Genomic DNA, 274202 nt, shown 5'->3' with positions numbered 1-274202 from the left:
TTCTTGAATGATTGCGCGCGGACCGTGAATCTGATACTTAATTTTTAGTATAAGGTACAGATAGTAGAAGAGAGTCCATTTCCCCGTATCACTAGAGTTCCAGGCCATGTCAGCATGGAACGTGTTGTTTAGTGATTATGAGCGTCACGTTTTTATTGGTTCAACTGAAGGCATTAGTCCAGACCGCTAGGGCCGAGGAAAGTCTTCCGGACGTAACCGTCTCATGATCGCGCGAGTGGTGGGTTAATGCTTAAGACCGCATTTGGAAGTTTAAAAGTGCTACGCTTACTTAACTACCATGATGTTTTCATGTTGGCGAAATCTCGGGTGTAAATATAAGTGGATTATTGCAATTGCATGGTCGCGTTTGTGACCAGGTTTGTGTTATCGCGCCACGAGCGTTTGTATCTATATGAGTATAGATAGCGTATAGTAGGTATATACTAATAAAAGGAATCATATGCCGAATAATGAAATAAATTCATTATACCCTAATTTATCCAATCCGACCTTCCCGAATGAATAGAACCAAATGCGCAAATTAAACACCGGAAGTATTATACGCCAGTTCTGCATCCATTCCCTGACCTAATTGTCACAAATACTCAGACGAACACATACACAGATGGACATACGACTAGTACATAGCAATTGTACACTAGTACGAAAAAATATGATTATTACAAAACGACAACTAATAGGTTTCTACTTATGTATTTATTAAATTAATTTAAATATTAAATTAATTTAATTAGTTTATGCACGATGACGAAGTCGACCGATAAATGGACACACAATGACTCCCACTGTGTGCCCCGTCCACGAATACCACCATCAAATTGTGGAACAATGTTTGCAAACACGGCAAACAGCAAAAGTCAATCCACGTCGATCCGCCAGTCGTCCACGCCACCGCGCATAGACCAGTGGCTTAGCGTTTGTATGCACAGGTGCAGAGTATGAAAGAACATAGAACATAAAAAAGGCGCATAAGCCCTCTCGGTCTCCTCGATGCACCACTATCAAGGCGTAATGCAATAACCATCTTAAAGCAATTGATGCTTGATGATGTTTACAGTACCGTCAAACCCCTAAACCTTGGGGAGGGAGATAATAAACTTCCAAAATTATTGTTCAAATATTAAATATTAATTTTTTTGTATATTAAACTGGTTACATCCAATATTTTTTTTTTCAATTCAATTAATTTTGGTTTTGAGGGGAGGGGTAAACCACCAACCCCCCCCCCCCTTCCCCGCTGGCTACGCCACTGGTTTAATACTTGCTATATAATAGTACTAAATACATATGTAAAGCATACATGCTTTGAAAATGTTTGTATGCATTATATCAGTTTTATATGGTCAAGGCTCCGAAAATGGCAACCATAGGCGATTTTTTTTTCAAATGTTGTGTCAAACTGACATGAAAATGACTAAAAGACCGTAAGGAGAGAAAAAGGTAAACAAAATCCATGTTTTCAACTTTTTGCCTAGAGCCACATTTTTCAATCGTAGTCCAATTTAAATTTGATGATATTATTTGAAGATCTGAGATAAAAATGTAAAGTAATGAAAAACAAATAACTTGTAACGTGACAGGTCAAAAATTAGAAAAAGTTTTGTGGAACACACCAGCAGCTTTCATACAATGTCTAACCTACAGTTTTTCAAAGTCTGCTTTTGGAAACTGTATTCTGTAACTCATTCAATAACGTCAAAGATGGTGACCATCTTCGATTCTGATGAAACATTTCACGTTTCATTTATATGTAATATTTCAAAGGGGCATATGAGATCTTGAATGCACAACTTTCAAAATACATTTTCTAAAATCGCCATTTGTGCAGTAAAACTATATGATAGCGAGTTCTAGGGAATTCATTCTTTTGCGCAAAAAAATGCAAAAAAATGATTGAAAAAGTACAATTACAAAGAAAATGTTAATGTAGAATACATTTAAGCTTTCAATATAGGGGTCCCGTTTCAAAATATCGGCTGCGGCGCCGCGTCAGATTTTGAACGCTAATAACTTTTATCATACTTAACAGAATGATTTGATTTTTAGGCCAATTTGTTGAAAATATGTTCCTCTATGCTGTATTAAAATTTGCGGTATGTATAACATGCACTAATAACAAAAAATTGTGTTTTGGAAAATCTTTCGAAAACGACTCGGAAAAGTGAAAATTTTCAGCCCATCCCGCACAGAGCCGTCATTATGGCAGACCAACCGAACAATAAAATAATGAAAAGTTTATATATAGGTCCACTACATGTTTGTTCCTATGATTATTCGCATTGGGTTGCTCGATGAGAGCAGTTGGTGGGGAAAGACGGCATATTCCTTTGGTTAGGCCATTAGAAGCCGGACGGAAAGGAAAGGCTCATGCACGGCACGAGAACGAGCGAGAAAGCGATAGTAGTGCATATTAGCGCGATTATAAAAATATCTGTCGGTCGGTTTTTCTCATCATTCGTATTCGTTCAAGTTCAAGCACTAGCAAGCAGCCAGTCCACCGAAGGAAAGCAGTTGGCGATGACGGTCGGAAAAAGTGCCCCAGCTACTGGTGACTCATCGCAACCCGATCAGGAACTGTCGCCCTGCAAGAATTTCGCCCCAACTAAAGGGCAACAGAGCAACTAATCTGTGTTCTAATAAGAGTTAAACTGGCTCACCGTGTCCGCGGGGAGTGCGTCTGAATTATGCTCCCGCGATAAAATAATAAGCGGTTCTTTACAGGACCAATTAATTGTGTTGTAATAAGAGTTAAACTGAAATTTACATTTTATGGTGTATAACAAATAATTTTCAGAAAGCTGTATAAGAAATACGATGTGTGGAAAGAAAGAAAGAGAATTTAAATTATCCTCTCTCGCTCGTTTTCGTGCACTGCTTTTCCATTCCTTTCTGCTGCTAATACCATCATAACTAAAACGAATGTGCGTATTCTCCCACCATCCCATGGCCAGTGTTGCCACAATTGCATGTCGCTATTACAATTTGAATTATTTTATTGAACTATTTGGCAGCTTCCGTTGATTAACTGCATAAATCGATTTGTTTGTGCAGCTCCTTGCTAGTAGCAAACTAAATATCCTTTATCAGCGCTAACAAATAACACAAAAGAATTTAAATTTGTGAAAATCTTTTCCTTCCTTCTTTTCAAATCTGCAACATTCTTTGAAAATATTGATGGAATGTTGTTATTGAAAAACTGAACATGCAAGTTTGCTAGCACTGGCTACTAGATTGAAGGCGATAGAAAGACAGAATATTCGTTTTGGTTATGCTAGTACTGGCAGCCGAACGGAAAGGAAAGGCACAGGAATGGCACGAAAACGAGCGAGAGAGAATATTGGTCGGTTTTTCTCATCATTCGTATTCGTTCAAGCACTAGCAAGCAGCCAGTCCACCGAAGGAAAGCAGTTGGCGATGACGACGGTCCGAAAAAGGGCCCCAGCTACTGGTGGCCCATCGCAACCAACTACCGATCAGGAACTGTCGCCATGCCAGTATTTCGCCCCAACTAAAGGGCAACGGAGCAACTAATCCACTGGCTAACATTCCAGCGTCTGGTTCGTAAGGTTGTGTATTACTTCAAAATCGAGCTACGCTTACAAAACTCAGCCGTAATGAAGGCAGTACTTGGTCGGTTTGTTTGAGGACACGAAATAGTGCGCCAAGTACGTAACTTTCTCGCAAAAGAAATCAAACTGGCTCACAGTGTCCGCAGGGAGTGGGCGTAAATTACAATAAAAGCAACGGTTCTTTTCAGGACCAATCAATTGTGCTCTAGCGAGAGTTAAACTGAAACTTTCATTTTAAGGTGTGTAGCAAATTTTCAACAAGCAACATAATACGTTGTGTGGAAAGAAGTAGCTTGCACACGGAACAAAAATTTAAATTATCCTCTCGCTCGTTTCGTACACTGCTTTTCCATTCCTTTCTACTGTTATTATCAGTATTACCAAAACGAATGTGTTATTGCATGTGTTTAAGAGAAACGTTGAAGTCGCATGCTTCTATTCGAGCTTTTTGGCAGTCTCCGTGAACTAACTGCATTAAATGATTTTTTTTGTGCAGCTCCGTGCTAGTAGCAAACAAAATGGCCCTACCAGTGTCTGATTCGTGAGATTGTGCAGGATTTCAAAGTCGAGCTAAGCTTATAAAGTTCAGCCGTAATGGTACCCGAAGAAGCCAGTCTTGTCGTTTTGTTCGAGGCTACAAAACAGTTCGCCAGGCACGTAACTATCATGCCAAAAATATCCAATGATCCAGCGCATCACCATCAACACCAACGCCGATACCAAAGGTTCTTTTCAGAACCACCATTATTACCATAGAGAATTATTTGAAAATTTCCCATTCAAACGTGATTCTGTTGAATATTATTAGATTTAAATTAACGTCTCGAATTGAAATCACGACGCTCCGGTTATGTGACAGACATTACCCACTCATCTTTTTTTTATTGTGACCACGACTAACGGTTTAATATAGACACCCCATTTCAATATTTCTGAAGGAACAGAAGGTCGAGTTTGGAAAGTTTGTAACTTTCATTGTACTTAACCAAATTACACAATGTTCGCACTAATGATTCAGAAATATGATCAGGAATCTTCTGTTAGATTTGTAAGTATGTATAATTTACATGAATAAAGAAAAATTGATTTTCAGGAATCTATTATTATCTGTTCTTCCATTGGCCAGTACTACGCGACTTCCTCATGCTAACAATTCATTTCATCGTCAGCCATCTCCCTCACCAAGGCCAACAACGCCAACAAAACCGGTCCTTTTCAGGACCACCATCATTTTTGTAAAGAATAATTTGAAATATTCCTCGCCCAAATCACCTTTTGTCCGAAAATTCCAATGAGTATCAACATATTTGAAGAACGTGTTCCTTATGTATTCTACATCTCTCCGGTTATGTCGCAGACATTACCCACCCATCTTTTTTTATTTTGTTAAGGTTCAAAGAACTTTCGGTGAGCGAATTGAACGCTTGATAGTATTCGTTGGAAAAAATGCGTTCAACTTTGTCACCGGTTTATCCATATAAAGCATTCATTAAACTTGAAAAGAAGAAAATCAGTCGATTTATTAGATTATCACGATTCAAAGTATGCAAAATAGTTTTTTCGTTACACCACCACACTGTCCCGGGGCACGCAACACAACTGCGTAGAGAAAAAACCACAGCCACTTTTTCATAAGCACCATCCCGCCCGGTCAATTGTTTTTCCACCAACTATTTTGCATCATTTGAATCCTGATAATCTAATAAATCGCCTGATTTTCTTCTTTTAGAATTTATAAGGACAAATCGGCGGCAAAGCTGTACACAATTTTTCCTACGCATACTACCAAGCGTTCTATTCTTACACATGTTCAAAGAAAGTATCTTGAGTCTTAACACAAGCCTAAAAATAGAAGAAACTGTAATTGCATTATTAAGCAGATATTAGCAAGAAAGTATTTTTAACCTTTTCATGCCCAACTTTTTTATAGTGCATGTAGAGCTTCAAAACTATTTTTCCCTGAAAACGGTGAGGTCAAAAAATATGAAAAACCTTTTTTCATAAAGATAGGTGCTTCCCTTACAGTGCTAGTAGCTGCTTAATTTTTACCTTCCAAAGCTCAATACAATTCTCTTAGAATATTTACAATAGTCCAATTGCGTGTAAAACATGGCCAAGCACAGTAAAAATTGATAAGTTTTATCAGTTTTCAAAAATACTACAACATAACGAAGATATATAAAAAAAAAATTTTGTCGTCAACGTAAACTATACATGGCAGCACTGCTCCATCGGAATCCCATAAAGACTAGTTACACTATGACTTCAGTACTAGAGCTGATCCTTGTAACTGTTAGTACTCAAATGAAAGGCAATAGCCACATTTATTAGCCTTACTTGTTTTTCGTGCCGTAATCAAACGCAAAAAACATAACACGTTTAAAATTGAATTGCAAATAAAAAAGTATAAAATACAATTGCATTGTGGAGAAAATAACAATAAAAGATTTTATAACAAAAACTTGAAGCATATTTAAAAATGTCATTGAATTTTAAATTTTTTTAAACTTTTTTCTTTAAATAATTTAGTTATACAATATTTCAAAATGTTATTTTCAATTCAAAATACTCGTGAAAAATGTCCTTCAAAATGCGAATGCAAATGTTCTTTTTTTAGATTTTCTTTCGATATGAAGTGTTACTTCGTGAAATTACGACCATTTCATAAGTTTTTCACGTTTGTTCATGAAATTTCCCGTAAATACTCAGTTCCCAGATCAAGGATGATTTGTGTACGACTGTCTCGATACCCTTGCTTCAACAAAAATACAAAACTGTAACGTGACAGACTCTGATTGTTACGTGACAGATGATTGAGAATACTCCATAAAATCAAAAAAAAAAAATTCTTCGGGAAAACTATATTTAAAACTTTTTTTGTTTTCCAAGCTTCAACTTTAAACTGTGTTCACACAAATTCGGGGGCCACCGGAACAGACTTTTGCAATTTAGTCGGGCAACCTCCAAACTCACTGTGAAAATGGTGTATCGTGACAGACGTATTAAAATGACAGTAACCTGAAAACCGTTCGCGGTAGAAAATAATTTTCTGTAGAAAAAATATGGAATTTAGTAACCTTAAGAATATGCAATTGTGATAGAATCTGATTTTATTGTTTTTGCAAACTTATCGTACGAAATATGCGTAAACTTGTAACGTGACAGACAGAAGCTTTGGCCTTATACGCATATAGAGCTGCCAATAGCACTATATTTTATTCATGCTTTTTTTTGCTTTTATAATGCTTATATAGAGCATGATTGCACTGTAAAGCGTTCATATGCAATATTAGTGATAATTTATAACCTATCTACTGCCTATGATCGCAAATCAAGCCTATAATAGGAAATCCCATAGAAAATGGGACAAATATGCGATCATGGACAACAGACAAAAATAGCCGAAAGATCGCAAATATGTGCCAAATTTCATCAAAATCGAATAAGGTCGAATCAATGTTGGACCAATTTCGGATCTATGTTGAACCAATGCCGATGCAATGTTGGGGGGAAATATTGGTTTAATACAAGTCAGCCACTGAAGCATTCAATTCAATTGAACGTTCAGTCTAATGGATGATGTCTCAGTTGGTTCGCCAAGCAATTGCACGTTTTTTGGTTTTACCCTCACTGAAATTGAGCAGCTCTGTTTTTGTAAGAGCTGCAATGGATTGTTTCAATCGCGCTGCAGCAGCACCAACGCAACCAATCAACAACAGTGACGACGCTCGGTCTACTAACAGTTCCCGTGCGTGGTGAGGAAAAGGTGCTCTAAACGAGCCATCAATCTGTTTGCCACTCCCATCGTTTTGCTAGGCATTACACTTTTGAACATTTTATCTTATCGGATCTATCTTACGTTCGTGTTAGTATGGTTTGCACACGTGTGTGTGCAAGCGAGCTATAAACTACCTTTATTCCGATGCAGATCGGACTGCACCGGCTTGGCTAAAAATACAAAAATTCTAGTTAAATTTATTTTCAAGCCAATAAATACCGCCAACACGGTTGTGATGCGGTGCGGTACATTGGCGGTAATGGGTGGTGAGACATTCGATCGAGAATAAAGCAGACCGCCAGCCTGCTAGTCGCTTTGCACTTGTGCGCGGACTTGGGGTATGCGGTTCTATTTCCGGCCTTTGGTTTGAAATTTATTATGATATCAATGCAGTTGTCGAACCAAAAATAGGACACCGTCAACGCCGCGGTGGTAAATCACGGACAGGCTTAGCGTGGTTCTAGGAGATTATGCGGGGGGAAAGTGTGACTATAGGACTGGTGATTTTAAAATACGAAGGGAATATGATGGTTGCCCGGGGAAATATAAAATCTAATGATGCTTGAAATTCAAATACTGGTCGGTATTTTCGGTTAATGGACATTGTCGAAACTTCCCGAATATTCGAAAAGCTTACCACCCTTTATTTGGCCGTGGTTCAAAAATTGTCTGCATCATTTCACCTCCATCTAAATTAGTATATTAATAGTCATTTATAGAAGTAACTATTATATTCCTGCTGTAAGTTATTCGAAGACGTTGGAGGGCTCCCTCGTTAGTTTGGACTCATTTGTTTTTATTATTGACAATATTGATATACATTTTCCTCGCGCCTACCTACCTCCAATGAACAAGTTCCTCTAATGATAGCCAATCCCAATTCGACAACTTTGTGGTATTCACTCAATTTTTGTTACAGCAATTGTTTTTCTTTCTCTGTGCATAACCGAGAATAGCCGGCTGATGCCATTATTTTTTTTCATTCATTTCGTTTAAAGAAAATCCCTCATCTGTCGAACGCCCACAGCCGTTTGTATTAAGACGTTTCGAGTGACGTCGAGCAAACCGGAAATATCGGTGTCAACAAGATTCATTCATTTTCGCACGTACTTTTCAGGGGAAAAAACTCGAATCATTTCGACCTATCCTATACCAAGTTTCCTTCATAAACCTAGTAGCGGTAACTGCGTAGATTTTAAGCAAGAAACAAATCTGAAATTTTCCAGTGATTACTATCCTATATAATAATTGTGTGTGTTTCCATATTTTCAAATAAGAAATTTAGCCATGGTAATTTCGATTCAGTCGTACAAGTATCGGAAAAATCTTTGTTGTTACAACGGCCTTGCAAAAGAAACTGCCACTCTACACCATGGAACGCGCGTGCAACACCACGCACCTCCACCGGACGGTTCGAACAATACACCGACCGTTCCCCTTCCCTTAATCGAAGCGACGCACGGACCCACGCATGCACTTGTTACTATCTTGTTTCTTTTCCGAAGCCATTTTTAACAACAGCATGAACTCCAACTGTAAACAAAAAACTCAACTCTGATCCACCGACCAGAAAGACGAAGAGCGGGCACATGCTGCTTCTACACAAATAGATCACCAATCGGACGGACCAGCAGCAGCGTTCGGCTGCTGCTCCGATCCGGCAGTGACTATTATTATTATTAGGTACCGACATAGGGTCAGCAGGGACGACCGACCGGCCGGCCGGTTGGGTGCGGGGTGGCAAAGGGCATATGCCAGGATCAGCCAGCCACCATCAGTACCACCACCACCACCACTGCCACCAGTTCCACTACCACCGCTTGGACCGAAATAGAACCGTCCGAAGAGCATCACAACCGCCAAATAGCAACAGCAGCAGCAATAGCACCAGCACCAGTACAGCCAGTGGACGAAAATAAAGAAGTAATAAAACTAAACAAAATATAACGTACATATAGCGAAACCCATCAACGAGGGTCTAAATTTGGAACGTGCGCTTCGTTCGTCGTTTATTACGGATTGAGTTGGGGTTCTATTTTTAGCTACCCGCGCTCCACGCGCATTTCAAATAGCCAAATGTATACAACGGATATCTGCTGGCAGTACCTAGAATTACTGTGGGACGGGGGGAGTTTGTTTGTGTTGACTAGTTTGTCGATGATAATTATCCTCCCTGCTCTGAGGGTTGAAATTGAAATTCTAAATGGTGGAAGTTTTGAAAAGGCTCTTCTCACAAATATTTTTCATGCGATATTATATTTCCACACATGTGGGGGAGGGGACATGCTGCGTGGGGATAAACTTAAATGCGTCCTTAAAATACGCATGACGTGCAGGTTTCTGGAATGCCAAAGAAGGTCGAAACATTCGACGTCTACGGGAAGGTCATCAAAAATGAAGTGATTGATGAAGGGGAAAAAACAGTTATTGGCACCGGTTCGTTGACGGGTTAACGAGACAAACATCAATCAGCACTCTTAGAAGCACGGCCTGACGTAAGTGAAACGGAAACTGTACTAATGAAGCGTCGGAAAATTCAGGTTAGTAAACCTGTAGTATCGCGTCACATGAGGATCTCTGATACAGAACTACTACCCTCTACCTCCCCGCGCACAGTGGTTTTTCTTCGCCAAAAACGTGCGAAAAATTGTTCACGCGAAAACCGTTAAATGTTATAGAAATGGTGCCTTCTAGGATGTTTCATGCTGATCCACGACCTTTATTTTTAAGATATGGTTATAGTGATTAATCCTCCTTGAAGTAAGATAGTTGCCACAAATTTTTTACAGTATCAAAAACAAGATGAAGTCTTCAGAGAACTTGTTTTTACAAACATTTTCACTGAAGATCAAAAATCTCTATTTATAGTACAGTCGAAGTTATTCACCGTTATTTGCGCATGCGTTTTTTCAACAAAACTTCTTAAGTATCGTAGATAAAGCATCAGCATGTTCCAGAAAGTTGTTCGTCTTATCAAGATACATATCTTTCCAAAAGAGATCATCGGTCTATCTCTTGCTACTTAGAAGTTATTGATGAAATTAGCAAAAGTTTCAAAAGTAATTTTTGAACGGGATAAAAAGCCAGCTCTGGTTGCAAATAGAAATACTACATCCACACTATAAAACTCGATAGCAATCTCCACAACTTTTCCAAAGATGTTAGCTCTTTTTTTGCTAAAAAATAGTTAAAAAAAATCTCACTTATAGGAGGATCAATCATGCAAATTGCAGCAGCAAATGACAAACAATGCTATTTTTGATGAGTAGTCCGAAAGCACTATAGACGTATACTTAGCCGTTTCCACGCTAACAACCAATCACCATTTGAAACACTTTATTTTTCAAAAATTGACAAATTGCTCTAGTCTAGTCTAGTCTACACATACACAGCCAATACATGTAGGGATCCTGGAAAATTGCGGACGTTCGTCCACAATTTTTCTTGTCATTATTAATGTTTGTGGCACATATTGAATATGACACAAGCATTAAAGCGGCCAGGCCAACTGTGCAGCGTACAAAATAAAGATGATTCAAAATTATACGGCAATCAAATTATTCGTTCAAAAATTGACAAATTGCTCTGAAAATACACGAGGTACGCCATTGTTGTAACATATAAAGGTGTCCATTTTGGTAATTCAAACCTTTATACGGAACATACCGAACTTGTCAGAATGATATTATTAAAAGTTATAGTAATAAATTGGCTTTAAAAGAAACAAACAACCAGTAATAATGTTGAAGATATCAAAAATAAAGACTTTGTATCCTCAGCAAAGTTGTTGGCAAAAGCTTGCTGTACAACTTTGCCGAAGACATCATTTCAATGTATGCACTTGCAAGTTGGTAAATATATCTCACTTTTATGGAGATTAATCATTAAAATAACAACACCAGATGAAAGGTCATGCAATGTCCACAAATTTCTCCGAATACGTCATTGACCCAAATTTCATGATTCAGGCGTAATTAATAGATCGCTAGATTTTGGAAAACAAACGTGAGCGACGAACTATATTCAGGATAGCAGCCCTATTACGAGGCTAGACATCGCAGTCTTGGTTAGGCACAGGGATGCCAACCTTCCAGATTTATCTGGATTTATCCAGATTTTTAAACGTCGTCCCGATATACAGATCCATTTTTGTCTGATCCAGATTTCAGAAAATTTGTCCAGATTTATCCAGACATTTAAAAAAATAGCAAAGTAGATTATTCGGCGTTGATTTTTAAACTACTTTTTGAGAAAATCTGGAAACAACATACCTAAGCTTCAAACGATGAAAATTAAACATTTGGTATTGGTGGCGTTATTTTCGAATTTTCAGTTAGCCGACATATATTTCATAAGTAAACTGTTACAAATTTAGCTCATAGATGAGCAATAAAGCTCTTTTCAAAAAAAATTTAAGCGATCCAGACAATTCCAGACTTTTCCAAAAAATATCACAGATTTTTTGAAAAAGCACTTGGCATCCCTGGTTAGGCATAAGGTATAGACTGAAGTAATCAGCAAAGGACACGACAATGGTAAACGGAAACTGATTGGCATCTCGGTACTTGGAACGTCAGAACCCTGTTGGAATTTGCGAAAGTCACTGCAAAAAGTGATGATGGAGAAGATTCGATGGCGTGGAACAGGCGAAGGACAATTCCGCACAGTACGCCTACCTGCAGGTACCTCGTTACAGTTCCACATCTTTTATAGTGGTAACGGAAAAGCAGAGCATTGAGTGAGCTTCGCAAGCCGTAAGCCGAAACGATCTGCATCTGTATCTGTGATGTACCTGCGTGTTGAAATCAAATTCTTCATGTATAGCTTGATCAACGCTTACGCGCCTTCAAACAAGCCCGATGATGTGAAGAATTTGTGCTATGGGCGTCTTGAAAAGACCTACGCAGAGTGCCCAACTCATTATCGTGGGCGCAAATAGCCAGGTCGAAAGGAAGAATTCTATCACGGGGTTATTGGAAGGAAGACTCAACCAACCACCAACAACAACGACGTAAGGTTAATCAATTTCGTCGTAACCAGAGGTATCTCTTGTACCTATTTTGTACGAAATAATATCCGGAGACCGCCCTGAAGACACCCGAATGACGAAAAGTGCTCCCAAATCGACCATGCTCTAATAGACAGTCGACATTTCTACGACGTGTTTGATACCAGTACCATCGAGTCAGACCGTTATCTGGTGGGTTGCGAGATTCGCGCAAAACTGTTCATCATAACCGGTTCCAAGCGTGAGAGAACCATGTAGACTGTCGGTGAAGGGGCTATTGCTAAGGAATACGCTCAGAAGCACAACGAACGAATCGAAGAACGGCAGCCAACGCAGAGTTGCAGCTGGGCCATGAGACGGTCAGCACAACAGCCGTAGAAGTGCTGGATATAATACGTGGAAATCAGCGGTTTAGTGCATTCGACGATGACTGAAGCCGTATGCTTGCAGCGGTCACACGTCAGAACGGAAAACGATATGGTAAGCTGAAGACAGTCGGCAAAAAATACTTTGGATAAGTTGAAACTCGTGGATACTACTCAAAAGTACTCGCGCAAGCAGAAACTTTTCCAGAAGATAAGCGAGTCGTCATGATCATGATCAACGGCGGGACGGGAATCTCTTAACAAATCGCATCTATTGTTAAACGTAAAAACAACTAGAGAAATAGAACAAGGATTGCGGCTGATGGACAAGCTCACCCACGCTAGACGCTAGACAAAGTACCCAAATCATTTGTTTGTTAAAAAATGTCTTCGAATTTGGTTGATGGTCTTATAGACCCAATCTACGAGAAGGGAATAACTATAGAGTTAAAACGATCCTGTTTGCCGCCTAAATGGTTCTCTCCCGTTTTCTGTTGAGCAGCCCGCTGGATGAATCCTTTGTCGGCAAACATCAAAGCAAGTTCAAATTCATGGCAAATGACGATCAGTAACGAACCAAAGGTTCACCCTGTGACAAATCTTGTATAAATTCGAAGACTACAACTTGCGGATTGTTTGTGGATTTTAATGCAGCGTACGATTCAATGAAACGAAGGGAACGGTGACAGATAATGCTTGAGCATGACTTTCGATAAGATCGATTAAATTAGTTCGTATGATGCTGGTGGGTCAAAATTAAGTGCCAGAATAACCGGTGATTGTGACGTTAGATGCATATAAGTAGAGTGATGCACGCGATCTCACATGCTTCTTCACTCCGCCAGCGAATAGGGCTGCTTACAAACTCTGGCAAGACAAAGTACATGGTAGCTGGTCGAGCGCAACCCAACAAACATTTCGTGGTTTTATAAACGTTTTAACAGTTGCTTTATTCAGCTCTAGCTGAACATTGGAAGTATACGTGTAATCATATATCGTTTATTTCACCCTTAAACATCCGGGATTTGGAGAATTTATTCAGCTTGTCTGATTAATACACATGAAAGAACAATTCTTCCGCACGTATACAGCCTGAAGAAAACCACAGTTCAGCTTTATCAATAAACCTTTTCGTTACCGCTATTCAGCTGAGAGAATTATCATAGGAAAATTGTTAAAAAAGACATTTATTTCAAGTTACACACGCCATCAATAATCTCTTTGGAAGCCATAATTCTTTTATTAGTGTTACGTTACAGTTAGAGAAAAATTGTATTACCTTGTTGGAATCATATCACGTACCTGGATCCGAACCAGCAACCTGTTGAATAGTAAGCACTTACCTTACTGTCTGCACCAATCTTGCATACATCGAATGCTTAAGATTTCACCGATGTACCGACAGGTCTAGGCTGCTGAATAGAGTCTGTACAAAAGCTACAGTAGCCTTCTATAGATTTGAGTGAACCTAGCTGGCTTGGGTTCGAATCCCAACCTACGATAATTTTTTTATTTAAATTTTTTTTAATTTAATAATTTTTAGAACATTCGGGAATTTTAAATTAGATAATTTATTTATTTCAAAAATGATGATTATAGTCGTTTTTGTTTCCAAGGTGAGGATTTATGGTTGTCACAAAACATTTAGATAAGTAAAAATGGGTGTTATATGAAAGTGGTGGTAACTGAATGATGGATTGAAGTCATTTATAATTCTAAGGTGGCAGTCTCCTCAATTTATTTACCACTCCCTGCCAAATGATTTTCTTTCCATTGTGATTTTTTTTGGTAAGCGGAAGTCGCTGTTCGAATTCAATGGTTTATTTATTTATCTCAATTAAGTTCGCCAGCGTGAATAATCATTTCATTGTACCTTTGTTTGCAAGTCGATGGATAGAAAAAAATCATGGTAACAATGCTGTTGTCTAAAATTTATAGCAATGTTGGAACAAAAAGTTTCTCTTGTGTTCAATATGAGAATATTCATGTTTCACAAGTAAACAGACCGTTTCGAATTAAAAGGTAAATTTACATAAACGAGGGCGCGTGTGATTTGGTAAGCTTGTACATTGAAAAACAGTGAATCGTGTATATCCCGTGGTGAAAACTCAGTAGATATAAAAAAACTAAATAAACTTTCTTTATTTCTTTATTCATTTATTGTTCTATTGCTCCTTAACTGTAATATATGCAAAACATCTCAATTGGCATATACTAATAAAAAATCCTTCACATAATCGTAAAAAAAAATATTGTGTGTGTATTGGGACTCGAACCCAGGTCGGTTGCCATTCCGCATGATTTGCTAATCGCGCCAATTTTTGTAGTAGTTACAATTACCTTTGGTAAACACATAATTCGACATAGATCTTTCATTAGGGCTTAAATCGCAAATGTAAACAAACTGCGTTTTCGCTATTATGACATTATGCGACAAAAATACTACAAGATTGAGGTGAAAATTAGTTAAAATGGTTTTTAGTTCGATTTATAATTAAAGAAAACAAAACGGCGAAACATGCATTTTCTTCGAGATTTCGACTTAGGCCCTTCTTATCATATGGAATATAGAGGCTAAACTTACATTTTTTTGACAGAACCGGGCGTACGGTTGTTATTCACAAAATTATTCTTTAAACGGCGGTTCTATTATATAAATGATAAGCAATATCTACTATGATCATGTCTACTCGATAGTTGTTGCACATAAACATTCGAATATTTCGATATATTTTCATGTAATTCGAAGAAAAGATGCACGCGCCCTTTCATTTACATTGGGTTTCTATGCGCCCATTTGCTCAGCCCTATTAAAAAGTATACTGTCAAGCTCGCCCATTTTCCCAGCCCTACCCAGCAAGACAGAGTCAGTTTAGCCCATTTACCGCGCCCTTCTGAAAATTATGTACACAGTTTAGCCCTTCCGCAAATGGTGGTTGCTGAAAGGCGAAATCACGACTGGGATGCAAATTGGGCGTAAGCATTTTTTTAGTTTCTACCCACTAAAAGCACATAGGAATTAAATTCTTTGTTATATTGTCATAAGGTTTAACCAAAGATGCTTCCGGAAAAACATGGTCATAAAGTAATTTATACCTACAATAAAAACTACATTTAGAAAAGCATCGCCGAATATTGAAACTGATTTTTCTCCATTTGAGTACATTGCGACTTAGGCCCTAATGAAAGATCTGTGTCGAATTCAGCTAAAAGTCAAAGGTGGTATAACGGCAAATGTAAAGGTAGAAACAATCTCTTGAAGACATGTAGTGCAGCTTAATGATTAAAGGTAATACTATTGGTAACAGCATCGTTTATTCAACTCGCAATTCAGTCTAATTAAGATGGTTGAATAAAAGCTTTAATATTGTCGCTATTACATTTATTAGCAGTATAGTTCAGCCTAGTTGGAACTGGCGAATACTGGATTTTAAATAGGCTGAATAAACTGTTAATGTTTAAATAGTTCAGCGAAAGCTTTATTCAGCTTACATAACCTTTAATCTGCTTTAAATCAACACGTAGTCTTATAGTTCAGCTCCTAATGTTTGTTGGGAAGGTAGTCCCAACAGTGTTGGTTCCGAAGTAGAAAACGATGGGATACGGTACGAGGTTGTCAACGAGTTCGTGTATCTCGGATCACTAAGAGATATGTGATAACGATGTTTATCACGATTTCCTTCACAGTCGGAGGCAACGAGAAGTGTGAAGTGGTTAAGCAACAATTCGGTAGGTACCACTGCTTACTTGCTTTACTTGTAGCTATAGCGGAGCGATTTTTAGCTAAGGCTCTTCTGCGTTTTGTTATCGTAACATAATGTTTATTATCCTTAAATAATTTTCTCGAAATTAGCATACACACTTATTTTTTTCTACCGAATCTTCGCTTTTTTCACCTTTTGCCGAAATTTCAATCTCAGTAAAAGTGACATTTAATAACTCAGACTCGGGAAATATTTCTCTGAAAATCTCTAAACAACGTTCACTTTGCTGAGGTATCCGTTTGCAGATTTGCTCACAACACGACAGTTGTTAAATTAACGAGCTAAATCGAGTGTGTAGCTATGACTGATTTCGCAACACTTCCGACAGTCATCTGTTTAGAGTCAAGGGAGTGGCTTACTTTAGGAGGCAAAAAATAAACTCTTTTTGGAATTCTTGTCGTGACAATAACTTATCTTTCAATATTGGGCCTCCCTTGTAAAATTTACGGAGAAACAGAAGGGAGAATTTTTAACGTATTGAACGCAATGGTACTACACACTTAATTATTGTCACTTTGCTGAGACATCAGTTGAAAACTTTAACTGACTATTCGGCTGTGCAGAAATGACTGAACTGAGGTGAGTGTGTAATCAGATGGTAAAATATATATATATATATATATATATATATATATATATATATATATATATATATATATATATATATATATATATATATATATATATATATATATATATATATATATATATATATATATATATATATATATATATATATATATATATATATATATATATATATATATATATATATATATATATATATATATATATATATATATATATATATATATATATATATATATATATATATATATATATATATATATATATATATATTGACTTCTACAAACAACGCAAATGCTGATTTTCAGAAAAATGTTCGGAAGTGATGCGAAAACCGAAATTTTCCAGGCTATTTCAGGTAGTGCCGTTAATATGGAGCACTCAAGAGACCCAATCGAATATTGGGAAGTTATACAAGTCCCGCATGTATTTTAGTACTTTATTCGTCGTTCGCTAGTCGAATACGAAGCATGTTGATACGATTTTCGAAGTCAATATATCTTTGCGCAATTCATTTCTGTTAATCGACCTTACTCTGCATAATGACAATATCTTTTTCGTACAATTGTGATTTGAATTCTCAATAACGAGAGCAAAATCAAAGGGGCGTCGTCAGATTCGATCAAGCCGTTTGTGCAAATAAGTGGATTTCCTGAAAAACGCTCCCAGTGGCATTTATGTCACATTTACATAAAATGGCACTCCAGTGTGGCATCCCTAGCTTCCCATTTTTTGTTTTATTCTACATGCTTTCGAAGCTAAATGACCAAAAAAAATCAATTTCGACCAGTTCAGCGCAGTTTTCTGAGAAATTTTGGAGGAAATGCCGATAAGCTCGATGGTTCCACTAACTTCCGCATCATCAATAAAAATTACACCGTTTCCTACAAACGCAATGATCCTACTCTAGTTTAAGTCGCAGATGTATCTACAATTCAGTATATCTCTGATTTCACGGTAACTTTGCCCACAAGAGTGAAAAGCTGTCTCCATGTTTCCAAAACGCTGTTTCCCCCTAGGGAGCCAATTGGATGTGCATGAGAACATAATATCTCCATTTAATAAGTAGAATTCCTCTGTTTCGATTTCGTCTCATCAGTAGCTGACAGACCGTCATGGTCGAAAATGTTGCCAGATTACCTTCGAACACCTCCCGTTTCTTCAATTCCGGGTAATTAGGAAGCGAACTCCTTGGATGAAGTGAGCGAATTAGGTCACATTTACGAACAACCAATCTGCTTCAATGAATTCTACCGTGTTTTTAGTCAGAACACGCTAAAAAGTTTCCAAATCTCATGGAGCAATGGGAAGCTTAGACGTTGGTTAGATTCTATTATCCCAAAGGTATTAACTGTTCAGGGGACTGGGTATGTCGGTATTTCATTCGTTTGATATTCAGGTTCATTTTCACTCGTTAAACGTTGGAAACGCACCTCTAACATGTTGGATTGGCGCAAGAGTGGTCTCTGCGTCTGTGACGATGGTTATCACAATATCGAGCATGTTGTCTGGACGTACGTCGAATAATGCGGCGTTAATCGAGTTCCATCGGGCCCGAGGAAAATTACCCAAAGCTCATCTTCAAAATGAATTAGACGACCGCCATCTTCACTATACGTCTCTTATCCACCTCTTCATAAAAGCGAGCATTATCCAGATGGGGTAGCCAATAGTGCGACATTTTTAACTCAGTTCTCTATTTCTGGTTGAATTTAAGTAATGAACTGGTGCATACAGTGTCTTTTAACGGTGAAAATGCAAGTTAGTACGCTTTCTTCATGTAAATTGTCCAAAAATCGCATACAAATTTCACACCCTGGTCAGGTAGATAGACTTGTCAGATTTAATGCAAATTTGGAGCAGAGACTCCTGGTGGGGTAGAAATCGACTCAGATACTGACCGATTGATTTTTTTAAAAAATTGTTTTTTTCTGGGGCACTCTAGTGGACAGTTCGAAGGCCAAAATTGATAGATCTTATATTTTCGAGCATAAGTGAACTGCGTCATCCATATCCGGTGCACTTTTGCTCGATAATCCCTCTCAGAGCATAGAAGCAAAATTCAGTACAATTGAGAACGTGAATGCGCTCCATCGAAAAGTGAATTACGTTTCTCTTTCAAGCTCACGCGGGGATATCAGTTTTTCTACGCTCTGGTGATAGATCTTATTTTATCATATTTTTCTGCACCGATCAATTGGTTGGAGAGAATTTAGAGCTCGATCGTATAAATCAACCAGTTCGGGTCCTACAACATAAACCTCATCCTATCAACTCGGTGTGGCGCCGGCCCACATACGAGCTCAACTACGCGATCGTTTTCACGATCACCTCTTTGTATTGACTGACACTTTAAACCGGAGGCTACGAATCGGGGACGATTTGGATATCTGGTCCTTTTTTGAAGGATTCTCCAACTAGGACCACTCGGCGCGCCATTTCGTGATGTCTTAGAAGTTCATCGTTGTCCGTTCATTTTCCCCTGGTGAATGTCTTTCCCAAGCAAAATAGAAGTCTCTTAAAAAATAAATGTATTTATCAGTTTCCTCTAATTTTATTTCAATTTCAATAATTTTCTCACTGAACATGCCAGAAAGTATTAGTAGTACTTTAAAGTGCTTCTAATTGCAAACCTTAGTCTAAACAAAATTCAACCTCCGATCGTTAAACTCCAATCATCAGTTTTCAATCTTCATTGAAACCACTATCGTCACACCTAAATGTGAAAGTAACAAACCTTCTCTTAACAGTTACTGATAAAAGGCAAATTCCACACGTCTCCACATGATCGAGCTCTTTAGAACGTCAAATTCTACCATATTTTGTCACTAATTTAATTATGTTTATGTTTATTACCTTCACCAACAGGCCCCTTGGCCCCAATGGTGGTTGCTTAAACTAATTACATTTTAAAATTGACAACATTTTCACTTTTATCGCATTCCGCGTCCTGTTGAAGTAAAAGGCCGTCACCACACTGTTAAAAATTCGTTGGAGTCCGGTAACAGCGCTCTGGCAACCATAGTTGGTTCTCCTGAACGGAACTCGCAGAAGGGAGTTATTGCGTAGAGCTCGAACGCGGGCTTGAAGATCCAGACGTCCGAGGATTGTAGGGCAATCCACTCTGGCAGAGAGTAAGTCCGAGACGAACAGGGCTCGAGAGCAGTCCCTCCGAATGCTGAGTATATCGAGGTATATTAGCTGGCAACGGTTTTCATAGCTCGGCAGCTGAAATCTGTTTCGCCATGGGAGATGACGAAGGGCGAAGCGTATGAACCTGCGTTGAACAGCCTCGATTCTGTCAATCCCGTTCTGGTAGTACGGATTCCAAACAGTCGAACAATATTCTAAAGTTGATCGGACCAACGCACAGTAAAGCGATTTAAGACAATATACGTCCCTGAAGTTTTTCGCTATTCGGAAGATGAACCCAAGCTGTCGTGATGCCTTATCCACGATGTATGAAGTATGTGGTTTGAATGTTAGTGCCGAATCCATGATAACTCCGAGATCTTTGATGTGAGAGTGTCTTGGAATACTCGAGCCGAAGAAATGGTAGTTAAACTGAGTCGGATGGCGTTTCCGCGTGAACGTGACGATTGAGCATTTGCTCGGGTTTAAAACCATTCTGCTTAGATCACACCACGTACTAAAGCTGTCCAGTTCCCTCTGAAGAAGCTCGGCATCGGTTTTATCTCGTATTTGTTGAAAAATTTTCATGTCGTCGGCAAAAGAAAGGCGGGGTCCTTGTAATGTGAAATTGACGTCATTAAAGTAGAGGAGGAATATTACTGGACCGAGATGGCTTCCTTGTGGTATGCCGGATGTAGCGAAGAATGGTGCAGATAGACAGTCCTTAATGCTGATTTGGAGTTGCCTTCCATCGAGGTAGGAACGAAACCAGCGCAGAAGTTGTCCATGAATGCCGAGTTTGTCCAGCTTCGCTATTGCGATATCATGGTTGATTTTGCCGCAGCTGGTACTGATAGATCCATATAAATAGCATCGGTTTGCAATCCGTCAGCGAATCCATCCATTACATATGTTGTGAACGAGAGCAGGTTTGTCGTTGTCGATCGTTTAGGCATGAAACCGTGTTGGTCATCTGCAATGTAGTGTTTGCAGTGAAAGAAAATAGGACCTAACACAACCAGCTCGAACAGTTTTGATACAGCACTTAAACACGAGATTCCCCGATAATTGTCAATGTTCGATTTGTTTCCTTTTTTATGAACTGGAAACATGTGCGCTGCTTTCCAGCAGGAAGGGAATGTACCAGTAGTGAGTGATAGCTCGAAGACTCGCCGAAGTGGTTCAAGAAGCCCGCTGATGCACTTTTTGACAAAAATCGAGGGAACACCATCTGGACCCGGGGAACAAGATGCTTATTTCATGCAATCGTAGTACTTATTACATAATATACAAATGTACAAATCGTTACAAAAATAAGTTTAAAAGCTATTTAAATTCTTGAATAATAACGGGAGCAAGAAATGTCTGACGCGTAGTAATACTGAGATTACATTTGATTCTAGTCACTAATGTCACTCAGGCTAATTTACTAAAATTACAGGCTCATGTCTAACAGAATCGTTCGCTTATTTAACCACATCTAGCAATTTCCTGCCAGATCAGGTTTTTTGTGGCAAATTTTCACATCACGTAACTTTCTGATGCATCATCCAAATATTGAATGTAGCACCCAAAAAGACACCACCGAACGGTAAACACCCGCAGTAAAGGCAAGGCTGAACAATTTTGTCTGTTTATTATTTTGCTTCATTCCGCCTCCTCCCACTTGCCACCCACTCGACCGGGTTTAGGGTTATGTTTTTTTTGCTCTCTCAATTTTCCAAGCGCTTGCTCCGTCGTCATCCGTCGTAAGGTCCTATTTCGTTTTAGGAAATAAACACATCTAATCAGGGAAAACCTCGATAGTGAAACCAGTTTGACCCATTTTTTGCCGCAACATCGTCATGACTTGCGATAATTCTGCCGCAGCTGCTACTGCGGCGAACCGAACAATCGTTTGGTCATTATTAGAATTGGCCATGTTCTATAAATGGCCTAATCAAAATTTGAGAAATAAGTGGAATTCCGATAAACTTAACAGATTAAACAATCGCAGTATGCGATTGTTGATGTCGTACTACTCCTACACACAAGTATAGTGGAATAATGTTAAGATTGGATGAAAATATGGTTGGATCATGAAGAATCTTAAATAAATGACGATTTTGGAGACACTTTTGCAAGCAGGTAATCCGATAAGAGACGTTGGTGTGCACATTCCACCACATCCACAAATCGCTTGCCAGATCCTCATGTTTGACTAATTTTTACATTTACCAGTCAATGGAATAAGAATCTTAAAGAGGGCAACAAAACTGTTCTGTCTCGATATATGATGCAAATCGGCTTTAATGTTCACTTAAATATACAAAGATCAGATCCAGATTTCCAACCCTAATTGAATAAAAAAAATCGTCTAAACACTTCAAGTGAGAAAATCCGCCTAAGGTTCTCCGGTGTAAAAATAACTAAAAAAATACTATACAAAATTTGCTTCCAATGTCTTCACCTATGCTAAACCTTTGAACTAGTTTAACGTGTCTAATTGATGTCAATTTGGTGCTAGTTACTGATGAGACGAATTCAAAACGTTAAATCCGAGTTTATCTAAACAAATTTTTCCCCGAAAAAGTAGACCAGAAAGAACCATGAAACCCCTTTAAAAATGGGTGATTCTTAATCAGAATAAGTCTCTGAAAAATCTTCCCTTCTGACTTTTGATGATAAGTGCTAAAACGTTCTTTTGCTAAAACCTGAAAGCGCCTATTATTAGACTGAAAATCTTAACCTAGCCGTTGTTCTTTCGTAACGCTTTGTCAACCCTGGAACCATACTAATAAATAAGCTGCCCCAGAATGTCTACCTAAATAAGCAACTAGAATATATTCCAACGACCCTCGCATTTTCAGTGCTCATACCGATAGGTTAAAGCTCAAACAATACCCACTTTAAAAAAAGCTCTCCATAAGTCCTAAAACAAAAGTCAAAAGGCACACAGCGGGTGCCGTGCAGCAAACAGCCAAACCCATAATGATGCCATATTCCGGTTCGGAAATATCGGAAGGCTAAAAATAGCCAACAGTATAAATTGTTCGCTGCCCTTTCCCTCCCGGGGGCCACCATCCCCCCCACTGCCACTGTACGGAGGTCCATCAATTTAGAACGAAGCAGCAGCAGCAGCAGTAGCATTCCTTTTCCAGTTTATAAATAAGTCTGTTCATAAATAGATGCTTTCTCCGCATTAGTTAGTGATATTGGTTGGCCGATCGTCTCATTATTCTGTACACTGTGACCTTTCGAACTACGCCTGAAGGTTGTTGTTTTTTGCTTGTTTGGTCCAAACCGAACCTGTACCGGGGACATAGAGTTCTAAGAAAGTTGTCCATTTTTGGAACCAATAAAAATGGCTACTGCTAGGAGCAAATCTCCGTGAAAGTTTGACATTGGGACACAACTTACTGAAAGTGAGAATTGCTTTATGGCGTTCCTGGAATTTACATATAATCAAAACATTATTTCATTAATAATACAATTCAATACACATTCCAATTAGCTTTCCACTCGCACTTTTCGAAATCCATAAAAAGTTGTTTTAGTATATCGTTCGAATCAACTGTCAAACCACTCCCGGATATTCATCATCAACGAATGTCGTTCTAAAAATAATACCACCATAAAGACAAATAATGAGCGAACGAATTTCGCGTGTTCTGTTTGATCAAGTGTTGCCATCATTATTGCGCGTTATTACGGTGCTGCCGCTGCTGCCCGGCGTTGGCTTGTCGTTTTCGTTTGTTGTTTATTTTTTCTTTCTTTCTCTTTTCATTCTAAATATATAGATCGCAGCAATAAACCAACAAGCCTATATCAGCATCGATACATATCTACATACTAGTGTACGTAGAGGTTAGAATAGAAGCGGCCGACCGAAGCCGGATGAAAATGATGAAAAATTGGAAAATAAAAAGCCGCAACTGAACTAAAACAACACCAATCAAGATAAGAACACCGCTCTACCGCCAGCTACAAGGCTCAGCGGTTTTCCAATCGGGTGGGAAAAAAGCTCTATTTTTGGAATGGAAATATATGTGAGTTTTTTTAATGCGGCAATGGAAAAACTTATTCATTGTCGGTTGGTATCAGAATCAGCTTATAGCAACAACAGTCAAACCATATCGGAATCGTGCATTTAAGCTGGAATTTATACTAAATCCATTCAGGATTCCGTAATGTCAACTATATCACTCTATGAGTCGCGATCTGCTTAGACAGAAACTGGACTGACCGCTTTATCCCAGTAAGTTCAGCTGGAAAATGAGCCGGAATACTGGCTGATTCCAGTTAGTATTCTGACTCGTGACATAGTTGATTCTAATTTCCTTTTCTCGGAAATGGCTAAACCGATTTTAACAAAATTATACTCAAATGAAAGGAGTAACATAGGCTGCTATTGAATTTTATTTGGATTGGAGTTCTGGTTCCGGAGTTACGGATTGAAGAGTACGGTGACACAAAATTCCCGTATGGACCGTTATTATTTTGCTATCTAAAAGTCGCAAAAAATATTGAAATACGTCCTAAACTGCACGAATTTATGATTCTGGCTCACTGATGTCCAATTAAACCCTCTTGGACCACTTTGGTCACCTACGATGGAACCGGAAGCTTCGAGGAAGTAACAAAGTCCATAAAATAAAGACACATCTCTTTCCAGAATGGGTGACTTGATTTTCACAAACTTAGCGTCAAACAAAACAGGTAGGATTCTTACTAACTGCTGTCAAATTAGATTTGCATCGGAGTTCTGGTTCCGAAGTTATGAGTTAAAGAGTTTGATCACAAATTAAATTCCTTGAACCTTTCTTTCCTTTTTTTTCCAAAATTTGCTTGTGTTTAATTTAGTTGTTATTTTAGTAAATCCAACACAATCTAGATTTTGTCTACAGTCTGATAGTACCCATTAATTGGACACTATTCCATTGTCAGATAATAGACCTAGATTGTCAGTTTGAAAATTTGTTGTTATGGTTGATGCTATAGTTTACAAATTTGGGTACACAAGTTTGTAAAATCGGGTTTGTGTAACAGAAGAATATTTTGTTGTTGGACTAAAGTAGAGTACCCGAGCAAAACATTTTTTTTGAAAAAATTGTTTTAAAGGGTCGATGTCTTCGACAAAGTTGTAGAATATTATGTTTTAAATAACTTGTTCCAAGATACCACAGACATCAGACCTAAATTTGAGGCAAAATTGTTGTTTTTTGAAAATATGATAAAAAAATCAGTTTTTCGATATTTCCATGCTAAAAACCTTAATTGAATAATTTAATATGTTCTACAAACTTGCAGGTAACACTAAAATACAACTTTTTGTTGAAGGAACTAATAACCTAAAATCAATATTTTGGCTTCTAAAACTATTTTTCATATAAATTTGCTCTATTTTCATCCAAGATTTCTGTTTTTAGGTGCACTTTTGTGCAGCCAAACTGGCTATTCCGATACTCTATTATTCATAGAATAAAATTAATACTACATACAAACAGGATATAGTTGGACGCGTTGTTTGGGTGACCATTCATGTACGACGGTTTATAACATAAAATGTGCTTATATTATTTTTAATTTATATACATTATTAGCTATTAACAAAATCTTATATTTTGCACGCACTTACAAGTATGTAGAACATATTGAGTTGATCAATTAAGATTACAATATGGAAAAGTGAAAAAAATAATATAAATTTCGAATTTAAACTGCCAAAGAACAACGATTTCGGATTAAAAAATAAATCTACAGTATGTATAAGGTATTTTTAATAAAAATGTTCGAAATCGAATATTATACAACTTTGGTGAAGTCCTCAACCATCTAAAAAAATAGAAATGATTCAATGATATTGTGAATATTTTTCCACACACTTAGGTTTTATAATATCTAAGGCCTCAAATAGATATTATTCTACTTTTATGAATTTGTAGAACTAATCTTATTGGTTAAGCTAAAGTAGAAATCCCGAACTAAATAAATAAAATTTTGCTTAAATGGTTGAGGTCTTCAGCAAAGTTGTCAAATATTGTGTTTGGAACAATCCTGTTGAAAATACCATTTATTTAATCTTTGAGCCGAAATCGTTGTTCTTTGGCAGTTTAAATTCAAAATTTATATTATTTTTTCACTTCTCATATTGTAACCGTAATTGATCAACTCAATATGTTGCTTGTAAGTGCGTACAAAATGTAAGATTTTGTTAATAGCTAAAAATGTATATAAATTAAAAATAATATAGACACATTTTATGTTATAAACCGGCGTACATGAATGGTCACCCAAACAACGCGTCCAACTATATCCTGTTTCTATGTAGTATTAGTTTTATTCTACGAATAATAGAGTATCGGAATAGCTAAAGTTTGGCTGCACAAAAGTGCACCTAAAACATAAATCTTTGATGAAAATAGAGTAAATTTATATGAAAAATAGTTTTAGAAGCCAAAATATTGATTGCAGGTTATTAGTTCCTTCAACAAAAAGTTGTATTTTAGTGTTACCTGCAAGTTTGTAGAACATATTAAATTAATTAATTAAGGTTTTTAGCATGGAAATATTGAAAAACTGATTTTTTTTATCATATTTTCAAAAAACAACAATTTTGCCTCAAATGTAGGTCTGATGTCTGTGGTATCTTAGAAGAAGTTATTCAAAACATAATATTCTACAACTTTGTCGGAGACATCGACCCTCTAAAACAATTTTTTGAAAAAATTTTTTTTGCTCGGGTACTCTACTATAGTCCAACAACAAAATATTCTACTTAAAAAGTTGCAGAATAATATTGTAAACATATCCTACAAAGAAATGCTGGCTCTAAAATGATATCTAAGGCCTCAAATAGGTTTTGTCCCACCTTTTTTGGATTGGTCCCACTGTGAACCGGGCACCCGGGATCGAGCGTTTGTATGTTACCACATTTCATCGCGTGGCTACTTACATGACACGCGTGTTAGCGTGTATGTAACCTCGCGTGTATAACAGTGTGGCCATTCACGTATTCGTGTGAGTTCTTGAATAATCACACGGACCGTAAATCGGATACCTAATTTTGAGTATACGGTTGACATGCTAGAAGAGAGTAAGTTCCCTCATATCACTAGAGTACACAGTCATGTCGCCTGAAACTTGTTGTCCAGTGCATAAGCGATTTTTTGTGTATGATCCAACTGAAAGTATGGACCAAGGCTGCCAGAAGCGACGCTAGGGGATTCCGAACGCGAAGGAATCACGATCGCGTGGGAACGCGCGTTTGTATACTCTCACTTAAGATCGCGTTTATAAATTCGTAGGTGTTAAAAAGTTCATCTAATCTTAGGGGAGTTTGCGAGATCATTGGAGTTGGTTTGCGTGGATTATCGCAATTGCTTGTTTGCATTTGTGATCAATATTTTACTATCGCGCAAATCTCGAGCGTTTGTATGTTAAGGGGCTTGATCAGGAAGGCGTGTGTGTCACTTGTATGTAACTTCGCGTGTACAAGTTCGTTTGTATAACCGTGTAATTGCTAGCATTTTCGTGTGGACTTTCGAATGTTCGCGCGATCCGCCATTTTGAGTGTATGGCTCTGATCTAGAAGGTAGTGAATTTCCCCATATCACTACGGCATCTGGTCATGGTGCCCCGAGGCTTCTAATGTATATGAGGCATCCGAACGTAACCGATGCGAGATCCCGTGGGAACGGGCGTTGATATTATCGCGCTTGAGACTGCGTTTATAAATTGTAGGTGTTCTCAATGGAGTCCCCAGTTATGGCACCTTGAAACTTGTCTAGTCAGCGTATATAAGTTCCGTATTTAAGAGCGAGAGCTCCCGGACGAAAACGTTTCATGATTTCGTGACAGCGGGCGTTTGTATGTTGGCGGTAGAGACCGCGTTTATAAATTCGCGAGTGTTAACACGTTGACATGTCGTTTTTCATTTTACTCTTTCTATCAGAATTTACCAGCAGTGCAATTCACTGCCCCGGGGTGTTTCAATGAACACCCTTATTAATCACCGCGAGGTCGTCATGATTGCGAGATCATGGGCGTAGGTATACGTGAATGATCGCGTTTGCGACCGGATTTGTACCATCGCAAAAAGCTCGAGTGTTTGTATGTTATTGTGCACTTTTTTATCGCGTGGACGTATGACAGCACGTTTGTAATTTCGTGTGCAGTAATGCGTTTCTATAATACTGATCAGTTGAATATCCTCGTGTGCTTTTGAGTGTCACCGAGAACGCAACAGCAAAAGAAGAAACAACACATTAAAACACATTCATTCAGTAAAGGTTAGAAGGATGCACTACTCGTACACTACAATATATTAGATAAAGACATTAGATATTGTAACAATCGCAGAAGGGCAAAAAATAATTGAAATGAAAAGTGAAAAGGCAAAAACATACGGAACATGAAAGAACAACATTAGTATTCCGAATATCAATAGTAGAAAATAACGAATCACTGAATTTTGATGTGGGCAGGTCAGAGTAGGAAAAAGCATGCAACACAAAAAGGCTCCACAAGTCTTCCCGGCATCCTCGATGCACTACTATCGAGGCGTACTGCAATTTATATTTTAAAACAAGTCTCTGTTATAGGTCAATACTAAAAGCTTCAATTATGTTCAACAGAATATGAATGGCTTTTTTTCTTAGTGGACACTTCAAATGTAAATTTAGGAATAAACTAGTATTAATTGGATATAATTAATACACACAGTTTATTCACATTAGTGCATTTAATACTGCTTGAAGATGTTTGCAATGTCATCAGCCTAGGAGAGGAAATAATTATTTTATTGTTGAACAGAAAATGACAAAAAATTACCATTAAGGTTGCACAGAGAATGCGCAAAATTCGCAAACGAAAAAAGCAGTTTTTTTCCACACCGTATGTCAGATCTTCATAAAAATCAATCAGCGTATGTAGAATGTTGTTACAGTACTGCTGATTGATTTTTATGAAGATCTGACAAACGGTGTGGAAAAAAACTGCTTTTTTCGTTTGCGAATTTTGCGCATTCTCTGTGCAACCTTAAATGTATGGGGAAAATTAATAATTTTAAATGTAAAATTACATAATTCTCGTCGCGCCATTGAAACGTAATTTTTGGTAATATTATATTAACATTAGACTTCACTGTAAATTATTGGAAAATTAAATTATATGCGCCAAAGATATTCATCTCATCTCTCCGAAATGACGAATTATTCGAACGAAGCTAACTTGCTCGAACCGTTGACTCGTTATTTCCGAGAGCCAAAGTCATTGATCGAGAGAAACAATCAAACACATCAATCAATATTCTCTCCGTACTGCACACCTTCCCTGAACCAGTCATCACACCCTTGATCTTAAGGGTCGACAATTAAACTATAAATGTTGACCCATTCAAGCGAATTGATCAATTCATTTATAAGTAAAAACACACATTTAGCAACCAGAAGTGAAGACATCCGAATCTATGAGAATTGACCATGTCAGTCGAAGGCCACAGACCCGGCACCGATTCGCATCATCAATTACTAAAATAAAGTACGTTTTCCTGTTTCCAGCTTTTTGAAAATCCTATTTAATCAAAGATTACTCATTGGAAAGGAGCTTTTATTCTCAGGTGATACGATCCTCGAAATCGCCGATCAGCCATGTTGGTTCTAGAAACGACAGCTAACAACAATGTTTGCAACATCCCCATGCATGTTTGCTTGGATTTCAATATGTTCGCCGTCATTTTTCTACTCCGCAGCTTGCTGCACGCTTACCTCACTCCTCACCTAGTTACTGCCAAAGACGAATCACCTTATAACTCTAAGCACCTTGACTCATTGGTTGAGAACAAGACACATAAGCCATTTTACTCAGACCAAACAATGCGTATTTCCTCTGCAAATTTAAACTGCCCAGTAATAAAAACGGTTAACCTGAATTCCAAAGCGGATAGTGTGCTAAAGCTTTTAGTACCTCGAAAGAAGACTTTGAAAGTGCTGATATCACATTCGTAATCTTGATGCCAAATGGTACAGAACGAGATCTTGCATCATCTCGTAAAAATTGCAAATTAAAAAAAAACTGCCTCCTCGAAATTTTCAGCGGGTCAATTTGTAAGGAGCCAAAAAAGTCGATTAGTGGTGCCTCCTAGCGGTATTCTAGGAATAATTTTGAGTGAATTTCTCGAAGAAACCCTGGCATATCTTAAATTACGAGTCCCCGGATTTTCAAAAGTACTTTTTTTTCCAAACAACAAAATTTGATCTTTCAAAATTTGTGATGTTTTTTTTATTATTTTTGAGTACAGCTACAGAGAGCGATATTTAACGTTTCTGTATTGAAATCCACATTGTTATAAGACCAAAGTGATTTAAGTTAAGACATAACATCGATTTACAGTAACAAAATTCAAGATGGCCCTATAGTTGTTTTAAATAGTCCGTAAAAACCGATAGGGGGCCCTCCAAATCGACTAAAAATTTGAACGGGTATGTAATGTATGTAATTGATACTATATTTGTTTTAGTAAACAACTCATTCGGAAGTGGATGATGTCAACCATCGACCTCTGACTCCATAGTCGTCAAACCCGTTTCAATACACTCCTTATTGTTTGAGCTATATAGAATTTTGCTAAGCCGAAAATCGCGATCTTAGATTTAAAAAGGGCGTTAGATATCAATACCCAGCTTGTTCTCAAAATACTCATAATAAACAGGTTTTAGAAAATTCCGCTTCTCCAGAAGTCTGGGTTTTCAAAATGGTGTCATGCACCGATACCTGGCATCTACTCATCAAGTCCGTTCCGGAAGCCCGTTCCGGAATATTGATGAGTTATAAGAATTTAGCTTAATCGTATGTCGCCATCTCGGATTTCAACATGGCGAAACAACGGCTTGTGGCGTGTACTCGTGTTGAAGTGGTGGCCAAAAGGAATGTTCAAGATCCGTCATTTTTATTGTTTCAAAAATCTTCCAAGTCTTTTGCATTCAAAAGGACTTTTTTAAATTTAAAATTTAACATTCGAAATTCGCACTGTATGCCCAGTCCACTGCAGTCTAACGTTTAAAGTTTACGCCATCCTCTATTTTCTATTGTGCTGCCGAGTGGCGAGCCCAAACTTTTTCTCCCAAATGTCTCGAGAACCGAAAAAAATCTCGTGACCGTACAGAGCAATAAAGTATGCGCGTCTGTAGTCTACGGGATTTTAGCCAGAATCGTGGCTTACATCATTATCACGTGTCACTAGTGTTCTAAGATATATGTATAAACTTGTCGCCAGTCTACTTCCTCATTTTGTACAGTTCGGAAGTCAAAAACGCACTGTGAATAGCACGCAAAAAAATGCTTCCAGTGACGCCTCGCTTGAGCGTGCGCGTTTAAACTATAGAACAGCAAAGTTCCGTTTCCCCAGCAGCGAGTGAAATGAGTGAGCCTCAAAATAAAGTTGGCCCATAATGGGGGAATACAACGTTGATTGACTTTTCGCAGACCATTCTTAGACCTACAGTGCGCGAGGTGGAACATTTGATCAAGGTGAAAATGGATATTGTGCTTACAGAAGGGTCGCACATACAACTACATCACACAAAACAAATAGTACTAATAATGATCAAATCCTTTGCCGAGACAGAAAGCTTTCAGCCTTATTCAGTATTACGACGGATCTCATTTTCGAACGAATATGGTTCGATCGAAGTAGACTCCCGTTTGATTTTGCTGTCGTTATTAAGAATGCAAATCACATTCGTTCGCAAAAGCGATCCATCGTAATGCAGAATAAGGCTGTTTGTAGCGAAGAACAACATGCAACACGATATAGAATATAAAAACATGAAAACATCACAACTAAGATTCCCGTGTATATGGACCTTGAACTGACGGAAAATCGCCTACACGATTTGGCATTTCGTACTAGCACGAATTATATTGAAAGATTCACGTCGAAGTATAATCCGTCACGTCAGTAGATGAAAACGATGGGAGGCGCCCATCTACGGTTACAGCGGTTCAAAACCATTATTTGTGGCGAGTGCTGCCTCCTGGTGGCCAACCGATGACTCCAATTTTCATATGAACGATGAATCAAGTAAACCCTATCGTTTTGCGAATTGTTCAATTTGAAAAAAGTTAGTCCGATTACACAATGTTCGGAGTTCGAATGCTTTCGGCCAAGCGAAGCAAAATCCTTCTTTGGGATTCCATCACAGATCGCTTTTTTGCGTTCACTTTTGGCAAAATGCTTTTGTACGCTTATGAACAATACTCCGAACTGTCATTCAGACATTGAAGAAACAGCGGATGCCAGTGCGAAAGCTGCATGAACGATCTGAAGTTGGTTACACTTCGAGTGTAACACTTCGAATGCAGTACCCTATAAATACATTGAACCCTATGCACATACCCTGGGCAGACGCCCACGTGCCAGTTCTGTATCCAGACGGCACACTACGGTACGGTAATCCATGCATCAAAACAATTAAAGAAAGCTTACCTACTACAACCAACACCACCCAACAACCTTCAACATCTGCTGATACACCAGACAGCCGGTCAAAAACGTAAATGCCGGACAAACAATATTCCACGGTATCCCCAAGCCAATAGTTAACATACCTAGGTAAGAAACAAACAAGATAGAAGACGGCTATACTAAAGTCACTTAAAACACAAAAAGTTCCAAACATCTAACAACGAAAATCACAGCTCTAGTGTCGACGACATGGACGCAAACACAAGTGAGAGAGAAAGCAGACGGAATGATAGACAAGCGGCAGACGGTAAACCTGACCATTGCTCACTACCAAGAAAGAAAATTAATACAAGAAGCGGAGAGCCGAGCGCCCAGAATAAACGGAATATTTCTCCACAGACATATGATTATGGCGTATAAGCCAACCGTCAAAATTCAATTTGCGGGGGAATTCCGGATAAACGGTTACTCTCCAATCACAGATGTTGGTAGTAAACAAAAGAGAAAAGTTTTCTCTTTCAATAACTGCTGTAAATAATTTTCGACCAGTAACGGTTTGTTAGGAAAAAAGATAATTTTGACAGTTTGCTTTTACACCATTATCATATGTTTGTCGAGATTTGATTTTTTCTTCTATTTTCCATGTATTTTAATTTTTGATTTCTATGAATTATATACTATTTCCAAAAAAAGCTTAATAACCTTTAAAACTCATCAACAAATTCGTAACGTACGTCTTACATTTCTACCTTGGCTACGAACCGATTGAACTGTTTCAGTGGTTCAAGCAGGTTCGCATCTTCCATGGATTTACAACCGATTTCGCAACATAAAAAAGCATGAAATTTCGTGATAATAGTTCCGTTTCTTTACACATCAGGGGCTCTATTCTAAAAGTCACGCCACCTAGTGGCTAGATGGAATTTTTCTTCCAGTTACTAGGTGACGTGAGAATAGGACCAAAGATTGTCGTATCGCACCTTCGAGCGATATGTTGAACAATAAGTTAGAAAGTCGCCCTGTTTCATTCCATCTAAACGTCACGAGCTGAATTTCTCTCCTGCTTTTCTGACGTTTGATTTTGACCCACCCAACGTAATACGAATTATTGAATCGTACGTCGCCTTAAAATCCACGCACAGACGATGAGTACGCCCTCCGCATGTTGCATTCCCACAATTTAACCAAGATTTGGTCCATCGCTGATCATGGTTAATCGCCGCCTACAAATTAACTTACGAACAAAGTCTGCTAAATTGAACGTCTACCGTATCTTACAATCAGTATTGAGGGGCGCCATTTCGCAACAGATAGTACATTCGAGTTTATGTCCTTTCCTGTAGACAGCGTATATAAGACCATTTAGCCTGTTTGGAGGCCTTGCTACTTACATTGAGATCATCGCGATGGATTGCTTTGTACAGATAGTATTCCCCAACTTTTCGAATTTCAGCCAGGAATACGTACTTCACAAAGCCTTGGTATTCTGTTTCGGAATTTGATCTTCTGTTTCGATAGATTTCGCAGCTGATTCTTAGTGCGTAGGACAATTGGAGGGCTAGTGCTCAGGTAGCACTCTGTAACATACCAAAAGACAATGCAAGTCGAAAATTACCAGCATTCACGGATAGTCTCTTTAGCAAAACTGCATCCAGGGGATATGCTTATTGGTTTGCAGCTTATCTCCATATCTATTTTTGGCTGCTATGGCAGCTCGATAACGTCAGTGTTTCGGTCCGCATGCTTGTTTTCTTTTTCGCCGATTGCGTGGGACGATGACACAATGGAAGAAGGACAGCTTCCAAGCACGTCAAATGATTGCTGCTGACTTGTATAACCTTCCGTAATTCACGTCAATGTCTACATTTAGGCGACCACCTGGTGCTCTAGGATTGATTTTGCTACAATTTTATAGTACTTAGTTCTCTGCGTGACTTCCGGAGGAATAATCGACGAATGCCACATGTAATAGTGCAGCAATATTTGTTTAGTTTGTGAGAAAGTCCAGATTTAAAGGGTAAAATTTACCACCTAGTAGTGCAATAGGGATCATCCTGATCTTCTACAATCCTATATTTCCACTTGGCACTTCTTCCCAGCTTGAACTCTCATTTCTCTCATTCTTCATGTTATTTGCTAAATCTCTGCACCAAGCTTCGCGGAATTCCTCAGAAATACGCCCATCTGATGTAAAGAGGTGGATTAATTAAATAAATCGATGAAACGCTTATAATTAATACGTATAGTTGAAAACCTACCGGTACAACATGTTCCTAATTGAAATCGAAACATCAATTATTCCATAATTGCTACACATGCCGTCGATTTTAGTCCTCACTCAAGTTCCTCGTTGAATGGTGTATTTCATTTCGTGGCAACGAAGCGCGGTGTACCTACAATTTCCAGCAATAAGCCTGCTGCGATAACTAATAGGAGGATTTTGTAAGGATTTATGTTGAATTTCCTTGTTGGCTGCAAGCTTTTTCCCGAAAGTAAACTCGTTTGTGACATGCAAAGGAAAACCAATAGCACAACCACTCACGTTTCGTCGAGGCAAAATGAGAGTCGCTTGTAGTAAGGGTGGATGCGCCATTAATTGCGCTCAGTGCCGACACTTTAACAACTATTTGCGATGGAAACTTTTTTTAATATACAATAACCATAACTGAAAACTTGCGAGTATGGAAGTTCATCGTTGAAATTTTTCAAACAAAAATATTTCAATAATTAGTTAGATTTTTCGTTTCTCTATGATAGGAGTCGATTGACATTTTAACATCTCCCATAGATCTTTTCATTTCTGTAGTAGCATGACTATTGGTTCATCTACCCACGCTCTGAGCCGCGTAATTTCTTCGATACATCACCATCGCAACAATACAATTGTCGTCCGCCATTAATATCATCATCATCCTCTTGCACAGCAGGAAGCAGCCATCGTCGCCGTTTCAGGGGGTGGGTGGGGTTGCTAGCTGCCTAACATAACCTTGAACATACATAACAAACCGTCATTCGTTGTTGCCTGCTTCGGCAGCTCGTCGAAGAAAGTTCGAGTCGATTTTCTTCTAGCATTTTCGCATATGAGGCTCGTCGCCTAGGTGTATGCAACATGGTAATGCACGATCTTCGTTAGCTGTGATGGGACTCTGTTTCTTTTTGTAATTGATCTGACCTCTAAGTATCCAGTAGTGTGTGTGTGCAGAATAGTTGAGTTTTTATGAAATTCAATAAAGTCTACAAATAATTCAAATTCTTTGTTAACAACCTGCAGAAAACAATTCTAGAGAATAAACATCCGAAATTCAGTAGTGAAATCATCTGATTAAAGGCATTGCCATATCACGTTTAAAGCTTGAGTACGGTCCGAGATCGTAGATTTATCCTTACCCCAAGCGGTGATGACACTGTTGTCAGCGTGCCCCGTCATTTCAAATCTCAAACCCTCTAGTTCATTCAACAGTCTGTTTACTACCATCGACTCCAGATGAGGTGACAGCACTCCTCCTTGAGGGCTGCCTCTACCAGTTCTCATGGTTATAGTCTCACCTCGAAACGCTGTCACTGGATGCTGAATCGATTCAAAGGCAGTATTTTCGAATACGAATTCCAAATTTAGCAGCGCATTTGAATCCTTTACGTCAATATTATGCAAATGTCGTAACGGTTAATTTCCCAGCTTGATAAGCAAACTGAGAAATACAATTTTTATGTGCAAGTTAAATACCTTGCCATTCCATCACGTCTACGTACATTTGTTATGAACGTATCGTCATAGCTTCACCAAAGGATCCGTACCAGATGTGGCAATAGAAAATAGAATTTCAAGCGAATTTTGAATGAGTGCTGGAAATGTTCCATCCAAACACGATCATTTGTACGGTTTGAAAGATTTTATTGCCCACCTGACCATCTGAGGTTTAAATGTTGCTTTTGACATTTGCCGTGCATCTAGCTGACGACGGCCGTAGCATATGTGTTTGAAAGGACTTTCCGATTCAGATTCTTCGATTCGTTGAGACATGGGCAGATAAATACTCATTATTGGTATGTGAGTAATTTGGTTTCCACAACGCCTTTTTTATAGTAAAGTTTACAAAGCTTCAAAAGTCGAGCCTCTAGTGCATTGGCACTGTGTGGGACTCACGATTCACTCGCATGCCTAACCACAAAAACACGCCTCACTCTTTTTTCGCTCTTTTCCCCCACGGAACTACATCAAGGTATTACTTCGTGTGGGGTCTCGTTGGGCTTTCGTCGCGCCTCTTTCTGTTGCTCAAGACTTTTCCGCAGCGATCTCGGAGCCTCACTTGATCCATGAAATGGCTCGACCTTTGAGCCATTGACCTGTCGATTCTTCTCTTGCTTTCCGTCTCCATCTATTACGTCGTCATTTAACTCTCGTCCCAGTGAGCCATTTAGCTGCTGATTCCATGATCTATTTAGCTCCGGTTTCCTTGAGTCATTCAGCTCCCAGCCTTATCAGTCGAATAGTCCCCAGCGGTGAACTCCATCTGAGAGTTCAGAAAATTTTTCTGACGCCGATACTCTTGAGCCATTTGGCTCACAGCTGAATCGAAATCTACTCAGATATTATCCGGCGGTGAATTACGCTACTCCGACTGAGACTTCCCCGGCAGCGGAATTTCTCTCGATACCGGAGTTTGTTTCGTGAGCCAATTAGCTACCATTTTTGTCACGATATAGTAGGATAGTCATCGTCGGTGAATGTACCCTACTGTGAATTCGCGGGCGTTTTCGTGAACCATTTAGCTCTCCGCTTTATTCCGATCTACTCGATCTAGTCCCCGGTGGTGGACCTAGCCTACTTAATGGGCCAGCCAGTAGGTGCTGCGGTCTGTAAAGCGATACTGGGTGTCCCGAAGCTTCCTACTCACTGGCGCCACAACGACCCACTGCTAGTTGTTCGACGGGGTCTACTGGTTGTAGTCCACTCACGAGCTACCCGGTAGGGTGCCGAGGTCTGACCGCCGATTTCGGTTAAGCCTGACGTCCGGTTCACTGGCGCTCTGACGACCCGAACACGGTGCTCCGTCGCGTACTATTCGATTGGTCCCCGGCGGCGCAATTTCTCCTGAACCCCGATTTGTGGCTTCATGGCGGCTTTCGAACCGTTGGCGCTACTTTGTTGCTTCCTCCGACACTTTCTCCGCAGCTCGGAGAGTATACTCTTAACTACTATGCTGACAACATCACAGATCATCGTGGCACAATTCTTCGACGATATTGTCAACTGTCACACCAGGTATACCCCTTCGAACTTTTTCGAACCTAGGACATTCGAATACCACGTGTTCCCACAACGACATCCCCGTTTACCACAACGACACACTTGGGATGAGTCGGTGGGTCCATCTTCCTTTCTCCGAGTTGTTCCACTCTAGCTGCAACTTAGCCAGCGAGTCCGTTTTGACCAGTCTACTTGCATGTACTCCACTGCTGGTAGCATTCTACGTCTTAGGCCTGAGTGATGCAAATGGGGATCATCCCGGCAGTTACGCATACCGCTTCCGACGATAACGTTCTGTACGCTCCCGCGACACGAACAAGCATTAGGCGAAACGTGCTTGTCAATTTCGTCCTGTTCTGCTTTGAGTTCAGTTCAGTGTTGAAGTCTCATCTTCAGGAGACGTCTTGTGGTGCTCCTCCAATGATCTTTACCAATACGTTAGTTGTCCTCGCAGCCTTCACCCAGGTGTTTCAGCGCACGTATTCATGGAATTGGGTGTCCCCCCGACGCTGATTACGACGCACTGGATTTTTTACGGTGCAGCTTGGCGCTAGCCATCCAGATTTCTACGATGCCTATTGTCTTACCGTCAACATCTCCACCTCCTCAAGGGTCTCTCCAGTTACCGTCAGGATAAGGTCACCTGCAAAGCCCAAGATCTCAACTCCCCTGGGTACACTCCGTTGTACATTATATTCCAGAGCGTTGAGCCTAGAGTGGAGCTCCGAGGTACTCCTACCGTAGCACTAATCGACCTCTGTCCCATGTTCGTTTCGTAGACTAGTACACGGATCTGAAAATAACTGTTCAGAACCTTTCACAGAAAGTCCGGGAACCGCATTCTGTGCAGAGCTACGGCGATAGCCACCCAGCTGACGCTGTTGAACGCATTCTTCACGTAGATCATAACCAGGGCGCAGTAGCCATTACCCCTGCTCCTTTACTTCAATACTTTCTTCGCGCTCGCGTTGACAGTGCGGATGGCGTCCACCGTCGAGATCCTTCTCCGGAATCCGAATTACCTCTGTCCGTTCTCACTTTCAGCGTAGTTCATCAACCTGTTGAGGATGACCCTTTCTAGAAATTCACCAAGAGTATCTAAAAGGCTTGTTGGTCCTTGACAACAACGCCAGCTTCTGTATCTTCCATCTATCCGGGAAGTTGCTTTCGTCGAAGCATTTCTGTAGAACTATCCTGAACATGTCCGGAAACGCCAGAATCGTGGCCTTGAGTGCCACGTTAGGGATACTGGTCTGGACCGGAAGCTTTCTTCGTTTTCAGCTTTTTCGCCACTATAAGGAACTCGTCATTGCAAACTCGATTGTCAGCAACATTTCCACCATCTACATCAACGTACGGTATGGGCGGCCATGCGGTTGGGTCGTGCTTCGGGAAAAGACCCTCCATGATAATTTTCAGTTTGTCGGCGCACATTTCAATTGGCGTCATTGGTCCCTTGATTCTGGCCACAATGACACGGTAAGCATTCCCCCGGGGGTTAGCGTCTACTTCTCTGCACAACTCTTCGTAGCAGGTGGACTTGCGTAGCATTATGTCGCGTTTAAACTCTTCTCTGACTACCTCAGATCTCGCTCTCTGAATTCGTCTTCTGGCTTTTAGGCAGGCAGTCCGGAGGATGCTTAACCTTTCGTTCCACTAGTACGCCGGTAGTTCCTCGACTCCATTTTCCTCGGCAGTGTTACAGACGGCGCCGGTGGTAAGCGTGACCGCCACTCATTCCAGTTGGCCTGGGTTCAATTCCAGCCGAGGTCGTTGAGATTTTTCTGAGGTGAAAAAATCTGTGGTCAGGTCTTCCTTCGGAAGGGAAGCAAAGCCGTTGGTCCCCAGTCCATGAAATTGATGGATCGATATCTAGTCCAGGTAGTAGAATCACCTCTCTGACGTCGGTAAAGAAGAAGTAGATCCAACTTCTATACTCTTACTAACAAAAATATCCTCCTCCCGTGATACTTGTGGAGTGCGCAGTAATATATACGGCCTCTAGCAAAAGCAAGTATCGGACTAACCATTCCTTCCCTTTCCTTCCGCGATCTACGTTCGGGCCTGGCCGGCGCCGTTATTGATCAAAAATACTACGATTACCAGGAGTTGCACATTGAAAGATGTTTCGCTCCTCCCAAGCATAATTATCTACTGATTCCCTGTGCAACTTCAGCTAGTCCCGATCGATAACGGAGTAGCAGCCAGGGGTCGTCGCACAAGCTCAAGCTCCATTTTCCTCGGCATTGTTACATCACATGCCCTCGCTACTATTTCCGACAGCTCATCGGCGTTTGTAATTTGAGTGACGCTGTCAGCATGAAGTGCTTCCACTAAAAGGTCCTAGTCGAAGTCCTTTGTGTTCCACTTTCGCCCGCCTGTCCTCGCACTCCGTGTTACAGTACAATTCCGCCGACAAATGGTGTAGTAGATCGCCTGGTGGTCGCTATGTGTGTACTGCTCGCTAACTCGCCAATTCGTGTTATCCGACGTTGGTCAGCCTGCTACCCCACACCACGACCTAAACGTTAGTCTCCTCCTACAACAACCGGCGTTCGTCCGACTAACGAGTCGGTTAGAGCGTCCAGCATCCGATTGTACTGTTCTAGTGCCCATCTTGGATTGCAGTCGTCCCTGAACTATTCACCACTTAGTTGCCGTTATCAGAAGGAACACGATATGGCTCTGCAGCAATTGAAACGTCGCACTTCGTTTCTGTTGTTGACTGCTACAACAGTGGCTGTGCAATGTCGTAATGATTGAGCTGGGCAGCTGGGTTATCTCCATCACCATTGGCCTGTTTTGCTTTTTGTACTCTGGGCATAAGAAGCCTCCCGTTATGTGGTCCTTTTCGCCCCCGTTTGTGCAGAACAAGCAATTCGGTTGCTTTGTGTAGTCTCTATTAATGTGTCCCTCCTCCCCGCATTTTCTGCACAGATCACACTCTAGAACTGTAAAGGCCCGCCAGTTTCTTACCTGATGTCCGAAACCCAGGCACCATCTGAAACACCTCTCCGTTTGTTCAGTGGCACAGCGGCCATCCGACTTTAACCTTACCGGTTGACATAAGCTGGTTGGCTGCGGCTACCGGTAAGCGTATCGCTGCAGACTGTGTGTCACTATATGTCTTCCTCTACCTGATTGACATCTGCTCTTTCTTCAGGTTACATTGCTATTAGCGCGCTCCTCTCTTCGTCTTCCGTTATGATCTCGTCCAGATTCCTGCATTCGACCACCGCCTCTTGCACTAAAGCTCTCACATTCGCATCTCCTCCCACCGCTTCTGCCACTGCTTCCCGATTGGTCTAGTTCTTGATCAATGGATCCTTCTTCAACTCGACCAGCATCTCACCTTTCTGAATGCGCCTGGTTCTTACTGCGTACTCCCTAAGCTCCTTCAGTTTGGGATTCTCTCTCAACCTTTTTGCGGATCGCAGCGTACACCACGCCGTCGTTTGCTTTGGCGACTAGTGCGTCTCCATTATACCGCTCATGGCGTAACCGAAGGTCTTCTTTCTTCTTTTCACCCTTTTTTTCTGTTCTTTCATCTACTGTTCTATGGATTCTACGGCTCTAGAGTTTCTTCGGTTCCTCAGCCTCTCCTGGAGCAACATGCACGGACAGACCAGGGATCTAGTGATTAGCATCAAATCCGCCGTATCAGCAGCCGATGCAAACAGATGGCATTACTGGAGTGTTTAAAACGCCGAAAAAATACCGAACACCACTGAGGTAGCGAAAGCAGAAGCCTATAAGACGCCGGAGGGCGATCGGTGTTCTCCTTCTGTGAAAAGAATAAGGGAAACATATATTCTTCTAACCGTGCATCCACATGCTCCTCATTCGACTAGCGAGCGATGAATAAAGCGCATAGCACAAAACTGCATGCGGGCTTACCATTTCGACGGCTTTGGTTGAAATAGTCTCAAATTTTGGGTTTTCCACGTCACTTTCTAAAGTTTTTGCGTTATTCATAGAAGCTATACATACTTCGAAAATTAATTTGTCCGGAATTTCCTTTCAAAGACGATTTTGACAGTTGGCATTTAAGCCGTAATCATATGTTTGTCGAGAATTGTTCCTTGGGTACGTTCTCCCCCAGTTCCTTCAGTTTGGAATACTCTTTCACTCTTTTGAGGATTGTAGTGTACGCCACGCCGCGGTTTGTTTTGACGACTAGAGCGGCTGTCCTATACTTACCCAGCCCGGCCGAAGGTTTTCTTTCCTCTTTTCATCCTTCTCTTTCTTTTTTTCCTCTACTCTTCAACGGTTGCTACATTTTTTGAGCTTCTTTGGTTCCTCCTGCTCTCTTGACCTTTTCCTAACTCTTTTCACAGATCGAGAATACCAAACCCCCTCCGGCATCTCAAAGGCTTCTACGTTCGTTGCCTCTGTGGTCTTCAGTGTCTTTTTGGCGTTTTCAGCTCTCTCCAGTAACGTTTTCTATTCGCATTCGGTTGCTGCTACGGCGGATTTGATGCTAATTACTTGATCCCTGATCTGTCCGTGAACGTTGCTTTTCATTAATTGGTAGAGTTCTTCGATTTTTTGCCTCAGCTTCGATACTTTAGGCAACCCAGACTGCTGGTCTTCTTGGGTAATGCTTGATTTCGGCATGCGCACCTGAAACCTTAGCCTTCCTTGGCGCCATATTGGCTTATCGCCGCCCGTAGTGAGTAATCGCATCTATGTGATCCCATGGGGTCCTTTGCAAGCAGTGAGGTCGCATGCAATGCAAGGCTTGATGCGGTTCTTCATGAGGTACCGCGTTGAGAGACGGATCGACGCTAGTCATGAATGTTCATTTGAGTCTTGGATAAAATTTTAGCGAAAGTGGCACCGTCTCGCTTCGATGGAGCTGTTTTCGGATTTACATGGCTGTTTATAGAGGTTTAGCTGAACCGAACATTGCCTTCCCCCACCATAACCCAGGAAGGCTCACCAACTCGCGGTAGGTCCGGGGTTTGTTAAGCTCTTGTCTCTGCTGTCCCCTTCTTCAATGTATCAATCTCTATAGGGAGGTAGGTGGGTAGCCAGGTAGACGCCCTAACGATTTTGTTATATTTGGAGCCCTCATGTGTTGGGATCTTTGTTGATCTTTACGGGGTAGGTAAAGGAGTACGCTGCTCACCTTTGAACGATTCCCAACCCCGCACATAGGGTTGAAGATTTGAACCCAAAAAAGAAGCGAATGGTCATAAAGTTAAAGTCTTCTATAATAGTTTGCCGGTGCGTCTTTGGCCAATTTGATTTTATAATACATAAATCTCACATACCTGCACATTCTCTGAAGGTTATTGTTCGACCATAGGACTACTCTTTTTATAATCCGTTTGGTTAATGGACATCATATGCAGTAGTCGTGCGCCTTTAAGTTTCCTGGTAGCTTCGTCTAGATCTTTGGAGCCTTTGACATTGTCTTGGAAACCCTCCAAAATCGCTCCAAAATCGTTCTTAGGGACTGCATATACCAACCAGAATAGACCATGCCAGTCGAAGGCCACAGACCCAACACCAACTTACCCCGTCTGAATAAACATATACTTATGCCTGTCGCTAACTCATTGAAAGTTCCTTTTATTCTGAGGTCACTCATTGGTTGGTAGCAAGCAACATTAGCCATTATCCTTGTGATATCGAACATGTTGAACCACACTGTAGTTCGGATTTTGGTATCCTCGAAGATACTAACAAAGTTGATGAGATGATCGTACTAAAAGATTTTAATTTCCTTAGCATTTCGTGGAAATTTTCCCGCAAAGATTTTTTGAAGCCAGATTCCGATAATTTATTCTCCATAAATGTTACTGACCTGACATCATCTTCAAGCGAAATAGCGAGCGATCAGACAACCTTCTTCTTGTTTAACGTGGCGGTTGATAACTCGAGATAAATTGTCGGCATTGCCAAACTTGTCTGTAGCCATGTACTCGATGGCAAAGTCGTACATTAGCAGCGTTAGTTCCCAATACTAGAGACAAATGGCTGTGTACTCTGGGAAACCTTTTTTTGAGCCGAATATACTACAGTTAGTCCTTCACGATCACGTTGGCAGTAAGTTGCGCTCCGTCGGTACCGATGGAGATCTGGATGCGCGTTGGACGACCTTCAATGATCCGTTCGGGTATCGATGACAAATCGTCGCTCCTAGGCCAACTGAAGATGCATCGGCTGACACAATGGCCTCTAACTTTGGATTATAGTGAGTGAGGAGAAGATCCGATGATAGAATCTGCTTGAATTTATTAAAAGCAGTCTGACACTCAGTTGTACAATTGAAGGTGACTTCTGACTTCAGCAATTCATCCAGAGGGTATCGAAGTGGTCGTATATTTAGAATGAAAATTCCATAAAAAATTATGGCTCCAAGTAAAGATCGAGCTTGAGATACATTCATCGGTGCAGGCATGCGCTTGATAGTTTCTATTTTTGACGGGCAAACCGGATTCCGTGCTGATCGAGCAAAGGACCCAGATATTTGAACTGCTGAAGACGTTGGAACAATGCCTGCAGATTCTGCCAATGCTCTTCTTCGTTTTCTCCGCCTACAATGATGTCATCGATGTAACCGCACGTGTGCTAGAGACCTGTTAACATGGTGCCCACAAGTTGTTGGAATGCTCTCGGTGCTGCTTTTACGCCGGGCGCAAGACGATTTAATTTGTAGATGCGCCGATGAGTATTGATGGAAAGAAGCATACTAGTTGTCCCATCGGCGCCAACATATGAAGATATGATTCCGACATGTCGATGATGCTGAACACTTTACAGTTGGTAAGCTTTACAAAAATGTCCTGCGGCAACGCTAGTGGGTATTGATGCGACTGGAGTGCATCATTCAGTCCTGTAGAATACTACGATTACTCTTCTGGACAACCATGATTGGAGCGGCCCAGTCCGAGTAGTCGTCTGGTGTGATGATACTTATACGTACGAGTCGATCCAGCTCTTCGTCCACGGTTTGGTATGTTGCCTATGCCACTGGACGCTTTGGTTGTTTCTGGCCTGGCCTTAGGTTTGCTTTTGTACAAAATTTCAAACGACATTATTTTTGTGATTTTGTTCCTGCGATGAAAGGACTTTTTTGTTTGTTTACGAAATCCGAAATTTTGATAGAAACATCATAGCGGTCCCATCCCATAGGATCTGCGGAACAAATAATCTAGAAACCAAGTAGTATCCACTACTAAGACTATAAAACAGTCTTATAAAAAAGAGAATATTTTCAGGTAATTATTACACTTCCAGCGCCAGGTGTCACGTCGAATTCATAGACATACATATTATATATTAGCAACTCCCTCAATTTTAAACAAAACGTAAATATTGTGAGAAAACATCTATTTACTAAAGCATGCATTTCTCGATAATTCCTCCGCCGATAAACAGCCACAATTTGTTTACCGGCTTCGCCCAACCGGGCGTCTGTGCAGATATTCTGCAGATGTTCCATAAAGGAAGACACAAACATATCTGCACCATCATCAACCTCACCGCAAGCAGCAGGAGTAGCGGCAATGGTAGTGTAGTGTTCGCCCGCCTTGACCACGCTCTTCCAAGGTTATGTACACCGGGCGCCTGTAACCAACCTCCCTTGGCCCGTTCAATCACTGCGTCGCAAACTGTTCCCCGTTTTCCGTTTTAGTCGAGTACCGCGGCGCCGAAACAGTGGTGGGGGGAATGTGTCGCACTGGAAGAAAGCATTTCTGTGCCGAGCTAAAAATAGATCCACCCGCTTTTACGGTTTCAACGCAAACCAACCCGACGCCCCATTAAAATCGATTACTGCTGTTCGCAGTGGGGTGGGTTTTCCCTGGTACATTACCGAACCAGCAGCCAGGATGCCAGTTTGGCGGGTAGTGTGACAAAAGAAAATACGATGTAACTATACAGTAGGGTGTCCCAAAATGACATCATGTTAAAAAAGTCATCGGGCTCACTTCTTAAATGAAAGGTTAGGGTATTAGGACCACTTTCTTCTTCGGAGTGAGTTTGCTAAAACGCTTCCTACTGGTGGCGACTTTTGATTTTTTGAAAAATGGGCCGATTTTGGATAAAATTTTAAATTTATGCCTATTGAAGTGGTCCTGAACTGTCTTAGATTTTTTTCAGCATTTTTTTATTTTTCTGGAGATCCAAACGGAGAAGTTTGGTTAGTTAGTTTGTACAAATTTGGAATTATAAGAGCGGCAGGGCCATTAAAACTTAGTAAAAAGAGAAAGTTTTGGTGTTTTTCAGTATTTTTTCTTTAAAAATGGGTATCTACAAAATTTTAAAAGTACAGAAAACACTTTATATAGTTGAGCCAAATTCAGGGGCGTAATTTTGCTGAAGAAAGTGTATAGCTATGGCTAATGGGGTATGAGTTATTTAAGTTTTTGGTAGATAACCTTTGACATTTTTAGCAATTTATCAAAAATAATTCTGTTCCAAAAAGTAAATCAGTTCAAATGTGCTTTGACCACACATTGTTTTTCGAAAAATAGAAGGAAAATTATGAATAATGACGTTTTCTGTACGTCTTTAGTATGTCAGGACGAGGTTTAATGAGCAACTGATGACTTTTTTGTAACTTAAATTATAAAAATAATAACTTTGCTAATGACGCCAAGTCTAATTATTTTTTGAAGAGTTAATTCTCCATAATTACTTCTAGGAGGCATCTTCAACAAAACGATTGTATCAGAAGATGCGCTGTATTCTGTTGTAAAACTTTTTCGAGGATATTTGCCCCAAATTTGACTATTTCGGAATTATGTGATCTAAACAGTAAATATCAGTTTTTCAGCACTCACCTCACTCTTCTGCATTTTTCTTCACTTCAAAGTTCCTAACATGAAAATAAGACTTTATATACAAAATGTAAGTACGTTAATCAATTCAGCCTTCAAATATACATCATAACTTGCCATTAACTCGACATATTTGTTTAATTTTAGTGATTTTCAAATCCGCTAGGTGGCTATTAATATAGAAAATATTTAAAAAAAAATCGTCAAATGCTCATAAAAACCGATTCTGATGTACTAGAGACAAGCGAAAAACGCTATTTTTCATCATTTTCCTTCTATTTTCCGAAAAATAATATGCGGACTAAGCCCACTTAAGTTGTTTTATTTTGTAGAACAGTGTTATTTTTTATGAATATCATAAAATGTCAAAAGGTTATTTAACAAAAACGTAAATAACTTATACCCCATTGGCCGTAGCTATACACTTTCTTCAGCAAAATTACGCCCCTGAATTCGGCTCAACTATATAAAGTGTTTTCTGTACTTTTAAAATTTTGTAGATACCCAGTTTTGAAGAAAAAATACTGAAAATCACCAAAAATTTCACTTTTTACTAAGTTTTAATGGCCCTGCCGCTTTTATAATTCAAAATTTGTGCAAGCTAACTAACCAAACTTCTCCGTTGGGATCTCCAGAAAAATAAAAAATGCTGAAAAAATATCTAAGACAGTTCAGGACCACTTCAACAGGCATAAATTTGAAATTTTATCCAAAATCGGCCCATTTTTCAAAAAATCAAAAGTCGCCACCAGTAGGAAGCGTTTTAGGAAACTCACTCCGAAGAAGAAAGTGGTCCTAATAACCTAACCTTTCATTTAAGAAGTGAGCCCGATGACTTTTTTAACATGATGTCATTTTGGGACACCCTACTATACAGGTATTTTATGAAATAATTATTAAATTCAACATAAATGCAACAAGAAACTTGTTTGAAACATTAACACGAAATGATCTACCCTTGCCTTGACAAATTAGTACCAAAAAATCAGGATGGTTCAAAAGGGAGTCAAACTTGTGACATGATCGTGTCATAGCATTTATGGATTTCCGAAGAGAAGACTTATAAGATTACAATACATCCAAGCGATTAGATTCCAATATGAAACCGGATCATGGTGCATAACAAGGGAGAAAGAAACCAAAATTGGTAACCTAATCGGCTTATACTACCAACCAGAAAGAAAATTCCTTAAATCTAGCACACGTACCGTTACGATTCAGGAAGTGTCCTCTGGAGGCGTCCATTCTGTCTTTTGTTACTCAATTCTAAAATGAGAAAAAAAGTATTAAAATTAAAAAGCATCCTTCAAACACGAGCCACGCTTAGCTACAAAGTCATCTACTATTTATCAGTATATTATGTCAACTTCTAATAAAAAATGTAAAAGTTCAAGGAAAATACCTCTAAGAAGTCTCTTCAGCAGAAATCATCACCATTCCGCTCGTGAGCTGCCGTCGCCTTTCTCCATCCGGCGGATGGCGTATTCTCACTCCTTTTTCACTTGCTGTTTAACTGACCACCTACTTCTTTTGTAAACAAACCACCTCACCCACCGACAGGAACGGAAAAGCTTTTCCCTTATTTACGATTATATACCTACTTGCACACTAACACATATATGCCAACGCTTTCAACTATACATTCTTTTACTGCTGCTGCTGTTGTTGACGATGATTACCTTCTTCGTGCAACCCATTAGCCAAAAAAAAAATTCTTTAACTTCACCACCGCTCGTAAACACTGCACACTTCACAATCTTGCCACTCGACGACTAATATGTAAATATTTTATAACGATATTTTTATGGACATGAATATAAATAACACCAAATTTGTGTATTTCTATCGCGCGAACACCAAACACACAAGCGAATGAAATTTCTTTCCGATGAAAATATTAGCACTGTGTCGATTTCCTTCCGATAGTTTCTTCGGAACACACCCTGGCTGCCAGAGCAATCAAAACCCGAACAGGAGCGGTTATCTTCTGCGCTCCGCCAGGCGGTCCGTTTCGATCGGTTGTGGGAACCGTACACAACTAAGCACCGACCTACTGGAAGGTTCCGTTTAGGGGATCTAAAACAAATTTTTCGATAAAAGTCAACCTGTACACGAAAAGTACGTGCGAATTTCGCGGAGAACAAAACACTTGTTCGCGACGACACCAGGAGAACTCGGGCACCCGATTGGGGTTTGACAGTTGCTTGCTGTTGAGTGATATCGTTCTTGTTTTTGCGCTGACGATGAGTGCTTCCGTGAGTGGTCGCGGTTTATTTGCTTTGGCAGAGATGTTAGGCGGCATTGATTAGGATGGCTCAGTAGAAGTTGGCTTGCCCGGATAGAAATTTAAAATTGCATTTTTTCTCCCACAAAAACATCCCATAAAACAGTAGATGTTATTATTTTTACTATTTTAAAATTGTTTGACGCAAAGTTTTCGCGGCAGATTTACAATAAAACTTCAGGTATCTAAAAATGAATTTTACTGTCCAATGAAAAAAGATACAATAAATTATACTGTTTCAGAGAATTTTTTTTGACAAAGCATCGATATGATTAGCTGTTTGGAGCCTTTTTATCAAATGACTTAGCTTTTCGGTGCAGTGGTATTTGCATTTCAACTTCTTTAAAATTGTGGTAGTTACAGTCGATTATTTTCGTAAAACTAAGATGAACAATATGAGAATTTTTTAAAACTAGACTAAACTGGATTATCAAATTGTAGATAATTTTAAACTAGAGTTACTATTTGATGATTTTCATTCATTCTTCATCATTGGAGAAAATTTACATAAAACCATTAAGACAATGTATTTTTTCATTAATCTTCAAAATATAACTAAAAAAAATATTCTGGTTGCAGTTTAAAATCGAAGAATTGACTTGCGCCTTTCGTTATTTTCCCTATTTGTAGAGTGGGCAACTAAAGCGCATCTTTACATGTTAGAGAATCAACTTGCGCATCATCTACACCAGTTGCGCTTTAGTTCCGCACGCTGAAAATAGGAGAAAAATCGAAAGGCGCAAGTTCACTATTTCGATTTTCAACGGCAACCAGAATATTTCAACAACGGAATAGCAGAGCGTCTGGGGTAGGGAATACAGGGATGACAATGATAACAAGGAAAGGAAAAAGAGTCAAACTCTAGGGGCAGATCACTCTAGAAATGTATAACAAATTTGCATCAAATTAGAAAAATGCATTTAATATCCATTTTTGCATCAGCTTTGCACTCCCTCGCAGAAAAGTTTGTTTAACAAACGTCCTACGCTGATTCACTTTGTTCGACGTTTTGTTGAATGTAGGGCTAATTTTTTGTAGGGTTTTGACGTCTTACACGCAACGCAAACAACATTGCACGCAACGCAAAATACATTACGAATTTCTATTTTGATGGAAAGAAATGCATTTTATTTAGCTGATTTTTAAAAATGCATCACAAGTGATCTGCCTCTAGAGTCGATGTGTTTTTTGAAATTTAGATTTTCATCTATAATCACTCTCAGGTATTTAATTTCACTGACACGTTCTAACACCCTATTATCCAGCTGAACATTAACACACTCACTGTTCATTGACTGTTTTCCAATCAATATGTATTTTCTTTTCGTCACGTTCAGTTTCAGTTTTTTTAAATTTAAGCCAAGAACTCAAACTTTCTAGATCACTATTCAGTTTTTCAGTAGCAGCAATAGCATTGTCGGAGGCAATAAATATCACAGTATCATCAGCAACAAGTTTATATAACTGTATTTTAGAATTCTCTTCAAGTCATTAATGTATACAATAAATAACAGGGGACCCAGCACGCTTCCTTGTAGAACACCCACCGAGGTTTTCTTACCGTCTGACGACACAGAATTGTACTTGGTTCTTTGACCTTTGAGTATCCAAATAGGACTCAGTTGAACTTTAATCTGCTGCTGTTCGGTATGAGGCATGCGATTTCTTCTCCTTCCGGGGTACCAGCATTCTCCTACTGGTCCTTGGATCGTCGTTTGGTGGGGGTTTGGGATATCCTTAGATCGATTGCATAGAACATTGTAGAGGAAACATAACCGAAAAGCGCAACTCATATAAAATATGTGCACTGTAATGTCATGTCAAATTACACCAAATCAATGAATAATAAGCATTTTAAATTATCCGAATACTTGCGGAAACTTTCCAACTGGGCCCGGGAATGACGGACTCAGGTTCTTCAGATCACCTGGTTGTGTGAATATTACTGTCATGTGCCACCTAAAATTAAATCCACGCGACGATCAATGAACAATGCAGTTACATTTGTAGTTAGGTACGTCTTATGTGGACACACTTAGACTGCGGAAATTCTAGAATCCGGTTAATCGAACTTACAATCGTTGATTAATATTCCTGATAATTATCTTAACATTTCAAATAAGGTTACCTGGTTGTTGATGAGCGTTGATCCTCACTTGGCTCCTCCTGGTGGCGTTGTTGCTTCCTGCTTCGCTTTAGGGAGTTTTCTTTTATTGGTGAGGACTCACTGGTTTAACTTTGGAACTTAATTTATTCAAAAAATGTTTACAAGCGTTATCTTAAAGTTGCATGTTGCCCGCGCGATTCATATATCGCTACGGGAAAATTTGTCCCTTTTAGTCCTTAAGTTTTTCCCTATTCTCCTGTTATACGGCGTGGATTTCCTACGGCCTTAGAAGGGCGAATCTCCTATTTGTTTACTTATATATGTGGCCCTGTCTCTTCAAGACTGACGTATTTAACTACAATACGGATTCTTGCTATTGAGTGGTAAGCGTGGCCGCTACTCATTCCAGTTGGTCTGGGTTCAATCCCAGCCGAGGTCGCTGAGATTTTTCTGAGGTGAAAAAATCTGTGGTCACGTCTTCCTTCGGAAGGGAAGTAAAGCCGTTGGTCCCCGGTCCATGAGTTGATGGATCGATATCTCGTCCAGATAGTGGAGTCACCTTTCTGGTGTCGGTAAAGAAGAAGTAGATTCAGCTTCTATACTTACTAACAAATATCTTTTCCTCCCGTGATACTTGTGGAGTGCGCAGTAGTATATACGGGCTCTAGCAAAAGCAAGTATCGGACTAACAATTCCTTCCGCGATCTACGTTCGGGCTTGGCCGGCGCCGGTATTGATAAATAAACACTTAAGGATTACCAGGAGTTGCACGTTGAAAGATGTTTCGCTACTCCTAAGCATAATTATCTACTGATTCCCTGTGCAACTTCAGCTAGTCCAGATCGATAACGGAGTAGCAGCCAGGGGTGGTCGCACAAACTCAATACGGATTCTTGCTATTCAATCGTAGACCAGTCCCGTAAGGGCTCACAAAGTATGCGGTTACATTTGTACCGCTTTTTAAGATTTTATTACTATCCTGGCCGCAGAGAAAGTGAGAAGGAAAAACCAAAGCTAGCTAGTCGGACTCCATATTGCATGCTTATGTAAATTAGGTGCGGGAGGTTGATCCCTTTTTCTGTGTTCTTTTCATTCCATTTTCGGGATTTTAAGATCAACATCGACCTTCCCTACGCGATGCATTTCTTACACAAGGCTGGCAATGAATAACAATCTCATTTACGCGGCAACAACTAGAAATCGGTAACTGAGATCAAAGACATCCATCGGTGTGTGTGCACACAAACTAGGCATGTTTCCGCGATGTTCATCCTAGAAAAAAGCATCTCGAACGTTTTAGCGACAAAAAATATTTTTATTTTTTTTTGCCCAGCTACCCAACTTTTTGGTGGGTTACATGTTTTGAGGTATAACTTGTAAGTAGGGGTTTCTCCACTACTCGGCAGACCCTTTTGTCAGGGCGGCCTAGATGTCTCTAGAAGAATTTCGGACCTTCGTATACAGTCGTGATTCGCTGGTTGGACACTTAACTGGACCGCTTTTTAGTTGGACCTCCACTGGTTAGACCATTGTCCAACTAAAAAGCATCTGAACGCCAAAATCACATGTCAAAATCACTTTGAAAATCAATCTGACAATATTTAGAGATGTGAACAGATGAATTTACACAGCCAACATCTCCTTTGGAGTATTTGACATTTGTCAGTCGGTCCAACTAGCGAATCAAATTAGTTAGTTGGACAAGGCTGTGGCCCAACCAACGAATCACGACTGTAGTTGCAAAGCTAGGCCTCCATCGTGTTTACTGCACACCAGTTACTGCATCGACACCATGCACCACCTTTTGATGTAAATCTAAGAAACGCTGCGAGCGCAGCCATACCTGCCGAGTGAAGTTCGTAACGAGACTGTTCCAGCACACACTAACAGACATAACACTATGAGGGGATTCCCTTAAAAAATATCGATCTGACAATTTTCCCAGAACACTAGCTCCACCTTTTATTCACTGTCCCAAACACTTATTTGCTTGTGGGTTACCCCTCAGGCTTGGGAACCATTTTTCACTAGTGGTCTATCACCCATTTGCATGTTTATATGTCAGTGGAGCCATAATTTCAAAAGCGGCCAAAGTCCCAACTACAAATACATTTAAAATGGCCGTTGAAGTGGGCGAAGCATAATTTCTGAGTGTATGTCTGTTAGTCTGTGGTTCCAGTTTAATGAGACCATTAATTGGATCGAGTTGGCAAGAATCACTTCTAGGATTTTAATGCTGTTGTCCGTCTGTAGCCCTAGCACTGTTATGGAATTCGTCTTTAGGCCCACATCAATAGCTGTTGTTTTTGTTTCATTAAACGTGCGCCTGCTATGCGTTCGAAACGCCTGAATAAATCCCGCATTTCATTCAGCTGGTCTTCGTTGCTGACGATTTCACTGATGTCGTCCGCATATGCAACGATTACGTCTGCTCCACACACCTGTTTCAATCGCTTCAATAGCGGGTGCAGCTGAATTATGAACAGGTGCATAGCAAGAGGTTCACTCTGTCTTACCGATCGCTGTATGGGGAAGGGTGCAAAGAGGTGTCCATTAATTAGTAGCGGTGCTGCTATGTGGGAAAGCAACTAAACCAGTGCTCTATTGAATCCAACGGCACGCATTGTACGGAAGAGAAATTGATGGTCCACCCTATCAAACGCGTGGTCGATATCGAACAAAACCAGTTTTCTTCTTTTGTTTGCTTTTCGCTGGGCAATTTTATTCCTCAGCACCAAGGTGGCCTTAAAGATGTTTTTATCGGAGTTGGAGCCCTTTTGTGAGTAAGTACATTTTCGAGGCGCTGCTTAAGAACTCAAGAGATAATTTTGTAGTCATAATTGATTAAACTTTGGCACGTCATCGGGACCGGGTGATTTTCTGGATGCGCTGGTACGGATTGCGGTCAGAATTTCAGTCGTCGTACTTTCGTTCATAGCGGCTTCATTTGCGGGGTCCTGCTCAGGGATTACTATGTTGCATTGGAAGAGACCATCTTTTTCTTCTTCCACTTAGCCACGTGCGTACAGGTCGGTGAAATATTGAACCATATGATCCTGAACTGTAGCCGAATCATCGATAATTTCGTCTCTCTCGGTCCGTAGGTACTCTATGGTTGTTTTCCGTCTCACTCGTAGCTGGTATGTCGAGAGATTCACACGAATTTCGTTGATACGTATACATCTCAGAGAAGTTCCGTTGATGTGTGAGCATTTCGGCCTTTAGTCGATTGATGGTGGTTAGCATCGAATGATTGTTTTGGTAGCTGTCGTAGTGTCGTAAAGCTGCTGTTGTTCACGATAGGAATCTTCGAAAGAAATTTTTGATTTCCATCGGAAAAAGGTTTTATTTTTGGCTTGGCACACGACAACCACTCCATCCACGATTGATAACTTCGCCGCTGACGAGTCCAGTATTGCCACTGTAACTGAAACTCGTTGATGTTCTCAGCGATATGATATGATATTATCGAGTTGCGTGACTACCGCCCGCATCGCGAGTATTGGTCCGCCAAGCATATTGATAGGGTTATCACCTGAAGAGCCTCCGGTGCTGTTGGTTGCAGCCCCCGTCGCTCTGCTGCCCCCCCCCCCCTCTGGGCGAAGGGGTTCACCACCTCCATCCTTTCGTCATCATCTCCTACTTTACTCACTTTATTATTATTTTTATTTTCACAACTTATACTAGATCCCACGAGTAGCGCGAGAAAAAAGGTCCGCCACACCAGAGCTCCGCATTAATGTGGTAAGAGACGCTTACTGTGGGGGGTGCCTAGGTACCCCATAGGCTCCGTTAACGGCCAGGCATCTTTTTCACCCCCTCCCCCCCCACACCACTCATCCCTCACCACGGGTCGCTTCACACCTTGGATTGTGGGGTTATCCCGTTTGGTGGGCTCATACCACCGTAACGGGAGATCCGTAGCGCTATTCTATGCCGGCCACTACACGGCTACACTGGGGCATATCCCAGTCAAAAAGGGCAATTTGCTGGCAATTAGGGGGCTATTTTATATGCAACATTTGGGCGATTTGCCGCCGTCATTTTTTTTGCCGCTCTACCCGCCCTTAAATCGCCCAGGGAACGCGCCATTTAATCGCGCTTAATTGCCTGATATGAAAATTAAAAATAATTATTTTCGGATTCACTATCTACTGACATAAACTTACCACCAGACTATAGGAAGAATCAATGGTGAAATTCGTATTGCGCACCAAAACTTACCACAATCTGACTTTCATTTAGACTCAGAGATCTTGTTCCACGAGTTTAATTCTCAAGCTAAATTTTTCCGCAAGAGAATTTCCTCGACGATTTCTCAAGAAGAATCATCTTACAAGATCCGGACTACGTCTTCCCGCAACGCAATTATCTCCAGAAACACCTGAAAGGATTTTGAAGTTTTTAACCGTTCGCAGATCAGAACATCCCTTTTCCACTTTGAGGCCCCATTCCCGAGTGGAAATCAAGACAACATTTTAACATGGACCTAGACACTCCTCCAAGCCCTGGGGTCCCCCGCTTAGCCAAACCCTTCCCTACTGCCTTAATACGGGAGACATCATTGACCATCAAACCCTGCTATTACGTGCCATCAAGGATTCACAAGGAAACGAACAACCCCTTCTCCACAATCCCTTCACGATCCACCTTTCAATCAAAAATGCCATCGGAGCGGAACCTAACCTTTACGTCAAAGCAAGCTAAGAAACAAGAGGCACTCAATACATCCTGCGTACCTCCTCCGGAAAGATTTATGATATCACTGAGTGCCTTCGGGAAATCCACCTGTTAACCATATTCCAGTTGAAGGATGGATGACAAATTCAGTACCAGCTGCTGGGTCCATTGCGGTTGGCCAGGAGTTGAATACTGGAATCGTGAAAAGAGATGAAATGGTTGTTCGAGGATTACCTTTCACCTATACCGACGAATATCGTGGTTTTTATGAGGACTGGCCGACGAAGGAAGACTTACACGCGGTGCTCCAGATGATTTGTTATGAGCTAGAGTTGGTGTAAGGATGATTCCGCAACATACTGTAAGTTGTTTATGAGCAGGATGCCGTGCCACCGAAATAACCAGTAAGTACTACTATGACTGTATTCAATATATTCAATGTGGTACACAGTCCCAAGTCGTTCGCCGCGATTTTGGGAAGTTCCGAAGGATTTTCCTAATGTTACTGGTTATGGTTTCTTATCGTTTTTATCTTTCGTGTTTGTGTGTTTGTTTGAGGAATCACTATTTTTGTGTTGAGCCAAGTGGAAATAGCAATGACTTCTCAGTCGATTTTTAGTTTCGGTTTAGCCTATTGTGAAATATACGGAACAGTTATTTGTGTTTTCCGTCGATGCTCAACGAACGCGGAAGGTTTCTGTTTTCATGATCCTGTACTGTCTATTAGGATATAGAAGTCCTGTATGGATTTTTGTCGAAGGTGAGTTGTCTGTTGGTTTGCATTTTTATGCGTTTTTGTTTATATTACTACTAATTAACTGATTTCGCCAATTTTCTCTATTGTTTCAGAGAGCGAGTAAGGGCGCTATAACCCTGGCTCATTAGCCAGGGCAGGGCTAAATACTTCTGTCCCATCCCAGGAACCAAGGACCATAGGAGTGACATTAACCTTCTTAGCAAAGTCACTCCCAACGATTTATCAAACCCCCATCAAATTGGAACGGTTGTGTACGGTTGTCCACGTTTCTTCCTTATTCAAGGTTCAAAATAATCCGTTGATTAAATTATTCATTGAATGAATAATTTGATTGCCGTATAATTTTGTATCATCTTTATTTTGTACGCTGCACAGTTGGCCTGGCCGCTTTAATGCTTGTGTCATATTCAATATTTGCCACAAACATTAATAATGACAAGAGAAATTGTGGACGAACGTTTGCAATTTTCCAGGATCCCTACATGTATTGGCTGTGTATGTGTAGACTAGACTAGACTAGACTCAGAGATCTTGTTCCACTATACTTACACACGATTCCATAATTTTCCACATTCGTTGGCTAAATTAAGTGCACTAAACAAACAAAATACAAGCGGGAACGCGCCAATTGTTTAAAAAAAAAACAATTTTAAACTTAAGCCAAACCGCCATGTTTGAAAAACGCAAAAAACAACCAAGTCCATCTCAGCCGCCAGAAAATTTGTCTAAGTATTGAAATTGCCTTTAAATCGCATTCGCAAATTGCATTTGTTCGTAGGGGCAATTAGCACAGGCGAGTTGAGTCACACGTCAAACTTTTTAAATCGCCTGACCATGTTCGTCCGCATTTTTTTTGACAGGGATACATTGCACAGCTAGGGGCAGATCACTCTAAGAATGTATAACAAATTTGCATCAAATTGAAAAAAATGCATTTAATTTCCATTTTTGTACAGTCGTGATTCGCTGGTTGGACACATTTTAACAAATTCGTTAGTTGGACAGAGGTGTGGCCTAACCAGCGAATCACGACTGTATCAGCTTTGCACTGCCTCGCAAAAAGTTTGTTTAACAAACGTCCTACGCTGATCCACTTTGTTCGACGTTTTGTTAAATGTAGGGCTAGTTTTTCTGTAGGGTTTTGACGTCTTACACGCAACGCAAAATACATGATGAATTTCTATTTTGATGGAAATAAATGCATTTAATTTCGCTGATTTTTAAAAATGCATCACAAGTGATCTGCCACTAGTTGTACAGTGTAATGTTGCTTACACGGAGGGCGAGCAGTCTCCCATCCAGGCTCTTCTCTTATGTACGAGAATCAGAAATAAAAATAATCGAAGCTCTTTGTTGACGGCTGAAAATGAACCTGATACGACTCGCGGTGAATAGAAAATATATTCATTCAAATATCCATGTGATTCATTCAGTTGAATATCGTACAATATATTCATTTCACTAATTATATAGGAAAATGTTTTCAAATACCGGTAAAGCATATGAAACAACAATCATCATCGCTTACATTGTGCCAGGGCCTACTTTGATGCGTTTGATTCGTTGCTGCACGGCCGCTTCGTGTAATAATCGGAGGCGAATGAAAATCTGCATGGATGAATGGGCGGTTTGTTCATTTGACGTTTTCAGCTGCGTCACTGAATATTGAAAATGAATGCGGCTGAATATGATCAATTTTCATTCAATGAATTTGAATATTTTTAACTCTGATGAGAATTTGATATGTTCTTTGAGAGCAATTGCCGTTTCTCTCCTCGCATGGTCAACGTTGCAGACGACGTTGTAGCCGGGAATAGTGAGTTGTTCGTTTTCAACCTCTGGAAGAAACACGATGTCGAGATCCGTCGAGCGAACGAATGTGTCGAGAGTGTTAATTTTTGTTGCGCTGGTGATCGTTTTGATGTTGATGGTTCCTATACAGTCGTGATTCGCTGGTTGGGCCACAGCCTTGTCCAACTAACGAATTTGACTCGCTAGTTGGACCGACTGACAAATGTCAAAAACTCTCCAAAGGAGATGTTGGCAGTGTAAATGCATCTGATCACATCTTTAAATATTGTCAGATTGTTTGTCAAAATAAATTTGACACGAGATTTTGACGTTCAGATGCTTTTCAATTGAACAATGGTCAAATTAAAAAGCGGTCCAGTTAAAGTGTCCAACCAGCGAATCGCGACTGTATGACAGCTGACGTAGTTCATCATTTTTACATTTCCTCATCAGAAATCTGGTCGCGTGCTTGTTCGGTGGTGGAGGTCTTCTTCGCCATGTCGCATTTTCTTTCCCGGCGGTAGTCTTCGTGAGCGTCGGCAGGTTGCCTAGTTTTGAGATGCTTGCGAGCTGTCCGTCTCGTTACCATCGCCTTTGCGCTGTGTGATGACGTTCCCGGTCGGGGTTAAACCCACTGATGGTTTTAGAAGCGGACTGAAGCCTGGTGCCGCGGGGGAGTCATTATAAGGGAGAGCGGTGAGCATATGCTGCTAAATAATACACTGTGGAGTGAACAATACAACATTTGTCTATTTTTTACTTAGTGCTAAATTGTTACCCTGATGGATTATTGGATGGATTATGTCTTATTTCCGGCGTGCCGTCGTCCTCGTTTATATTTTATTGACTTTTCAATTGTTTTTTGAAGTGAATGGCCACTAGGAAGGTTAAAACAGATACTGGTTACCTGCCGTAACTTGCCGTTTACTTCAAAATTAGCGTGGGATTTTTTTTTCTCCTTCGTTCCCCATTTTATTGGGACCCTGCTATCTCCTCTAGTTGTTCGTAATTACCTCTCGTGATCCCATGGTTGTGAATGCAAGCAGTGAGCCTATGCTAGGATACTAATTTTCAAGGAGACAATGTTCCGAGTCGGCTCGGCGTAACATCGAAAATGGTCCATCCGAATCAAGTAGCTACCACCAACTATGGCGACGAGCGAAGAAGTTACACAAAAGCCGGCCAGTCGTTTTATTGTGAACACAAGTAGCACTCCTTTTTGGGATTGACGTCTATCTGCGTGGCTAAATCGGCTGCCCGGTACTGATGAATCGAACTCGAAATGCAAATCAATGTCCCAGTAAAATCTGTTCCCTTTCCATTTTCTCACTGCTTAAGGATTTTCTTTCAAATCAAAAAAGTTCCAAGCGCACAGAAGTGTTTGTGTGAAAGTAACCTAAATACTTTAAAGGTGTTTGAAGGTTTTATAAATTTTAATCGCATTTAACATTATCCAGTTACCTCTAACCCGGAGGAAACCCCTTTTCTTCTCTTATTGTTACAAAGTTCCGTAAGTCGGCGCTAGTACCGACACCCTAGGACTTTCTAGATTGGTCTTTCCAGAATGGATACATCCGTTAAAAAAGTTCTTAAGCGCGCTTTCCGAGCGAAATAGACGGTTTAACTAACTACCGTTTTGCGTTTGCGATTAGTTCATAACTTTCTTCCGGATTTCTAGAATAAGTAAAAGGAAAACAAAATGGAAGGTGCATTCTATTCATACTATAGAAAACAAGAAATGCCTCAAATGCAGTCTTCCATTTTCGGTCGTGCGTCTTTCCGTGGATCACTGGTTTTTGTTTCGTTATTTAATGGCATACAGAAAACTATAAAATGTTTTCGCGACTCGCGCGTGTTAAACGCTTAATTCTTTCGTTTGCAAAAGAAGAGGTTGGTAGGAAATTGGTTCTAATTTGTTTTGATTTGAATATTCTAGTTTGCTTATATGTTACATTTAATTTACCTTTAATCCATATGTGTGTATTACTAATAGTGGAAACATTACCGCTGTGTTTCCGGGTTTCGGGAGCTTTTCTGTTATAGGTTGAAATTTGACTAGATTGATTGTTGCGATACTAAACAGAACAGTGTGTTGTATGTGAACAAAAGACTCCTCCGTTTTTTTGAATCTAGCGTCGTGTCGTGGTGTGATGTATTTGGCTCCTTGAATTATCATGGACACTATGGCTGATTTGTTTACTATATAGATCCACAGCTGCAACGATCTTCTTTTTCTTCATCTCTACAGTGAAAAGGATAAATCAATTTTATTTTTTTACTGAGTTCTAATTTTAAAGATTTTTTCAAAACTTTTTTATTTGTAGGAATATTTTGAAATTAAAAGACTAAGAAGGCAGACAAATTGAAGGTATGATTGATGTTAAAGTTCAGAGGTACAAGTTAAGTTCCTGCACATAAGAGATGAAGATAAAAAGAACGTTGTCTAAACTGTCGATGAAATAAATTACTTATTTCTCTAACAAAAAGCAAATCATTGATGCTACAAACCCCTTTGCGAAATTTTGACCTCCTGTTTAATCCAATGGCTGCCAATTTTCAGCGTTCAGGGCTAGGCGCTACCGATTCTGAACATTCTCCCTGGTCAAGACTCAAACAGACGCCAACTAGTTAACGAACCCCATACCTGCTTAATTCACTAAAAAAAGTTGCTAGAAAATAGAGTCAGTAGCAAAAAATACCATTAAGATCGAAGATGAAAACGTAACAAATCGGTTGCTCCCGTGTCTTTCGACTAAATCTTAGAACAAGTGCTGTGTCAGTGGAGGAAGCTGCGCGGTAAAATATTTCCCTCCCTCTTCCCAGTATTAGATATAATCCTCGTCTTTGGCTTTTTAAAAAACTACTAAACAAATATTTATCTAGACAGTGTCTGAGTGTGAGTGTTCGGACTTAATTTTCAAGCTTACTTCGAAGTGAAATCGGGCCAGTAGTTGATGTAGTACCGATGGGTGGTACCCTCGAACAACCGATCCAACCAGTTGGGCAGTCCATCCAGCAGGTTTTCCTCCAGCAGGATCTTCGGCTCGGAAACATCCGAGGTGCTGGCTTCCGAGTCGGAACTCTCCATACCGAGGAAGGCACCGGCTTCCGGATCGGACGGCAGCGAGCTCAGCTGACGGGTCATTTTCATCATGCGCTGCGTGTGGCGAGGGAGGGAAAAAAAGGATCAGAAAAAAAAACTAGTTTTCCATTGTCACTCTTACCTTCGCGCCACGATTCGACTCCGGATGCTTAGCGTGATACATACAGAAGTACTTCCGATGCCCGTTCAGCGCAATTACCGTTCCGATGCAGTTCCGTGGATTGATCTTCATCTCGCGGGATTCCGACAGCGAAAGACGCAACAGCTCCGCATACCATCCGATGCCCTTCTCGATCAACATGTGGGCAAACATGAGCGTTTTGTTTCTGGAATCGGAATCGAGACTGTACCGTTAAAGTGAGTATGTCATTTACCTGCCAGCTTCACTTACTTCCGGTAGGGCCAAACCGCTTTATGAAAGGCTGGGATCAGCTTGTTGCGGGACTGTAAATCCGTCAGCAGAACGATAGTTCGACAGCCGGGTTTCAACAGACGGACCAGTCCGTTATACTTTTCCGCCCGGAGCTCGTGCAGACGTAGTTCCGGGATGTAGTTGGCAAGTTTACCTATCAGAAAACGAATGTTAGAAAAATCTAAACAAGTTCTATCCCTCAACAGATCAAATTACCATTTTTACCGTTCGAACTTGCACTCTGCTTCTTCTGGATGTTTTCCTCCTCTATGCGTACCAAATAGGACATCAGATACCCAACGGCTAAGATGAAAGCGACCGTTCCCACCACGGAAAGCGCAGGAAGAATATGCTCCTGACCCAGATTATCCGTCATGTACTCGAACGCTAGCAGAACTTTGTTCAGAATACGGATCACCATCCCTTGCGCGTGTTCGTCGAGCAGATCCTGAAACAACCGTTATCTCGCTAATCCAAAATCCGTCACCCAAAGCAAAAACTCACCTTCACTTCCGCCTCAAAACTCAAAGCCTCCGACGACCGCAGCAGCCGCTGAATCGCCCCATCCAGCTTCTGCTTAGTGTTATTAAAATTAATTTCGTGCGTTTCGTTCTCGACGCCGCTCTTATCCACCGTCGCCTGCAGTGTCGTCTCGTGAATCCACTCGTACTTGATGTGCTTGGTATCCCGCCGCCAGATGATCACCACCTTCAGTACAGTTTCCTCCAACTTACCATGTTCCGTTAACGCACTGATAAACTCCGTTTGCTTCTCCTGATAGATATAGGCATATCGCACCCGCTCCGGACTGTAGCTGGATGCCATCGCTATCCGCCGCATCGCTTGCCGGGCATCATCGTGCGTCGCTGTATTCTCCGTAACAAGCACCACACACAACCGTTTCCGGGGACGATTCCATTCTGCCGGACAAACACCCTCCAGTATCGCCTGGGAAGACAGTCGTGGCAGTGCCAGATACTGGTTCACCGAAATGATATTGTTCAGCGTTGGCGTTGGAATGTCCGACATCGAAATCGAAGCCACCGGGCGACTCGAATCCTCATTGAATATCAACAGTGTGTCCAGTGAGGGATGAACCTTGTACCGTTCCTGAATATGTTTAGTCTTTACGGAGTTTAATTGGACGAAACCGAACGCCACTCGTTCGCGAAAGTGGAACGCCGTGATAAGGTAGCGTAATCTCGGTTGTACTCGGGGTTCCATAACCAGCGCTCGAACGCGATTGTCAGCCCAGCCCTGGAGGAACCCATCTATCGAACCATCATCAATCACTGGCAGCAGTTTGTAAGGCAGCTTTTGTCTAATAAACTCCACTACGCGTTGCGTATTATAAACGCTCTCTTTATACACGTAATTGTGTCCCTCCAGAACCATGATCACGCATGGCAGCGAATGAACTCCAACCTTCCGCACCAGCTGATTCTCGTGACCAGCGTTTATTGTGGCGAACGTCACACCGTACGGTTCCAATGTATCAATCATCTTTTTGAACGAATTGGCTGCCTTCATGCAGGAGAAACACCAATCCGAATAAAACATCAAAATCTGCGGAGTGTGATAACTTTTCGGGACGATATTCGATTCGTAGTATTTCGACGTTATCGACAGCTTGTGAAACAGGCTTATATCCTGATCGTGAAAATTGAAATTATGACCAAAAAACTGCTCGAACGGATCCGGAAAGCGTCCATAGCTGCTGTAATCCGGTCGTTCCTTGTACAGATAGGCATCCTCATTGGTAATCCCGTGCAGATCATACGCCTTCCGTCGTTCCGAATCCGACAGCAGCTCGTAGGCTTGCTTGATCTCTACAAACTTCGTCTCCGCTTCCGGGTGATCCGATTTGTCCGGATGCCTTCAAAGAAACAAAAAAAAAATCCCAATCAACCATAACACACCATCCTCATCCTCAAACAGTTGCGAGAAAAAAAAAACCACCACCACCATTTATAATCGATTTCTTCCCCTTCCTCCCGTAATCACTTACCATTCCTTTGCTAGCTGTTTGTATGCTCTCCGAATATCCTGCAGGGTGGCATGCCTCTGCAGTCCTAGAATTTTGTACGGATCAGCAGCACCGGATGCGGCCTGAGCAACAATCGCCAGCAGTAGCAGCACGAAAACTCCACCGACCAGTAAATGGCACCATCGCAGATTACCGCTGTTGGTGTTTTTGCTTCTTTTGACAAACTCCTTCCTTTCAGGGCAAAATTTTAACACTAGTGGAATCTGCATTGCCTGGGTCGCACACAGGTTTTTTCCTTCTGTCTGTTAAAAATAACGACCACCGCTAAAACGTGTGAAGAACTACTGAAGCAGCATTTGATATCTGGGTTGAGAAATTGAACTTTTACAAAAATTGGCTATTCCGGAGTACTTTTTCGAGATTTTTTGGTTCGGTACAGGGAAAAATTTTCACCACTCCTGCATCAGAGAAAAGAATAAGGATTTTTGACACATTTCCTGATTATTCTTTGTCGTCTGTTTCATTGGTGCCCTTCAGAAATTTTCAGGAATGCACGGTTGCTTACACTGTAAATCTGAAGTATTTTTTTCTCATTCTATTTTTTTTTCTTTTGTTCATTTGACACAGTTCGTAGCGTTATCATAACTGAACCGTGGGTTTTTATGATTTTCACAATATGCAGAAAAATAACTCAAAATTCTTTTTCAACGACACGACTAGACATTTAATGAAACATGCCAATGAAAAAATGTCCAAGGGATTTACCGTCAGTTACTAGGGGTAGATCATTCTATAAATGTATAAGAAATTTACATCAAATTAAAAAAAATATGCTTTTAATTTCCATTTTTCATCAACTTGCAGTCCCTCGCAGATAAGTCTGTTCAACGAACGTCTTATGCTGATCCACTTCGTTCGATGTTTTGTTGGATGTAGAGCTAGTTTCTTGCAGGGCATTGACGTCTTACACCTCGTCTTACACGCGATGAAAAATATATTCTAATTTTCAATTTTAATGATAAGAAAATGCATTTAATTTCTTTGATTTCTAAAAATGCACCACAAATGATCAGCCCTAGGGGCAGATCACTCTAGGAATGTATCAAAGTCCTTACACAGAAAAAAAATGTTGGTAAAAATAAGTTTTTCACTCTTAGCAAAAAACAACCAACGCATACTCTTAGTTTGAAAATAAAACTTTTATTTTGATTACTATTCTTCATCAGCTTAAAAGGAAAACTTTTATTTTGATTATTATTCTTGATTAATTTAATAGTTTTACTTTCAACCTAAAAGTAGGCGTTGGTTGTTTTTTTGCTAAGAGCGGAACACTAGCTTTTACCAATATTTATATAATATTTATATTACCAACATTATTTTTTTGTGTGTACCACTAACAGTTTTGACGCATGCTAGGACCTTATTTAAGGATAAGGGTGCTTACAGAGTGGCGGCGAGAAGCTGAGCTGGCGCTTGCACTGACATTAGAATGCGAGAAACCTGCTTGCTGCAAACCAAAGGAAGGATGTCAGAGTTAAAGCCGAGCGAATCTGCGCCAACTGCCTGCTTTTACTCTGACATGCTCCATTTGAAATGCAGCAAGCAGGTTGCTCGCATCTCGCATTCTAATGTCAGTGCAAGCGCTAGCTTAGCTTATCGCCGCCACTCTGTAAGCACCCTAAGAGGTTTAAGGCTAGTTTACAGTACGGGAAATGGGACACGGGATTTCGCACAGGATTTGCGTCGGGATATGATCAGGGAAAATTTCCCGCTGAGATCAATCCAAAATGTCAAAGTAAAAACTCTTCTGCTTCTTAAAAATACAAACAGTATCAAACTTGCAGCGAATTGCAAACCTTATAAAAATATTATTTTCCCCGTCGGAAACAATTTGTGTCGAATTGTTTCCGGTCGGATTTCTGTGTGGAGAGTTTTAAAATCCCGTGATTTTTCCCGCGGTTGGGTTTACACTTCAGGAAAACTCACTTTTGTGTAGACTCATTTCTCGTCACGGGATTTGAAATCCCGAGCTCCATTTAAAATACACCCGTGTGTGTATTTTAAATGGAGCTCGGGATTTCAGATGCGAAAAACTACCAAAAGATGAGCTATTTTGACTCAATGTCGGGCTATCGTGGAATAAAAGCTAAAAAAATAAATAAAAGTTTGGAAAACGTGTCACGGGATTTGGGTCCCTGTGTATTTTAAATGGAGCTCGAGATTTCAAATTCCGTCACGGGAAATGAGTCTACACAAAAATGACAGTTTTCCTGAAGTGTAAACCCAACCGCGGGAAACATCACGGGATTTTAAAACTCTCCGCACAGAAATCCGGCCGGGAACAATTCAACACAAATTGTTTCCGACGGGGAAAATAGTATTTTTATAAAGTTTACAATTCGCTGCAAGTTTGATACTGTTTGTATTTTTAAGAAGCAGCAGAGTTTTTGGTTTGACAGTTTGGAGAGATCTCGGCGAGAAATTTTCCCTGATCAAATCCCGACGCAAATCCCGTGCGAAATCCCGCGATCCATTTCCCGAACTGTAAACTAGCCTTAAACAAGCGGTGAAAGAAAAACACGTCTGCACACGTTAAGACATGAAGAACGAATGTATTTTTGATTTAGGCTCAAAGTCCTTGTTTCCGGAGGAAAATTGTTATTTTTGTTATGTTTAAGAATCTTTAAATTTTATTTTGATCGTTTGGATTTGGAGGGATCACGGCGGATATTGCTCGGTAATCGAAGTCTGGTAGTGTCCGTGCCAAAATCCTCGATCAAATTCCCAAGGTGCCTTTACTCGTAAATGTTACTTATGTATTTACGTCGCGCGTCTTTATACTTGCATATCGTCTCTGGTCTTACTCTTCGCGCTGAAAGATGTCAGCCGATATTGATCACCAGGTGACATAAATTTTTCGGCCTATTTTGATAAACAAATTTCAAAACTTCAACACATTTACGAGGAATCTTCATGCGGGTGGCAGTGAATTGAATTTGCTGCTGAAAGTTTTGATACGCGTAAAATCAACCGAACATGGCCCAAACATTTGCCGAAGACCAGTACGGCAAGAAGATCGATCGTTGCCTCACCGATGCGCTAGTCAAGTTCGGTAATATGTCACATTTATTTTCTTTTTATTACATAACGCGATATCGTATTGTATATCATCGAATTTCAGGTGGCGGTCTTGCCTTGGGAGGTGTATTCTCGCTGCTGTTCTTCAAACGGAGAGCCTGGCCGATCATCATGGGCTCGGGTTTCGGCATCGGAATGGCATACACAAATTGCGAGCGCTCGTTGAATAGCAAGTGAGAGAATGCTGGTTAACTAAATAAATTACATCTGTAATGCACTGTGCTTAAAGAATGTGACCATCAGTTTAGCAATAAGTAAGTAAGCAAATTCCGAAGTCCATTAAACATATTTTTGTTTCAAATCATTTAGGAAATTTCTCAAATTTTGTTATAAAGACCCAAATTCTCTCCATATGACATTACAGTTTGGCTTATCTTCACTTTTATTTTATAAATGCTTCTGCGGGTAAGTCATTCTCGTCTCTTGTACAACTCGCTTGTGATTTTGTCCGGATGCTCTCAACACGCCGAGATATGATTGTATTACAATTGGCGGGGACACTACATGCACACCTTATCTGATAGTGGAAAGCTTACAGCTCATCGTGTTCACCCAAATGCCGGGTAACGAAATCGTGCAGATCCTCCAGCGAGCGATTGCCATTGTATTCGCTCAATTTGTCCCCGTTCCGGTAGATGAACATAACCGGATAACCGTTCACTTCCTGCTCACCGCATAGTTCCTTGTTGACCTCCAGAGTACAGTCAACTTTGGCAATTTTCACCGTGTCCGAACCGACAAACTTCTCCGCCAATTGTTCCCAGGTCGGAGCCAGTCGCATACAGTGACCGCACCAGGGGGCATAGAACTTAACAAACGTGACACCCTTGCCGATAGCGTGTTGAAAGTCCACTTCCGACAGTTGTAACACGATCGAAGTGTTGTCCTTTTCCGTTCCGTCGACCTTTTCAGCAGACGCTTCGCCCAGGCTTAATCCGCCGGCCATTTTGGAAACGTACGCTTTCAAATCTTCGTGAGTTCGCGATCCGGAATACTTTTCAATTTTTTTACCGTCTTCGATCCAAAGAAGCGTCGGATATCCCTTAACTTCAAAATCCGTACAGATTGGTCGGTACTGAGTGCAGTCAATCTTCGAAATGCTGATGGAGGTGTCATGTTCCAAAGTTCGTGCCAGTTCCTCCCACGTGGGGGCCAACTTGTTGCAGTGTCCGCACCAAGGGGCAAAGAACTTGACAAAGTGTTTACCGCTGGAGATGTGCTTGGCAAATGTGTCATCCGACAGTTCGACCAACGGCGATACGGGTTTCGGTGGTTCCGCTACCGAATTCGATTCCGATTCCTCATCATCGTCGTCTTCACCTTCCAGACCGAGCTGCTCACGTAGAAAAGCGGTGAAAGCATCCAGATCACGAGCACCCCGATATTTGACCGCGTCTTCAGAGGCTTTGAAAAACTTCAACGTTGGATATCCGGTGACGTCCTGTTCGCTACATATATCTCCATCGTTGGTACAGTCCACTCGGCCGATTTTGACTGGAAGCGACTTCGATTCCGCTAGTTTGGACCATGTAGGGGCAAGTTTTTTACAGTGGCCGCACCTAGAAAAGTATTAAATTTTATGATTATCTTTGTTTGAATGACAGGATGTATGTCTAGATAACAAGCTTTCCAAACGACAAAAAAACAAGCGGAAGCAAAGATGTCGTTCCACTTTATTACAAGATAAGGTTGATACTGTTGCCTCAAAATGGAACACGAAAGCTTGGCATTTTGGTGAAAAAATCACATAAATCTGCGCAAGAGATTCTATAAATATCCACAAATGCTTGCTCCCGCTAACCTGTTTAATATGAAACAATCGGGCAAAGGTATTGAATATGAAACCAGGCACACCACAGACCGGGACTTACCATGGGGCAAAGAACATAACGAAATAGTTGCTTCCATCCAGCTCCGATTGAAAGTTATCCTTGGTGAGAAGAACACTTTGTGTATCTTCGTGAGCTTGGGCCACCGCTGCCAGAAGCAACAATGGTGCCACTACCAAAATCCGGCTTAAGGTGAACATCTTTCGTTTTCCTCTGCACATGAAACGAGAAAAAACGCCCCTTAGCTAAAACCGCAGTTTTCGCAACGAGTATAGTGCCGGTTGCGCGATCTGTTTTCGGAAAATAACTCACCTGAAACAGTCTGCACTTTTGCTGTAATCTGCGGATCTAACTATCCTTTTAAAAACAATGAAAAGCGATAACGGGAATGGCCGCAGAACGAAAGATGTCGTATCACCACTTGAAGTTGATAAAGAGAAAAACGAAGAGATTATGGAAAATAATCTCGGAACCACGACAGGCGAAAAGCACGAGAAACGTTCGCAATGGATGATGACAGTGACTTGACAAGTTTGTTGAAGAGATGTGAGCCATGCAGAAATTAAAAGGATGTGAGTCGTCTTTACGATAAGTTAATCAATCTCGGCAAAGTTTTTAAAAGGTCGAAAGCCTAAAGAAATGGTGTAAAAGGTGTAATGAAGGTCGTTCGTTGGACGATGTGCAACAGATTGTTGAACAGAAGACTATGGGAGATTGCAAGATGACGTCATATTATTAAAAATGCTCAAAAAATGACAGTTCAGCGAGCTTGTTTACATGGTGTTCAAATTCGAACCAAGTTTCTTGTACAGTCGTAATTCGCTGGTTGGACATTTTTAACTGGACCGCTTTTCAGTTGGATCTCCGCTAGTTGGACCGTTGTCCAACTAAAACGCATCTGAATGTCAACATCTTATGTCAAATTTACTTTGAAAATCTGACAATTATTAGAGATGTGAATAGATGTAATTACACTACTAACATCTCCTTTGGAGAGTTTTTGACAGCTGTCAGTCGGTCCAACTAACGAATCAAATTCGTTAGTTGGACAGAGGTGTGGCCGAACCAGCGAATCACGACTGTACGACGCACTCAAACCTGCTAGGGCTGGCCCCTCGACTATCCACGAGTCCAGTCCCAATGAAATATCTGCGAGTAGAAGGAGCTGTACACCTTGGAAAATTGAACACAGAATTATGTGCCGGATTTAAATTGCGAAAAAATTTTCCACCGTAATCTCTCCGAACTGCCAAATTAAATTCAGGTTGTCCTAAAAAATACCAGCTGTCTCAAAACAGCAGAGATTTTTAACTATATTAAAAATTACAATTTTCTTCCGGAAACAACTCATGTTGGATCGTTTCCGGCTGGAGTTTTCGGGTGGAGATTTTTTAAAATCCTCGATGTTTTCCGTGGTTGAGTTTACACTTCGGAAAACTAATTTTTTTTTTAATTTCAAATGGAAAATGGATTTTTGTTTTCCGCGACGGAAAAAAAACCTGCACAGAAAAATCAAGTTTCGCGAAATGTAAACCTCGATGTAAACACAATCGCGGAACCTGTCTCGGATTTTTGAAATTCTAGCAAAAAATTCGACGGGAATCAATCGAACATGAATTGTTTTCGAAGGAAGGCTCAAAATTTTGGGCTGTTTGGAAACAGTTGGTATATTTTAGAATCAGTAAAACTTTTGGTTTGACAGTTTGATGAGATTTCGCTGGAAATTTTTTCGGCCCAAATTCCTTTGTAACCTTTAAAGAGTAGTTCACAATTCGGTAAATGTGTCACGGGAATTGTACCGGAATTTGATCAGTGAAAATTTTCCGCCAAGATCTCTCCAAACTGTCAAACCAAATGCTCTGTTTCTTCCAAATAATACCCACTGTATCAAATTAGAACCGCACCGAATTTTAAACTTAATAAAAATACCATTTTATCTGCCGGAAACAATTTATGTTGAATTTTTCCCTGCCGGATTTTTTGTGTAAAGCGTTTTAAAATCCTGTGATGTTTCCTTTGGTTTGGTTTATACTTCATGCCTCCATTTAAAATACACAGTGACAATAGCAGTGACACGTTCCCCGAACAGTAAACTTGCCTGATTTTTCTTTCTTTCCCAATCTCTTCCATATGGGGGAACTGTGGGTAAGACGGACACATGGTTATTTTAGGGATATAACAGTAAAACTTCAATTGCATTGTATGTGTACCCTATCATTATGGGTAACCTTGAATTATGAAACACTTAGTAGGCCTTGAATACTGCTAAACGTGTACAATTTAAGCAAATATTGATAATCAGTAGTGCAGTTTCGTGCGGATGTAATTTTCAAGTTTCCGATTTTACGGTTTAGCGATAAAAAAATCGATTCTTTCGCGGATTTTTTTCCTTTATTTCGATAAAGTAACTCTTAAGTGACACCTTCGTGGAAAATAACAGATAAGTTTATTTATGCGTGAATAAGTATAAACGTTTAAAAAATATGTGTACTGGTGGGGCAAGACGGACAGTCTTGATTAATTCTATTGATTCATCCTTTTTATGAATGTCTCGCCCGTAGAAACGAAATTAAAGCAGTCAAGCGTGAAGAACTATCAAGTTAGCTGAAGTCTCACATGCAGTAGACTGCAGGATGTACGTTAATGTGCCCGAGGCTCAATACGGAATTCCTAGAACCTGGTAGACGATTTTGTGCAGGTCCCATACTCTGGCTGTGTGTAATCGAGGAACTAATGTTACCAATTACGCGTTTAATATATAACTTTCCAGTTTTGTATAAGTGATTGTGACTGATCATTGGAACTGATTGTCTAGCTCTCTTTATGACAACGGCAAAAACGATATTAGAAAATACATCATTTGCTTCAACTCTAAATCGAACCCCAAAACGCCATTTTTCACCTCGAATTGAACATATATATTAAGAAGAACCACAATCCATTCTAAACATCCTCAAGAAACGGTAAATTTTAATATTTTGCATTGTGATCATCCTTTCTGCAGCATGTCCGTCTTACCCCCACCATATGTCCGTTTCACCCGCAGTCTGGAAAAAGTGCAGATATTTCTTCGTTTCCCAGTTCTTTAAAAAATGCTACTTATTGATTTTTGTAATATAATTCCTCTGGGCACTCCAAAGCCAACATATGGAGCTACAACATAGAATATTACATGTTGACAAAAACATGCTCCTACTATGTTATATTTCAGTATATGCTTAATATGTCCGTCTTACCCCCAGTTCCCCTGTAATAAAATTCTTTGAAAAATTGTGGTATTTTTGGTTAGCGTGTATAATCCGACAAATCACTTCGACAAATTGTAAATATTGTCGGACTCGAAATACAATTTTGTAAACATGTCAAAAATCACACTTACCCCACTTACCTGACACTTTGACAGACCTTGCAGTTCGCGGCGGACATTCTTCGTGGTTTCGTGATTCTTTCGATTGTGTGAAAATCCACCCATAAAAGCTAAAGTAAGTTGGCTTCAATTCAGTGTTTAGGTTTATTCTATTGTTACGCTGTATTTTTAAAAGTGAAGTCATTCAACTGATCGTACCGCATCAATACTCATCCAACGTATTCTACCTTTTCTTCGATTACATAATTTCCGATATTCCGACTTGCGAACGAAAGAATCATGTCTTTTGCACTGAGAAGCACCGCTCGTCTGGTCAGCTCGGTCCGCCCGGCATTGCGAACCGCACCGGTTCGCGGTTATGCTGACGAGATGGCTTTCACCCTGGCCGCCGCCAACAAAGTCTTCTATGATTCGGCCAACATCCGGCAGGTCGATGTGCCGTCGTTTAGCGGTGCTTTCGGTATTCTGCCGAAACATGTACCCACTCTTGGTAAGCTTACGGAGTTAGGTTAAACCGATGGAAGGAAATAGTTTATTGTATATCCGTTTACCTTAGCCGTACTTAAACCGGGCGTGGTGACCGTGTACGAGCAGGATGGTGCCGTCAAGAAGGTGTTCGTTTCGAGCGGAACCATTTCGGTGAACGAAGATTCCTCCGTTCAAGTGTTGGCCGAAGAGGCTCACCCGGTTGAAGATCTGGATGCTAGCGCATGCCGGGAAATTCTATCCAACGCCCAGAGCAAACTTTCGTCCGCTTCGACTGATGTGGTAAGTATAGCTTATAATGGTGCTACTTTTAGAGGTCTATAAAGCATGTCCATTACAGGAACGTGCCGAAGCTGCTATCGCTGTGGAAGTGGCCGAAGCGCTTGTAAAAGCTGCCGAATAAGTGCTAGTACTAACTGCCCAGCTATTACCTGTAGATTTGTTCCCTTATGTGCAAACAACCAATTTCGTTCGATTATTATGGACAATTCGAAGAAAGGAGTAAAGTCAATAAATTAAAGCAAAGTCAAACAGCGAGTTTAGAACACTACCAACTCGTTAAAATTGATTATTGCTGATACGTTTGAGAAACACCCTTCAGAAATAGCTGTTCGTGCTCGTGATTTTTATCTCGGTAAATGTAGAATTTTATTTAAATCAAATCTAGGAACAACTGTTCACGAAACTGAATTGCAATTCAACTCCAACATAGTGTAGGTGGTCCTGTAAGATGCTAGGTGCAATACCAGGCCTAGTATATCGAACTTGATAAAGATTAGGTACAGTAATCCGGCGTAGATCAAAAGATGACACATTTTGTCCAGGAGTTGCATGCGGCGCAGATGCTTCAATGCTTTCGGTATATCCTCGTCTTTCTGCTTCAGCAGGTAGCGCCGGGCACCAAGGATACAATTCCGGAAGTAAAGCGTTATGTCGAATTCGATGAAATCCCGATAGTAGAACTCCTTACTGAAAATACATCATATGAAATTTAGTTTAGAGAATTAACGAAGCTTCCTACTTGTCCACCGGTTTGATCTCTGACGCCAGTCGGATAAAATTGCTATTCTTGAAATCCCAGTTGTTCAATATGAAATATTCCAGAGCAACGTTAGCCGTGTAAATTTTCCGTTGTAGCTTGGCCAAGCTAAAAGAGAAGAGCAAAAAATTCGATTAAAGTTCGATTTTACAGGTTTTCAACGATGTACTTACAATGGTCGCTGGCCGGTCATCTTGAGCAGAACATCAATCAGAATGGCAGGCAGAATGTGGTACAGCATAACCCGGACGAAGTTCAGAATGTGAATCTGGGTTACTCCTCCCCCTGGAGCCCAAAGGCAATTGTCTAGCGGCATTTCGTTCGACAGGGTTTTACCCATTTCAATGATCTGGCCCATGGTCGAGTTACGCAGGTTGGAAATGCAACAATTGTACACCGGCAGCGTTGGCGCGTCTTTCGGTGCAGTGAGTTTGCTGAAATTTGAATGAAAACGATGACTTTCGGTTAGAATGGTTGTTTGTTGTCGAGCCGTCTGATTTTGGGCGGGGTGGTTAGGTCAGGAAAGGGGTACATGACTGGTAGGCCTAGTCACTCATCATTGATCTTAGGAATGGCGACCTACTTTTTTTTTTCAAACTGGTATGATCCGTTCGGGTGGATTGCCTAGCTAGTGACACTGGACATGAAAATCGAGGGGAATGGTCATTTTTGAGAATAAGGGTGAACATGGCTTAGGCACGGCAATGTTTCTATATGTTAAGAATGGGGTGAGTATGCTACGTAAAAGAAAACAGTTGTTCGCGATACTGTCAGCAAAATCTTCAGGACAATCATTCCATAGACTGAATACGCTGATTGATTTTCATGAAGATTTAGCGAATTGTGTGGAAGTCAGTTTCACATGTTTGGTTCTGGGTTCTCGTGAAGACCTGAAGTCAATTTGCCAAACGAACCATGGTGGAACAAAGAGTGCTCAGACGTATACGTGGAGAAGGCCTTCGTATACCAAGAATACCTCAAGGTAGAAACGTCTGACAACTTCAGGAAGTACGCGATGTTAAAATAGACAATAAAAAAGTTGATGAAACTTAAGAACGCGGTTACTGGCACCGGCTATCGAGAGAAACATCGATGAGCACTAACGAAAGTGTTGAATATTCACACCGTTTCGCCAAGAAAGTCTACCCAGACTCTGTGCCTGCACAGAATACCTATCGCGTAACGTCTTTCCACGATAGCGTGAACGAACCACCGTTTTCGATGGTGGAGTTCTTACTTGCCCTCTTATCATGCAACAATAATACCCCGGAGTTAAACAGAATCAAATTCAATTTGTTGAAGAAACTGCCTGACTCTGCGAAAAGTCGTTTGTTGAATTTATTCAACAAGTTCCTTGAGTACCCGAGTACACTAAATTTGTTCCAGTACCAGGAGAAACTGGAAGTACTCCGGAGAAAATCGTTTCTGTACTCTTTTCTTCTCTTTTTTTCTTCTGGTAGCAAACCGGAGTAAAAAGGAGAAAGTAATTTTTGCTCCTGTTTATTCCAAGTGTCTTCCGTGTACTGCGAATGTTATGTAGGGTAACCATATCAGGCAAGTAAAAACCCAGGACAGTCGAAAGTTTACTGCCTCCCCCCGTTCCCTCTCAAACGACTGTGCCTTCTCCACACATTTTCGACAGAAAAAAAGTTCTGCAGGTCTGGGAGGAAGAGCTCAGCCAGAAAATCTTTCGCCGGAATTCGATCACCAAGCACTTTTTGTATTTGCACACACGCAGTTCTTGCTACACCACCATCAGCGAAAGTTTCATGCTGAGATCGTCTGTATTTGGACCGGCAAGGAGTTTTCAATATTAAATACACGTCATTGAAGTAAAGCATAAACATCAACAGTTCCAAGTAGCTTCCCTGCGCTATACCTGGCGATTTCCAATGACAACCATTCGATTTGAGAGCTAGGATCGAAACAGCTGCAAAACCTACCGTTGATTCCAACTTTCTTCATTTTATTGATTGTTTTATAAAAACTGGCGGATAGGTTGGTGTAAATAATATCTGTTTGAGCGCAATATTCTATACTCCCAGTTACGATGGATGCTAGACTCGGCAGGTTAGCCGCTATTCAGCGTCCGGGCGTGAGGCCGTATTAATCGTGGATTAGGTACATTTTTTATTACATTGATGTGATAAGGCACAATGCGTTAGCTTACCTGAGCCGTGGATCTTGTAAAATTAACAATATGTAAATGAAAATAAATAAATTGAAAGTTATTGGATATCCATCGAATCTTTTGTATTCGATTTGTTATTTTGCGTATCTCATTTCTTGTTGGAGATTCATTAACTGCATTGCCTGTTACTTGGGGATCACTTAGTCTGCTTTTTATCGTTTTCGTGCATGTCGTCCTTGCTGTTGATGTTGTATAGGTTCTCACGATTACCTGTTTAGTGTTGTTTTAGGGTCACGATCGTGTATCCGTATTCTTTGTCATTTACTTTATTATCGGTATTGATTGGGAAATAGCCGAATCACAGCGTTTCAGCATTCGTTGTTGCCTGAGCAACTGTTTGTGATTTAGCTGATGTTTATGAGGGCTGTATGTTGGGCATGTTTGCTTTTGATATTGTTTCGTTAGAGTCTTGTGTACATTGTTTCTCGTAGTGTGCCTTATTGTTGCAGTGCTGGCACATAGGGGTCTGTCCTTCATATGTGCGCAGCGTGATTTGAGATTTGATTACGCCTTCTATTTTGTATTGAATGTTCAAATATGAAGGAATAGGTTCCGTCCCTCATATTCCCACATCACAAAAATCGTTGGGAATACCTAGAAAAAATTTCTCCAGGTTCCAACGGATTCCACCGTTACGTATTCCGACATGATGGTTGTAATGAATTTATTGGTAGTATCCGGATATAGATCGTGCAGACGCACATCAATTTTGTCATTGTCAATATAAACGAGTCTCTTGGTTCTAACATTGTTATGCTCAACGGCGTATTGCCTGTTATGTTCCATAGCATAGCGCTCCACAATGGTCAAAGTGTTAAACGTTATCAGTACAGCATTACGAGTGTAGGAATTGGACGACGACGACTTCCGTAAGTTTAAACTGCACTTGCACCTTTAATAAGTGTTCCACTTCGCAAACACTAGGGGGGATTGGGCAGTTTTTAAAATAGACGGCCTTTGTATTGTACCGAAGATTGTACAAATTTTACTGTTGAGTTTCAAATATCTTGAAATAAACGATCGAGATCGCAGCAATGAAAGTAACGATGCTTTATTGTTTTCACTGGCTAGGGACGACTCTTATTTTTCGATTGCTGTGCGTGCTTATAGCACTGGCGCGGTACATGTAGACAGCGACTGAAGGTAGAAATATGTTACTATGTTTAAATTGCATATACCGGCTTGAACCTTCGTTCGAACCGGTCACAAATCTTGATAGCTCCTGATTTACCTAGAGTTTTTCAACAGCAACAGTCTTTCTCAAGGCTACCTATATTTTCGCTCGATCAGTCTTTCTCAAGACTACCTATATTTTTTCGACAATTAGTCTTTTTCAAGACTACCTACTTTTTCTACTCAATCAGTCTTTTTTAAGGCTAAAACATTTTTCAAGAACAATTCAGCCTAAAGAAATATTTAATTCTTTCAACATGCCTGGGTCCGGCGAAAGAAAGGCCGTGTGCCAAAAATTAAAGCTAAACGGAAAAGGGTATCTTCTCCATCCGAAAATTCAATTGACTGCAGCAACTCATTCGATGTTTTATCCGAATGTGAAGTTGATGAAATTTCTAAATTTCCTCGCACTGCGTATAATGCCAATGAGAATAAAACGCAATCACCTCCGCCTATAACAGTGATTATCTCCGACTTCAAAGCCTTTCGAACTGAGCTTTCGACGTTCCTTCCGGACGTGAAAGTCTCTTTTCAGATTGGCCGAAGAGGAGAATGTCGAGTTACAGCGGAGGAATTGATTGGCCACAAACGACTACTCCAGTATCTTACGGAGAAGTTATATAAATTTTATTCATATGATTTCAAGACAGATAGACCATTCAAGGCTGTCTTGAAAGGGCTACCACAAGGTCATAGTTTGGATGAAATATCCAACGAGTTGAAAAATTTACTTGGATTTTCTCCTTCACAAGTTATTCTTATGAAGAGAAAGGCTAGCGGCGATAACACGCCAGTACGCTCTGGAATTATCCAGGAGGTTTATTTAATTCATTTTAACCGTAATGAGGTTAATAATTTGAAAGTATTTGAAAAAGCACGTTTTATGTTCCACGTGCGAGTAAAGTGGGAACGTTATAGACGACATGGGGGCAGAATTCAAAATCTGACCCAGTGTCGTAGATGCCAAGGCTTTGGGCACGGCACAAAAAATTGTAATTTGGATTCCAAATGTATGATCTGTGGTGATAAATCGCACACTAAAGATACTTGTCCGGTGAAAAAAGCTACAAAAAGTTTCAAATGCGCTAATTGTAGCGAAAATCATAAATCGAATTTCTGGGGTTGTCCTGTTCGGGAAAAAATTATAAATTCTCGTTCTAGACAACAACAAATAAAAAATGTACCTACTTCTTCAGGTACACTTCAAGAAAACACGTCCAAACGTGTTAATCCGATTCAAAATAGATTAACAACTTCTTCTACCTCCGTCACACCATCCTACAATGGTGTGTCATCTTATGCTTCAGTGGCATGCAACAAGGCCAAAATAACGGCCACCGTTACCACGCCCACAAACTCGTTTGCACCCAACGCTTCCTTTAGTCCAATGGATCTAGGTAGCGTAACGGAAGAAAAATTAAAATACCTGCAAGACTCTATGTTACATATGATGATTGCCATGTTAAATTCTACCTCCATGTTTGAAGCTTTTCGAGCGGGGTGGGAATTTGCTAACAAAATTGTAATGAAATTAAAGTTTAACAATGACTTTAAATAATCATTTAAATTTATTAAATTGGAATGCTCGTTCATTAAAAACGTGCGAAGACGAATTTTTCAAACCAAATATTAAATTGAAGAGTAACTCTAATTTTGTTATTCATCGATTTGATCGAATTGTTGGATTCGGCAGAGGAATCGCAATAGCGGTTAATCGCAGGATCAAACATTCCGTTACGCCGTCTCTTGCCACCAAGGTGATCGAGAGTTTGGGTATCGAAGTTGAAACTGATCTTGGTATCATTTTTATTGCTGCAGCCTATTTGCCTTTTCCGTGCACTGGCGAGCAAATTAATTTCTTGAAAGGACACTTACAAAAACTTACAAGAAATCGGTCGAATTTCTTCATAATCGGTGATTTTAACGCCAAACACCGAGCCTGGAATAATGCTTAAAGCAATTCCAACGGTAAACTACTTTTTAATGATTGCTCTGCTGGTTATTATTCAATTTTGTTCCCGAATGGTCCTACGTGCTATTCGTCTGTAAGGAATCCATCAACAATTGATTTGGTTGTGACAGATCAAAGTCACCTTTGTAGCGAATTGATTACACATGCTGACTTTGATTCTGATCATCTTCCAGTAACTTTTTCACTTTCTCAAGAAGCTGTTTCCAATCCCATTAGCTCAGTGTTCAATTATCACAAAACGAATTGGGAAAGGTACAAAACTTATATTGTGAATAATTTTAATCATGACCTTGATTTACAAAATAAAGCTGACATTGATACGGCATTACAAAATTTAAGTAATTGTATAGTTGATGCTTGAAATTTATCAGTACCAACAACACAGAAAAAAAATTAATACTCCTATCATTGACGACGATCTTCAACTTCTGATTCGCTTGAAGAATGTTCGAAGACGTCAATATCAACGTTCTCGTGATTGCTATGAAATGTATCTATCAGGATCTACGTTTCAAATCAAGTATTGTCTCTAGACGATATTGTTGAAACAAACTATGATGAGATCAAATCCAAAATCTAAATGTAAATCTAATAAGCTACCCGTTAAAGCAGGCGTCCCTCAAGGATCAAGCGTCGCACCAATACTTTACAATATTTTTACCTCTGATCTTCCAAATCTACCTACAGGTTGTAAAAAGTCACTTTTCTGTGATGATACTAGCATCTCAGCCACTGGGAGGAGTCTTCGTATTATCTGCAGTCGACTGCAACGAAGCCTAAATATTTAATGATTACCTGAAAAAAATGAAAAATTTCCAATAATGCGGCAAAAACAATTGATTGTGTTTCCGCATAAGCCAAGAGCTTCTTCTCTTAAACCAAATAATAACCATATTATTAAATTTAATGGTTTGAATTTAACGTGGTCAGATCAAGTTAAATACTTGGGTTTGATTTACGATAGAAAACTCACTTTTAAGGATCACATTGAAGGAATCCAAACAAAATGCAACAAATATATAAAATGTTTATACCCTCTTATAAAGAGGAATTCTCGTCTTTGCCTAAAAAACAAACTATTAATTTATAAACAAATATGTAGACCGGCAATCTGGGCAAATTGTTGTGCTACAAGGAAGAAAACGCTTCAAAGGATTCAGAATAAAATTCTGAAAATGATTTTGAAGCGTCCTCCCTGGTTTAGCACAAATGAGTTGCACAGACTCGCAAACATAGAAACATTAGAAATTATGACGAACAGTATTATAAGCAACTTTCGACAAAAATCGTTGCAATCTTCAATTGCAACGATTAGCTCTCTTTATAGTTTACAAGTTAGTTTATAAGATTTGTTTAGCTCCTTATTCAGAAGACAAGTAGGTTTAAAACATCCTACTGAGAAAAAAATATACTTAACTGCGAAAGCATATTATAACTTAATAATAATTAACTGAATCATGTAAACAATAGGGATGAAAAGTCACCACTTGTGGCTGAACACCCAATATACTAAATTAGAAATGTAATGCAAACAAAACAATATAATGTTTAAATTGCCGCAAGGTTCTACTGTATCGATTTTGTTGGCTATTTTCGGCAAATTTAAGACTAAGAGAAACGAAAGCAAATAAAATTGAAAGAAGGATAGGTATTCTAGAGTGAATCAGTTATAAACTTAGAACGGAAAACTAGGACTAGGCAGGCTGATATGGACATGATCGAAAGGAAATGTGAAGAATCCTTTGCCTTCTGCTAAGTAGGAGTTGGGCGTTGCACCCAAGTCTACCGCATGGTCATTGATAGAACATAACTCATCATCATGTTTTACCGCCGACGCCAGCGAGTTATGATTTTGATCTTGAATCGATAAATTTCGGAGAGAACCTCTTCCAGCCGCTAGAAAGACAGATTTTATTGTGCCGATTCATAAAATTGGCAATACACACAAGGTGGAAAACTATCGTGGCATATCTATTCTGAGCTGCCTCGGGAAAGTTTTTGAGAGGATTATGCACGACGCCCTTCATTACGCTTATCAGTCGATCATTTCTAAGTTTCAATATGATTTCGTGAACAAGCGCTCTACAACAACAACTAACCTCATGTGGTATATACACAGACTACTCTAGGATGTGGAAAATCGAAAACTAATCAACACAACCTATTCTGATTTTTCGAAGGCATTGGACTAATAGCGTTGTCGTTTTTTCCCCGCTCCCACTCAGGGCCGGTGGAACACCTTTTTCCCGAGTGGGATTTCTACCCGTACTGACGAAAGTTCAGTTATGGCGTGTGTAAGTAAAAATTAAAATTCCCTGATAATATCTGGTGGCTATTTGGAAACATCCTTTGCTAACAGGTGCAGCGCCCATAGTTTTCGGCCAGCATCAACCCTGGAAAATTTCTCCAAGTGGTGCACCATGGAAGCTAATTTCCTGGGTTACATCACCAGCTACAGCCTTAAGCTAAGCTGATATTTTGATGCACTCGCGCTTTCCAAGCCATATGCTTATGGAAAAGAATAAACACTTTGTTTAATTAAACACAGTTTGTTGCTGCTAGCAGCAGACGGCGACGCTATTATAGAAAGTAAAGGCTTCCGAGTATGAGTCATAGTGAACTACTGATTCATCCACCGGGGTCTTTACTCTCGCGAGCGTGGAAAGAATGTTTTGTTTAGGTCTGAGACTCTCTCAGAGAGAAGTCTACACAGACGAAATGATAAAAGTCTTTTGCGTCAGATTGGAAGAGGTCAGTCGTTATAAGTCAGTTAGAGTTAGCACGCGAAAGCCGGGGTGCGTCGTGCAGTCTGGAGAAAAGTTAGTCGATAGTTGAGAACCACCTGACCGGGTTCGGCGGCTGAGAAAAATCAGTCAGAAGTCTATTCCTATCAAAAAATTAGTGATTAAAATTAAGCGGAAAATTCGACCGTATGTATGTATGAACATGTATGTATGTGCCTGAAGGTGTATCGCAAAACAAATAAAGGTAGTGAAACTTAGTGCCTTTTCTGTGCGATATTTGTGCGAAAGAAAACGAAATAGCTTACGTTTGACCGAGTCCGGTAAGGCAAGTCTGTAAGGAAAATCCACCCTGCTCCCGTCATACAAAACCAGTGGCTACCGGCGCTACACAGGGCTGTATGTCTTACGGCTCAGCGAAAATGTGTTTGTTGAATACAGATACTACAAATGTTCCACAGCTAAGTTCCAATTACTCCATTCTTATAAATTTCGTTACATTAATTTTCCGTTCCCTGCTATAGAACCTTCCTTTCGCGGGTACTGAAGCCCGCATGATAGTTTTGACTAATGGGAAGGTAGTGGAGGTCGCTTTGAATATTTCTCCGATGGCAAAAATAATTCCGATAAGTCTCATTTTCGATGCTAATTATATTTAATACAACCAGCCCCTGGATGGTCTACTTCCGGCCAAAGACAAGCCATTTAACATCATCGATATATCGTGTGATCTAACTAAACAACGTTCGACCCTGTACGAAAAAATATTTTGTCTACGTACCCGCCCGGGAAGTAGAGATTGATGGTGTAATCTCCGCGAAGGGCCTTGCTTGCGAAATAGGGGGTGGCTCCTTCCAGATCCCTGTACTTTAGTCAGTGTAAATTCTGGTATGCAAGCAATTGTGTTCTGTAAAAATCGAGGAATGAAAGAAAACCTATTTTCCATCAGCCTCATTTCGAGCCTTTCGCCGGATTTGCTCTTCCAAAATTTGTTCTTTTAAATGGGGCTTGTCTATTTGTTCGCCTTGTGTACTGCGGGGCATGAACTGCAACCAACGAGCCCATTGTAGAAATAAAGCACGGTGTGGAAAATGTCGCTTGTTAAATCAGAATCATAGACAAAGATTTATCGATATTGTTTCCATATACATCCCACCTCAGCTGGTTCTAGAAGACTTCAACTCCCGCAGTATGTCATGGGGTTGTCTTCATTCTGATAACCGATCTATCTTACTTCGTGATATTCGCGACAATTTCAATGTGATCATCTTGAATACAGTGGAAATGAAACGAATGCCTACCAACCCGGCCAAGCACGTTAGATTTATCGTTGTACTCTACCTCATTAGTGTGCTCATTGATTGAAAGAGTCACGCGTGCGCTATATCCGAAACAATCGAATCAAAATGAGAAATTCCTCCGGTGGCAGTGTGCAACGTTTTGATTGGCTTGTTTTTCTACACTGAGATTAAAGGTCAGACGAAACGAATACCTGGCGCGAACGACCGTGAACGGTTTCCCACTCCGTTGTGGGCAAAGAGTGCTCAGAATTGTATGCGAAAAGGTCCTATGAGGACTTTTTGAACGTCGGATCACCCAAATCTTTTCGAATACTCGCGACGTTAGAAACGCAAATAAAAAACTTGATGCAAACTGAAAAACGCGGTTATTGGCACTGGTTCGTCAAAGGATTGACGAGAGAAACAATATTTCATCTGGCTGCAGGGCCCTACGCTGTGCACTCGATTCGGCCTTTGATCGGAATACATGGAACTAAGAATCCTTTATCGGCGACAACAGCATTCTATGTAGATTCACATTCAAATGATAGGCGTTTCGCGATCAAAATATAATAATGTAAATAAACGTAATATTTGTTCTTCAAATACACAAATTTATCTGACAGCAAAGATACTCGCGCTAATCATTCTCCCCACAAAACTTATGGTTTTATACGGCCATGTCCACCTCGTTGCAGTTCCAAGTAGGCGCTTCGATCGATGGAGCATGGAAAATCACTACTTACTTTCCTGGCGAAAACATGGGCGTTCCTAGTTTCAATTAGTTTGAGTTCTTTCGCATTGTTCTATTCCGGGTAATGAGAAAGGTGGCACTAGATAAGAATGGTAAAAAGAAGGCGGACACTCAGGCATTAGAAGGTAATATTTGTGGAAGATCGCACAGCTTTAACGTATTTTTTAGTATTTCTTGTCAGAGGACGCTCGAAAATTGGCAAATTACGTGGGATAATGGAAGTTTAGGAATCCCAAAGGCAACAACCAACCTTGGTTAAAAAGGAAGGATGAAAGTCGTGAATTCCTTCGGGTGGCAATCATTATACGTTGAATGCGCATCTCCGGAGTATTGGGGTGGTGGATAGTGTTATCTGCGCTTGTGATGACAGCTATCGCGACATTAAGCATGTTGTCGGGTCGTGCGCCTAGTGTTCTACACACCAAAAAAATCTGAATTTTACCGTTGAGGTAATTCCACACTTGCCACAATCTAACAAACCGTAATTGACGAAATATAACCGTATTCTGTTCAATTTTACATGAAGATGTACGTTCCATGCGCAGTGCCATAAAATTACACTTCTCCCATGTGGACAACGTCATATGTGGAGTAAAATTACGGAACTCGCAAAATTCAACGACATGTAAAATTAAAATCAAGCGTAAAGCTATGTAATTTTTGATGCTCGTATATGTCATGGTCAGGAGACGTAAATTTACACGATTTTTTCTATGTGTGTAGCGCCAGATCTCCGGTAAACGAATCCCTTCGATCTGATTCTAGTCCGAGATGTGCTGGCTATCCTCCAAATTTATTTATATCTTCTTTGGTTGACTTGCTAAACAGCTACCTGCAAATGTGATCCCAAGAGTTCCTAGGAGGCCAGTCGGCGAATGTCCTGTTAGTGGTCTTTCGTTTGCTACAGTTACAAGTTTAATTTCTTTTTATCTTTTGCTTTCCTTATAAAAAGTCTACTGATTGTCTAGTTATTGTTTCTCCTTGTTTCAATTTTTAATCAAATGATTGTTCATGTTAAAACATTACAAATTGTATATACACCAAATCTTTTTTTGCACAGGGGATGTGTTCCGTGCAAAAAACAACCGTGTAAAAAATCCGTGTTATTTCGAGAAACCGTGTAAAAAAATCCGTGATATTTTAAGAAACCGTGCAAAAAAAATCTGAATTTTTTTATTAACAGCTATTTGGTTATCGTATTTAACAATGAATACTGTTGGACATTTTAAATGCACAAGGGGGCTGTCAATGTACCCAGTAGAAGTTTTTTAATTTTTCGAGGAGGTTTTTTTTAGAAAAATGTAAGCTTTTTTATTCGTTAAAAGAAGTTATGGTCCGTTGAAAAGCAATAGTTAAAATGGTAAAATGTTTCTACTATTTAGAGTTTGTTAACTTTTTGTAGATTACACTGTGCTACAGTGATTTTAAATTTTTAAAATGAACTAGTATAGCAAATGCGATACAAAGTAATGTACACACGAAATTTTGAAGCAAAAAAACATTTTTTGGGACCTTTGCCACAAAAAAATTAGCTACGTTGACATTTTCAGCCGATTTTCGGTTTTGTAACATTTTTTGAACGAAGAAAACTAGACCTTTCGAACAGTATGCGATCATATACAGTTTGGTAAGAAACATTGTTCGATTCTGGGACAATATCAAAATTGTCATTTTTGGCGATTTTTTCATGTAAATGGTTATTTTCTCATTAAAAGAATTTTCATGAAAAGTAAAAAAAATCATTTTTATACAAAGACTCTCTTGCGCAATTGAAATGTCAGAAATTGTCAATTTTCAACGGCCTATTGATTGGCTTTTACTTAATTAAATACTCTTCCCCGAAAAGAGGCAGCATTTGCCATTTTGCAATGTTGACAGACCCCTTCTTTGCAATTAAAATTTCCAAAACTGCGCTTTGATTAAAAATTCTTTCCTGAAAAGCTGAAAAATTCGCTATTTTACACTTAGCGAATCTAGTTTTTTTGAACGACTGCAACCTGTGCCTTGGTGGATATCGGTCCGTTCCGCAAGGCAAACTTTGCAAATTGCACGAAATGGCGACTATCTGCCAATTAAACACCGATCTTCAGGAGGACGATAAAGTTTTGTGCATGTGTGTCTCAAAAAGTGTGATGTCCTCTAATTTGTCTACTTCTAAAAAATATTCCCCTGCCATTGCGTTTGAATCGTCTATATCTATACTAAACCAATGTAGAATTAGAACCACCTTTTGTCTTGTTCCTATTCTTTTCTTTCGTCTCCTAGGTCTGAAGCGGATCAATCGACCATTAATAAATATGATAAAAGATGCCAGCAGTATTGGCCCTTATTCGCAAATACTTTATTCACTACAACTGTGCTATATTTCGTCTCGATCTTATAACAGAATTTGAAAATCTCTGTTCTAAATAGTCGATATTGGTAGTTGTTATGATGTACAAATAAGCTAGAGTAGTGACAATAGTTTTCAGTTCCACAGATACAATCTCCCTTTATTCGATACTTCAGAGTTATTCGCATCTGCTCTCGGAGACCACCAATCCTCCAAACGACTCAATCTGCTCGAACCGAATGCACATTTCAACCACTGAGCATTCAACTCGAACATATCACACCGAGGAAGCGATTTGTTATTTCCAAAAACCAAAGCTCGAGTGAAACAATCAACATTCTCGTAGGTGCCAGTCCTGCACATCTTCTTGGAACCAGCTAACATATCCAAGCTCGACAGCTAGCAGAAGTCACATATATCTCCACCCGAGCGAAGTGATCAATTCACTTGTAAGTAGGACCACTCATCCACAAACCAGTCATGAACACATCCGTACCAACGAGAATGGATCATGCCAGACGAAGGCCACAGGTTCAGCACCAACTTGTCCCAGCTCAGTAAAAAATAGAGCTGTGCCTGTCCCTAACTCTTTGAAAGCTGTATTTAAACAGAGATCACTAATTGGTTGATAAAAAGAAACATCAGTCGTTATCTACTCAGATCAAACAATACGTATTGCGTATCCCTGCATATTAAAATCTCCGCTATCAGTTTCTAACTTATCAAACTGAACAAGCAAAATTAATATACTTTGTGTAGTGGCACTACCCGGGGGAACTTGGGCATATACCAATTGCTCCATCGCCAATGCGATGTGATGTATGAACCGGAATATTATTTGATGATATCTAAAAAGAATACAATCAACCATTGCCCAACATTATTGATTTTCAACTACCATAACTTGAATTTTGAATAACAACTCATTTCCTAAAATTGAAAAATACGCGATTTTTACACATTGGCAGATCATCCCCATTTGCATTACAAATATCCAATGCCATTTATTTTCAGCTGCCGTTACTAAATGCCTATTAAATATATTTTTTTGCACGGTTTCTCGAAATAACACGGATTTTTTGCACGGGATGAACAAATCATTAAACTGGTATATCGAAATAGGTATTTTATACATAAAAATCGTGTTATTTTGCAAAACCGTGCAAAAAGTCGTGCAAAAAAACCGTATAAAAAAGTGCGTGCAAAAACAGAATCCGGTGTATTGTCCTTAAAAATATTTCTAACTGCATCCCATAGTCTGAATAAAGTTGCAATAATATTATTTGTCTATCGATCTGAACTCCTTGTTTTACGATGTAGATGTGTCAAAATGTATTCCCATGAGTATAAATATAAAAAAATAATTCCAAATTTCAAACAAATCCTAATTATTATCCCATATTCTCAAAAACAAAATAAATTGTAAAGCAAAGAAATTTGTATCTGAATAAAAATATGCAATTGCTTTACATCGAGGATTTCCAACGTAAGAATTTTGTACGCAAGGCACATACGTGGTTAATCTTAGGTTTTGATTTGTTCCAAACTTTCGAGTGGGTAATTCCCCCCTCGGTAATTTTCGAGTGGGTAGTACTACCCATACTACCCACGCATTCCGCCGGCCCAGTCCCACTCTTATACGATCAAAAAGTTTAAGAGGCTCAGTTTCTCAGCATGGTTGACGAAATGGTTTCATTCGTACCTCTCAAATTGAACAAATCCTGTCAGGTAAAATCGGTTACACGGCCTTTTGGCATTTCTTCCGGAGTACCGCAAGGTAGAATTTTAGGACCACCCACCGTTATGCTTTTAATCTTTAACGCCATTAACGCACTGATCCGGTGGTGCGAAGGGAATGGCATGGAAGTCAACGTCAATAAATGCAAAGCAATTTCATTTTCTCGTGGCCGATCTGTCGTCAGCTTAGAATACTCGATGAAGAACATGTCTCTGGAAAGTTTTGGGACAATCTGCGATCTAGCTGTAACGATCGATCATAAGTTGAGGTTAAACAATCACGTAGCTATAACAACCGCGAAGGACTCTTCCGTTATTGGCTTTATCCGTAAAACATCACGCTTTTTGATGACGTGTACACGTTAAATACTGCTCTCTAGTTTGCAGCATACTTGAGTACGCAATCTCCATATGGGCTTCGTACCATGCATCACAAGCTGCCGCGTTCGGGAAGAGTACAGAAAAGCTTCGTTCGGTATGCTCTACGAGGCTTACCGTGGACTGACCTACTCAACTTCCCAAACTACACCGAACGATGTCAGCTTATCCGACTTGAACCACTTGCGGACCATCGAGTAAACCTACAGCGTCTCTTCATCTTCGACATGTTATCTGATAACAATGATGCCCCTGCACTCCCTGCAGGAAATAAGCTACAACATTCAGTACCGCCAGCTTCGAAACCATCAGTTTGTACGAGTTCCTGTGCGTTGAACTAGCTACGGGTACAATCAGCCATTCGCCTCCTGCATTAGATATTTTAACGAAGTTTACCGCAATGCAATACGATTTCAATATCTCAAAAAATGTATACGGAAATAGAATTGAAAACTAGCATAAGAACTTGTCTGTGTGACTTGGGGTCAAAAACTAAATAATAAAATTTAAAAAAACTAAATTACCATGGCGTGCCTGATTCACAAAAATCCTACTTTCAAGCATCACATTGAAGGAATTCGAGCAAAATGCTGTTGAATGTTTATATTATGCTATAAATAGGAATTCTAGCCTCTGTCTGAAAAGCTAATTTTTCAATTTATAAGCAAATATTCGAATCAGAAATGCCACATACAGTGCCAATTTGGGCTAAATTTAAGCGTCCTTCCTGGTTTAGCACAAACGAGTTGCACTGACTCGCAAATAAATATAGAAACACCAGAAATTATGAGAAATAATATTATATAAGCCAGTTAATAGTTTGCAAGCAAATTTTTAGGATACGCCGAGCTCCTTACTCCATTTGAAAAGTAGGTTTAAAAAAGCATACAGTAAAAGTCACTCAATTGCGAACGCATATTACGTAATTATAGTAAATAAACAAATCATGCAAGTAATAGGGATGAAGCTGACCACCCAATATAATGAATTAGAAGTATAATGTAAACAAAAACCAATATAATCGAATAAGCATTAAAATTTATATTATATAAAAGAGGACATAGCTATAAACACTATATAGAGCTAATATCTACAGAAGAATTCCACTGGACAGTGAACCCCCCCGGTTTAATTTATGGTTACCGACCGAACGAACAAGAATCATTTTATGCAAATTCATAGCCCTACCAAATGCTCTGTAGACTATAGTCGCCACCGTTTAAATTAAAATGTTGCCCCCGGCATAACATACAGTGCGACATTTTGCCGAATCAGAACGTCTCGCATTAAATGTGTTCTGCTTCAGATTGGAAAGTTGACTTAGGGGTCTGTTAACTGCGCAGCCAAAGTTCACGCATATAAAATAAACAGAAATTCTGTTCTGTTGAGTCTGGCCGGCGGGTATGTGTGCGAGTGTTGAACGCCAAAAGCGCTTAATGCCAGTCATCGCGCACCCAGCGGAATACGTTATAATAATCAGCTTATTTAAATCATCTCACGCTGAAGTAGCGTCGTGCGGTTGAACCGGTGTGAATTTTTCCTAATGTACTGTAAATACTATCACGATGAGTACTACGTAGGCGGGTAGCATTCAATGCTACCTTTTATCACTACCCATTCAATTGGTAGAGACGTTATGTCATCTAATTGTTACAACGTCTATAAAGTCTCTACAAACCAGTCTGTTAAGATTGTGACTGTTCAACAACATTGCTTGATCATCATCAACATCAACTGGCTAGAGCCCAATGCAATAATTACCTTTGTATATCATCTGTTCCCCTTTTCCAAGCGGCCACTATCATGGCCTTGATGCACACGTCCACCGGGGTGTAATCGGAAACGTTGTTCGGATCGCAGTACATCGTGCGACAGATTCCGATCCCAGAACCAACCAGCAACCCAACGGGTCCGTTAAAATTGTCCATCCAGCCGGGGATGGGATCGCGCATCGATGAGATGACAATCGATGGACGAAACAGAATCAGCGGCAGTTCATGCTTATACTCGTCGACGATCTGCTCGGCCAGTGATTTGGTGAAAACGTACGTGTTAGGCAGGAAACCCATGTATTTGGGTGCGAAGATGTCCAACGTTTCCTCATCCAGTTGCTCTGCCAACTTTATCGTATCACGCCAATCGGCATATGGCGGATAGATCTGCGTAAGAAAAATTGCGTCAGCTTACGAACTGAGATCCGGTTTCGGCGCTTACTGACCTGTTCATCAATCACGTACCGATCCGGATTAGAATATGTTGTGGACACGTGCAGCAAAACGCACAGGTTTTTTAACGATCGCGAAAACTGAATAACGTCACGAGTACCCCGAGTATTCATCATAATAGCATCTCGAAGCGGGTCATCGAATCTAACGCTGGCAGCCACGTGGAAAATGATCGATACATTACTCATCATTTGAACGTCCTCGTCGGACATGCCGAGTCCTGGTAAGGCCACGTCTCCTGCGATCGGGATCATTACCTTCAAAGCTTCCGGGTTCTGCTTGCGAAGCAGTTCGAATAGCTATCGAAAACAAAACAACGAAAATTAACGGTCAAACTTCTACCTTATCGATAAACGATCATCTAAATTTACCGGTTGTTCCTGCATATCCTTAAGCCGGTCCTGAATCGTTTTCTGCTTCTTTTCTCTCAACAGAATGAAGATCCGATTAACACCGCCACACGATCGTAGCAACTTCTCAATCAACACTTTTCCCATGAACCCAGTTCCACCGGTGATGAAGATATCCCGACCGGAATAGAACGACGGGATCGACGGTTTGTCCGGGTCATAGTTTTCCTCAACCGGAAGCAGCCCGATTGGGTGATTTGAAAAGATCTGCATGATTTGCACAGACGAAGCTATACTATAATATCGGAATGGTTATCAATAGTCTTTCAGCGCGAACCAGGTATGGTTTCTCGTGTAGAACACGTATAAGCACTGTCCTATCGCGATGAGTACTCACACGTTACTGATACCCGATGTTGATAGGTGCTGCAGCTAGGTAAACGGGTGTTTAATGAATGCGATCGAAGCATTAATTAGTGCATTCATTCCTTTAAGGGGGAGCATAGCGTTTGCGAGTGACGCTGTTTTCAGTACTGATGAGTAATTGTTTTGGTGCGCGCAGTTCAAACTATTTCATCCGGATTCAGATTTAACCTGTACTGAGCAAATTACCAGCGAGGTAATTAGGCATGTTAGTTGGTGAAGCAAAATACTGAATTGATCTTATTTTAGTTGTCGACAAGACATAGGTGTTCTCGAAATATGTAGTGACCATCGCTTTTATCAAACGAGTAGGGAATATTTTATCCTGTCGGCATATATTTTACTTTATTCTCCCTGTAAGTTGAAAATTGGCTTAAATTCATATGGTGCATGAAAAACACAACACCCATAACTTTAGCAAGTCAAGAATTATTTTCGTCTCATCAGTATCTGTCAATCAGATTTGGTTACACATATAAACGTTAAAAATGATGTCCCGTAAGCACAGAAATCCTGATTGATGAGGTCATACGGAATCGAAATAATCAGGAATCCAAATCTGAATATATTGACTCGATTGGCACGTTTCCCATGTTATTCGGAGCTGTTATCTCATGACTTTCCTGGTGGGAAGGTTATAGGAAAAAGGGTTTGTATACCATTCCCCAGAAAGCCAATCCCCAGAATCCCATCTTCCAGAATGTACCGTTCCCCAGAAAGACATTGCCCAGAATGTACCATTCTCTAGAAAGCCATTATCCAGAATGCTCCATTCCCCAGAAAGACATACCCCAGAATGCCCCATTCCCCAGAAAAGTTAATGTTCTTAATCGTTTTTTTGTGGTGACGCCGAAGGTTTGCGCACTTCCTAACTCAAGGAACTGATGTGGTGTAAAGCTGCAGAGGACATGCAGCCGAATGTGGCTGCCCCTCGCAAGCAAACCTGTTATCCACTCGTATAACCGGTTTACTCGATCACAGGGATTGTTTCCTTCTTTCAATCATGAGCAGTTTTTTTTTTATTTTGCACGCTAATTTGTAATATTTTCGTCTGACCGGTTTATTCAAACATAGGTTTTAATTCCATCTTTTGAACTATCTTTGAATCATTAGTAAAATCGAAATGAATGCTTATTTTGACAAACGGTTTGGTGTGTTTTTACAGCATTTCTCAACAAACATATGACAGCACAGTTCACAGCATTTAATGAAAGAGAAAACATTTCTCTTTTGTTTACTACCAACATCTTTGGTTGAAGAGTAACGGTTTGTGCAGAATTTCCGCTAAAAGTGAATTTTGACAGTTGGCTTTAACGCCATAATCATATGTTTGTCGAGATTTATCTTTCTTTTGCATTGGAAATGTTTCGTACGCAAATGTACGATCTACCCGAAATACATTCGAAAGTATTTTCATACCTTATGCCAAATGGTACTTATACCACAGACTAACAGATATAATATTCGACAACAATTCTTCGCCAATGTTAGCGTCCATTTTGAATATATTTTTAGATGGGACAGTGATCGCATTTACGATTATAATCCATATCCCAAGCAGCACTTGTAACAAACAACGACAGCGATTAGTTGCATAAGCAAAGGCTTTTACACGTGCCCTTTTTGGGTTGCTAAACCAGCGCAATAATGGTTGCCATATACCTTTATGTCACGAATTATGTTGTTGAAACTGCTAGTCAACAACTGGTGTTGCTCGGGATCTGGCGCGAGTGATATATGCTCGAGTATACGGGATAGACAACTAGTTAAAAAAGTTCCTGGGTTACCTAATTTGTAAAAGGGTGGTTAGAACCGTGTATAGTGTTTGGCGGATCGATATTTTAAAGGAATTAATCATAGTGTTATATCTGTTTTACTGTGCTTATGCTACACGACTGTTAGGTCAAATGGCCAACTACCATATAATGTCTTATGTAAGACGATGTTGTGCCAAAAGACGTTATGCCGAACAGCATAGTCTTGCTCAAAAGTTGGGACAATTCTTCAAGTATAAACTGGGAAGACGTAGAGTCATTTTGATGAAGATTCAATGAACTGCTCATGTTTGAAAGAAGGAATCAATTCCTATTTTTGAGCAAAACGGGTAAGCGAATGGATAACTGGCTTACTTGCAAGGAGTCACCGCTTTCGGCAGCTCATCCTCAGCAACTTAACACCACGTCAATTCAATTACTTCGATAATGCGCAAAGTTTTGGTTTCACCATATAACCTTACTTACATAACACTGTTTCGTTCTTTTGAAACCTAGGAAGAGGCGCTATCGCTTCCTATGATTGTTGCCCAATGTCTCTCAAAACACACCTGCATTAGATTCTGCAATTTGTACTACATGTTTCCTGGACAATAGTTCTTTCTGAAAAAAAAACACTTCGGTATTTTATTTTGTGTGGAATGTGCACGAATCGAAAGTGAAATATATCGTTTGATGGAAGTGGGAACGAGTACAGTCGTGATTCGTTGGTTGGGCCACAGACTATGTCCAACTAACGAATTTGATTCGTAGTGTAAATGCTTCCGTTCACATCTTTGGTTATTTTCAGTTTGATTGCCAAGGTGATTTTGACATTAACATGCTTTTCAGTTGGACAATGGTCCAACTAGCAGAGGTCCAGTCCAAAAGTGACCAACCAGCGAATCACGACTGTAGTAAGTTAAAAAGATCGAATCAATAAAAAATTAAAGGGTTGTGTACAGGACACGACCACGGTGACATTAAAAATGTAGCTTTTTTCAAGAGCGTGCAAATGAATTTTATCTATCACATATATCGACTCACGTTCTTGTTCACTCGCCTGTTTTCATATGCTACAATTTGCTATATACCCTCCCCATCAAAACATAATTTATTGAAGGTCTTTTAACGGTAATCTATTAATTAATCAAGTATCTCACTAGGTGATTGGCATTATTTGGCTGATCCATCTAGTAAAAATAGGCTGGTCTGTCCAGAAAATATATTCAAAAGAAAAGTTCCATATTGAAAGCTGTGATGAGGAAGCCCACGCTCGCCAACGGAAATATACAGATTCTCCATGAAATAGGAAATTTCATTTTCCATTTAAATTTTCAATAATGTACTAATGAACTTAAGTAAACAATATTAAGTTTAAGTATTTCTTGATCGATTAGTGGTGGAAAAATGAAATTATTTGATAAATTACATTGTTATGCAACGTTCGCACTACCAGTTAAAACAGGTTTTTATGCTATCTTGGTGACATTTTTCTTGTTGCTAATTATTAAAACGTGTTATAACTCTGTAGTGTAAACATTGTATTATTAAACCAATTCTGCAGCGTTTTATGTTATATAGGTGTTTTATGTGATAATAGGACTGACATAATTATATCTTCAGTACAGCGGTTTGTTTCATAATTTAAAACATATTTATTTTAAAATTTAAATTAGTATACCCAACCGTTCTATTTGTTGTATACTTTAAAACGCAATTAGAACTGTGTTTTAAATACATAGGGTAGGACAGATATTCTGACTGGATAAACTGGGAAAACAATTTTAAGTCCAGTAACGCTTAAGACATGGCTTGAATTTGAATCGAAAAAGAACACCCGCTTCAACTGCTGCTGGGACGGTAAGTTCTGTTTTAAAATTTTCCGTTGCGTGCAGTACGAAACAAAAGTGTTTGAAATTAGAAAACAAAAAGTTCTGCTGGGAATGTAATTGTTTCCGATGCAATTACACTCAGATTTTTCACGCAGGGGATATTGGCCGTGTAAATGAAAACCGCGTAAATTTAAAAAAAAAAAACACGTTTATGAAAACCGCGTAAATTTCAAAATCCGCGTAAAAAACCTGAGTGTACCCTCCTATATAAAATACTACGCTGCTGAACAGTGCAATAACTACAGAAGCACGTTGTCAGATGCCTTACTGATAAAAAACATATAACCGAAATATGAAACATGAAAACCAATTGGCTCTTTACCCTACGCAGCTACAAAGCGCCGTAAACATGGATTAACAAGTTACAACGCACACGCATGCATAAAAGTAAATATATTTTTTTCAAACGCAACACTCTTAAGCAGCACACACCGTATTGAATTAAATCCAAACCACCCCGCCCACCCACTTTGCAAATCATTCTGTGACACCATGCTGGTACCCGACAAATTCGCACACGGCCACCGCTGCCGAAAATGCATAGCGCTGTAGTGCCCAGACGCTGCAGCCATGATCTTACCCGTTCGACATAAGAACAAAAACTGATTCAAACGGGTACGCGTCACCTCTATTTATAAACTAACCGTATATGGTTTAGTCACTTAGGTGCGAGTGTGTGCAAATGCCAACGTTACCGAAAATCGATAGCGCTTATTGCATCGCCCGGAGACGACGTTGCTCGTGTGGGATAAGAGCAACAACTGATTTAAACGGACATGCGTTGCTTCTATTTATGACTTTTCGTGTTTCATTGAGCAACTAAGCTGCCCTCTTTTGACGGCTGTGTCTGAGAAAACTGCCTCACGAATGGTATTTTTCCCGTTTTTTGTGAACTTTTTAATTTTACCAATTTCCAAAAGTCTACTTTTATTGGGGAGATATTAAATTATCTCCAATATTTAAGTTAGGTGTTTCTGAATCGGTTGGTGTATGAATGATTAAAATCCATCTAGTAATATCGGAGTTATAAGCGTGCAAACCTTACATAGTTTCGTTACATGGGAGATAGTTTAGATTTTAGAATGACACCTAGCCCCAGATAGTGGAGTAAGACATTTTTAATGTCAAAAAATCAAACGTTTCTGGCGTATGGCTTTCTGGGAAATGGTGCATTCTGGGGGATGGAATTCTGGGGAATGGTACATTCTGGGAAATGACTTTCTGGGGAGTAGTATATTCTGGGGGATGGTATTCTGGGGGGGGGGGGTGGTATTCTGGGGAATAGCTTTCGGGGGAATAGTATACAATCGGAAAAAGGCAGGGAAATGAAAAATGGCAGCACAAAGCAATGAACAGCCTGGATTCTTCACTGCCGAAGGAGTAATGAACCGTACTGATAAAACCTATTGCTCTTTACCACACTGGGTTAGGAACAATAGCATATCCTTGAATTTTAACTCTCTGTTCATAGGTTCATCTATGTATGGAGAACTAAAAATCGGGAAACGCAATTGCGTCACTGCAGGGTAGTTGCACATCAAATGATATGTAGTTCCGTACTCGGATTCACAAAGGTCACAAGAATAATACTCAGCAAAGTGAATAGAAACCATGTGATAATTGAGTTTACAATGTCCAGTCAGTACCCTCAATAGAATACTTCAATTGTGTTTGGAAAAATGCAACAAATTCTTCGACATTTTCGGTTTCACATCCGGTAGAAAAGTTTTTGTTTGATTCATTTCCAGTAATACCAGATTGACTGGGTACTCATAAAAGGTAGATAGCATTTGAAATACTAAGTTCTTTGAGTTTGACAATAGACACCAGCACCAGATCCGCCCCTCAACAAAGAACCGTCAGTGTAACAAACTACGTATTCTTCTAGTTGTCTTTCCATCCAGCCAGATAGGCATTCTTCACAAGGAAGAATTCTCACGTTGAAAGTTTTAAAAGTAAAGCTACATGTAAGTGTAAAGTCACTGGGAGCAAGTGTATACTCATCCCAATTTACCATTTGGGACCACAGTCTTCTGTGGATAGTTGGATTACTGTTCCAGAGCCCAGTAACCTTAAGTGTTTCTTGTTTCAGAAACGCATATAGTGGTTTTATGTTCAAGAGTGCCTCTAGAACAGCAGTAGGTTTTGTCAAGAACGCACCAGCCATCGTAATAAAGATCATCCTCTGAAGATGGTTTAACTTTGATTAGATTGTCGTGACTTCTCCGTTCTGACACCACACAAGGCACCCGTATGCCAATATTGGTCTAACAATTGGTGTGTAGATCCACTCAACATACTTGGGTGTAAGTCCCCAAGATTTTCCAAACGACCGTCTACATTGGCCTAATGCTATGCACGCTCTTTCGATTCTGAAAGCAGCGTGAGCTGATCATTTTAGTTTTAAGTCAAGAATTACCTAATCGTATAGGGTTGCCACCCCTCCGGGTTTGACCCGGACACTCCGGTTTTCGGGAGCGATCTCCGGGCCTCCGGGTTTTACATCAATTTCTTTGGATTTTGTGGGAATAAGCATAATTTCATTTTTTTGGAATTGATTGATTCTTTACAAAATATTTAAAAGTCTGAGTTAACTATTACTCTGGTTCAGATTTATTTTACCCGTCTAATCTTTCGTTTCAAGGTGGCAAAGATGAGTTACCCAATATTGCTGATTTCTTTCACAAAGCAATGAAAATGAAAAATAAATAAAATTTACTACAAATTGAGGAAAGTAATATTTTGCTATATGCTACAATTGAAATATTGCATTCCACTGTTTGTTGCCATTTTACAAAATCACTTCACTGTTAGTAATGATTATCACCAGCTGCACTAAGGTATGGAAGATTTGTTCTAATCCAACTGACTAGGTCAACATCAAACGAGTTCTTCCGATGTTCTTGCTACTCCTGCAGCGACCCTTAACTGTTGGCTAGGGAGGTGAGTTTTTCCCCTTTGTTGCGATCGTTTGTTGCCGCAGTCCTGGCTCCTTTGCTCTCCTTTTCCTGTTAGTGGTGGAGGAGAGCAATGGTCGTTCGACTTATCCTGCACAGCGAGAGTAGCTGATGCTTTTGTATTTTAAATCGATAAAACCGTTCTCAGACGTGAAAAATTTACAGTTTTACGTTAACGTAGTAATGAAAAGCGATTAAAGTGCTCTAAAATGCCGAGCAATCGCTATGATTCATATTTCTATCTCGTTCGACCTAAAATCCACCACCCCCAGGTCAGTGAAAATCTCCGGGTCAAAGACTCTCCAGAGGTGGTAACCATATAAACGTACCTAAATTGATTTGTGACAATAATTACAGCCGATTGTAACAAGCTATCGGCGACGAGGTTCCATACAAGTGGTAACAGTAACCCACCTTTAGGACAACCGCAGGCATTCAGTTTCCTAATCTCTACTTATTTTAATGATGAGCGCAGATGTCGATTGCTAAGCATTGCGTGTATTCAGTTCGTGATATTATAAGGTACTCCATGACATAACTCCTCACCATGTTTTACCGTCGGCGTCGGTGATCAAACATGATGAGGAGTTATGTTCTATCAACGACCATGCGGTAGACTAGGGTGGAATGCTCAACTCCTACCACCAGAAGGCAAAGGATTCTTCGCATTTTCTTTCTATCATGTCCATATGAGCCTGCCTAATCCTAGTTTTCCGTTCTAAATTTATAACTGATTCGCTCAAGAATATCCATCTTTCAATTTCATTGCTCTTGCATTTCCCAAATGGCCAACAAAATCAATACAGTAGAATATTGCGGTAATTAAAACGAAGTAACATATTCTTGATATGTTAATATCCTCTTTGAAGTAGAATGATTCCATCTTTTTCCGGAGACTTGTACGGAGCAAATTTTCAATCGCCCATTTGATCGATTCGGTTGTCACAATTCTACGAGCAAATGTCTACGAATCATAACTACCCGAAAAGAACTCAAGATCCTAACAGCCTGGAAAATGTTTTTGTCTTTTTTTAAATATAGAGGTTTTAACCGTAGGGTCATTCACCTCTTTGTCGGGTTAGAGAAGTCTCTTTAAAAAAAATCTCTTACCATGTGTGCGGGGTTGGGAATCGAAACCATGTGAGTTGTGTACAAGGCAGTTAATTTAACAACTGCGCTATGCCCGCCCCCAAGTGTGTGTCAAAAAGGACAATTGAATACTACATATTCGTCAGACGAGTATCTTATTTAATCTACTAGCCTCGTTGAAACATTTGTGCTGAGGCTTTCCCAACCACTTCGCTCAGAGGATCGAAGGGCATTACTGCGTGTTTTGCGAGCCAACTGCGATTCCAAGCACTTCTACAGGGTTCGGCACTAAAGTGTACCCAATTAAAAAGGCCATAAATTCGGTTTGAAAACTTATTTTTATTTACTTTAAAGTACACAATGTGTGAAAATAATCAAAAATCCAATATAAATTCGCGTCTGCTCAATATGATCACCTTTTATCTTAACAATGGCTTTGAGACAATGAACAAACGAATCGCAAGCTGCCCGAATGACTTACCTGTATTTTGGCCCACTCACAAACAATGGATTTTATCTGCGTCTCGAGGCTGGTGTATTTTTTACTTCGGACCTTGTTCTCCAAAATGGCTCAGAGATTTAGCGACCCAAACCATTATTTGTACCGGGTTCTGCCTCCTGATGGTCAAGCGATTACTCAAATTCTCGTGTAAACGGTTGGTCAAGTAAACCCTATCGCTTAAAGAGTTTACGTGTTGCTCAATACAATTTAAAAAATTGTTTTGCCAGAAAACACGATGTTCGGAATTTGACCGCTTTTGGCCAAGTGAAGCAACTCCTTCGCCCTATTAGGTCTTACTTGACCTTGAGCTCATTGTTCGATATGCATCGGATGCTGCGGACGGATATTTGCAGTTCTTTAGTCATTTGATTGGCACTCCTTTGTGGATTTCGCTCAAGTTGCTTCTTCACTTTTCGAACCAAGTCACCTGACACTTCAGTCATCTGCTAGCCTTGGCATTTTGCGATGCTACCAGTATTATTATAACCTAGGACGGGACCTGCGGATAGATGTTTTCTTTTTCTTTTGAAGTAGAATACTTCTAATGTTTCAATATGGGGGTCACTTTTCAAAAATTTCTGCTGAGATATTTTCCCAGTTTTCAAATGCGCATAACTTCCGTTGTACTGATCGAAATCGCTATATTTTTGCACTATCTGATCGGAAATATGTGCACGTATATTGTATTTAATTCGGTAAAATGTACGTATATTATAGATAACGAAAATAATGTATTTTGTAAAGGTGGCCAGGTATAAAAACGACACATAAGAGAAGATTCGTCAGTTTGCTTTCTGACCTCGTAGTAGCTGTTACGTTTTGTGTCAGCTCAAACTCTTCGGTTGGAATATATTCAATGACTGCCGCCAGGCATCATTCCATCCAATGATGCACATGCGTGCCAGTTTCATGCATATAATGATCAGCACACATCGCAGAAAAAGCTGAACGCTCTTTTTTCGGAGTTCAATAAACGCATTGAAAATGTGCGCGTGCGAAGGGGTGGTTGGGTGCGAGAAACCCCGCCCTCTTGCTCTTTAAGGTTGGACAGAGAATGCGCAAAATTCGCAAACGAAAAAAGCAGTTTTTTCCACACCGTATGTCAGATCTTCATAAAAATCAATCAGCGTATGTAGAATGTTGTTACAGTACTGCTGATTGATTTTCATGAAAATCTGACATACGGTGTGGAAAAAATTTGCTTTTTTCGTTTGCGAATTTTACCCTTTCTCTGTCCAACCTTAAATTATGCGTGGCTGGCTCAGATAAATTCGTCATTTGGCTAATTTTCTTTTGGCAAGCTGTAGTGCGATTGACGATGACGATTTGATTAGCATTGGTTGTTGTGTTGTGTGAAAGAGATGAGGTCGGGTTATTGGATACTAATATAATATGTTTCTGCCGTTGATTTGATAGTCGGGGCAAACTGCGACAACTTTTTACATATCAGCTAAGTATATGCTGCTATAAACACAGTTTAATTGTATAGCTGCTGCATGTATGACGGGATTTGTACATCCACATTAAGACCGGTTTATTTTATGTTCAGCTAAATGATTTTACTTATTTCGCAGTTCAACTAGTGAAAGCTCCATTAAAAGTAATGGAGCTTTCACTAGTTAACTACATTCGTGGTTGGTTATTATCATACGTGGCAATGGTAGGGTTATTGCGAAAACTCTACGCTAAGAAATATGCTTGGTGAAGGTTTGAACATATTATGTATAGGGCATTCGCCTTAACTCTCTAATTCTGACATTCCACGCGTAAATGCTCTTCTACGGGCTCTTAACTGTAGAGTGAGTTCAATTTCCAGTAAGTCCAAAAACTATTTGTTATCCGATTTGGCCCTTAATTTGCTTTATTTGTACATGTCATACTTTAAAGTGGCCTATTTCTAAAAATATTCAGCAAGACGAATGCATTTTGATCCCGCTATACATATGTATAATGAAATATTCAATAATCAGCGCCGGTGGGTAATGTGGGTTGTAAAGGTACTATACACTTGAAAATAACCGAGTTGGTAACCTCCCACTTGAAACTTTGGAACAAACCTACCATTTGAATTTTGCCACGCATGTGTCTCGCATGTGCACGTTTGAAATTTTCGAGGTACGACCAAGATTCCATTTGCACAAACGCGTCGCAAGTGATTTATGTGAATGTAATGCAAGTGTGTGTAGGTGGGTAAAATATATCCCTAAGAAAATATAATCATAATTCTCGACAAACATATGATTACGGCTTAAAAGCCAACTATCAAAATTCACTTTGAATGGAAATTCCGGACAAACCGTAACTCGCAAATCACAGATGTTGGCAGTAGATTAAAGAAAAAAGTTTTCTTTATCGATAACTGCTATGTACTGTATTCGGTCAGTAACGGTTTGTCCGGAATTTCCTTTCAAAGAGAATTTTGACAGTTGGCTTTTACGCCGTAATCCTATGTTTGTCGAGAATTTAGCTATAGACCATCAATTGGGAGAATTTAATTAATGATATCATTTAACCAACATTTTACTATGAAATCCCAATCGCTTTGCAAAATATTCAGGAACATGAAAAATATTCATTTTTTTTAAATCATTATAGATTGTTCTTTGAAAAATGGGCAGAGCAAAGCGCACCTGTGCGGGGATAAAATGCACCACAACAACGGGGCACAATACATCATAACAAATATCGAAATAGCTGATTTTAATGCAGAAGATAGCAAAAATTGCAGCATTCGAATTAACAGCCTACTTCACTTCGGCTATGTCTCTGACATTACCTACCCATTTTTTCTGTTCATTTTATCGTTCGTCTCGCATAGCCTCTCTTTCTGCCTAACATGTATTAAATAAACTGGCAGCCTCGCTGGCTGCATTTGTCGTTAGGTTTTTTCGTAACCGCTCGCCCCGTCCCAGATTACAACGAAATGCGTTGCGATAAATAACAACTTAAGGTGCAAATTTTCTCCAGATTTATTGCGTCGAACACAAACTTACGTTCAGTCGCAATGCAGCTTATACCAGGACAAGGAAACTTCCTGTAAACATAGCAACACTACCAAACATCATGCCACTATCCTAGTAGTAACGTTTGTTCCCCATTATTTATGCTGCAAGTTGTTAAAATCAACCTATAAGATGCTGGGACATTCCGCCGTAAAATTAAAACAAATACTGTCGCCCTTATTGTCGTATCTTTCCTTAGCTTCATTGACGATCAAACACATGCTACTCCAAAACACGTTTCATACGAATGAAGTTGTACTGTGAATATGATTACAGCGACACGCTGTTGCGCGCTTTCATGTACCGCTGTAATTAAACAACCTCGCTGTCTCGAAATTTTACCTCCACACACGCACTACTACAAAAGCGACTTTAATATACCTATTATGTATATGTTACATGGAATGATAGTGCGGACAAAAACAAAACCGGTAGATCTTATGAAGTGCAAGTGATAAGAAATAGACCCCAGCAGTGATCGTGGCTAAAAAGAATTATCAACTATCACAATGTACGAGTGATGATTTCGTGGGTCGAAGAAGCTCACTGAATGCTTGCAAAATATTGTGATGGTGGCATGTGATAGTACTTATACCGAAGACTCCATATCAAGAAGACTGATATCTCTTTTCTTCCCCCATACAAACGAGAAGCGACAGAGGTTACAGCGCCTCTATTGGAAGAAGGGAGGAAGCTTTATGTAAAAATGTATATGTGTGTGTGCATCACTATGGAAAGTACCACCTTTACCCGCAAGTGGCGTTGCTGTTACTGTCTCCGGATTCTGGACAGAGTTGCCAGTCTTCTTGATATGGAGTCTTTGCTTATACTATACTTCACGATTTAAAAACCTGAACTTGAAACTGCTGTTTGAAACGGACAGAATTGGAGGTTATCGCTTGTGTATGGCAGAATTGTACCCTGATAACGCAAGTCTATACGGATGAAAGCGAATCGACCGCAAACATACTTTTGGTTTCATTCTCTGTTGAGTTCATGATCCTTACCGATCGGTCGCTAGTTCTGGTGCTTAGGTGCTCGGATAAATAATTACCGCGTTATATTACACAAAAAACTCACTTCAGTTTGTGTGCAGTTCGTAAATATCACAAACATGTCTGCGTCTTTGGTACGAACTGGAATCGCACCTCTCGCTCGTACCTACGGGGAGCCGGTAGGCAAAAGCATGTGTTTTTCGCGACCGATATTCGCGCTGGATAAGAAGCATAGCCGCCATGCCGGCACAAATACTACCATCGGCGCAGGCGGTAAGTGCGTTAGCACTATTTCGTCATCCACGAACCATAAACACCAGCTTCTGGGAACAGTTCAGCAGATAGCAGCCACAGTGAACGGTTTATCGGGTTTATATCGTCCCGTCAGCAGCTTCTCTTCCGGTGTCCTAAACGGTGCTACTAGAGCAGAAACTTTCAAGGTAAGTATAGGTCACCATAATCCCATTAGTGCTGTTTAGCTACCGAGTTTTGGTTCAAAATGGTTAGATCAGGAAATGTACGAAAACACGTGCGAACTTAATGTCAGTCTATGTTTGTGTTTCCTCACTCTATAACGCTAGATGCTAATTTGGCTGATAACGAGCTCGGTTGCTTACTTCATAACAACTCTGTTGAAACAAGAGGTCAAAGTGAAGGGAATCAAATGAATTGAGTTAGATTGATCAACCTATTTTCGCTGTGGGATCGTTATTGTAATTTATAAGCAGAACAAAAACTTGTCAGTTACTGAAACTTTGTTTGATACAAAGTTTCTGTAACTGACAAGTTTTCGTTCTACTTATAAATAAATTACAAATACTAGTGTTCATGAATGATAAATGCGCATTTGAAAATTTCAATATCTAAAATGTTTTTTTAGTTCAGAAATTTGGTTCAGGTTAAAAAACCCACTGTCGACCCATATGAAAAGTCGAGGAAATTTTTCAAATTAAAGTCCTGTCTTGAATTTGGGCATTTTTTCGATTACGATCTAACCTATTTTCGACCATATCCGCACTATTTTTGTGTACAAATCCATCCGTTGCAATAACAAAAACATATTTGTAATCTCTCCAGTGGACTCTTTCTGACGTAGTCATTCCGCCTAACAACAACGTCAGCGATTGGTAACTTGGTTTCAGAGATTTACGTATACCGAGCAAAACTATATAAACAGCATCGATCTGTCCTTGCAGTGATAAGAAGGGCTCGTTCATTTAGTATTATTGATTCCCTATCAAGCTCTCGTAAGCGCAGCTAGCAAAAACAGTAAAACTTGAGTGATAGCGTGTTACTACTAAATAGAAACTAGTAGCTCAGTTACTCATTCAGCTGCAAACTACCAACGAGAACAGTGCCACGGAGAAACTAGCTATATGTGTGATAATTTGAATTTGATTTGTGAAAAGTACTTAAGCCTGCAAATGTCTTCTAATTCTCGTACTAAAGTAACTATTAACCTGATATCATTTATCAATTATAATAAAACAATTTTTTGTTCTGCATTCCATGCCGATACACAGATGTCCGCCAATGCCAAACTGCTGCACGAAAACCTTTGGGAGTCCGATCCCGAACTGATGACCCTAATCCGGAAGGAAAAGAAACGCCAAATCCAAGGGCTGGAGATGATTGCTAGCGAAAACTTTACCTCGCTGTCGGTGTTGCAGTGTCTGAGTTCCTGTCTGCACAACAAGTACTCCGAGGGACTACCCGGACAGAGGTGAGAAGAGTGATGTAGTTTAATCATGATCATAATAATCTTAATTCGCCTGTAATAGGGGCACACAAACGCCAAGAAACAACCGTCAACTCTAGGACGCAAAGTCATTGATAGAACTTTAATTAATTGTAAGACTATTTTAATCGATCTTGTTTTTTATATTGAACAGTGTCTGATGTTTGTTTATGCGACTTGTTATGATGCCCACTAACCTTCACTGCAATAGCCAGGTCATAACTTCCTACAAACCTCGATCATACGCTGCTTATCAGTGTCTGCATCACTGTCGCGAGGGGAAAAGAACAAGCAAAAACTGTGCAAAACATAACACTATAACTTATCGTCAGAACTAAAACATTGCTTTCTTCCCCATTCCGACAGATACTACGGTGGCAACGAATACATCGATGAGATCGAAATCCTTGCACAGCAACGGTCCCTCGCAGCGTACCGGCTGGATCCGGAGCAGTGGGGTTGTAATGTTCAACCTTACTCCGGATCGCCGGCAAACTTTGCCGTGTATACCGGCCTTATCGAACCACACGGTCGCATCATGGGACTGGACTTACCGGATGGTGGCCATTTGACGCACGGTTTCATGACGGCCACCAAGAAAATTTCCGCTACGGCTATCTTTTTCGAACCGATGCCGTACAAGGTCGATCCAACAAGTGGACTGATCGATTATGATAAACTGGAGGAAAGTGCAAGAAACTTCAAACCGAAGATCATAATCGCCGGTATTTCGTGCTACTCGAGATGTCTGGACTACAAACGCTTCCGGCAGATTGCTGACGCGAACGGAGCTTATCTGTTTGCGGATATGGCACATATTTCCGGGCTTGTAGCTGCCGGAGTTATTCCGTCACCGTTCGAGTATGCTGACGTAGTCAGCACGACTACGCACAAATCTCTACGGGGTCCACGAGCCGGTGTCATATTCTATCGGAAAGGTGTTCGCAGTGTGAAGGCGAACGGAGATAAAGTTTTGTACGACATCGAATCTCGTATCAATCAGGCAGTGTTCCCAGGTCTGCAGGGTGGTCCACACAATCATGCCATCGCTGGAATTGCCACCTGTATGCAGCAGGCCCAAACCCCCGAATTTAAAGAATATCAGGTTCAGATAATCAAAAACGCACGTGCATTGTGCGACGGTTTGCTCCAGAAAGGATACAGCATTTCTACCGGCGGAACCGATGTCCATCTGGTGTTGGTGGATCTACGTCCCGTCGGAATCACCGGTGCACGTGCCGAGTATATACTGGAAGAAATCTCCATCGCCTGTAATAAGAACACCGTTCCGGGTGACAAGAGTGCACTAAACCCATCCGGCATTCGGCTGGGAACGCCGGCACTGACGACGCGAGGACTCGTCGAGTCGGATATGGCCAAGGTTGTTGATTTCATTGACCGTGGACTGAAACTATCGAAGGATATTACGGCAGTTTCCGGACCGAAACTGGCGGACTTTAAGCGCGTACTGCACGAGGATCCAGCTATCAGCGCAAAGGTGCAGGCACTGAAGAAAGAAGTGCAGAGCTACAGCGAGAACTTCCCGATGCCTGGGTATGAGGACTATTAGAGGGATGTAAACGTCAGCATTTAGAGTGTTGAATTCGTGTTTCAAGTATGTAATTATAACTTCATTGAAACGAGCTTTTGCACGACTCTTTCCCTTTTTTATTATTTTTTTTCGAAGAATTTTCCAAAAGTAGCCTGCAGGCGTGAGTTTTCGAACGGAATAATAAATATATTCATTCAAATAATTCCTTTTGTTTACACATTTATCGTTAAAATAGAGAACAACACCGAAAATTCAACTGCTGAATTGTTTTTTAGCATCTTACTAAATGCCCAAGCGACCAATATATGGACACATAATCGAAAAGAAACTAAAAGCTGCAACAACTCAGCCTCAGTAAATAAGAAGGTCAATCTAGGAGTCATCTATCAAACATTATGTGATCAGATCCACACGCCTCCTCTCTATTTCAAATGGATTGTTTTTTCAGTTCTGCCGGCGTATTTTTGGCAAAGGGGAAACTTTTCCACTGCCACCACTATTCAGGTCATCCTTTGTGGCTGCCCCTGTTCGCTCTACAGGTTACGAATTGCCCGAATCCAATGTAGTTGGAAGCGAGCTGTTTGTCCTTCCTTCGCTTCCTTCAAAGAAATAATACTGCGCAGTGGCAGAGAATATGTTCCGAGCTCTCGGGCTCATAGTTGCAGAATCGACCTGAACTTTTGCCAATTTTTTCTCAGGTTATACTTGGCAGGACAATGTCCTGTTAATAGATCCGTAAGTCGAAATGTTAGATCCATTCGTTTTTTGGTTCTCGTATCTAGATGTATAAATTTCTTAGTTTGTCGCGCGCTGACTACGTTACACCAGTCACTGGCCCCCCGAACCTACTACGTCTTGGAAAGTCTTGCTAGGATGTGGCGGGTTTGGGGCAGCATTAAGCTCTGCTAAACCTCTAAAAATGCCATAATTACGAAAGCAGCTCCGACGAAGTGAGTCTATGCCGCTTCTGGTAAGAGCCTTAGATTTTAGAAATCAAAGATCTTAGGAGTAAAAGCATCCTAGCCCAACCGGCACATCAGAATCAACGATTACCGCATACTGGTCATTACGAACAACAACCGACAGGACACGCACCACGAATTGGACGGCGACTTTGGGCTGACAGTCGTACTGTTTTGCTCTCTCAGTAAGGAACGGTGACACCGTCTTGAAACGGTGAGTGGGCCAACGGTGCGACTACCTCCGTCCCGGTAAAACCTGGGCGAACCTACAGGTACGTTCGAACCTCGTCACCAGACTTGGTGGTAGTAGGTTCAGCTGTAGCATTACTGATTAACGCTGATCCGATCCCCATGAAGAATCGTGTTCAACCCTCCTCACTGCGTGTATAGATAACCAATGGATCACAATAGGCAACTACGTACAACGAGTTGAGATTGCGGCCTGGAATTAAGACCCACCAGCAGGGAGACATCGTACAAAAAGAAATGTGATTGTAAAGGCACTCCGAGCAAAAGAAGGAGGCCGCGATTACGCTTGCAAGGAGTGGTAAACTGCAGAGATCACCGGTAGCCACAGCGAGTACCGGCAGCGCCTTGGTACAGAGTGAGCCACGAGGAAACCAACGGGAGATGGGTTACTGAATGGAATGTTCACCCTGACATCAGGTGGCGACACCACCCAGAATGACTCACATCTTAGAACGTCGTACTTGACGGAGGTAAGAAAAAAGATCGACGAGCTCCATGAGTTCACGAAGGACAAGCACAATATGCACACCAACATCAGGCAGCTAGTACCTAGTGACGAGTATTAAATCGGCCGTAACAGCTACTGAACGCGAGCAGAAGGCACTCTTATTGACAGCTGAATCATCTGCAGCCACAGAACACGCGACGGCAGAAACTGATGTGACAGCGAAGAGTCACCACAATATTCGCTCGGAGAAACGAGTGAGGGACACGACGACCCACACAGGATCCAAAAAAGCAGAACAGTGAGCTGGAGGGCACCAGCGACCAGAGGAAGGTTGGAAAAGATCGTGGCGGGTGCATCGTGGGAAGCCAGCAGGTGACGCGGGAGGAACGGACAATAGGAAGAAAAGAAGAAGGAACAAGAAGGGAAAGACAAACGAAAGTCTCTTCGCGAGAGGTACAAGGGCGATGCACTGATCATCGAAGCGAACGATAAGACATCCTACTCCGCTCTTTTTAAGAAACTGAGAGAGAACCCAGTGCTGGCAGTTGGGAGAGAATGTTGCTAAAACGAGGCGTACTCATAAAGGCGAGATGATCTTCGAGCTCAAGAAGGATCCATCAAGAAATTGACCTACCGCGAGCTCGGTGCTAAATCCTTGGGAAGCGAAGCGAACGTGAGAGCCCTGTCGCAGATTGTAGTCGATTGCAATGGTCTAGACGAGATAACGTGTAACCCGTCATGGGGACAATTTAGCACTATGGAAATATACCCTTTTTTGTGTACAACACTCCGTAGAGTGTATTGTTTATGTAACATAATGCTTACCACTGTTCCTTATGATCGTTCACTTTTTCTTGTATTTTTTTTTTATTTTCGGGTTTGTGAAAAGTCTTGTGCGTGCAGATAGTTGTAGAAAATGTTGTTGTACATTTGTATATACATGACATAGGGCTTAGATAGGCCACCGCTCTCCTCTTGCTGCAATAAGTGTGCTGACTATGCTGCGCTTGCGCATCGGGATGACAGTTATGAGGCGGGGCGGTTGGACGATTTTGTTTTGGTCGTGAAGAAGGTAACCATCGTGAAAAAGACAGATAGTGACAGACCACGGTGAAGAAAAGACGTCCTCGGTAGGCAGTTTCGGGACAGTTGACCGCCACAGAAACAATTTAATGAAGTGCCCGTGTGTGACAGAAGGATACCCTTCAAAGCTACCGGTTCGTAGTTTGAGCGCTCGTGAGACTTGTGGTGCCGGATCGCCACCAAGGGAAGCTAAGTGCAAAGGAGTTTTCGCTTCTCCAACTAACCGTTAAGGCTCCGACGCACCCGCTCTGGCTGTAGAGGATAAATCGAACGAGCCTTGCTCTCCTCTACAGGTAACAGTCGAGGAGAGGGAAGAGCCAAGCTCACCTCCCCAGCTAATTGTTAAGGACCGGTGCCGAAGCAGCCAACGTGAATAAGGAGAACTCGACCATTGTTGTCCCGGCCGGCCGGAGAAACCGCTCGCAGCAGTAAATTACCAGCAGCATCAGTGAAGTGGAGAATTGGATGAAATAAACACCGTAAAATTTATTTGTTTGTTTAACTTTTTTTGTTTGTATACGAAAATCCGAAATTCTGATAGAAGCACCTAGGCCGCCCTGACAAGAAGGGTCCGCCGGGTAAACAAGAACCCGAGTAGTGACCAACCGCTACTTACAAATGACCGTAGAAGAATTGAAGGGTGCACTGATTGAGCAGTGCAAACTGGATGTACCAACCAGGGATGCCACATTGAAATCAATGATTCGGTCAAAAAATCTTTTTACCACTTGTGATGACTAAAACACAAAAAAATCTGTGAAAATCCGTGTTAAATTTCCAAAAAATCTGTGAAAAATCACAATATTTCTAAAAAATGTGTTTCATCAAAATTCCGAAAATCTGTCGTCTGTAAAAAAATCAAAAATTGTGAAAAAAAATCTGTGACATTACAGAACAATCTGTGAATACGGTAACCCTGGTACCAGTGACTATATGGATTAGGAAATCGCAAGGAGTGCCTCAAACGGCGGCGATTCGACTACCGGTGGTCGTTGCCACCAAACAGGCGGAGACTGGCAAGATAAATCGGATGATTGGTTTGCTCGCTGAGAGTCGCTGCTCGAGTTAACAAGCAGATGGAGCGATGCTTCAGGTTCTTGGACCTCGCACATCAGGCGAGGAACTGATCCGTACAGGTCTACACTGTGTAGAAAATACAGTTACAATATCGTCGACAATAAATAAATGGAAGAAATTCCGCCGCCCGGGAACTCTCCATCGGCGTAGACTAGGTCCACCGCCTGGGCCAGTTGAGTAGTACGCGACATAGTATCAGGGTCGGGGCGCCAGTAAACCGGACGTCGGGCTTCACCGGAATCGCCGGACCGACCCCGACACCCTCCCGGGTAGACCGTGAGTCGGCTATATCCACCACCGGGGATTAGGGCGAGTAGATCGCCACGCTCCACCCGGAATGACTGGACAGACCTTAGCACCTTCTGGCTGGCCCGTTGAACAGGTTAGGTCCATCGGCGGGACTAGATCGAGTAGATCGTTGCGAAGCGAGGAGCTAAATGGCTCAAGGAAACGAACATTGGTATCGGGAGAAATCTACCTGGTAGATTCACCACCCTGGACTATCCGTCTATATCTTGTAAGTTTAATGTAGGTTGAACTCCCTTGATACATACATTGACATCATTTGACGAAAGTTATTCTAGTAGGTACTCACCTCTGGTTTATGTTTCCGCAGTACTTTAAGAGAGCATCGATTTCAGAAGGCGGGGCAGTATCCGTATCGCCAGTGAAGTAGGCAAATGCGATCACAATCTCCTGCTTCCTCTTAGCTGTCGATGCCTCCACTGTTATTGCAACGACGTCTCGTTGAATAAATCCTGTAAAATTGGAGAGAATTTTATTTTCTTGTTTGTCAAAACTGCAGCTCTTGGAGTTGGCTAGTCTTTAGAAAATACTAACTTGTGAGCTGAAGAATTAAAACCAAAGATGTTGTGTTTATTTGCACACGGCTCCTGCATAAGAGCAATGTCTAAGCGCTCTGTGAACCTCCGGCCAATGACGCTTGTGACACCTTTTGCGTGATAAAAGTTCACTTGGATGAACCGAATTGTTTTAGTGTTTATCGGCCATCGATTTTAGGGACTAATACTTTGTCGCCTCTATTTTACCGACGGCTAGTCACATACAGTGTACTCTCCGACATTCCAGTGGCCTTCTTTGGCTCTTTGCGCACCTTCGCCTACAGGGGATTTCCGATACTCTCCTTGCGTATAAGTTCGTGAGCCTCATACGGAAGGGCGCTTTTGTGTAAGAATTTATTCAGTCATTTAGTTAAAAAACAAATACAAAAAATCAGCGAATTCAGTAGTTTTTTTTATTAAAAACATTATTCAAAAAAACGTCAATGAATATTGGAGAAAGTGCCCTGATCAGCCGTACGACGCAACTTAGTCGCGATGCTCTCACAAGAGCGCTAGACGTCACTGACGTCCATCTTTCCGATACAATTCTGGATCCTGGTGGTTAACTGCTTCATATCCTTGGCCCGCCAATTATTTTTGTACACTAGGGCACTGAGGGAACCGAAAAAATTTTCTTTGGACGGCATTGGGGCAAGTTGGTCGGGTCTTTCGGCATGTACGGTATCTTTATCTGCTCAAGATATTCCAGCGTCTACTTGGCGTAATGGAAAAACGCCTTGTCCGGCCAGAAGCCGTACTTCCCATCCGCAAGATGCTTCTTTAAGAACGGCAGAATATTTTCTCAAGATGCTCCTCCTAGTACACTTGTTGATTGACGGCCAGACCGTTCGGCTTGAACCACGACTTTGAAATCGCTCTCTCCGATATGGCGACACAGCATGTAACCCGTCAGGGTAACAATTTAGCACTGGGTGGAAATATACCATTTATTGGGTATACACTCCGTAGAGTGTATTGTTTACATAAAATTAGACTCACCGCTGTTCAATATGTTCGTTCATGTTTTGATGTAAATTTCATTTGTTTTTTTTATCCATGAACGTTTTTGTTGACATAGCTAGATTAGATAATTTTTGTTGCATGTTTGTGAATTAACAGTAGAGTTTAGATAGGCTTCAATTTTCCACTTGCTGGCAAAAACGATTGCTGAATACGCTACTCAGCGGGTGACAGCGACGGTGGTGGTGGAAGGTGGAGTGGCATATTGACATCGACCAAGAGGTAGCCATCGGAGTTAGCTTCGAACCACGTTTGTGAACAGTCGTTTTGTGTCTCGATCGAGATAGTTTTTTGAAGATTCACGGCAGTCCGTGTGTGGTGAGCAGAAATATCTGCAAAAGTGTCTGCCTGTGGTTCGAGTGCTCTTGTGTGGTGCTAGATCGCCGTTTGTGGGAAGCTAAGTGTAAAGGAGCTTTCGCTTCCCCGGCTAACCGTGAAGGATCTAGAAGCACCGATCCGCCCTCGCTGGGAAGGATAAGCCGAACGAGCCTTGCTCTCCTTTCCAGCTAACAGCCAAGGAGGGCGAAGCAGGTAGGACAACGGATCCGCTTGGGAAGAACACTGCGGTGTCTTCCGGGATTCTTTGCGGGGAGCAAACGAATCCGGTGATTCGTCACCATCGTCGCTAGGGAGGTTCCAACAAACGAGCCACGCTCACCTCCCTAGCTAATTGCAAAGGACCGCTGCCGGAGCAGCAAACAATACTCCAAGGAGAACTCGGCCGTTGCTGTCCCGGCCGGTCGGACGAGACCACCCACCTTTCCACCCAGCAGTAGCAGCTCAACAGCAGCAGCAGTGGAGATAATCAGAAGGAATAAACACGGTAAAATTTAGTTTATTTGTTTTTCCCTTTTTGTTTGTTACGAAAATCCGAAATTCTGTAGAGGCACCTAGGCCGCCCTGACAGGAAGGGTTCGCCGGGCAAACAAGAACCCGAGTAGTGGGCAAACCCCTACTTACAAGCATAACTTTTTTTTTCAAATTTTTGCTTAAACTTATATTTTATTTCGGGGGGGGGGGGTGACCGACTTGTCGCTGGAATAGTAGCTGTCATTTCCTGGAATGTGGGTCTTCCAGAGCAGAAAGTAACTTTCGTCGTCCAGCACGAACGACGTTCCGCGGTAGTACTTCGTCATCCACCGGCACTGCGATTTCACGATCGCTATCTGCTCGTCCGTGTACTCGAGGAATCTAGTCTTCTTCCGACAGTTGTTGTCCTCCATCTTGAGGGTTCGGTGAATTAAACTATGGGAGCAGTAATATTTTCGGCCAGTATCACGCAAACTCGTTCCGTTCTTGTTGTCGAACAGCTTTTTCAACGCTTCCTTCTTCTTCTTTGTGATTATCTTCGTCGGAAGGCCGCTACCGGCCTTCCGCTCCACGCTCAGGGATGTGGTAAACTGTACTCCCGGGCACGTTTTCGCTTCGAAAGTGGTTTACAGTACTTTTTTACACGATGACCATGCGTTTCGTAAAACCGTACAACACGCTCGCAGAGTGCTTGCTGTTTCAACGCTATCTCGATTGACCTGACAGCACCCCATTTCTAGGGAGTTCAGAGAGCAATTCTTTTGGAGAGAAAAAGGATTACATTCTTTACTTTAATTACAGAAAGGTATTGAAATTATTCTCATTTTTTATTGAACACCTGTTATATCTCGTAGGACGGGCTGCCTCCGATTCACTCGTTACCGTTGTTGCAGGCTTGCTGTGATCAGAAGTCCGTCGTAAGGTTTCCGTATCGGGTCACCCACAGGAGCTTTTTTCAGTCCATACTTGCATATAGTTCTTCTACATTCTGCGATAACCGGAGCACCCTTCAACTGGCGCATTCTAGCCTTTCCGTATACGCTGGTTGTGTTGCGAGTATATTAGTTTAACTGAAGCCTCCTCTACCACCAACGGGAGCTCTACCATTTTAAAGACCGCGCTTCTATGTAGAAGTTGTCGTTCTGATTCTACACCAGGCGGAGGATGTTCTTATCGGACCTGTCGATGCTGTCGGGAACATATCAAACGTAATACGCTTGTTTTGAAGTCTGCAACACTCCAACAGCTTCCAATGAAGCACCTTCCTAGGGCTTCATCGCAGCCGTGACATCCTGCAGTCACTTAGATGTATCTTTGTCTGCGCAGGCGATTTCGAGATACCCTTGTTTGTAGGTGCAGTTCCTTGTCGTACTTTTCAGTCAATTCTACGGGAGTCAAAACGGTTCGCTTCATGGTTCGTGTTCTGTTGATTTGTCAGGTAGGTAGAATAATTGGAGAGACGTTTGCCGTTGTCGGGGGTTGGAGCTGCTACGTTCCGAGGCGATCAGTTTGCCAAGTCGTCCGATAAAAGATTGGCGAGCCACTTGATTCGCTACTTCGGTGCTGGTTCTTGAGCGTTTCTAGATAATCTGTTTGCCACTCCGTTCGGCAAGGGTATCAGGAAGTCACTTGACCCGCTGCTTCGGTGCTGGATCTGGAGCGTTTCTAGGCGATTCGTTCACCACGCCGTCTGGTAAGGGAATCGGGGAGTCACTTAACCCACTGCGTCGGTGGTGGACCTGGAGTGATCCTAGGTGATTCGTTTGCACGCCGTCTGTTAAGGGATTCGGGGGCAACTTAACCCGCTACTTCGGTGCTTGTTCTCAAGCGCTTCTAGACAATCCGTTTGCACCCCGTTCGGTAAGGGAATCGGGGAGTCACTTAACCCGCTACTTCGGTGCTGGTTCTCGAGTGCTTCTAGATAATCCGTTTACCACACCGTTCGGCAAGAGAATCGGAGAGTCACTTGACCCGCTGCTTTGGTACTGGATCTGGAGCGTTTCTAGGTGATTCGTTTGCACGCCGCCTGGTAAGGGATTCGGAAGCCACTTAACCCGCTTTTTTTGGTTGAGACGAACCACTGCGACCAGTATTAAGATCTACTGTGGTACCCGCTACTTCGCTGCTGGTTCACGAGCGCTTCTAGACGCTTTGTATGCTACGTTGTCCGGTAAAAGAATCAGAATTCTTCATAAACCATTTTTTCTTTTTTTGTTATGTTAATCTCTTCATTCCTAAACTTGGATCTCGTATTGCTTGAGCTCTGCTCCATGACGCATACCGAACAGCGCGCATCGAGTAGCATTCAGCTGTTCATGGCTGAGAGAATTCGTAGGGTACCCAACCGGAATGATGGCTATCGAGTATGACTGGGCCATTTCGTTGAAAATTGGACACAGCTCAGTTTTTAGTGTCTGCTAGTGTCAGTTTAGTGTGTCTGTGTAGGACCCGACCCCTTGACCTTTTTGATTGGGGTTCCTTCCTGCACCCACTATCGTTCGATGATTCATAGTCCGTCGCACTCTGTTACTTGACTGGCGCCTTCCCTATCGGGATATTCGCCAATTCTAGCGCTTCAACGGGTTTGTGGTCGTTTCTCAGCAGCCACCAATAGCGTTTCTTCGCTGCTCCCCCTAAGTGACGAGTTCCTCGTATTCCTTTTGTTTTATTCTCAGAGCCCTCCGACTTAGTAGTTAGTACTCTGTTATCTCTCCATTTGACGGCACAGTTAGTCGCATTTTACGGCATGGAAACAGAAACCCAGTGGGTCAATTCTTTGCTGAAATACTGCGAGAGGTTTTAGCCGCCGGATACCACACGGCAGCTTATCAAACTTGTTGATCATTGACTAGAAGTCATCTTTATTCTACCCACCTGGTAGACACTCGTACACTCGCTCTAATTGTCGGAAGGTGTGGCTAAGAATATGACCTGGAGTTTCGCAGTTTATCGCATTCAAAGCCTGCGAGTTTCAGAAACTGGTCCTCCTTGTTCTGTTCTGAAAATTCATCTTTGTACTATAAATATTTCGTTGCCAAGCTATTTGTTTGCTTGCTTTTCTTATATTACTGACCCGGTCAGACCTTGTCTCCCGTTTAGGTTATGTTCACTCGTCTTCGGAGTGAAGACTTAGTATCTTTTTATCCAGACTCCACCAGGTGATGTGCAATCTACATGATCTAAATAGTCACCTGTCACTTTGGATAGCCTCGTCATTGGAGGCAACTGGTCGCTTTTGAATTTTGTTGAACTCGCTTTTTTACCTGTTTGTGCTTTATGTTGTTTTGATTTCCCCCGTCGCCAATGTAGTTACATATAATGTAAGGAAACAAATTCGAATGTTTTAGCACGACGTTTATTCAGAAAAAAATATTGTGAAGTCTATTTTTCAAAGCGGGTTGTTGAGACTTATTCTGACTGCTTAACCGCCGGACTTTCAGCTCATTGGCCTGGATGTGCAGGTAGTTAATCATCACAAGTTATACTCAAAGTATAGCTTGTAGTACATATTTTCTCAAGATCGGTTGTTTTTTACATGGCTTTCCTTAGAGAAATCAAGTACCATTATTTCATCGTTTGTAGTAACGTGTAGCAACCTCCTCGGCCCATTGCTCCGCATGAGCGGTCTTTTTGTGGCTGTACATATTCGAGCTGGAATTGGACGTCCGCGGACAGTACGGACACTGGTACAGCACTGCTCCTGTGTGAGTTGCTTCGTGTTCCTGAAAAAACACCCTAAAAGCTAGAAAACCAATCCAATCATCACAACAAAGCCATTCAAATACATTACCTTCAACCGCAACGGTGTCCGACACTCCTTGTCACAGTACGAACACTTCAGCATGGGCCGCTTGGAATGATGGAAGTTTTTGTGTCCCATCAGGGCGGCTTCATTAACGGATTCTTTGCCACAGATATCACACTTCACTGGTCCACCCGTATCGTAACAGATTCGCTTGTGCTTCGAGTAACTTCCCTTGTTGATCAACCTGTCGAAAGTAAATTAAAGTATTTAAATCAAACACCCCACCATTGTAGCAAAAACTAAAAATCTTACCACTTTTTACACTTCTCACACTGCATCTTCAAACTCGCCAGTCCCTCCTGTGTATGCGTCAGTCGATGCTCTTCGAGTGCTCCACGATGAGCGAACCCCTTAGCACACACATCACACACCCAATCACATACCGCACCGTGCTTCTTCTGCTGGTGGACTCTCAAGTACAGCGCATTAGAATATGCTCTGTTGCACAGCTCACAGAAGTGACTCTTTTGTTCCTTACACAAATGAGTGTCCATGTGCTTTTTAAGCAGGTAATCCTTGACAAATGCATCCCCACAAATTTCACATTTAAACGGCCTCTCGGAAACCGGCGTGTGAATTCTCCATCTATGACTCTGCAGCGCGGAACTATCTGCGTAACTTTTCCCGCAAATCTCACACCGGAAGTGGTCCGGATTCAGGTGTCGCAAACAGTGTTCGTACAACTGTTCTCTACTACCGAAACGGCGGTCGCAACAAATCACTGCATAGTATTTGTTGCCGTGCTCTTTTAGTGCATGATATACCAACTTTCCAAACGTTTCCCCCAGGAAACCACACTGGGAACAATTCAGCGAGACAGTTTCCCGGATAAGCTTATCTTGCTTTGCGATTTCATCTGCGCGTCGTTTTGCCTTGGCCGTAGCCGGGTTCTTTGTCACCGTCTGCTCTTGAACAGCTTGTTTCGCCTGACGATTGTGAGTTATTATGTGATTTCGCAAATTTTGCACCCTCAGGAAATATTTATTACACACCGTACAGTAATGGTTCTTTTTTTCAACCACCTCGTGCCACTTGATGTGACTATTAAGCAAATATTCTGCCGCGAATGCTTTCGAACAGCGGTCACACTTGAACCGTTTTTGCTCTTCCGGAGTGTGAACCAAAACCTTGTGTTTTTCGTAACTATTTTTATCTTTGAATGTGCACTTGCATTCTGGGCACTGTGTAGTTTTACCTTTAGCCGGTTCGTGCTTTTTCAAATGGGTCATCAATCCCATTTTCGTCGACCACTTACGATCACAGCAGAAAACGTATCCATTCGAATTGTGCACCTTTCTGAAATGTAGCCGCAGTTGGTAGAATGTTTCAAACGTTTCGGCGCTGGTGCCAGCATCCGGTTCGGAACACTTATGACAAGTAAGACTAATGCGCTGCCGTATCAGTGTGTTCAGTTCGTCGTCTTCTTTCTCTCGTTTTTTAGTCTGCTGTACTTTGGCTGGTCGTTTACCAATAATCCGTTTGCTTCGTCGAGATGCAACGGAGCACTCGTCCGGTTGTACTTGAGAATCACTAGAATTGGACTGATTGCCCTCGCTCAGCACTTGATCGGGCGCTGCACAATCAGTTTCGTTATCTTCTTCAGTTTTGGGATCAGCGCTGGGTATTGGCGTTTCAGTTTTGGATTCACTGCAAAGGCTAAATTGGTAAATTTATATAATGTGTTGATATTATATATTAAAATTGGCAGACCTCCAGAACCTACCTATTGTTCTGGGTTTCCACACCGAGCACATCCTCTTTCGGTTCCGCTAGAGCGTCGTCATCCGACGCAGTAAAATGTTCTTCCATCTTGACCTCCACCACCAGAGATTGGAAGCTATGTACTTTCTCCACCTCGCAGTAGAATTTGTGGAACTCGTCAATTTTCTCCCAACAACTGGTACATATGGATCGATCTCGGTACTCATCTTTCTATGAAACATAGGATGATCTATTGAGTTTGTCGAATACGAACGAAAGAAACTAATACTGTACTGCATACCGTAAACCAAAAATGTTTTACAAATATTTCCTCAATGCTTTCGTCGTTGCTTTGGATTGGTAGGGTGCTGTCTGTCTGCCGGAAACAGGTGAAACAGTTCTCTAGCTCTCCCTTGAACATATTATTGTTGTTTCGAATTAAGGAACTTTCACAGAGACAGTTCACTTGAGACAGTGTAAGCTCAGAATACGTTGACCTGATATACAATGTAAATTAATAGATTATCCTATCCAATAAAATTTCAAAATTATGTTGAATCAAATGGGAACCAACGGGAAGTAACAAAACGTAAACAAATCCAGTGACTAAGGTGACAGATCATACATCACCACCACACTACCAAGATGATTAAAATAAAAAGGTGTGAACATTTCTCAAGTACTTATTCAAAGGTCCTAATTGGCATACAACTCGATGTAAAAAAACATCGTTAAAGTTTCAAAAATCCTAAAAAATCTTGTTTGAGATCAAATCTCGACAAACATATGATTACGGCCTAAAAGCCAACTGTCACAATCCACTTTGAATGGAAATTCCGGACAAACCGTTACACGCCAATCACAGATGTTGGTAGTAAACGAAAGAGAAAAGTTTCCTCTTTCATAAACTGTTGTGAACTGTGTTCGACTAGTAACGGTTTGTCTGGAATTTCCATTCAAAGTGGATTTTGACAGTTGGCTTTTAGGCCGTAATCATATGTTTGTCGAGAAATAGGTGTTTTGTTGGAATAATTATGCCACTATATTCAGTTCACTATCAAAAGTTTAAAACCCCAGTTCACGGTATTACATCGATTTTGAGTGCTGCCCGAATAGAAATGTACAGTAACAAAACCATAATTTTCACTGTGACAGTACAGTAATTTTACAATAATTTACAGTAAGTTTTAGTGTTATGCTACAATACCAAAACAATAAACTTTAACGTTTTTACAGTAAATTTCAATGTAAAATGGACTTTTACAGTAAAATAGGGGGTGATTATGTATCTTAACATTTAAAAAAATCGATTTTACTGTATCAGTTTTTTGCTGGACAGTAAAATTTATTGTTACATGAAATTTTATTGTAAATCTAGTGTGAGAGCTTTACATCGAGCAATGTTGAAACAGTATTAACTATAATAATTAATGTTTTATGTTTGTTTGTAGGGTAAATGATATTCTAAAATTGTATCCGGGTGTGCTAAACGATTCAATAATAAGCTATTATCTCATCTCTTTTTCTTCCGCATATTGTGGAGCTGAACAATGCCCGACGAACAGTCTATGCACCGTGTGAGGAAATATAGTGCCTCACATACAGGGCCTTATCTGGTTATGTCAGAGGCAAAAATCAGTAAACCCGGTACACTGCTCAAAGGTTGCTAAATCAATCATTAAGGGCCGATTTCTTCACCCTCGCTTAACTTTTAAACCAGGTTCACCAGTACGTTTAAACTTGGCTTAAGCGTTAAGCGAGGGTGAAGAAATCGGCCCTATGTCATTTGAATTGGACTATGTACGAGTTATTCCCAGTTCAAGAACCAAAATGAAAATTCTTATAAGAACTGAAATAAGTTGGTGGCCGAAATCAACGATGATGTTCAGTTTACAATTCCTCAACGTTTGGTTGAATGCCTTGAAGTAGCTACATCGAACCTGAGGTGGACAATGAGGAACTGAAAACTGCGAAGGCTGCGAAATCCAAAATGGCGCAGATTGTAATCTCTGATAATTGACGCTCGACGTACTGTTAAGAATTCGGATGATTGCAATAACAAACCTTTGTATACGGTAATAATTACGTTTAAAGGTTTAGATCTTTCGTCAAATCTTGAAATTAAAAAAAATCAAACGTTAATTCTATTTGCTTCAAACCGCTTAAAATTCATATGAAGAATAAATGCTATTGTTATCTCGCGCACACATACCTTCTATGTGTCAACTGTATAAACTATGTATGCACACACATAAGTTATATGTGCATATTGTTATAGAATGGGGTTTTATGCGCCTAATAGTTATGAAATGTGAATGTAAGATTAATATTTCTTGTAAATACACACATTAGGTTTATGTGCCAGCAAATAGTGTCTATATGCCTCCGTTAATTGCAAAAATCTATGTGTAAAATCAATAGGTATAACGTTTACTTTTTTTTGAGTGTAGTAATGTCCCTAATAAAAAAATTATACACGGACTTTAATCCATATAGTCCAACGATTCCACGTATATTTTGGATGATTCTCTGAACAGGTCGTTAGGCTCTTGGATCATAAGATGTTTAATAGGGGTGCCCAAACAAACAGTATGTGTACCCGATTCGTCAATGTGCGAAGTGCTGGCGTTTTGGACACGATGAAAAGGGCATCCCATTGTAACAACTGTGTCAATGAAGTTGGCTTTGTACATGAACCAACCAACCCGCTGTGACAATTGCAAAGGTTCACACCGAACAAACGGTCTTAAATCATGTCATCACTAAGGTTGTCTGTCACGGGGAACTTACATCAGCTAAAGCAATAACGTAAGCTACCTACATGCTGTGGAAACTCCTTTTGATTACTGAACCACATTATGAGTACACAGAAGCTGAACGAGCTTTCCGATCTATGATAAAGCAGAAAAACTGAATATTGGCACTGGTTCTGTAACTCCTTAGATGGCAACACTTCCGTCGATACACTGTTGAAAATGGCACGGAGATTGGCTTCTGGTAATCGACAAGCAACATCAGAGTCGTTAATTGAGGAATTGCTGGACCGACTGGCGCCTAGTTCTGCAAAAATTGTCCGATGCAATTTTCCAGTTGTAGCGGTTGTAGCTGTAGCGACCAAGCAAGAACCAACTTCTTCACAATGCATGATTCAAAGATCGTGCTAAAATCTAGTGTGCGAATAGACGGAGTTTCCTACTCTGACTTCAACCATCTACCGATTAGTACTTTGAAAGTATTGCTGGGAATATATAGCGCATTGCGCACATAATAGGTGCGACTAAAAGTGCGGAAACACAAATAAAACTGCGCTTTTACATTGAATTGTCTTGGTGTCTATTACGCACTTATGTATTATCCAACGAGGAATAAGTGCGCCTCATACATGAAAACGATTTAATGTAAAAGCGCACTTTTATAAGTAAAATCGCACTTTATGGAGTCCAGTTTTAAATGCCATCAATAATACTACCGCGTACAAGCCGGTGCTGACATACCTCAGAGCTGGAAGAACTTCCAGATAGTCACAATTTCGAAACCAGGTCAAGACTTGGGGTGGCATTGGACATCTCGAAACGAAAGGTTTATTGTATGCAAGCTTGTATGAAAAAGTCGATTCGAAATGGTTCCATAATGTCGCCCCTGACTAGTGCCTCATCGATCCACCTAATTGCTTTGGCATCCAGTTTCCGTAAAATTTACGAGCTAATGTTTAAAGACAAATAAGAGCAGAATATAAAGAGCAGGAACATTCTGCCTTTCGAAATATATGCATTTCGCAAGAATAAAGGGATCTCCTCATCGATCAGGCATCAACAGCATTACGGCAACGAGAACATATGATCATTTGCATTATTGACTTGAAGAGTGCCTATAACAACTTCGATATCAACCTGTTTGTTCGAGAATTGCGAACAACACATGTATGAAACTGTATCATCAGTGCCATCTATAGGCTAAACGAAGAACGTGTCGTTACCATTCCCTTGGCTTCTCGAAAGATATAGAGGACTACGTGGAACGGTCTTCCCCAAGGATCATAACTCAGACCTATCTGCTTTAACATCTTTATAGCTGGGTTGGTTGAAAAACATTCCAAATGCGGTTAATAAAGTTGGTTACGCTGATGACAATTCTATAGTGGTTTGTGGACCTGGGATAGCTGCAACGCACTACAAAGGGCTATCGATAGTATGATTCAAAGCGTGTCCGATTTGGGCTGGGAGGTCTCTCAAACCAAGAGTTGTGTGGTTATTTCAAGAAAACAAATGGAAGAGCAACCGTCAATTCGTATCAATGAATCAATTGTTACACGTGTGAATTCAATGAAACTGTTGGGAATGCATTTAACTACAAAATTGTCCAGGAGTTTTCATATTTCCAAGCAGAAGCGATGTACGATGGCATATGTAAACATTTTGCGCAATGTGGCCAGTCAATGTTGAGGTGCGCATCCTTCAACAGAATCTACTAAAACAACTCATACTAGTTCTTTAGATGTTTGAACGGGCCTGGCCCCACTAGGCGTACGACGAGAATAAGCGTCAATGCGGTTCGTTAATAAACGCTTAATTTCGTTAGAGGTGGTATGAGCGCTTTGTAGCGCATACGATCCGCGACAACTCTAATACCACAGCTATAAACCAGGCGGTTCTACAGTTTCACGAGTATCATCCGGTACACCAAACCTTGCCAAATTTGCCATGCTTCATGTTCCCTTAGGTAATAAGACAAGAGACTGAAAGTTGATTTATCCATCAAGAATCAACTTGCTCAAGAACACCTTGTGTCTGCATCTGAATTTGGTAACAAAAGAGTTGGATAACACTATGGAAACGCCAAAATATTTACTACAGATTGATCCAAAGATAAACGATGTTGGTTATGCCGTAGTGAATGACTTCGTTATTCCCTCTATAAAGACAAAGCTTCCTTCAACAGTGTCTGTGTACATGACTGAATTGCTGGCTATTCGCAAAGCTGTTCGACAAATCGCATCGAAACCCACGGCGATATACGTTGTAACTGTAAAACAAGTTCAACGATCCTAGTAGCATGGTTCGATATAAAAGTTCGATATAAGTTTTTTCAGCTGAAACCATAAATAATAATCTGTGGATCCCATCCCATAATTGAACGAGTTAGCTGATCAAGAAGCAAAATTGGCTTCTTGCAATGGACCAACTTTAGAAGACTATGTCCTCACTAGTTTCGATGTCACATTCCCTCACAGGCTTCTTGCTAAAGAACGATGGCAGGCAGCGTGTGCGGTCGAAGAAAAAGGTCGTTTCTATTATAGCATACTATCGATGACTTCGTTTAAACCATGGTTTCAGAATTTGAAACTTTCGATGAGGCAAGTGGTAATCCTCTGTAAACCAATAAGCAACCATTTGCGACTTTCTGTACATTTGAGTCGCAATGGGATAATCGATGATGACATGTGTTCCTGTGGGTTAGCAACAGCAGATTCGAATCATATAATTTTCAGCTGCGCGAGGTTCGATGGACAACGAGAGAAGTTATGGCGAATTCTCTTTAGAAAGCACATAGTGCAAGATATGCAACTAGTACTAAAAGCGAACGAAACGCAATACGGTGAATATTATATGAATAGTTTAAAAATACCTCAAAACGTTTCTGCAGTGATATTTATTTATACGAAAAAAGTACCTAAAAAGGTGGATGTTGTCCACTAGGGCAGATCACTTCCCAGTAAAATTCAGCCGGAAATGAACTGGAATTCTGGTTGGTTCAAAACTAGAATCGGTTGTATCGCTGGAGCCGGAATACGAGCTGAAGCCAGCCAGAATTCCAGTTCATTTCCGACTGAGCTTAACTGGGTTGTGATGCATTTTTCAAAATCAACAAAATTAAATGCATTACCTTGCCATCAAAAAAGAAATGTATTTTGCGTTGCGCGTCAGACGTCAAAGCCCTACAAGAAACTATCTCTACATCCAACAAAACATCGAATGAAGTGAAACCCCTAATAAACATCTTATGATTCAAGAGCCTAACGACCTGTTCAGGGTATCATCCAAACAATATGTGGATGCATATTGTTTGGATGATATGTTGCACTATATGGGTTAAAGTTCGTGTATAATATTTTTTTTATTAGGGACGGCGTAAGGTGTATGTTGAACAAACTTGCCTGCGAGGGATTGTAGAATAAATGCAAAAATAAACATAAAATGCATTTTTTTTTCAAATTCGATGCAAATTTGATGTACGTTTCTAGAGTGATCTGCTCTAGGAACAGATCACTTGTGATAAAATTTTTAAAAATCAGCAAAATTAAATGCATTTCTTTCCATCAAAATAGAAATTCGTAATTCATTTTACGTTGCGTGTAAGACGTCAAAACCCTACAAAAAATAGCCCTACATTCAACAAAACATCTAACAAAGTGGATTCGCGTAGGACGATTGTTAAACAATCTGTTTTTTGCGAGGGGGTGCAACTTGGATATGCCCCTAGGTCTGCATCTTTGTTCAACGCACCCGGTCAAACCATTCGGAATTTGATTCGGAATCCTGAATGGAGGCAGTATGGATTCCAAATCAAATGCAACAACCGATTCTGAGTCGGAATCGGTTGTTGCATTTGATTTGGAATCCATAATGACTCCATTCAGAAATCCGAACCGGTTCCGGAATGAGTTTAACTGGGTAGGATCAAATGTTAGGGGGACAATTGGTGCACTCGATTCGAGTTTTCGTTGCGTTCAAACACGAGCATTTCGCTGTTTTCAGATTTAGCATCAAAAGGCTAAAAATCAAAAGGCCGAAAAAAATGAGGCGAAATTTTAAAAGGCGAAAATTCAAAAGGCCTAATGCTAAAAAGGTCGAAAAATCAAATGGCCGAAAACTTAAAAGGCGAAAACTCAAAAAGCCGAAAACCCAAAAGGCCGAATCTCATAAGGCAAACTTTTTTTATTATTCGCTTATTTCACATTGTGTTCTTCCTGATTGATTGATCGCCTCATGTTTGGGTAAATCGAGCAATCGGGTGAATCGCACGTTTACGTACGAAACATTTCCAATACAAAAGAAGGATTAATACTCTAAAAATCCACCAAACCCTTTGTCAAATTGTACATTCATTGCGATTTTAATTCAGATTCAAAGAATGCTCGAAAGAAGGAATCATCCCCTATGTTTGAGTAAACCGGGCAGCCGAAGTGATCACAAGTGTGCGTGCAAGAGTTATTTGGCATACAGATTCAAAGAACTGCTCATATTTGAAAGAAGGAATCAATCCCTATGTTCGAGTAAACCGGGAATACGAACAGTTATGCAGTTGTAAGCAGCTGGAATGTAGCTCAAATGTTTGAGCATAACGGCAACTACCTAAATATTCAAAAAACTTTAAATGAGTTTGTTTACCAATAGTACTAATATTGTACTTGAACCAAAATTAATTAGATCATTCTTCGTTATTAAATAATAAAGCATTTACGCAACATCGCTTCAAGTCGCGTGCTATCCAACATCGTTGTCGCTCCGTCGGACTTAAACTAATTTATAGCCCCTGTGTTTGAGTAAACCGGGCAAACGAGTGGATCACAGGTTTGCATGCGAGGGGCCGCCGTTTCGGATCCTTGGTCTCGGTTATGCGGCAAAGCCGCATTACACTGGCTTCGCCCCAAGTGCTAGAGCAGTGTAACAAACCGATGGTTGAATATATGTAAGATCATTCAATAAATCATCGTTTGAAAAACTTAGCGAAATTCACAAATGATGAAGTATATAATTCGAAAGAACAGCTCATGATATAAAGAAAGATAATAAGGATAATTTTAATTATTGAAACGCTGTATGGAAAACCAAAACTACTGGAGTGGGCGTACACTCAAAAAAAAGTAAACGTTATGCCTATTGATTTTACACATAGATTTTTGCAATTAACGGAGGCATATAGACACTATTTGCTGGCACATTAACCTAATGTGTGTATTTACAAGAAATATTAATCTTACATTCACATTTCATAACTATTAGGCACATAAAACCCCATTCTATAGCAATCTGCACATATAACTTACGTGTGTGCATACATAGTTTATACAGTTGACACATAGAAGGTATGTGTGCGCGTGATAACAATAGCATTTCTTCTTCATATGAATTTTAAGCGGTTTGAAGCAAATAGAATTAACGTTTGGATTTTTTTCAGTGTAGCGTAGTTGGTAAATCGATTGCCTTGTACGCAGCGCACCTGGGTTCGAGTCCCGTTAGAAATTTTTCCTAAGAGATTTTTCTAACCTGAAGAGGCTAATGACCTTATGGTTAAAACCTCTATAATTGAAATAAAAAAAAACAAAACTCACGTCTGGTGGATCGCAATTTTACACTATACTATACTAAAACGTAAGTCATAGCCAAGTATCCATAATTGCAAAAAATGAACAAGCATAAAAATTTCAAAAATGAAACTCAAAAGAACATATTTAAAAGAAGGCAAAATCAGTTATAAAATGTATTCACTCGAAATATAATCAATATCAGGTAACGGATAATAATACATTATTATCATTGCTTTGTTTGTTTTGTTTCGTCCTATAAAAAGTTTGCCTTTCAAAATTCTGCCTTCTGAAAAGTTCAGCCTTACGGCCTCGACCCCTGTTTTCATGGCATTTATGTTATTTAAATAAAATAACGCAGCAAAGCTGTTGATACCAAATTATACGCATCCCATTAATTATAGGCCGAGTAATTATTGAAATAGACACTTGACACTTTACCCTACATTATGAGTCTAGTTTTAAATGCCATGAAAAATCAAAATTTTAAAAATGTTTTTGTTTTATTTTATTCGAGTGGTACCGCCGAGGTTACCGCTGTGAATGAAACGCATGCAAATTATTTCCCGTGTGTGATCGCTCTAACCGATATAATTCAATTTATCGTGTATTCAGTTGTCACAACAAAAACAACCTTCGGTTCGCCGTTCGCTTCTTGTTCCGCTGTGATTGGCTCGGCAATTAAAAATCTATCGTTCGCACAATTCCGTGAAAATCACTGCGGGATGTCGTCGACCGAGCTGGAGAATTGCTTCACCTGCCTGCGGAGATCGGACAACTTCCTGTGTATTACCGAGCGGGACGACGTGAGCGGTGAAAATGTGGAAGCAATTTTTGCTAAACATTTTTGGTTTACCGTAAGTCACTTCGGATGCGGGTATTAATTAACTTTAATCTAATGATGCATTTCTTTCGTTTTTTCTTCATAGAAAGATGAATATCGCAATCGAACCGTCTGCACTAGCTGCTGGGAGAAAATTGACGAATTTCACAAGTTTTACTGTGAAGTGGAGAAGGTCCACCCTCCCGGAATAGTGGTGGATGAGATCAAAACGGAAACGATCGATTGCTGCGGGGAGGAGGAAATGATGATTGGTTCGGATAATGATTTGCGCAGTGATCGTGAACCGCGTGATCGGTTGGCGAATCCGGAGCTAGACGAGGGGTCTAACCGTAGGTAGGTAGTGGTCTAGCGTAATTTAGAATTGGACAATCTTTATAATATGAAATCTTGAAATTTCGGTTTCGTTGAACCTACTCAACAAAACAGTTAATAATAAGTGTGTATTTTTAGCCACACCCAGGTTTTTGTCGAACCGATCTGTAAACTGGAGGTAAAACAAGAGTCCGAGCCGAAGGTGGTGAATTACGACAATACGAAATCCGGAACAGATGATGATTACAGTGATAACGATGAAGAGTGTGCTGCCGACGATGATCAATACATTGACCAGGTTGCCAGCTCAAGTTCTTCAAGTGAAGAGAGCGCAGCTAAGTCCGATGAATCCGATTCGGATGTGCCCTTGGCAAGGCGTCTTGCTGCCAGGAAACGAAAGCGAAAGCAACTGGTACAAAAGAGACGAGTTCGAGGCAGAACCAAGTTAAGGAAGGAAAAGTCGGACAATGAAAAATTGAATGCGTTCATACGACAACACATGGACATAACGTGTCATAAGTGTACCGAAACCGGTCTAGATAGCGACGAAACGTTTGAAACATTCTACCGGTTAAGGGTACACTTTAAAAAAGTTCACGATACCTATGGGTACATATTTTGCTGCAATCGGAAATGGTCCACGAAAACGGGACTAGTAGAACATCTGAAAAATCACGAACCAATGAAAAGTGATCATAGTCGTTGTTTGGAGTGTAACTGCATTTTCAAAGATAAAGGTAGTTATGCGAATCATATGTTTTTGGTACACACTCCGGAAGACCAGAAGCAATTCAAATGTGACCGATGTTCGAAAGCATTCGCCGCTGAAGATCTGCTCAACAGTCACATTAAATGGCACGAGGAGGTGGAGAAAAAGAATCACCACTGCCAAGTTTGTGGAAAATATTTTCTCAGTGCAAGAAATCTAGAGAATCACAACCTAAGTCACCATAACTTCGGGGAGAGTTCTTCTACAATGCAAAACACAGCTGGGGAAGACATCGATGAACAGTCTTTCGACCAGCCTGTCGACGAATCTCTAGTCCAGTCGTGTGGGTCGAAAGTCAAACGAAATATCGACGATATAGCCCAACAGGATGAGCTTATAAAAAGATACGTCTCCCTGAACTGTTCCAAGTGTGATTTCATAGGTGAAACCTTCAACAAGCTGTCTTACCATGCGTTCAAAGTACACAACATGAATACTCACGCGGTCATTTGCTGCGATCGTCGCTTCGGTAAGCGCCAAAGACTATACGAACACTGCCTGCGTCATCTGAATCCCGATCACTTCAAGTGTGACATCTGTGGCAAAACATACGCCGACAGTTCGGGACTACAGATTCACAAATGGTGGATCCACACACCGGTTTCGGAGCGACCGTTCAAGTGCGACATATGCGGAGCAGCTTTCGTGAAGGACTATCTGCTAAAGCAACACACAAACTGGCACGTGAATAAGGAACGGAAGACTCACTTCTGCGAACAGTGCAATAAGGCTTACTCTAATTCGCAACAGCTTAGAGCACATCTGCAGAAGAAGCACGGTGCGGTGTGCGATTGGGTTTGTGATATCTGCGCCAAAGGTTTCAATCATCGGGCCCTACTGGAAGAGCATCGGTTAACTCACTCAGAGGAAGGTCTAGCCAGTTTGAAGATTCAGTGCGAGAAGTGTCATCGGTGGTAGGTATTTTGCGTTTCTGGAATTGTCGGTTAAGGAAGTGTGTCGTCCGTTTACAGGTTGATCAACAAGAAAAGTTATTTGCGGCACAAACGACGCTGCTACGATACATCCGGACCAGTCAAGTGTGACATCTGTGGCAAGGAATCAATCAACGAAGCAGCCCTGATGGGTCACAAGAACTTTCATCATTCCAATCGGCCTTTGTTCACGTGTGCGTTCTGTGGCAAAGAATGTAAGACGCAGCTTCGCTTGAAGGTTGGTACCTGCTATGGGTGCATTTTGGTTTGTAATTTTTTAACTTTTTGATTCGTAGGAACACGAAGCAACTCATACCGGTGTAGTGCTGTACCAGTGTCCGTACTGTCCCAGGACGTCTAACTCAAGTTCAAATATGTACACGCACAAAAAATCGGCACATCCGGACAAATGGGCCGAGGAGGTCGCTGCGCGCTTCTATACGCGATGAAGATAGGTTAAGTGAAGGTAGTAAGTAGAATTAATATATCTATTGTGACACTATCGGAGGTATGGAATAATTTTTTTTTTAATCTGTCAGAGTAAAACGATATTGTAATAACTAATATGATTCGATGACAGATTCCTGCTGAAGGTGATATTTCACAGATTATTGTTTATTGGGTTGGTAAATGGCTGGGTATTGCGTATCTGAATGAATCAAATAGACCTAACGCGTGTTCCTTAGCTTACATCCATTCAACTCTTATCCCTACCTCCGCACGGTACTGGCCGAGGTACGAGCAACTATAGTGGAGATGGTGTAACCAACCCCGGTGGAAACTATGGTCGTACGCAGACACGGAAGGGGGGTTTGCTTCGGCAAACCTGGAGCGGAGCGTCTGTTCTCCATGTTAGGAATGACCCACAACAGCGTCTGTTCCCCATGTTAGGGGTGGCTGATCATCGTCCGAATGCTAGCGATGGACTCTAAGCTAAACTATGCACCATGGTCCGCTGGAAATTTAGGGGGTTGGTGTCAGGCCTTGTAAGCCAACCATAAATAAATCAAACAACGAACAATCAACGATATTAACGGGACAATAGACGAAAACTAAAGCAAAGAATAAAGACTCCCGATTGGAAACTCAGGACGTGGAACTGTAGGTCTCTCAATTTCATCGGAAGCACCCGCATACTTTCCGATGCGGATAGCGAGTTCGGCATAGTAGCGTTGCAGGAGGTTTGCTGGAAATGATCAATGGTGCGAACGTTTAGAGGTAATCGCACCATATACCAGAGGTGCGGCAATACACACAAGCTGAGAACAGCTTGCATCGTGATGGGCGAAATGCAGAAGCGCGTGATCGGGTGGTAGCCGATCAATGAACGAATGTGCAGGTTGAGGATCAAGAGTCGGTTCTTCGACTTTAACATAATTAACGTGCGCAACACACACTCCGGAAGCACTGATGACGATAAGGACGTTTTCTACACGCAGCTCGAACACGAATACGACCGCTGTCCAAGCCACGACGTCAAAGTCATCATAGGGTGCGCTCGATGGGGCCCCTCTTGGGGACTGCTGGAACATTATCAAAGCAGCCATAAACAACACAGTTGAAAGCGTCGTCGGGTATGTGAACCGAAGTCAACGGAACGACTGGTCAAACGAGGAGTGTAGAAAAATTCTAGAAGAGAAGAACGCAGCGCGGGCATTGATGTTGCAGCATGGAACGCGGCTAAACGTAGAATGATACCGACTACCCGCCTATTCCAGAAGAAAAAGCGCCGTCTGGAAGAAGCAGTGTGTAAGGAAATGGAACAGTTGCACCGCCTTCAAGAAACCCGAAAATTCTATTAGAAGTTCAACGCATGCCGCAAAGGTTTCGTACCGCGAGCAGAAATGTGTAGGGATGAGGATGGAAACATTCTGACCGATGGACGTAGTGACTGAAAGGCGGAAGCAACACTACTTTGAACACTTCAACGGCAATGAAGAAACGTATGCAAAAGGCCAAGGCGGCGGAGGAAACTACTGCGTCAGTACGCGGATGATGGAAACCAACCTATTCCCACGCTGGGGGAAGTTAAAAATGTCATTCAACAGCTCAAGAACAATAAAGCAGCTGGTAAGGATGGTATTGGAGCTGAACTCATTAAAATGGGCCAGGAAAGGTTGGCTATTTGTCTGCACACACTGATAGTCAGAATCTGGGGAACCAAACAGCTACTGGGAGAGTGGAAGCAAGGGGTTATTTGCCCCATCTATAAGAAGGGTGACAAGCTGGAATGTTAGAACTATAGAGCGATCACCATGCCGCCCACAAAGTGTTATCCCCGGAGTTCGTGGGAAGTTACCAGGCCGGTTTTGTCAACGGGCGCTCGACAACAGGCCAGATTTTCAGTGTGCGGTAAATCCTCCAGAAATGCCGTAAATACCAGGCCACAATGCACCACCTGTTCGTCGATTTCAGGGCGGCATACGATAGCATCAACCGCACAGAGCTATGGAAAATTATGAACGAACACGGCTTCCCCGGGAAGCTCACAAGACTAATTAAAGCGACGATGGATGGGGTGCAAAACTGTGTGAGGATATCGGGTGAACTCTCAAGCCCATTCGGATCCTGCCGGGGACTAGGTGATGGTCGCTCGTGTCTGTTGTTTAACATTGCACTAAAAGTGTTATGCGGAGAGCCGGGTTTAACAACCGAGGCACGATTTTTACACAATCCAGCCAATTTGTATGCTTTGCGGATGACAGGCAACAGTTGGATTGATGGTGAACGTGTCCAAAACAAAGTACATGCTGATAGGAGGGAGCGAACGGGAAAGATCCCGCCTGGGAAACAGTGTTACGATCGACGGGGATGTATTCGAGGTAGTGAAGGAATTCATATACCTCGGATCTCTGCTAACGGCTGATAATAATAATAGTCGAGAAATCCGAAGACGCATCATCAATGGAAGTCGTGCCTACTATGGGCTCCAAAAAAAATTGCGATAAAAAACTTCACCCACACAATAAATGTACCATGTACAGAACGCTGATAACACCGGTTGTCCTCTATATGGGCACGAAACCTGGACCATGCTCGAGGAGGACCTGCAAGCACTCGGAGTCTTCGAGCGCCGTGTGCTTAGCACTATCTTTGGCGGCGTGTGTAGGAGAACGGTGTCTGGAGACGAACTTCAAGCTCGCCAGGCTCTACGGAAAACCAAGCATCCAGAAGGTGCCAAAGCCGGAAGATTACGATTGGCAGGGTACTTTTCGAGAATGTCGGACAACAACCCTGCTAAACTTGTAATCTGCTCAAATCCGGCAGGTACAAGACGACGATGAGCACAGCGGGCTAGGTGGGCTGATCAGGTGCAGCAAGATCTGGAAGGTGGCCAAGAGTGCACGTTCCAGCTATACGGGTTTAGTGTGAAACTGATGACCTTGGGGAAACCACTGAAAGTATTGCTACATGGTCTCGTTAATATGAAGGAAGTGGAATGGATGGAGAAATTGGTCGGATGCGAACTTAGACCCTTACAAAATCGCCTGGCACGATACATGCACTTTTCGTGATCAGCTCTACCTGATTCACCTCGAATGCCTCCATATCGCTGAAAACCCTAAAATTGATCAACGCGATAAACAGTACCATCGTTTAGTAGCCTTGAAATGAACCAAAGCGCCGGTACGTTACTCTATGCATGAAATGTCAACATTTCGGTTACGGATCCGTAACTGTTCCATGAATACCCAATGCATCAAACGTGTCCAAAATATCGACAGCTATCAACAAATTGAAGAAGCGGATCCCAAGTGCGCTAACTGTGAGGAAAACCATCGCGCCACCACCAAGGCTCGCACATAGCGCGTGGAATTTATAGATATCCGTTGGAAGGCATCTATCAGAAACCAACAACAGCGGAGATCAATGCTGCCCCCGACGGTTAACGAACAGAATTTTCCGGCAATTTGTCCCTACCTGTTCTACCACCGCTCCGACCCCATATATAGCTGGCAGCCGCTGCAGCGTCGGTTCCATCCAGTTCTTGAACCATAGCGAGTCAGTGAACAGCTATTCCTTCCTCTGCCCGAGAATGCCGGCTCCCTCTACACTTCGGAGCTGCTCGCTCCGTTTTAAACAGTTTGTTAAACGCCTGCGTAGGTTTCAAGGCCCAGTTCAATCAGATATACACTCAGGACCTTTTGGTGATTGGAAATAGCTGCTGGTCAACTGGAACGCTTGCTGACTCAAGAGTAAAACCCTCAAACTGGGTGTCCTTCTCGAAGAAAAGCTGATCAGCGTAGTTTTCATTATGGAAACCCACCTTAAACCGGAGATAAGCAACGACATATCGTTTCCAAGGAAACATCAATTAGCGTTTGCTGTCGAATTATCGGCTGCAGTTCGTCGAAGGCATCGGAGGAGAGGTAATCAGCTCTGCAGGTAGCATCACACTCATAACAGCATACTGACCTACGCAAGCCAATGCCAGTGATGAAACATTGGCTTCACTTCGAAGAGGCATAATCATCAAGCTAACTCGACTATAGGGACAATTTATCATTAAAGGCGACCTCAACGCCAAACACCAAGTCTCGAATAATACTCACATATTGAACGATGACGCAAATGAAGGCCATTACACGATCCTGACCCCGGAAAATCCAAACCCTCTAGCTCTTTTCGGGGTTCATACAATTGGTTGAACACCAGGAGCTCAGTTCAGACCACTATCTAGTGGTTAGCAAAGTGCTGCACTTCATTGAAGAGGTGATCTCTTTGGAACGGGACCAGCATGTCCCACCTTCCCGTATAGTGAGTAAATTAGTAACCATTGACAGCCTCACTAGCAACTTCACCCGCCTCCGTATCACCACTCACAAACGGTACCAACGTACTGTCTGCCTTCCCTAAAAACCGATTTGAACTGTATGGCCAAAAGACTCCAATTCAGAATGATGGACCTTAGAAACGACTTCTCAAACAAGATCCGCTTTCTCTCAGATTATGATAAACCATTCTGGAAGTTGAGAAAAATCTTTAAAACCAAGCCAAGGTCCATTTCGCTGCTGCTTCTCTTAGAGCTCACATTATCTTGGACAAAATATCACTAGTTAACATGCAAACATCGGATTCCTAATGACCTTTCGGAGGAAACGGAAATAACAGCTGACGAACTGTCACCCCCCCCCCCCCCCCCCCACATCAAAACCTCCAAAGGCCCAGGGTTTCGATAACATTTTCAACTTGAAAACGGTGGACCTAGAGGAAGCCTAGGTTACTATCAGAATGAAAAAGGACCAACCAAGAAATTATAACTTATAAAATATACGTATACATAACATGTTAAACCTACAACTCCAGGAAGGAGGAATGAAGAAGAATCACCAACTGACACATGACAGAACCTTACAGAGAAAGCAGAAAGTGAAATAGAGATAAGGAAATTTAAAAAGGAAGCTGCATGATCTACAAAAGCAGAATTCATGAAAAACGGTGAAGAGAATCTAGATGACCAAAAGCCCAAGATCAAGTAAAAAAAGAAATACGCAAAGGAATACTGATAAATAGGTGGTAAATATCAGCGTCAAGGTAAATTATGAAAATGCATAACAACCACTAATAACAACAATGATACCAAATGGATTTAACCACATGCGCTAATTTGTCCTAGTTTAAACTTGGTTTGAGTGGGAGGCGGGGTCGTTGGTTACGCATTTTTGGATAGGATAGAAATGCTAATCAGACCCGGTCTATGTCAAAAATGTACTATAACGAACATTGTGATGATGTAATAAATTCCATTTTCGCTTCAGATAGTAGGATACTGCAAAATGCCTGCCCTTTGGCTCAATGAGGGGAATTGGCGTGTTGTGCCGGATTAGTCGTAGCACATTCCAGTTGGGAGCCAGCGAATGCCTGACGCACAAAGATGCCTGAGCAATTACTGTCAATGATCAACCGAAGACTATATAACAGAGTTAAAAGCACTACATAACATCCAAGTTTGCCAAAATACTTTTTACTATCCATTGATTTCACTCATTAATATTTCTCTATCATTTTAGTATTTTGGTTATCCTTGGGGAAGCGAAAACATTGAATAGAAGTCAAAAATATTCTAGTGCACACCAGGTACAACTTCGGGGACTTTTGAACGCACTAAAACAAACAGAAAAAACACAAGGAAAAGTACAACAGATGCGAGAAACTAATTTACTAAATCGGCGGACCTAGAAAAAGCTTAATATCAGATAGAAATAGAACTAACAAAGAAAACACGTTAAGATAGTCAGATAGAAATAGAACTAACAAAGAAAACTCATTTAATGTGCAACTATCCGGAAGCAGGGACGAATGAGAATCATCAAGTAGCCCATAACAGGCTTAGCTCGTCGATAGAACCGTGGATTAAGGTAATATCAAATATCTTAATTCCCTCATATCTTACAGAGAAAGCAAGCAGTGAAATCCACATAACGAAGGTGTATGACAAACAATTGCAGGGAGACAGCGACGAGAAGCTAGATAACCAAAAATACAAGATCAAAGAAAAGAGCGAAATACCATTGATATTTTGAAATATTGATAAATTGGTGGTAAATACCAGCGTCAAGTTAAATTATGGAAATGGAAAGGTAAGAATGCATAACAACCAATACTAACAACAATGACACCGAACGAATGTTTTCACATACGCTAATTCGTCCTAGCTAAAGACGCTGAATCCCTCTGGATAAAGACTGGCCATCTCTATCTTATTCTTATTATTTATCTGTAAGTGTCATTGCAATCGAGCACGAGACCGAAGAAAATCGCTTCGAATCCTTCTAAAACGAGGGCCATTGACCGGTCTTGTGCTCGATTGGAATGACACTGACAGATAAATGATAAAAAAAACGATAAACGTGTCGAGTCTTTATCCATAGGGATTTAGCGTCGTTAGTCCTAATTTAAACATGTTTTGGGGGGAACGCATTTATGGGTAGGGCAGAAATACTTGTCAAACCCACTCTGCGCCAAAAATACCCTAGAAAGAAAATATAAGGATATATAAGTTCAATGTTTGCAACGAACATGTAATCTTCAGATTCTCAACCTGCTTGGGCAGTTCCACCGAATACAAATTTGTATTTGATTCCACTATCATTGGAACCAAATATCCCATCGGAAATAATTTCAATTTTTTCTTTATCGCAAATATGTGGTCGTCCTGAAAAGGACGGTTTTGTACAAAGGTGAGTTCAGCGTTAGATTTAGGCCTTCTTTTCGGTCTTCTTGGGCAGTAGCACGGCTTGGATGTTTGGCAGAACACCGCCCTGAGCAATGGTCACTCCGGAGAGCAGTTTGTTCAACTCCTCATCGTTGCGAATGGCCAGCTGCAGATGACGTGGGATAATTCTGGTCTTCTTGTTGTCACGGGCAGCATTTCCTGCCAATTCCAACACTTCCGCAGCCAGGTATTCCATCACAGCCGCCAGATAGACGGGTGCTCCAGCTCCAACACGTTCGGCGTAGTTTCCTTTTCTCAGCAGACGGTGGATTCGGCCCACAGGGAACTGAAGACCAGCACGATTCGAGCGGGACTTTGCCTTTCCCTTAACTTTGCCTCCTTTACCGCGTCCAGACATTTTGTTTGTTAAATTTTTGTTTCACGTAGCAACTGCGTTCTGTAATAGAGTGATACTGATGCCACTTGCCCGGAAAAACACTCGTTTTATACCCGCTGCAATGTTCATCAACTACCGAAGGGTGGAGCTACGAAGGAAATGTAACGAGAAAACATAAAAAAGGACGGATTTTCATTCCACTACGAACGAGTATAAAAGAGACGGCATACGGTGCGTCGTTATCATTTTGTTTGTAGCATCGTAAAGGCATCACACGTCAGTTGAAATGGCACCGAAAACCAGTGGAAAGGCCGCCAAAAAATCCGGCAAGGCGCAGAAGAGTATTGTCAAGGGAGACAAGAAGAAGCGTAAGCAACGCCGGAAGGAAAGCTACGCCATCTACATCTACAAGGTGTTGAAACAAGTCCACCCGGACACCGGCGTCTCGTCAAAAGCCATGAGCATCATGAACAGCTTTGTTAACGACATTTTCGAACGCATTGCCAACGAGGCTTCTCGTCTGGCACACTACAACAAACGCTCGACAATCACTTCCCGCGAAGTACAAACCGCCGTTCGTTTGCTGCTGCCGGGAGAATTGGCTAAACACGCCGTTTCGGAAGGCACCAAAGCCGTCACCAAATACACCAGTTCCAAGTAAATTCTTCTGGCCATTGCATTTAAAACCGGCCCTTTTTAGGGCCACCAAACATTAACGAAGAATCAAATTGAATTTTCTATGACAAAAATACAACAGAAAATCTGAGTTCTTTGTTTACGATTATTAGGTATTTTTATGTACAGTGGAAACATGTTTTTATCAGCAGCCAATTTTGTCAGCCAGCCAGGGTTATGAGGCTATGTTTACGGAATAATGTTGACTATTTTACCAGCTTCGGTTTATTAAGAAATAAATAAATATGTGTTGTCGTTGCCTCCATTTTGTCAACCAAAAATACATGAAAGGGGCTGATAAAAACGGGTCTTCGGTAGATATTAGATCTATTCCCAAGCAACCAGAAGTGCAGTTAAAACTTAAAAAGCACACTTTAAAGTTCACAGAAAGTTCTTAGCGAACTTTCAAGCTGCTTAAGCTTTAATGGAACTTGAAAGCTGCTTAAGCCGCTATTAGAACATAAAACGTATTACAAAATTACTTAAAACGAGAAGCTTATGCAGCTTCCTTATACGAACTTTTGGTTGCTTGGGTTTTCACTCTATTATAGAGGACCACACATTATTTCCCCGGTTCTGTGAATCAATGTAATACGGGACGTGAAAATTTTGAAATATTCGTATTTGTTCGCAACAAAACTGCGAACCCTAAGCCCCTAGTCTATCCTAGTCCCCTGGTCTATCCATTTTGGTCAGTGAGGTGACTCTTTGTGTTTTCGTTTTTACCTGGTGCTACACCGGTGTGGTGCAAAAAACGAGACAGACTGATTACACCAAAGTTTGAATGAGTGTAGCACCGACTACACCGGTGTAGTGTACAGTCAAAAACGAAAACGACGTTAGGAACACACTTTCGTAAGGCTGAATTTTTTAATATTAAAACGACGCCTAACCCAACACACATCCTAAATTATATCTATAGCAATGTTAGCCATTTTGAAATCTCTTTGTAATCAAACTCAATAACGGATCTGCTGGTGAATAACTATCTTACCTTTGGATAGACTGTTTATTTTCACACAACTCAAACGTTCGAAATGGACGTCTATTTTCTGTTTCAAAATAGCATAGTGCGGCATTTTCAATGCCCCAAACTGAAGTATCATGGAAAATTCAAATCCTAACTCTTAAAAAATGAACTTGGTGGCCCTGAAAAGGGCCTTTGGGATTACTGATAATGAGATTCAATGAAAGCTGATAGTCTTAAGCACGTTCGCCACGGATACGACGAGCCAGCTGAATGTCTTTTGGCATGATGGTGACTCGCTTGGCGTGGATAGCGCACAGGTTAGTGTCTTCGAACAAGCCAACCAGATAGGCTTCACTGGCTTCCTGCAACGCCATAACAGCTGAACTCTGGAAACGCAGGTCGGTCTTGAAATCTTGAGCGATTTCACGAACCAGGCGCTGGAATGGGAGCTTGCGGATCAACAGCTCAGTCGACTTCTGATAACGACGGATCTCACGAAGAGCGACTGTTCCCGGACGATAACGATGAGGCTTCTTTACTCCACCAGTAGCCGGAGCACTTTTACGAGCAGCCTTCGTCGCCAGCTGTTTGCGAGGAGCCTTTCCTCCAGTTGATTTACGAGCAGTCTGCTTAGTACGAGCCATTGCTTTTTGTTGTTTGAGGTCTTCTAGGTTACTGAACGCGATGAAGGTAAACCACAGAATGAAATACTTAGGCAGCCGTCACCCCTCTTTATACTTGATTGGTTCGCACGGAACAGCCATTCAGCGAAGAGGAATGGAAAAACGTACCCTCACGTCGACTATATAAAGGACGGAGGTTTCGGCAAAAGGCATAAGTTTCACTTCAACTGTCTTGACTGAAAGTAGCATCAATAAGCAGAGAAAATGACTGGTCGCGGTAAAGGAGGAAAGGGACTCGGAAAAGGAGGCGCCAAGCGTCATCGTAAGGTTCTTCGTGATAACATCCAGGGAATCACAAAGCCCGCCATTCGTCGTCTGGCTCGTCGTGGTGGTGTAAAACGTATCTCCGGTCTGATCTACGAGGAGACACGAGGAGTGCTGAAGGTGTTCCTGGAAAACGTTATCCGAGATGCCGTTACCTACACTGAACATGCCAAGCGCAAGACCGTCACCGCAATGGATGTCGTCTACGCACTGAAGCGACAGGGACGCACTTTGTACGGATTTGGAGGTTAAATCGCTAGAACTCACTTGGACCAATATAAAAAGGCCCTTTTCAGGGCCAACATAATAGTTTCAAAGAATTAGTTCGCATTTTCTATTTCATAAGCTGTTTCCCCCTAGGAAACAAATAGGGGTGAATTCCAAATTTGTGCATTTAACTAGTTTTGATAGTCGGATTTTTGTGTTTCGAATCCTCATCCTCATCAGTAGCCAAACAGATTGGGCTGTTAATTAGACATTAGTTACAATGCTCCCCAGTGTAGCCTAGCTGAACAAAACCTCAAAATTTTATTTGGGTATTTTCCTAATTTAACATTTTTCTATATTCGTGAACAGATTGAATAGTGTTTTCTCAACATATTTAGTTGTAAGGACGAAAGTTTAAAATTAGAAAATTCCAAAGATGCACTAGATGACGAATCCTGAAAAAAAATTAACTGGGCGTGAGTAATGTCCGGGACATAACCAGGGTGTTGACGTAGGACTATTCCTTCCTATTAAAATTCTTGTATCTTTTTCTAATGGCCAAATCCAGCAGGTTCAGTGAAATTTTCCTGGGGATTTGAATAGTATCTCGTTCGGTAATCAATTCAATAAAACAATTTTATAACCAAGTTCTCCACATAAAATATATATAAACATTTTTCAATAAGCGTATATACATTATGCTATACTTCTCCTTAATAGAGAACAATTCGGGTAAAAGTTATTTCTTCCATAAAGGAGAAAATTGTTTTTTAAACAATCTTTGCGCGTGAGAGTAACGAGCACAAAACCTGTAACTAAATTATTTATGGAATATGTGTTTCGACGTCGTCTCATCAGAATCTGACAGTAACTTAGTCACCGGACTAAGTTAGCGTCGGATTGACGCTAGCTAAAAAAACGAAGACCCAATTTGTGTTCCTGAGAAAACTCCTAGTGAGCGGTGTTGTCCCTTTAAGCCTCTTTTTAAACCTTCGGCACTCGCGCCGTTGTATTTAGTGCAACACCTTCAGAAACTCTAGCGAAATCTTCTTTCAGCACTAGCGGCTGCTCATTCGGGGAGCCAGTCGCGCGAGTGCCGAAGGGTTAAGCTGATGAGAACTAATGAAATCGAATCATTTGGTTTGGCTTAGCAGGCCAATGCAAGATATTTCTCCATAGTGGAGATCAATTTATGTACAGACTTTTTCATATCACCTCTGAAATTGCCGTCTATATACATTACGCAAGTGAATCTGCCAGACTGTGTTAGAATCAATTTGGACAATCTTAGCCTAAGCCGCATTTCCGTTACTGGGGCAGCATCGGGGAGGACAGTAGGATGCCACCAGTCTAATATTACCAGTTGGCGAAAAATCAGTATTACGAGGTGCCGTCTATTTCTCGAAATAGTTAATGCATTGGCTATCGAGGAAAATACACTACTCATTTTACCATTTTTGAAGGGAAGGCAGGGGAAAATCTTCTTTGATTCTTTAATAAAAAGTTGGTGGCCCTGAAAAGGGCCGATTGTTCCGATGCAGCGATTAGATGAATTTACTTGGAGCTAGTATACTTAGTGACAGCCTTGGTGCCTTCCGAGACAGCGTGTTTGGCCAACTCTCCCGGCAGCAGAAGACGAACAGCAGTTTGAATCTCGCGGGAAGTGATCGTAGAGCGCTTGTTGTAATGAGCAAGGCGAGAAGCTTCGGATGCAATGCGTTCGAAGATGTCGTTAACAAAGCTGTTCATGATGCTCATGGCCTTCGAGGAAACTCCGGTGTCTGGGTGAACTTGCTTCAACACCTTGTAGATGTAGATAGCATAGCTCTCCTTGCGCCGTTGCTTACGCTTTTTCTTGTCTCCCTTCACAATGGCCTTCGTTGCCTTGCCGGCTTTTTTGACTGCTTTTCCACTTGCTTTCGGTGCCATTTCGACAATGGTGTTATGCTTGCTGGTGCTTGAAAGAAACTAATGTTGAATCCATGTATGCTAGTCCTTTTATACTCGCATCGTAAGCTTCGGATGCTCGTCCCCTTTTTTATGTTTGTCAAATATTACGCCGTCAGCCCTACCCTTCTGACAAACAACGCACATTGAAACGGGTATATAACGAGGGTCCATCCAGGTATCTGGCATCATTATAAGTCTACTTCAGTTGAAAGTTGCTACTCTATTCGAAAACATCATGTCTGGACGCGGTAAAGGAGGCAAAGTTAAGGGAAAGGCAAAGTCCCGCTCGAATCGCGCCGGTCTTCAGTTCCCTGTGGGCCGCATCCACCGTCTGTTGAGGAAAGGAAATTATGCCGAACGTGTTGGAGCTGGAGCACCCGTCTATCTGGCGGCTGTGATGGAATACCTCGCTGCTGAAGTGTTGGAATTGGCAGGAAATGCTGCTCGTGACAACAAGAAGACCAGAATCATCCCGCGTCATCTGCAGCTGGCCATTCGCAACGATGAGGAGTTGAACAAACTGCTCTCTGGAGTGACCATTGCTCAGGGCGGTGTTCTGCCAAACATCCAAGCCGTGCTACTCCCCAAGAAGACCGAAAAGAAGGCCTAAATCGAACGCTGAACTAACCCTTGTACAAAACCGTCCTTTTCAGGACGACCACATATTTGCGATAAAGAAAAAAAATGAAAATGTTTCCAATGGAATATGTTGCTAAAATTGGTTAAAACAATTTATAAAAAAAATTAAAATTTATAAAAAATAAAATTATGCCAAACTCACTCACGAAATTTTAGAATGACTCTCAACCCTATGTTTGAATGAGAAAAGTATTCTATTCTTGGGTAAATAAACTTGACAACGAATGGTCGTTTAAACAATAACGTCATGACACCAGCAAAACCCAAACTAGATGTATACTTATGTCCGCCATTTTGAAATCTCTGTGCACTATGCTATATATCTGTCTGAGAAGAAAGATTTGGGTAAAACCAATTATTCTCCACTACAGAGTAAATCGATTAAAACCATTTTTTGCGCGTGAGCACTTGAGCAGTACAAATAAATTAGTTGTGGAATCTGCATTTCGACTGCGTGTTACAAGAATGCGGCGCTAACTTAGAACGGGCCTATATCAGCGGCTTTGCTCAGAAACAATGTACCTCCGATTTTTAAGCTAGCGTCAATCCGATGCTAGCTTAGTTCGGCTTCATGTTCGTGTCGGAATTTGATGAAACGAAGTCGAAATGCAAATTCCATATCTAATTATTTTGTGATCATCTCTCAATCCATTCAAACTCAATAACGCAGCTTCCGGTATTAAAGCTACCTTTGGATGAATTGATTAATCCCACATCACCCTAACGTTCGAGACATCCGTTTCCAAATAGCATTGAGCGGCATTTCCAATGCCAAATCAAACTAAATCATGGAAAATTCAAATTCTAACTCTTAATCAATCAATTGGGTGGCCCTGAAAAGGGCCTTTTGATTCTTGATGAGATTTAATGAAAGCTGATAGTCTTAAGCACGTTCGCCACGGATACGACGAGCCAGCTGAATGTCTTTTGGCATGATGGTGACTCGCTTGGCGTGGATAGCGCACAAATTGGTGTCTTCGAACAGACCAACCAGATAGGCTTCACTGGCTTCCTGCAAGGCCATGACAGCTGAACTCTGGAAACGCAGGTCGGTCTTGAAATCTTGAGCGATTTCACGAACCAGGCGCTGGAATGGGAGCTTGCGGATCAACAGCTCAGTCGACTTCTGGTAACGACGGATTTCACGAAGAGCGACTGTTCCCGGACGATAACGATGAGGCTTCTTCACTCCACCAGTAGCCGGAGCACTTTTGCGAGCAGCCTTTGTCGCCAGCTGCTTGCGAGGAGCCTTTCCTCCAGTTGATTTACGAGCAGTCTGCTTGGTACGAGCCATTGCTTTTTGTTGGTTAGGGTCTTTTAGGCAACTGAACACGATGAAGATAAAACATAGAATGAAACACTCAGGCAGCCATTACCCCTCTTTATACGGGTTTTGTCCGCACGGAACAGCCAATCAGCGAAGAGGAATGGAAAAACGTACCCTCTCGTCGACTATATAAAGGACACAGGTAGCGGCAAAAGGTCTAAGTTTCACTTGAACGGTCTTAACTGAAAGTAGCGCATCAAGAAGCAGAGAAAATGACTGGACGCGGCAAAGGAGGAAAGGGACTCGGAAAAGGAGGCGCCAAGCGTCATCGCAAGGTTCTTCGTGATAACATTCAGGGAATCACCAAGCCCGCCATTCGCCGTCTGGCTCGTCGTGGTGGTGTAAAACGTATCTCCGGTCTGATCTACGAGGAGACACGAGGAGTGCTGAAGGTGTTCCTGGAAAATGTCATCCGAGATGCCGTCACCTACACTGAACACGCCAAGCGAAAGACAGTCACCGCAATGGATGTCGTCTACGCTTTGAAGCGACAGGGACGCACTCTGTACGGATTTGGAGGTTAAACAGCTGGAACTCAATTAGATCAATATAAAAAGGCCCTTTTCAGGGCCACCAAAATCCTTCCAAAGAATTAGTTCACATTTTCTATTTTTTCCCAGGAAACAAGAATTGGGTTTAACTCAAATTTCTGTATTTAACTAGTTTTGATAAAGTTGGATTCTTGTGTTTCGAATACTCCTCATTTAGCCAAACAGATCGACGACCCGTTTGCTGGATCCTACGGGCTGGTTAAAGTTTTTTAAAACAGTAATTAGCCCTTTCATGCCCAACTTTTTTCTAGTGCATGTAGGGTTTCAAAACTATTTTTCTTTGAAAAAGGTGGGGTCAAGAATAACGAAAAGCCTATTTTCATAATGATAGGTACTTCCATGGCAGTGCTAGAAACTGGTCTTTTTTCCTTCTAATGCTCAATACAATTCTCGTAGAATAGTTAGAATAATCCAATTACGTGGAAAACGTAGCCAACGACAGTCTATAAGTTTTATCAGTTTTTAATAATATTGCACCATAACGAAGATATATGAAAAAATTATTTTCCGTCGTCAACGTAAACTGTCCCTGGCAGCACTGCTCCATCGGAATCCAATCAGACTAATTGCATTAACTTCAGTTCTAGAGTTGATTCTTGTAACTGTTAATACTCAAATTAATGGCAATAATTGCATTAATGAGTCTTACTTGTTTTTGTGAGCAAATTTCGCCTCAATCAAAAGTTATAGCTGTTTAAAAATGTTGTTGTCCACAAACAACATGGGCATAAATGGGTTAATTAACAGAAGGAAAAGTAAACAATGAGTCTCTTATTATTGGATGCCTTTTTGAGAAAAGCTCCGAGAATCATTCTGATCTGACATATCTGTTCTTTTTAGACTTTTCGAAAGCGATGGAAACAGCTTCCTCTAGTGTGGAATCTGTATCCTATTTTTGGCACTGTTGCAAAATATCTGTTGTGCTTCGAGTGTTACAATTCAAATTAAGGCGCCATTTAGCAACCAATCGAATATGGGCGTGGCTTACGTCTCAAACTACTGTCGCTTAGCAAGTGAGATACTCGCATCCGTTGGCTCTGTTTGCGAATACAAACAATTATCTGACTCAAATGAAGATATGGCATATATACAAACTAGGGTGTTTGTCCCGGCGACTGAAGACTATTTAGATTAAAAGTTTGGATTTTTAGTGTTTCGAATTCTCCTCGTCAGTAACTAACACCAACTTAATGCTAGGTAGATGAGTCCAAACCAGCTCTTAATTGGCACCAAAAACTCATACATCTGGCGTGAATGCCTAAATTAATGGCTGGTACCGAATGATGTCTATTTACCTATCGTTGACAACGGGAATGTAACTATGAAATATGAGTGAAACATTTGCGCTTAGCTTCAAAGTATGATATTGATTTGCATTATCCCTTTTTCAATGAAATATTAAAAACGAGCTTAACGGCAATGCTGTGAAAATGTAAATAAGGAAGAAAAATGTTTTTGTTCAAGCATTCGGTATTCGATGGAAAAATATCAATCAAATTCTTTTGAAAAGTATTTGGTAGCCCTGAAAAGGACTGTTTTGTGTTATTATGCTGAGTTAGCAAATGCAATATTCGGCATCAACTGAATTTACTTCTTGGCGGCGGCTTTCTTTGGAGCAGCTTTCTTGGCTGGTGCGGCCTTCTTTGGTTTCGGGGTCTTCGGCTTGTTGGCTGCGGCTTTCGATGGTTTGGTGGCTTTCTGTTTGGGAGCAGCTGCCTTCTTGGCGGCCTTTGCAGGGGCTGCCTTAGCTTTCTTCGCAACAGATTTTTTAGCGGCAGCAGCTTTCGGTTTCTTAGCCTTCTTCTCGCCAGCTGGTTTCTTGGCAGCCGCCTTTTTCTCTCCAGCAGCCTTCTTTGGCTTCTTGGCGGCAGCAGCCTTCTTTGGCTTTTTCTCGCCAGCCGGTTTCTTAGCGTCGGCCTTAACCTTGAACGATCCGGAAGCGCCAGTTCCCTTAGTCTGGGAAAGCTTTCCCTTCTCGACGCCCGATTTCAGAGCTTTCTTGATGAACGGAGCCAACTTGGCGACGTCACACTTGTAGTTGGCGGCGATGTATTTCTTGATGGCTTGCAGCGATGAACCGTTGCGTTCCTTCAGGGTCTTGATGGCAGCTAGAACCATATCATTCACTGGTGGATGGGTCGATGGCTTTTTCGGTTTAGCAGGGCCAGTTTTGGCAGCCTTGGCCTTCTTCGGAGCCTTGGCCGGAGACGCGGCAGCAGGAGCCGCAGCAGCAACTTCGGTAGCGGTTTCAGCCATTTTATCTCACTTTATTTCACTTGGAAAGTATACAAACTGTGGGGGAAAATATACGAATGAAGTGGTAACGTTTGGCTTGTTGGTGCTCGGTTTCGTCGACCGTGTTAGGGAACGCTGATACACGGCGGTTGAGAATTGCTGTTCGGCTGGTAGAGATATTTTTTCTGGACTATTCTTTTAAATTAGTATTATTCGAATCATTGATAGTTCACATGCTTAAAGAATTTAATTTATATTTGATGCAATATTTGGACATTCTTATTATTTACCCAAGTTCATTCATATCGAAATATATGTGAGGGAAATTCCAATTTATTATTCACTATTCACGACTTTATGAAACTGATTTGCGAAAAATAGTCAAATAGTGCTATTTAAACAGTTAATATACATTTGAAAAACTGTTTATTAGTAAGACAAATGTTTTTTCTTTCAAATAGCATCGTGTATATGCATAATTTTCAATTAACTAAACGAAATTATTCACTTCTAAAACATGCCGTTAATGTGGCAAAATATCTGCTTCGGCGTCCACGTTTCGTGTAAGCCCATACAAGATTAAACGGTTAGATATCATTTAAAACTATTTCATTGGAAATCTACAAATTATTTAGGTCGTTAAATGCACAGGGTATATACAAAATAAATCTTAAGTATCAATCGGAAGTATTTGGAATGTAATTCTGTGTGCGAAATCCGAAATATTTGGTAGACGCATCTTGGCCAACTTTAAACGAAGGGTCAATAAATATGAAATCAAGAAGTGGTAAAAGCAATACTTACACTTTCAAAATATGTTAAAAAGAAACATACCTTTCATGTTAAAAAAGTTTAAATTATCCAGACCCAAGGAAATTGATGTAGAACCCAGAGGCTCGGAGGTCGCCCCCAAAAATTGGAGTCTTCGGGTGCAAAGCGGAGCGGTGGCAACTCACCTAGAGTTACTAAAACTGATTTTTTTGCTATTTAAATTTTTACCATATTAAATTTGGAATGAAGCTCAGGCAGTCTTGCACTTTTTGTGAAAAATTCAATTTGACATCGACCAGTTCACACCGCTTATTACAAATTATAGGGTTTGAAGACACATTCCAGTGTTAGGGGACAATGTTTGCGCACCTCATGCAACTGTTAACACCTCGTCGTTTAAAAAATCCTATAATCTAAAAACTTAATTGAATTCTTTAAAAGTTCTAACACAACGTTATAGTTATGTGTTCACATTTCATATTCACTTTGAGGGGTAAGAATGTCGCGTTATGGGGCAACAGAGCAAAATATTGATTTAACTACCTACACTTGCATTTATCGAAAAATCCACTCTATTACAAATTTTGGAGCTCCCATTTATTCTAGGCATTTGATCATCGATATGTACAGAACAATACTGTATACCTAGATTTTCGAGTTATGATTTTTTTCAAGACCATTGCTAACGTTGCGTTAGGGGACAGTTGAAATTCAAACAAAGTGATACATACATATTTCTTCTAAACCAGTAAATAACTCAAAATAAATCTTTAAAATGCCAAACCAATTGTAGGTATTTCTAGTTTCACCGTCATGTGTATTTGACAAGTGATATTTTGAAATCGAATTAATATGGATTGGGAATGGGACGCCATTCATACCACATAAGCAGTGGATTCGGCATAGAAGAAATAGTGGACCACTATCGACACTTTCTAACGGTTCGAACAAAATGGTTCCAAGTAATTTAGATATGCATTTATTGAAAAATGCATGATACAAAATTTACTTTTAATTAGGGTGGCACAAAAAAATATCGTAACGGAACAAATAAGATTTTTTAAAGTAATTTTGGCGCGCTGACTTTTTTGACATTATAAAATCTTGAAATTAAAGTTCACTGTTGATTAGGGTGGCTCACAAAGATATTCATTTTCGGTTTAGGGTTTAAATAAGATGTTTCTAGATGATTTGGGTGTACAACAGTGAATCGTGACAGTTTAAAATATTAAACCCTATTTATTACTTTTTTACAATTCAATTAGCTAGAGATTACTAAATACGGTGATTTTTTACAACAACTTTATGTAAAAAGATTCAGCATCTCTGGAACATCGGGATATGAAAGAAAGAACTTTACCCTTTCATTTGCAGCCAACGTCAAAATAATCGTTCGGGGGGTCCAGAGCAACTTTTTTGAAGATTTGTTTGTGAAAACATCGGTATTATAATGAAACTAGTTTACATTTCTACCCCTCAATGGTGCTTTAGACATTCAACCAACACTAAAAGTGAGTATCTGATAGACAATAAAATTATCTAAAACTTTATTAACAACTGAAAATTGATCTGGAATTAGGCGGAAAAGTTGTTCATGATTTTGATTAAGTTATATTCAAATTAGTTTCTCAGGAAACCTAGTGGTTTGTACACGCACTTATTACATTTGCCAAATAGTTGGGTTTAGTTCAAAAGTGCATTCAGAGGAATTTTAGGACTTGAAGACTCATTTTTAGCCGAATATTATTATTCCAGATTCCACCTAATGTAGGGCACCTTTTATATCTCTGGAATGAGCAGATTTAGACAAGTATTGATCAAACTTGCATAATATTGACGCTATTTTCCATGATGCTGAGTGATTCATCACATAGGAAAAGCTTTTTCAATCACATATGTCTCCTTTTTCATTTCTTCGCATGTTCTCGAGAATGACTATAATAACTATATAACTATCATTTAATGTACATCATACCAGTTTCTTCGTAGAAAATTCACTTGTAATGACCTTTCTATTTTGACAAACTCGATGAAATATTCAATACCATTGCAATATTTGATGGATTTTATTGTCGCGCTTGGTTTGTAATTATCGTTTTTCAAAATTAACGCAATATAAGCGACAGCGAGCAAAAATTTTTGAGTTTTTGGATGAACATTATTTTTGGGTTATGTTCGAAGACTTCTATGCATATGAGGGTATAGCAGCACGCATTTTTGCATATCATATCTTCTATTTAAATGGAATGCATAATTAGGGATGAAGACATCAAAATTAACTGTTATAATTCACACAAAATAGACTTGTCCCTCTTGACAATGGAACCTTTTTGGGCAGTGGCACTATTACTAGTACAATATAGGAAACAATTTCAATTTAATCTTTATCGCAAATATGTGGTCGTCCTGAAAAGGACGGTTTTGTACAAGGGTTGGTTCAGCATTCGGTTTAGGCCTTCTTTTCGGTCTTCTTGGGGAGTAGCACGGCTTGGATGTTTGGCAGAACACCGCCTTGAGCAATGGTCACTCCGGAGAGCAGTTTGTTCAACTCCTCATCGTTGCGAATGGCCAGCTGCAGATGACGTGGGATAATTCTGGTCTTCTTGTTGTCACGAGCAGCATTTCCTGCCAATTCCAACACTTCAGCAGCCAGGTATTCCATCACAGCCGCCAGATAGACGGGTGCTCCAGCTCCAACACGTTCTGCATAATTTCCTTTCCTCAGCAGACGGTGGATACGGCCCACAGGGAACTGAAGACCAGCACGATTCGAGCGGGACTTTGCCTTTCCCTTAACTTTGCCTCCTTTACCGCGTCCAGACATTTTCTTTGTTAGATTTTTGTTTCACGTAGCAACTGCTTACTGCAATAGAGTGATACTGATGCCTCTTGCCCGGAAAGACACTCGTTTTATACCCGCTGCAATGTTCATCAACTACCGAAGGGTGGAGCTACGAAGGAAATGTAACGAGAAAACATAAAAAAGGACGGATTTTCATTCCACTACTAACGAGTATAAAAGAGACACGGCATAGGGTGCGTCATTATCAATTCGTTTGTAGCATCGTAAAGGCATCATACGTCAGTTGAAATGGCACCGAAAACCAGCGGAAAGGCCGCCAAAAAATCCGGCAAAGCACAGAAGAGTATTGTCAAGGGAGACAAGAAAAAGCGTAAGCAACGCCGGAAGGAAAGCTACGCCATATACATCTACAAGGTGTTGAAACAAGTCCACCCAGACACCGGAGTCTCGTCCAAAGCCATGAGCATCATGAACAGCTTTGTTAACGACATTTTCGAACGCATTGCTAACGAGGCTTCTCGTCTGGCACACTACAACAAACGTTCGACGATCACTTCCCGCGAAGTACAAACCGCTGTTCGTTTGCTGCTGCCGGGAGAGTTGGCCAAGCACGCTGTCTCGGAAGGTACCAAAGCCGTCACCAAATACACAAGCTCCAAATAAATTCTTCTGATCATTGCACTGAAAAACGGCCCTTTTTAGGGCCATCAAAACATTAACGAAGAATCGAATTGAATTTTCTATGTCAAAAGTTCCCAGGTCTTTGTTTAAGATATTACGCATTTTTATTTAATAGGAAGAATTGTGTGTCTATTTTCACCCCAATGGAGGACCATGCATTATTCCTCAGTGTTTTGACCATATTATTTGAGTTAATACTGTGAGAAAAGATGGCAGACGCTGTTCTGACAATAGCTTCATATCGATGGGATGACGATAAGCTCAATTCCCTATATGTTGTGTTGTTGGGAGTGTTACAAAAAAGAAAATTCATCGGAGTAAAGTTAAAATTTTCTGTATTTTTCTTTCATTCTGGGCGAACTTGTACAGGTAGTGTTTTGTAAGGTTATGCAAATGGCAATACTTCCACGGGTAGGTAAAAGGAAATAATCAGCGCCAACGCGTAGTTTCCCTACCTGAGCATATGGAAATATAGAATCCGTTTTGTCGAAGTCGAAGTGTTTCCTTCGATGCCATATTTCTTATAAAAGCGCTTTGAAAAATAAAATCCATTTTGTTACATACCTTCTAATTCGAAAAATCGATGTCGACAAACATTGAGCCAGGAAAAATCGAAGTAAAAAAAAATGATTTTTCGAGATAAAAAATCGATTGTGAAAAAATCGTATTTTTTAATCGACATCGCCCATTTCTAGATTCAACGAAAATGACGCTTAGGAGCACACACTTTCATAATGCTGAATGATTTTCAAATTTTATAATGACTCCAAATCATAGAGAGCAGACTGCATTTTCGAATAAATAAATATTTAATGCCTGTAAAAATATTTGAACGAATACCCCTAACAAGCAACGAAATACTATAACAATGTCAGCCATTTTGAAAAAAATCTTTGTTCGAGATGGGCGTCAGTTTTCTGTTAGCATTCAGCGGTATTTTCTATGCCCCAAACTAAAGTATCATGAAAAATACAAATTCTAACTCTTGAGCAATGGATTTGGTGGCCCTGAAAAGGGCCTTTGGTATTATTGATAATGAGATTTAATGAAAGCTGATAGTCCTAAGCACGTTCGCCACGGATACGACGAGCCAGCTGAATGTCTTTTGGCATGATGGTGACACGCTTGGCGTGGATAGCGCACAAATTGGTGTCTTCGAACAGACCAACCAGATAGGCTTCACTGGCTTCCTGCAAGGCCATAACAGCTGAACTCTGGAAACGCAGGTCGGTCTTGAAATCTTGAGCGATTTCACGAACCAGGCGCTGGAATGGGAGCTTGCGGATCAACAGCTCAGTCGACTTCTGGTAACGACGGATTTCACGAAGAGCGACTGTTCCCGGACGATAACGATGAGGCTTCTTCACTCCACCAGTAGCCGGAGCACTTTTACGAGCAGCCTTCGTCGCCAGCTGCTTGCGAGGAGCCTTTCCTCCGGTTGATTTACGAGCAGTCTGCTTGGTACGAGCCATTTCGTTTTGTTGTTTGAGGTCTTCTAGGTAACTGAACGCGATGAAGATAAAACACAGAATGAAACACTCAGGCAGCCATTACCCCTCTTTATACTGGCTTGGTTCGCAAGGAACAACCAATCAGCGAAGAGGAACGGAAAAACGTACCCACTCGTCGACTATATAAAGGACGGAGGTTTCGGCAAAAGGCATAAGTTTCACTTGAACAGTTAACTGAAAGTAGCGCATCAAAAAGCAGAGAAAATGACTGGTCGCGGCAAAGGAGGAAAGGGACTCGGAAAAGGAGGCGCCAAGCGTCATCGCAAGGTTCTTCGTGATAACATCCAGGGAATCACAAAGCCCGCCATTCGCCGTCTGGCTCGTCGTGGTGGTGTAAAACGTATCTCCGGTCTGATCTACGAGGAGACACGAGGAGTGCTGAAAGTGTTCCTGGAAAATGTCATCCGAGATGCCGTCACCTACACTGAACACGCCAAACGCAAGACCGTCACCGCAATGGATGTCGTCTATGCACTGAAGCGACAGGGACGCACTTTGTACGGTTTTGGAGGTTAAATCATTAAAACACGCTTTGATCAATATAAAAGGCCCTTTTCAGGGCCACCAAAATTATTTCGAAGAATTAGTTCGCATTTTCTATTTCAAAAGCCGTTTTCTCTAGGTAACCGATATGGTAATACCCAAATTTGTGGCTTTAACTAGCTTTGATAAAGTTGGATTTTTGTGTTTCGAATCCTATATTTGATTCATCGGATTCAGTAGAATTTTCTTGGGGTAATTCGGAAACTAAATTTGAAGAATCACCAGTAACAGTAGCATGTTTTAGCAAGGATTTTTGACGTTATGCACGAAATTTGTACACAAAATAATTGTAGGTACTATTTTACTCCTTGAATAGAAATATTATCGTTACAGGTGAAATGTGGAAAATCTAACGAGCGACAATCATTCTTCCTCTTGTTCAGTGCTAATCCATGACGTCGGAAGTAGCGCGCATAATTGTACGAGTAATACGACCTACTTCCGTAGTAATCCCACTGTTTAGACCAGGAGAAAATACGATTGTCGCTAGTTGAATTTTCCACTTCAACCAGAATATATCTAAATGCACAAAGGGATTTCAAAATGGCAGACATGGACATCTAGTTTGGGATTTCCTGGTGTGACGGCATTAGTATTTAAACGACCATTCGTTTAAAGGTTTATTTACACAAGTATAGAATACTTATTTATTCGAACATGGAGATTAGGGGTTGAGTGTCATTCGAAAATTTGGAACGATTACATACAAGACCCATTTCAATTGGACTGATCGTTTGTTTCATTTTTTAGACGAGAAATTCTCAACGAAATGTATTTTTACCATGAAGCTCCGCTTTCTTGGACAGCGCCTCGAACAATTTATCATATAGGAAAAAATATTATTATTCATATCAGATCTGAAATTGACGTCTATAGGGGAGAGGGGGTAACAGTGAAACACATTTTTTCTACGATTTAAATTTGTTGATAATATATATTTGGGTAGCCAAAAGTGGTACATAGCATCACTCTGTTATTATATATATATATATATATATATATATATATATATATATATATATATATATATATATATATATATATATATATATATATATATATATATATATATATATATATATATATATATATATATATATATATATATATATATATATATATATATATATATATATATATATATATATATATATTTTCCAACTGGTTAAACTCACGGGAAATAACTTTTTGTGGGTAATAAACAGGCGGTTGTAAAATGTACCATTGTGCCCCATGGGTAGGAACTATGAAACACGACGTCGTCTATAGTGAAATATTCTATTTGTAAATTCTGTTCTCTTGTTTTGACGAATAATTATCCTAACGCTTCGAATTAAAGTTATATTGAGGCGAAAATCACTTGCTTACGAAAGAAATCACTATATCATCGTGTAACATAGGACTACCATATATGCATATTAGCTGCAATCTTGAAAGTAGCGACAATTTCTACAAAATTTGTCCAAATTTACCAATTTTGCACTATATGAGTAGTATTTACTGTGGAAAATCGGAACCCATTCACATTTTGAGCCAGACCACAAAAACAAGAAAATTCCACTGTTCCCCATAGGTCATCGTTTCACAGTTACCCAATGGGTCTATTCACGAAAATTGTGAAATTACACAGAACCATGACAAGTTACCAAAAAACTTTGTTCGCGGCAAATGTTGAGCATAAAATTTTCTATAAATAACAATGGACTAAATATTTATTCAATGGATGGTAACTCATAAAGATGGAATAATGTTTTTCATTGCAAATTTACTCTTGCTATAACAAAACACACAAATATTCATTAAATGAGATGCAGTTATCAGATCTCTCAACATACAGCAACACATGTAAAGAATTAGAAATTGTGAAATATGAAGGAATGAGAATGAGATTCTGACCATGCATTATTATTTTATTGCCAAAATATCATAATTGCTGCTGATCCACTGTTACCCTCTCTTCCCTATACATTACGCAGGGAATCAGGCAGTGTGTGGGAATCCATTTGCACAAGCTTAGCCTGAACCGGAAACCTTTTAACGCAAATCCTTCTGAAGCTGCATTGATGTCGGTATTCACTAAAGCCCACTATTAGGCTGAACTGGTATGAATTGTCGCAATGATGATTCTTTCGCTGAAAGATCGGAGCAGCAGCTGTGCTCTAATATTCTACCTTTTGGATTGCTCGTCGCAAATTTATTCATTTTATCATTTTGGATGTGAAGACAGAGGAAAATCTAGTTTGATTCTTTAGTAAAGAGTTGGTGGCCCTGAAAAGGGCCGATTGTTCCGATGCAGTGATTAGATGAATTTACTTGGAGCTAGTATACTTAGTGACAGCCTTGGTGCCTTCCGAGACAGCGTGTTTGGCCAACTCTCCCGGTAACAGAAGACGAACGGCAGTCTGTATCTCGCGGGAAGTGATTGTAGAGCGCTTGTTGTAATGAGCCAGACGAGAAGCTTCGGATGCAATGCGTTCGAAGATGTCGTTAACAAAGCTGTTCATGATGCTCATGGCCTTCGAGGAAACTCCGGTGTCGGGGTGAACTTGCTTCAACACCTTGTAGATGTAGATAGCATAGCTCTCCTTGCGCCGTTGCTTACGCTTTTTCTTGTCTCCCTTCACAATGGCCTTCGTTGCCTTGCCGGCTTTTTTGACTGCTTTTCCACTTGCTTTCGGTGCCATTTCGACAATGGTGTTATGTTTCCTGGTGCTTGAAAGAAACTAATGTTGAAGCCATGTATGCTAGTCCTTTTATACTCGCTTTGTAAACATCGGATGGTCGTCCCCTTTTTTATGTTTGTCAAATATTACTCCGTCAGCCCTACCCGAAAAGTAAATAATGCACATTGAGACGGGTATATAACGAGGGTTCTTCCAGGTATCTGGCATCAGTATAACTCTACTTCAGTTGAAAGTTGCTACTCTATTCGAAAACAACACATCATGTCTGGTCGCGGTAAAGGAGGCAAAGTTAAGGGAAAGGCAAAGTCCCGCTCGAATCGTGCTGGTCTTCAGTTCCCTGTTGGTCGAATCCATCGTCTGCTGAGGAAAGGAAACTATGCCGAACGTGTTGGAGCCGGAGCACCCGTCTATCTGGCGGCTGTGATGGAATACCTGGCAGCCGAAGTGTTGGAATTGGCAGGAAATGCTGCCCGTGACAACAAGAAGACCAGAATTATCCCACGTCATCTGCAGCTGGCCATTCGCAACGATGAGGAGTTGAACAAACTGCTCTCCGGAGTGACCATTGCTCAGGGCGGTGTTCTGCCAAACATCCAAGCCGTGCTGCTGCCCAAGAAGACCGAAAAGAAGGCCTAAATCTAACGCTGAACCAACGCTTGTACAAACCGTCCTTTTCAGGACGACCACATATTTGCGATAAAGAAAAAATTGAAATTATTTCCTATGGGGGAAATATTGTTCTAGTAATGATGGATTTGTCCAAAAATGCCGAAGATAAGGCTGAAAATCTCTCAAGGGTGAAATTACATGTGTCATTGAAAAATTGCAGCTATTTGACTAGTTTTTGTTTTAAAATTCAATCAAACGATCAATTTCATTTTAATCAGCTTGTGATGGAAATGTGTTGCTGTAAATATTGTCTTTAATGCTGTTTTATAGTGCGATACGACTGACAAGACGCTCAGGAGCACGATGTTGAGGACTATGTTTAAAAATCCTATTGTTCCAAATTGAATTGATATTTTTTTTGGAGTACTGTTCAATACACCGGATTGCTGAAAAGCGTAACCATCAAATGACAAAAATAAAATTCGCAATTTTAAGACAGAATTGCCTGATTCAAAGAGTACGGGATCTGCATAATACAAATTTCTGGTTTTCAAATTTTAGAAAGATACTCAAATCCAAATCCCAGAGAAACCGTTGAGCGAACAAATAAGTATTAAATTCTTTGTGATCAACTCAACCGTCAATCAACTCGAACTCAATAGCACATCTGCCATCTAATGTCCAACTTAGCTTTGAACAGACCGTTCATGTTCACACAACTGGAACTTTTGAGATGCGCGTCTTTTTTTGCTCTAACCAATGTCGATAAGATGCCAATAAGAATGGGGTAAGAATGAGATGAACTCCCTACCTAGACTTTTCTTTAACGTATTCACACAGCCAAATTAAACAAATGTTGAAAATCTTCTGTGTTCTTTAATTGTGTGAGATATTTCCGAATAATAGCTCATGCAGGTACTTTTTCACAAACAACTGTTCATGCTAGTACCAATACTTACACGGGTAGAGTAGCCAAATTGGCGTCAACTTCCCTACCTGAGCATGTGGCAATATAGAATCTGTTGTGGCTAAGTTATTCTTTTCATTGCTGCGTTCGATGCCATATTTCTAATAAAACAGACGCGGTAGAAATACGTTATTGCAAACAGCGTCAGTACAGTTGTTGTTTATATCTAGCCAACCAAGCGATTAGATGGACATGACGCTTAGGAGCACGCGCTTTCGTAATGCTGACTGGTTTCCATATTTTAGAATGATGCCCAACCCCAAATCGTAGAGAATGGGCTTGTTCGCATGAAATAACATTCAATTCTTGAACCAACAACCCCATTTAAACACTTACCAGCACATCTCAAACTAATTCTTTAATTACTGTCGGCCATTTTGAAATCTCTTTGTGATCAACCGTCACTCCATTCATAGCGCATCTGACAGCGAATTTACTTTTGAATGGACCATTATTTTCAGATTGTTCGAAAGGGAAACTGATTTTTGTTTTCAAATAGGATAGATTCAATACGAAACCAAACTAAAGCATAGAAAATTCAAATTCTAACTCTTAAACAATGAATTTGGTGGCCCTGAAAAGGGCCTTTGGTATTATTGATAATGAGATCCAATGAAAGCTGATAACCTTAAGCACGTTCACCACGGATACGACGAGCCAGCTGAATGTCTTTTGGCATGATAGTGACTCGCTTGGCGTGAATTGCACACAAATTAGTGTCTTCGAATAAGCCAACCAGATAAGCTTCACTGGCTTCCTGCAAGGCCATAACAGCTGAACTCTGGAAACGCAGGTCGGTCTTGAAATCTTGAGCGATTTCACGAACCAGGCGCTGGAATGGGAGCTTGCGGATCAACAGCTCAGTAGACTTCTGGTAACGACGGATCTCACGTAGAGCGACTGTTCCCGGACGATAACGGTGAGGCTTCTTCACTCCACCAGTAGCCGGAGCACTTTTACGAGCAGCCTTCGTCGCCAGCTGCTTGCGAGGAGCCTTTCCTCCGGTTGATTTACGAGCAGTCTGCTTGGTACGAGCCATTTCGTTTTGTTGTTTGAGGTCTTCTAGGTAACTGAACACGATGAAGGTAAAACACAGAATGAAATACTTAGGCAGCCGTCACCCCTCTTTATACTTGATTGTTCCGTACAGAACAGCCAATCAGCGAAAAGGAACGGAAAAACGTACCCTCTCGTCGACTATATAAAGGACAGAGGCTTCGGCACAATGCATTAGTATTGAACGGTCTTAACTGAAAGTAGCATCAATAAGCAGAGAAAATGACTGGTCGCGGTAAAGGAGGAAAGGGACTCGGAAAAGGAGGCGCCAAGCGTCATCGCAAGGTTCTTCGTGATAACATCCAGGGAATCACCAAGCCCGCCATTCGTCGTCTGGCTCGTCGGGGTGGTGTAAAACGTATCTCCGGTCTGATCTACGAGGAGACACGAGGAGTGCTGAAGGTGTTCCTGGAAAATGTCATCCGAGATGCCGTCACCTACACTGAACACGCCAAGCGCAAGACCGTCACCGCCATGGATGTCGTCTATGCACTGAAGCGACAGGGACGCACTTTGTACGGATTTGGAGGTTAAATAGCTGAAACTCACTTGGATCAATATAAAAAGGCCCTTTTCAGGGCCACCAAAATTATTTCGAAGAATTAGTTTGCATTTTCTATTTCATAAGCTGTTTCTTCCTATGAAACAAATTGGGTTAAACCCAAATCTGTGCATTTAACTAGTTTTGATAAAGTAAAATTTTTGTGTTTAGAATTCTTCACGTCAGTACCAAAAGAGATCGACTGGACCGTTAGGTAGAACATACGGGGTGGCTTCTTGAAACGGAAACAGAATTAACAGAAGGGAAAATAAACAATGGCGTTCATTTTGAAAAAATCGTTCTGATCTGACATATCTGTTCATTTTGGACTTTTCGTAAGCGATGGAAATTGCTTCTTCTAGTGTAGAAACTGTACCCTATTTTTGGCAATGTTGCAAAACATCTATTGGGTTTCGAGTATTGCAAATGAAATTTAGACGCGCTTTAGTAACGAATCGAATATGGGCGTGGCTTACGTTACAAACTACTTTCATCAATTAGCAAGTACTCCCAACCGTTGGCTCTATTTGCAGGGAATACTAAAAATTCATTGACTAAAATGAAAATGGGATATATTATACGAAAACTGGGGTGTTTGTTCCGCTGACAGAAGACTATTTAGATTAAGAGTTTGGATTTTTAGTGTTTCGGATTCTCCTCGTCAGTAAGTAACACCAACTTAATGCTAGTTTGATAAGTCCAAACGAGTTCCTAATTGGCACCAAAAAGTCACACTTCTGGCGTGAACGCATAAACGACTGGCTCGTACCGAGTGATGTCTATTCAGATTTTGAATATCGTTGAAAATTATGTACTTCCATATTAACTAGAATGTAACTATGAAAATGTGACATTTTTTCGAACATGTAAAGCAACAAATTTACATAAACAATGTAGAGTATAAAGTGTTAAACATTGAGATATTGTCAATTTCGCTAAATGTGTGGAACAAAATACTTTACCCAATACATTTAACAAACAAAGAACTGAATAGAAAAATGTTCGCTTTATAGCTTTAAAGTGTGATATTAATTTGAATTATCCATTTTGCAAAGAAATATTATAAGTGAGAATATTGCTTCAAGCATTCGTTATTCGATGGAAAAATATCAATCAAATTCTTTTGAAAAGTATTTGGTAGCCCTGAAAAGGACTGTTTTGTGTTATGCTGAGCCAGCAAATGCAATAGATTGCATTAATTGGATTTATTTCTTAGCGGCGGCTTTCTTTGGAGCAGCTTTCTTGGCTGGTGCGGCCTTCTTTGGTTTCGGGGTCTTCGGCTTGTTGGCTGCGGCTTTCGATGGTTTGGTAGCTTTCTGTTTGGGAGCAGCTGCCTTCTTGGCGGCCTTTGCAGGGGCTGCCTTCGCTTTCTTCACAACAGATTTCTTAGCGGCAGCAGCTTTCGGTTTCTTAGCCTTCTTCTCGCCAGCTGGTTTCTTGGCAGCCGCCTTTTTCTCTCCAGCAGCCTTCTTTGGCTTCTTGGCGGCAGCAGCCTTCTTTGGCTTTTTCTCGCCAGCCGGTTTCTTAGCGTCGGCCTTAACCTTGAACGATCCGGAAGCGCCAGTTCCCTTAGTCTGGGAAAGCTTTCCCTTCTCGACGCCCGATTTCAGAGCCTTCTTGATGAACGGAGCCAACTTGGCGACGTCACACTTGTAGTTAGCGGCGATATATTTCTTGATGGCCTGCAGCGATGAACCGTTGCGTTCTTTCAGGGTCTTGATGGCAGCTAGAACCATATCATTCACTGGTGGATGGGTCGATGGCTTTTTCGGTTTAGCAGGGCCACTTTTGGCAGCCTTGGCCTTCTTCGGAGCCTTGGCCGGAGAGGCAGCAGCAGGAGCCGCAGCAGCAACTTCGGTAGCGGTTTCAGCCATTTTATCTCACTTTATTTCACTTGGAAAGTATACAAACTATAGGGGAAAATATACGAATGAAGTGGTAACATTGGGCTTGTTGGCGCTTGGTTTCGTCGACCGTGTTAGGGAATGCTTATGCATGGCGGTTGAGAATTGCTGTTCGGCTAGTGGTGATAATTTTTTTGGACTATTCTTTTAAATTAATATTATTCGAATCATTGTTAGTTCAGCTGCTTCAAGAATTTAGTTTATATTTGATGCAATATTTGGGCTCTCTAAATAATTACACAAGTGCATTCATATCGAACTATAAGTGAGGGAAATTCCAATTTATTATTTACTATTCACAACATTATGAAACTGATTTGCAAAAAATAGGTAAATAGTCCCATTTATACAATAAATAATCATTTGAAATGCAGTTTATTGAAAAGACAAATGTTTTATCTTCAAAATAGCATAGTATATGCGTATGGTTTTCAATACACTAACTGAAATTATTTGCTTCTAAATCATACCCTTAATGTAGCAAAGGACCCGCTTCAGTGGCTAGATTTCGCGTGAGTCTCTGCATGATTAAATTGTTTGATATTATTTATTACTATTTCATGCCAAATCTATAAATTAGTTAATTTGCTAAATGCACTGGGGACAATTTAAATCTGACTTTAGTATTGGTGTAATGGTATTGGAATGGAAATCTTATGCCGTTTGCTAGTAAAATTTACTTGCATGTATGATTAGATGTGTGATCCATTATGATAGTCCATGGAATTAAGCATCAATGTTAGTTGTTCAATGTTCCATACACACTTTTTTCAAAGTTATTAAATATTTAGAAAATTTTTCTTTAGTTTAAATCCCTTTGGTCGTCTTCATGATGCATACCCGCGGACACGATGGAAATGCCACAGTTTGAGTGAATTTAACAATTATATTTTTGGAATTAGGCTTAATATGCCACAAGTTTCCTGAGAAAGGCATACCCACAATGATGTCAATCGGAATAAAGCTTGGCCAAAATCTAATACTTTCGAACACAAAAAAAAGAAACAAAAATTATTCGTCGATTTCAGCTAAATTTTGCTGAATTTTCATTAGCTGAAAGACAAGATGTAAAGAGCGCAGTAATTTGAATTTTAGCGATTTGGCCGATTAATTTTGCTGAAAATTCAGTAAAAGTGTCAAACTGCTAAATTTCAGCAAAATATCTGTCAATGAATAAATTGAAATTGCACTTTTGGCATCTCGGATCACATAAACGACATTGGGCAAGTGAGCAGATATATTCCTTCGAGACCTGATAACATTCCTCCAATATTGTTTAACGACATTCAATTAGTTAGAGATTATGAGTATTGAATATTTAGAGCCTAATATTCAAGTGTGAGGAGGAATGTTAAATATACAGATCTAAAAAATAGAAGTGGCAGATTCATTAGGAACAGGCTTAAACTCTTGCGGGCCTCTGTCTTCTGTTCTGGCATGGGTCGAGCTTTTTTTTTTTTTTTCATACGTTTATTTGACACGGCATTTGCAATAGCTTTTTACGCCAGTTTCTTTTTTTACATAGCACGTTACAAAAATCCTTAAGACTAATTTTAACTATACTAGTACTTTGTCTAAAACTAACACTGAAATCACTTTATTGTTTGCTTTTTTCCTTACATTGTTGTATTTCATACTGATCTAGTATTTTCGGGTGTATTTATTTACTTTTTTTCTGTTATTGTCTAAATTTAAAAACTAAATATTCTAGGTTCCTTTAATTGGTGAATGATTAGCCTTGGATGAGAGTATGAGGAGATGAATTTAATTAAATTTTGACAGACGCTGTTTTTAGAAAATGATAGATAAGTTCCATGTATAGAGGATCGCGATACGCCAGGATGTCTCTAACAGGAACATGGATTGGTCTTCCTCGGACTTGTAAAGAATCTACTAATTGTGATCTGGCTTCACGATATTCAGTGCAGGACCAAACAACATGCTCAATGTCATGGTAACCTTCTCCACAAGCACAATGATTACCCTCAGCGAGCCCAATACGACGGAGATGCGCATCTAAAGTATAATGATTGGACATGAGCCTAGACATCACACGGATGAAGTCCCGACTTACATCCAATCCTTTGAACCATGCCTTCGTTGATACTTTAGGGGTAATTGAGTGTAGCCATCGTCCCATATCTCCATTGTCCCAAGATGTTTGCCAACTAGCAAGTGTCCTCTGTAGAGAAGCGCTATAAAATTCATTGTAAGCGATGGGTCTTTCATATATTTCACCATCTAGTGCACCAATCTTGGCTAAATTATCAGCTTTCTCATTGCCCGCAATAGAGCAATGGGCGGGGAGCCACACTAGGGTAAATTTATAACATTTTCTTGTCAGGTTACTCAGAGATTTTCGTATCTTCCCCAAAAAGAATGGATCGTGATTATCAATCCTCTTTGAGCGTAGAGCTGCAATTGTGCTGAGACTATCAGTGAGGATAAAGTAATGGTTCGGGGGTAAAGTATTAATTATTTGCAAACTATAGTGAACTGCTGCTAGTTCCGCTATATAAACAGAGGCGGGTTCTGCAAGTTTGAGAGAAATTGAAAAATTATTGTTGAAAATACCGAAACCAGTGGCCTCACTGATTCGTGACCCATCAGTGTAAAACATTTTAAGGCAGTCTATGTGTTGATATTTACTTGTGAATATTTTAGGGATCTCCCGCGAGCGTAGATGATCCGGAATTCCACGAATCTCTGCTTGCATGGACGTGTCGAAGAATAAAGTGGATTCAGGAATATCTAGTATATTGACGTATGTGGGAACATACCTAGCAGGCGTTATTTCTTGTGACATGTGATTGAAATACACTGTCATGAATCTGGTTTGGGGTTGAAGCTCGACAAGTCTTTCAAAATTTTCAATTACCAGTGGGTTCATAACCTCACATCGAATAAGTAAACGAGAAGAAAGATCCCAGAATCGGTCTTTTAAAGGAAGAACTCCCGCTAGTACTTCAAGACTCATCGTATGGGTCGACTGCATGCAACCTAAGGCAATTCGTAAACAGCGATACTGTATCCGTTCCAGTTTAATAATGTGAGTGTTCGCAGCTGAACGGAAACAGATGCACCCATATTCCATTACTGAAAGTATTGTTGTTTGATACAATCTTATCATGTCACTTGGATGAGAACCCCACCATGATCCAGTTATTGTTCGCAGAAAATTTATCCTTTGTTGGCATTTCGTTATTAGATACCTAATGTGGCCTCCCCATGTGCCTTTAGAATCGAACCAAATTCCAAGGTATTTAAAAGTCAGGACTTGGGCTATCGTTCTACCAACCAACTGAAGCTGAAGCTGAGCTGGATCACGCTTCCTTGAAAAAACAACCAACTCTGTTTTCTCCGTAGAGAAATCGATGCCTAACTTCAAAGCCCAACTTGATAAATTATCCAAACTATCTTGCAGTGGTTGTTGTAAATTTAAGGCTTTTGGTCCTGTAACAGAAACCACGCCATCATCTGCAAGTTGTCTTAGAGTGCATGGGCTGACAATACAATTATCAATATCATTCACGTAAAAATTGTAGAGAAGGGGGCTTAAACAAGAACCTTGTGGGAGGCCCATGTAACTTATTCTGAATGTTGCCAAATCGCCATATGAAAAATGCATGTGCTTTTCTGACAATAAGTTGTATAAATAATTATTTAATATTGGTGAAAGACCACATTGATGTAGTTTCTCTGAGAGAACATCAATGGAAACAGAGTCGAATGCTCCTTTTATGTCTAAGAACACAGACGCCATTTGTTCTTTTTTTGCATAAGCTAGTTGGATTTCTGACGAAAGTAGCGCCAGACAATCATTCGTTCCCTTTCCCCTCCGAAAACCAAACTGGGTATCTGATAGCAAGCCGTTCGCCTCAACCCAATTGTCGAGACGTCGTAGGATAATTTTTTCCAACAATTTCCTGATGCAGGATAACATTGCAATCGGTCGATACGAGTTATGATCGGAGGCTGGTTTTCCCGGTTTTGGAATAGCGATAACTCTCACTTGTCTCCAGTCGTGCGGGACAATGTTCTGCTCAAGAAGCTTATTGAATAAATTCAACAAGCGTCTTTTTGCTAGGTCAGGCAGATTCTTCACCAAGTTGAATTTAATTCTGTCTAGTCCCGGAGCATTATTGTTGCATGAGAGGAGTGCAATTGAGAATTCCATTATTGTCAAAGGCGAATCTATGAAATCGTTACTTGTGGGAGCATCGCGAGTGATTTTCTGCGCAGGAGCAGAATCGGGACAAATTTTCTTGGCAAAATTAAATATCCAACGATTCGAAAAATCTTCGCTTTCATTAGTCACGTTTCGATTCCTCATTCTTCTGGCTGTGTTCCAAAGAGTACTCATTGATGTTTCTCTTGACAAGCCATTAACGAAGTGTCTCCAATAACTAGATTTTTTGGCACGACGTATACTGTCAAATTTGTTTTGCAAAATGAAATAATTTTCAAAGTTCTCACGTATACCCCCTTTCTGTTTCATAATTTCTTTGTAGGCAACTTGTTTCGCTTCATATGCATCAGAGCACTCTTTGTCCCACCAAGGATTAGGGGGCCGTCTATTTATTGTCATTCCAGGATTGCATTTCGTTTGGGCTTGTTCTGCTGCTTCAATAATTAAACCCGCTAGGAATTCATATTCTTCGATAGGGGGTAGCTCTTCTGTCGAAGCAAGAGAAGTGGAAATTAATGTTTCGTATGTTTTCCAATCAATATTTCGTGTTAAGTCATAAGGAACATTGATTGAATTCGTAAGGCCTAATTCACTGTTAATTGAAACAACGATTGGCAAATGATCGCTACCGTGAGGATCAGGTACAACCTTCCACGTGCAGTCTAACCGAAGTGATGTCGAGCACAGAGATAGATCTAATGCACTTGGACGTGCAGGAGGTCTGGGGATGCGTGTTGTTTCGCCAGTATTTAAAACTGTCATATTAAATTCGTCACAAACATTGTAAATCAAAGAGGATCGATTATCATTGTAGAGGGAACCCCACAATACTCCGTGCGAGTTGAAGTCTCCCAGTATCAGACGCGGAGCAGCCATGGATTCCACTACCTCAAAAATTTGACGTTGTCCAATTTGAACTTTGGGAGGTATATATATAGAAGCGATAGACATGTCTTTGCCTTTAATGTTCGTTTGGACAGCTACAGCCTCAATGCCCGCAAACAAGGGGATGTTAATTCTATAGAAAGAATAGCACTTTTTAATTCCTAGAAGCACTCCTCCATACGGGGTGTCTCGGTCTAGGCGAATAATGTTGAAATCATTTAAGTTGAAATTAATGTTTGAGGTAAGCCATGTTTCACATAGAGCAAAAGCATCGCATTTTAAATTATGCAGTAAAATTTTTAAGGAATCAATTTTAGGTATGATACTTCTGCAATTCCACTGTAAAACAGTGATGGAATCTTTCATTGGAGGAGGTGAATTACCCATTGAAAGATACAATCGCTGCAAGGATGGGCCATTGAGCAATCAGCTGCTCTAAAAATGTTCTAATTGTTGGGAGGAAAGCTGAAAGTATACTCTTTAGTGGTTCAGAAATATTGAATGCTTTAAAAATCCAATCAACAATTTCAGAAAATTTCAATAATCCTACCCCCGGCTGAGGCTCAGAGGAAGTCGAAATTTTATTATTTCCAGTAATGGTGTTCTGTTTGGATTGTACGTTCCCAAAACCGGGCGGAATTGATTTCGGTTTTGAATCGGAATTTTTCGGTTTTGGGCGCAGTTTATCTATTGGTGGAGAAATTTTAAGGCCCTTGCTTGGCAGCTTGGGAAAAGAAGACTGTTTTCTTTTTCTGGAATTTCCGGGTAAAACAAATGATGTACCTTCGCACGCTCCGTCAGAGTCAGACTGTTCCGAAAATAGAGATGTGTAAGTGTTTTCTAAGAAGATGGGTTTAGGGGTAGCATTTTTCAACATTTCTGCATAGGAGCGCTTAGACCTCTCCTTCAAGGATCGTTTAATTTTATCCTCACGCAATTTATAAATGGGGCATGCAGGGACCTCATGTGAGTTTTCTCCGCACATTAAACATTTTTCTGAATTTTCATTACATGTATCCTCTTGATGAGAACCCCCACATTTGCCACACCGTGCCTTATTGGAACAGTAAGTGGCTGTGTGGCCAAGCTGTTTGCAATTAAGGCAATTCATTACACGAGGGATAAAAAGGCGAACAGGGAGACGAATCTTATCGATAATGACATAGTTGGGCAGCGCAGACCCAGCGAAAGTCACTCGAAATGAGTCAGACAGTCGATAAACTTTTTTATCTCCTTCGTGTGATACTGAATGCAATTGCTTGCATTCAAGTATTTTTACGTCTTTAAGTATGGTGTCTTTGAAACGACCAACCCCATGCTTAACTAAGTCATCAACAGTCAAACTCGATTCTGTGATGACCCCATCAATTTCAATTTCCTTTGAAGGAATATACGCTCTATACTCACGCGTAAAAAGCTCGCAAGAAGCAATTGCATTGGCTTGTTTGAAACTACCAACGACAATGCGTATTTTATCTTTATTGACTTTGACGATCTCTTTTACATCCGAGAATCGCGAAGTCAAATCTTTAGAAATTTGAATAATATTTAGCGCCTTTACTTTACGCCTAATAAATACAATCCATGGTCCCGTTGACGACTCTGGGTAAATTTTAATTCTAGTTGGATTTACATTTTCAGCATAAGGCTTAGGGGGAGGGTCTGTTACTCGTTCTCCCATCTCTTCATCCATTTTACCTAGCAAGAAAAACTATCACAAAAAGGAATGAAAAATATACCTGTTATACCTGTAGAACACACCTCATGTGTTACGTTGTAAACTCGGTGCCCGTTGTTTGACAATGTGACACCTGCTGTTCTTCTTCGTCGCGTTGCTTCTTCAGTAGAGAAATAGTCCTACCTGCAACACTTCAAAACTCTCTCCGATTAAGCTGCTCGTCGGTATCACCACCACAAGCGCGCTCTCTCCGTTTCCACCACCTCGGTAGACAAATGTGGCTACCTGTGGCTTGCTGCGAAAATCCCACTGTCGATGCGGCACTTTTCAGTGCCACTTGTTTTCCTTATTCGTCGTACCACTTCTGCGGTAGACAAATAGAGCAAATGGGTCTACCTGTGACGCTTCCCTCTCGTCGATTAGAATTGCCCGACGACACCAATACACTATATTTTTTTCTGTGTGTACAGGCACGATCACTGTCGATCTCTGCCACCGCGGTAGGCAAATTCGTCTACCCGCGGTTTGCTGTCAAAACACCACTTGTCGAGGATGCCGTTGACCACGCCTCCGACGTATCAACTGTCGACTCACACTTAACAAACTGGTCTCTCTCTCTCTCTCCCACAATAACGCATACAGCGTCTCGCACTCCGTCACTCTCTCGAGAACAAATCCTTCCACCTGGAGGCACAACCGTCTCGGTCGGTTGCAAAAACTGTTATCATGGGTCGAGCTTAGGTAGAGTTGCTACGTATCGCTCAAGTCTGACAACATGTCTTACTGCAAATTTAGGTTTGATAGCGACAAACTTATGATTGGGCGTATAGGCCAACTTTTTTCTTTTGTTTAGTAACATCACCTGAGATTAGCGAGTTATGGTTTTATCCTGATTTTTCCCTCAAAGCGAATTTTGAAAGCTATCTTAATCATAAGTCGTTTTTCCGTGCAGAATTCTTTGGAAATCGTATGAAACGAAACTGCATATGCTTAAATATATCTCAGATAATGCTAGCTAGTAAATACCAAACAATTCCCAGAAAAGGTATGAGAAGAAAGTGGATTAGCTGATGCCTTTTTCCAACCACGTATAAATAAAAGGTCCCCATTACTACATTATTCGTCAAACGGGGTTACTTGCAACATTTTGCAACTTCAAAACCGTAAAACTAACAATACTGAAACTTTAGAATAATATTCAATAAGTATGAAGAATACTAAATGGTACTTATCAAATCAAAGTATCATTCCCTGTTTTAGGATGGCCAATAATTATGGCTGTTGCAAGTACTCCCGCATATGGGGCAACTTGCAACACATGAACTTCATCGAACTCTAATACAGTATATTTTAGTTTACCTCTAGTACCTTGACCAATTGTACTATAATTTGGACGTTTTATTTAATTTTATTTTATTTAAAATTCAAGCCCATGTTGTTTACAAACAACAACGTTTTTACAGCTATAACATTCGATTTATTTCAGGAATTAGCAAAAAAGGTTAACCATTTGGGCTTTAAACCTTTATTTCAGAACGAATAGTTGCAAGTATTATTCTTAGAACAGAGGTTATCACAATTTACATGATTATATTCCACTGGAACAGTGCTGCCAGTGATAGTTTCAGTGAATAGCGCAAACTAAATTATACTATATCTTTGTTGACTTAAAATATTATTGAAAACATAAAACCCATTAATTTACACTTTCAACGAATATCTTTTCCATGCAATCGGACTATTAAAAATGCTAGAAAATTTCAGTTCAGTATAGCAAGATAGAAATTGAGACTTCTCTAATACTGCTGGAGAAGCAAGTTCGCGTAAAGGCGACATCCTGGTACTGTTCTGTATTTAAGGAGCATTCTAGTTGTAGATTAAACCTTTAATATGTGATTTAAAATACTCTACAGACTGTTTCTTTTAAACGCTCAATCAGCCAGCTGACTCAAGACAATAGTTTTGATGCATGTTACCCCACAGGGCTAGTTAACACAGGTAAATCGTTATCTTGCGTAGATTTGAGATGCTAAACAAACTTGTATCAAATAGTAACGTTTGCTATTGTCTACTCGATCTGTACTTAAAAGATACAAATTATATGCTCTTACCATTGAAGTGGAGCAAAGCTTGATCTTCCAGCTTATCCTCTTTTGAAAAAATCTCGAAATGCAGATCACCCTGCCGCGCTAAAGAAACAGAAAATAATTACTGGTAATACATGATTATCTTTTAATACATGCCTACATTTGACAGCTGTAGTGCTAAATTGTAATTATTATTAGCGTTGTTAAATTCATCTGAACAGAAACATGTTGAAAGTGATGCAAGTTACCCTGTTTGACGGTACTTTTTTCTCTAACTGAAAACAAAGCAATACAATTATTTTCATTCTATCCACGTGAAGTCATTGTTTAGAACCGCATCTGTCATCTTCGTTCAACGTACTAGCTCAGGCTCAAAACAGCGGCTTCCAATTCACTCAAGCACGAGATTCCTTACCGATTTTTAGAATGGAAACAAGTATACCTACTAATACTAATTTAGACGCATTCCATCGATTGTAGGCTGCACAATCAACGAAATAGTCTCCAATTTCAAATCTCCCTACCTACTTCCAAAGATCTCAACTGTATTCAACCAATAACAATAGAATATCGTGTCCCAATATGCTTTTATTCAGTTGTTAGCAGCTCATCGTAGCTTCGAGTTGCAGATATAAGAACACTATTATAACCTACAATTTCTGCATTCTTTTGGGCAACAAAACCGAAAGCTGTGTTGACTACCTACGTAGAAAATTCAAATTGATTCTTTAGTAATGTTTTGATGGCCCTGAAAAGGGCCGTTTTTTAGTGCAATGGTCAGAAGAATTTACTTGGAGCTTGTGTATTTGGTGACAGCTTTCGTGCCTTCCGAGACGGCGTGTTTGGCCAATTCTCCCGGCAGCAGCAAACGAACAGCGGTTTGTACTTCACGGGAAGTGATCGTCGAACGTTTGTTGTAGTGCGCCAGACGAGAGGCCTCGTTAGCAATGCGTTCGAAAATGTCGTTGACAAAGCTATTCATGATGCTCATGGCTTTGGATGAGACTCCGGTGTCCGGGTGGACTTGTTTCAACACCTTGTAGATGTAGATGGCGTAGCTTTCCTTCCTGCGTTGCTTACGCTTCTTCTTGTCACCCTTGACAATACTCTTCTGTGCCTTGCCGGATTTTTTGGCGGCCTTTCCACTGGTTTTCGGTGCCATTTCAACTGATGTATGATGCGTTTACGATGCTGCAAACAAAATGATAATGACGCACCGTATACCATGTCTCTTTTATACTCGTTCGTAGTGGAATGGAAATCCTTCCTTTTTTATGTTTTCTTGTTACATTTCCTTCGTAGCTCCACCCTTCGGTAGTTGATGAACATTGCAGCGGGTATAAAACGGGTGTCTTTCCCGGCAAGTGGCATCAGTATCACTCTATTGCAGTACGCAGTTGCTACGTGAAACAAAAATCTAACAAACAAAATGTCTGGACGCGGTAAAGGAGGCAAAGTTAAGGGAAAGGTAAAGTCCCGCTCGAATCGTGCTGGTCTTCAGTTCCCTGTTGGTCGAATCCATCGTCTGCTGAGGAAAGGAAACTATGCCGAACGTGTTGGAGCCGGAGCACCCGTCTATCTGGCTGCTGTGATGGAATACCTGGCTGCGGAAGTGTTGGAATTGGCAGGAAATGCTGCCCGTGACAACAAGAAGACCAGAATCATCCCACGTCATCTGCAGCTGGCCATTCGCAACGATGAGGAGTTGAACAAACTGCTCTCCGGAGTGACCATTGCTCAGGGCGGTGTTCTGCCAAACATCCAAGCCGTGCTACTCCCCAAGAAGACCGAAAAGAAGGCCTAAATCGAATGCTGAACCAACTCTTGTACAAAACCGTCCTTTTCAGGACGACCACATATTTGCGATAAAGATAAATTTGAAATTGTTTCCGATGGGGGACTTAGTGGTCTAGTAATGGTGGATCTGCCCAAAAATGCCGAAGATGAGGCTAATAATCACTCAGGGGTAAGATTACATGGTTCATAGCAAACCTGCAAATCTGAGTATTAATCAAACGATCAACTCAATTGGAATCAAGCTATGATGGATATATGTTGCTGTAAATATTGTATTTAATGCCGTTTTATAGTGCAATACCACTGGCATGACGCTCTGGAGCATGATTTTGAGGACTATGTTTAAAATTCCCATGGTTCCTAATTCAATCGCTGACTTTTTTGGAGTATTGCTCGATTCACCAGATTGTAGAAAAGCGTAAATATTACATGATAAAAATAATGTACATAATTTTAAGACAGAATTTCCTGATTCAAAGAGTAGGGGATCTGCATAATAAAAAATCAGAACAACCAAAAATGTCATAGGTAATCGTTTATAATTGTACCATACCTACTAGACACATTGGTTTCAAAATTTTAGAATGACACTCAAACCCAAATCCCAGAGAAATTCATGAGCGAATAAATAGGTATTAAATTCTTTGTGATCAACCGTCAATCCATTCGAACTCATCCATTGAATAGGGCCGTTTACGTTATATATGGCAAATTATATACTGGATCCAGATACTGGTAAACCAACAGCTGGCAATGTGTACAATCTTGCTGGTAGATTGAATGCAGGCAATATATGAAAATTGTTCAAAATAATAGACAAAATTCGTTTATTTGGTATGTTCTTGCGAAATAACTGTTATTTCGCAAATTCAAAAGCATTTGGATGGTTTAATAAAGAAAAACACGCGAAAATAACTTTTTTTCTTTACGCCATCTTTGCCAATACAAAATTCTGAAATGTCAGAAATTTTCATGCAGGAAATTACCAGCAGCTGACGAGCATTTATACTCTACTGGTAGCGCCAGTTGCACCATGCTGGCATCAGCAGATGGCAACCAGCAATAATGTAAACGGGCCATAATCAACATCGATAGGATGCCAATTAGAATGAGGTGAGAATGAGATCAACTCCCTACCTACAATATTGGTTAGAGTATTCAAACAAACAAATTAAAACTTTTACTTCACATGTTGGAGAATAGTTCATGCAGGTACATTTTTGAAAACAATGGCCTATGCTAATCCCAATACTCTCACGGGTAGGATAGTCGGATGCATTAGCGTCAACTTCCCTACCTGAGCATGTGGCAATATAGAACCTATAGTGTCGAAATTGTTCTTTTCATCGCCACATTCGATGCTATATTTCTAATAAAGATAGAAATACGTCGTTGGAAATACTGTCAGTACAGTATTGTTGTTTATAACTAATCAACCAAGCGATGAGACGAACATAACGCTTAGCTGCACACACTTTCGTAAATCTGTCTGATTTCTAAATTTTAGAATGATACCCAACCTCAAATTATAGAGATTCGAGTTGTTCGCATGAAAAAACTTTAAAGTCTTGAACAATTAGCCCCGTTTAAACACTAACGCCGCTTACCAGCACATCCCAAAATAATTCTTTAATTACTGTCGGCCATTTTGAAATCTCTCTGATCAACTATCAATTCATTTAAATTTTATAGCGTATTTACAATTTACATTTGAATATTCATATTATTCGGATTCGAAGACGGATTTCTGTTTTCAAGTAGGATAGATTCAATAATAAATCATAGAAAATTCAAACTCTAACTCTTAAGCAATGAACTTGGTGGCCCTGAAAAGGGCCTTTGGTAATATTGATAATAAGATTTAATGAAAGCTGATAGTCTTAAGCACGTTCGCCACGGATACGACGAGCCAGCTGAATGTCTTTTGGCATAATGGTGACTCGCTTGGCGTGGATAGCGCACAGATTGGTGTCTTCGAACAGGCCAACCAGATAGGCTTCACTTGCTTCCTGCAAGGCCATAACAGCTGAACTCTGGAAACGCAGGTCGGTCTTGAAATCTTGAGCGATTTCACGAACCAGGCGTTGAAATGGGAGCTTGCGGATCAACAGCTCAGTCGACTTCTGGTAACGACGGATCTCACGAAGAGCGACTGTTCCCGGACGATAACGGTGAGGCTTCTTCACTCCACCAGTAGCCGGAGCACTTTTGCGAGCAGCCTTTGTCGCCAGTTGCTTGCGAGGAGCCTTTCCTCCAGTTGATTTACGAGCAGTCTGCTTGGTACGAGCCATTGCTTTTTGTCTGTTAGGGTCTTTTAGGAAACTTAACACGATGAAGATAAAACACAGAATGAAACACTCAGGCAGCCATTACCCCTCTTTATACGGGCTTTGTCCGCACGGAACAGCCAATCAGCGAAGAGAAACGGAAAAACGTACCCTCTCGTCGACTATATAAAGGACACACGTAACGGCAAAAGGCATAAGTTTCACTTCAACTAGTTAGCTGAAAGTAGCATAAAAAGCAGAGAAAATGACTGGTCGCGGCAAAGGAGGAAAGGGACTCGGAAAAGGAGGCGCCAAGCGTCATCGCAAGGTTCTTCGTGATAACATCCAGGGAATCACCAAGCCCGCCATTCGTCGTCTGGCTCGTCGTGGTGGTGTAAAACGTATCTCCGGTCTGATCTACGAAGAGACACGAGGAGTGCTGAAAGTGTTCCTGGAAAATGTCATCCGAGATGCCGTCACCTACACTGAACACGCCAAGCGCAAGACCGTCACCGCAATGGATGTCGTCTATGCACTGAAGCGACAGGGACGCACTTTGTACGGATTTGGAGGTTAAATCATTAAAACACGCTTTGATCAATATAAAAGGCCCTTTTCAGGGCCACCAGAATTATTTCGAAGAATTAGTTCGCATTTTCTATTTCAAAAGCTAGGTAACCGATTTGGTAATACCCAAATTTGTGGTTTTAACTAGCTTTGATAAAGTTGGATTTTTATGTTTCGAATCCTATATTTGATTCATCGGATTCAGTAGAATTTTCTTGGGGTAATTCGGAAACTAAATTTGAAGAATCACCAGTAAAAGTAGCATGTTTTAGCAAGGATTTTTGACGTTATGCAGAAAATTTGTACACAAAATAATTGTAGGTACTATTTTACTCCTTGAGCAGAAATATCGTTACAGTTGAAATGTGGAAAATCCAACGAGCGACAATCATTCTTCCTCCTGTTCAGTGCTAATCCATGACGTCAGAAGTAGCGCGTATTATTGTATGAGTAATACGACCTACTTTCGTAGTAATCCCACTGTTTAGACTAGGAGAAGGAATACGATTGTCGCTAGTTGATTTTTCCATTTCAACCAGAATATATCTAAATGCACAAAGGGATTTCAAAATGGCAGACATGGACATGTAGTTTGGGATTTCCTGGTGTCACGGCATTAGTATTTAAACGGCCATTCGTTTAAAACTTTATTTACACAAGAATAGAATACTTATTTATTCGAACATGGAGATTGGGGTTTGAGTGTCATTCGAAAATTACATACAACACTCATTTCAATTGGACTTGGACGTTTGTTTCATTTTTAAGACGAGAAATTCTCAACGATCTGTATTTTTACTATGAAGCTCCGCTTTCTTGGACAGTGCCTCGAAAAATTTATCACATAGAAAAAAAAAATATTCATTCAGTGAAACACATTTTTTCTACGATTTAAATTTGTTGATAATATATGATATTTGGGTAGCCAAAAGTGGTACATAGCATCACTCTGTTATTAAGTAATATATATATATTTTTTTCCAACTGGTTAAACTCACGGGAAATAACTTTTTGTGGGTAATAAACAGGCGGTTGTAAAATGTACCATTGTGCCCCATGGGTAGGAACTATGAAACACGACGTCGTCTATAGTGAAATATTCTATTTGTAAATTGTGTTCTTTTGTTTTGACGAAGAACCATCCTAACGCTTCCAATTAAAGTTATATTGAGGCGAAAATCACTTGCTTACGAAAGAAATCACTATATCATCGTGTAACATAGGACTACCATATATGCATATTAGCTGCAATCTTGAAAGTAGCGACAATTTCTACAAAATTTGTCCAAATTTACCAATTTTGCACTATATGAGTAGTATTTACTGTGGAAAATCGGAACCCATTCACATTTTGAGCCAGACCACAAAAGCAAGAAAATTCCACTGTTCCCCATAGGTCATCGTTTCACAGTTACCCAATGGGTCTATTCACGAAAATTGTGAAATTACACAGAACCATGACAAGTTACCAAAAAACTTTGTTCGCGGCAAATGTTGAGCATAAAATTTTCTATAAATAACAATGGACTAAATATTTATTCAATGGATGGTAACTCATAAAGATGGAATAATGTTTTTCATTGCAAATTTACTCTTGCTATAACAAAACACACAAATATTCATTAAATGAGATGCAGTTATCAGATCTCTCTCAACATACAGCAACACGTGTAAAGAATTAGAATTTGTGCAATATGAGGGAATGAGACGGTTCTGACCATGCATTATTATTTTATTGCGAATGTTTCATAGTTGCTGCTGATCCACTGTTACCCTCTCTTCCCTATACATTACGCAGGGAATCAGGCAGTGTGTGAGAATCCATTTGCACAAGCTTAGCCTGAACCGGAAACCTCCTAACGCAAGTCCTTCTGAAGCTGCATTGATGTCTTTTTTGTCGTTATAACCGGAATTTCCTGAAGGTTGTAGTCCACTATTAGGCCGAACTGGTATGAATTGTCGCAATGATGATTGTTTCGCTGAATGATCGGAGAAGCAGCTGTGCTTTGATTGACTTTTCAAGTCTCTAGAAAGTGGTGTGATTTGACTTCGTTAAGCGAAACCGTTGTTAGCGAGGAATATGTCCAACATAGACGGAATTCATGCTTGCGTTTCATACGTTGCATCGTCCGGGAACTGTACAGTGCAATGCACTAGCTGAGTATGCCCAAAGAGAAGGCGACCGGTTTGATTGCGTTGGTAGTTGCGCCATAGTTCGTACCTGGCGATGTGAACCACTCCCCCCCCCCCCCCATTCATGAATTGTGCGTTGCTTGCTGCAATGATAGTTGCGTCGAACTTCAATTGAGCCGCCTTTCCGTTATTGGCGTGGCATTGGTGAGGACAGTAGGCTGTTCCTTCCCGAAATAGTCAATACATTAGCTATCGAATAAAATATTTTACATTTTTGATTACTTGTCGCAAGTTTATTCATTTTATTATTTTTGAGGCGAAGGCAGAGGAAAATCTAGTTTGATTCTTTAGCAAAGAGTTGGTGGCCCTGAAAAGGGCCGATTGTTCCGATGCAGTGATTAGATGAATTTACTTGGAGCTAGTATACTTAGTGACAGCCTTGGTGCCCTCCGAGACAGCGTGTTTGGCCAACTCTCCCGGCAACAGAAGACGAACGGCAGTCTGTATCTCACGGGAAGTGATCGTAGAGCGCTTGTTGTAATGAGCAAGACGAGAAGCTTCGGATGCAATGCGTTCGAAGATGTCGTTAACAAAGCTGTTCATGATGCTCATGGCCTTCGAGGAAACTCCGGTGTCTGGGTGAACTTGCTTCAATACCTTGTAGATGTAGATAGCATAGCTCTCCTTGCGCCGTTGCTTACGCTTTTTCTTGTCTCCCTTCACAATGGCCTTCGTTGCCTTGCCAGCTTTTTTGACTGCTTTTCCACTTGCTTTCGGTGCCATTTCGACAATGGTGTTATGCTTTCTGGTGCTTGAAAGAAACTAATGTTGAAGCTATGTATGCTAGTCCTTTTATACCCGCTTCGTAAACATCGGATGCTCGTCCCCTTTTTTATGTTTGTCAAATATTTCTCCGCCAGCCCTACCCTTCTGACAAATAACGCACATTGAGACGGGTATATAACGAGGGTCCATCCAGGTACCTGGCATCAGTATACCTCTACTTCAGTTGAAAGTTGCTACTCTATTCGAAAACATAACACATCATGTCTGGACGCGGTAAAGGAGGCAAAGTTAAGGGAAAGGCAAAGTCCCGCTCGAATCGTGCTGGTCTTCAGTTCCCTGTGGGCCGTATCCACCGTCTGCTGAGGAAAGGAAATTATGCCGAACGTGTTGGAGCCGGAGCACCCGTCTATCTGGCGGCTGTGATGGAATACCTCGCTGCTGAAGTGTTGGAATTGGCAGGAAACGCTGCCCGTGACAACAAGAAGACCAGAATCATCCCGCGTCATCTGCAGCTGGCCATTCGCAACGATGAGGAGTTGAACAAACTGCTCTCCGGAGTGACCATTGCTCAGGGCGGTGTTCTGCCAAACATCCAAGCCGTGCTACTCCCCAAGAAGACCGAAAAGAAGGCCTAAATCGAACGCTGAACTAACCCTTGTACAAAACCGTCCTTTTCAGGACGACCACATATTTGCGATAAAGAAAAAAATTGAAAATGTTTCCAATGGAATATGTTGCTAAAATTAGTTAACACAATTTATAATTATACAATTATGCGATACGACTGACATGACGTGCAGCAATTGATTTTTTTCATGTGCTGTTCAATGCACCATATTGTTGAAAAGCGTAACTATTAAACGACTACAAAAATTTGATGACAATTATAAGACAGAATTTTGTGTTTCAGAGTAGGAGGTCTGCATAATACCAATTCATAAACAACCAGAAATGTTACATGTAAACGGTTAAAATTATGCCAAACTCACTGACTGGTTTCGAAATTTTAGAATGGCTTTCAACCCTATGTTTGAATGAGAAAAGCATTCTATTCTTGTGTAAATAAACTTGACAACGAATGGTCGTTTAAACAATAACGCCATGACACCAGCAAAACCCAAACTAGATGTATGCTTATGTCCGCCATTTTGAAATCTCTGTGCACTATGCTATATATCTGTCTGAGAAGAAAGATTTGGATAAAATCAATTATTCTCCACTACACAGCTAATTGATTAAAACCATTTTTTGCGCGTGAGCAGTACAAAATCTAAAACTAAATTAGTTGTTGAATCAGCATTTCGTCTGCCTCTTACAAGAATACGACACTAACTTAGAACGGGACTAAATCAGCGGCTTTGCTCAGAAACAATGTGCCTCCGTTTTTTAAGCTTGCGTCAATCCGATGCTAGCTTAGTTAGGCTTCACGTTCGTGTCGGAATCTGATGAAAGGAAGTCGAAATGCAGACTCCATATCTACTCATTTTGTGATCAACTCTCAATCCATTCAAACTCAATAACGCAGCTACCGGTATTAAATACACCTTTGGATGAATTGATAATTTGCATACCACCCAAACGTTCGAGACATCCGTTTCCAAATAGCATTGAGCGGCATTTCCAATGCCAAATCAAACTAAATCATGGAAAATTCAAATTCTAACTCTTAATCAATGAATTTGGTGGCCCTGAAAAGGGCCTTTGGTATTATTGATAATGAGATCCAATGAAAGCTGATAGCCTTAAGCACGTTCACCACGGATGCGACGAGCCAGCTGAATGTCTTTTGGCATGATGGTGACACGCTTGGCGTGGATAGCGCACAGATTTGTGTCTTCGAACAGGCCAACCAGATAGGCTTCACTGGCTTCCTGCAAGGCCATAACAGCTGAACTCTGGAAACGCAGGTCGGTCTTGAAATCTTGAGCGATTTCACGAACCAGGCGCTGGAATGGGAGCTTGCGGATCAACAGCTCAGTCGACTTCTGGTAACGACGGATTTCACGAAGAGCGACTGTTCCCGGACGATAACGATGAGGCTTCTTCACTCCACCAGTAGCCGGAGCACTTTTACGAGCAGCCTTTGTCGCCAGCTGCTTGCGAGGAGCTTTCCTCCAGTTGATTTACGAGCAGTCTGCTTGGTACGAGCCATTGCTTTTTGTTGTTGGAAGTCTTCTAGGTAACTGAACACGATGAAGATAAAACACAGAATGAAACACTCAGGCAGCCATTGCCCCTCTTTATACTTGATTGGTCCGCACGGAACAGCCAATCAGCGAAGAGGAACGGAAAAACGTATCCTTTTGTCGACTATATAAAGGACGGAGGTTTCGGCAAAAGGCATAAGTTTCACTTGAACAGTCTTAGCTGAAAGTAGCATAAAAAGCAGAGAAAATGACTGGTCGCGGTAAAGGAGGAAAGGGACTCGGAAAAGGAGGCGCCAAGCGTCATCGTAAGGTTCTTCGTGATAACATCCAGGGAATCACCAAGCCCGCCATTCGCCGTCTGGCTCGTCGGGGTGGTGTAAAACGTATCTCCGGTCTGATCTACGAGGAGACACGAGGAGTGCTGAAGGTGTTCCTGGAAAATGTCATCCGAGATGCCGTCACCTACACTGAACACGCCAAGCGCAAGACCGTCACCGCAATGGATGTCGTCTACGCACTGAAGCGACAGGGACGCACTTTGTACGGATTTGGAGGTTAAATAGCTAGAACTCACTTGGATCAATATAAAAAGGCCCTTTTCAGGGCCACCAGAATCCTTCCAAAGAATTAGTTCGCATTTTCTATTTTTCCCAGGAAACAAGAATTGGGTTTAACTCAAGTTTCTGTATTTAACTAGTTTTGATAAAGTTGGATTCTTGTGTTTCAAATACTCCTCATCTAGCCAAACAGATCGACTGGCCCGTTTGCTAGATCCTACGGGCTGGTTAAAGTTTTTTAAAACAGTAACTAACTCTTTCATGTCCAACTTTTTTCTAATGCATATAGGGTTTCAAAACTATATTTCCTTGAAAACGGTGGGGTCAAGAATAACGAAAAGCCTATTTTCATAATTCATAATTGCACCATAACGAAGATAAATGAAAAAATTATTTTCCGTCGTCAACGTAAACTGCCCCTGGCAGCACTGCTCCATCGGAATCCAATCAGACTAATGTCAATAACTTCAGTTCTAGAGATGATTCTTGTAACTGTTAATACTCAAATTAATGGCAATAATTGCATTAATGAGTCTTACTTGTTTTTGTGAGCAAATTTCGCCTCAATCAAAAGTTATAGCTGTTTAAAAATGTTGTTGTCCACAAACAACATGGGCATAAATGGGTTAATTAACAGAAGGAAAAGTAAACAATGAGTCTCTTATTATTGGATGCCTTTTTGAGAAAAGCTCCGAGAATCATTCTGATCTGACATATCTGTTCTTTTTAGACTTTTCGAAAGCGATGGAAACAGCTTCCTCTAGTGTGGAATCTGTACCCTATTTTTGGCACTGTTGCATAATATCTATTGTGCTTCGAGTGTTACAATTCAAATTAAGGCGCCAATCGAATATGGGCGTGGCTTACGTCTCAAACTACTGTCGTTTAGCAAGTGAGCTACTCGCACCCGTTGGCTCGGTTTGCAAATACAAACAATTATCTGACTCAAATGAAGATATGACATATATGCAAACTGGGGTGTTTACCCCGGTGACAAAAGACAATTTAGATTAAATGTTTAGATTTTTAGTGTTTCGTATTCACCACGTCAGTAACTAACACCAACTTAATGCTAGTTTGATGAGTCCAAACCAGCTCTTAATTGGCACCAAAAACTCGTACATCTGGCATGAACGCTTAAACGACTGGCTAGTACCGAGTGATGTCTATTTACCTATCGTTGACAATTATGTATTTGTATATTAACGGGAATGTAACTATGAAATATGAGTGAAACATTTGTGCTTAGCTTCAAAGTATGATATTGATTTGCATTATCCCTTTTTCAATGAAATATTAAAAACGAGCTTAACGGCAATGCTGTGAAAATGTAAATAAGGAAGAAAAATGTTTTTGTTCAAGCATTCGGTATTCGATGGAAATAAATCAATCAATTCTTTTGAAAAGTATTTGGTAGCCCTGAAAAGGACTGTTTTGTGTTATTATGCTGAGTCAGCAAATGCAATATTCGGCATCAACTGAATTTACTTCTTGGCGGCGGCTTTCTTTGGAGCAGCTTTCTTGGCTGGTGCGGCCTTCTTTGGTTTCGGGGTCTTCGGCTTGTTGGCTGCGGCCTTCGATGGTTTGGTGGCTTTCTGTTTAGGAGCAGCTGCCTTCTTTGCGGCCTTTGCAGGGGCTGCCTTAGCTTTCTTCGCAACAGATTTTTTAGCGGCAGCCGCTTTCGGTTTCTTAGCCTTCTTCTCGCCAGCTGGTTTCTTGGCAGCCGCCTTTTTCTCTCCAGCAGCCTTCTTTGGCTTTTTGGCGGCAGCAGCCTTCTTTGGCTTTTTCTCGCCAGCCGGTTTCTTAGCGTCGGCCTTAACCTTGAAGGATCCGGAAGCGCCAGTTCCCTTAGTCTGGGAAAGCTTTCCCTTCTCGACGCCCGATTTCAGAGCCTTCTTGATGAACGGAGCCAACTTGGCGACGTCACACTTGTAGTTAGCGGCGATATATTTCTTGATGGCCTGCAGCGATGAACCGTTGCGTTCTTTCAGGGTCTTGATGGCAGCTAGAACCATATCATTCACTGGTGGATGGGTCGATGGCTTTTTCGGTTTAGCAGGGCCACTTTTGGCAGCCTTGGCCTTCTTCGGAGCCTTGGCCGGAGACGCGGCAGCAGGAGCCGCAGCAGCAACTTCGGTAGCGGTTTCAGCCATTTTATCTCACTTTATTTCACTTGGAAAGTATACAAACTGTGGGGGAAAATATACGAATGAAGTGGTAACGTTTGGCTTGTTGGTGCTCGGTTTCGTCGACCGTGTTAGGGAATGCTGATACACGGCGGTTGAGAATTGCTGTTCGGCTGTTAGAGATATTTTTTTCTGGACTATTCTTTTAAATTAGTATTATTCGAATCATTGATGGTTCACATGCTTCAAGAATTTAATTTATATTTGATGCAATATTTGGACATTCTTATTATTTACCCAAGTTCATTCATATCGAAATATATGTGAGGGAAATTACAATTTATTATGCACTATTCACGACTTTATGAAACTGATTTGCGAAAAATAGTCAAATAGTGCTATTTAAACAGTTAATATACATTTGAAATACTGTTTATTAGTAAGACAAATGTTTTTTCTTTCAAATAGCATCGTGTATATGCATAATTTTCAATTAACTAAACGAAATTATTCACTTCTAAAACATGCCGTTAATGTGGCAAAATATCTGCTTCGGCGTCCACGTTTCGTGTAAGCCCATACAAGATTAAACGGTTAGATATCATTTAAAACTATTTCATGGGAAATCTACAAATTATTTAGGTCGTTAAATGCACAGGGGATATACAAAATAAATCTTAAGTATCAATCGGAAGTATTTGGAATGTAATTCTGTGTGCGAAATCCGAAATATTTGGTAGACGCATCTTGGCCAACTTTAAACGAAGGGTCAATAAATATGAAATCAAGAAGTGGTAAAAGCAATACTTACACTTTCAAAATATGTTAAAAAGAAACATACCTTTCATGCTAAAAAAGTTTAAATTATCCAGACCCAAGGAAATTGATGTAGAACCCAGAGGCTCGGAGGTCGCCCCCAAAAATTGGAGTCTTCGGGTGCAAAGCGGAGCGGTGGCAACTCACCTAGAGTTACTAAAACTGATTTTTTTGCTATTTAAATTTTCACCATATTAAATTTGGAGTGAAGCTCAGGCAGCCTTGCACTTTTTGTGAAAAATTCAAATTGACATCGACCCGTTCACACCACTTATTACAAATTATAGGGTCTAAAGACACATTCCAGTGTTAGGGGACAATGTTTGCGCGCCTCATGCAACTGTTAACACCTCGTCGTTTAAAAAATCCTATGATCTAAAAACTTAATTGAATTCTTTAAAAGTTCTAACACAACGTTATGGTTATGTGTTCACATTTCATATTCACTTTGAGGGGTAAGAATGTCGCGTTATGGGGCAACAGAGCAAAATATTGATTTAACTACCTACACTTGCATTTATCGAAAAATCCACTCTATTACAAATTTTGGAGCTCCCATTTATTCTAGGCATTTGATCATCGATATGTACAGAACAATACTGTATACCTAGATTTTCGAGTTATGATTTTTTTCAAGACCATTGCTAACGTTGCGTTAGGGGACAGTTGAAATTCAAACAAAGTGATACATACATATTTCTTCTAAACCAGTAAATAACTCAAAATAAATCTTTAAAATGCCAAACCAATTGTAGGTATTTCTAGTTTCACCGTCATGTGTATTTGACAAGTGATATTTTGAAATCGAATTAATATGGATTGGGAATGGGACGCCATTCATACCACATAAGCAGTGGATTCGGCATAGAAGAAATAGTGGACCACTATCGACACTTTCTAACGGTTCGAACAAAATGGTTCCAAGTAATTTAGATATGCATTTATTGAAAAATGCATGATACAAAATTTACTTTTAATTAGGGTGGCACAAAAAAATATCGTAACGGAACAAATAAGATTTTTTAAAGTAATTTTGGCGCGCTGACTTTTTTGACATTATAAAATCTTGAAATTAAAGTTCACTGTTGATTAGGGTGGCTCACAAAGATATTCATTTTCGGTTTAGGGTTTAAATAAGATGTTTCTAGATGATTTGGGTGTACAACAGTGAATCGTGACAGTTTAAAATATTAAACCCTATTTATTACTTTTTTACAATTCAATTAGCTAGAGATTACTAAATACGGTGATTTTTTACAACAACTTTATGTAAAAAGATTCAGCATCTCTGGAACATCGGGATATGAAAGAAAGAACTTTACCCTTTCATTTGCAGCCAACGTCAAAATAATCGTTCGGGGGGTCCAGAGCAACTTTTTTGAAGATTTGTTTGTGAAAACATCGGTATTATAATGAAACTAGTTTACATTTCTACCCCTCAATGGTGCTTTAGACATTCAACCAACACTAAAAGTGAGTATCTGATAGACAATAAAATTATCTAAAACTTTATTAACAACTGAAAATTGATCTGGAATTAGGCGGAAAAGTTGTTCATGATTTTGATTAAGTTATATTCAAATTAGTTTCTCAGGAAACCTAGTGGTTTGTACACGCACTTATTACGTTTGCCAAATAGTTGGGTTTAGTTCAAAAGTGCATTCAGAGGAATTTTAGGACTTGAAGACTCATTTTTAGCCGAATATTATTATTCCAGATTCCACCTAATGTAGGGCACCTTTTATATCTCTGGAATGAGCAGATTTAGACAAGTATTGATCAAACTTGCATAATATTGACGCTATTTTCCATGATGCTGAGTGATTCATCACATAGGAAAAGCTTTTTCAATCACATATGTCTCCTTTTTCATTTCTTCGCATGTTCTCGAGAATGACTATAATAACTATATAACTATCATTTAATGTACATCATACCAGTTTCTTCGTAGAAAATTCACTTGTAATGACCTTTCTATTTTGACAAACTCGATGAAATATTCAATACCATTGCAATATTTGATGGATTTTATTGTCGCGCTTGGTTTGTAATTATCGTTTTTCAAAATTAACGCAATATAAGCGACAGCGAGCAAAAATTTTTGAGTTTTTGGATGAACATTATTTTTGGGTTATGTTCGAAGACTTCTATGCATATGAGGGTATAGCAGCACGCATTTTTGCATATCATATCTTCTATTTAAATGGAATGCATAATTAGGGATGAAGACATCAAAATTAACTGTTATAATTCACACAAAATAGACTTGTCCCTCTTGACAATGGAACCTTTTTGGGCAGTGGCACTATTACTAGTACAATATAGGAAACAATTTCAATTTAATCTTTATCGCAAATATGTGGTCGTCCTGAAAAGGACGGTTTTGTACAAGGGTTGGTTCAGCATTCGGTTTAGGCCTTCTTTTCGGTCTTCTTGGGGAGTAGCACGGCTTGGATGTTTGGCAGAACACCGCCTTGAGCAATGGTCACTCCGGAGAGCAGTTTGTTCAACTCCTCATCGTTGCGAATGGCCAGCTGCAGATGACGTGGGATGATTCTGGTCTTCTTGTTGTCACGGGCAGCATTTCCTGCCAATTCCAACACTTCAGCAGCCAGGTATTCCATCACAGCCGCTAGATAGACGGGTGCTCCAGCTCCAACACGTTCGGCATAATTTCCTTTCCTCAGCAGACGGTGAATACGGCCCACAGGAAACTGAAGACCAGCACGATTCGAGCGGGACTTTGCCTTTCCCTTAACTTTGCCTCCTTTGCCGCGACCAGACATGATGTGTTATGTTTTCGAATAGAGTAGCAACTTTCAACTGAAGTAGAATTATACTGATGCCAAGTACCTGGATGTACCCTCGTTATATACCCGTTTCAATGTGCATTATTCACTACTCGGGTAGGGCTGACGGAGTAATATTTGACAAACATAAAAAAGGGGACGAGCATCCGATGTTTACGAAGCGGGTATAAAAGGACTAGCATACATGGATTCAACATTAGTTTCTTTCAAGCACCAGAAAGCATAACACCATTGTCGAAATGGCACCGAAAGCAAGTGGAAAAGCAGTCAAAAAAGCTGGCAAGGCAACGAAAGCCATTGTGAAGGGAGACAAGAAAAAGCGTAAGCAACGGCGCAAGGAGAGTTATGCTATCTACATCTACAAGGTGTTGAAGCAAGTTCACCCAGACACCGGAGTTTCCTCGAAGGCCATGAGCATCATGAACAGCTTTGTTAACGACATCTTCGAACGCATTGCATCCGAAGCTTCTCGTCTTGCTCATTACAACAAGCGCTCTACGATCACTTCCCGCGAGATTCAAACTGCCGTTCGTCTTCTGTTGCCGGGAGAGTTGGCCAAACACGCTGTCTCGGAAGGCACCAAGGCTGTCACTAAGTATACTAGCTCCAAGTAAATTCGTCTAATCACTGCATCGGAACAATCGGCCCTTTTCAGGGCCACCAACTCTTTGCTAAAGAATCAAACTAGATTTCCCATTTCCTTCGCATTAAAAATAATAAAATGTATAAAATTGTGACGAGCAATCCAAAATGTACTACATTTTCCTCGATTGCTACAGTATTGACTATTCCGGGAAGAGACGACAGTTCAGAATACCTTTTTTTCGCCAACTTGTGTCAGCCTACAGTCTTTGCCAATGTTAATCCAGTAACAGGAAGCAGCTCAATTCAAGAACGCTACCATCATCGCAGCAAGCAACGCAAAATCCACCATCATGGGGTCACAACGTCAGGCACGGGGCAACTGCCAACGCAATCAAAGCGGTCGCCTCTGAACAGACTCAGCTAGGACACTGCACTGCACAGTTCCCGGACGATGCAACGTATGATACGCAAGCATGAAATCCATCGACGCTCGACATATTCCTCACCAACACCGAAATCTCTAAGCCGGTTTCGCTCAACGAACTCACATCCGACCACTTTCCAGTGGTTTGCAAAGTCAATGAAAGCACTACGGAAGGATTACCAGCGAGTTAATTTGTTCAGTCGAATAGTAGACGACGGCCTTAGAATGAGTGCTCCCAAACCCGATTCCCAAACTAGATATATAACTATGTCTACCATTTTGAGAATACTTTGTGCACTTAGATATATTTCTGTTCAAGGAGAAAAATTTAGGTAGGGGTAGGTAATGTCCAGGATATTACTGCGGTGTTGACGTAGTACAATTATTTTGCGTACAAGTTTTCTGCATAACGTAAAAAATTCTTGCGAAAACATGCTACTTTTACTAGTCATTCGCCAAATTTAATTTTTGAATTACTGAACTAGTCAGCATTCCTTAACTTTTATTGGCAGAAATTTCCCGACAACTATATAAGCTTATTGACAGGTATTTATATACATTTTATGCGAAGAACTCGATAATAAAATTCTTTTACTGAATTGATTACTGAACGGGATACTATTCAAATCCCCAGTAAACTTTTACTGAACTCGATGAATCAAACTTAATGTGTAAATTTGGCCAATGGAAAGGAATCCAAGAAACATTTCGATAATGTGAAACGTCAAGGTCCTACGTCGACACCGCGGTTTTTCCACACCTAGTATTTTCCGGAATTTTGCACCTTTGAAATTCTGCAAAAAATAAAACTTTCGACCTCACGACTGAATATTTGAAGCAAACACTATTCAACCTGTTTACGAAACGTTGGCGTCTGTTTGGCTACTGATGAGGAGGATTCGAAACACAAAAAGCCAACATCAAAAGTAGTTAAATGCTCAAATTTGGTTTCAGCCCAATTTGCTTGCTTTCTAGGGAGCAACAGTATATGAAATAGAAAATGCCTATAATTCTTCGAAATGATTTTGGTGGCCCTGAAAAGGGCCTTTTTATTCTGTTTCATGTGAGTTCTAGCTATTTAACCTCCAAAGCCGTACAAAGTGCGTCCCTGTCGCTTAAGAGCATAGACGACATCCATTGCGGTGACGGTCTTTCGCTTGGCGTGTTCAGTGTAGGTGACGGCATCTCGGATGACATTTTCCAGGAACACCTTCAGCACTCCTCGTGTCTCTTCGTAGATCAGACCGGAGATACGTTTGACACCACCACGACGAGCCAGACGGCGAATTGCGGGCTTGGTGATTCCCTGGATGTTATCACGAAGAACCTTGCGATGACGCTTGGCGCCTCCTTTTCCGAGTCCCTTTCCTCCTTTACCGCGACCAGTCATTTTCTCTGCTTATTGATGCTACTTTCAGTCAAGACAGTTGAAGTGCAACTTATGCCTTTTGCCGAAACCTCCGTCCTTTATATAGTCGACGTGAGGGTACGTTTTTCCATTCCTCTTCGCTGATTGGCTGTTCCGTGCGGACCATGACAGTATAAAGAGGGGTAATGGCTGCCTGAGTGTTTCATTCTGTGTTTTATCTTCATCGTGTTCAGTTACCTAAAAGACCTCAAACAACAAAAAGTAATGGCTCGTACCAAGCAGACTGCTCGTAAATCAACTGGAGGAAAGGCTCCTCGCAAGCAGTTGGCGACGAAGGCTGCCCGCAAAAGCGCTCCGGCTACTGGTGGAGTGAAGAAGCCTCATCGTTATCGTCCGGGAACAGTCGCTCTTCGTGAAATCCGTCGTTACCAGAAGTCGACTGAGCTGTTGATCCGCAAGCTCCCATTCCAGCGCCTGGTTCGTGAAATCGCTCAAGATTTCAAGACCGACCTGCGTTTCCAGAGTTCAGCTGTTATGGCCTTGCAGGAAGCCAGTGAAGCTTATCTGGTTGGTCTGTTCGAAGACACCAATTTGTGCGCTATCCACGCCAAGCGTGTCACCATCATGCCAAAAGACATTCAGCTGGCTCGTCGTATCCGTGGCGAACGTGCTTAAGACTATCAGCTTTCATTAAATCTCATTATCAATAATACCAAAGGCCCTTTTCAGGGCCACCAAATCCATTGCTTAAGAGTTAGAATTTGTATTTTTCATGATACTTTAGTTTGGGGCATAGAAAATACCGCTGAATGCTAACAGAAAACTGACGCCCATCTCGAACAAAGATTTTTTTCAAAATGGCTGACATTGTTATAGTATTTCGTTGCTTGTTAGGGGTATTCGTTCAAATATTTTTACAGGCATTAAATATTTATTTATTCGAAAATACAGTCTGCTCTCTATGATTTGGAGTCATTATAAAATTTGAAAATCATTCAGCATTATGAAAGTGTGTGCTCCTAAGCGTCATTTCCGTTGAATCTAGGAATGGGCGATGTCGATGCGATTTTTCGTCGAAAATTCCCATTAAAAAATGCGATTTTTTCACAATCGATTTTTTTATCTCGAAAAATCAATTTTTTTACTTCGATTTTTCCTTGCTCAATGTTTGTCGACATTGATTTTTCGAATTAGAAGGTATGTAACAAAATGGATTTTATTTTTCAAAGCGCTTTTATAAGAAATATGGCATCGAATGTGGCAATGAAAGGAACGACTTCGATATAATTTCCATATGCTCAGGTAGGGAAACTACGCGTTGACGCTGATTATTTACTTTTACTTTTTTTAGTATTGCCATTTGCATAACTCTTACAGAAAAACTACCTGTACAAGCTCGCACAGAATGAAATAAAAATACAGAAAATTTTAACTTTACTCCGATGAATTTTCTTTTTTGTAAAACTCCCAACAATACAACATATAGGGAATTGAGCTTATTGTCATCCCATCGATATGAAGCTATTGTCAGAACAGCGTCTGCCATCTTTTCTCAACGTATTAACTCAAATAATATGGTCAAAACACTAAGGAATAATGCATGGTCCTCCATTGGGGTGAAAATAGACACACCATTCTTCCTATTCAATAAAAATACGTAATACCTTAAACAAAGACCTGGGAACTTTTGACATAGAAAATTCAATTCGATTCTTCGTTAATGTTATGGTGGCCCTAAAAAGGGCCGGTTTTAAGTGCAATGGTCAGAAGAATTTACTTGGAGCTGGTGTATTTGGTGACAGCTTTGGTGCCTTCCGAGACAGCGTGCTTGGCCAATTCTCCCGGCAGCAGCAAACGAACAGCGGTTTGTACTTCGCGGGAAGTGATCGTCGAACGTTTGTTGTAGTGTGCCAGACGAGAAGCCTCGTTAGCAATGCGTTCGAAAATGTCGTTAACAAAGCTGTTCATGATGCTCATAGCTTTGGACGAAACGCCGGTGTCCGGATGGACTTGTTTCAACACCTTGTAGATGTAGATGGCGTAGCTTTCCTTCCTGCGTTGCTTACGCTTCTTCTTGTCACCCTTGACAATACTCTTCTGTGCTTTGCCGGATTTTTTGGCGGCCTTTCCACTGGTTTTTGGTGCCATTTCAACTGACGTATGATGCGTTTACGATGCTACAAACGAAATGATAATGACGCACCGTATACCATGTCTCTTTTATACTCATTCGTAGTGCAATGACAATCCGTCCTTTTTTATGTTTTCTCGTTACATTTCCTTCGTAGCTCCACCCTTCGGTAGTTGATGAACATTGCAGCGGGTATAAAACGGGTCTTTCCGGGCAATTGGCATCAGTATCACTCTATTGCAGTACGCAGTTGCTACGTGAAACGAAAATCTAACAAAGAAAATGTCTGGACGCGGTAAAGGAGGCAAAGTTAAGGGAAAGGCAAAGTCCCGCTCGAATCGTGCTGGTCTTCAGTTCCCTGTGGGCCGTATCCACCGCCTGCTGAGGAAAGGAAATTACGCCGAACGTGTTGGAGCTGGAGCACCCGTCTATCTGGCGGCTGTGATGGAATACCTAGCTGCTGAAGTGTTGGAATTGGCAGGAAATGCTGCCCGTGACAACAAGAAGACCAGAATCATCCCACGTCATCTGCAGCTGGCCATTCGCAACGATGAGGAGTTGAACAAACTGCTCTCTGGAGTGACCATCGCTCAGGGTGGTGTTCTGCCAAATATTCAAGCCGTGCTACTCCCCAAGAAGACCGAAAAGAAGGCCTAAATCTAACGCTGAACCAACGCTTGTACAAACCGTCCTTTTCAGGACGACCACATATTTGCGATAAAGAAAAAATTGAAATTATTTCCTATGGGGGAAATATTGTTCTAGTAATGATGGATTTGTCCAAAAATGCCGAAGATAAGGCTGAAAATCTCTCAAGGGTGAAATTACATGTGTCATTGAAAAATTGCAGCTATTTGACTAGTTCTTGTTTTAAAATTCAATCAAACGATCAATTTCATTGAAATCAGGCTTTGATGGAAATATGTTGCTGTAAATATTGTCTTTAATGCTGCTTTATAGTGCGATACGACTGACATGACGTTCAAGAGCACGATGTTGAGGACTATGTACAAAAATCCTATTGTTCCAAATTGAACTACTAATTTTTTTGGAAGTACTGTTTAATACACCGGATTACTGAAAAGCGTAACTATTAAATGACAAAAAAATCGCAATTTTAAGACAGAATTGCCTGATTCAAAGAGTAGGGGATCTGCATAATGCAAATTCAGCGTTGCTTGTCTGGTTTTCAAATTTTAGAATGATACTCAAATCCAAATCCCAGAAAAACCGTTGAGCGAATAAATAAGTATTAAATTCTTTGTGATCAACCGTCAATCAACTCGAACTCGACAGCGCATCTGCCATCTAATATCCAACTTAGCTTTGAACAGACGGTTAATGTTCACACCACGTTTGAGATGCGCGTCTGTTTTCTGCAGACACTGCTCTAACCAGCGTTGCCAACATTTTTTCAAAAAGACTGGAACCTTTCTAGAAAAAAAAAACTGGAAAAACTGGATGCTCGAAAATTACCCTTGTAATGTTTAAGTCAATGATTCAACGAACGTAATTTTAAGTAAACACGTATGTTCCATACGTCGGTTTTTTGATATTGTTGTTCAAATTAAAAAAAAAAATATGTTAAAACACTCCAATTTAATTGTAATTGTATTAGTTACAGTCGAATTCTATTGTTTTGAAGGTTTCAGTCTACACATCTACAAAATCCTAAATTTAAACTTGAGGATGCACTTAAACCTTTCTTACGATTATACTATAGCATCTAGTTGAAAATTCATCGAATGTTCATCAAAATATTTGACACAATGTACTGCCATCTTTATGTTTGAGTAAAATTCATTTGAAATCGTATCAAAATGTACATTCCCTAACCGTTTTACTCACAAGTGGTATAAAAAGAGTTCAGGTTACGGTGGATTAAAATCTTATTCTGGGGCACGCGGCATCATCCCATCGCTTGCTTGAAAATTCTATGAATTAAGTTACAATTTGTGAAAAAAAAACTAAATAAATGAATATTTAAAAAAAACTGGATAAAACTGGCGCAAATTTCAAAAAACTGGAAGATTTTGCCGATTGTCTGTTTGACTGGATATTTAAAAAAAAAACTGGAAGAATCCAGTTTAAACTGGAAGGTTGGCATCGCTGGCTCTAACCAATGTCGATAAGATGCCAATAAGAATGGGGTAAGAATGAGATGAACTCTCTACCTACAGTATTCTTTAGAGTATTTACACAGACAAATTAAATCTGCAAGGAGGTCCGGTACAAATGTTGGAAATCTTCTGTGTTCTTTATTGTGAGCAATATTTCCGAATAATAGCTCATGCAGGTACTTTTTCACAAACGGTTCATGCTAGTACCAATACTTACACGGGTAGAATAGACGAATGCATTGGCGTCAACTTCCCTACCTGAGCATGTGGCAATATAGAATCCGTTGTGTCCAAGTTGTTCTTTTCATTGCTGCGTTCGATGCCACATTTCGAATAAAACAGACGCGGTAGAAATACGTCATTGCAAATAGCGTCAGTACAGTACTGTTGTTTATATCTAGCCAACCAAGCGATGAGACGGACATGACGCTTAGGAGCACGCGCTTTCATAATGCTGACTAATTTCCATATTTTAGAATGATGCCCAACCCCAAATCATAGAGAATGAACATTAAATTTTTGAACTAATAGCCCCGCTTAAACAACCAACACATCTCAAACTAATGCTGTTTTCGGTTTTAGAATCCAGTCGCCCTAGGTTCGCTCTAATGTTTACAGTTTCCATACAAAAGTGACAGCTCCGAGCTAGCCTAGAGCAACTCTGATCTAAAAGCTTTTTTAATTACTGTCGGCCATTTTGAAATCTCTTTGTGATCAACCGTCAATCCATTCGAATTCCATAGCCCATCTGACAGCGAATTTACTTTTAAATGGACCATTATATTCAGATTGTTCGAAAGGGAAACTGATTTTTGTTTTCAAATAGGATAGATTCAATACGAAACCAAACTAAGGCATAGAAAATTCAAATTCTAACTCTTAAACAATGATTTTGGTGGCCCTGAAAAGGGCCTTTGGTATTATTGATAATGAGATTCAATGAAAGCTGATAACCTTAAGCACGTTCACCACGGATACGACGAGCCAGCTGAATGTCTTTTGGCATGATGGTGACTCGCTTGGCGTGAATTGCACACAAATTAGTGTCTTCGAACAGGCCAACCAGATAGGCTTCACTGGCTTCCTGCAAGGCCATAACAGCTGAACTCTGGAAACGCAGGTCGGTCTTGAAATCTTGAGCGATTTCACGAACCAGGCGCTGGAATGGGAGCTTGCGGATCAGCAGCTCAGTCGACTTCTGGTAACGACGGATTTCACGAAGAGCGACTGTTCCCGGACGATAACGATGAGGCTTCTTCACTCCACCAGTAGCCGGAGCACTTTTACGAGCAGCCTTCGTCGCCAGCTGCTTGCGAGGAGCCTTTCCTCCGGTTGATTTACGAGCAGTCTGCTTGGTACGAGCCATTTCGTTTTGTTGTTTGAGGTCTTCTAGGTAACTGAACACGATGAAGGTAAAACACAGAATGAAATACTTAGGCAGCCGTCACCCCTCTTTATACTTGATTGTTCCGTACAGAACAGCCAATCAGCGAAAAGGAACGGAAAAACGTACCCTCTCGTCGACTATATAAAGGACAGAGGCTTCGGCACAATGCATTAGTATTGAACGGTCTTAACTGAAAGTAGCATCAATAAGCAGAGAAAATGACTGGTCGCGGTAAAGGAGGAAAGGGACTCGGAAAAGGAGGCGCCAAGCGTCATCGCAAGGTTCTTCGTGATAACATCCAGGGAATCACCAAGCCCGCCATTCGTCGTCTGGCTCGTCGGGGTGGTGTAAAACGTATCTCCGGTCTGATCTACGAGGAGACACGAGGAGTGCTGAAGGTGTTCCTGGAAAATGTCATCCGAGATGCCGTCACCTACACTGAACACGCCAAGCGCAAGACCGTCACCGCCATGGATGTCGTCTATGCACTGAAGCGACAGGGACGCACTTTGTACGGATTTGGAGGTTAAATAGCTGAAACTCACTTGGATCAATATAAAAAGGCCCTTTTCAGGGCCACCAAAATTATTTCGAAGAATTAGTTTGCATTTTCTATTTTATAAGCTGTTTCTTCCTATGAAACAAATTGGGTTAAACCCAAATCTGTGCATTTAACTAGTTTTGATAAAGTAAATTTTTTGTGTTTCGAATTATTCACGTCAGTACCAAAAGAGATCGACTGGACCGTTAGCTAGAACCTACGGGGTGGCTTCTTGAAACGGCAACAGAATTAACAGAAAGGAAAGTAAATAATGAGTGTCTCTTATTATTAGATGTCTTTTTGAAAAAAGCCTCGAGAATCATTCTGATCTGACATATCTGTTCTTTTTGGACTTTTTGTAAGCGTTGAAATCAGATTCCTCTAGTGTTGAATCTGTGCCCTATTTTTGGCACTGTTGCAAAATGTCTACTGTGTTTCCAGTATTGCAATTGAAATTAAGACGCGCTGTAGCAACGAATCGAATATGGACATGGCTTACGTCACAAACTACTTCTGTCGATCAGCAAGTAAGCTACTCCCAACCGTTGGCTCTGTTTGGGAATAAAAACAATTATCTGACTTAAATGAAGATGGGACATATATGCAAACTGGGATGTTTGTCTCGGTGACGGAAGACTACTTAGATTAAAAGTTTGGATTTTTAATGTTTCGAATTCTCCTCGTCAGTAACTAACACCAACTTAATACTAGTTGGTTATGTCCAAACCAGTACCTAGTTGGCACCAAAAAGTCACACATCTGGCGTGAACGTTTAAACGATTGGGTTGTACCAAACGATGTATATTTCAATTTTAAGTATAGTTGAAATTTATGTATATGCATATTAACTAGAATGAAACTATGAAATGTAAGTGAAACATTTTTTCTAACTTGTAAAGCAACAAATTTACATAAACAATGTAGAGTATAAAGTGCTAAGCATTGAGATATTGTCAATTTCGCTAAATGGGTGGAACGAAACATTTACCCAATACATTTAACGAACAAAGCACGGAATAGAAAAATCTTCGCTTTATAGCTTTAAAGTGTAATATTCATTTGAATTATTCGTTTTGCAAAGGAATATTAAAAGTGGGAATATTACTTCAAGCATTCGTTATTCGATGGAAAAATATCAATCAAATTCTTTTGAAAAGTATTTGGTAGCCCTGAAAAGGACTGTTTTGTGTTATTATGCTGAGCCAGCAAATGCAATATTCGGCATCAACTGAATTTACTTCTTAGCGGCAGCTTTCTTTGGAGCAGCTTTCTTGGCTGGTGCGGCCTTCTTTGGCTTCGGGGTCTTAGGCTTGTTGGCTGCGGCCTTCGATGGTTTGGTGGCTTTCTGTTTGGGAGCAGCTGCCTTCTTGGCGGCCTTTGCAGGAGCTGCCTTGGCTTTCTTCGCAACAGATTTCTTAGCGGCAGTGGCTTTTGGCTTCTTTGCCTTCTTCTCGCCAGCTGGCTTCTTGGCAGCCGCCTTTTTCTCTCCAGCAGCCTTCTTTGGCTTTTTGGCAGCAGCAGCCTTCTTTGGCTTTTTCTCACCGGCCGGTTTCTTAGCGTCGGCCTTAACCTTGAAGGAACCGGAAGCACCAGTACCCTTGGTCTGGGAAAGCTTTCCCTTCTCGACACCCGATTTCAGGGCCTTCTTGATGAACGGAGCCAACTTGGCGACGTCACACTTGTAGTTGGCGGCGATGTATTTCTTGATGGCCTGCAGCGATGAACCGTTGCGTTCTTTCAGGGTCTTGATGGCAGCTAGAACCATATCATTCACTGGTGGATGGGTCGATGGTTTTTTCGGTTTAGCAGGGCCACTTTTGGCAGCCTTGGCCTTCTTCGGAGCCTTGGCCGGAGAGGCAGCAGCAGGAGCCGCAGCAGCAACTTCGGTAGCGGTTTCAGCCATTTTATCTCACTTTATTTCACTTGGAAATGTATACAAACTGTGGGGGAAAATATACGAAAAGTGGTAACATTGGGCTTGTTGGCGCTTGGTTTCGTCGACCGTGTTAGGGAATGCTTATGCATGGCGGTTGAGAATTGCTGTTCGGTTGGTGGAGATAATTTTTCTGAACTATTCTTTTAAATTAGTATTATTCGAATCATTGTTAGTTCACCTGCTTCAATAATTTAATTTATATTTGAGGCAATATTTGGGCTCTCTAAATAATTACACAAGGGCATTCACATTGAACTGTATGTGAGGGAAATTATAATTTATTATGCACTATTCACGTCATTATGAAACTGATTTGCGAAAAATAGGTAATTAGTCTCATTTAAATAATAAATATTAATTTGTAATGCTGTTTATTGAAAAGACAAATGTTTTCTCTTCAAGATAGCATCATATATGCGTATGTTTTTCAATTTACTAATCGAAATTATTTGCTTCTAAATCATACCGTTAATGTAGCAAAATATCTGCTTCGGCGTCTAGATTTCGTGTGAGTCCCTCCATGATTGAATTGTTAAATATTATTTATTACTATTTCATGCCAAATCTACAAATTAGTAAGTTTGCTAAATGCACTGGGGACAATTTAAATATATCTTTTGTGTCAAGGTAATGGAATTGGAATGTAAATCTTACGCAATTGCTAGTTAAATTTACTAGCATGTATGATTAGATGTGTGATCCATTTACTCATCCATTTTTCCCTAGAGTCAAAAACCGATTTTTATCGATTCCTATGACAATAGTTTGAAAATAGCGCACTTTCATGAAAAATAACTGAAAGTGTCATAAAAATGGGCACAAAATTGTTTATTTAAACCAATTAGGTAAAGGAAAATAAAATCTTATGCTGGAGAAATCAATTTTAATTCAGCTGTGGAAATGTCCAAATGATTTGTTCTAGTTACGTTTTTGATTAGCTCAAAAAAGTGGTTTTGAGATAAAATATTATTGAAAACAGATTACACCTATTAATTTACACTGTCAACGACTGTCTTTTCCATGCAATCGTACTATTATAATTGCTAGAAAAATTCAGTTGAATAGGGGAACATGGGGAGACTTGACCAGGTTTTCAGTCAAACCTATGTAAATCTCTAAAAAAGTTTTCAATCCTTCAAAGCTCATTAAAACGTAATGTACAGCTGTATAATGTATTATTTTTTGAAGAATGTTTGGTTTACTTTTTCATAAGTTATAGTTCGTTTTTCTGAGGTCGAACCATTGCGGGGAGAGTTGACCAAGGCCTGGGGAGACTTGACCAAGAAGATTTTGAAAGATCAGAACAATAAATAATGGTACAAAACATACTGTAACCATTTTTTTCCTATTTTCGAGATCCTTGGGTACCAGTAAAAATTATAAGTCTTGCATTTCATAAATCTGGATTTTATAAATGCATTTCCTTTTAGTGATTAACTGTACTACTTACATTACATGTTCACACGGCACGAAATCAGCGATATAACTGCTAATTTTGTTTACAAGTGCTATAAAAGTATAGACTGGTGCTTGAGGTGAGATTTTTTTGTGATGTGATTAACATTAACAGTAGGTGCTACAGAAGAAATTTTGTACCTTTCTTCAGATTATTACCGCTTGGTCAAGTCTTCCCAGTATTAGTTCTTGCGTTCAATGCAGTGAACTATTCCAATATCCTGGTTTATGTAAAATCATTTTACTACTTAATAAGGAATTACATAATATATTAGTACTTTAAATAAAAAATTACTCGAGTAGCTATGTTCATACAAAGTTTGATAAAAAATTACACCATTTAACGCAAATTTATTAATTACGGAATATTTTTTCATGAGGAAAGGGTTTTTCATTCCAAACTGTCAAATTTAGTAATTTTTTTTTTTAATTTTTAAGAACTAAATAGAACACGTTATTGCCAATTGTAGAATTTGCGCCTGGTCAAGTCTCCCCATGTTCCCTTATAGGGAGACAGAAATTGAGTTTTTTCTAATACGGCTAGAGAAGCAATTCCCGACATCCTGGTAATGTTCTGTATTAAAGTAGCATTTTTATATTCTAGTTGTAGGTTAAACCTTTAAAATGCTATACAGACTTATTTTTAACGCTCTATCAGTCAGCTAGCTCAAGGAATAATAGTAACATGACAAAGACTGTTGCATGTTGTCCCACAGGGATAGTTAACATAGTTAAATCGTTATCTTGCGTATATTTGAGATGATAAACAAACCTGTATCCAACAGTAACGTTTGCTATTGTATGTATACTCGATCTTCCAGATTCTATTCTTTTGAAAAATCTCAAAATACAGAAGAACGCCCTGTAGTACATGATTATCTTTTCACATATGCTAACAGATGACAGCTATAGTGCTGAATTTTAAATATTATTAACGTTGTTAAATTCATCAGAACAGAAATATGTTGAAGTGTTGCAAGTTACCCTGTTTGATGGTACTTTTTACTATAACTGAAAAGAAAACAATTCGATCATTTTCATTCTATCCACGTGAAGTCACTGTTTAGAACCGCATCTGTCATCTTTGTTCAACGTACTAGCTCAGGCTCAAAAAACAGCGGCTTCCAATTCACTCAAGCACGAGATTCCTTACCCATTTTTAGAATGGAAACAATATACCTACTAATACTAATTTAGACGCATTCCATCGATTGTAGGCTGCACAATCAACGAAATAGTCTCCAATTTCAAATCTCCCTACCTCCTTCCAAAGATCTCAACTGTATTCAACCAACAATAGAATGTCGTGTCCCAATACGCTTTTATTCAGCTGTTAGCAGCTCATCGTAGCTTCGAGTAGCAGAAAGAAGAACACTATTATAACCTACAATTTCTGCATTCTTTTCGGCAACAAAACCGAAAGCTATGTTGACTACCAATGTAGAAAATTCAAATCGATTCTTTAGTAATGTTTTGATGGCCCTGAAAAGGGCCGTTTTTTAGTGAAATGGTCAGAAGAATTTACTTGGAGCTCGTGTATTTGGTGACGGCTTTGGTGCCTTCCGAGACAGCGTGCTTGGCCAACTCTCCCGGCAGCAGCAAACGAACAGCGGTTTGTACTTCGCGAGAAGTGATTGTCGAACGTTTGTTGTAGTGTGCCAGACGAGAAGCCTCGTTAGCAATGCGTTCGAAAATGTCGTTAACAAAGCTGTTCATGATGCTCATAGCTTTGGACGAGACGCCGGTGTCCGGATGGACTTGTTTCAACACCTTGTAGATGTAGATGGCGTAGCTTTCCTTCCTGCGTTGCTTACGCTTCTTCTTGTCACCCTTGACAATACTCTTCTGTGCTTTGCCGGATTTTTTGGCGGCCTTTCCACTGGTTTTTGGTGCCATTTCAACTGACGTATGATGCGTTTACGATGCTACAAACGAAATGATAATGACGCACCGTATACCATGTCTCTTTTATACTCATTCGTAGTGCAATGACAATCCGTCCTTTTTTATGTTTTCTCGTTACATTTCCTTCGTAGCTCCACCCTTCGGTAGTTGATGAACATTGCAGCGGGTATAAAACGGGTCTTTCCGGGCAATTGGCATCAGTATCACTCTATTGCAGTACGCAGTTGCTACGTGAAACGAAAATCTAACAAAGAAAATGTCTGGACGCGGTAAAGGAGGCAAAGTTAAGGGAAAGGCAAAGTCCCGCTCGAATCGTGCTGGTCTTCAGTTTCCTGTGGGCCGTATTCACCGTCTGCTGAGAAAAGGAAACTATGCCGAACGTGTTGGAGCCGGAGCACCCGTCTATCTGGCGGCTGTGATGGAATACCTGGCTGCCGAAGTGTTGGAATTGGCAGGAAATGCTGCTCGTGACAACAAGAAGACCAGAATCATCCCGCGTCATCTGCAGCTGGCCATTCGCAACGATGAGGAGTTGAACAAACTGCTCTCTGGAGTGACCATTGCTCAGGGTGGTGTTCTGCCAAATATTCAAGCCGTGCTGCTGCCCAAGAAAACCGAAAAGAAGGCCTAAATCGAATGCTGAACCAACTCTTGTACAAAACCGTCCTTTTCAGGACGACCACATATTTGCGATAAAGAAAAAAATGAAATTGTTTCCGATGGGCGACTTATTGTTCTAGTAATGGTGGATCTGCCCAAAAATGCCGAAGATGAGGCTGATAATCACTTACGGGTAAGATCACATGATTCATAGCATAACTGCAACTCTGAGTATCAATCAAACGATCAATTTCATTGGAATCAGGGTGTCATGGAAATATGCTGTTGCAAATATTGCCTTTAATGCTGTTTTATAGTGCAATACCCCTGACATGACGCTCTGGAGCATGATTTTGAGGACTATGTTTAAAAATCCCATGGTTCCAAATTGAATCTAACTTTTTTGGAGTATTGCTCAATTCACCAGATTGTTGAAAAGCGTAACTATTAAATGACAAAAACAAGACTCTCGATTTTAAGAGAGAATTTCCTGATTCAAAGAGTAGGGGATTGTTTCAAAATTTTGGAATGACACTCAAACCCAAATCCCAGAGAAATTCATGAGCGAAGAAATAGGTATTGAATTCTTTGTGATCAACCGTCAATCTATTCGAACTCATCAATGGAATAAACCGGTAATGTTCACACAACTGGAACGTTCGAAATGCGCGTCTGTTTTCGGTCGACACTGCTCTAATGTAGCGTTTACGTTGTAGATTGCAAATTATATACTGGAGCTAGATACTGATAAACCAGCAGTTGGCAATGTGTACACTCTTGCTGGTAGATTGAATGCAGACAATACGTTTATTTGATATATTCTTGCAAAATAACTGTTCTTTCGCAAATTCAAAAATATTTTGATATTTAAATAAAGAAAAACGCCCTTAAATAACTTTTTTCTTTGCGCTATCTTGGATTTGTCTATCAGCATCATTTGCCAACATAAAATTCGGAAACGTCAGAAATTTTCATGCTGGAAATTACCAGCAGCTTACAAGCGATTACATTCTGCTGGTAGCACTAATGTAAATGGGCCATAACCAATTTCGATAGGATGCCAATATTGGTCAGAGTATTTACACAAATTAAAACTTTTACTTCAAATGTTGAAGAACAGTTCATGCAGGTACATTTTCAAAAACAATGATACATGCTAATACCAATACTCCCATGGGTAGGATAGCCGGATGCATTAGCGTCAACTTCCCTACCTGAGCATGTGGCAATATAGAACCTATAGTGTCGAAATTGTTCCTTTCATCGCCACATTCGATGCCATATTTCTAATAAAGATAGAAATACGTCGTTGGAAATACTGTCAGTACAGTATTGTTGTTTATAACTAATCAACCAAGCGATGAGACGAACATAACGCTTAGCTGCACACACTTTCGTAAATCTGTCTGATTTCTAAATTTTAGAATGATACCCAACCTCAAATTATAGAGATTCGAGTTGTTCGCATGAAAAAACTTTAAAGTCTTGAACAATTAGCCCCGTTTAAACACTAACGCCGCTTACCAGCACATCCCAAAATAATTCTTTAATTACTGTCGGCCATTTTGAAATCTCTGTGATCAACAGTCAACCCATTTAAAGTCTATAGCGTATTTACAATTTACATTTGAATTTTCAGATTGTTCGAAATGGAAGACTGATTTCTGTTTTCAAGTAGGATAGATTCAATAATAAATCATAGAAAATTCAAATTCTAACTCTTAGACAATGAACTTGGTGGCCCTGAAAAGGGCCTTTGGTATTACTGATAATGAGATCCTGCGAAAGCTGATAATCTTAAGCACGTTCGCCACGGATACGACGAGCCAGCTGAATGTCTTTTGGCCAGTGGCGTAGTAGCGGGGGGGGTTTTGGGGACGAAACCCCCCCCGAAATATTTTGGAGAAATTTGAAAAAAAAATGAATATGTTAAACAAAAATATGCCTAATATTTTAAATGAAATTCTCAACGTTTCAATTGCAAAAGTTATCTTGTGAAAATATTTCCTTGTAGTGAAAATTGGCTGCAGACTGGACACCTACCTGTCGGCACGTTGTGGACGCTAGCTCAACCGCCGAGGACTATAACGAGTAGATCGCGGCGAAGCGAGGAGCTAGGAGCTTAATAGTTCACGAAACGGATATAGGTACCGAGAGAAATTTCGCCACATTCTGTAGTCCTTGACTGACGGCGAACATGGACTGGAGAGTGTGAGAGAAGTATCCCCATGGAGGCCACCAGGCGATTCCCTACCATATCGGCCAATGGAACCCTGCTGCAGCACGAAGAAGGACGGGCGGCAAGCTAAAGTGGAAGACGAAAGCCTTTAACGAAAACCTCTTTGTTGAGTTACTTCGGCGAACAACGGAATTAAGTACGTTGATACGGCTGACGGCTAGAAGGATTGTGACGGCTTGTGACGTTACAACATCACGAAAACTAGGGCCATGTAGTAGACGGCGTGCAGCTTACTGGTTAAATGAGTAACTCAGTACGCTATGCGCTGCTTGTCTTAGATCCAGAAGGCAGGTTCAGAGCGCAAGATCGGAGAGTAAGGAGGAGCGCAAGCGACGTATCTAGAAGGTAGGGACTTTTTAAAACGGGAGATCAAGCTTAGCAAGCCAATTGCCATAAGTAGCTGTGCTGAGAAATAAACGCCAATCCTTGGGGGACGCGTACTGATTCGTCATGACGAAGACGAGGGTCCGTCGACACGAGCTGAAATATGCCCGGGTAAGCAAAACATAATCGTTGAGGGTCTCTTCCCGAATCACGATTCAACTACCTGGTCACCGACACCGTACGGCGAAGAAGAAGGGGGCAACACAGTCGAGTGGCAAGTGACTAACGACGAGCTCAAAGACGCGTCGATGTGACTAAAATCAAAGAAAACCCTCGGTCCGGATGGAATACCAATTGTGGTGCTGAAAGCTGCGATCCTGGCATATCCGGACATGTTCAGGATGCTACTGCTGACGTCTTTAGACGAAAGTAATCCCCAAAATAAGGAAGGTGCAGAAACTGATGTTGCTGCCAAAGTCAGTGAAGTCACCGAGCCATCCAGCCTCGAATAGACCAGTGCCGCAGCGTGCCATAAAAGAATGAGCCAGATCCTGAAGAGCTACTTCCAGAGTAGAGCACTGCTGTACCAGACGGCAATGCGAGTCGCAGCGGGCGTTACTCAGGGCTCCATTCTCTGTCAAACACTTTGGAATGGGATGTAAGATGCACTGATAATATAAATTCGTGAATATAATAAATCATGCAATGCACGAATTCATTCGTCGTTTTCTGCAACGAAGTATTTTCGTGCATTGTAAATAGTAAGTTTCGTTCATTTCATGAACAAGAATGGCCGTATGGTGAACGAAAGTTTTCGTAAATTTTACACATTTAATGTACACTGCACGAATTTTATCGTTGATAACGACATTATTTTTCGTGAATGAAATGAAATGTTTTGTTTATTTTAATAAACGTTTGTGTATATTACGAACGATTTCGTTGGTCGCATGAAATCTTTTCGTTTATCTTAGAAAAGTTTTCGTATTTATTGGCCTCTTATTGTTTTCAGTCGATCTTTTAGGATCGATGTTTTTTTTTATTTAAAAAAATCGATGTGGCCAAATCGCTTTTATTATAATACGAAGAAATGGCCGCTTGATGAACGAAAGTTTCTTTTATTTTAATAAACGCTTATGTATATTACAAACGATTTCGTTGGTCGCATTCGATCTTTTAGGATCGATGTTTGACAGCACCGATCTGGCAGAGAAAAACTCAAAATTATTCATACAAAATCAACGAGCAGTTCACGATGGCTCAACTGATTCTGTACTGCTCCAGATTCTGAATCAACTGGAAGCGAAAGAGGTTCAGGAAATCTTCCTGCAACCGGCGGACACGGATACGACTACTAAATAGTCAGACAACAACAATTATCTGACGAATAGCAACAATGGCTCCATATTGCTCTTTTGACGTGGACGGTTTGACGAATGGTGCTCGTAAATATTATAAAGATATTCGTATATAACAGCGAACGACTCGTTTGCTGAATGAAGCTGTTTCGTAATAAGCCAACGAAAGTCATTTCGTGGTTTTCACGAAAAACTCGTAATAAAAAATAAAAGGGTTTCGATAGAACTACATCATATATACGAAAAATTCGTATATTTTATTAAAGTTGTTTGTACAAAATAAATTCCTAGCGATTTACGAATATATTCTATCAGTGTGGGGTCTTAACAATGCTGCTGCCAAGGAAAGTGAAAATCGTTGGTTTCGTGGATGATGTGTCACTAACGGTGAGACACTTGAAGAAAATCGGTGACGGAGACAATCGATGCGATCGAGAGCTGGATGAACGGGTCAAGCTGCAAATAGCTCACTACAAGACGGTTTTGTTGTTGGACAGCAACTGAAAAGCGTTTCAGCGGATACAGATCACCATCGAAGGGCACGTGAATGCATCGAAGCGTGCACTGAAGCAATTGGGAGTGATAATCGACGACTGATTGAGCTTAAACAACCACGTTGATTACACATGCGAAATGTCGGGTCTTTATCTAGTGTTTCGTCATCGATACTGCTTGGGGTGCGGCGCTGAAAACCAAGTGAAACCGCGAAAAGCTGAACAGGACGCTTCGACTACTGGTCGTACGAGTTGCGATTGCGTACCGGAGGCAGTATGCCTTGATGCCGAGATGATCCCCATCTGCATTACCCTGACGGAGGATATCAAGTGCTACAATCAATGAAATGTCAGAAACGTGATGAAGATGATGAGAATCGATTCGATGATGACGTAGCTGCAGGCATAGGATAATACGGAGAAAGGAAAGTGGACCTACTGGCTCATCCAAACCTGTCGACGTGGGTCAATAGAATGCACGGAGAGATGACCTTCAACCTGAAACAGCTTCTACCGAGCCACGGCTGCTTAAGGAGTATCTTCATCGGTGTGGGCACGCAACGTCAACACTGTGCCTGGAGCGTCTTTGAATGTCCGAGATTTGAAGTCTTTGAATGTCCGAGGAGAGTCTTTGAATGTCCGAGGTTTGAAGTGACGTGCAGGGAGCTACTTAAAAGGTTGAACACCGCTGATGTAGATCATGACTGCCTTACAGCGAAATGGACATCGAACAACGGTTTCGGGAGAGCAATCACCACCAGGGAACTCTCCGCAGGTATAAGCTAGATCCACCGCCGAGGACTAGTCGTTTAGACTGCAACAAAGCAGCGAGTATGAGTCGTCGAAACGCCAGCGAACCGGATGTCACGCTCCATGCAGATTTGCCAGACCGACTACGGCACCCCACCGTTTGTTCCGATAGAAAAATAGCGAAAACCAAAGAAGAATCGATATTGGGAAAACTTTTTTCGCCAGGGAACTCTCCGCTATCGTAAGCTAGATTCACCGCTGGGGACTAGACTGAATAGACAGCGACGAGACACCGCTAGTCGCGGGTCATCGGTGCACCAGTGCATCGGATACCCTGCTTCACCAGAATCGCCGAACTAGGCACTTAACTGATTAGCTCGATCTCGGGAGAACTTCTCTCGCCGGGGAATACTCTGTCGGAGTAGGTCAGGTCCATCGTCGGGGACTAGACCGAGTTGTTCGCGAACAAGTCGAGGACTGAATGGACCATCAAGGAAGTAGTGCTAAATGGCCCAAGAAGAGAACTAAAAGGCTTAAAGGAGTTGCGGTGCTAAATGGCACCGGTTACGGAGTCAAAGGGCTCAAGAAGTTGTGGTATTGAAATCAAATAAGAATCGGTATCGGGAGAACTTCTTTCGTCTGGGACCTCTCCTTTAGCTTACAGTCAGATTCACCGCCGGGAACGAGACCGCTTAGACCGCGACGATAAACCACCAGTCGCGCCGGGGCTCCAGCAAACCGGATGCCCACTCTACCGGAATCGCCGAACTGACCTAGCACCTGGCTGGTTGGCTCGAACTTCTCTCGCCGGGGAACTTTTCGTCGGAGTAGGCTAGATCTATTGTCGGGGACTAGACCAAGTAGTTCGCGAATCAGTCGGAAGCTCAACGAGGAAGTGGTACTGAATGGCACAAGGGAACTGAAGGGCTCAGTAAATTAGATAGTCTGAAGTTTGCCGCTTAGATTGTCCTCGTAGGGGAAGAGCATTTATTCTATACCAACAGCTAGCTTTCCTACCTTGACTACCCAAACCTGTTCCCTGAGTTGTTGGTTTTTGAACATTTTTTTCCTGCTCAGAATGTTTTTGAACATTTTTTCATATATTTACAAAAAAATTTCATATCCCCCCCCGAAAAATTTTCTTACTACGCCACTGCTTTTGGCATAATGGTGACTCGTTTGGCGTGGATAGCGCACAGATTGGTGTCTTCGAACAGGCCAACCAGATAGGCTTCACTGGCTTCCTGCAAGGCCATAACAGCTGAACTCTGGAAACGCAGGTCGGTCTTGAAATCTTGAGCGATTTCACGAACCAGGCGCTGGAATGGGAGCTTGCGGATCAGCAGCTCAGTTGACTTCTGATAACGACGGATCTCGCGAAGAGCGACTGTTCCCGGACGATAACGGTGAGGCTTCTTCACTCCACCAGTAGCCGGAGCACTTTTACGAGCAGCCTTCGTCGCCAGCTGCTTGCGAGGAGCCTTTCCTCCGGTTGATTTACGAGCAGTCTGCTTGGTACGAGCCATTATTGTCGGTTGGTTGAGGTCTTCTAGGCAACTAAACACGATGAAGATAAAACACAGAATGAAACACGCAGGTTTTTTTTTTTTTACATTAAATATTTTATTGTTTCTTTTGTATTTTACATTTCTGTTATAATTTACATTTTAAGTGACGCAATTTTTATAAAATTTTTCATCTTTGTTTAGTGTAGCAATAATATTCAGTTTTTCGCATAGCCAAGTTGTTCCTTTGTAACAGTAGTTGTTTACTGATAACCTTAACCTAATCCTTAACCTAAACTAACCTATAAGATTTTGTATCAGAAGGTGCTCTGAGTTGATGCAGCTATTTCTGAACTTTGCACAAGAGTCGACTATTTTTTCTTCGATGGTTTTTTCATCAGCAGATCTATGCACTTCAGTTGTCCTTGTGTCCCATGGCAAATCAAGGATCATCTTCAAGCATTTGTTTTGGACAATCTGTAATTTCAGCTTGTGGGTTTTAGCGCAGGTGGCCCAGATGGGCATGCCATAGTGCATGACCGGTGCAATTATTTGCTTATATATAGCAAGTTTGTTTTTCCGATTCATTTTGGATCGTCTGTTCATAAGAGGGTATAATTTTTTTATTAGGAGATTGCATTTGTTTCTCACTTTTTCAATGTGTTTACTGAATAACAGCTTTGGATCAATGGTCAGTCCCAAGTAGACAGCCTCTTCTAACCACTCCACGGTAGAGCCATTGATTACTATTTTGCAATCGACTGGTGGTTTTAGCCTTGGAGACAAGCTATATGGGAGAAGCATAGCTTGCGTTTTGGAGTAGTTTAGCTTTATCTTCCACGTGGTCATGTAGGTACAGATGCTATTGATACAGTCTTGCAGCTTTTTGGTAACATGGCGGGTTACTCTCCCTTTGCAGAGGATGGCCGTGTCGTCCGCAAAGAGTGATAGGAAGCAACCGTCAGGCAGTTCGGGAATGTCGGCGGTATATATACTGTAAAGCACGGGACCAAGCAAGCTGCCCTGCGGAACACCTGCTGGGATTTGGAAGTTATCCGAGAGAGCACCATTCAATGCAACCCGGAATGAGCGATTTGATAGGTAGTTCTGAATGATTTTGATTACATATACCGGAAAGTTGTATCTGTACAGTTTGTAAATCAGGCCATCATGCCAGACATTGTCGAAGGCCTTCTCAATGTCTAGCAGGGCCATTGCGGTTGATTTTGCCACGGCCTTGTTCCTGCGCACTATCTGCATGACTCTGTACAGCTGATGCGTCGTCGAATGACCAACTCGGAAGCCGAACTGAACAGGAGGGATTATTCTATTGTTGTTCACGTGCTCAAGGACTCTGTCTAGTATCATTTTTTCAAAAAGCTTGCTAATCGACGACAATAAGCTGATTGGACGGTAACTAGTAGGACTTGTAGGATCTTTACCCGATTTCGGCAGTGGGATGACCTTTGCCAATTTCCAGCTTGACGGAAAGTACAGTAGATCAAGACATCTGTTGAAAAGTCTTGCGATATGTGCTTCTGGGCTTAATTTTTTCAACACAATGTTAAAAATTGAATCAAAACCTGGGGCTTTCATATTCCTACAACGTTTGCAAGAGGCTGACACTTGTTCAGGGGTTATTCTTTTGTTGGGCGGTACGTAACAAGCGGTGTTATTTAAGGTTACTAACGTGTCTTGAACCACATTTTCCATTGGGCTAACGATGGTGCTGCCCAAGTTGTGCGAGTTGGTTATATGGGTACCTATTGCATTGGCTTTTTCTGCTGGTGTTACTAGTAGAACGTTATTATCTTTCAGAGGTGGAACTTGCTGGGGTTTGGATTTTAAGATCTTGGCTGTTTTCCAGAAGGGTTTAGAATATGGATCGAAGCTGCGGATTAGATTGTTGAATTTGATATTTTTGAGCTCTTGGGTATGGTGGGAAATTAATTTTGTTAGGTATTGTGCCGCTCTTTTTTTTTGATAGGTTGCCAGTTCTTTGAAATTGACGTCTGAAGGTGTTCCGCGCTCTAATTATGCTTTGGGTAGTTGGATCTAAGTGCACTAGCTTACCTACTACTGGAACTTTGGGCACGCATTCATCCTCAGCTGACTGGATAGAACACTGTAGCTCTTGCACTGCGCAATCGATGTCTTCAGTTGTTTCCAGTCGAGCGTCGAAGGCAATTCGTCGATCTACTCGCCGTCGGAACTCGATCCAGTTCACTCTATGATAGTCCTTCCTGTACTGTCGCTGACCGTGGACTGCTTCTTCGCGGATTTGTTGTACGACCGGGTAATGGTCAGAACTTAACTCCTCAATGGTGTAAGGATTCGGCATCTCAAGATTCGTCAGGAACAAGTCGATGGTAGAAGGCACGCCAGCTGGAGACAGATAGGTTGGGCGATCTGGTGCATTGACGACAAAGTAGCCGAGTTGCGCTTCGTCGAACAGCAAGTTTCCGTTTTTGTTGCGGATATGATTGCCCCACAATTCATGCCTAGCGTTGAGATCACATGCGACAATGAATTTCCTGCGATGTCTCGTAATCTTGACCAAATCGTTCTTGAACTTCCTGGCCATTCCGTTGCTTTCAAAGCACTGACGAGGGCAATATGCTGCAATGATCAGTAGAGTTCCGCTGCTGGTTGATATTTCTACTCCTATACTTTCGATTATTGAAGTTTGATAGTGTGGTTGGATTGTGAATTTTATCGGCTTTTTGATCGCGATGGCAACTCCTCCCCCTTTGGAGTGCGTGCGGTCGAACCGTACAAGGCTGTATCCTGGTAGGCTAAAATTTATTTCTGGCTTTAAAAAGGTCTCCGTTAGCACTAAGATGTCGACATCTTCCCTTGTTGACAAGTCGAGCAGTTCCATGTGTTTCTGCTTAACAGCATGGGCGTTCCAGAGCATCATTTTCAGAGAGTTAGCAACCATACTGGATCACGAACTCACCTAAAACACGGATTTGTTCGGCACGTGTATTACACTGCTGAAGCTGGGTCCACATGGCGGTGAAAATGGGCAGAAGTTCTGCTGCAGAATATTTGGGGGCTTGACTTGAACCGTCTGGAGGACTGGTGTTTGATTGGTTGGGAATTCCAGACCAGGCTGGGGCGCTGTTGATACCGCATCTTTGGAAACCCGGTGGTGTCCCACTGCGCGGCGGGAGGTTATCTTGGTGGTCACTTGTCAATTTTGGTGTGAGGGCAGGAAAGTTTGCTGCTGTGAACTGTGGAACCTTGTTCTGGCGACGTCCGGGTTGGTTTTTTGTCGAAGCTTCTTTTCGAATCTGCTTGTATTTCTCCCGTGCCTTACACGTTCGATCTGATCCAAGATGTCGCTCTTTGCAGTTGGCGCATTTGTACTCCGCTGCTCCTTCGATTGGACAGCTGGTAGTTTCGTGATTTCCGGCACATATATTACACCTTGGCGACAGGTGGCAGTTCCGTGTGCCATGCCCGAAGTGGAGACAACGCATACATTGCGTCACATCCTTAATGCCACGATACGCCTCCCACGAGACGACGACGTTGAAAATTGCCTTCATTGCCTTTAACGCACCTAGCGTTGCTGTGCCTTTACGAAAATGAACAAGATACAGGCAATCTCTGTACTCGGTTTTCTGTTTTTTTCCTGGAAATTATGTATACAGCTAGGGGCTGTAGCTTGTAGCGCTCCTCCAACTCGGCTTTAATATATTCAGGTCGCATAAAAGGTAAACCTCTTACGACGGCTTTGAACGGCTTCTCAGCCGGCATATCGTGGGTAAAAAACTGAGCATTCTGTTGGTTCAGGTACGTTTTAGTTTTGGCAAACTCGTCCTTCGACTGCAGCATCACTTTTGTGCCAATTCTAGTGAGCTTGAATTGAGCGTTGATGCCATTTGCCAGTAGGTCCTTCTGCAGCTTGTCAAAAGGAATTGATTTAACAAACAGCGGGGGTAGTTTGATGGCAACGGTGGCTGGTAAGTTTTCCTCGTGCTCCTCGCCAAAGCCGTTTAATTCACTGACATTCACGGCTGTCCCATTTTCGCTCAGGACACTGAACCGATTTGCTGCAAGTAATGACGCTTCATCGTCTTCACGAACTTTTTTCGCTGGCTGCCCCGGCGTGCTGGCTGTAACATCAGCAGATTTTACGGTGCTGATGGTGACGTTTGTCGATCGCCTGCGATATAACTTCGGGCTACGGCCCGGTTTTTTCCGCTTACCCATTAGCGGAAAGAGAGAAAAAGAAAAACTGTCACGCGAAACTTACAACGACCACTACTACTGCGCTAAACACGTCTGCACTACGCGACGAATAAAACCGAACTCTCTGATGAAACACGCAGGCAGCCATTGCCCCTCTTTATACGGGCTTGGTTCGCACGAAACAGCCAATCAGCGAAGAGGAATGGAAAAACGTACCCTCTCGTCGACTATATAAAGGATACATGTGACGGCAAAAGGCATAAGTTTCACTTCAACTGTCTTGACTGAAAGCATCAATAAACAGAGAAAATGACTGGTCGCGGTAAAGGAGGAAAGGGACTCGGAAAAGGAGGCGCCAAGCGTCATCGTAAGGTTCTTCGTGATAACATCCAGGGAATCACCAAGCCCGCCATTCGTCGTCTGGCTCGTCGTGGTGGTGTAAAGCGTATTTCCGGTCTGATCTACGAGGAGACACGTGGAGTGCTGAAGGTGTTCCTGGAAAATGTCATCCGAGATGCCGTCACCTATACTGAACACGCCAAGCGAAAGACAGTCACCGCAATGGATGTTGTCTACGCACTGAAGCGACAGGGACGCACTTTGTACGGATTTGGAGGTTAAATAGCTGACTTGGAACAACATAAAAGGCCCTTTTCAGGGCCAACATAATCGATTTAAAGAATTAGTTCGCATTTTCTATTTCATAAGCTGTTTCTCCGTAGGAAACAAATTGGGTTAAATCCAAATTTGTGCATTTAACTAGTTTTGGTAGTTGGATGTTTGTGTTTCGAATCCTCCTCATCAGTAACAAAACAGATTAGGCTTTTAATTAGACATCAGTTACAGCGCTCCCCAGTGTCGCCTAGCTGAACAAAACCTCCAAATTTTATTTTGGATTTTTTCATGATTTAACATTTTTCTATGTTTGTGAACAGATTGAATAGTGTTTTCTCACGAAAATTCGAAATTGGAGAATTTCAAAGGTGCAATAGATGAAGAATATAAGAATAGAAAAAATTAACTAGGGGTGAGTAATGTACGGCACATAACCGGGGCGTTGACGTAGAACTTTTCCTTCCTATTAAAATTCTTGTATTTTTTCCAATGGCCAAATTCACCAGGCTCAGTAAAATTTTTCGTCGGGTTTGAATAGCATCCCGCTCGATAATCAATTCAGTAAAACAATTTTATAACCGAGCTCTCAACGTAAAATATTTATAAACATATGTCAATAAGCGTATATACATTATGCTATACTGTTCCTTAATAGAGAACAATTTGGGTAAAAATTATGTTTTTCATAAAGGAGAAAATTGTTTTTTAAACCATCTTTGCGCGTGAAGAGCACAAAACCTGTAACTAAATTATTTATAGAATATGTGTTTCGACGTCGTCTCATCAGACTCCGACAGCAATTTAGTCACCGGACTAAGTTAGCGTCGGGTTGACGCTAGCTAAAGAAACGGAGACACAATTTGTGTTCCTGAGCAAACCCCTAGTCAAGCGTGATGTCCCTTTAAGTCGCTTTTCAAACTGATGAGAACTAATGAAATCGAAACATTTGGTTTGCCTTAGCAGGCAAATGCAAGATATTTCTCCATAGTGGAGAACAATTTAGGTAAAAACTATTTTTCGTATCATCTCTGAAATTGCCGTCTATATACATTACGCAAGTGAATCTGGCAGACTGTGTTAGAATCAATTTGGACAATCTTAGCCTAAGTCGCGTTTTCGTTACTGGAGTAGCATTGGCGAAGACAGCAGGATGCCACCAGTCTAATATTACCAGTTGGCGAAAAATCGGTATTACGAGATGTCTATTTCTCGAAATAGCCAATACATTGGCTATCGAGGAAAATACACTCAGTACATTTTGAATTCCTTGTCGCAAGTTTACTCATTTTACCATTTTTGATGTGAAGGCAGGGGAAAATCTAGTTTGATTCTTTAGTAAAAAGTTGGTGGCCCTGAAAAGGGCCGATTGTTCCGATGCAGTGATTTACTTGGAGCTAGTATACTTAGTGACAGCCTTGGTGCCCTCCGAGACAGCGTGTTTGGCCAACTCTCCCGGCAACAGAAGACGAACGGCAGTCTGTATCTCACGGGAAGTGATCGTAGAGCGCTTGTTGTAATGAGCAAGTCGAGAAGCTTCGGATGCAATGCGTTCAAAGATGTCGTTAACAAAGCTGTTCATGATGCTCATGGCCTTCGAGGAAACTCCGGTGTCGGGGTGAACTTGCTTCAACACTTTGTAGATGTAGATAGCATAGCTCTCCTTGCGCCGTTGCTTACGCTTTTTCTTGTCTCCCTTTACAATGGCCTTCGTTGCCTTGCCGGCTTTTTTGACTGCTTTTCCACTTGCTTTCGGTGCCATTTCGACAATGGTGTTATGCTTTCTGGTGCTTGAAAGAAACTAATGTTGAAGCCATGTATGCTAGTCCTTAAATACCAGCTTCGTAAACATCGGATGCTCGTCCCCTTTTTTATGTTTGTCAAATATTTCTCCGTCAGCCCTACCTTTCTGACAAATAACGCACATTGAAACGGGTATATAACGAGGGTCCATCCAGGTATCTGGAATCAGTATAAGTCTACTTCAGTTGAAAGTTGCTACTCTATTCGAAAACATCATGTCTGGACGCGGTAAAGGAGGCAAAGTTAAGGGAAAGGCAAAGTCCCGCTCGAATCGTGCTGGTCTTCAGTTCCCTGTGGGCCGTATCCACCGTCTGCTGAGGAAAGGAAATTATGCCGAACGTGTTGGAGCCGGAGCACCCGTCTATCTGGCGGCTGTGATGGAATACCTGGCTGCTGAAGTGTTGGAATTGGCAGGAAATGCTGCCCGTGACAACAAAAAGACCAGAATCATTCCGCGTCATCTGCAGCTGGCCATTCGCAACGATGAGGAGTTGAACAAACTGCTCTCTGGAGTGACCATTGCTCAGGGCGGTGTTCTGCCAAATATCCAAGCCGTGCTACTCCCCAAGAAAACCGAAAAGAAGGCCTAAATCGAACGCTGAACCAACTCTTGTACAAAACCGTCCTTTTCAGGACGACCACATATTTGCGATAAAGAAAAAAAAATGAAATTGTTTCCAATGGGCTATATTGTTCCGGAAATAGGAATAGAATTCTAAGGGTGGGAAGGACATTGCAGCTTGTTGATACTTACTCGTCTTAAAATCAGTCAGTGACCGAAATACGATGTCCAAAATACCGTCTACAACGCAGATTTATAGTCATATATCCATTCAGAAACCTACTGACATGACACTCAGAAGTATCATGTTGAGGAACTTCAAAGAATACATTATTTTAAGATGCTGTTTTTTCAGTACTGTTCAATTAACCAGATTATCAAATTAATGTCAAACATGACGTTGTTTACAATTTTCAAGTGAGATTTTCCTTAATCAAAAAGGACTGTCTAATAAAAACTCATAATACGGAAAGTACAAATTTTATAATCAGTGATATGATGTATAGCGGTAATGCAATATGTGGCCATGTCATCGATCACATTCATGCTATTTTGGTGTGAAAGTGTGATCGGTTGAAAATTATGCTTCACCTTTTCACTGAGTGGTTTCCAAATGTTATCAAATAACTGTGTTCGAATAAATAAGCCTTAAACTCTTTCTTTGAACGAGTGTCTGTTTCAACACTAGCGCCTTCATACCAACATACCCTAAACTAGATTTATAGTTGTCGGCCATTTTGAAATATCTTGTGATCAAATTATAATTCAGCCAAACTTAATAATGTCGACAAGTATCAAACTTACTTTTCACACAACTCAAACGTTCGAGATGTTTTATGTTTCACAAATAGTACAGAGCGGCACCTTCATTGCCAAATCAAACTAAAACATCATAGAAAATTCAAATTCTAACGCTTAAACAATTCTTTAGGAGCAAAAAAAGTACATGAAATCGGAGGTCACTTCACGAATAATGTAGTTGTGGGAACCTTTCGTTGATAGGCTGTTGGAAAATGCCATCAGCTTATCCGGTTTCTTCTCAATCTTTTTTTGGGGACTAGTTGGTATTTACTACCTAGTATTATCTGAGACAATCCCGACCTATGAATAAGGTCAGCAGGAAAATGATACTAATTGAGTGTTTCTTACATGTCATAATTTCCAGACAACAGGAATGGGCACGGAAAAACGATTTATTAGAAGCACGACCTCTGCCAGCAGAAGACAGAAGTCCATAAGATGTTATGCCTATTCCTGCCCAAGTAACAATTGAAGTTTTATAGTACGCTACAAGTGCAATCTTTAGTTTTATGAGATGCTATAAAACTATCACAAAACCTAAATTGTTACTAGGGTAATGAACCTGCCACTTCTAGTTCTTCGACCCGTATGTTTCACATCCTTGCTCTCACTTGAGTATTATGGCTCTAAATTTTCATAACTTTCCCTATTAGATAATCTCTAATTGAATTAATTGGAAGAATATTATCAGGCCTGGACGATTTGTAAAATTGATCTTCTCTCTTTCCTAAGGCCGTTTGATACTCACATACTCAATTTTGTTCGCTTTTGACATCAGCTGAGAATTTCAGCAGTTCAAGATGTCGAAAGTTCAGCAATTAAAATGTATCCCATTTGACAGATTAATTTTGCTGAAATCAAGCAGTTTGGAAACTATAATAGTTGAATTTTCAGCAAAGTTAATCTGTCAAATGGATAAAACTCAAATTATTGAGCTTTTTGCATCTTGTATTACTGCGTCTTTCAGCTGATGAAAATTCAGCGAAATTTTTCTGAAATCGCCGAGCAAATTTTGGAGTGTAGTTTTGTGATAGTATTAGAGATTTTGGCCAAACTTTATTCCGATTGACATCATTGTGGGTATGCCTTTCTCAGGAAACTTGTAACATGTTAAGCTTAATTCTAAAAATACAACTGGTGAATTCGCTTAAACTGTGGCATTTCCATCGTGTCCGCGGGAATGCATCCTGAAGACTATCGAAGGGGTATCAAACAAAAAAACTTAATTTTCGAAATATTTAATAACTTTAAAAAAGTGTGTATATACTAATCCAAACGAAAAATGCTAAAAACGCAATATGAAACATAGAGAAACTATCATTGATGCTTAATTCCATTGACTACCATAATGGATCACATATCCAATTATACATGCAAGTAAATTCAACTAGCGAATGGCATAAGATACACATTCCAACACCACTGATACCAAAGATAGATTTGTACCCTGGGACTTTAGCAGACTTTAGATTTGGCATGAAATAGTAATAAATAATATCTAACAATCCAATCATGCAGGGACACACACGGAACCTGGACGCCAAAGCAGATAATTTGCCACATTAACGGTATGTTTTAAAAGTGGATTATTTCGTTTAGTGAAACGAAAATTATGCATATACACGATGCTATTTGAAAGAAAATTCATTTGTCTTACTAATAAACAGTATTTCAATTGTATCTGAATTGTTTAAATATCATTATTTGACTATTTTTCGCAAATCAGTTTCATGAAGTCGTGAATAGTGCATAATAAATTGTAATTTCCCATTCATATATTTCGATGTGGATGCACTTGTGTAAATATTTAGTAAGCTCAAATATTGCATCAAATATAAATTAAATTCTTGAAGTACGTGAACTATCATTGATTCGAATAATGCTGATTTTGAAGAATAGTCCAGAAAAATTATCTCCACCAGCCGAACAGTAATTCTCAACCGTCATGCATAAGCATTCCCTAACACGGTCGACGAAACCAAGCGCCAACAAGCCCAATGTTACCACTTCATTCGTATATTTTCCCCCACAGTTTGTATACTTTCCAAGTGAAATAAAGTGAGATAAAATGGCTGAAACCGCTACCGAAGTTGCTGCTGCGGCTCCTGCTGCCGCGTCTCCGGCCAAGGCTCCGAAGAAGGCCAAGGCTGCCAAAAGTGGCCCTGCTAAACCGAAAAAACCATCGACCCATCCACCAGTGAATGATATGGTTCTAGCTGCCATCAAGACCCTGAAGGAACGCAACGGTTCATCGCTGCAGGCCATCAAGAAATACATCGCCGCCAACTACAAGTGTGACGTCGCCAAGTTGGCTCCGTTTATCAAGAAGGCCCTGAAATCGGGCGTCGAGAAGGGAAAGCTTTCCCAGACCAAGGGTACTGGTGCTTCCGGTTCCTTCAAGGTTAAGGCCGACGCTAAGAAACCGGCCGGTGAGAAAAAGCCAAAGAAGGCTGCTGCCGCCAAAAAGCCAAAGAAGGCTGCTGGAGAGAAAAAGGCGGCTACCAAGAAGCCAGCTGGCGAGAAGAAGGCTAAGAAACCGAAAGCTGCTGCCGCTAAAAAATCTGTTGCGAAGAAACCTAAGGCAGCCCCTGCAAAGGCCGCCAAGAAGGCAGCTGCTCCCAAACAGAAAGCCACCAAGCCATCGAAGGCCGCAGCCAACAAGCCGAAGACCCCGAAACCAAAGAAGGCCGCACCAGCCAAGAAAGCTGCACCAAAGAAAGCCGCCGCTAAGAAGTAAATTCAGTTGATGCCGAATATTGCATTTGCTGGCTCAGCATAATAACACACAACAGTCCTTTTCAGGGCTACCAAATACTTTTCAAAAGAATTTGATTGATATTTTTCCATCGAATACCGAATGCTTGAACAAAAACATTTTTCTTCCTTATCTACATTTTCACAGCATCGCCGTTAAGCTCGTTTTTAATATTTCATTGAAAAAGGGATAATGCAAATCAATACCATACTTTGAAGCTAAGCGAAAATGTTTCATTCATATTTCATAGTTACATTCCCGTTAATATACAAATACATAATTGTCAACGATAGGTAAATAGACATCATTCGGTACCAGCCATTCGTTTAGGCATTCACGCCAGATGTATGAGTTTTTGGTGCCAATTAAGAGCTGGTTTGGACTAATCTAACTAGCATTAAGTTGGTGTTAGTTACTGACGTGGTGAATACGAAACACTAAAAATCTAAACATTTAATCTAAATAGTCTTTTGTCACCGGGGTAAACACCCCAGTTTGCATATATGTCATATCTTCATTTGAGTCAGATAATTGTTTGTATTCGCAAACAGAGCCAACGGATGCGAGTAGCTCACTTGCTAAGCGACAGTAGTTTGAGACGAAAGCCACGCCCATATTCGATTGGTTGCTAAATGGCGCCTTAATTTGAATTGTAACACTCGAAGCACAATAGATATTTTGCAACAGTGCCAAAAATAGGGTACAGATTCCACACTAGAGGAAGCTGTTTCCATCGCTTTCGAAAAGTCTAAAAAGAACAGATATGTCAGATCAGAATGATTCTCGGAGCTTTTCTCAAAAAGGCATCCAATAATAAGAGACACTCATTACTTTTCCTTATGTTAATGAATTACTGTTTTAAAAAACTTTAACCAGCCCGTAGGATCTAGCAAACGGGCCAGTCGATCTGTTTGGCTAGATGAGGAGTATTTGAAACACAAGAATCCAACTTTATCAAAACTAGTTAAATACAGAAACTTGAGTTAAACCCAATTCTTGTTTCCTGGGAAAATATAGAAAATGCGAACTAATTCTTTGGAAGGATTTTGGTGGCCCTGAAAAGGGCCTTTTTATATTGATCTAATTGAGTTCCAGCTGTTTAACCTCCAAATCCGTACAGAGTGCGTCCCTGTCGCTTCAAAGCGTAGACGACATCCATTGCGGTGACTGTCTTTCGCTTGGCGTGTTCAGTGTAGGTGACGGCATCTCGGATGACATTTTCCAGGAACACCTTCAGCACTCCTCGTGTCTCTTCGTAGATCAGACCGGAGATACGTTTGACACCACCACGACGAGCCAGACGGCGAATTGCGGGCTTGGTGATTCCCTGGATGTTATCACGAAGAACCTTACGGTGACGCTTGGCGCCTCCTTTTCCGAGTCCCTTTCCTCCTTTACCGCGACCAGTCATTTTCTCTGCTTATTGATGCTACTTTCAGTTAAGACAGTTGAAGGGAAACTTATGCCTTTTGCCGTTACATGTGTCCTTTATATAGTCGACGAGAGGGTAGGTTTTCTCGTTCCTCTTCGCTGATTGGCTGTTCCGTGCGGACCAAGCCCGTATAAAGAGGGGTAATGGCTGCCTGAATGTTTCATTCTGTGTTTTATCTTCATCGCGTTCAGTTACCTAGAAGACCTCAACCAACAAAAAGCAATGGCTCGTACCAAGCAGACTGCTCGTAAATCAACCGGTGGAAAGGCTCCTCGCAAGCAGCTGGCGACGAAGGCTGCTCGTAAAAGTGCTCCGGCTACTGGTGGAGTGAAGAAGCCTCATCGTTATCGTCCGGGAACAGTCGCTCTTCGTGAAATCCGTCGTTACCAGAAGTCGACTGAGCTGTTGATCCGCAAGCTCCCATTCCAGCGACTGGTTCGTGAAATCGCTCAAGATTTCAAGACCGACCTGCGTTTCCAGAGTTCAGCTGTTATGGCCTTGCAGGAAGCCAGTGAAGCCTATCTGGTTGGCCTGTTCGAAGACACCAATCTGTGCGCTATCCACGCCAAGCGTGTCACCATCATGCCAAAAGACATTCAGCTGGCTCGTCGTATCCGTGGTGAACGTGCTTAAGGCTATCAGCTTTCATTGGATCTCATTATCAATAATACCAAAGGCCCTTTTCAGGGCCACCAAATTCATTGATTAAGAGTTAGAATTTGAATTTTCCATGATTTAGTTTGATTTGGCATTGAAAATGCCGCTCAATGCTATTTGGAAACGGATGTCTCGAACGTTTGGGTGGTGTTCAAATTATCAATTCGTCCAAAGGTGTATGTAATACCGGTGGCTGCGTTATTGAGTTTGAATGGATTGAGAGTTGATCACAAAATGAGTAGATATGGAATTTGCATTTCGAATTCGTTTCATCAGATTCCGACACGAACGTGAAGCCGAACTAAGCTAGCATCGAATTGACGCAAGCTTAAAAACCGGAGGCACATCGTTTCTGAGCAAAGCCGCTAATTTAGACCCGTTCTAAGTTAGTGTCGCATTCTTGTAAGACGTAGTCGAAATGCAGATTCCACAACTAATTTATTTTTAGATTTTGTACTGCTCACCAGCGATGCCACATGTTTTTATGAAATGTCTGTAGGAGAATAATTAAAATGTCTGTAACTGTCTGTAGATGGTTGTGTAAATCCTGGTAAGACTAGAATATTACTATAAAAGTAGATTAAAATTAGAATACTATTATGAAGGAATCACTCGTAGTCGAATACAGTTATTCTAGTACAATTTTGCTAAACACTATTCTTCTTTTAAAAGTCTGTAGGTTTCTAAGTCTGTAGGAGGCTATCAAAAGTCTGTAAAATACAGACATGTCTGTATATCTGATATCGCTGCTGCTCACGCGCAAAAAATGGTTTTAATCGATTTACTCTGTAGTGGAGAATAACTGGTTTTACCCAAATCATCCTTCTCAGACAGATATATAGCATAGTGCACAAAGAGATTTCAAAATGGCGGACATAAGCATACATCTAGTTCGGGATTTGCTGGTGTGATAGCGTTATTGTTTAAACGACCATTCGTTGTCAAGTTTATTTACACAAGAATAGAACACTTTTCTCATTCGAACATAGGGTTGAGAGTCCTTCTAAAATTTCGAAACCAGTCAGTGAGTTTGGCATAATTTTAACCGTTTACATGTAACATTTCTGGTTGTTTATGAATTTTTGTTATGCAGACCTCCTACACAAAATTCTGTCATAAAATTGTCATCAATTTTTTGTAGTCGTTTAATAGTTATGCTTTTCAACAATATGGTGAATTGCACATGAAAAAATCATTTCTTTTAAACATCGTGTCGTTTTGGCCAATTTTAGCAACATATTCCATTGGAAACAATTTCAATTTTATCTTTATCGCAAATATGTGGTCGTCCTGAAAAGGACGGTTTTGTACAAGAGTTGGTTCAGCATTCGATTTAGGCCTTCTTTTCGGTCTTCTTGGGGAGTAGCACTGCTTGGATGTTTGGCAGAACACCGCCCTGAGCGATTGTCACTCCGGAGAGCAGTTTGTTCAACTCCTCATCGTTGCGAATGGCCAGCTGCAGATGACGCGGAATGATTCTGGTCTTCTTGTTGTCACGGGCAGCATTTCCTGCCAATTCCAACACTTCGGCAGCCAGGTATTCCATCACAGCCGCCAGATAGACGGGTGCTCCGGCTCCAACACGTTCGGCATAGTTTCCTTTTCTCAGCAGACGATGAATACGGCCCACAGGGAACTGAAGACCAGCACGATTCGAGCGGGACTTTGCCTTTCCCTTAACTTTGCCTCCTTTACCGCGTCCAGACATGATGTGTTATGTTTTCGAATAGAGTAGCAACTTTCAACTGAAGTAGAGTTATACTGATGCCAGATACCTGGATGGATCCTCGTTATATACCCGTTTCAATGTGCGTCATTTGTCAGAAAGGTAGGGCTGAAGGAGAAATATTTGACAAATATAAAAAAGGGGACGAGCATCCGATGTTTACGAAGCAGGTATAAAAGGACTAGCATACATGGCTTCAACATTAGTTTCTTTCAAGCACCAGGAAGCATAACACCATTGTCGAAATGGCACCGAAAGCAAGTGGAAAAGCAGTCAAAAAAGCCGGCAAGGCAACGAAGGCCATTGTGAAGGGAGACAAGAAAAAACGTAAGCAACGGCGCAAGGAGAGCTATGCTATCTACATCTATAAGGTGTTGAAACAAGTTCACCCCGACACCGGAGTTTCCTCGAAGGCCATGAGCATCATGAACAGCTTTGTTAACGACATCTTCGAACGCATTGCATCCGAAGCTTCTCGTCTGGCTCATTACAACAAGCGCTCTACGATCACTTCCCGCGAGATACAGACTGCCGTTCGTCTTCTGTTGCCGGGAGAGTTGGCCAAACACGCTGTCTCTGAAGGTACCAAGGCTGTCACTAAGTATACTAGCTCCAAGTAAATTCGTCTAACCACTGCATCGGAACAATCGGCCCTTTTCAGGGCCACCAACTTTTTGCTAAAGAATCAAACTAGATTTTCCTCTGCCTTCGCCTCAAAAATAATAAAATGAATAAACTTGCGACGAGTAATCAAAAATGTAAAATATTTTTCTCGATAACTAATGTATTGACTATTTCGGGAAGGAACAGCCTACTGTCCTCACCAATGCCACTCCGGGAACGGAAAGGCGGCTCAATTTAAGTTCGACGCAACTATCATTGCAGCAAGCAACGCACAATTCATGAATGGGGGGGGGGGGGGGGGTGTCCCTTCGCCAGGTACGAACTATAGCGCAACTACCAACGCAATCAAACCGGTCGCCTTCTCTTTGGACATACTCAGCTAGTGCACTGCACTGTACAGTTCCCGGACGATGCAACGTATGAAACGCAAGCATGAATTCCGTCTATGTTGGACATATTCCTCGCTAACAACAAAATTTTCCAGACGGATTCGATAAACGAAGTCAAATCACACCACTTTCTAGTGGTTTGCAAATTCAATCAAAGCACAGCTGCTACTCCGATCTTTCAGCGAAAGAATCATCATTGCGACAATTCATATCAGTTCAGCCTAATAGTGGACTACAACCTTCAGGGCATTCCGGCTATAACGACAAAAAAGACATCAGCTTCAGAAGGACTTGCGTTAGGAGGTTTCCGGTTCAGGCTAAGCTTGTGCAAATGGATTCCCACACACTGCCTGATTCCCTCCGCTAGCGAATGACGGATCCCAATAGTAGCATGTCTGTAATAACATACGTACATGGAACTATTGAGATCCAGAGCTACAGGTCCAAAGCCCTGGTAAAGGAGGATGGTTGTGATGATCCGGGCCGAGATCACCACGTAAAGCAAGGTAGGGCATAACCCCAATTCCAAGGCGTGAAGCGACCCGTGCCGAGGGATGAGTGATCGAGGGGGTGAAAAAGATGCTCGATCGTTAACGGAGCCTGTGGGGTACCTGGGCAACCCCCACAGTAAGCGTCCCTTACCACGCTAATGCGGAGCTCTGGCGTGGCGGACATATATTTCTCGCGCTACTCGTGGGACTATACATGGAGGCAAATAAAAATAAAAATAAACAGACGGAGGTGCCAAACCCCTTCGCAAGAGGTGGTTTGGCGAGGTCTCCCCCCCCGTGGGGAGAGTAGTGGAGCGATGAGTGCTGCACCCGAAAGCACCAGTGACCCCCCAGCAGTGGTAGGCAATACCCCTACCAATACCCCAGCTGCGATGCGCAAAGTAGCGAAGCAACTCGATGCTATAATCGACTTCGCTAGCGCAAAGCAGAACATAGCCAAGGAGTTGAAGTTGAGCCTTCTGGAGCTCCGGAAAGCTGTTCGTGTCGCAAGACAGGAACAGCAGGCATATGTTGAGAGGGTGGAATGTCGGGAGAGGCCCGACAGAGAAACCCAGACAGTGGCCTCCAATAGGGAGGAAAGAGAGAAGGTCAATAGAGGTTCACAGACAGTGGCCTTTACCTTCTACGGAGCAGCCACGTCGATCGGAGCGACGACCGAGTTCCCCTCGAAGGGAAAAGGAAAGGGCAATCGCAAGACGGCATCGAATGCGAAGCGCCCTAGGAAGTCGCCAGGAGAGGGTGCCAAAACCGACACCACTCGGCGTGCAACCGTCAAGGTCAAACGCCGCCTGGGTGAGGTAAGCGAGGGCGAGAGTGACCTCGCTGTGGAGAGCGATGGTACCAGCAACCCGGCACGACCGGGGCAGGGGGGCTCAAACCCCTGGACGCTGGTTACCAAGAAAAAGCCGGCACCGAAACCGGAGGTACCGCGGCCTGCGAGGAAGGCCAAGGACAGAGGCGAAGCCTTGTGGTTAAAAACCGACAAGGACAAATACGCCGATGTCCTTAAATCGATGAAGGCGGCCGAAAGTCTCTCGGCCCTTGGGCAGGATGTGCGTAGCGTAAGACGCACCAATACGGGAGAGATGCTCCTGGTGCTGAAGCGAGGCGCACAATCAAGTGCAGTATATAAGGCCTTGGCCCAAGAGGTCCTTGGTGAGGGCGCCCAAATCAGGTCGCTAGGTGCGGAAACAACTCTCCAGTGCAAGCACTTGGACGAGTTCGCGACCGCAGAAGACGTCGTCGCAGCCGTCAAGGAGCAATGCGGCGTCACAATCGAGCGGGCCTCTGTGCGATTGAGGGACGGACCCTCTGGCACCCAGGTAGCCTACCTCAGGCTACTGAATGCGGATGCCAAAAAGGTAACCGAGAAAGGGAAGCTGAAGATCGGCTGGTCGGTATGCCCTATTAGTATACCCCAGCCGCCTTCAGTGGACAGGTGCTATCGGTGCCTAGAATCCGGCCATAAAGCTTACGAATGCAAAGGCCTAGACAGGAGCAAGCTATGTCGTCGATGCGGCGAGGAGGAGCATAAAGAGCGGGGGTGCACTAAGGCATATAAGTGCCTTATCTGCACCGCTAAGAAGCAAGCCCATAAACATGCTATGGGCGGACCTTCGTGTCCCTTCGGCGAGTTAAATAAGAAGAAGCCGTGAGAGTCACACAGCTAAATCTTAACCATTGTGCAGCAGCCCAGCAGCTGCTGTGGCAGTCGGTCTCGGAGTCGAGGACAGATGTCGCCCTCTTATCAGACCCGTACAGCATCCCTGCCGGCAACGGCAATTGGGTGTCGGACGGGTCTGGAATGGTGGCAATCTGTACAACGGGAAGGTTCCCGGTTCAAGAGGTAATACACCCCTCCGCCGAGGGTGTGGCGATTGCCAAGATCAATGGTGTGTTCTATTGCAGCTGCTACGCCCCACCAAGGTGGCCAATAGAACAGTTCTACCAGATGATCGACAGGCTCTCGTCGGACCTTGTGGGCCGGAAACCGGTAGTAATAGCGGGAGACTTCAACGCTTGGGCAGTGGAGTGGGGCAGCCGCTGTACAAATAGCAGGGGTCAAGCGCTAATGGAAGCGTTTGCGAAACTCGATACTGTGCTAGCTAATGATGGCTCCGCTAGTACATTCCGTAGAAACGGAGTGGAGGCGTGGATTGATTTGACCTTTGCCAGCCCGAGTCTGGCTCCAGGCATGGAATGGAGGGTAGACGAAGGCTACACCCATAGCGATCATCTAGCAATCCGCTTTAAGATCAACTATGGTGTGCAGCATCCGAGGGCGGGAGATCCCTGTCAGGTACGCGGGTGGAAGTCCAATCACTTCGACAGCGAAGCTTTCACCGCGGCCCTGGGACTGGAGGCCAACACCGACAGTCTAAGCGGGGATGCGCTGGTAGCTGTTCTATCACGCGCGTGCGACGCCACTATGCCGAGAAAAACACTGCCAAGAAACGGTAGATGCCCGGTATACTGGTGGAGTGCCGAGATTGCAGCTCTACGGTCAGCCTGTCTCAGAGCTAGACGTAGGATGCAAAGAGCTCGCACCGAGGATGCAAGAGAGAACCGCCGTGAAGTGTTTCGAGCTGCGAAATTAGCCCTTAACAAGGCTATTAAAAGCAGCAAGAGAGCGTGTTTCGACAACCTGTGTGAGAGTGCCAACGCGAATCCGTGGGGTGACGCCTACCGGATTGTGATGGCCAAGACCAAAGGGGGCTCCTCACCCCCAGAACGGTCTCCGGACCGGTTGGCAACGATTATCGAAGTACTCTTCCCGTCTCGAGCCACTAGCCCCTGGCCACCTGCACTACGAGACAGTGCGGGCACGGTCGAAATGGTGGCTCCAGTGACGAACGAAGAACTACTCGCAGTGGCTAAATCCCTAGCAATGAACAAAGCTCCAGGGCCGGATGGAGTCCCGAACAACGCTCTCAAGGCAGCGATCATAGCGAACCCGAACATGTTCAGGCTAGCTATGCAGAGATGCCTTGACGAGTGCCGTTTCCCCGATAGATGGAAAAGGCAGAAACTGGTGCTGTTGCCGAAGCCCGGGAAGCCGCCAGGCGACCCATCGGCGTACAGACCAATCTGTCTGATAGACACGACTGGCAAACTGCTTGAGAGGATCATCCTCAACAGGCTCACCCCGTACGCGGAAGGTACGGACGGTCTGTCAAGCAACCAGTTTGGCTTTCGGAAGGGTAAGTCCACAGTGGACGCTCTCAACTCAGTGATAAATACTGCCGAGATAGCGATCCAACGAAAAAGGCGAGGTATTCGATACTGTGCGTTAGTGACACTTGACGTGAAGAATGCATTCAACAGCGCAAGCTGGGATGCCATCGCGCTCTCGTTACACCGGCTTAGCCTACCGGTGGGTCTGTACCGGATCCTGGAAAGTTACTTCCAAAACCGCGTACTGCTATACGAGACCGATGCCGGTCAGAAAAGGGTTCCGATTACCGCCGGAGTCCCGCAGGGCTCGATCCTAGGCCCGGTGCTATGGAACCTCATGTATGACGGGGTTCTGAGACTGAAGTTCCCTCCTGGGGTCAAGATCGTCGGCTTTGCCGACGACGTAACCTTGGAGGTCTACGGGGAGTCAATTCCTGAGGTAGAACTAACCGCAGAACACGCGATTAGCACGGTGGAGGAATGGATGAGCGCGAGAGGCCTGGAGCTCGCTCATCATAAGACGGAGGTAGTTATCGTCAACAACCGCAAGTCGGCACAACATGCAGTTATCCATGTGGGAGAAGTCGCGATCACTTCACAGCGAAGTCTGAAGTCTCTCGGAGTCATTATAGACGACAAGCTGACCTTCGGCAGCCATGTCGACTATACGTGCAAGAGAGCGTCGACTGCTGTTGCGGCACTATCGAGAATGATGTCCAACAGCTCAAAGGTGTGCGCCAGTAGACGTAGGTTACTGGCAGGCGTTGCCGTATCTATCCTCAGGTACGGCGGCCCGTCATGGTCAAGAGCACTGAGGGTAACCAGTTACCTACAGAAACTGGAGAGCACCTACCGCGTGATGTGCCTCAGAGTGATATCTGCCTACCGCACGGTATCACACGATGCATCCTGCGTGATAGCGAGCATGATGCCAGTCGGGCTGGTCATTCGGGAAGATGAGGAGTGCTTTGAGCTACGTGGAAATAGGGGAGCCCGCGAGCGCACCAGGGTGACCTCGGTCGCCAGATGGCAGCGTGAGTGGGACAACTCCTCGAAAGGTAGGTGGACCCACCGGCTGATACCTAGCATATCGAGCTGGGTGGGAAGACCCCATGGGGAAGTTCACTTCCACCTGACACAATTCCTGTCAGGCCATGGCTGTTTCCGTCAGTACCTCCACAGGTTCGGACACGCGGAGGTCCCAGTCTGCCCGGACTGCCCAGGTGTAGATGAAACTGCCGAGCACATACTGTTCGTATGTCATCGGTTCGACGTCGAAAGAAGAGCAATGCTTGACGTCTGTGGCTGGGACACAACCCCGGATACCCTTATTCAGCGGATGTGTCAAACGGTGGAGAAGTGGAACGCAGTCTCGGCTGCTACCATCCAGATTGCCAGTAGGCTACAGGTAATCTGGCGAACCGAGCAACAGACGGCAGGCACGGCTAACTAGTGATTGGTTAGTTGGAGCGAAAAAGGCCAAGCGCAAAATAAGAGAGTGAATGGTCTGTTCATGCCGAGGTAGGTTGGCGCAGCGAATGGCAACCGCGTAAGGGGTAAACCCAGCCACCCCGAAGCAAGACAGAAGAGTGAGTGTATAGGCGTATAAGTGGACTGCCTCATGCCAAGACGGGAGGGTCGTAGCGTAGTATGTTGGAACTAAGCTATCGATGCCTCATGGCGTGGCAGAGGAGTGAAAGGGTGAGCATCCAAGTCAGTCTCACACTGCATGTTAAGGGTGAGCATAAAAGTCAGCCTCACAGGTTGGTAGAGGCTAGCACAAAAGTCAGCCTAGCAAGGAATGAAAAAGGTGAGCACAAAAGTCAGCCTCGCATGGTATGTCAGAAGTGGGGCCTAAGAAAAATGTAAAAAAAAAAAACACTGCCTGATTCCCTGCGTAATGTATAGGGAAGAGAGGGTAACAGTGGATCAGCAGCAACTATATTTTGGCAATAAAATAATAATGCATGGTCAGAATCTCATTCTCATTCCTTCATATTTCACAATTTCTAATTCTTTACATGTGTTGCTGTATGTTGAGAGTAGAGATGGTCGGGTTTCAATTTTTTCGAACCCGAACCCGACCCGAACCCAAGCGCATGAAAATTTAAAAACCCGAACCCGACCCGAGCCCGAAATTATAAAATTTGAAAAACCCGAACCCGACCCGAGCCCGAACATTTTAAAACTTAAAAACCCGAACCCGACCCGTACCCGAGAATGAAAATTTTGTAAAACCCGAACCCGACCCGACCCGAGAATATTAAAATTTGAAAACCCGAACCCGAAAATTTAAAATTTGAGAAGCCCGATCCAAATCTAACTTGCTAATACGGAGAATCAACCAAAGATCTCGAAGATTTTTAATTCAACGCACTCGAGCTGGACCCTTGAATCATCTAAGAATAGTAGAATCACTCGAATCTGAAGTAGCACCACACGCATTGAGTTATAACTGCATATGGCAAAACAAATCACTGCCGAGTAGAAGCCGCATTTATATTTACTATTATTGAACGTCAAATTTGTAACGTGCTGAGAGACTTGATAAATCGTTGATATCTTAACCGGAAATTAAGTTAAATCGGCGGCCAACTCATGGGGAAACAGGAAGCTTAATGGTCACAGTTTCCAACAACCTTGCCCGTCGTAATTAACCAAAATTTCTGATTTTTTATCAGAAACCATTCCTGCAAGGCAGTTTCGTATAATTTATTACATGTATTAAATTAAGCTATGGCAATTGGCAATTTGTATTCGACAGTTTACATGACGTCACCCACGTTACTGGTTGGAACGGCCAAACCTGTATCGAAGGGTATTAATCATTTTCTGACGTGTTCTTGATGTCCCATCATTAGCGTTAGGACGATCTATGATTGGGTATCTAAGCTCTCGGAAGGACTCCAAACTTTTAAAAATCCGTTAATGGCTTCAACAGAACACACAAAATTTTTGCGATCATTTCGTTAAGTTCGTGAAAATTCATGTATTTTCATGAAGGAATCCGGATCATGCAACAGCTCAGCCCGGGAACAATCTGACAGAAAGTGCTTGTATCATATATGTACCACTGATTTGATAATGGTGCTATTATCCCATCACCATATGAACGAAACCTGGCGGAAGTGAAGCTAGGTTTAGGTCTGATGGAACAAAGACAGTCTCTAGAAAATAAATTTGGCCTAAACTATCTGCTTTTAAAAAAATAATGTGCCCTTTTTAAATTGGAGCCGCCATAATGACACCAAAGTACCACCAAATTTATGAGTCCAAATCCTTATTTTTCCGTTACAGTTTATTTTAATTGCAAGAAATCTTTATCATAAACCAATTTTATTATCAAACTTCCGTGAATGCAGGTACAACCTATTTGTTTCATTTGACCAATTTAACAGTGCTTACTTAAAGTTTGTTTGGGGTACAAATGTGCCCCACAAAGCCGTTAGCGTTAGTGTTTTGTCATGTGTACATAATTCAAAAAAAAAATAATATATTTTTTTAAAAACAAAATATCGATACATAGTAAGCGAGAAACTAGTGTAAAATTGTCTAAGTTCCAATTCTGCCGAATAATAGTATCTGTTATTTGGTATAACAAAGCACTATAGCAAAGTAACCAGAAAATGCGTTTGGATGCGGAATCGTAATTTTTGCTTCTGCGGATGAAAGAGTCAAAACACATTCGTTAATATGGTTTGTATATAGTATGCAAGACGCATCATTCGATTCGTTATCTTCTGCAGCCCAGGCTCTGGAACATACTTTATATACACGTACAATGCACCGCCTCTACCTATTCCTTCGACGCCTTCCTGTTTCATCTCTGTTACTGCTTATTGCTGTATTTTTAACGTTTGTGTTGACGTTTGGTTTTCAAAAAAGCATCGGAATAAATATACTTTTTGACCGGTTTTTGAAAAAAATTGTTCAAAAGGAAATTTAATAAGCTTTACAACGTCGTATAAATGGTCAAAATCGATTTGAAACTACCGGAGTTATAGCAATATGAAGAAACAAGGGAATTTTGACGTATTTTAAAGACTTGTTCTATACAAAATGAAATATTACATACTTAAATAGTCAAAACACGAATATTTTTAAACAGGTTACTTTACGAATGATTTTAGAATAAAACTATCCAATTTAATCATAAATTTAATAAAAATTAGACATACTACAGCGATTTTAGTTCTGGGGTACGAATGTATCCCACAAAACCGTTTACGTAGAGAAAAAGTCGCCGCGGCCTAGATATCGGTTTTAAAGTACTTGTCGAAATTTATATTCCTTTATAGAAAGTTGAACCGATATTTTCCAATAAATTCCTGTTGACTTGGTTTATTACTAATTATCATGAAAAATAATACGCAAAAAGATTTTAGATGTGAAACACGTATTGTTGAATGATCTTTCATGAATGTTCGTTTAAAAAATTAAATAATTCAGGCAGTTTACGAATCTGAAGAGACGGAATTTTATGCAAGAATAAAAAAATACAATATTTGAGCACCAGAAAATACGACGAATTCTAGCGATTCCGAGGTGCTAACATTTGGTACAGTTATATGTGTCATCCATTCGTATTACGAAGTATAATTCACTACTACAAAAAAGACTGCGTTTTGTGTATAGACGCAAACAGTGTCATGAAATGGATGGGTTGTTTTGTTCAAAACCCGAACCCGACCCGACCCCGATAATTTCCAATTTGAAAAACCCGAACCCGACCCGAGCCCGAAAGTCCAAAATTTCATAAACCCGGACCCGACCCGAACCCGAGAAGCGTAAATTTACAGAACCCGAACCCGACCCGAAACCCGTCGGGTTCGGGTCGGGTCCGGGTTTCGGGTCCAAAAACCCGAACCCGACCATCTCTAGTTGAGAGATCTGATAACTGCATCTCATTTAATGAATATTTGTGTGTTTTGTTATAGCAAGAGTAAATTTGCAATGAAAAACATTATTCCATCTTTATGAGTTACCATCCATTGAATAAATATTTAGTCCATTGTTATTTATAGAAAATTTTATGCTCAACATTTGCCGCGAACAAAGTTTTTTGGTAACTTGTCATGGTTCTGTGTAATTTCACAATTTTCGTGAATAGACCCATTGGGTAACTGTGAAACGATGACCTATGGGGAACAGTGGAATTTTCTTGCTTTTGTGGTCTGGCTCAAAATGTGAATGGGTTCCGATTTTCCACAGTAAATACTACTCATATAGTGCAAAATTGGTAAATTTGGACAAATTTTGTAGAAATTGTCGCTACTTTCAAGATTGCAGCTAATATGCATATATGGTAGTCCTATGTTACACGATGATATAGTGATTTCTTTCGTAAGCAAGTGATTTTCGCCTCAATATAACTTTAATTGGAAGCGTTAGGATGGTTCTTCGTCAAAACAAAAGAACACAATTTACAAATAGAATATTTCACTATAGACGACGTCGTGTTTCATAGTTCCTACCCATGGGGCACAATGGTACATTTTACAACCGCCTGTTTATTACCCACAAAAAGTTATTTCCCGTGAGTTTAATCAGTTGGAAAAAATATATGTATTACTTAATAACAGAGTGGTACTATGTACCACTTTTGGCTACCCAAATATCATGTATTATCAACAAATTTAAATCGTAGAAAAAATGTGTTTCACTGTTACCCTCTTTCCCCTATAGACATCAATTTCAGAGCTGATATGAATAATTTTTTTCCTATGTGATAAATTGTTCGAGGCGCTGTCCAAGAAAGCGGAGCTTCATGGTAAAAATACAGTTCATTGAGAATTTCTTGTCTTAAAAATGAAACAAACGATCAGTCCAATTGAAATGGGTCTTGTATGTAATCGTTCCAAATTTTCAAATGACAGTCAACCCCCAATCTCCATGTTCGAATAAATGAGTATTCTATACTTGTGTAAATAAACCTTTAAACGAATGGTCGTTTAAATACTAATGCCGTCACACCAGGAAATCCTAAACTAGTCTGCCATTTTGAAATCCTTTTGTGCATTAAGATATATTCTGGTTGAAGTGTAAAATTCAACTAGCGACAATCGTATTTTCACCTGGTCTAAACAGTGGGATTACTACGGAAGTAGGTCGTATTACTCGTACAATAATGCGCGCTACTTCCGACGTCATGGATTAGCACTGAACAGGAGGAAGAATGATTATCGCTCGTTGGATTTTCCACATTTCAACTGTAACGATAATATTTCTGTTCAAGGAGTAAAATAGTACCTACAATTATTTTGTGTACAAATTTCCTGCATAACGTCAAAAATCCTGGCTAAAACATGCTACTTTTACTGGTGATTCTTTGAATTTAGTTTTCGAATCACCCCAAGAAAATTCTACTGAATCCGAGGAATCAAATATTCGGATTCGAAACACAAAAATCCAACTTTATCAAAACTAGTTAAAGCCACAAATTTGGGTATTAACAAATCGGTTAGCTAGGGAAAACAGCTTTTGAAATAGAAAATGCGAACTAATTCTTCGAAATAATTCTGGTGGCCCTGAAAAGGGCCTTTTATATTGATCAAAGCGTGTTTTAATGATTTAACCTCCAAAACCGTACAAAGTGCGTCCCTGTCGCTTCAGTGCATAGACGACATCCATTGCGGTGACGGTCTTGCGTTTGGCGTGTTCAGTGTAGGTGACGGCATCTCGGATGACATTTTCCAGGAACACTTTCAGCACTCCTCGTGTCTCCTCGTAGATCAGACCGGAGATACGTTTGACACCACCACGACGAGCCAGACGACGAATAGCGGGCTTGGTGATTCCCTGGATGTTATCACGAAGAACCTTGCGATGACGCTTGGCGCCTCCTTTTCCGAGTCCCTTTCCTCCTTTACCGCGACCAGTCATTTTCTCTGCTTTTTATGCTACTTTCAGTCAAAACCGTTCAAATGAAACTTATGCCTTTTGCCGATACCTGTGTCCTTTATATAGTCGACGAGAGGGTACGTTTTTCCATTCCTCTTCGCTGATTGGCTGTTCCGTGCGGACCAAGCCCGTATAAAGAGGGGTAATGGCTGCCTGAGTGTTTCATTCTATGTTTTATCTTCATCGTGTTCAATTGCCTAAAAGACCCTAACCAACAAAAGCAATGGCTCGTACCAAACAGACTGCTCGTAAATCAACTGGAGGAAAGGCTCCTCGCAAGCAGCTGGCGACAAAGGCTGCTCGTAAAAGTGCTCCGGCTACTGGTGGAGTGAAGAAGCCTCATCGTTATCGTCCGGGAACAGTCGCTCTTCGTGAGATCCGTCGTTACCAGAAGTCGACTGAGCTGTTGATCCGCAAGCTCCCATTCCAACGCCTGGTTCGTGAAATCGCTCAAGATTTCAAGACCGATCTGCGTTTCCAGAGTTCAGCTGTTATGGCCTTGCAGGAAGCCAGTGAAGCCTACCTGGTTGGCTTGTTCGAAGACACCAATCTGTGCGCTATCCACGCCAAGCGTGTCACCATCATGCCAAAAGACATTCAGCTGGCTCGTCGTATCCGTGGTGAACGTGCTTAAGGCTATCAGCTTTCATTGAATCTCATTATCAATAATACCAAAGGCCCTTTTCAGGGCCACCCAATTGATTGATTAAGAGTTAGAATTTAAATTTTCTATGATACTTCAGTTTGGGGCATAGAAAATACCGCTTTATACTATTTTGTAACAAAAAATTGACGCCCATCTCGAACATTTAAGTTATGTAAACAGTCTATCCAAAGGTAAGTTAATTACCGGCGGATGCGTTATTGAGTTTGAATGGATTCACGGTTGATTACAAAGATTTTTTCAAAATGGCTGACATTGTTATAGTATTTCGCTGCTTGTTAGGGGTATGCGTTCAAATATTTTTACAGGCAATTAATATTTATTTATTCGAAAATACAGTCTGCTCTCTTTGATTTGAAGTCATTAAAAAATTTGAAAATCATTCAGCATTATAAAAGTGTGTGCTCCTACGTCATTTCCGTTGAATTTAGGAATGGGCGATGTCGATGCGATTTTTCGTCGAAAATTCTCATTAAAAAATGCGATTTTTTTATCTCGAAAAATCAATTTTTTTGCTTCGATTTTTCCTGGCTCAATATTTGACAACATCGATTTTTGAATAAGCAAAATGGATTTTATTTTTCAAAACGCTTTTATAAGAAATATGGCATCGAATGTGGCAATGAAAGGAACGACTTCGACAAAACGGGTTCTATATTTCCATATGCTCAGGTAGGGAAACTACGCGTTGGCGCTGATTATTTTCTTTTACCTACCCGTGGAAGTATTGTCATTTGCATGACCCTTACAGGAAAACTACCTGTACAAGCTCGCACAGATTGAAAGAAAAATACAGAAAATTTTAACATTACTCCGATGAATTTTCTTTTTTGTAACACTCCCAACAACACAACATATAGGGAATTGAGCTTATTGTCATCCCATCGATATGAAGCTATTGTCAGAACAGCGTCTGCCATCTTTTCTCAAAGTATTAACTCAAATAATATGGTCAAAACACTAAGGAATAATGCATGGTCCTCCATTGGGGTGAAAATAGACACACCATTCTTCCTATTCAATAAAAATACGTAATATCTTAAACAAAGACCTGGGAACTTTTGACATAGAAAATTCAATTCGATTCTTCGTTAATGTTCTGGTGGCCCTAAAAAGGGCCGGTTTTAAGTGCAATGGTCAGAAGAATTTACTTGGAGCTGGTGTATTTGGTGACAGCTTTGGTGCCTTCCGAGACAGCGTGCTTGGCCAACTCTCCGGGCAGCAGCAAACGAACAGCGGTTTGTACTTCGCGGGAAGTGATCGTCGAACGTTTGTTGTAGTGTGCCAGACGAGAAGCCTCATTAGCAATGCGTTCGAAAATGTCGTTAACGAAGCTGTTCATGATGCTCATGGCTTTGGACGAAACTCCGGTGTCCGGGTGGACTTGTTTCAACACCTTATAGATGTAGATGGCGTAGCTTTCCTTCCGGCGTTGCTTACGCTTCTTCTTGTCTCCCTTGACAATACTCTTCTGTGCTTTGCCGGATTTTTTGGCGGCCTTTCCGCTGGTTTTCGGTGCCATTTCAACTGACGTATGATGCCTTTACGATGCTACAAACGAAATGATAATGACGCACCGTATACCATGTCTCTTTTATACTCGTTCGTAGTGCAATGACAATCCGTCCTTTTTTATGTTTTCTCGTTACATTTCCTTCGTAGCTCCACCCTTCGGTAGTTGATGAACATTGCAGCGGGTATAAAACGGGTCTTTCCGGGCAATTGGCATCAGTATCACTCTATTGCAGTACGCAGTTGCTACGTGAAACGAAAATCTAACAAAGAAAATGTCTGGACGCGGTAAAGGAGGCAAAGTTAAGGGAAAGGCAAAATCCCGCTCGAATCGTGCTGGTCTTCAGTTTCCTGTGGGCCGTATTCACCGTCTGCTGAGGAAAGGAAATTATGCCGAACGTGTTGGAGCTGGAGCACCCGTCTATCTAGCGGCTGTGATGGAATACCTGGCTGCTGAAGTGTTGGAATTGGCAGGAAATGCTGCCCGTGACAACAAGAAGACCAGAATCATCCCACGTCATCTGCAGCTGGCCATTCGCAACGATGAGGAGTTGAACAAACTGCTCTCCGGAGTGACCATTGTTCAAGGCGGTGTTCTGCCAAACATCCAAGCCGTGCTACTCCCCAAGAAGACCGAAAAGAAGGCCTAAACCGAATGCTGAACCAACCCTTGTACAAAACCGTCCTTTTCAGGACGACCACATATTTGCGATAAAGATTAAATTGAAATTGTTTCCTATATTGTACTAGTAATAGTGCAACTGCCCAAAAAGGTTCCTATTGTCAAGAGGGACAAGTCCGTGTTTACCGGTAGACTTGAACGAATCGTAGTAACACTACCTAAGCTCGATTTCTGCTAGAAGAAGACAAAATATTAGTCAGTTAGGTTTTAAACCTGTTTCTAGTTATCCGATGTGTATATTTCACATCCTTGTTTACACTAGGCTCTAAATTTTCATAACTTTTCTACTTAGTAACAGGGTTATCAAAAGTACAGAATAATCTGTATTTATACAGATTTTTCATCCATTTTCTCTAGTCAATTGAATCGTAAAAAAGTAAGAAATAGGGTTTAATATTTTAAACTGTTACGATTTAACATTGTGCGCTCATTTAATTTAAACTTTCGACTCAAAAAAAATATTGCTGAGTCACCATAATCAGCGGTCAATTTTATTTTCAAGATTTTATATTGGAAAAAAACAAAGCGCACCAAAATCCATTTAAAAAATCTTATTTGCCCCGACATGATAAAAAAAAAATTTCGAGCCACCTTAATCAAAAGTAAATTTCATTTCATATAGTTTGCAATAAATGCATACCTAATTTATCTAAAACCATCTTATTCGAACCGTTAAAATGTGTCGATTGTGGTTCACAATTTCTTCTATGCCGAACCCACTGCCTCTGAGGTATGTGGTGTGTCCCTTTTCCAATCCATATTCATTTGATTTTAAAATATCATTTGTCAAATGCACATGATGATGAAACTAGAAACACCTACAACAGATTTGGCATTTGAAAGCTAGTGATAAAGATAAAATGTAAGTGTAGATGTAGGTAAAAAAAAATTACTCTGTTGTTCTCTAACGCGACATTTTTACCTCTCAGAGTGAGTAGACAATCTGGAAAAAACGAACATTTAACATTAACGTTGTGTTAGAACTTTAAAAGTATTCAATTAAGTTTTTTGATCATATGATTTTTTAAACACCGAGCTGTTATTAGTAGCATGCCGCGTGCAAATGTCGTTCCCTAACGCTGAAATGTGTCTTCAAACCCTATAATTTTTAATAGGAAGTGTGAACGGGTTGATGATAAATTCAATTTCCACAAAAATTACAAAACTTCCACTCCAAATTTTATATTGTGGAAAATACCGTCATCAAAAAAATCATAATTAAAATCTCTTTTAGTATTACCTAGGATAACAACTGGTCCGCGTTTGACCGAAGACTCTAATTTTTTAGGGCGATCTCCGGGCTTCTGGGTTTTAAATCAATTTCTTTGGGAGTGGATAATTTAAACTTTTTCAGCATGAAATTTATTTTTTTCTTTGTAACATATTTTAAAAGTGTAACTAGTGCTTTTATTACTTCTTGGTTTCAGATTTATTGACCCTTCGTTTAAAGTTGGCCAAAATGCGTCTACCAAATATTTCGGACTTCGCACACAGAATTATTACATTACAAATACCTCCGATTGATACTTAAGATTTATTTACAATGTCCCCTGTGCACTTAATTAACTAAATAATTTGTAGATTTCACACGAAATAGTTTTAAATGATATCTAACAATTTAATCTTGTATGGACTCATACGAAATGTGAACGCCGGAGCTGATATTTTGCCACATTAACGATATGTTTTAGAAGTGAATAATTTCGTTTAGGTAATCGAAAATTATGCATATACACGATGCTATTTGAAAGAAAAAACATTTGTTTTACTAATAAACAGTATTTCAAATGTATATTACCTGTTTAAATAGCACTATTTGACTATTTTTCGCAAATCAGTTTCATAAAGTCGTGAATAATGAATAATAAATTGTAATTTACCTGACATATATTTCGAAATGAATGAACTTGGGTAAATAATAAGAATGCCCAAATATTGCATCAAATATAAATTAAATTTTTGAAGCATGTGAACTTTCAATCATTCGAATAATAATAAATTAAAAGAATAGTTCAGAAAAATTATCTCCACCAACCGAACAGTAATTCTCAACCGTCATGCATGAGCATTCCATAACACGGTCGACGAAACCAAGCACCAACAAGCCACGAGCTACCACTTCATTCTTATATTTTCCCCCACAGTGTGTATACATTTCCAAGAGAAATAAAGTGAGATAAAATGGCTGAAACCGCTACCGAAGTTGCTGCTGCGGCTCCTGTTGCCGCGTCTCCGGCCAAGGCTCCGAAGAAGGCCAAGGCTGCCAAAAGTGGCCCTGCTAAACCGAAAAAGCCATCGACCCATCCACCAGTGAATGATATGGTTCTAGCTGCCATCAAGACCCTGAAGGAACGCAACGGTTCATCGCTGCAGGCTATCAAGAAATACATCGCCGCCAACTACAAGTGTGACGTCGCCAAGTTGGCTCCGTTCATCAAGAAGGCCCTGAAATCGGGCGTCGAGAAGGGAAAGCTTTCCCAGACCAAGGGTACTGGTGCTTCCGGTTCCTTCAAGGTTAAGGCCGACGCTAAGAAACCGGCCGGTGAGAAAAAGCCAAAGAAGGCTGCTGCCGCCAAAAAGCCAAAGAAGGCTACTGGAGAGAAAAAGGCGGCTGCCAAGAAGCCAGCTGGCGAGAAGAAGGCTAAGAAACCGAAAGCTGCTGCCGCTAAAAAATCTGTTGCGAAGAAAGCTAAGGCAGCCCCTGCAAAGGCCGCCAAGAAGGCAGCTGCTCCCAAACAGAAAGCCACCAAGCCATCGAAGGCCGCAGCCAACAAGCCCAAGACCCCGAAGCCAAAGAAGGCCGCACCAGCCAAGAAAGCTGCTCCAAAGAAAGCCGCCGCTAAGAAGTAAATCCAATTAATGCAATCTATTGCATTTGCTGGCTCAGCATGACACAAAACAGTCCTTTTCAGGACTACCAAGTAATTCCAAAAAGAATTTGATTGATATTTTTCCATCGAATAACGAATGCTTGAAGCAATATTCTCACTTATAATATTTCTTTGCAAAATGGATAATTCAAATTAATATCACACTTTAAAGCTATAAAGCGAACATTTTTCTATTCAGTTCTTTGTTCGTTAAATGTATTGGGTAAAAGGTTTCGTTCCACGCGTGTAGCGAATATAACGATATCATAATGTTTAACACTTCATACTCTACATTGTTTATGTAAATTTGTTGCTATACAAGTTAGAAAAAATGTTTCACTTACATTTCATAGTTTCATTCTAGTTAATATGCATATACATAAATTTCAACTATACTTAAAATTGAAATATACATCATTTTGTACAACCCAATCGTTTAAACGTTCACGCCAGAAGTGTGACTTTTCGGTGCCAATTAGGAACTGGTTTGGACTTATCAAACTAGCATTAAGTTGGTATTAGTTACTGACGAGGAGAATCCGAAACACTAAAAATCCAAACTCTTAATCTAAATAGTCTTCTGTCAGCGGAACAAACACCCCAGTTTTCGTATAATATATCCCATTTTCATTTTAGTCAATGAATTTTTAGTATTCCCTGCAAATAGAGCCAACGGTTAGGAGTAGCTCACTTGCTAATTGATGAAAGTAGTTTGTAACGTAAGCCACGCCCATATTCGATTCGTTGCTAAAGCGCGTCTAAATTTCAATTGCAATACTCGAAACCCAATAGATGTTTTGCAACAGTGCCAAAAATAGGGTACAGTTTCCACACTAGAAGAAGCAATTTCCATCGCTTACGAAAAGTCCAAAATGAACAGATATGTCAGATCAGAACGATTTTTTCAAAATGAACGCCATTGTTTATTTTCCCTTCTGTTAATTCTGTTTCCGTTTCAAGAAGCCACCCCGTAGGTTCTACCTAACGGTCCAGTCGATCTCTTTTGGTACTGACGTGAAGAATTCTAAACACAAAAATTTTACTTTATCAAAACTAGTTAAATGCACAGATTTGGGTTTAACCCAATTTGTTTCATAGGAAGAAACAGCTTATGAAATAGAAAATGCGAACTAATTCTTTGAAACTATTATGTTGGCCCTGAAAAGGGCCTTTTTATATTGATCCAAGTGAGTTTCAGCTATTTAACCTCCAAATCCGTACAAAGTGCGTCCCTGTCGCTTCAGTGCATAGACGACATCCATTGCGGTGACGGTCTTGCGCTTGGCGTGTTCAGTGTAGGTGACGGCATCTCGGATGACATTTTCCAGGAATACCTTCAGCACTCCTCGTGTCTCCTCGTAGATCAGACCGGAGATACGTTTTACACCACCACGACGAGCCAGACGGCGAATGGCGGGCTTTGTGATTCCCTGGATGTTATCACGAAGAACCTTGCGATGACGCTTGGCGCCTCCTTTTCCGAGTCCCTTTCCTCCTTTACCGCGACCAGTCATTTTCTCTGCTTATTGATGCTACTTTCAGTTAAGACAGTTGAAGGGAAACTTATGCCTTTTGCCGTTACATGTGTCCTTTATATAGTCGACGAGAGGGTAGGTTTTCTCGTTCCTCTTCGCTGATTGGCTGTTCCGTGCGGACCAAGCCCGTATAAAGAGGGGTAATGGCTGCCTGAATGTTTCATTCTGTGTTTTATCTTCATCGCGTTCAGTTACCTAGAAGACCTCAACCAACAAAAAGCAATGGCTCGTACCAAGCAGACTGCTCGTAAATCAACCGGTGGAAAGGCTCCTCGCAAGCAGCTGGCGACGAAGGCTGCTCGTAAAAGTGCTCCGGCTACTGGTGGAGTGAAGAAGCCTCATCGTTATCGTCCGGGAACAGTCGCTCTTCGTGAAATCCGTCGTTACCAGAAGTCGACTGAGCTGTTGATCCGCAAGCTCCCATTCCAGCGACTGGTTCGTGAAATCGCTCAAGATTTCAAGACCGACCTGCGTTTCCAGAGTTCAGCTGTTATGGCCTTGCAGGAAGCCAGTGAAGCTTATCTGGTTGGCTTATTCGAAGACACTAATTTGTGTGCAATTCACGCCAAGCGAGTCACTATCATGCCAAAAGACATTCAGCTGGCTCGTCGTATCCGTGGTGAACGTGCTTAAGGTTATCAGCTTTCATTGGATCTCATTATCAATAATACCAAAGGCCCTTTTCAGGGCCACCAAATTCATTGATTAAGAGTTAGAATTTGAATTTTTCATGATTTAGTTTGATTTGGCATTGGAAATGCCGCTCAATGCTGTTTGGAAACGGATGTCTCGAACGTTTGGGTGGTATGCAAATTGTCAATTCATCCAAAGGTGTATTTAATACCGGAAGCTGCGTTATTGAGTTTGAATGGATTGAGAGTTGATCACAAAATGAGTAGATATGGAGTCTGCATTTCGACTTCCTTTCATCAGATTCCGACACGAACGTGAAGCCGAACTAAGCTAGCATCGGATTGACGCTAGCTTAAAAACCGGAGGCACATTGTTTCTGAGCAAAGCCGCTGATTTAGTCCCGTTCTAAGTTAGTGTCGTATTCTTGTAAGACGCAGTCGAAATGTTGATTCAACAACTAATTTAGTTTTAGATTTGGTACTGCTCACGCGCAAAAATGGTTTTAATAAATTAACTCTGTAGTGAAGAATAATTGGTTTTACCCAAATCATTCTTCTCAGACAGATATATAGCATAGTGCACAAAGAGATTTCAAAATGGCGGACATAAGTATACATCTAGTTTGCGATTTGCGGGTGTCATGACGTTATTGTTTAAACGACCATTCGTTGTCAAGTTTTTTTTATATAAGAATAGAATACTTTTCTCATTCGAACATAGGGTTGAGTCCTTCTAAAATTTCGAAACCAGTCAGTGAGTTTGGCATAATTTTAACCGTTTACATGTAACATTTCTGGTTGTTTATGAATTTTTATTATACAGACCTCCTACTCTGATACACATATTGTCTTAAAACTGTCAAAAAATTTTGTAGTCATTTAATAGTTACGCTTTTCAACAATATGGTACATTGAACAGCACATGAAAAAAATCAATTGCTGCGCGTCATTTCAGTCATATCGCATAATTGTATAATTATAAATTGTCTTTTAGCAACATATTCCATTGGAAACAATTTCATTTTTTTCTTTATCGCAAATATGTGGTCGTCCTGAAAAGGACGGTTTTGTACAAGAGTTGGTTCAGCGTTCGATTTAGGCCTTCTTTTCGGTCTTCTTGGGGAGTAGCACGGCTTGGATGTTTGGCAGAACACCGCCCTGAGCAATGGTCACTCCAGAGAGCAGTTTGTTCAACTCCTCATCGTTGCGAATGGCCAGCTGCAGATGACGTGGGATGATTCTGGTCTTCTTGTTGTCACGGGCAGCATTTCCTGCCAATTCCAACACTTCAGCAGCCAGGTATTCCATCACAGCCGCCAGATAGACGGGTGCTCCGGCTCCAACACGTTCGGCATAGTTTCCTTTCCTCAGCAGACGGTGGATACGGCCCACAGGGAACTGAAGACCAGCACGATTCGAGCGGGACTTTGCCTTTCCCTTAACTTTGCCTCCTTTACCGCGTCCAGACATTTTGTTTGTTAGATTTTTGTTTCACGTAGCAACTGCGCACTGCAATAGAGTGATACTGATGCCACTTGCCCGGAAAGACACTCGTTTTATACCCGCTGCAATGTTCATCAACTACCGAAGGGTGGAGCTACGAAGGAACTGTAACGAGAAAACATAAAAAAGGACGGATATCCATTCCACTACGAACGAGTATAAAAGAGAGACGGCATACGGTACGTCATTATCATTTTGTTTGTAGCATCGTAAACGCATCATACATCAGTTGAAATGGCACCGAAAACCAGTGGTAAGGCCGCCAAAAAATCCGGCAAGGCACAGAAGAGTATTGTCAAGGGAGACAAGAAGAAACGTAAGCAACGCAGAAAGGAAAGCTACGCCATCTACATCTACAAGGTGTTGAAACAAGTCCACCCAGACACCGGAGTCTCGTCGAAGGCCATGAGCATCATGAACAGCTTCGTTAACGACATTTTCGAACGCATTGCTAATGAGGCTTCTCGTCTGGCACATTACAACAAACGTTCGACAATCACTTCTCGCGAAGTACAAACCGCTGTTCGTTTGCTGCTGCCCGGAGAGTTGGCCAAGCACGCTGTCTCGGAAGGCACCAAAGCCGTCACCAAATACACAAGCTCCAAGTAAATTCTTCTGACCATTGCACTAAAAAACGGCCCTTTTCAGGGCCATCAAAACATTACTAAAGAATCAATTTGAATTTTATACATTGGTAGTCAACACAGCTTTCGTTTTCTTACCGAAATGTATGCAGAAGCTGTAGGTTATAATAGTGTTCTTATATCTGCTGCTCGAGGCTACGATGAGCTTCTATCAGATGAACAAAAGCGTATTGAGACTCGGTATTGAATTGTTATAGGTTGAATATAGATGAGTTCCTTAGAAGGTTATTGCATGCATTAAATCATTAGGGAGATTTGAAATTAGAAAGATTATTTCGTTTATTATGCAGCCTTAAATTGATGGAGCGCCTCCAAATTAGTATTAGTCTGCTTGTTTCAATCCTAACGATCAGTAAGGGAACTCGTCTTTGAGTGAATTTGGAGCCTGAGCTAGTACGTTGAACAAAGATGACAGATGCGGTTCTAAACAATGACTTCACGTGGATAGAATGAAAATGATTGTATTGTTTTGTTTTCAGTTAGAGAAAAAAGTACCGTCAAACGGGGTAACTTGCAACATTTCAACATGTTTCTGTTCAGATGAATTTAATAACGGTAATAATATTGTTAACAATTTAGCACTATATCTGTCAAATATTAGCATATCTCAAAAGATAATCATGTACTACCAGTCATTATTTTCGGTTTCTTTAGCGCGACAGGGCGATCTTCTTTATTTTGAGATTTGTTCAAAAGAATAGCATCTGACAGGGTCGAGCTTAGCTCCATTTCAGTGGTAAGAGCATATCATTTGTATCTTTTACGTACAAATCAAGTATACAATAGCAAATGTTGCTGTTGGATACATGTTTGTTTATCATCTCAAATATACGCAAGATAACGATTTTACTATGTTAACTACCCCTGTGGGGCAACATGCAACAGAATTTGGCTGCTTATTACTAGTATGCCTCGAGCCAGCTGACTGATAGAGCGTTAAAAATAAGTCTGTATAGCATTTTAAAGGTTTAACCTACAACTAGAATATAAAAATGCTACTTGAATACAGAACATTACCAGGATGTCGGGAATTGCTTCTCTAGCCGTATTAGAAAAAACTCAATTTCTGTCTCCCTATAAGGGAACATGGGGAGACTTGACCAGGCGCAAATTCTACAATTGGCAATAACGTGTTCTATTTAGTTCTTAAAAATTAAAAAAAAACTTTACTTGTTTCGATCCATTCAGGAAAATTTGACAGTTTGGAATGAAAAACCCTTTCCTCATGAAAAATATTCCGTAATTAATAAATTTGCGTTAAATGATGTAATTTTTTATCAAACTTTGTATGAACATAGCTACTCGAGTAATTTTTTATTTAAAGTACTAATATATCATGTAATTCCTTATTAAGTGGTAAAATGATTTTACATAAACCAGGATATTGGAATAGTTCACTGCATTGAACGCAAGAACTAATACTGGGAAGACTTGACCAAGCGGTAATAATCTGAAGAAAGGTACAAAATTTCTTCTGTAGCACCTACTGTTAATGTTAATCACATCACAAAAAAATCTCACCTCAAGCACCAGTCTATACTTTTATAGCACTTGTAAACAAAATTAGCAGTTATATCGCTGATTTCGTGCCGTGTGAACATGTAATGTAAGTAGTACAGTTAATCACTAAAAGGAAATGCATTTATAAAATCCAGATTTATGAAATGCAAGACTTATAATTTTTACTGGTACCCAAGGATCTCGAAAATAGGAAAAAAATGGTTACAGTATGTTTTGTACCATTATTTATTGTTCTGATCTTTCAAAATCTTCTTGGTCAAGTCTCCCCAGGCCTTGGTCAACTCTCCCCGCAATGGTTCGACCTCAGAAAAACGAACTATAACTTATGAAAAAGTAAACCAAACATTCTTCAAAAAATAATACATTATACAGCTGTACATTACGTTTTAATGAGCTTTGAAGGATTGAAAACTTTTTTAGAGATTTACATAGGTTTGACTGAAAACCTGGTCAAGTCTCCCCATGTTCCCCTATTCAACTGAATTTTTCTAGCAATTATAATAGTACGATTGCATGGAAAAGACAGTCGTTGACAGTGTAAATTAATAGGTGTAATCTGTTTTCAATAATATTTTATCTCAAAACCACTTTTTTGAGCTAATCAAAAACGTAACTAGAACAAATCATTTGGACATTTCCACAGCTGAATTAAAATTGATTTCTCCAGCATAGGATTTTATTTTTCTTTACCTAATTGGTTTAAATAAACAATTTTGTGCCCATTTTTATGACACTTTCAGTTATTTTTCATGAAAGTGCGCCATTTTCAAACTATTGTCATAGGAATCGATAAAAATCGGTTTTTGACTCTAGGGAAAAATGGATGAGTAAATGGATCACACATCTAATCATACATGCTAGTAAATTTAACTAGCAATTGCGTAAGATTTACATTCCAATTCCATTACACTGTCACAAAAGTTATATTTAAATTGTCCCCAGTGCATTTAGCAAACTGACTAATTTGTAGATTTGGCATGAAATAGTAATAAATAATATTTAACAATTCAATCATGGAGGGACTCACACGAAATCTAGACGCCGAAGCAGATATTTTGCTACATTAACGGTATGATTTAGAAGCAAATAATTTCGATTAGTAAATTGAAAAACATACGCATATATGATGCTATCTTGAAGAGAAAACATTTGTCTTTTCAATAAACAGCATTACAAATTAATATTTATTATTTAAATGAGACTATTTACCTATTTTTCGCAAATCAGTTTCATAATGACGTGAATAGTGCATAATAAATTATAATTTCCCTCACATACAGTTCAATGTGAATGCCCTTGTGTAATTATTTAGAGAGCCCAAATATTGCCTCAAATATAAATTAAATTATTGAAGCAGGTGAACTAACAATGATTCGAATAATACTAATTTAAAAGAATAGTTCAGAAAAATTATCTCCACCAACCGAACAGCAATTCTCAACCGCCATGCATAAGCATTCCCTAACACGGTCGACGAAACCAAGCGCCAACAAGCCCAATGTTACCACTTTTCGTATATTTTCCCCCACAGTTTGTATACATTTCCAAGTGAAATAAAGTGAGATAAAATGGCTGAAACCGCTACCGAAGTTGCTGCTGCGGCCCCTGCTGCTGCCTCTCCGGCCAAGGCTCCGAAGAAGGCCAAGGCTGCCAAAACTGGCCCTGCTAAACCGAAAAAGCCATCGACCCATCCACCAGTGAATGATATGGTTCTAGCTGCCATCAAGACTCTGAAGGAACGCAACGGTTCATCGCTGCAGGCCATCAAGAAATACATCGCCGCCAACTACAAGTGTGACGTCGCCAAGTTGGCTCCGTTCATCAAGAAGGCTCTGAAATCGGGCGTCGAGAAGGGAAAGCTTTCCCAGACTAAGGGAACTGGCGCTTCCGGATCCTTCAAGGTTAAGGCCGACGCTAAGAAACCGGCCGGTGAGAAAAAGCCAAAGAAGGCTGCTGCCGCCAAAAAGCCAAAGAAGGCTGCTGGCGAGAAAAAGGTGGCTGCCAAGAAACCAGCTGGCGAAAAGAAGGCTAAGAAACCGAAAGCTGCTGCCGCTAAGAAATCTGTTGTGAAGAAAGCGAAGGCAGCCCCTGCAAAGGCCGCCAAGAAGGCAGCTGCTCCCAAACAGAAAGCCACCAAGCCATCGAAGGCCGCAGCCAACAAGCCGAAGACCCCGAAACCAAAGAAGGCCGCACCAGCCAAGAAAGCTGCACCAAAGAAAGCCGCCGCCAAGAAGTAAATTCAGTTGATGCCGAATATTGCATTTGCTGACTCAGCATAATAACACAAAACAGTCCTTTTCAGGGCTACCAAATACTTTTCAAAAGAATTTGATTGATATTTTTCCATCGAATACCGAATACTTGAACAAAAACATTTTCCTTCCTAATTTACATTTTCACAGCATCGCCGTTAAGCTCGTTTTTAATATTTCATTGAAAAAGGGATAATGCAAATCAATACCATACTTTGAAGCTAAGCGAAAATGTTTCACTCATATTTCATAGTTACATTCCCGTTAATATACAAATACATAATTGTCAACGATAGGTAAATAGACATCACTTGGTACCAGCCATTCGTTTAGGCATTCACGCCAGAGGTATGAGTTTTTGGTGCCAATTAAGAGCTGGTTTGGACTAATCTAACTAGCATTAAGTTGGTGTTAGTTACTGACGTGGTGAATACGAAACACTAAAAATCTAAACATTTAATCTAAATAGTCTTTTGTCACCGGGGTAAACACCCCAGTTTGCATATATGTCATATCTTCATTTGAGTCAGATAATTGTTTGTATTCGCAAACAGAGCCAACGGATGCGAGTAGCTCACTTGCTAAGCGACAGTAGTTTGAGACGAAAGCCACGCCCATATTCGATTGGTTGCTAAATGGCGCCTTAATTTGAATTGTAACACTCGAAGCACAATAGATATTTTGCAACAGTGCCAAAAATAGGGTACAGATTCCACACTAGAGGAAGCTGTTTCCATCGCTTTCGAAAAGTCTAAAAAGAACAGATATGTCAGATCAGAATGATTCTCGGAGCTTTTCTCAAAAAGGCATCCAATAATAAGAGACACTCATTGTTAACTTTTCCTTCTATTAACTAATTACCATTTTAAACACCTTTAACCAACCCGTAGGATCTAGCAAACGGGCCGGTCGATCTGTTTGGTTAGATGAGAAGTACTAGAAACACAAAAATCCAACTTCATCAAAACTAGTTAAGTGCACAAATTTGTGTGTAGCCCAATTTCCTTGCTTTCTAGGAAGTAACAGCTTATGTAATAGAAAAAGTAAACTAATTCTTTGAAATAATTTTGGTGGCCCTGAAAAGGGCCTTTTTATATGAATCCAATCGAGTTTGAGCTATTTAACCTCCAAATCCGTACAAAGTGCGTCCCTGTCGCTTCAAAGCGTAGACGACATCCATTGCGGTGACGGTCTTGCGCTTGGCGTGTTCAGTGTAGGTGACGGCATCTCGGATCACATTTTCCAGGAACACCTTCAGCACTCCTCGTGTCTCCTCGTAGATCAGACCGGAGATACGTTTTACACCACCCCGACGAGCCAAACGGCGAATGGCGGGCTTGGTGATTCCCTGGATGTTATCACGAAGAACCTTACGATGACGCTTGGCGCCTCCTTTTCCGAGTCCCTTTCCTCCTTTACCGCGACCAGTCATTTTCTCTGCTTTTTGATGCGCTACTTTCAGTTAAGACTGTTCAAGTGAAACTTATGCCTTTTGCCGCTAACTGTGTCCTTTATATAGTCGACGAGAGGGTACGTTTTTCCGTTCCTCTTCGCTGATTGGCTGTTCCGTGCGGACCAAACCCGTATAAAGAGGGGTAATGGCTGCCTGAGTGTTTCATTCTGTGTTTTATCTTCATCGCGTTCAGTTACCTAGAAGACTTCAACCAACAAAAAGCAATGGCTCGTACCAAGCAGACTGCTCGTAAATCAACTGGAGGAAAGGCTCCTCGCAAGCAGCTGGCGACAAAGGCTGCTCGTAAAAGTGCTCCGGCTACTGGTGGAGTGAAGAAGCCTCATCGTTATCGTCCGGGAACAGTCGCTCTTCGTGAGATCCGTCGTTACCAGAAGTCGACTGAGCTGTTGATCCGCAAGCTCCCATTCCAGCGCCTGGTTCGTGAAATCGCTCAAGATTTCAAGACCGACCTGCGTTTCCAGAGTTCAGCTGTAATGGCCTTGCAGGAAGCCAGTGAAGCCTATCTGGTTGGCCTGTTCGAAGACACCAATCTGTGCGCTATCCACGCCAAGCGAGTCACCATCATGCCAAAAGACATTCAACTGGCTCGTCGTATCCGTGGCGAACGTGCTTAAGACTGTCAGCTTTCATTAAATCTCATTATCAATAATACCAAAGGCCCTTTTCAGGGCCACCCAATTGATTGATTAAGAGTTAGAAGTTGAATTTTCCATACTTCAGTTTGGGGCATAGAAAATACCGCCTTATACTATTTTGAAACAGAAAACTGACGCCCATCTCGAACATTTAAGTTATGTAAAATAAATAGTCTATCCAAAGGTAAGTTTGTTACCGGCGAATGCGTTATTGAGTTTGAATGGATTCACGGTATCTCAAAGATTTCAAAATGGCTAATATCGTTATAGATGTAATTTATGATGTGCTAGTATTTCGCTGCTTATGATTTAACGAATATTCCTTTAACTATTTTTACAGACATTAAATATTTATTTATTCGAAAATACTGTCGGCTCGCTATGATTTGGGGTTATTCTAAAATTTGAAAATCATTCAGCATTACGAAAGTGTGTGCTCCTAAGGGTCATGTCCGTTCAATCGCTCGGTTGGCTAGCTATAAAAAAGTACTGTACTGACGGCATTTGCAACGACGTATTTCTACCAGGTCTCTTATTTGAAATATGGCATCGAATGTACCGAAGAAAGGAACGATTTCGACACAACGGATTCTATATTTTCATATGCTCAGGTAGGGAAGCTACATGTGGAAGCATTGATATTTGCATGATTCTTTGTTTGAGAAAAAGTACCTGCACAAGTTCGCACAGAATGAAAGAAAAACAAAGAATTTCAACATTTGTAACGAACTCCGGTAAAGATCAATTTAATTCTTTTTTGTCACCCTCCTAGCAATACAACAGATAGGGATTTGAGCTCATTGTCATCCCGTTCCTATTGGTATCTCATCGATATGAAGCTATTGTCAGAACAGCGTTTGCCATCTTTGATCAAAGTATTAACTGAAATAATATTGTCAAAACACTGAGAAATAATGCATGGTCCTCCATTGGAGTGAAAATAGACACACCATTCTTTCTATTAAATATAAATGCGTAAAATCTTAAACAAAGACCCTTATTTTTTGTAGGACTTTTGACATAGAAAATTTAATTTGATTCTTCGTTAATGTTTTGATGGCCCTTAAAAGGGCCGTTTATAGTGCATTGGTCAGGAGAATTTACTTGGAGCTTGTGTATTTGGTGACGGCCTTCGTACCTTCCGAGACAGCATGCTTTGCCAACTCTCCCGGCAGCAGCAAACGAACGGCGGTTTGTACTTCGCGAGAAGTGATTGTCGAACGTTTGTTGTAATGTGCCAGACGAGAAGCCTCATTAGCAATGCGTTCGAAAATGTCGTTAACGAAGCTGTTCATGATGCTCATGGCCTTCGACGAGACTCCGGTGTCTGGGTGGACTTGTTTCAACACCTTGTAGATGTAGATGGCGTAGCTTTCCTTTCTGCGTTGTTTACGCTTCTTCTTGTCACCCTTGACAATGCTCTTCTGTGCCTTGCCGGATTTTTTGGCGGCCTTTCCACTGGTTTTCGGTGCCATTTCAACTGATGTATGATGCGTTTACGATGCTACAAACGAAATGATAATGACGCACCATATGCCGTGCCTCTTTTATACTTGTTAGTAGTGGAATTAAAATCCGTCCTTTTTTATGTTTTCTCGTTACATTTCCTTCGTAGCTCCACCCTTCGGTAGTTGATGAACATTCCAGCGGGTATATAACGAGTGTCTTTCCGGACAAGAGGCATCAGTATCACTCTATTGCTACGTGAAACAAAAATCTAACAAAGAAAATGTCTGGACGCGGTAAAGGAGGCAAAGTTAAGGGAAAGGCAAAGTCCCGCTCGAATCGTGCTGGTCTTCAGTTCCCTGTGGGCCGTATCCACCGTCTGTTAAGGAAAGGAAACTATGCCGAACGTGTTGGAGCTGGAGCACCCGTCTATCTGGCGGCTGTGATGGAATATCTGGCAGCGGAAGTGTTGGAATTGGCAGGAAATGCTGCCCGTGACAACAAGAAGACCAGAATCATCCCACGTCATCTGCAGCTGGCCATTCGCAACGATGAGGAGTTGAACAAACTGCTCTCTGGAGTGACAATCGCTCAGGGCGGTGTTCTGCCAAACATCCAAGCCGTGCTACTCCCCAAGAAGACCGAAAAGAAGGCCTAAATCGAATGCTGAACCAACCCTTGTACAAAACCGTCCTTTTCAGGACGACCACATATTTGCGATAAAGATTAAATTGAAATTGTTTCCTATATTGTACTAGTAATAGTGCAACTGCCCAAAAAGGTTCCTTTTGTCAAGAGGGACAGGTCTGTGTTTGCCGGTAGACTTGAACGAATCGTAGTAACACTGCCTAAGCTCGACTTCTGCTAAAAGAAGACAAAAAAATTGGTCCGTTAGGTTTTAAACCTGTTTTTAATGACTCAGCCACTTCTAGTTATGTGTATATTTCACATCCTTGTTTACACTAGGCTCTAAATTTTCAGAACTTTTCTACCTAGTAACAGGGTAATCAAAAATACAGAATAATTTGTATTTATACAGATTTTTCATCCATTTTCTCTAGTTAATTGAATCGTAAAAAAAGGAAGAAATAGGGTTTAATATTTTAAACTGTTACGATTTAACATTGTGCGCCCAAATCATTTAGAAACATTTAATTTAAACTTTTGACTCAAAATAAATAATGTTGAGTCACCCTAATCAGCGGTCAATTCTATTTTCAAGATTTTATATTGGAAAAAACAAAGCGCACTAAAATCCATTTATAAAAACTTATTTGCTCCGTAATGATAAAAAAATTTGAGCCACCCTAATTAAAATAAATTTCATTTCATATATTTTGCAATAAATGCATACCTCATTTATCTAAAACCATCTTATTCGAACCGTTAAAATGTGTCGATTGTGGTTCACAATTTCTTCTATGCCGAACCCACTGCCTCTGAGGTAGTGTCAAATGCACATGATGAAACTAGAAACACCTACAACAGATTTGGCATATGAAAGCTAGTCATAAAGATAAATGTAAGTGTCGATGTAGGAATCAGGAATATATTGGCTCAAATGGCACGTTCCCCGTACATAGTCGGGGATTTGTGCCTTTAAGTGTCGATGTAGGTAAAAAAAATATTTTACTCTGTTGTTCCCTAAAGCGACATTTTTACCTCTCAGAGTGAGTAGGCAATCTGGAAAAAACGAACACATAACATTAACGTTGTGTTAGAACTTTAAAAGTATTCAATTAAGTTTTTGGATCAAATGATATTTAAACACCGAGCTGTTATTAGTTGCATGCCACGTGTAAACGTCGTTCCCTAACGCTGGAATGTGTCTTTGAACCCTATAATTATTAAAAGTGTTAACGGGTTGATGACAAATTCAATTTCCACAAAAATTACAAAACAAATTTGATATTGTGGAAAATATCAAGTCATCAAAAAAATCGTAATTAAAATGGCAAAAAATCTGTTTTAGTATTACCTAGGATTACAACCGCTCCGCGTTTGACCCGATGACTCTAATTTTTTAGGGCGATCTCCGGGCTTCTGAGTTTTAAATCAATTCCTTTGGGAGTGGATCATTTAAACTTTTTCAGTATGAAATTTATTTGTTTCTTTGTAACATATTTTGAAAGTGTAAGTAGTGCTTTTATTACTTCTTGGTTTCAGATTTATTGACCCTTCGTTTAAAGTTGGTCAAGATGCGTCTACCAAATATTTCGGACTTCGCACACAGGATTATTAGATTCCAAATACCTCCGATTGCTACTTAAGATTTATTTAGAATATCCCCTGTGCATTTAACGACCTAAATAATTTGTAGATTTCCCACGAAATAGTTTTAAATGATATCTAACCGTTTACTCTTGTATGGGCTTACACGAAACATGAACGCCAAAGCAGATATTTTGCCACATTAACGGTATGTTTTAAAAGTGAATAGTTTCGTTTAGTGAATCGAAAATTATGCTTATACACGATACTATTTGAAAGAAAAAACATTTGTCTTACTAATAAACAGTATTTCAAATGTATATTAACTGTTTAAATAGCACCATTTGACCATTTTTCGCAAATCAGTTTGATAAAGTTGTGAATAGTGAATAATAAATTGTAATTTCCCTCACATATATTTCGATATGAATGAACTTGTGTAAATAATAAGAATGCCCAAATATTGCATCAAATATAAACTAAATCCTTGAAGTATGTGAACTATCAATCATTCGAATAATAATAAATTAAAAGAATAGTTCAGAAAAATTATCTCCATCAGCCGAACAGTAATTCTCAACCGCCATACATAAGCATTCCCTAACACGGTCGACGAAACTGAGCATCAACAAGCTAAGAGTTACCACTTCATTCAAATATTTCCCCCCACAGTTTGTATACATTTCCAAGTGAAATAAAGTGAGATAAAATGGCTGAAACCGCTACCGAAGTTGCTGCTGCGGCTCCTGCTGCCGCGTCTCCGGCCAAGGCTCCGAAGAAGGCCAAGGCTGCCAAAAGTGGCCCTGCTAAACCGAAAAAGCCATCGACCCATCCACCAGTGAATGATATGGTTCTAGCTGCCATCAAGACCCTGAAAGAACGCAACGGTTCATCGCTGCAGGCCATCAAGAAATACATCGCCGCCAACTACAAGTGTGACGTCGCCAAGTTGGCTCCGTTCATCAAGAAGGCTCTGAAATCGGGCGTCGAGAAGGGAAAGCTTTCCCAGACTAAGGGAACTGGCGCTTCCGGATCGTTCAAGGTTAAGGCCGACGCTAAGAAACCGGCTGGCGAGAAAAAGCCAAAGAAGGCTGCTGCCGCCAAGAAGCCAAAGAAGGCTGCTGGAGAGAAAAAGGCGGCTGCCAAGAAACCAGCTGGCGAGAAGAAGGCTAAGAAACCGAAAGCTGCTGCCGCTAAGAAATCTGTTGTGAAGAAAGCGAAGGCAGCCCCTGCAAAGGCCGCCAAGAAGGCAGCTGCTCCCAAACAGAAAGCCACCAAGCCATCGAAGGCCGCAGCCAACAAGCCGAAGACCCCGAAACCAAAGAAGGCCGCACCAGCCAAGAAAGCTGCACCAAAGAAAGCCGCCGCCAAGAAGTAAATTCAGTTGATGCCGAATATTGCATTTGCTGACTCAGCATAATAACACAAAACAGTCCTTTTCAGGGCTACCAAATACTTTTCAAAAGAATTTGATTGATATTTTTCCATCGAATACCGAATACTTGAACAAAAACATTTTCCTTCCTAATTTACATTTTCACAGCATCGCCGTTAAGCTCGTTTTTAATATTTCATTGAAAAAGGGATAATGCAAATCAATACCATACTTTGAAGCTAAGCGAAAATGTTTCACTCATATTTCATAGTTACATTCCCGTTAATATACAAATACATAATTGTCAACGATAGGTAAATAGACATCACTTGGTACCAGCCATTCGTTTAGGCATTCACGCCAGAGGTATGAGTTTTTGGTGCCAATTAAGAGCTGGTTTGGACTAATCTAACTAGCATTAAGTTGGTGTTAGTTACTGACGTGGTGAATACGAAACACTAAAAATCTAAACATTTAATCTAAATAGTCTTTTGTCACCGGGGTAAACACCCCAGTTTGCATATATGTCATATCTTCATTTGAGTCAGATAATTGTTTGTATTCGCAAACAGAGCCAACGGATGCGAGTAGCTCACTTGCTAAGCGACAGTAGTTTGAGACGAAAGCCACGCCCATATTCGATTGGTTGCTAAATGGCGCCTTAATTTGAATTGTAACACTCGAAGCACAATAGATATTTTGCAACAGTGCCAAAAATAGGGTACAGATTCCACACTAGAGGAAGCTGTTTCCATCGCTTTCGAAAAGTCTAAAAAGAACAGATATGTCAGATCAGAATGATTCTCGGAGCTTTTCTCAAAAAGGCATCCAATAATAAGAGACACTCATTGTTAACTTTTCCTTCTATTAACTAATTACCATTTTAAACACCTTTAACCAACCCGTAGGATCTAGCAAACGGGCCGGTCGATCTGTTTGGTTAGATGAGAAGTACTAGAAACACAAAAATCCAACTTCATCAAAACTAGTTAAGTGCACAAATTTGTGTGTAGCCCAATTTCCTTGCTTTCTAGGAAGTAACAGCTTATGTAATAGAAAAAGTAAACTAATTCTTTGAAATAATTTTGGTGGCCCTGAAAAGGGCCTTTTTATATGAATCCAATCGAGTTTGAGCTATTTAACCTCCAAATCCGTACAAAGTGCGTCCCTGTCGCTTCAAAGCGTAGACGACATCCATTGCGGTGACGGTCTTGCGCTTGGCGTGTTCAGTGTAGGTGACGGCATCTCGGATCACATTTTCCAGGAACACCTTCAGCACTCCTCGTGTCTCCTCGTAGATCAGACCGGAGATACGTTTTACACCACCCCGACGAGCCAAACGGCGAATGGCGGGCTTGGTGATTCCCTGGATGTTATCACGAAGAACCTTACGATGACGCTTGGCGCCTCCTTTTCCGAGTCCCTTTCCTCCTTTACCGCGACCAGTCATTTTCTCTGCTTTTTGATGCGCTACTTTCAGTTAAGACTGTTCAAGTGAAACTTATGCCTTTTGCCGCTAACTGTGTCCTTTATATAGTCGACGAGAGGGTACGTTTTTCCGTTCCTCTTCGCTGATTGGCTGTTCCGTGCGGACCAAACCCGTATAAAGAGGGGTAATGGCTGCCTGAGTGTTTCATTCTGTGTTTTATCTTCATCGCGTTCAGTTACCTAGAAGACTTCAACCAACAAAAAGCAATGGCTCGTACCAAGCAGACTGCTCGTAAATCAACTGGAGGAAAGGCTCCTCGCAAGCAGCTGGCGACAAAGGCTGCTCGTAAAAGTGCTCCGGCTACTGGTGGAGTGAAGAAGCCTCATCGTTATCGTCCGGGAACAGTCGCTCTTCGTGAGATCCGTCGTTACCAGAAGTCGACTGAGCTGTTGATCCGCAAGCTCCCATTCCAGCGCCTGGTTCGTGAAATCGCTCAAGATTTCAAGACCGACCTGCGTTTCCAGAGTTCAGCTGTTATGGCCTTGCAGGAAGCCAGTGAAGCTTATCTGGTTGGCTTATTCGAAGACACTAATTTGTGTGCAATTCACGCCAAGCGAGTCACTATCATGCCAAAAGACATTCAGCTGGCTCGTCGTATCCGTGGTGAACGTGCTTAAGGTTATCAGCTTTCATTGGATCTCATTATCAATAATACCAAAGGCCCTTTTCAGGGCCACCAAATTCATTGATTAAGAGTTAGAATTTGAATTTTTCATGGTTTAGTTTGATTTGGCATTGGAAATGCCGCTCAATGCTGTTTGGAAACGGATGTCTCGAACGTTTGGGTGGTATGCAAATTGTCAATTCATCCAAAGGTGTATTTAATACCGGAAGCTGCGTTATTGAGTTTGAATGGATTGAGAGTTGATCACAAAATGAGTAGATATGGAATTTGCATTTCGACTTCGTTTCATCAGATTCAGACACGAACGTGAAGCCTAACTAAGCTAGCATCGAATTGACGCAAGCTTAAAAAACGGAGGCACATTGTTTCTGAGCAAAGCCGCTGATTTAGTCCCGTTCTAAGTTAGTGTCGTATTCTTGTAAGAGGCAGACGAAATGCTGATTCAACAACTAATTTAGTTTTAGATTTTGTACTGCTCACGCGCAAAAAATGGTTTTAATCAATTAGCTGTGTAGTGGAGAATAATTGATTTTATCCAAATCTTTCTTCTCAGACAGATATATAGCATAGTGCACAGCGAGATTTCAAAATGCGGACATAAGCATACATCTAGTTTGGGTTTTGCTGGTGTCATGGCGTTATTGTTTAAACGACCATTCGTTGTCAAGTTTATTTACACAAGAATAGAATGCTTTTCTCATTCAAACATAGGGTTGAAAGCCATTCTAAAATTTCGAAACCAGTCAGTGAGTTTGGCATAATTTTAATCGTTTACATCTAACATTTCAGGTTGTTTATGAATTTTTATTATGCAGACCTCCTACTCTGATACACAAAATTCTGTCTCAAAATTGTCATTAATTTTTGTAGTCGTTTAACACTTACGCTTTTCAACAATATGGTGCATTGAACAGCGCATGAAAAAAATCATTTGTTTAACAATGTTCTACTGCGTGTCATGTCAGTCATATCGCATAGTTGTAGAGTTATAAATTGTCTTAGCTAATTTTAGCTACATTGGAAACATTTTCAATTTTTTCTTATTGCAAATATGTGGTCGTCCTGAAAAGGACGGTTTTGTACAAGAGTTGGTTCACCGTTCAATTTAAGCCTTCTTTTCGGTCTTCTTGGGCAGCAGCACGGCTTGGATGTTTGGCAGAACACCGCCCTGAGCAATGGTCACTCCGGAGAGCAGTTTGTTCAACTCCTCATCGTTGCGAATGGCCAGCTGCAGATGACGCGGGATGATTCTGGTCTTCTTGTTGTCACGGGCAGCGTTTCCTGCCAATTCCAACACTTCAGCAGCGAGGTATTCCATCACAGCCGCCAGATAGACGGGTGCTCCGGCTCCAACACGTTCGGCATAGTTTCCTTTCCTCAACAGACGGTGGATACGGCCCACAGGGAACTGAAGACCAGCACGATTCGAGCGGGACTTTGCCTTTCCCTTAACTTTGCCTCCTTTACCGCGTCCAGACATGATGTGTTTTCGAATAGAGTAGCAACTTTCAACTGAAGTAGAGTTATACTGATGCTAGGTACCTGGATGGACCCTCGTTATATACCCGTTTCAATGTGCGTTATTTGTCAGAAGGGTAGGGCTGACGTAGAAATATTTGACAAACATAAAAAGGGGACGAGCATCTGATGCTTTCGATGCGAGTATAAAAGGACTAGCATACATGGCTTCAACATTAGTTTCTTTCAAGCACCAGAAAGCATAACACCATTGTCGAAATGGCACCGAAAGCAAGTGGAAAAGCAGTCAAAAAAGCTGGCAAGGCAACGAAGGCCATTGTGAAGGGAGACAAGAAAAAGCGTAAGCAACGGCGCAAGGAGAGTTATGCTATCTACATCTATAAGGTGTTGAAGCAAGTTCACCCAGACACCGGAGTTTCCTCGAAGGCCATGAGCATCATGAACAGCTTTGTTAACGACATCTTCGAACGCATTGCATCCGAAGCTTCTCGTCTGGCTCATTACAACAAGCGCTCTACGATCACTTCCCGCGAGATTCAAACTGCCGTTCGTCTTCTGCTGCCGGGAGAGTTGGCCAAACACGCTGTCTCGGAAGGCACCAAGGCTGTCACTAAGTATACTAGCTCCAAGTAAATTCATCTAATCGCTGCATCGGAACAATCGGCCCTTTTCAGGGCCACCAACTATTTGCTAAAGAATCAAACTAGATTTTCCTCTGCCTTCACATCCAAAACGAATAAATTTGCGACGAGCAATCCAAAAAGTAGAATATTTTCCTCGATAGCTAATGTGTGGACTATGTGTTGGAACTGGCAATATAAGACTGGTGGTAGTTACTGTCCTAGCCAATGCTACTCCTGTAACGAGAAGGCGTCCCAATTCAAGAACGCAACTATCATCGCAGCAAGCAAAGCAAAATTCATTATCGGGGGGATTCGCAACACCAGGTACGAACTATGGGGCCGCTACCAACGCAATCAAAACTCGACTAGGTCAGTACACGGTGCAGTTTCCAGACCATGCAAGGTATGTAACGCAAGCATGAAATCCGTCGACGTTGGACACATTCCTCATCAATACCAACATCTCTAAATCGGTTTCGTTCAATGAGCTCACATCCCACCACTTTCCAGTGGCTTGCAAAGTGAATGAAAGCACAGCTGCTTCTCCGATCTTACAGCGGAAGGATTATAATTCAGTTAATTCGAGCTAGTTTAGTCTAATAGTGGGCAATAACGTTAAGGAAATTCCGGTTTAAACCACCAATAAAGCCATCGATGCAGCGTTAGATGTGCAATTGGTGTGGCTGATGGTGCATGCGTGAGGAGGGTTCCGCTTTAAGCTTGGATTGTCCAAGTTGATTCCCACACACCCTGCCTGATTCGCTTGCGTAATGTAATATAGACAGTAATTTCATTTCAATTTTATTTACTCTTCACATACTAATCATCACAACAGGCAGGGAGTTGGGCGCATTTTAAGCCGCACGTTATTGGTTTGAGCAGCGTCTGTCATCTTTGCTCAACCTACTGCCCAAAACGGATAGGCTAAAATAGGGGCCCAATGTTCGCATTTTTTTCCGACCAAACAAGAATATTTCACAATTTTCACGCCCCGTGTTACGTTGATTAACGAAACCGGAAAAATAATGCGTGTTCCTCCATAATAGAGTGAAAATAGATCTAATATCCACCTAATAAATAAAAAATACTTAATAATCCTCTAACAAAGCATTCAGCTTTTCTGTTGGATTTTTGAAGTAGAAAATTTAATTTGATTCTTCGTAAATGTTTTGATGGCCCTAAAAAGGGCCGTTTTTTAATGCAATGGTCAGAAGAATTTACTTCGAGCTCGTGTATTTGGTGACGGCTTTGGTGCCCTCCGAGACAGCGTGCTTGGCCAACTCTCCGGGCAGCAGCAAACGAACGGCGGTTTGTACTTCGCGGGAAGTGATTGTCGAACGTTTGTTGTAATGCGCCAGACGAGAAGCCTCATTAGCAATGCGTTCGAAAATATCGTTAACAAAGCTATTCATGATGCTCATGGCTTTTGAAGAGACTCCAGTGTCCGGGTGGACTTGTTTTAACACCTTGTAGATGTAGATGGCGTAACTTTCCTTCCGGCGTTGCTTACGCTTCTTCTTGTCTCCCTTGACAATACTCTTCTGCGCCTTGCCGGATTTTTTGGCGGCCTTTCCACTGGTTTTCGGTGCCATTCCAACTGACGTATGATGCTTTTACGATGCTACAAACAAAATGATAATGACGCACCGTATGCCGTGTCTCTTTTATACTCGTTCGTAGTGGAATGGAAATCCGTCCTTTTTTATGTTTTCTCGTTACATTTCCTTCGTAGCTCCACCCTTCGGTAGTTGATGAACATTGCAGCGGGTATAAAACGGGTGTCTTTCCGGGCAATTGGCATCAGTATCACTCTATTGCAGTACGCAGTTGCTACGTGAAACAAAAATCTAACAAAGAAAATGTCTGGACGCGGTAAAGGAGGCAAAGTTAAGGGAAAGGCAAAGTCCCGCTCGAATCGTGCTGGTCTTCAGTTCCCTGTGGGCCGAATCCATCGTCTGCTGAGGAAAGGAAACTATGCCGAACGTGTTGGAGCCGGAGCACCCGTCTATCTGGCGGCTGTGATGGAATACCTGGCTGCTGAAGTGTTGGAATTGGCAGGAAACGCTGCCCGTGACAATAAGAAGACCAGAATCATCCCGCGTCATCTGCAACTGGCCATTCGCAACGATGAGGAGTTGAACAAACTGCTCTCCGGTGTGACCATTGCTCAGGGTGGTGTTCTGCCAAACATCCAAGCCGTGCTGCTGCCCAAGAAAACCGAAAAGAAGGCCTAAATTGTACGCTAAACCCGCTATTGTAAAACCCGTCCTTTTCAGGGCGACCAATTATTTATTATAAAGAAAAATATGATATCATTTTCCATGGGATATTTGGTTTCAGTGATAGTGGAACCAAATATGAATTTGTAATTAGTAGCTCTATCCAAAAAGGTTGAGAAACTGAAAATTACATGTTTCATAATAAAAAAGCAGTTCGTTGTGAATATGTTATCCTTATATCTCCGTCCCCTCAACTACAGTTCAAACTAGGACGCATTGGCGCATGTGAATAAATTCATTTGGGCCCATTGTTAATATTGATTGTCATGCATTCTTACCTGTTCGTTTCCATAATTTAGCTTAAGCTGATACTTCTTTCAAAATATCAATGTGAATTTCTCTTTTTCCTTCATTTTGGACTTGTAGTTATATAGCTTTTCGTCGCTGATTTCCATGAATTCTGCAATTGTTTATCATATACCTTATTTTGTGGATTTCACTTCTTGTATTTTTTCTGCAAGATTCGAGGGAATTAAAATATTTAATATTACCTTAATCACCGGTTCTATCGACGAGATCTGCCAGTCATGGGCCATTTGATGATTCTCATTCGTCCTTCCTTCTGAATTAACGTGTTTTCTTTGTTAGTTCTATTTCTATCTGACTATCTTAACGTGTTTTCTTTGTTAGTTCTATATCTATTTGATATTAAGCTCCTTCTAGATCCCCCGATTTCGTGAATTAGTTTTTCTCGTCCGTTGTACTTTACCTTGTGTTTCTCTGTTTGTTTTTGTGTGCTCAAAAGTCCCCGAAGTTGTACCTATTGTCAGCTAAAATATTGTTGATATATTCAATTTCAATGTTTTCACTTCCTCAATGATAAACAAAATACTGAAATGATATAGAGAAATATATATATATATATATATATATATATATATATATATATATATATATATATATATATATATATATATATATATATATATATATATATATATATATATATATATATATATATATATATATATATATATATATATATATATATATATATATATATATATATATATATATATGCATATATATATATATATATATATATATATATATATATATATATATATATATATATATATATATATATATATATATATATATATATATATATATATATATATATATATATATATATATATATATATATATATATATATATATATATATATATATATATATATATATATATATATATATATATGAGTAAAATAAATGGATATTAAAATATATATTGGCTACCTTGGATGTTATGTAGTACTTTTAACTCTGTTAGGTTTAGTAACTTCAAGCGGTTGTTGAATAGACTAATAATCTTTTTTATGTCGTACATGTTTCCATTTCATAGTCTTCGGTAGAGCATTGACTCACTGAGCCAAAGGACAGGGTATTTTGCAGAATCCTATCTGAAACTAAAATGGAATTTATTACACATTCTTCCTTGTACTGCATTTTTTTGGTGTAAAGAGGGTCTGATCAGCATTTCTGTCCTAACCAAAAATGCGTCCCCCTCGACCCAAGTTTAAACTAGCACATGTTTAAACTAGCACCTATTCAATATCACTGTTGTTATTAGTGGTTGTAATGAAAACTTACCTTTCTGTTTCCATAATTTATCTTGACGCTGGTATTTACCAGCTTTGCTTATTTCATTTTTTCCTTGATCTTGGGCTTTTAGTCATATATCTTCTCTTCACTGTTTTCCATGAGTTCTGCTATTGTAGATCATACAGCTTCCTTTTTAGATTTGCTTATTTGGATTTCACTTTCTGCTTCTCTCTGTAAGGCATTAAGCATTTGGTATTACCTTGATCACCGGTTCTGTCGACGAGCTATTATGTGCCAGTTGGTGATTCTCATTTGTACCTTCTTCTGAGAAGTTGTAGGTTTAATGCCGACTCCATAATTGGTCGTAAAAGTTGTAGTACTGAATTCGGTTAGAGAGCCGATCGAATATACCGGTTGATGAGAAGAGAATAAATGTCATTAGTTTTCTTGGCTTTGAGCTATGAAGACGCGTGTTATTCAAGTACTTCAGTGGCGACGAGGAGAAATTCATTTGGCGTAAATTACAATTACTTTTTTTTAAATCCCTTTTGTTGTTGGTTTGGTATTGGTGTGATAACTAATTTCAGCTGGATTCCATTTGTTTTTTTATGTTTTCTTGGTTTAGCGAGATGAGTGTTATTGTGGGAGGTATTGCCGCAGGATCCCTACGAAAAGGGTTCTCCATTAACAAATTACATGGAATGACTAGAGTATTTCTTTCAATTTAATAAAATTCCTGCCGAGCACCAAAAAGCAATATTTATAATAGTAAGTGGTCAGCATTTTTATTGAGAATTGTAGCTCTTGTATCCGGGGAGTAATTTAGGTTCACTAACTTATTCTGAAATAATCAGCAAATTCAAATCAAGACACGATTAGGTCGAAAACAAAAAGATGCAAACTTATAAATTTTTCGAGCAGGGTCATACCGAGTCTGCAGAATATTTCATTTTAGAAGTAAAACTCCTCGGAAAATGAATGACCCTTAGGGTTAAATCCTCCATAATAAACAACATCTAGCAATCAAAAATCCAAGCTGAATTTTGTGGATCCCAGTTTTTTTACAGCGATGCACGACAAACTGGTAATGGGCGTGTATAACAAAAATATAGACTTTTAGATGAGGACGACTTAACAGTAGCAAAACCAGAAAAGATGATAGAATATCGTGAGTTAGCTGATACAAGAGCCAGATTGATACACAATAAAAACAATGCTCAAGTGGCATCGATCAGGGAACGATTGGGAAGGCGTGATGGTTTTGTTAAATTTAGCAGCTACGATAATTACACGCGTAGTCCGAGTAGAAGTCGCAGCTAGCGGTGCGTCTATGGGGGAAGGAGGCCAACTAATCGCCGGCATAGTGATTTAATTTGCAATTCGTGCGGGATGAAAGGCCACATTAAACGTTTCTGTTTCAATCTACGCGAAAAAGGAAGGGAATATTGTAACCCGTGGGGGTAACAATTTTGCACTGGGTGGAAATATACCTGTTTGTGCGCACTCTCTCCGTAGAGTGTATTGTTTACGCAACATTATGCTCACCACTGTTTTGTACCGTTCACACTTAGTTGCAAATTTTTGTTCATTTTCTCGTTTGTGAACGGTTATATTCGTGTAGATAGGTGTAGTAATTTTTGTTGAATATTTGTATATTAATAACATAGGGTTTAGTCAGGTAACCGCTCTCCTCTCGCTGCAAAAGTATGCGGACTATGCTGTATCACAAAGTCCCTATATTTAGAGGGACTTTGGCTGTACCATGGCGATGACAGCTATGCGGGATGTGTTTTTTTGGTGTTGGTTGTGTGACGGAAGATATCAGACGAACCACAGCAAAGAGAAGACGTCGTCGATAATTTTCGCGATAGTTTACCGCCACAAGAACATTAGTGAAGTGCGCGTGTACGACGAAAACAAAACCCATCAGAAAGTGCCAGTCCGTGGATCGCGTGCTCGTTTGTTTTGTGATGCTGGATCGCCATCGGGGGAAGCTAATTACCAAGGAACTTTCGCTTGCCCGGCTAACCGTAAAGGATCCAGACGCACCAAACCGCCCTCGCTGGGAAGGATAAGCCGGACGAGCCTCTTCTTCCCAGCTAATAGCCAAGAACACTGCGGTGTCTTCCGGGACTCTTTACGGGGAGCAAAGAATCCGGTGATTCTAACATATGGTTCCAACATATGAGCCTTGCTCACCTCCCTAGCTAATAGACAAGGACCGCTGACGGAGCAGTCAGCTATGATAACAGCAGAAACAGATTAGGCCGTTTGTTGTCCCGGCCGTACGGAGAAACCCGCCCGCCAGTCCGTCAGCAGTTACCAAAGAAGCAGTGTACTGCGCACCGAAGGAGATCGGTGGAATAAACGGTAAAGTTGAATTTATATTTGTTTACCTTTTTGTTTTGGTACGAAAATCCGAAATTCTTGTAGAAGCACCTAGGCCGCCCTGAAAAGAAAGGTTCGCTGGGCAAATTTATATAAGAACCCGAGTAGTGGACAAACCGCTACTTACAATATGAAGTTTATCGAACACCAGAGCACAGCTTCATCAAAGAGAATTGACGAATATTTCAACAAATTGAGCATAGATATTGAGGATTCGAATCACGAGCCAGGTGCATATTTTTGCATAATGATTAAAAGATTGAATCAAAGGCAATCTGAGCAGTATTCTTGTTGGCGGCCGAAAGTTAGTCGATAATAGCAACATTGTTACGGTTCCACTTCCCACGCCGTTAAGCATACATCTAGTTTGGGTTTTGCTGGTGTCATGGCGTTATTGTTTAAACGACCATTCGTTGTCAAGTTTATTTACACAAGAATAGAATGCTTTTCTCATTCAAACATAGGGTTGAAAGCCATTCTAAAATTTCGAAACCAGTCAGTGAGTTTGGCATAATTTTAATCGTTTACATCTAACATTTCAGGTTGTTTATGAATTTTTATTATGCAGACCTCCTACTCTGATACACAAAATTCTGTCTCAAAATTGTCATTAATTTTTGTAGTCGTTTAACACTTACGCTTTTCAACAATATGGTGCATTGAACAGCGCATGAAAAAAATCATTTGTTTAACAATGTTCTACTGCGTGTCATGTCAGTCATATCGCATAGTTGTAGAGTTATAAATTGTCTTAGCTAATTTTAGCTACATTGGAAACATTTTCAATTTTTTCTTATTGCAAATATGTGGTCGTCCTGAAAAGGACGGTTTTGTACAAGAGTTGGTTCACCGTTCAATTTAAGCCTTCTTTTCGGTCTTCTTGGGCAGCAGCACGGCTTGGATGTTTGGCAGAACACCGCCCTGAGCAATGGTCACTCCGGAGAGCAGTTTGTTCAACTCCTCATCGTTGCGAATGGCCAGCTGCAGATGACGCGGGATGATTCTGGTCTTCTTGTTGTCACGGGCAGCGTTTCCTGCCAATTCCAACACTTCAGCAGCGAGGTATTCCATCACAGCCGCCAGATAGACGGGTGCTCCGGCTCCAACACGTTCGGCATAGTTTCCTTTCCTCAACAGACGGTGGATACGGCCCACAGGGAACTGAAGACCAGCACGATTCGAGCGGGACTTTGCCTTTCCCTTAACTTTGCCTCCTTTACCGCGTCCAGACATGATGTGTTTTCGAATAGAGTAGCAACTTTCAACTGAAGTAGAGTTATACTGATGCTAGGTACCTGGATGGACCCTCGTTATATACCCGTTTCAATGTGCGTTATTTGTCAGAAGGGTAGGGCTGACGTAGAAATATTTGACAAACATAAAAAAGGGGACGAGCATCTGATGCTTTCGATGCGAGTATAAAAGGACTAGCATACATGGCTTCAACATTAGTTTCTTTCAAGCACCAGAAAGCATAACACCATTGTCGAAATGGCACCGAAAGCAAGTGGAAAAGCAGTCAAAAAAGCTGGCAAGGCAACGAAGGCCATTGTGAAGGGAGACAAGAAAAAGCGTAAGCAACGGCGCAAGGAGAGTTATGCTATCTACATCTATAAGGTGTTGAAGCAAGTTCACCCAGACACCGGAGTTTCCTCGAAGGCCATGAGCATCATGAACAGCTTTGTTAACGACATCTTCGAACGCATTGCATCCGAAGCTTCTCGTCTGGCTCATTACAACAAGCGCTCTACGATCACTTCCCGCGAGATTCAAACTGCCGTTCGTCTTCTGCTGCCGGGAGAGTTGGCCAAACACGCTGTCTCGGAAGGCACCAAGGCTGTCACTAAGTATACTAGCTCCAAGTAAATTCATCTAATCGCTGCATCGGAACAATCGGCCCTTTTCAGGGCCACCAACTATTTGCTAAAGAATCAAACTAGATTTTCCTCTGCCTTCACATCCAAAACGAATAAATTTGCGACGAGCAATCCAAAAAGTAGAATATTTTCCTCGATAGCTAATGTGTGGACTATGTGTTGGAACTGGCAATATAAGACTGGTGGTAGTTACTGTCCTAGCCAATGCTACTCCTGTAACGAGAAGGCGTCCCAATTCAAGAACGCAACTATCATCGCAGCAAGCAAAGCAAAATTCATTATCGGGGGGATTCGCAACACCAGGTACGAACTATGGGGCCGCTACCAACGCAATCAAAACTCGACTAGGTCAGTACACGGTGCAGTTTCCAGACCATGCAAGGTATGTAACGCAAGCATGAAATCCGTCGACGTTGGACACATTCCTCATCAATACCAACATCTCTAAATCGGTTTCGTTCAATGAGCTCACATCCCACCACTTTCCAGTGGCTTGCAAAGTGAATGAAAGCACAGCTGCTTCTCCGATCTTACAGCGGAAGGATTATAATTCAGTTAATTCGAGCTAGTTTAGTCTAATAGTGGGCAATAACGTTAAGGAAATTCCGGTTTAAACCACCAATAAAGCCATCGATGCAGCGTTAGACGTGCAATTGGTGTGGCTGATGGTGCATGCGTGAGGAGGGTTCCGCTTTAAGCTTGGATTGTCCAAGTTGATTCCCACACACCCTGCCTGATTCGCTTGCGTAATGTAATATAGACAGTAATTTCATTTCAATTTTATTTACTCTTCACATACTAATCATCACAACAGGCAGGGAGTTGGGCGCATTTTAAGCCGCACGTTATTGGTTTGAGCAGCGTCTGTCATCTTTGCTCAACCTACTGCCCAAAACGGATAGGCTAAAATAGGGGCCCAATGTTCGCATTTTTTTCCGACCAAACAAGAATATTTCACAATTTTCACGCCCCGTGTTACGTTGATTAACGAAACCGGAAAAATAATGCGTGTTCCTCCATAATAGAGTGAAAATAGATCTAATATCCACCTAATAAATAAAAAATACTTAATAATCCTCTAACAAAGCATTCAGCTTTTCTGTTGGATTTTTGAAGTAGAAAATTTAATTTGATTCTTCGTAAATGTTTTGATGGCCCTAAAAAGGGCCGTTTTTTAATGCAATGGTCAGAAGAATTTACTTCGAGCTCGTGTATTTGGTGACGGCTTTGGTGCCCTCCGAGACAGCGTGCTTGGCCAACTCTCCGGGCAGCAGCAAACGAACGGCGGTTTGTACTTCGCGGGAAGTGATTGTCGAACGTTTGTTGTAATGCGCCAGACGAGAAGCCTCATTAGCAATGCGTTCGAAAATATCGTTAACAAAGCTATTCATGATGCTCATGGCTTTTGAAGAGACTCCAGTGTCCGGGTGGACTTGTTTTAACACCTTGTAGATGTAGATGGCGTAACTTTCCTTCCGGCGTTGCTTACGCTTCTTCTTGTCTCCCTTGACAATACTCTTCTGCGCCTTGCCGGATTTTTTGGCGGCCTTTCCACTGGTTTTCGGTGCCATTCCAACTGACGTATGATGCTTTTACGATGCTACAAACAAAATGATAATGACGCACCGTATGCCGTGTCTCTTTTATACTCGTTCGTAGTGGAATGGAAATCCGTCCTTTTTTATGTTTTCTCGTTACATTTCCTTCGTAGCTCCACCCTTCGGTAGTTGATGAACATTGCAGCGGGTATAAAACGGGTGTCTTTCCGGGCAATTGGCATCAGTATCACTCTATTGCAGTACGCAGTTGCTACGTGAAACAAAAATCTAACAAAGAAAATGTCTGGACGCGGTAAAGGAGGCAAAGTTAAGGGAAAGGCAAAGTCCCGCTCGAATCGTGCTGGTCTTCAGTTCCCTGTGGGCCGAATCCATCGTCTGCTGAGGAAAGGAAACTATGCCGAACGTGTTGGAGCCGGAGCACCCGTCTATCTGGCGGCTGTGATGGAATACCTGGCTGCTGAAGTGTTGGAATTGGCAGGAAACGCTGCCCGTGACAATAAGAAGACCAGAATCATCCCGCGTCATCTGCAACTGGCCATTCGCAACGATGAGGAGTTGAACAAACTGCTCTCCGGTGTGACCATTGCTCAGGGTGGTGTTCTGCCAAACATCCAAGCCGTGCTGCTGCCCAAGAAAACCGAAAAGAAGGCCTAAATTGTACGCTAAACCCGCTATTGTAAAACCCGTCCTTTTCAGGGCGACCAATTATTTATTATAAAGAAAAATATGATATCATTTTCCATGGGATATTTGGTTTCAGTGATAGTGGAACCAAATATGAATTTGTAATTAGTAGCTCTATCCAAAAAGGTTGAGAAACTGAAAATTACATGTTTCATAATAAAAAAGCAGTTCGTTGTGAATATGTTATCCTTATATCTCCGTCCCCTCAACTACAGTTCAAACTAGGACGCATTGGCGCATGTGAATAAATTCATTTGGGCCCATTGTTAATATTGATTGTCATGCATTCTTACCTGTTCGTTTCCATAATTTAGCTTAAGCTGATACTTCTTTCAAAATATCAATGTGAATTTCTCTTTTTCCTTCATTTTGGACTTGTAGTTATATAGCTTTTCGTCGCTGATTTCCATGAATTCTGCAATTGTTTATCATATACCTTATTTTGTGGATTTCACTTCTTGTATTTTTTCTGCAAGATTCGAGGGAATTAAAATATTTAATATTACCTTAATCACCGGTTCTATCGACGAGATCTGCCAGTCATGGGCCATTTGATGATTCTCATTCGTCCTTCCTTCTGAATTAACGTGTTTTCTTTGTTAGTTCTATTTCTATCTGACTATCTTAACGTGTTTTCTTTGTTAGTTCTATATCTATTTGATATTAAGCTCCTTCTAGATCCCCCGATTTCGTGAATTAGTTTTTCTCGTCCGTTGTACTTTACCTTGTGTTTCTCTGTTTGTTTTTGTGTGCTCAAAAGTCCCCGAAGTTGTACCTATTGTCAGCTAAAATATTGTTGATATATTCAATTTCAATGTTTTCACTTCCTCAATGATAAACAAAATACTGAAATGATATAGAGAAATATATATATATATATATATATATATATATATATATATATATATATATATATATATATATATATATATATATATATATATATATATATATATATATATATATATATATATATATATATATATATGCATATATATATATATATATATATATATATATATATATATATATATATATATATATATATATATATATATATATATATATATATATATATATATATATATATATATATATATATATATATATATATATATATATATATATATATGAGTAAAATAAATGGATATTAAAATATATATTGGCTACCTTGGATGTTATGTAGTACTTTTAACTCTGTTAGGTTTAGTAACTTCAAGCGGTTGTTGAATAGACTAATAATCTTTTTTATGTCGTACATGTTTCCATTTCATAGTCTTCGGTAGAGCATTGACTCACTGAGCCAAAGGACAGGGTATTTTGCAGAATCCTATCTGAAACTAAAATGGAATTTATTACACATTCTTCCTTGTACTGCATTTTTTTGGTGTAAAGAGGGTCTGATCAGCATTTCTGTCCTAACCAAAAATGCGTCCCCCTCGACCCAAGTTTAAACTAGCACATGTTTAAACTAGCACCTATTCAATATCACTGTTGTTATTAGTGGTTGTAATGAAAACTTACCTTTCTGTTTCCATAATTTATCTTGACGCTGGTATTTACCAGCTTTGCTTATTTCATTTTTTCCTTGATCTTGGGCTTTTAGTCATATATCTTCTCTTCACTGTTTTCCATGAGTTCTGCTATTGTAGATCATACAGCTTCCTTTTTAGATTTGCTTATTTGGATTTCACTTTCTGCTTCTCTCTGTAAGGCATTAAGCATTTGGTATTACCTTGATCACCGGTTCTGTCGACGAGCTATTATGTGCCAGTTGGTGATTCTCATTTGTACCTTCTTCTGAGAAGTTGTAGGTTTAATGCCGACTCCATAATTGGTCGTAAAAGTTGTAGTACTGAATTCGGTTAGAGAGCCGATCGAATATACCGGTTGATGAGAAGAGAATAAATGTCATTAGTTTTCTTGGCTTTGAGCTATGAAGACGCGTGTTATTCAAGTACTTCAGTGGCGACGAGGAGAAATTCATTTGGCGTAAATTACAATTACTTTTTTTTAAATCCCTTTTGTTGTTGGTTTGGTATTGGTGTGATAACTAATTTCAGCTGGATTCCATTTGTTTTTTTATGTTTTCTTGGTTTAGCGAGATGAGTGTTATTGTGGGAGGTATTGCCGCAGGATCCCTACGAAAAGGGTTCTCCATTAACAAATTACATGGAATGACTAGAGTATTTCTTTCAATTTAATAAAATTCCTGCCGAGCACCAAAAAGCAATATTTATAATAGTAAGTGGTCAGCATTTTTATTGAGAATTGTAGCTCTTGTATCCGGGGAGTAATTTAGGTTCACTAACTTATTCTGAAATAATCAGCAAATTCAAATCAAGACACGATTAGGTCGAAAACAAAAAGATGCAAACTTATAAATTTTTCGAGCAGGGTCATACCGAGTCTGCAGAATATTTCATTTTAGAAGTAAAACTCCTCGGAAAATGAATGACCCTTAGGGTTAAATCCTCCATAATAAACAACATCTAGCAATCAAAAATCCAAGCTGAATTTTGTGGATCCCAGTTTTTTTACAGCGATGCACGACAAACTGGTAATGGGCGTGTATAACAAAAATATAGACTTTTAGATGAGGACGACTTAACAGTAGCAAAACCAGAAAAGATGATAGAATATCGTGAGTTAGCTGATACAAGAGCCAGATTGATACACAATAAAAACAATGCTCAAGTGGCATCGATCAGGGAACGATTGGGAAGGCGTGATGGTTTTGTTAAATTTAGCAGCTACGATAATTACACGCGTAGTCCGAGTAGAAGTCGCAGCTAGCGGTGCGTCTATGGGGGAAGGAGGCCAACTAATCGCCGGCATAGTGATTTAATTTGCAATTCGTGCGGGATGAAAGGCTACATTAAACGTTTCTGTTTCAATCTACGCGAAAAAGGAAGGGAATATTGTAACCCGTGGGGGTAACAATTTTGCACTGGGTGGAAATATACCTGTTTGTGCGCACTCTCTCCGTAGAGTGTATTGTTTACGCAACATTATGCTCACCACTGTTTTGTACCGTTCACACTTAGTTGCAAATTTTTGTTCATTTTCTCGTTTGTGAACGGTTATATTCGTGTAGATAGGTGTAGTAATTTTTGTTGAATATTTGTATATTAATAACATAGGGTTTAGTCAGGTAACCGCTCTCCTCTCGCTGCAAAAGTATGCGGACTATGCTGTATCACAAAGTCCCTATATTTAGAGGGACTTTGGCTGTACCATGGCGATGACAGCTATGCGGGATGTGTTTTTTTGGTGTTGGTTGTGTGACGGAAGATATCAGACGAACCACAGCAAAGAGAAGACGTCGTCGATAATTTTCGCGATAGTTTACCGCCACAAGAACATTAGTGAAGTGCGCGTGTACGACGAAAACAAAACCCATCAGAAAGTGCCAGTCCGTGGATCGCGTGCTCGTTTGTTTTGTGATGCTGGATCGCCATCGGGGGAAGCTAATTACCAAGGAACTTTCGCTTGCCCGGCTAACCGTAAAGGATCCAGACGCACCAAACCGCCCTCGCTGGGAAGGATAAGCCGGACGAGCCTCTTCTTCCCAGCTAATAGCCAAGAACACTGCGGTGTCTTCCGGGACTCTTTACGGGGAGCAAAGAATCCGGTGATTCTAACATATGGTTCCAACATATGAGCCTTGCTCACCTCCCTAGCTAATAGACAAGGACCGCTGACGGAGCAGTCAGCTATGATAACAGCAGAAACAGATTAGGCCGTTTGTTGTCCCGGCCGTACGGAGAAACCCGCCCGCCAGTCCGTCAGCAGTTACCAAAGAAGCAGTGTACTGCGCACCGAAGGAGATCGGTGGAATAAACGGTAAAGTTGAATTTATATTTGTTTACCTTTTTGTTTTGGTACGAAAATCCGAAATTCTTGTAGAAGCACCTAGGCCGCCCTGAAAAGAAAGGTTCGCTGGGCAAATTTATATAAGAACCCGAGTAGTGGACAAACCGCTACTTACAATATGAAGTTTATCGAACACCAGAGCACAGCTTCATCAAAGAGAATTGACGAATATTTCAACAAATTGAGCATAGATATTGAGGATTCGAATCACGAGCCAGGTGCATATTTTTGCATAATGATTAAAAGATTGAATCAAAGGCAATCTGAGCAGTATTCTTGTTGGCGGCCGAAAGTTAGTCGATAATAGCAACATTGTTACGGTTCCACTTCCCACGCCGTTGCTCTGGTTGTATCTTTCCCGCTTTCATCCTGGCTTTAGCAATGATACTGTCCAAAAAATGACGACAGAAGAGCTAAATTGCAACGAGGAGATAACGGTTATTCCGCTTATTAAAAAGGCATAGACATTAGCACTTTGAACTTCATATCCTTCAAAGCTGGAGGTTACTCAAAGTACTGCGATACAGCACTGAGCCATGGCACATTACCGCAAGGTATACTGTTCAGGGAGATTTAGGATAGCCTACGCAAAACATTTGGTGCCCGCCGACAAATTTTCCTCCACCTCCAGAAGAAGCATCTACCCTGCTAATGCAACCTGGCCAATCAACAGCCCTGCCGTGGACTTCGCAACGATTGGTAATACCACTATGCCAAGCTACACCGCCATTGTGAAGAAATGTCGATGCTAATTGCATGCTGAGACCTAACGTAGTTGGTACTATGGAAGCCCTCGATCCCCCCGCTACGGTCGAGTCCTTGTCGCCAGCATTCAGCAGTCGTCCGGTCCTGTATTTTCCTGGTGGATTGCTGTCCGTATCGCGCCATCGGGGCGGGGTTCAATACATGCTGCGAATTGCGATGCACCGCAGTTGGCATTATGGAAGCCCTCGATCCCCCCGCTGTCATCGCCTTGACCAAAACGAGGCTCGACAAACATACTCTGTCTCGTCAGGTGTTTGGTTCAACAGACGATGTCTACCGCTGTGACCCCAACGCCCTCAACAGCCACAAGACTTCAGGTGGTGGAGTGCTTATCGCCGTTCGCCATGGTATAAAAGCCCGAATGATCAACGATGAGCAGTGGGCGAGCTCCAAGCAAGCGCTGATTTATAAGTGTCCGGGATTTCGCTCTTTACTGCTGCAGTGCTCCGACTCCATTTGTTCAGCATGTGCGTCATCATCCACCACTACATATTGTATTCGATGGCAACTTAGGAGTGAGCTTTGAAGAAGTCTCAAGCTCTCTCGACTACGATGCTAGAAACGCTGACTACGACAGTATCATAAGCATAAGCATAAGAGATCGCCCGTAGTTGCTACTCCGTTATTGACCAGAACCAAATTAGGTTGCAAAATGTTGATTGGAACAACATGCTTGGGAATAACATGATGAGCCACATTGTACAATCTATTCTGATCCCTGCATGCTGATCAATACCGACGCCGGCCACGTCCGAATGCAGATCTTCTGGGAAAGGAAGGAATGTTAGTCCGATACATGTTGCTACTAGAGACCGAGGAATCCTCTGCATCTCCACATGTATCACGGGAAGCGGAGAGTTGTTAGTAAGTGTGCCAATAGCGTTATCATGTAATAATTGCTCTGGGCAGCCGGCTGCCGAGAATTTGGGAAA

General features: G+C 40.9%; 69 protein-coding genes and 1 pseudogene across 76 annotated transcripts; 33 read left to right on the top strand and 37 right to left on the bottom strand.

The window, feature by feature from the left end:
• Positions 1 to 59709: 59709 nt before the first annotated feature.
• Positions 59710 to 64325, bottom strand: LOC131682990 (dnaJ homolog subfamily C member 16). 5 transcript variants are annotated; one of them, XR_009304316.1, is made up of 7 exons: positions 63853 to 64324; positions 62349 to 63720; positions 62061 to 62292; positions 61824 to 61998; positions 61554 to 61776; positions 60838 to 61486; positions 59710 to 60571 (listed from the first exon to the last, which is right to left on the bottom strand). XR_009304316.1 is itself a non-coding variant. In XM_058964816.1 (7 exons), the coding sequence occupies exons 1-7, from the start codon at positions 64098 to 64100 to the stop codon at positions 60529 to 60531; spliced, it is 2523 nt and encodes an 840-aa protein (XP_058820799.1). In that variant the 5' UTR covers positions 64101 to 64325; the 3' UTR covers positions 59710 to 60528. The 5 variants fall into 5 exon arrangements, 4 of the variants coding, with proteins under 4 accessions (XP_058820799.1, XP_058820805.1, XP_058820809.1 ...); XM_058964816.1 differs by having other exon boundaries at positions 61257 to 61486; positions 63853 to 64325; XM_058964822.1 differs by having other exon boundaries at positions 61257 to 61486; positions 61554 to 61758.
• Positions 64326 to 66703: 2378 nt separating this feature from the next.
• Positions 66704 to 67205, top strand: LOC131682931 (MICOS complex subunit MIC10-like). Its single transcript, XM_058964742.1, has 2 exons — positions 66704 to 66943; positions 67013 to 67205. The coding sequence occupies exons 1-2, from the start codon at positions 66868 to 66870 to the stop codon at positions 67144 to 67146; spliced, it is 210 nt and encodes a 69-aa protein (XP_058820725.1). The 5' UTR covers positions 66704 to 66867; the 3' UTR covers positions 67147 to 67205.
• Positions 67206 to 67322: 117 nt separating this feature from the next.
• Positions 67323 to 69312, bottom strand: LOC131682922 (thioredoxin domain-containing protein 5 homolog). Its single transcript, XM_058964738.1, has 3 exons — positions 69111 to 69312; positions 68841 to 69011; positions 67323 to 68528 (listed from the first exon to the last, which is right to left on the bottom strand). The coding sequence occupies exons 2-3, from the start codon at positions 68996 to 68998 to the stop codon at positions 67502 to 67504; spliced, it is 1185 nt and encodes a 394-aa protein (XP_058820721.1). The 5' UTR covers positions 68999 to 69011; positions 69111 to 69312; the 3' UTR covers positions 67323 to 67501.
• A 2844-nt stretch (positions 69313 to 72156) lies between these two features.
• LOC131682908 (ATP synthase subunit delta, mitochondrial) lies at positions 72157 to 73201 on the top strand. Of its 2 annotated transcripts, none has more exons than XM_058964723.1 (4): positions 72157 to 72280; positions 72341 to 72655; positions 72722 to 72933; positions 72992 to 73201. In XM_058964723.1, exons 2-4 carry the CDS (start codon positions 72445 to 72447, stop codon positions 73052 to 73054), a joined length of 486 nt encoding a protein of 161 aa, XP_058820706.1. In that variant the 5' UTR covers positions 72157 to 72280; positions 72341 to 72444; the 3' UTR covers positions 73055 to 73201. The 2 variants fall into 2 exon arrangements, with proteins under 2 accessions (XP_058820706.1, XP_058820714.1); XM_058964731.1 differs by having other exon boundaries at positions 72180 to 72280; positions 72441 to 72655.
• LOC131682903 (putative fatty acyl-CoA reductase CG5065) lies at positions 73167 to 91223 on the bottom strand. Its single transcript, XM_058964714.1, has 6 exons — positions 90845 to 91223; positions 90467 to 90772; positions 90010 to 90407; positions 73864 to 74124; positions 73673 to 73798; positions 73167 to 73620 (listed from the first exon to the last, which is right to left on the bottom strand). The coding sequence occupies exons 1-6, from the start codon at positions 91094 to 91096 to the stop codon at positions 73329 to 73331; spliced, it is 1635 nt and encodes a 544-aa protein (XP_058820697.1). The 5' UTR covers positions 91097 to 91223; the 3' UTR covers positions 73167 to 73328.
• Positions 91224 to 103308: 12085 nt separating this feature from the next.
• Positions 103309 to 106929, top strand: LOC131682895 (serine hydroxymethyltransferase). 2 transcript variants are annotated; one of them, XM_058964695.1, is made up of 3 exons: positions 103309 to 103877; positions 104961 to 105160; positions 105542 to 106929. In XM_058964695.1, the coding sequence occupies exons 1-3, from the start codon at positions 103557 to 103559 to the stop codon at positions 106743 to 106745; spliced, it is 1725 nt and encodes a 574-aa protein (XP_058820678.1). In that variant the 5' UTR covers positions 103309 to 103556; the 3' UTR covers positions 106746 to 106929. The 2 variants fall into 2 exon arrangements, with proteins under 2 accessions (XP_058820678.1, XP_058820685.1); XM_058964702.1 differs by lacking the exon at positions 103309 to 103877 and adding an exon at positions 104639 to 104885.
• Positions 106930 to 116551: 9622 nt separating this feature from the next.
• Positions 116552 to 119352, bottom strand: LOC131682882 (transcription factor grauzone-like). 2 transcript variants are annotated; one of them, XM_058964679.1, is made up of 5 exons: positions 119026 to 119352; positions 118747 to 118955; positions 117276 to 118670; positions 117009 to 117207; positions 116552 to 116940 (listed from the first exon to the last, which is right to left on the bottom strand). In XM_058964679.1, the coding sequence occupies exons 1-5, from the start codon at positions 119143 to 119145 to the stop codon at positions 116788 to 116790; spliced, it is 2076 nt and encodes a 691-aa protein (XP_058820662.1). In that variant the 5' UTR covers positions 119146 to 119352; the 3' UTR covers positions 116552 to 116787. The 2 variants fall into 2 exon arrangements, with proteins under 2 accessions (XP_058820662.1, XP_058820658.1); XM_058964675.1 differs by having other exon boundaries at positions 117276 to 118679; positions 119026 to 119351.
• An 8292-nt stretch (positions 119353 to 127644) lies between these two features.
• Positions 127645 to 130418, top strand: LOC131682877 (transcription factor grauzone-like). Its single transcript, XM_058964669.1, has 5 exons — positions 127645 to 127886; positions 127959 to 128206; positions 128324 to 129868; positions 129926 to 130124; positions 130183 to 130418. The coding sequence occupies exons 1-5, from the start codon at positions 127755 to 127757 to the stop codon at positions 130333 to 130335; spliced, it is 2277 nt and encodes a 758-aa protein (XP_058820652.1). The 5' UTR covers positions 127645 to 127754; the 3' UTR covers positions 130336 to 130418.
• A 6586-nt stretch (positions 130419 to 137004) lies between these two features.
• On the bottom strand, positions 137005 to 137504 carry LOC131676433 (histone H2A). Its single transcript, XM_058955501.1, has one exon. It carries the CDS (start codon positions 137458 to 137460, stop codon positions 137086 to 137088), a length of 375 nt encoding a protein of 124 aa, XP_058811484.1. The 5' UTR covers positions 137461 to 137504; the 3' UTR covers positions 137005 to 137085.
• A 201-nt stretch (positions 137505 to 137705) lies between these two features.
• LOC131676432 (histone H2B) lies at positions 137706 to 138260 on the top strand. Its single transcript, XM_058955500.1, has one exon. It carries the CDS (start codon positions 137726 to 137728, stop codon positions 138098 to 138100), a length of 375 nt encoding a protein of 124 aa, XP_058811483.1. The 5' UTR covers positions 137706 to 137725; the 3' UTR covers positions 138101 to 138260.
• Positions 138261 to 139280: 1020 nt separating this feature from the next.
• LOC131676107 (uncharacterized) lies at positions 139281 to 144161 on the bottom strand. Its single transcript, XM_058955231.1, has 3 exons — positions 143712 to 144161; positions 141797 to 142195; positions 139281 to 139759 (listed from the first exon to the last, which is right to left on the bottom strand). The coding sequence occupies exons 1-3, from the start codon at positions 144119 to 144121 to the stop codon at positions 139318 to 139320; spliced, it is 1251 nt and encodes a 416-aa protein (XP_058811214.1). The 5' UTR covers positions 144122 to 144161; the 3' UTR covers positions 139281 to 139317.
• Positions 139940 to 140888, top strand: LOC131682868 (histone H4). Its single transcript, XM_058964642.1, has one exon. The coding sequence runs from the start codon at positions 139972 to 139974 to the stop codon at positions 140281 to 140283; it is 312 nt and encodes a 103-aa protein (XP_058820625.1). The 5' UTR covers positions 139940 to 139971; the 3' UTR covers positions 140284 to 140888.
• LOC131682860 (histone H2B-like) lies at positions 141774 to 142184 on the bottom strand. The gene has a single exon (XM_058964632.1). It carries the CDS (start codon positions 142165 to 142167, stop codon positions 141793 to 141795), a length of 375 nt encoding a protein of 124 aa, XP_058820615.1. The 5' UTR covers positions 142168 to 142184; the 3' UTR covers positions 141774 to 141792.
• A 176-nt stretch (positions 144162 to 144337) lies between the features above and the next one.
• Positions 144338 to 144678, top strand: LOC131682871 (histone H4). Its single transcript, XM_058964657.1, has one exon. It carries the CDS (start codon positions 144367 to 144369, stop codon positions 144676 to 144678), a length of 312 nt encoding a protein of 103 aa, XP_058820640.1. The 5' UTR covers positions 144338 to 144366.
• A 1563-nt stretch (positions 144679 to 146241) lies between these two features.
• LOC131682857 (histone H1B-like) lies at positions 146242 to 146996 on the bottom strand. The gene has a single exon (XM_058964628.1). It carries the CDS (start codon positions 146959 to 146961, stop codon positions 146293 to 146295), a length of 669 nt encoding a protein of 222 aa, XP_058820611.1. The 5' UTR covers positions 146962 to 146996; the 3' UTR covers positions 146242 to 146292.
• A 3125-nt stretch (positions 146997 to 150121) lies between these two features.
• On the bottom strand, positions 150122 to 150579 carry LOC131682824 (histone H2A). Its single transcript, XM_058964592.1, has one exon. The coding sequence runs from the start codon at positions 150533 to 150535 to the stop codon at positions 150161 to 150163; it is 375 nt and encodes a 124-aa protein (XP_058820575.1). The 5' UTR covers positions 150536 to 150579; the 3' UTR covers positions 150122 to 150160.
• Positions 150580 to 150778: 199 nt separating this feature from the next.
• LOC131682829 (histone H2B) lies at positions 150779 to 151190 on the top strand. Its single transcript, XM_058964603.1, has one exon. It carries the CDS (start codon positions 150803 to 150805, stop codon positions 151175 to 151177), a length of 375 nt encoding a protein of 124 aa, XP_058820586.1. The 5' UTR covers positions 150779 to 150802; the 3' UTR covers positions 151178 to 151190.
• A 1024-nt stretch (positions 151191 to 152214) lies between these two features.
• Positions 152215 to 158589, bottom strand: LOC131676106 (uncharacterized). The gene is made up of 4 exons (XM_058955230.1): positions 158139 to 158589; positions 155563 to 155961; positions 152815 to 153199; positions 152215 to 152733 (listed from the first exon to the last, which is right to left on the bottom strand). The coding sequence occupies exons 1-4, from the start codon at positions 158546 to 158548 to the stop codon at positions 152257 to 152259; spliced, it is 1671 nt and encodes a 556-aa protein (XP_058811213.1). The 5' UTR covers positions 158549 to 158589; the 3' UTR covers positions 152215 to 152256.
• LOC131682839 (histone H2B-like) lies at positions 155548 to 155950 on the bottom strand. The gene has a single exon (XM_058964615.1). It carries the CDS (start codon positions 155931 to 155933, stop codon positions 155559 to 155561), a length of 375 nt encoding a protein of 124 aa, XP_058820598.1. The 5' UTR covers positions 155934 to 155950; the 3' UTR covers positions 155548 to 155558.
• A 169-nt stretch (positions 158590 to 158758) lies between the features above and the next one.
• LOC131682846 (histone H4) lies at positions 158759 to 159114 on the top strand. Its single transcript, XM_058964620.1, has one exon. It carries the CDS (start codon positions 158788 to 158790, stop codon positions 159097 to 159099), a length of 312 nt encoding a protein of 103 aa, XP_058820603.1. The 5' UTR covers positions 158759 to 158787; the 3' UTR covers positions 159100 to 159114.
• Positions 159115 to 160265: 1151 nt separating this feature from the next.
• LOC131682816 (histone H1B-like) lies at positions 160266 to 161012 on the bottom strand. The gene has a single exon (XM_058964582.1). It carries the CDS (start codon positions 160978 to 160980, stop codon positions 160312 to 160314), a length of 669 nt encoding a protein of 222 aa, XP_058820565.1. The 5' UTR covers positions 160981 to 161012; the 3' UTR covers positions 160266 to 160311.
• A 9624-nt stretch (positions 161013 to 170636) lies between these two features.
• LOC131676431 (histone H2B) lies at positions 170637 to 171036 on the bottom strand. Its single transcript, XM_058955499.1, has one exon. It carries the CDS (start codon positions 171009 to 171011, stop codon positions 170637 to 170639), a length of 375 nt encoding a protein of 124 aa, XP_058811482.1. The 5' UTR covers positions 171012 to 171036.
• Positions 171037 to 171234: 198 nt separating this feature from the next.
• LOC131676429 (histone H2A-like) lies at positions 171235 to 172238 on the top strand. Its single transcript, XM_058955498.1, has one exon. The coding sequence runs from the start codon at positions 171279 to 171281 to the stop codon at positions 171651 to 171653; it is 375 nt and encodes a 124-aa protein (XP_058811481.1). The 5' UTR covers positions 171235 to 171278; the 3' UTR covers positions 171654 to 172238.
• Positions 172239 to 173484: 1246 nt separating this feature from the next.
• On the bottom strand, positions 173485 to 179592 carry LOC131676104 (uncharacterized; annotated as a pseudogene).
• LOC131682792 (histone H4) lies at positions 174154 to 174517 on the top strand. The gene has a single exon (XM_058964549.1). The coding sequence runs from the start codon at positions 174179 to 174181 to the stop codon at positions 174488 to 174490; it is 312 nt and encodes a 103-aa protein (XP_058820532.1). The 5' UTR covers positions 174154 to 174178; the 3' UTR covers positions 174491 to 174517.
• LOC131682766 (histone H2B-like) lies at positions 177005 to 177412 on the bottom strand. The gene has a single exon (XM_058964487.1). It carries the CDS (start codon positions 177394 to 177396, stop codon positions 177022 to 177024), a length of 375 nt encoding a protein of 124 aa, XP_058820470.1. The 5' UTR covers positions 177397 to 177412; the 3' UTR covers positions 177005 to 177021.
• On the top strand, positions 177623 to 178117 carry LOC131682731 (histone H2A). The gene has a single exon (XM_058964429.1). It carries the CDS (start codon positions 177660 to 177662, stop codon positions 178032 to 178034), a length of 375 nt encoding a protein of 124 aa, XP_058820412.1. The 5' UTR covers positions 177623 to 177659; the 3' UTR covers positions 178035 to 178117.
• Positions 179593 to 179765: 173 nt separating the features above from the next.
• On the top strand, positions 179766 to 180134 carry LOC131682788 (histone H4). The gene has a single exon (XM_058964535.1). It carries the CDS (start codon positions 179794 to 179796, stop codon positions 180103 to 180105), a length of 312 nt encoding a protein of 103 aa, XP_058820518.1. The 5' UTR covers positions 179766 to 179793; the 3' UTR covers positions 180106 to 180134.
• Positions 180135 to 181531: 1397 nt separating this feature from the next.
• Positions 181532 to 182287, bottom strand: LOC131682675 (histone H1B-like). The gene has a single exon (XM_058964347.1). The coding sequence runs from the start codon at positions 182254 to 182256 to the stop codon at positions 181588 to 181590; it is 669 nt and encodes a 222-aa protein (XP_058820330.1). The 5' UTR covers positions 182257 to 182287; the 3' UTR covers positions 181532 to 181587.
• Positions 182288 to 185417: 3130 nt separating this feature from the next.
• On the bottom strand, positions 185418 to 185863 carry LOC131682736 (histone H2A). The gene has a single exon (XM_058964439.1). It carries the CDS (start codon positions 185829 to 185831, stop codon positions 185457 to 185459), a length of 375 nt encoding a protein of 124 aa, XP_058820422.1. The 5' UTR covers positions 185832 to 185863; the 3' UTR covers positions 185418 to 185456.
• Positions 185864 to 186077: 214 nt separating this feature from the next.
• Positions 186078 to 186484, top strand: LOC131682772 (histone H2B-like). Its single transcript, XM_058964498.1, has one exon. It carries the CDS (start codon positions 186095 to 186097, stop codon positions 186467 to 186469), a length of 375 nt encoding a protein of 124 aa, XP_058820481.1. The 5' UTR covers positions 186078 to 186094; the 3' UTR covers positions 186470 to 186484.
• A 1431-nt stretch (positions 186485 to 187915) lies between these two features.
• On the bottom strand, positions 187916 to 188288 carry LOC131682783 (histone H4). The gene has a single exon (XM_058964523.1). It carries the CDS (start codon positions 188252 to 188254, stop codon positions 187943 to 187945), a length of 312 nt encoding a protein of 103 aa, XP_058820506.1. The 5' UTR covers positions 188255 to 188288; the 3' UTR covers positions 187916 to 187942.
• Positions 188289 to 188456: 168 nt separating this feature from the next.
• On the top strand, positions 188457 to 189639 carry LOC131682705 (histone H3). The gene has a single exon (XM_058964397.1). The coding sequence runs from the start codon at positions 188498 to 188500 to the stop codon at positions 188906 to 188908; it is 411 nt and encodes a 136-aa protein (XP_058820380.1). The 5' UTR covers positions 188457 to 188497; the 3' UTR covers positions 188909 to 189639.
• A 361-nt stretch (positions 189640 to 190000) lies between these two features.
• On the bottom strand, positions 190001 to 190406 carry LOC131682744 (histone H2B). Its single transcript, XM_058964453.1, has one exon. The coding sequence runs from the start codon at positions 190379 to 190381 to the stop codon at positions 190007 to 190009; it is 375 nt and encodes a 124-aa protein (XP_058820436.1). The 5' UTR covers positions 190382 to 190406; the 3' UTR covers positions 190001 to 190006.
• A 196-nt stretch (positions 190407 to 190602) lies between these two features.
• Positions 190603 to 191951, top strand: LOC131682723 (histone H2A). Its single transcript, XM_058964421.1, has one exon. It carries the CDS (start codon positions 190647 to 190649, stop codon positions 191019 to 191021), a length of 375 nt encoding a protein of 124 aa, XP_058820404.1. The 5' UTR covers positions 190603 to 190646; the 3' UTR covers positions 191022 to 191951.
• Positions 191952 to 193398: 1447 nt separating this feature from the next.
• Positions 193399 to 193891, bottom strand: LOC131682714 (histone H3). Its single transcript, XM_058964408.1, has one exon. It carries the CDS (start codon positions 193848 to 193850, stop codon positions 193440 to 193442), a length of 411 nt encoding a protein of 136 aa, XP_058820391.1. The 5' UTR covers positions 193851 to 193891; the 3' UTR covers positions 193399 to 193439.
• Positions 193892 to 194060: 169 nt separating this feature from the next.
• LOC131682802 (histone H4) lies at positions 194061 to 194430 on the top strand. Its single transcript, XM_058964561.1, has one exon. It carries the CDS (start codon positions 194090 to 194092, stop codon positions 194399 to 194401), a length of 312 nt encoding a protein of 103 aa, XP_058820544.1. The 5' UTR covers positions 194061 to 194089; the 3' UTR covers positions 194402 to 194430.
• A 1173-nt stretch (positions 194431 to 195603) lies between these two features.
• Positions 195604 to 196348, bottom strand: LOC131682682 (histone H1B-like). The gene has a single exon (XM_058964360.1). It carries the CDS (start codon positions 196313 to 196315, stop codon positions 195647 to 195649), a length of 669 nt encoding a protein of 222 aa, XP_058820343.1. The 5' UTR covers positions 196316 to 196348; the 3' UTR covers positions 195604 to 195646.
• Positions 196349 to 199301: 2953 nt separating this feature from the next.
• LOC131682746 (histone H2B) lies at positions 199302 to 199724 on the bottom strand. Its single transcript, XM_058964467.1, has one exon. The coding sequence runs from the start codon at positions 199697 to 199699 to the stop codon at positions 199325 to 199327; it is 375 nt and encodes a 124-aa protein (XP_058820450.1). The 5' UTR covers positions 199700 to 199724; the 3' UTR covers positions 199302 to 199324.
• Positions 199725 to 199920: 196 nt separating this feature from the next.
• Positions 199921 to 200369, top strand: LOC131682757 (histone H2A). The gene has a single exon (XM_058964477.1). It carries the CDS (start codon positions 199965 to 199967, stop codon positions 200337 to 200339), a length of 375 nt encoding a protein of 124 aa, XP_058820460.1. The 5' UTR covers positions 199921 to 199964; the 3' UTR covers positions 200340 to 200369.
• Positions 200370 to 202105: 1736 nt separating this feature from the next.
• LOC131682695 (histone H3-like) lies at positions 202106 to 207018 on the bottom strand. The gene is made up of 2 exons (XM_058964385.1): positions 206640 to 207018; positions 202106 to 202156 (listed from the first exon to the last, which is right to left on the bottom strand). The coding sequence occupies exons 1-2, from the start codon at positions 206997 to 206999 to the stop codon at positions 202106 to 202108; spliced, it is 411 nt and encodes a 136-aa protein (XP_058820368.1). The 5' UTR covers positions 207000 to 207018.
• A 6159-nt stretch (positions 207019 to 213177) lies between these two features.
• On the bottom strand, positions 213178 to 213565 carry LOC131682776 (histone H2B-like). Its single transcript, XM_058964512.1, has one exon. It carries the CDS (start codon positions 213550 to 213552, stop codon positions 213178 to 213180), a length of 375 nt encoding a protein of 124 aa, XP_058820495.1. The 5' UTR covers positions 213553 to 213565.
• A 3424-nt stretch (positions 213566 to 216989) lies between these two features.
• Positions 216990 to 217693, top strand: LOC131682686 (histone H1-like). Its single transcript, XM_058964373.1, has one exon. The coding sequence runs from the start codon at positions 217025 to 217027 to the stop codon at positions 217691 to 217693; it is 669 nt and encodes a 222-aa protein (XP_058820356.1). The 5' UTR covers positions 216990 to 217024.
• A 1117-nt stretch (positions 217694 to 218810) lies between these two features.
• On the bottom strand, positions 218811 to 219152 carry LOC131682808 (histone H4). Its single transcript, XM_058964573.1, has one exon. It carries the CDS (start codon positions 219120 to 219122, stop codon positions 218811 to 218813), a length of 312 nt encoding a protein of 103 aa, XP_058820556.1. The 5' UTR covers positions 219123 to 219152.
• Positions 219153 to 221048: 1896 nt separating this feature from the next.
• On the bottom strand, positions 221049 to 221540 carry LOC131676428 (histone H2A). Its single transcript, XM_058955497.1, has one exon. The coding sequence runs from the start codon at positions 221506 to 221508 to the stop codon at positions 221134 to 221136; it is 375 nt and encodes a 124-aa protein (XP_058811480.1). The 5' UTR covers positions 221509 to 221540; the 3' UTR covers positions 221049 to 221133.
• Positions 221541 to 221754: 214 nt separating this feature from the next.
• On the top strand, positions 221755 to 222146 carry LOC131676427 (histone H2B-like). The gene has a single exon (XM_058955496.1). The coding sequence runs from the start codon at positions 221772 to 221774 to the stop codon at positions 222144 to 222146; it is 375 nt and encodes a 124-aa protein (XP_058811479.1). The 5' UTR covers positions 221755 to 221771.
• Positions 222147 to 232779: 10633 nt separating this feature from the next.
• On the bottom strand, positions 232780 to 233130 carry LOC131676426 (histone H4). The gene has a single exon (XM_058955495.1). The coding sequence runs from the start codon at positions 233105 to 233107 to the stop codon at positions 232796 to 232798; it is 312 nt and encodes a 103-aa protein (XP_058811478.1). The 5' UTR covers positions 233108 to 233130; the 3' UTR covers positions 232780 to 232795.
• Positions 233131 to 233309: 179 nt separating this feature from the next.
• LOC131682646 (histone H3) lies at positions 233310 to 233798 on the top strand. Its single transcript, XM_058964300.1, has one exon. It carries the CDS (start codon positions 233349 to 233351, stop codon positions 233757 to 233759), a length of 411 nt encoding a protein of 136 aa, XP_058820283.1. The 5' UTR covers positions 233310 to 233348; the 3' UTR covers positions 233760 to 233798.
• Positions 233799 to 234912: 1114 nt separating this feature from the next.
• On the bottom strand, positions 234913 to 235335 carry LOC131682653 (histone H2B). Its single transcript, XM_058964310.1, has one exon. It carries the CDS (start codon positions 235309 to 235311, stop codon positions 234937 to 234939), a length of 375 nt encoding a protein of 124 aa, XP_058820293.1. The 5' UTR covers positions 235312 to 235335; the 3' UTR covers positions 234913 to 234936.
• A 197-nt stretch (positions 235336 to 235532) lies between these two features.
• Positions 235533 to 235979, top strand: LOC131682660 (histone H2A-like). The gene has a single exon (XM_058964322.1). It carries the CDS (start codon positions 235577 to 235579, stop codon positions 235949 to 235951), a length of 375 nt encoding a protein of 124 aa, XP_058820305.1. The 5' UTR covers positions 235533 to 235576; the 3' UTR covers positions 235952 to 235979.
• A 2153-nt stretch (positions 235980 to 238132) lies between these two features.
• Positions 238133 to 238882, top strand: LOC131682628 (histone H1B-like). Its single transcript, XM_058964281.1, has one exon. The coding sequence runs from the start codon at positions 238165 to 238167 to the stop codon at positions 238831 to 238833; it is 669 nt and encodes a 222-aa protein (XP_058820264.1). The 5' UTR covers positions 238133 to 238164; the 3' UTR covers positions 238834 to 238882.
• Positions 238883 to 239867: 985 nt separating this feature from the next.
• On the bottom strand, positions 239868 to 240399 carry LOC131682668 (histone H4). Its single transcript, XM_058964334.1, has one exon. It carries the CDS (start codon positions 240365 to 240367, stop codon positions 240056 to 240058), a length of 312 nt encoding a protein of 103 aa, XP_058820317.1. The 5' UTR covers positions 240368 to 240399; the 3' UTR covers positions 239868 to 240055.
• Positions 240400 to 240568: 169 nt separating this feature from the next.
• On the top strand, positions 240569 to 241061 carry LOC131682636 (histone H3). Its single transcript, XM_058964289.1, has one exon. The coding sequence runs from the start codon at positions 240611 to 240613 to the stop codon at positions 241019 to 241021; it is 411 nt and encodes a 136-aa protein (XP_058820272.1). The 5' UTR covers positions 240569 to 240610; the 3' UTR covers positions 241022 to 241061.
• A 796-nt stretch (positions 241062 to 241857) lies between these two features.
• Positions 241858 to 242534, bottom strand: LOC131676424 (histone H2A). Its single transcript, XM_058955493.1, has one exon. It carries the CDS (start codon positions 242488 to 242490, stop codon positions 242116 to 242118), a length of 375 nt encoding a protein of 124 aa, XP_058811476.1. The 5' UTR covers positions 242491 to 242534; the 3' UTR covers positions 241858 to 242115.
• Positions 242535 to 242733: 199 nt separating this feature from the next.
• Positions 242734 to 243138, top strand: LOC131676425 (histone H2B). Its single transcript, XM_058955494.1, has one exon. The coding sequence runs from the start codon at positions 242758 to 242760 to the stop codon at positions 243130 to 243132; it is 375 nt and encodes a 124-aa protein (XP_058811477.1). The 5' UTR covers positions 242734 to 242757; the 3' UTR covers positions 243133 to 243138.
• Positions 243139 to 246221: 3083 nt separating this feature from the next.
• On the top strand, positions 246222 to 246973 carry LOC131682600 (histone H1B-like). Its single transcript, XM_058964212.1, has one exon. The coding sequence runs from the start codon at positions 246257 to 246259 to the stop codon at positions 246923 to 246925; it is 669 nt and encodes a 222-aa protein (XP_058820195.1). The 5' UTR covers positions 246222 to 246256; the 3' UTR covers positions 246926 to 246973.
• An 801-nt stretch (positions 246974 to 247774) lies between these two features.
• LOC131682618 (histone H4) lies at positions 247775 to 248403 on the bottom strand. The gene has a single exon (XM_058964254.1). The coding sequence runs from the start codon at positions 248370 to 248372 to the stop codon at positions 248061 to 248063; it is 312 nt and encodes a 103-aa protein (XP_058820237.1). The 5' UTR covers positions 248373 to 248403; the 3' UTR covers positions 247775 to 248060.
• Positions 248404 to 248576: 173 nt separating this feature from the next.
• LOC131676103 (uncharacterized) lies at positions 248577 to 256227 on the top strand. Its single transcript, XM_058955229.1, has 4 exons — positions 248577 to 249026; positions 253438 to 254080; positions 255243 to 255453; positions 255711 to 256227. Exons 1-4 carry the CDS (start codon positions 248618 to 248620, stop codon positions 256185 to 256187), a joined length of 1740 nt encoding a protein of 579 aa, XP_058811212.1. The 5' UTR covers positions 248577 to 248617; the 3' UTR covers positions 256188 to 256227.
• On the bottom strand, positions 250140 to 250547 carry LOC131682607 (histone H2B). Its single transcript, XM_058964224.1, has one exon. It carries the CDS (start codon positions 250522 to 250524, stop codon positions 250150 to 250152), a length of 375 nt encoding a protein of 124 aa, XP_058820207.1. The 5' UTR covers positions 250525 to 250547; the 3' UTR covers positions 250140 to 250149.
• On the top strand, positions 250754 to 251208 carry LOC131682613 (histone H2A). Its single transcript, XM_058964239.1, has one exon. It carries the CDS (start codon positions 250779 to 250781, stop codon positions 251151 to 251153), a length of 375 nt encoding a protein of 124 aa, XP_058820222.1. The 5' UTR covers positions 250754 to 250778; the 3' UTR covers positions 251154 to 251208.
• On the top strand, positions 253381 to 254131 carry LOC131682592 (histone H1B-like). The gene has a single exon (XM_058964202.1). The coding sequence runs from the start codon at positions 253416 to 253418 to the stop codon at positions 254082 to 254084; it is 669 nt and encodes a 222-aa protein (XP_058820185.1). The 5' UTR covers positions 253381 to 253415; the 3' UTR covers positions 254085 to 254131.
• Positions 254949 to 255561, bottom strand: LOC131682623 (histone H4). The gene has a single exon (XM_058964266.1). It carries the CDS (start codon positions 255529 to 255531, stop codon positions 255220 to 255222), a length of 312 nt encoding a protein of 103 aa, XP_058820249.1. The 5' UTR covers positions 255532 to 255561; the 3' UTR covers positions 254949 to 255219.
• A 1028-nt stretch (positions 256228 to 257255) lies between the features above and the next one.
• Positions 257256 to 257707, bottom strand: LOC131676423 (histone H2A). Its single transcript, XM_058955492.1, has one exon. It carries the CDS (start codon positions 257673 to 257675, stop codon positions 257301 to 257303), a length of 375 nt encoding a protein of 124 aa, XP_058811475.1. The 5' UTR covers positions 257676 to 257707; the 3' UTR covers positions 257256 to 257300.
• Positions 257708 to 257916: 209 nt separating this feature from the next.
• On the top strand, positions 257917 to 258323 carry LOC131676422 (histone H2B-like). Its single transcript, XM_058955490.1, has one exon. The coding sequence runs from the start codon at positions 257933 to 257935 to the stop codon at positions 258305 to 258307; it is 375 nt and encodes a 124-aa protein (XP_058811473.1). The 5' UTR covers positions 257917 to 257932; the 3' UTR covers positions 258308 to 258323.
• A 1191-nt stretch (positions 258324 to 259514) lies between these two features.
• On the bottom strand, positions 259515 to 259905 carry LOC131676421 (histone H2B). The gene has a single exon (XM_058955489.1). The coding sequence runs from the start codon at positions 259887 to 259889 to the stop codon at positions 259515 to 259517; it is 375 nt and encodes a 124-aa protein (XP_058811472.1). The 5' UTR covers positions 259890 to 259905.
• Positions 259906 to 260112: 207 nt separating this feature from the next.
• LOC131676420 (histone H2A) lies at positions 260113 to 260730 on the top strand. Its single transcript, XM_058955488.1, has one exon. It carries the CDS (start codon positions 260157 to 260159, stop codon positions 260529 to 260531), a length of 375 nt encoding a protein of 124 aa, XP_058811471.1. The 5' UTR covers positions 260113 to 260156; the 3' UTR covers positions 260532 to 260730.
• A 4592-nt stretch (positions 260731 to 265322) lies between these two features.
• LOC131676102 (histone H2A-like) lies at positions 265323 to 265958 on the bottom strand. Its single transcript, XM_058955228.1, has 2 exons — positions 265946 to 265958; positions 265323 to 265774 (listed from the first exon to the last, which is right to left on the bottom strand). Exons 1-2 carry the CDS (start codon positions 265956 to 265958, stop codon positions 265368 to 265370), a joined length of 420 nt encoding a protein of 139 aa, XP_058811211.1. The 3' UTR covers positions 265323 to 265367.
• A 26-nt stretch (positions 265959 to 265984) lies between these two features.
• LOC131676419 (histone H2B-like) lies at positions 265985 to 266394 on the top strand. The gene has a single exon (XM_058955487.1). It carries the CDS (start codon positions 266001 to 266003, stop codon positions 266373 to 266375), a length of 375 nt encoding a protein of 124 aa, XP_058811470.1. The 5' UTR covers positions 265985 to 266000; the 3' UTR covers positions 266376 to 266394.
• Positions 266395 to 267582: 1188 nt separating this feature from the next.
• On the bottom strand, positions 267583 to 267976 carry LOC131676418 (histone H2B). Its single transcript, XM_058955486.1, has one exon. The coding sequence runs from the start codon at positions 267955 to 267957 to the stop codon at positions 267583 to 267585; it is 375 nt and encodes a 124-aa protein (XP_058811469.1). The 5' UTR covers positions 267958 to 267976.
• Positions 267977 to 268180: 204 nt separating this feature from the next.
• On the top strand, positions 268181 to 268798 carry LOC131676417 (histone H2A). Its single transcript, XM_058955485.1, has one exon. It carries the CDS (start codon positions 268225 to 268227, stop codon positions 268597 to 268599), a length of 375 nt encoding a protein of 124 aa, XP_058811468.1. The 5' UTR covers positions 268181 to 268224; the 3' UTR covers positions 268600 to 268798.
• The last annotated feature ends 5404 nt before the right edge of the window (positions 268799 to 274202 follow it).

The sequence above is a fragment of the Topomyia yanbarensis genome, chromosome 1, assembly GCF_030247195.1.
Source record: "Topomyia yanbarensis strain Yona2022 chromosome 1, ASM3024719v1, whole genome shotgun sequence".
Lineage (NCBI taxonomy): Eukaryota > Metazoa > Arthropoda > Insecta > Diptera > Culicidae > Topomyia > Topomyia yanbarensis.
Note: the sequence above shows the minus strand (reverse complement) of the source record. Positions and strands in the feature narration are given on the sequence as shown.

Coding starts and splice junctions, on each gene's coding strand:
- LOC131682660 (XM_058964322.1), top strand. CDS start 235,577: ATGTCTGGACGCGGTAAAGGAGGCAAAGTTAAGGGAAAGGCAAAATCC.
- LOC131676107 (XM_058955231.1), bottom strand. CDS start 144,121: ATGGCTCGTACCAAGCAGACTGCTCGTAAATCAACTGGAGGAAAGGCT. Junction 142,196..143,711: donor ATCCGTGGCGAACGTGCTTA/AGACTATCAGCT, acceptor GTTTCTTTCAAG/CACCAGCAAGCATAACACCA. Junction 139,760..141,796: donor ACTAAGTATACTAGCTCCAA/GTAAATTCATCT, acceptor CATCGCGTTCAG/TAACCTAGAAGACCTCAAAC.
- LOC131682723 (XM_058964421.1), top strand. CDS start 190,647: ATGTCTGGACGCGGTAAAGGAGGCAAAGTTAAGGGAAAGGCAAAGTCC.
- LOC131682746 (XM_058964467.1), bottom strand. CDS start 199,699: ATGGCACCAAAAACCAGTGGAAAGGCCGCCAAAAAATCCGGCAAAGCA.
- LOC131682766 (XM_058964487.1), bottom strand. CDS start 177,396: ATGGCACCGAAAGCAAGTGGAAAAGCAGTCAAAAAAGCTGGCAAGGCA.
- LOC131682792 (XM_058964549.1), top strand. CDS start 174,179: ATGACTGGTCGCGGCAAAGGAGGAAAGGGACTCGGAAAAGGAGGCGCC.
- LOC131682600 (XM_058964212.1), top strand. CDS start 246,257: ATGGCTGAAACCGCTACCGAAGTTGCTGCTGCGGCCCCTGCTGCTGCC.
- LOC131682816 (XM_058964582.1), bottom strand. CDS start 160,980: ATGGCTGAAACCGCTACCGAAGTTGCTGCTGCGGCTCCTGCTGCTGCC.
- LOC131676432 (XM_058955500.1), top strand. CDS start 137,726: ATGGCACCGAAAACCAGTGGAAAGGCCGCCAAAAAATCCGGCAAGGCG.
- LOC131682714 (XM_058964408.1), bottom strand. CDS start 193,850: ATGGCTCGTACCAAGCAGACTGCTCGTAAATCAACCGGAGGAAAGGCT.
- LOC131682783 (XM_058964523.1), bottom strand. CDS start 188,254: ATGACTGGTCGCGGTAAAGGAGGAAAGGGACTCGGAAAAGGAGGCGCC.
- LOC131682868 (XM_058964642.1), top strand. CDS start 139,972: ATGACTGGTCGCGGTAAAGGAGGAAAGGGACTCGGAAAAGGAGGCGCC.
- LOC131676433 (XM_058955501.1), bottom strand. CDS start 137,460: ATGTCTGGACGCGGTAAAGGAGGCAAAGTTAAGGGAAAGGCAAAGTCC.
- LOC131682695 (XM_058964385.1), bottom strand. CDS start 206,999: ATGGCTCGTACCAAGCAGACTGCTCGTAAATCAACCGGAGGAAAGGCT. Junction 202,157..206,639: donor ACGCCAAACGAGTCACCATT/ATGCCAAAAGCA, acceptor CTACTACGCCAC/TGGCCAAAAGACATTCAGCT.
- LOC131682653 (XM_058964310.1), bottom strand. CDS start 235,311: ATGGCACCGAAAACCAGCGGAAAGGCCGCCAAAAAATCCGGCAAAGCA.
- LOC131676419 (XM_058955487.1), top strand. CDS start 266,001: ATGGCACCGAAAGCAAGTGGAAAAGCAGTCAAAAAAGCTGGCAAGGCA.
- LOC131676422 (XM_058955490.1), top strand. CDS start 257,933: ATGGCACCGAAAGCAAGTGGAAAAGCAGTCAAAAAAGCTGGCAAGGCA.
- LOC131682682 (XM_058964360.1), bottom strand. CDS start 196,315: ATGGCTGAAACCGCTACCGAAGTTGCTGCTGCGGCTCCTGCTGCTGCC.
- LOC131682607 (XM_058964224.1), bottom strand. CDS start 250,524: ATGGCACCGAAAACCAGTGGAAAGGCCGCCAAAAAATCCGGCAAGGCA.
- LOC131682788 (XM_058964535.1), top strand. CDS start 179,794: ATGACTGGTCGCGGTAAAGGAGGAAAGGGACTCGGAAAAGGAGGCGCC.
- LOC131682857 (XM_058964628.1), bottom strand. CDS start 146,961: ATGGCTGAAACCGCTACCGAAGTTGCTGCTGCGGCTCCTGCTGCCGCG.
- LOC131676417 (XM_058955485.1), top strand. CDS start 268,225: ATGTCTGGACGCGGTAAAGGAGGCAAAGTTAAGGGAAAGGCAAAGTCC.
- LOC131682744 (XM_058964453.1), bottom strand. CDS start 190,381: ATGGCACCAAAAACCAGTGGAAAGGCCGCCAAAAAATCCGGCAAAGCA.
- LOC131682646 (XM_058964300.1), top strand. CDS start 233,349: ATGGCTCGTACCAAACAGACTGCTCGTAAATCAACTGGAGGAAAGGCT.
- LOC131682613 (XM_058964239.1), top strand. CDS start 250,779: ATGTCTGGACGCGGTAAAGGAGGCAAAGTTAAGGGAAAGGCAAAGTCC.
- LOC131682736 (XM_058964439.1), bottom strand. CDS start 185,831: ATGTCTGGTCGCGGCAAAGGAGGCAAAGTTAAGGGAAAGGCAAAGTCC.
- LOC131682846 (XM_058964620.1), top strand. CDS start 158,788: ATGACTGGTCGCGGTAAAGGAGGAAAGGGACTCGGAAAAGGAGGCGCC.
- LOC131682908 (XM_058964723.1), top strand. CDS start 72,445: ATGTCTTTTGCACTGAGAAGCACCGCTCGTCTGGTCAGCTCGGTCCGC. Junction 72,656..72,721: donor GAAACATGTACCCACTCTTG/GTAAGCTTACGG, acceptor CGTTTACCTTAG/CCGTACTTAAACCGGGCGTG. Junction 72,934..72,991: donor CGTCCGCTTCGACTGATGTG/GTAAGTATAGCT, acceptor TGTCCATTACAG/GAACGTGCCGAAGCTGCTAT.
- LOC131682877 (XM_058964669.1), top strand. CDS start 127,755: ATGTCGTCGACCGAGCTGGAGAATTGCTTCACCTGCCTGCGGAGATCG. Junction 127,887..127,958: donor CTAAACATTTTTGGTTTACC/GTAAGTCACTTC, acceptor TTTTCTTCATAG/AAAGATGAATATCGCAATCG. Junction 128,207..128,323: donor GACGAGGGGTCTAACCGTAG/GTAGGTAGTGGT, acceptor GTGTATTTTTAG/CCACACCCAGGTTTTTGTCG.
- LOC131676428 (XM_058955497.1), bottom strand. CDS start 221,508: ATGTCTGGACGCGGTAAAGGAGGCAAAGTTAAGGGAAAGGCAAAGTCC.
- LOC131682731 (XM_058964429.1), top strand. CDS start 177,660: ATGTCTGGACGCGGTAAAGGAGGCAAAGTTAAGGGAAAGGCAAAGTCC.
- LOC131682636 (XM_058964289.1), top strand. CDS start 240,611: ATGGCTCGTACCAAGCAGACTGCTCGTAAATCAACCGGTGGAAAGGCT.
- LOC131676103 (XM_058955229.1), top strand. CDS start 248,618: ATGGCTCGTACCAAGCAGACTGCTCGTAAATCAACTGGAGGAAAGGCT. Junction 254,081..255,242: donor AAGAAAGCCGCCGCCAAGAA/GTAAATTCAGTT, acceptor ATCCGTACAAAG/TGCGTCCCTGTCGCTTCAAA. Junction 255,454..255,710: donor GGCTTGGTGATTCCCTGGAT/GTTATCACGAAG, acceptor TGGCTGCCTGAG/TGTTTCATTCTGTGTTTTAT.
- LOC131682668 (XM_058964334.1), bottom strand. CDS start 240,367: ATGACTGGTCGCGGTAAAGGAGGAAAGGGACTCGGAAAAGGAGGCGCC.
- LOC131682931 (XM_058964742.1), top strand. CDS start 66,868: ATGGCCCAAACATTTGCCGAAGACCAGTACGGCAAGAAGATCGATCGT. Junction 66,944..67,012: donor CGATGCGCTAGTCAAGTTCG/GTAATATGTCAC, acceptor ATCGAATTTCAG/GTGGCGGTCTTGCCTTGGGA.
- LOC131682808 (XM_058964573.1), bottom strand. CDS start 219,122: ATGACTGGTCGCGGTAAAGGAGGAAAGGGACTCGGAAAAGGAGGCGCC.
- LOC131676424 (XM_058955493.1), bottom strand. CDS start 242,490: ATGTCTGGACGCGGTAAAGGAGGCAAAGTTAAGGGAAAGGCAAAGTCC.
- LOC131676421 (XM_058955489.1), bottom strand. CDS start 259,889: ATGGCACCGAAAACCAGTGGAAAGGCCGCCAAAAAATCCGGCAAGGCG.
- LOC131682628 (XM_058964281.1), top strand. CDS start 238,165: ATGGCTGAAACCGCTACCGAAGTTGCTGCTGCGGCTCCTGTTGCCGCG.
- LOC131682882 (XM_058964675.1), bottom strand. CDS start 119,145: ATGTTCAAGGGAGAGCTAGAGAACTGTTTCACCTGTTTCCGGCAGACA. Junction 117,208..117,275: donor TGTGAGAAGTGTAAAAAGTG/GTAAGATTTTTA, acceptor TACTTTCGACAG/GTTGATCAACAAGGGAAGTT. Junction 116,941..117,008: donor GGACACCGTTGCGGTTGAAG/GTAATGTATTTG, acceptor GTGTTTTTTCAG/GAACACGAAGCAACTCACAC.
- LOC131676418 (XM_058955486.1), bottom strand. CDS start 267,957: ATGGCACCGAAAACCAGTGGAAAGGCCGCCAAAAAATCCGGCAAGGCG.
- LOC131676427 (XM_058955496.1), top strand. CDS start 221,772: ATGGCACCGAAAGCAAGTGGAAAAGCAGTCAAAAAAGCCGGCAAGGCA.
- LOC131676429 (XM_058955498.1), top strand. CDS start 171,279: ATGTCTGGACGCGGTAAAGGAGGCAAAGTTAAGGGAAAGGTAAAGTCC.
- LOC131682772 (XM_058964498.1), top strand. CDS start 186,095: ATGGCACCGAAAGCAAGTGGAAAAGCAGTCAAAAAAGCTGGCAAGGCA.
- LOC131682618 (XM_058964254.1), bottom strand. CDS start 248,372: ATGACTGGTCGCGGTAAAGGAGGAAAGGGACTCGGAAAAGGAGGCGCC.
- LOC131682705 (XM_058964397.1), top strand. CDS start 188,498: ATGGCTCGTACCAAGCAGACTGCTCGTAAATCAACTGGAGGAAAGGCT.
- LOC131682675 (XM_058964347.1), bottom strand. CDS start 182,256: ATGGCTGAAACCGCTACCGAAGTTGCTGCTGCGGCTCCTGCTGCCGCG.
- LOC131682990 (XM_058964816.1), bottom strand. CDS start 64,100: ATGCAGATTCCACTAGTGTTAAAATTTTGCCCTGAAAGGAAGGAGTTT. Junction 63,721..63,852: donor AAACAGCTAGCAAAGGAATG/GTAAGTGATTAC, acceptor GTTTCTTTGAAG/GCATCCGGACAAATCGGATC. Junction 60,572..61,256: donor TGGCCCGATTTCACTTCGAA/GTAAGCTTGAAA, acceptor TTTTCACTGTAG/AGATGAAGAAAAAGAAGATC.
- LOC131676431 (XM_058955499.1), bottom strand. CDS start 171,011: ATGGCACCGAAAACCAGTGGAAAGGCCGCCAAAAAATCCGGCAAGGCA.
- LOC131682757 (XM_058964477.1), top strand. CDS start 199,965: ATGTCTGGACGCGGTAAAGGAGGCAAAGTTAAGGGAAAGGCAAAGTCC.
- LOC131682839 (XM_058964615.1), bottom strand. CDS start 155,933: ATGGCACCGAAAGCAAGTGGAAAAGCAGTCAAAAAAGCCGGCAAGGCA.
- LOC131682802 (XM_058964561.1), top strand. CDS start 194,090: ATGACTGGTCGCGGTAAAGGAGGAAAGGGACTCGGAAAAGGAGGCGCC.
- LOC131682592 (XM_058964202.1), top strand. CDS start 253,416: ATGGCTGAAACCGCTACCGAAGTTGCTGCTGCGGCTCCTGCTGCCGCG.
- LOC131682871 (XM_058964657.1), top strand. CDS start 144,367: ATGACTGGACGCGGCAAAGGAGGAAAGGGACTCGGAAAAGGAGGCGCC.
- LOC131682829 (XM_058964603.1), top strand. CDS start 150,803: ATGGCACCGAAAACCAGCGGAAAGGCCGCCAAAAAATCCGGCAAAGCA.
- LOC131682776 (XM_058964512.1), bottom strand. CDS start 213,552: ATGGCACCGAAAGCAAGTGGAAAAGCAGTCAAAAAAGCCGGCAAGGCA.
- LOC131682824 (XM_058964592.1), bottom strand. CDS start 150,535: ATGTCTGGACGCGGTAAAGGAGGCAAAGTTAAGGGAAAGGCAAAGTCC.
- LOC131676426 (XM_058955495.1), bottom strand. CDS start 233,107: ATGACTGGTCGCGGTAAAGGAGGAAAGGGACTCGGAAAAGGAGGCGCC.
- LOC131676420 (XM_058955488.1), top strand. CDS start 260,157: ATGTCTGGACGCGGTAAAGGAGGCAAAGTTAAGGGAAAGGCAAAGTCC.
- LOC131682623 (XM_058964266.1), bottom strand. CDS start 255,531: ATGACTGGTCGCGGTAAAGGAGGAAAGGGACTCGGAAAAGGAGGCGCC.
- LOC131682686 (XM_058964373.1), top strand. CDS start 217,025: ATGGCTGAAACCGCTACCGAAGTTGCTGCTGCGGCTCCTGCTGCCGCG.
- LOC131682922 (XM_058964738.1), bottom strand. CDS start 68,998: ATGTTCACCTTAAGCCGGATTTTGGTAGTGGCACCATTGTTGCTTCTG. Junction 68,529..68,840: donor GTTATGTTCTTTGCCCCATG/GTAAGTCCCGGT, acceptor ATACTTTTCTAG/GTGCGGCCACTGTAAAAAAC.
- LOC131676106 (XM_058955230.1), bottom strand. CDS start 158,548: ATGGCTCGTACCAAGCAGACTGCTCGTAAATCAACCGGAGGAAAGGCT. Junction 153,200..155,562: donor ACTAAGTATACTAGCTCCAA/GTAAATTCATCT, acceptor AACCGTACAAAG/TGCGTCCCTGTCGCTTCAGT. Junction 152,734..152,814: donor TTTATATAGTCGACGAGTGG/GTACGTTTTTCC, acceptor TGGCTGCCTGAG/TGTTTCATTCTGTGTTTTAT.
- LOC131682903 (XM_058964714.1), bottom strand. CDS start 91,096: ATGCAGATCTTTTCAAATCACCCAATCGGGCTGCTTCCGGTTGAGGAA. Junction 90,408..90,466: donor GGTACGTGATTGATGAACAG/GTCAGTAAGCGC, acceptor TTTCTTACGCAG/ATCTATCCGCCATATGCCGA. Junction 73,621..73,672: donor GAGATCAAACCGGTGGACAA/GTAGGAAGCTTC, acceptor ATGTATTTTCAG/TAAGGAGTTCTACTATCGGG.
- LOC131676423 (XM_058955492.1), bottom strand. CDS start 257,675: ATGTCTGGACGCGGTAAAGGAGGCAAAGTTAAGGGAAAGGCAAAGTCC.
- LOC131676425 (XM_058955494.1), top strand. CDS start 242,758: ATGGCACCGAAAACCAGTGGTAAGGCCGCCAAAAAATCCGGCAAGGCA.
- LOC131682860 (XM_058964632.1), bottom strand. CDS start 142,167: ATGGCACCGAAAGCAAGTGGAAAAGCAGTCAAAAAAGCCGGCAAGGCA.
- LOC131682895 (XM_058964695.1), top strand. CDS start 103,557: ATGTCTGCGTCTTTGGTACGAACTGGAATCGCACCTCTCGCTCGTACC. Junction 103,878..104,960: donor CTAGAGCAGAAACTTTCAAG/GTAAGTATAGGT, acceptor GCCGATACACAG/ATGTCCGCCAATGCCAAACT. Junction 105,161..105,541: donor GAGGGACTACCCGGACAGAG/GTGAGAAGAGTG, acceptor CCATTCCGACAG/ATACTACGGTGGCAACGAAT.